Here is a 223,726-nt window from a genome sequence, read left to right on the forward strand (position 1 = left end):
CTGTGTTCTGTATGTCGTTATTCTCATTTTCATGTAATCTTCTGAAACAATTTATAATATTGTTAACATCGTAAACAAAGATCTACTTAACATCAGAAAAGGGACAAAAGAGAGTCCTCGACTACGAAACAGGGAACCGTTAAGATGGAGATGTGTCCATTTCATTGAAGAAAAAAAATTAATTTCAAACAAAACAAAACTTTATAGTACCTGAGGTAAAACATAAGGTGCCTTATTTGGATGGCATAGTCCTCTATTCAACTTAACTAATCCTCTAGTTATGAGGAGTCTCTTTTTAGTGTTCCGTACAAAACTTTGTTTACGGAACACTTGGGATCACTTCGGTCTTGCAAATCAGTTAAATACGTTTTTCTCAGAGACCGTTTGACATAGATACCTAAAATTTGGAACAGTTATAGCAATTACCACCACTCATATTGTAAATAAGTCAAAACTGCTTATTTCTTATTAAAGGGGGAAATTTAGGGGGTTGAGAGGGGTAGGCTGAAACTTTTTTCATTTGTAAGAATCGTGTGGGGTACCATTAGAAAGCTTGCAAAAAATTGAGTCGATGGACTGATTTTGACTTCATTTTAGACTGCAATAGTTTCGTCAAAAAATGCATTTAAAGTTGCAAGTTTTCATACAAAAAATTTCACCTCTGTCCTGGCGATTTTCGCGAAAACTATAGCTAACAGGCAGCTGACCAGTCAATACCCAACTTAAAGAAGCATGGAGACGGCGGGAAAATTATCAGCTTAACTTTATCTTTATTAGTTTTTTAACTGCAGCTTGACCTTTGGTTGCTTAGGGCTAGCTAACTGATGCTTACACTGGTCAATTCATATTAGGCGAGAAACATCCTTAGTTAAAACTTTGGCATTGAAATTTATGACTTATGTCTTTGATACAAAGTTTAATTCTGCTTGCTTATTTTTGTGGGATATTTAATTTTATCTCAATAGCCTACTATAAGTATGAGAGAGATCTACAAAATACGACCTTATTATATTGCAAATGGACCCGGGTATGTCCTTAAACTACGTCCAGGACCCGGGTATGTCCTTAAACCACGTCCAAGACCACCGGTGGACGGGCAGCAGCGTCCCTCAAATTCGGTGTACTCGCCTGCGATCGCCAACCCGCCTGCCAAGCGTGGCGATTATGGCATTCACCCCCCAAAAAAGGGGGAGGCCTATGTTCAGCAGTGGACGTCTTATGGCTGAGATGAATAGGACACATAGAGTTAGTAAGGCGTATAGAGATAATAAAGTCATTTAATATTTATGAACAGCTTTGGCCTCATGTATAGATTTTATTGAGAGTATCTGATTCGTCGAAACAATAAACACAATATTCCTTTTCATTCATACTATTACATTTCTGTATTAATTGTATAATTATAATATAGTCTATTAGTTATATTCAGTACTTATGTATATTTTTGAACGGATCGGTGAGCAACAAGATTCAGGGCTAAAACCGCGAAAATAGAAGTTCGCAAATTGCGAGCATTTTTCTCTGTCATTCTAATTACGCCTTCATTGGAGTAAAAGAGAAAGATCCCCGCAAATTGCGAATTTCGGTTTTCGCGGTAGCCCCTCAGTCCTGTTACGAGAAAATAATTTTGGAAGACATTAATAGTATATGACAGTTAAATATCACAGTTTTTAGAAACAAAGGTAAAATTGACGAAATATTTAAAGTAAGCCGATCTTGTTTTTTAGCAGTTCTAAATAATATTAAAGTCTATATATATATGGCATAGAACTAGAAACAAAATCAAATAAAAAATAATAATGAGTTCTTAATTCAAATTGAAGGAGTATACATTTAAGGTATTATAGGCCAAGCACGCACCACGATATTATTTTTTGCGACACGATTTTAGAATCGCGCTGTAATATATCGCAGAAAATTCACTGCGCGCACTGCGATGAAAAAGTCGACGATTTGTTCATTCTCAACATGGATTTCGTACCAGTCGCTTGTCATGAAACGTGTCTTTAATATGCGATTGCTGTATGACTTTGAGCAGTTATAACACAAAGGTGATCCCCGTCTATTTCCATAATTAAATGGTCAACATCTAGCGTCTCATTTTGAGACTCCATTGGAGATGCAGGTGCCGAGATGTTGGGGTTTGGAGAGCGAAATGCCGACTGAGGTCCGGCCGGGGTGCGATTTTATTATCATAGTCCGCGCGGGGCCATACAACTCCGCATGCTGCAATTCACTTTGCGACAATCGCGTCGCGAACAATCGCGGAAAAATGTGACAAATCACAATTTTAAAATCGCTGCGATTTTTTTGTCGCATATGCGCGCACTAACATATAAACACATACGTTGCATTTCTGCGACAAAATTATCGCAGGACAAAAAATCGTGGTGCGCGCTTGGCCTTACTCTAAATTACTTATTATAATACATCAAGCATTCGCGAGATTCTCGACTTCGGTATTCAAACACAAAGCAATAGTACAAGAATCTAACTAAATGCAAAGGCCGAAGGAGGGTTTCGAAGATCCGAAGCGTCCGACAGACGCGCGCCTCCCGTAACTTTTCCAAGTATTTTTAAGTACAAGTGTCTAAGTCGCAAGATCCAAAGGCTGAAGTCACATTGGGCCGAAAGCCCCAAGGAGGTCAGTTCTAAACACAGGTAATTAATACAAGTGTCTAAATGCGAAGGCTGGAGGCCGAGCTCCGCGTAGGGCCGAAGGCCCGAAGCCTGCAAGATGTCAGTGGTTAAACACAGAACTGACAGCCTGGACGCTTCGGGCCTTCGGCCCTACGCGGAGCTCGGCCTTCGGCCTTCGCATTTAGATACTTATACTATTGTTCTGTGTTTAAGTACTAACATCCTGGACGCTTCGGGCCTTCGGCCCTACGCGGAGCTCGGCTTTCGGCTTTCGCATTTAGACACTTGTACTATTGTTCTGTGTTAAAGCACTGACATCCTGGACGCTTCGGGCCTTCGGGCTACGCGGAGGTCGGCCTTTGGCCTTCACATTTAGACACTTGTACTATTGCTCTGTGCTAAAGCGATGACATTTTGCTAAAGCTCGGCCTTCGGCCTTCGCACTTAGACACTTTGTACTATTGTTCTGTGTGTGTAGTTGAATACGGTATCCTAAAAACAGGCAAACAACCTCTGTAAAATGTAACGATGCGAGCGGTACGGCTACCATCAGTTTGGCATTGACATTGTTGCTGTGCCCTACCAGGGTCCATGTGAAACTCACTATAACTATGTAACACCAATGTAACAACCATGGATGCAATAAATAAATTATGAATTATGAATTATGACATAAACGCTACCATGGGCGTGAACGTAATTTACTTTCTATGCATCTCGCTCGTACTGATATATTAGTGCGAAAGAGGACCTATAGGAAGTAAATTACGTTCACGATATCCTTTATGTCAATGCCAAACTGATGGTAGCCGTACGGAACACTAAATGCCTCGAGCTATCTCGGACTTGGCCAAATTATTTTTCCACACATGTGTTGTGTACCGGGGTAGACCCCCGACGTTTCTGACATATCCTGATCTCACTACTGGAATTATTATTAACTACTAGTCACCTGGACTATTAGTAGTCACATCGGCCATTAAAATACACGGTGTAACATGAGGAAACCGAATAATTTTAACCACGCATTTCTGAGGTCAAAAGAAGTAAAAAATGTAATATGAGTTTAGGTCAATTTCGCCAAAAAAAAAACTAGGCGAATTTCAAAACAGTTTATAGGACATTTTTGTCTCTAAATATAATCAGGAATACGCTGTTAAAATTATTCGGTTTCCTCATGTTACACCGTGTATTAACGAACAAAAATCTCGTTGATTGTTTTGCAGCTTAGTGTTGAAGGAACATAGTAAATATGGCGGAGTAGTGAGGGCGCGTAGCGTGGGTACCTTCGGGCGCGGTGGTGGCGGTGGCGGTGGCGCGGTGGCGCTGGCGGTGCTTGCCGTCGCGCCGCGTCAGGCCCCCCTCCTCCTTGCCCGGCGCGCCCAGCAGCATGCGCTCGCTGCACACCGACGCGCAACTATCGCTGCACACACAAACACATACACAGGTAAGTCTTCTTAAGTGCACTCAAATCTTATTTGTCAAATGTTTGTGCTCTCTTTTCTAGTTTTTGAACTTGATAAACATTTTTATTCATTTATTCTGCCGTCTGGTACGACTGTTTGTGGCTGACGTTCCCAGGATAGCTCTCAGGCACGTAAGAACTCGCCACTTCTTCATGCTCTCACACTTGTTGAATGCGCTCCTGACATCAGCTACCGACTGCGATATGTTTGCGTGGCGATGGACGACTGTGTGCAGTGAATGTTTGAGGTTTGTTAGAGGATGAATGATGGATATTTCAACTGTAATAATTTAGTCAATCTTATATATGTATACTGTAATCTAAATGTAACTACTTTCATGGCGCATCAGTTATACACTGTAATGTCATGTAAACGTGTTTTCAGTAAAACAAAAAAATTAATTCATGTAAATCATACCTAGCCAAGGCAACCGCGATTTAATATGTGGTGTGTATGTTTTCATATGTTTCATAGTTCAAACGTTTACCTGTGCAGATATAAAATCCTCAAACATCGACCTAGACCTAGTGAAGGTGACGAGACAGCTCGTATCTAGACCACTAAAAGCTCCGTCACACAGGCGCGTTTTGCGGGCGGCGCGTGAGCGGGGCGCGCCGCTTATACATATACACGCCCCGCCCGGAAGACGCGCCTGTGTGACGGAACCTTAAAAGAGGCTACGAACTTCAGGAGTAAGTCTCTCGGCAGCAGCATCAGGCTCACAAATACTCTAGCCTCGGAGGTATCATCGCGCACCTACACTATAGTTGGTTTACATACATGCATGACAACAGTTTAAGGTTAGGTTAGGTCAGAACTGCTCTGTCAGTTGGAGTGTAGGTGCGGTGTATGGCAAGTACCGGCCGCAATGGCGCCGCGTCTGCGCGCAGTGCACGAACTGCTGCCAGCGCGGCACGAGCAGCGCCGCGTGCGTGTCGCCGCAGCCCGCGCCGCCGCCGCCGCCGCCGCCGCCGCCGCCGCCGCCGCCGCCGCCGCCGCCGCTGTTCTCGGCGCTCTCGCCCGGACTGCGCGCCGACCGCGACAGCACGCCGCAGAGCTTGCCCGCACACACCACGCCCACGCCCCAGTCGCTCTGAAATCACGAAACAGCAGCACGTGTGTATATAATCGATCGGTAAAAGAGTTAATGAACTACAATAAACAAGAGTGGCATTAAGCGGCTGCGATCTGCTTGACCAGACGCTAACGACGAAGACGACTGAATTGCATTTTCGTCAATGTACCTATGCGCGTCGTCTGGCTCACTCGCCACACGTAGCACACAAATACGGTGTCCATCCGCCGCGGCTTCTAGTTTAGTGCAGTGCCGTTTTAGGAAGAGCACTGTCAAACCTGGCAGAACTCGGGGCCAACGAGACAAAACGCCTTGTCGGAGATGGCGGCCCAGTGCGGCGCGACGGTGGCGCAGACCATGGGCGAGGCGCGCTCGGCGTTGCCGACGCGCAGCGCGCCGCCGGCGCGGCGGGGCGTGCGCACCACGTGGCAGGCGGGCGCGGCGCCGCGCGGCTCGCAGTCGTCGCCGGCCGCCATGAGGATGGGCCGCGCGCCCGCCGCCGCGCCGAACGGCGCCTCCAGCTCCAGCAGCGCCATGTCCAGGACGGCGCCGATCCACGCCTCTTCTGTCCACTTCTTGTTCTCCGATAAACCCTGTAGTATGTCGCTTAGGTTAAACATCAATTGATCGTTATCGCCTGTGCCCATGTCACAAGCGTCACAGCTATCACAATACTAAATTAATACGCAGTAGCTGGGGAGCCGGTAATGTTAAATGTGTGACTCGAGCGACGTAGAGACCTATTGGATTCGAAAGAATAGATGATTAGAACAAAATAAAAAAAACTGGTCAAGTGCGAGTCGGCCTCGCGTTTCAAGGGTTCCGTAGGTATATCACACAATTTTTAACAATGTTTTTTTTTGTACGCGTAACATCTTGAGAGACCCGAATGGGTCAGATCAAAAACCAGGTGTAACAGAAAGTGTTATGGCGCGGTAGCATATTATATCTCTGAAACTAGGCAAACAAGCTTGGATAGGAAGATTAAATACCGAACAATAGTACAAGTGTCCAAATGCGAAGACAGAAGGCTGAGCTCCAAGTATCAGTAGGGCTGAAAGCTCAGAGCGTCCGATGAGTTCGCGCTTTCACAACTTCCGCAAGAGATTTCAAAGCGAAGGCCGAAGAGAGATAATACTTATAGTACTTAAGACGAAAGTGGAAGACCCGCGCGAAATCGCATTTTTTTTCCTCTCCTGATATTAACATTATTGAAAGTGTTTTGATACTATGTGTTGTATATCAACCACAGCTATGCCCCTACGTTGGTTTTTATTTCGAATTTTTAATTATTATAAAATTTAGGAGCGAGTCAAACATCGGGGTACCTCATATGGGCATAGCTATGGTTAATATACTATGTAAAATCAAATTATGTAAAATATTTATATTAAATATATTTTATATCCAGTGAGGAAAATGGGGACTACCTATGTTCGTATGGAGAAGCGGCCGTCCTCTTAAAAACACGTAATTCATAATTCATAATTCTTTATTACAACCATACGTAACAATAGTAAAGTACCTAATCATTCAATAGTACAAGTACCATTGCGGCTGTGTACCAGATACAGCCTAGTCGCAGGTTTTGTCTTCAGTCCGACTCACGCTTGAACCTAGGCGTCACAAACCCGGTTTCACCGAAATCGAAAAAACCGGGCAAGTGCGAGTCAATTGTATAAATAAACAGCTTTTTAGTCTCCAACGTTATATCTATTTGCGCAGATTTGCAGAGAGGCTGCTTAGGTGCTCCTTGTAGTTGAGGCTTCAATCCAGGATGCTTCGAACACATTTAGGAAGGAAGTTGTGTCGGAGAAGATTGCCCCTGAATTTTACTCTCAGCTCTTTGTTGGCCAGTTTGTTACACAGGTGAAAGCAGGACACCTCGGTCTTGGAAGTACTGGGGCACAAACGCAACCGAGAGAAATATTCATCTTATAGATCCAGGTCATATTCCAGGGTATTTTGTCCCATTTCTAAGCTGTCTTCTTGTGTCACATACAAGGGCCAGGTCATCAGCATTAGCAAACTTCCGCGAGGTAGTGTTAGGCAGGATACGACTCAACCATCGCTATTTTCAGACCTATGACAACTAATACTAGGCGATATTGAGAGTGTCGAAAATCTGCTAGCATGTACTGCTCGGAGGCCACTGAGGTACCATCTATATATTGCTCTCGTTGTGAAGACTATGCCCGCCAATTGTCCGGGTTGTGGTTACTTCTCTATCGAGCTGATTTGAACGTTCCTTTGCTTTTGTTAAAGACGGCTAAAACAGTGTTGTTCCTATCTGCCCAGTCCATGATCGCCTCCCCGTTGGCGTCAGATTTCCTATATCCCGAGCTGGTATTGTGTATGTTGTGGAAAAATTAATATTAAAGCATTGATTCTAAAACTACTTGCTTATTTTACAAATTATACGTAAAATCGAAATCACCGAAAAAACCGGAAACCCGGTTTTGCTGTTTCACAAAAACCGAAAAACCGGAATACGCACGGTTTTGTGACCCCTACTTGAACCTAATGTACGCCGCTCGGGAGGCTTCGGGCATTCGGCCTTATGCGGATAACGAGCTAGGGCCTTCGCAATAGCTATCTACTCCACGTTTCACTTAATTAAACCATTGCGTACCGTGCGGCTATATTCATTAATATTTAAAATGTATTCTTGGAAAGTAGTTAAATACGAAGGCACGTTTTCGAGTATTTGTTGATTGCAAAATATTATATTTTTATCATGAGTCTGATTTGATTGACTCTAACTAAATTCATTAATTCAGTTCAACATAAAAATACATATAGCTTAGCAAACGTTGTGCGAACAGTTTTCATAATCATTGTGACATTTGTGACCCAAAATGTTCGCATGTCATGCCGAATATTCGGTATTCGGCCGAGAGAGGGGCAGAATATTCGGTATTTGGCCAAATTCACTATTCGGTGCATCTCTAGTTTCAACCGCTCAAAATTTTTCAACATTGTAATTATGGAAAGGTTTATAAAAGTATTTTTATTTTTCCGGTGTTCAAACGATATTAATAGTGATTTAAAATAAAAAAGGCTAATTATAGCAATTAGAATGCAATGCAGTGTAGTGCTATATATCCTGCAATGCAATGACTATTAATATTATTAATTCAGTTCAGTTCGCTCCCAGCGGCCGCGGCTAGAGATCGTGTCACGTGCAAATAAGTTGTTAAATGCGCTTAGAAACAGAACGATTATTTTGGTCGTGAGTGTAACTGTTTTATATACATAAATTGATAAAATCTTATTGCTATGAAGTGTAGAACGTGCAGTCTAGATGTGACGGAAGGAGCGGAATGTGGTTCCTGCCGTGGGCTATTCCATTATGCGTGTATAGGCGTGCTAGAAACCAATTCTCGAAAAATGAACGCAGAGAGGAAAGAAAAAGTACGGTGTAATAATTGCCGTGCGAGCCCAGAAAGTTCACAGGGATCATCTGCCGTCCTAGAAGAGATCAAACCCTTTAGAGCTGAATTTACCTCCACGATGTCAAAAATCGAACATATTTCCACCTCAGCAGACGCCCTTAATTCAAAGTGGAGCGAAATGGAAACTCGTTTCTCAAATTTAGAAGATCGAACAGTTGTTTCAGAGAGCAGGGTGTCCGTCGTTACTAAATTGCAATCAGAACTTGAGGTCGGGAAACAAACAATACATAACCTCCAAAACGACTTGCGCGTCAGAGACCAACAGGCTCGAATAAATAACGTCGAGATATCGGGCATACCTATGAATAAGAATGAAAACCATGTCATGATGAAAGTCAGATAGGTATTCGAAATAAAGCAGAAGCTATATATAGACCTATATACATTTATAGACAGGGCCGTAACCTGTGAGTCAATAGCGAGCGCGATGCGCGCGACACGTCGTGCGCCCTCCGCAGCGGTGGCGCCGGGCGCGCGCGCCCACAGGTCGGCGGGCGGCGCGCCGCGGCCGCGCGCGCACGTCGCCGTGCTCAGCGCCGCGCGCAGCGTCACCAGCGCGCCGCCGCAGCGCCACCCGTCCTCATGCTCCACCACTATCTGTAACACAACAGAATGTAGAATGAGTGACGAGAGCAGAATAGGACTAATTTAAGAACTTGACGAAAAACGAATGGGACGACCCAAGACGATACCAATTGCTTATGCTACGTCAGCTCGATGAACTTCACAAATGGAAAAATAAAGCCATGGACTATTACGAACGAAAAACAGGTTTGTTTCTGGTTACTGCACGACACGAGGAAACAGCACTCGTCGATGAACGTTAGCTTCATCGCGACATTGCTCGTGTCGTGAGTGTTAGCATTGAACTGACCGCAAACGGCGCACTCTCGACCTCGTCCTCCAGCGGCTCGTCGGCGGCGGCGGCGGCGGCCAGCAGCAGCAGCAGCGCCGCCGGCGCCCAGTTGGCTCCCACTCCCACCATGCTCGGGTCAGGCCGCGAGCCGATCACTCTCGCTGCCCGCTATAAACATTGAACTGACCGCAAACGGCGCACTCTCGACCTCGTCCTCCAGCGGCTCGTCGGCGGCGGCGGCGGCGGCCAGCAGCAGCAGCAACGCCGCCGGCGCCCAGTTGGCTCCCACCATGCTCGGCTCAGGCCGCGAGCCGATCACTCTCGCTGCCCGCTATAAACATTGAACTGACCGCAAACGGCGCACTCTCGACCTCGTCCTCCAGCGGCTCGTCGGCGGCGGCGGCGGCGCCCAGCAGCAGCAGCAACGCCGCCGGCGCCCAGTTGGCTCCCAACATGCTCGGCTCAGGCCGAGAGCCGATCACTCTCGCTGCCCGCTATAAACATCGCGCGTCCTCCGAGCTGCTATCACGGCTCAATGACACATGTCACTTGTCACAGCGTTTTCTTCTTTTTATTATATTTAGTTTTAGTTAATGCCTTATTCATCAAGAAGTGTGACATACTTAATTAATAATTATAGATAAGGTGTTTCAATCTCATCCAAATCACATAGCTATCTCCTTTCCAATACGACTATACAGGGTGTAATCGTTATGTGTGGCCAGGCCATAATTCCGTAAATATAACAAATATCAGAAAACTTCCAACTGATATCAAAAGTGCGTTACCCAATGCGTAAAATTACATTAATAACTATTTTAAAATAAAAGCAGAAATATCCCAAAAATTAACTTCAAACCCTCCCATACATATAGTACAACGACTCACCCCTCAAAGAAAGTCGGTGTCGTAAAAGATACAACTGCTTGAAATTCATTATTTGCGATAATAAACTGCAATAAAATAATAAAACTACCGTTAATGAAATAATAATCTAACATTTATTTTTTAAGGAAGTTCATTTAGAAACAGTTAAGAGGGCCCGTGTATGTATCGCACAAGAAGGACGTCACATCGAGCAACTGTTGTAAATAAAATTATTTTTCATTTAAAAATAAATGTTAGATTAATTATTTCATAAACGGTAGTTTTATTATTTTATTACAATGTATTCGTACAAATAACAAATCTCAAACAGTTTTATCTCTTACGATACCCGACATTCTTTGAGGCTGTAAGTCGTCATACTAAATGTATGGGAGTGTTTTAACTTAGTATTTTTAATATTACTTCATCTATTAAAAAAAAGTTATTAGAGTCTGTGCGGAAAGAGAAGAGTCGTGGGATTTGAGGGCGCGCCAGTGCTATTTTATGGTTTTTGCTATACTGACAACACTGGTCACGTGATTATAGTACGATACTAAAGGTCATGATACTTGAATCCCTTTTGTTCCGGTTTTTTACCACGGCTTACTAAACGGAGCCTGGTGGTGGTGTCGGCTCGTCAACTCAATCCTCTGATTTAGCGCAGGCACTACTTTTCTTTTTAAAAAACACTTTGATTTTATGTCTCAGATACTAAAAAGTGACTGCGATTGACAAAACTGCTAAAACTAGTTAAGAATCTGCCGAATACAACTGTAATTTTAGTACCAAACAAGATAGAATCTCATATAAATGAGATTCTGTACATAAGTACTGCCTAATCTGTGCAGTCCAACAGTTATTAAAACCGGGTAGATCGGGTAGAAATTGGGCAATAGAGCTGTAATTTTATCTGGGATATATTTCACCCATTGTAAACTTGACTTGTAATGTATGTGTACATTATTAATAATAAATATGAATATGAATAAAAATACTGCATAAGTAGGTAGGCCTTATTGGGATATGTCCGGTTCTCTCATCTCACGATATTTTACTTCGCCGAAAAGTCACTGCTAAATATGAAATATAATTTCGTAACTAACAGAATACAGATCAATTTCGTAAGCAGTAAAGAAATATTTTATTAGAAAATGTTTTATTCAGAACCTAGTAAACGAACTTACAAATAAAGAAATATTTTATTAGAAAAAGTTTATTCTTTGTAATCGAAGTCTGAATTAAAATATTCAATGTCATTTATGTTTGAGCTAGCGTCAAAACAACCAGAGACCCTCATAGGAACTATCTTCATCTAAACTGGATGTGCTTGAATCCGGCACGTAGATTACGAATTCTTGCATATCACCTACTTTTAGCGGTCTTTTATTCGAGATACCGTAGGTACTTTTACACAATCCTGAAAAAGAAATTACATATAAATATGCATAAAATGGCAAGTATCAAGACTATTTGTCAGTTATTTTAAAGATCATGAATGACCTGCATATTTATGAAAATTAATATATTTTTAATGAATATACTTACCGATTATATACCGGAGACAAGTTACTTAGGGGGGTAATTATTTAATATTAAATACAACATCAATACCCGCGAATAGCGGAAACACGTTCCGCGACTTTTTGTAAGTAGATAGTCGGCTTTTAGCCCTTTTCTTCCCGCTGAAAAAACCGAAGAATGTTAAATATAATTTTCCCTGTGGTTTTATGTACGGTTTTATCGTGTTTTGAAAATATTTTATACATAAAACTTGCGGTTTTTGTTAATAAAAATATACATTGACAGAAGTTTGTTTACTTTTTACAAGACAGGTGTCAAAGGTTTGATTGCCATATAAAATTTAAAATGTTAGTTCCCGTTTCTGCCACGACTCTTCTCTTTCCGCACAGACTCTAATGTAATTTTACTCATTGGGTAACGCTTTCGATATCAGTTGGAAGTTTTCTGATATCTGTTATATTTACTAGTAGGAGATCCCAGTGGTCTATTTTATAAAGCTACAAATTACAATTTACAAGCGGAAGTCTCGTTCTAACACATAGGGTTAGAAAGAGACTTCCGCTTGTAAATTGTAACTTGTAGCTTTATAAAATAGGCCACAGATATATGGTCGACCTTCACCAATCTGTCTGACGGATGAAACTATGAAAGAAAATATGTTCCAGAACATAAATAAATAGGGTTGCCTAAAGAAATATGGTCAAGGCTATTTAATAAATTTTAAAAATTTAATAAATTGAAAAATATTTTTTTTTTTGGCAAATTTCACCGATTTGTTTGACGAACGAATTAAGTTTCAATGGAAAGTATACAACTTGTACTACATAAATCAACTAGGTTGCCTATCTTTTTCCGGTCACTATTATGTGGTTGCCGTGTTTAAAGAGGTGATTTTATATCGATATTTGCACTCATCTGTCTGACGCTTTAATTATACATCAAAATGATGGTAATTATATTGCAAATACAACGGGTTGCCTGCGAAAATCCGGTCAGAAATAAGGGTTGCCAGGCTTTTAATTAAAATAAGAAGAGAAGACTTTTAGCGAGAACTCATAAACGGCTTAATTGATCAAGTTTGTTTTAATTTTATTTGACTTAGTTTTTAAGCACTATTTTCATGATTTTTTGGACAGATGGTTCAAAAGTTAGAAGGAAAAACCTTTTCTTTTCTTTCTAAACGATTATTTCCGAATCGATTCACTTTATCAAGAAATGTTGTTTCAAGACCCCTATTTATTTTGAAAGGCCTATCCAACGACATACCATACAATAAGGTTGAAACGATAAAAAAATTGTCACACACATTTTGTTTCTTTCAAAGCGATTATTTCCGAAAATATTCACTTTGTCAAAAAATGTTCTTTCGAAACCCCTATTCATTTCGAAAGACCTTTCCAACAACATTCCACACCATAGGGTTGACACGAATAAAAAAATCCTCACGTACATTTTGTTTCTTTCAAGGCGATTATTTCCTAAAATATTCACTTTATCAAAAAATGTTTTCTAAAAAACCGTATTTATTTCAAAAGACCTATCCAACGACATGTCACACTATAGAGTTGAAGCGAAAAAAAATGGTCACATATTTTTTTTTCTTTTTTTCGTTTGATACCTATGTTGTAGGTAGTTGTAGGTATACCTATGATACCTAGGTTGTAGTATTTTCATAGTGTCGCCCGTCAGACAGATTGGTGAAGGTCCTATATATGGGGGATCTCCTACTATACGGAATTATGGCCTGGCCGCACTTAACGATTACACCCTGTATAAATGTACTAGGAGGACAGCTGGCTACGCGAGTACCATCCGTGCAAGACCTAGGGATAACTTTAGAGTCTGACATGTCCTACTATCGATGTCTAACAACAAATACTAAAAACAAAATAAAATAAAATAAAATAAAATTTTAATGACGCTCCTATACAACAAACCTAATTTTTTTGCGTATGTACGTAAACCTTCGTGCGCAAGTCCGATTCGCACTTGGCTGGTTTTCCAATATCTTTAAAGTACCCTAAAATAGACATAGTTAGCCCTCGGACAAACTTCCTTCCTTTAAGTTTCAGCCAGAAAGTGTTTCCTTACGTAAATTCCTTTTCAAGAGTAACATTAACAAAAGTGTTTCTTTTCTTGGTCAGAATCCATTTTCATAGCGCCCGCCCTTTCAGAACGTAACGTGTAACTACTTATCATCTTATCAACTGTTTCAACTAAGGCTGTTGAAATGCGGTGGATTGCGTTGCGCTCTGTCCGTCGCAGTGACGTTGTGTGAGCGCTGACAAAACGCCGACGTTCGACAAACTGCATGCGCTGCGCCGGCGTTAACGAGACGCTGACGTTCAAAAGACGCCACTGGCGTCGCGGCGCCGCAACGTGAACGTTGCGTGACATATGAGTCATATGACTATGACAAAACTTCTAAATCGCAAATGTCTCTAAATATCTGTGTGTATTAATCGTTAATTTTGTTGTGGTTGGTATTTTATATGTATTAGCATCGTTGTAAAATCAAATGAATGACTCTACTTTATACTTACCGTTAGGTATTTTAGTTCATTGTCAGTTTTTTGGCGAGACCGAAATGCAAAAACCCATAAATAAGTAATTAGTGTAGATAGAAGTTGCTTGATCTTCCAGTGTACATAACCAAAATGTCGTTGAAAGGTGAAATGCAAACAACAAGCAAAAAAAAATATCGTATGTAGGTAGTAAGTGTAGATAGAGGTTCTGGTCTGGATGCAGATGCACGGTGTGTGAGTGTGCTGTGGGGTGCACATCACATATCCGTGCGACATGACGTGCCGAGAGGAGAGGAGGCCGCAGACTCCGCGGCGACGGCGCGGGGGCGCGCGGCGGCGGCGGCGGCGGGACCGCGCGCCAGTCCGCGCCGCGCCGAGCGAGCGACGTCACGTCTCTCTGTCCTCCGCACACTGCGTGCATCACGCGGAGACACTCGCGAGCGACGCGATCTGTCATTTATCCTACAATCCGAGTTCTGACCGTTGGAAATATCATTGTTGTGGTGAAGTGAAGTGATGATAACTCGTCCGCGGCCCGCATGACGGGCGCCATGTGGCGCGCGCTGGTGCCGGCGCTGCTGGTGCTGGCGGGCGGTGCAGGCGGCGACGGCGGCGGCTGCGCCGAGCCGCTGCCGGCGGGGTGCGCGTGCGGCGCGGCGGGCGCGGGCGCGGCGTGGGGCACGCGCCTCTCCTGCCGCGCCGCCGGGCTGCGCGTGCTGCCGCCTCTGCACGCCGCCCTGCTTGAACTGTGAGTACCTCTGAACTTCCTTAACTTCAGGCAAAAATGCTACGCGTCTTTTCCATGAACGCTTTAAATAACAGATTTTAGGATTGTCGTGTGCGTACCTATATGTAAATCCGGCAGCCGTATTGCATTTCTTCGTTTCGATGTGATCGGTCGATCGGATCGTGACCGGTCGGGATAAATACGAGTAGACTACATAGGTATATAAACAGTCGTAGTTCCTCATAAAGTCCTCAAGGTTGATCATGATCGAGTGCGAAGTTGACATGACACCGTGCGAGTGGGCGCAGCGCAGGCTGAGCGGCCTCAGATGTATGCGCCGGCGGCGGCGAGCGGCGGTGCGCGCGCGCCGCGCGTTGAACTCTTTTGCTTAGCGCCGGCGCTACAACCACCTCCGCGTCCGCGCAGCCTGAACTTTAACAAACTCCTTGATTTTACCTTTCAACAGAAAAATAAACTACATTTATTTCGTACAGTCACATGTAAAAATATATTACACAACGAAACGAAGGCAGCAACAATATCTGACACGATCTTATTATAGAGCCATAAGAGCATGTCATATTTTTGCGGCCTTCGAAGAGTAACATATTATTGCAGGTGACTAATTTTTCTAAGTAAAATTTCTGTAAACCACCTATGTTCATTAAACAAACGCAAACTTATAAACTCTTTGATCCAAAATAAGTTTTATTATTTAACCAACTATACCTCAACGTCGTCAACTCACTTGTTGGTCTTGTTTGCTTCCATTTGATATCCCCATTAAGGAAAGAGATGTTAGAGATGCAACTAGCCGCTAGCGCAACTCGATGAAAACTAATACCTCCTATATGTATAAACCACGAAATGAGTAGGTATATGGGTGTTGTTATGGTAAATATTGCACATCGTTATTACAGCAGCATTCAAACTCGCTGCTCTTCGTCCTGTTGTGATTAGTTAAATAATGAAAGATATTTCCTACTTTATCTTTAAATTAATTTAAAAAATTGCATTTGGGATGCGACAGCTGAAGTGCACGTCACAGTGTACATACTTACTACAAACAATAGGGAAACGTATCTATGAAACGACTGTGAACGGATCCGCGCTGAGGTAAATTCGTGTAATGTATTCGCGAGTGAGTTTTATTTCAGCAGCACCCGAACCTCTAATTGCGAGTCTTTTGTTTGAGTCCTTTGACGAACTCGACTCCTTGTTACGAAACTCTACGCTCAAAAATCTTCAGATCTTTGTTAGTCCCACGTAGAGTGTAGAGTCTTTTTCAACCGCATCTGAAAAGCACTCGAGCGTTAGAGCGTTTCGGATGTCGGAAGGAAGTTAAATGTCAGTTATATGTGTTTTTCTGTATTAATTTATGCATTTAAAATATAAATAACGCAAAAACGGCGAACTTAACGCCAATGGCACTCTCCTGCAACTGTTTTTGTCATAGGCGCCTTCCGACATCCGATATCGGAGAAGCACTTCCGATAAATTGAACCATGTCGGATTCCCTCGTCAGCTGCCGGACAGATAGGTAATATTGGTTTGTGTGCGTAGGTATGTGCAGGCATAATGCTTGTTGTAGTGTGCCTGGTTGTTGTAGGGGTATGTATAGAGGCATCCGATATCGGATGGGATAATGTGAAGACGCTCTTATGTATATTTATGTACCTAACCCGTACATTTTATTCCTGACAATACCAAAGATTGGGGTCCGTAACTAGTTAAAGAGAACTCAAGTTTCGACTTACCTATATGAGTATGAAGAACGTAGTCGAGTCTTAAACAGAGGATTCAAAAGACTCGAGTCTTAGAACGTTAAAACTTAAAACGAGACCAACATTATTTGAAAAATGATGAACCTGGGTCCTACGCGAGGCGCGAGTGCGATCGCGAGCGGCGCGAGGGACTCTAGCAAGAATAACGAGCACTCGGGTATTGCTCTCAACGCATTTGAAGTATCCTGAGCACTCTACCGGCTAGACTACTCGTGGGTACAAGAGTTTTGTGCTAGTTTCAACTATTGACTTTTATTATTTATTACATTGGACATATTAACTGTGTGCAAGGCTAAAACATATTAAAATTAAACTAGCACTCATAAGGCGCATAACATTTCGTGTGTAAAATGTAATTTGTGAGAGTAGTGTAGTATGATTAGTTTCGACGACTATAGATACATCAATATTACTTATTCTGTGTCAGAGGGTAACCTTCAACATTCGAAGAACTAAAGAAATTCTCCCGTGTTGAGCGCTAATGAACGGTCCTAATGAACGGTCAATTTAAAATTAGTATTTCAACTATAAATATTTACCATGAGTCAGGGAGGGACTTATTGTCTGTAATATTGACTGACTATGAATCTGTTTCTCGAACAAAGTTTTGATTGTTTGTGTTATTTTTTACACATACATTGTTAGTTATTTACATCTAATACCTATAAACGAGCAATTCTTGTTAAATCAGATATATATTTCGGGGATCTCGGAAATGGCTCTAACGATTTAGATGAAATTTGCTATATTCGGGTTTTCGGGGGCAATAAATCGATCTAGCTAGGTCTTATCTCTGGGAAAACGCGCATTTTTGAGTTTTTATAAGTTCCCCGAGCAAAGCTCGGTCTCCCGGGTTGTTTAAAGTTCGTTGCTCTGAGCCTTACCGCGTCATTGACAATGACAATACACCGTTCAAGTGTCTGTCATCATTTTGTTGAATTTTCTCAAGTGAACAATGAACAGCAACAGCCGGCATTATCCTGTTGCAACAAAATTTACCTACAAACAACTTGTTGTCTCTCGCTTGAGAATATCCTCCGCTGGCTGTGCCTGCCAGGCTTGTTTGCGCCCGGATTTTATTTCCTGTATCATATCAGTAGCGAGAGTGAAGGGACTCGGGGCGATAGCGCTCCCCGGAGCCCGAGGGGGCTGAGGCGTGCGGGCGCGAGGGGCAGGGCTGCTGCATAGCCAACATCATATTCCCGATTCAAGCAGAACTTGTCGATATGTGCATATTTTTCAAAGATATCCAAATCATAAAATGTAAACTATTTACATAAAATAAAAACCGGCCAAGTGCGAGTCGGACTCGCGTTCCAAGTGTATCTTGCCCATCCTCACCTCCGGTACCTGGTCACTAACTGAGGCGAGGAAATCCCGGCTCAAGGCTTTGGCAAACCAAAGGGCAATGGAGCGAAGTATCCTGGGTGTCCGATGATCTGACAGGGTGAGGAACACAGAGCCCAAAACCCGAGTCGTTGATGTTGGGGTAAAGACCGCCAGGCTAAAGTGGGACTGGGCTGGACATGTCTGCAGGATGTTTGATGATAGATGGGCCAAAATAATCACTGGCTGGCATCCCCAGGGTAGTCGTGGCAGAGGCAAACCGAGAAAGAGTTGGCGGGACGACTTGGATGCCTGCCAGCTGGATGGGCGGTATCTCGCTCAGCACAGGAAGAATAGGAAAGGGAGAGGGAAGGCCTTTGCCCAGCGTGTCCCAACATAGGCTAGTAAAAAAATGTGTCTGACTTCCGAAGCAGCCCGAAACGCAAAAATTACCGAATGTAAAAATGGTGCAAAAAATTTAACTTGTTTACAATACTAAAGTAAACCATACAACTGGAGTTTCTTACGCCACATCTTTTCTTGATAGAACTGTGTGGCTACCACCAGGTTAGCACTGACCACGGAAAAACAAAAAAAACAAGTTTTTTGTTTTCTGTGGCATAAACGCTATCGAGATGCTATCGAAAACGTAATAGGTAACTCTATCTAATATGCATTTCGCGCGTACTCGCATATTAGTGCGAGCAAGCTGACTCACAAACTATAGCTTAAGTTTCATGAGCGAGAACTCGTGCAGTCCGGCGGCAACCCTGCGCGTACGCGTGTGGAACTAGCAACAGCAAGCGACTCCGCCGAGACCGACTTCCCAACAAGCGCTACATTTACTTACAACGCCATTACTTACTTTATTTGATCTCGAGACGCCGCGCCGCCTCGGCCCGGGGTTCCCGCGCCGCGGCCGCCGGCTGTTTGTATAGGTAATTAGGTATTGTATATAAACAGTTAATTTAACTAATCGTTTGATTTACGAGTCTCCGCCGCACCGCACCGCACCGCCACCGACGGACGCAGCCACGCCGCTGAAAAACGACCGCCTAATTATATAGGCAGCAATCATTTACTGTAATTAATTAATTAATAATCTTTGTAATAACCTTGTGAAAGAGATAGCTATTTTAGGGTTCCGTACCACAAAAGGAAAAAACGGAACCCTTATAGGATCACTCGTGCGTATGTCTGTCTGTCCGTCTGTCACAGCTTATTTTCTCGGAAACTATTACTGGACCAATTAAGTTAAAATTTGGTACACATGTAAATTAGCGACCCAAAGATGGACATGTAACATAAACAAATGAATTTTAAACATGGGGACCACCTTTGGGGGGTAAATGAGAAAGTTAAAAAAATATTTTTTTTCAAACTATACCTATCGTGTTATAAATATCTAATATATCAAATGCTCATCTTGAGAATTTCAAACATTTAAAATACATAAGTTAGAAGTTATTTAAGAAAAAAAACCCGACTGCAAAAAGCTATCTTTAGAATATAATAAAAAAACTGAAAAGAAAAAAACAAGTTCAGTAGTCGAGAACATTGAATCAGTTTCATGATTAACATTTCGTATGTCAATTTGGACCTTGGAGTTTAAAAATAATGTCCAAATCGCTTGTGACGGATCCGGAACGAGGCATACAAATCGTTATGACACAGATAAAACAAACTATACATTCTTATACGAAACAGCAACTTCAACAGTCGGGACCCATTAAAAGTCTAGGCTGCGGCACTAATGTTGACAATAATGGGTCCCGACTGTTAAAGTTGCTGTTTCGTATAAGAATGTATAGTTTGTTTTATCTGTGCCATAACGATTTGTATGCCTCGTTCCGGATCCGTCACAAGCGATTTGGACTTTATTTTTAAACTCCAAGGTCCAAATTGACATACGAAATGTTAATCATGAAACTGATTCAATGTTCTCGACTACTGAACTTGTTTTTTTCGTTTCAGTTTTTTTATTATATTCTAAAGATAGCTTTTTGCAGTCGGGTTTTTTTATTTTCTAAATTATCTTTTTTTATTTAACACTTTTTAGTTAGTATTATCTTAGGTACCTATTCTAATCAAATTTAATGATAAGGGAAACGTAAAAAATATAATTTAATAAATAGGTACTTACATAACGATATGACACCACTTGACATATAGTATGTCAAGTGTCAACTTTTTATACTTGCATACATACATCTTCTTCTATCTATCTATATATCTATATACATATAAATAAGCTGAAGACGGTCGAAAGTCTGTACATCTATATCCTATATACATATAATAAAGCTGAAGACGGTCGAAAGTCTGTACATGGAAGATATTTGAAATAAAGTTGGCTGGGGATACTTAGAATCGATAACAGAACACGTTCCAAAAGTTTTTAGAATTTTTGTCTGTTTGTCTGTTTATTTGAACGCGCATCACGTGAAAACGGCTGAACGGATTTTGATGAAAACTTTACTAATCTGTCGAGAAAATTCCCGGCCAGGTTATAGGCTATAAAAATTCAACCCCTAAAAGGGGGGGTAGCCACAAAAATCGATTGACTTAAGTTTGCCCCTGAATCTTATGGCGCTAGTTAGGAAGGAGGGGCAAACTTTTTTCAAATATGTGCTACCACTATTGAGTACCCTGGTAAACTAACAGATGGCGCTGAATTTAATACGTTGTGACATGAATAAGCCACCGAGGAAAAATTTTGCCAATTTAACTCTATGTTTAGAAGAGGGGTTACGGATATCAACAAAAATAATTGAATAAATATGTTGATTTAATAAATTAATAATACAACAAAATTAAACGACAGTAAATTAATTGCTCCTCATTGCACAGTGCCATCTTTTGGGGAACTGAGTAAAAATTAAGTAATCAAGAAAACTAAAAATGAGTTTTACGTAGTGGTAAAATAAACACATATCAACACGCTCTGCCTTAATTACACTTGGGCGTGGATCCAAATCCAAGCTTTCTTCTTTCGCAGCTGGGCCTTCTGCCTTGCTCAGACTTCACATTCACTTAACTTGGTCAATTCCAAGCTCTGCTTTCTTGCATCTTTTCTATATGAAAACAACCTCGAGACCCTTAAATATCGAGCCCCATGCGAAGCTAGGCTGATAGAAAACTGTCCCATCCCTTCTCTGTATGAAGTCCTGGATTCGCGCCTGGTTGGGACTAAAAGTAAAAATGTACAACTGTCTATCAAATTGCGTTTTATATATATATCGAAAAATTTTCAATTACATTATAACATATAATAAAGGTGACATTCGGGTGGCGACTGCAGCAGCTTTACTCTGTTGTAACGTTACTGCTGCAGCACTGTCAATTTTCGTGATAAAATTATGTGACTGATTTCCATTCTCAGCTGTAATGCGGCAATGAACGTCACTCAAATTACCAAAAAAATTCAATGTAATCTCGATGACCCTAGGGAGAGGGGGCACCATGGTCTAGAAATGCTTAGGGCATCAAATATCTTAATCTGGCACTGGTCGTTTGCGGAGTGAAACGATTTGGGACTCGCATTTTATACGCATTACCATGCCTTCCCGAAAAAAATCGAATCATTCGCGAAAGTCTCGCAACGCATTGAGGTTACAAGGGGCACGTGATCTTCCTCAGGAAGATCCTGAAGAAGACCACGGTGAGTGGGTGGCGCTCTAGCCAGGCAGGCCGCTTCGCTTTCGCTCGCGCGCGTATACCTTACTGTATCCTCCGATATAGGTACATCTACTACTCTGTAGTTTAAATCACGTGTAAAATTTGAATAAGGGCGAAAAAAACTATTGATTTTGGAGTGTAGTTTTTTCAGTGGTACCTAATTGTAAAATATTTTATCTGGACTACAGTCCTCTAGCATATCCATCTGTCAACTTTACTTCAAGTTCCGCTTTCAGGGGAGAGGGAGAGAAATTAGGCTTAGAAATAAGTCGCTTACTGACACAGACCGAATTCCACGCGGGCGGAGCTGCGGGCACAGCTAGTACTTATACTTAAATAAATACGTACGTACATATAGGCTTCATTATAATATTTTTATTTATATTATAGGATAGTCAGTAGTCACATAGTCACATTGGCCTCCTGTGCGTCGCGCAGTGCAGTATTAATACTGAACAGAATTACTATAACTTTATAACGTTATAGATTTTAAATGGTCACTCTAAATGAAAAACTGTAAAAGAAACCTATAACTGATTTTTAAATACCTATTCAGTGATACCCCACTCGACATATTTCGTTAACTTTTTTTTTTTCAATTTTGGTTCTGGCGTCTGGTTGTCGCCATATTGAATTTTGATTACTGTCATGTCTTTAGTGACACACGCAAGAGTAAGACGGTTCGATTGACGTAAGAATTATCAAAATCGGTTCACGCGTTTGGTCTCTGGAGTGCCACATAGGAACAAACATACATACATACATACATACATACATACATACATATATAGGCTGATAAACACATTACCCTCCTTTGCGTCGCGCAGTCGGGTAAAAAAATAGCCAATAAATGACCATTCCTTCTCTTTATCTCCGAAACCACTGGGTCTCAAGTTTTGAAAAAGTACACAATATACTTACATAGTTCTTTACCTTTAGATGACAGGAAAAACTATTAGAAATGTGCAGTCAAGCGTGAGTCGGACTTACTTAATGTACGGCACCCTTGAAACGTGAGTCCGACTCGAACTTGGCCGGTTGTACCTACCTATCGATTCATAATAGTCTTCCTTGGATACGTTCCTTGTTATCTATACCTAGCTTAATATTTCGAAGAATACTCGCTTTTCTATATAAATCATAATTGCTTTGTCAGTAGGTAAGTATGTCCCTACAAGTACCTAATGCATGCCAAAATTTTATACAGCATATATAATTTTCATTTTGTTTCTAATAAAAAACAAAAGATATAATAAGATCATTTTTCAGCCGTAATTATTATAGCCAGCCGGTGCCGCACCACTTGGTTAAGATGAAATTGACGGTAACACATAACATAAAAAATGAGTATTACGCATAAATAATATCCTCAAAGGTCGCGCTGGGGCGAGGGCGGTGGGGCGGGCGCGGGTAAACAGAGAGCGTGATTTATGTCCCGCGGCGTGTTTATTAGAGCCGCGGCCGCCCTAACGATGTTAGCGCCGAGGTGTTACATACAGTCACACGAGGGATGATGCACGAGCGCCGTCCGTCATGTTGTACACCACACCACACCACACTGTAACTGACAATTCGTAAATCTTATTGCGGAGACATAAAGTCGTGTTGTGACACGACTGACCATTCACAAACCTCAATATCGTTACAATAAGGTTCATTGAATCAGTTTAGTGCGTCGATGATGGCAAATGTTGTTGCGATGCGCTAGTTGCACCGCGTATCGATTGAACCACGCGCTATTAATAGCAACTCCTGCTGCACCCACACGAGGGCACGAGAGGTACGGGGCAGGGGCACGAGGCCGAGGGGCACGGGGCGCCCGGCCTCGGCCGCGTCCTCCGTCTGAACTAAACCCTCTAATTGGAGTCCAATAAGCGCGAGGTCTGCGATAAATACCTCAAGGCTTGTTTACTCCGCGCTGAGAAACATGCTACCCGTATCTATCTACCTACCTATCAACTGATCTAGTTACGATTACATTGGTATAAATATTATCTAGACACATATTTGCGCTCCAGTATTGTGCAACGCTGTACTTTATCATTCCGATTTATTATGTAAATATTTAGATTGCGATTCACAATTACTAGTGTTATTGTAATATCTTATAATGTAAATTATAAATGTGACAATAATTCAGTTCAAGGGCAAAATATTGTGATTGCAAATGCATATAAATATACATAATTATTTAATTTATCAAACTGTCTAATTAATGTACCAACATAATACAACACGTCTAACATGGTGTGGTGACGGGCCTACACCAGCATACTATTATTTATTCTGTGCCTACTAAACTACAAATGTAATACAACACGTCTAACATGGTGTGGTGACGGGCCTACACCAGCATACTATTATTTATTCTGTGCCTACTAAACTACAAATGTAATACAACACGTCTAACATGGTGTGGTGACGGGCCTACACCAGCATACTATTATTTATTTTGTGCCTACTACACTACAAATGTAATACAACACGTCTAACATGGTGTGGTGACGGGCCTACACCAGCATACTATTATTTATTCTGTGCCTACTACACTACAAATGTAATACAACACGTCTAACATGGTGTGGTGACGGGCCTACACCAGCATACTATTATTTATTCTGTGCCTACTACACTACAAATGTAATACATCACGTCTAGCATGGTGTGGTGATGGACCTATAATCCAGTAACTTTGTCGAATTTTGTAACCTTTTGCGTCAAATCCGGTAGTTCTGATTTTTTGCAGGCTTGTTTATGATGTTGGCTCAATGAATAATCCAAGTTTGTGCCCACGAGCGCCGAACGCAACTTTGTCAAAAATCGAATAAACCGCAAGTTTTTTTAGATTTGGGCGATTATAACCCTAAAGTACTAGTTTTTGGTAGTAACTTTCTAGGGAGTTTATAAAGTAGACTAAATTTGCTACAATAAGACACTAGAATTGTCTCTGTACATCTAATATTTTCCGAGATAAAGCCTTTCAAAATTTTATAATTTACAGCATACTATTATTTATTCTGTGCCTACTACACTACAAATGTAATACAACACGTCTAACATGGTGTGGTGACGGGCCTACACCAGCATACTATTATTTATTCTGTGCCTACCTACACTACAAATGCAATTGGCACGAAGTTCAGTTGGTTGAGCGGTGGGCTGGCTGGGCTGGTATCCCAGACTTTTCCTTTATTTTTAAGCATTGTGTTACCTATCATTAGCAAACGTTTCTGCTTAATACAAAATTATATAATTTAACAAATGCTTTGTTAGCACAGTCACGTACTACAGTTAACATCAATAATATAATAACAATTTATGAAACAACGCACCAAAAGTATTTATGCCTCCTTAAAATAATTTTCCAAATAGAGATAGTAGGTATATCTTATTTTATTTATTTTATTTTATTGTAGTTTTATTAAGTTAGCAGTTTAGCATGTTGTCGTACAATCAAATTTAAATTAGAACTAGGAATGTGTCGCAGCTTTCATTAGATGACGAGTTCCAGGCCGCGGCCACTCGCGCCTGATAAATCTGTCTGACAACGACATTAATCTCCACGTCGCTATGATACGTCGCGTCGTACATCACACGCACTCGCTACGCACGTCTAAGGCGACTTCAAACGGACCCGTTTGACACGCCATTCAACATCCAGCAAGAAAGCTATTTCTGACAGCGCAGCGGCGGAGTCAGTGACCGCGGCTGCCGACTCCCGCTGACGGAAGATAAGATAAGGCGACGCGAGGGCCGATGAAATATGAGCGGCGACCCGCCGGTGAAGCCTTCGCTAAAATAACTTCCAGCTCACTCTCTAGCTAGGTAACTCGTCTTATACTTAGTAAAAAAAACTCTAACCATAAAATAATTTTGTGTGTATTCATGATCATGAGCGTTGCTAACTGACACGGACGCGTGCGACGGATTTAACTAGAACGGCACCCGCTCCATGCACCCACGCTAATAGCTAGAGGACACCACCCTTGTTGCATTGTTCTCGCGTTTCTAGGGTTCCGTACATAAGTCCGACTCACGCTTGACTGCACATTTCTAATAGTTTTTCCTGTCATCTAAAGGTAAAGAACTATGTAAGTATATTGTGTACTTTTTCAAAACTTGAGACCCAGTGGTTTCGGAGATAAAGAGAAGGAATGGTCATTTATTGGCTATTTTTTTACCCGACTGCGCGACGCAAAGGAGGGTAATGTGTTTATCAGCCTATATATGTATGTATGTATGTATGTATGTATGTTTGTTCCTATGTGGCACTCCAGAGACCAAACGCGTGAACCGATTTTGATAATTCTTACGTCAATCGAACCGTCTTACTCTTGCGTGTGTCACTAAAGACATGACAGTAATCAAAATTCAATATGGCGACAACCAGACGCCAGAACCAAAATTGAAAAAAAAAAAGTTAACGAAATATGTCGAGTGGGGTATCACTGAATAGGTATTTAAAAATCAGTTATAGGTTTCTTTTACAGTTTTTCATTTAGAGTGACCATTTAAAATCTATAACGTTATAAAGTTATAGTAATTCTGTTCAGTATTAATACTGCACTGCGCGACGCACAGGAGGCCAATGTGACTATGTGACTACTGACTATCCTATAATATAAATAAAAATATTATAATGAAGCCTATATGTACGTACGTATTTATTTAAGTATAAGTACTAGCTGTGCCCGCAGCTCCGCCCGCGTGGAATTCGGTCTGTGTCAGTAAGCGACTTATTTCTAAGCCTAATTTCTCTCCCTCTCCCCTGAAAGCGGAACTTGAAGTAAAGTTGACAGATGGATATGCTAGAGGACTGTAGTCCAGATAAAATATTTTACAATTAGGTACCACTGAAAAAACTACACTCCAAAATCAATAGTTTTTTTCGCCCTTATTCAAATTTTACACGTGATTTAAACTACAGAGTAGTAGATGTACCTATATCGGAGGATACAGTAAGGTATACGCGCGCGAGCGAAAGCGAAGCGGCCTGCCTGGCTAGAGCGCCACCCACTCACCGTGGTCTTCTTCAGGATCTTCCTGAGGAAGATCACGTGCCCCTTGTAACCTCAATGCGTTGCGAGACTTTCGCGAATGATTCGATTTTTTTCGGGAAGGCATGGTAATGCGTATAAAATGCGAGTCCCAAATCGTTTCACTCCGCAAACGACCAGTGCCAGATTAAGATATTTGATGCCCTAAGCATTTCTAGACCATGGTGCCCCCTCTCCCTAGGGTCATCGAGATTACATTGAATTTTTTTGGTAATTTGAGTGACGTTCATTGCCGCATTACAGCTGAGAATGGAAATCAGTCACATAATTTTATCACGAAAATTGACAGTGCTGCAGCAGTAACGTTACAACAGAGTAAAGCTGCTGCAGTCGCCACCCGAATGTCACCTTTATTATATGTTATAATGTAATTGAAAATTTTTCGATATATATATAAAACGCAATTTGATAGACAGTTGTACATTTTTACTTTTAGTCCCAACCAGGCGCGAATCCAGGACTTCATACAGAGAAGGGATGGGACAGTTTTCTATCAGCCTAGCTTCGCATGGGGCTCGATATTTAAGGGTCTCGAGGTTGTTTTCATATAGAAAAGATGCAAGAAAGCAGAGCTTGGAATTGACCAAGTTAAGTGAATGTGAAGTCTGAGCAAGGCAGAAGGCCCAGCTGCGAAAGAAGAAAGCTTGGATTTGGATCCACGCCCAAGTGTAATTAAGGCAGAGCGTGTTGATATGTGTTTATTTTACCACTACGTAAAACTCATTTTTAGTTTTCTTGATTACTTAATTTTTACTCAGTTCCCCAAAAGATGGCACTGTGCAATGAGGAGCAATTAATTTACTGTCGTTTAATTTTGTTGTATTATTAATTTATTAAATCAACATATTTATTCAATTATTTTTGTTGATATCCGTAACCCCTCTTCTAAACATAGAGTTAATTTGGCAAAATTTTTCCTCGGTGGCTTATTCATGTCACAACGTATTAAATTCAGCGCCATCTGTTAGTTTACCAGGGTACTCAATAGTGGTAGCACATATTTGAAAAAAGTTTGCCCCTCCTTCCTAACTAGCGCCATAAGATTCAGGGGCAAACTTAAGTCAATCGATTTTTGTGGCTACCCCCCCTTTTAGGGGTTGAATTTTTATAGCCTATAACCTGGCCGGGAATTTTCTCGACAGATTAGTAAAGTTTTCATCAAAATCCGTTCAGCCGTTTTCACGTGATGCGCGTTCAAATAAACAGACAAACAGACAAAAATTCTAAAAACTTTTGGAACGTGTTCTGTTATCGATTCTAAGTATCCCCAGCCAACTTTATTTCAAATATCTTCCATGTACAGACTTTCGACCGTCTTCAGCTTTATTATATGTATATAGGATATAGATGTACAGACTTTCGACCGTCTTCAGCTTATTTATATGTATATAGATATATAGATAGATAGAAGAAGATGTATGTATGCAAGTATAAAAAGTTGACACTTGACATACTATATGTCAAGTGGTGTCATATCGTTATGTAAGTACCTATTTATTAAATTATATTTTTTACGTTTCCCTTATCATTAAATTTGATTAGAATAGGTACCTAAGATAATACTAACTAAAAAGTGTTAAATAAAAAAAGATAATTTAGAAAATAAAAAAACCCGACTGCAAAAAGCTATCTTTAGAATATAATAAAAAAACTGAAACGAAAAAAACAAGTTCAGTAGTCGAGAACATTGAATCAGTTTCATGATTAACATTTCGTATGTCAATTTGGACCTTGGAGTTTAAAAATAAAGTCCAAATCGCTTGTGACGGATCCGGAACGAGGCATACAAATCGTTATGGCACAGATAAAACAAACTATACATTCTTATACGAAACAGCAACTTTAACAGTCGGGACCCATTATTGTCAACATTAGTGCCGCAGCCTAGACTTTTAATGGGTCCCGACTGTTGAAGTTGCTGTTTCGTATAAGAATGTATAGTTTGTTTTATCTGTGTCATAACGATTTGTATGCCTCGTTCCGGATCCGTCACAAGCGATTTGGACATTATTTTTAAACTCCAAGGTCCAAATTGACATACGAAATGTTAATCATGAAACTGATTCAATGTTCTCGACTACTGAACTTGTTTTTTTCTTTTCAGTTTTTTTTCTTAAATAACTTCGAACCTATACATGTAATTATGTATTTTAAAATTATAAAAAAATATGTCCATCTTTGGGTTACTAATTTACATATGTGTACCTCAACTTAATTGGTCCAGTAGTTTCCGAGAAAATACCCTGACAGATGGACAGACAGACAGACGCACGAGTGATCCTATAAGGGTTCCGTTTTTTCCTTTTGAGGTACGGAACCCTAATAAAGTTAGGCTACCATCAAGCCGTGCAGCTACGCTTGGATTGGAACAATAGCGTGGCGTGAGTGACGCGTAGTGGAATGAAGTGGAGGCTCGCGATCACTGAAGTTAGTTGTTGATAACCGAACTGAACAAAAGGCCAAGTAAACAATCAATTTTGTATTCAACTAATCCATCGACTTAATAAATTTAGCGAAGGCTATAGAAATTTAAATAGTCAATTAAGTAGTCAACAAATACACTAAATTAAGTCACTGAATTGCCCATTTACTTATTACATATCTATGAGATTCATTTTCGAAGCTCTGAGCGTCGCTGTCGGCGGCAAAAGCTTCGCAACGTTTTTGCGAAGCTCAGCAAAAAAATTGCCAATCCATTGAAAAGAAAAAGGCTGAGACTTAAACTTGTCACATAACACGCAACCAGCTAGCGCTACAAGGCTACAGAATTAAATAATACATGTTACACATATCTTAATAACCGGGATTTTTATATAAGTGCCGATATCTCAAAAAGTGCTAAGTATAAGACGTTGGTGGTTGGTTTTAAGTCATACAATTTAAGAAATTGATAGGTACAAGTACATGGTACAATGAGTTAAAAGTGCAGGCAGTATGGAGTAGGTAGAGTGTGACGTGGCGGGCGCATGCGCGGCGCGTGCGTCAGCGCAGCGGGTCAAGAGCGCCCGCCGCCGCCGCCGGCGCTGCGGCCCGGGAACTCGTATTGTTCGTGCGACGAACACGAGTCGAAAACACCGATGAACTAGTATGAGAGATCAAACACGAGCCTTTTGAGCATCGACGTCTAATGAAAATACAGCGCTACTAAAAATGGTATCGCTGCGCAGTTGCGCCAACGTTGTGTCGAGCAGCAGCTACATACATAGTTGACTACACGTGTTGTTACTCGTACGTCCCCAAAGGGGGAGGATGAAGGAGAAAGACGCTAAAAAATTATATAATTGTGGCTACAGGAACTACCTATACCTATGTAGTTGAGCCAAGGAAGGTCTCGGCTCGGGGCGGGGTCTTGCCGCTCGCCGGTATTTTCACATGCATATCAGGGGATTCTGATATCGGTCCTGCAGTTATTTTGTGAGCAACCTGTTTATGTGTATCAAGACTGTTAAGTTCACGTCACACTGTCGGATTCGAGTCGCTGCGTCCGCGCAACCCTTGGGAACGCATCACTTGCTGCACTCGCGCGCAATCACATCTGTCTCAAGGCGCACACGACTTGCCGAGCGTGGCCGGCGCATGCGCATGCTATGTGGTCGCATGTGCGGGATGCGCCGCGCCCCATTCACCGGCGCTGTGGGTCGAGGCCGGCGGCCCCGGGCGGGGCGGGTTGGGAGGAGGGGGGTGCATTCATGGCGCGAGCCGCGACGCTTGGCCGCCGGCCAGCTGATGCCCGACATCACGCTCCACTTGACACATCAAAGGCCAAGCTAGATTGCTACTTGCCAAATTCCCTGGTTAAAATACAAAATGCATTTATTTCATTGAAAACAAACCCGCGCGAAAGCTTCATTCATTTGCGCTCGAAAGGGGAGCGCTGCGCTGCATGTCGGTCTCATTCCATTCAACGTAAACTACGGAAGTATTTCCGAGGCGGAGCTTATTTTGCATCAAATAACGTGTAATATGCAGTAGTTAGGGGGTGGAGGGGGTGTCCGGAGTCCGGGCAACGACCGCTGCCGGCGGCAGACGCTCGCCGCTCGCCCACCGACTATCGACGAGGACGGGGCTGCTGTATTTATTGCACATCGTGTGCCCACAAGCAAAACTAATGGAAAAGCATTTTCATAAAGTATAGGAAACCTAGTAGCTATTTTACAGACAACGAACGAAATGCCGCTCTTTCAAAGATATAGAGCTTATCTTTCAGATGCGATAGAGCCGAGAAAATATGGCAGTGACCCGTCATCGTCAACAACCATGCTGCGCAAGTCATTTTCCGCTAGGAAAAGGGAATTGTTTCTTGCGACAAATCCGGCCTATTATCGGGACAAGCCGCTCGGTGTAGGGCTGCGAGGTCTATCAATCACCCGCCGATAGTATCGCGCGGCGAAATTAAATCCGCTGTGAATGAGTCGTGGGAGGGAGGGGAGGGGAGGGAGGGCCGGATGATGGATGACGCCAATAACGAGGCGTCAGCCGCGGCGCGGGTCGCGCGGCGACGGTTGCCGCGGCAGCGAACCGCCACCGCACCGCTGCCGCCTCGCCGCGGAACTTGCGGATTCCATTGCATTACCTGCCGTCCACTGCTTACGCATGCCTAATTGCCTATCTCATTCACAAACAATAACTGTTGAATTTGTGCAGCAATCATTTGTTTAGGATCGTCTCTAATTCCTAACAAACTAGTAAACTCGGGACTCTATTTATGATCTAATCACCAGCTTAAATTGTAGTTCATTTAAGTGTTGATTTTAAGGGTGGGTAGCCCTTAAAATTAAATATATAAGTACTATCAGTTTCAATTACTGAGATACTTTTAAGCTCACAACAAGTTCATTGCTGACAAAGAATGTTCAAAAAGGCCAAAAAGCTCGTTCTTGGGCTATAACCACGAAAATCGAAGTTCGCAAATTGCGGGGATTTTTCTCTGTCACTCTAATTACGTCTTCGTTGGAGTAAAAGAGAAAGATCCCCGCAATTTGCGAATTTCGGTTTTCGCGGTAGCCGCTTTGTTTCACAAAATCCGCCAGGTTTATTGCAGTGTTTTGTCCTTGTTTCAGTTGTAACTCTGTAGTAGTTGTAAGTAGTTCTCGGGAATGGTTCTCAGGGCATTGTGAGCGTACCTTACTACTAGCCAGCCGGTCCACGAGTGTTGTTAAGTGTTCGCTTGTAAAAGTTGTAAATAACAGGATCATGACGTACGGACGGGACGGGACGGGGCACGGCCATTGGTCGCAGTCGCGCTGAACTTGAACAAAACTAAACAGCTACTACATATTACTATTATTCAATTCACTGTTCAATTTCTAAATCTCTTTGTAAATGCATAACATAAGTGATGTTTTTCGTAAGTAGGTACAGAATCGTAACATTATTGCTGAAAGTCGCCAAATCCCACTTTATTCTTGTTGTGGTCTCCATTGGTCAGGTTATACCTCTTCGTAATTCTTCTATCGTAAAAGCAGAGACGGGACGTCTCGACGTCTCATGGGTCCTCCGCCTACACGATGAGCCAGCACCGGCCACTCCAAGGGACGCAGCCATGCGGTAGAATGAGATAGCAATATCACTTGCTCCCATAAATACGTCCCTTGGAGTGGCCGGCGCTGGGCCATCGTGTAGAGGAGCCATCAGGTAGGCAAGGAACCACTACCTACACTATAGGCAAGTGCGCTCTCCTGATTAATACACCTAAGTTGGGTATTTCGATCGTGAGGCTAAGTTGACGGCGAGGCGACACAGTGACCACGTGAATTAACGTGAATTAAAACCGCTACAGAACCCATTTATTTGTCATCATGAAAAGAAAATGTACAGTCACCTGTACATTTTCATATGTTACACAAGGAAGGCCGCAAAAATATCTGACACGATCTTATTTGTAGAGCCAATAAGAGCGTGTCACATATTTTTTCACCTCAGCAGCTCGAACAAGGGTACTTTGCTTCGTAAAAACAGTGAGCAAAATGCGATTTTGCTCACTGAGTGAGACAAAATGACATTCAAGTGACCTTTATAGTCAAATGCCATTTTAACATGCTGGGTCTAATACAAGATCGAAATGTGTACTTGGGTTTTTTTATCTCTGTCCCTTTAACACTGTTAGCAAAAAGAAACAGACAAAAAAAGTTAAAACGACATTCAACGGTATATTGAGGGTTTATAATAGTTTATAATAGTCCCCCGAGAACTCACTCCAGACCGCATCGTTCCAAACCACGTACGAGTATGAATTCTTAATAATAAATTAATAAAAATAAAGTTGTAGATTTGATAAAAAATAATAAAATACTATATTTTAGGTACTACACATATTTTAGGTATTGTACAGTTAAAATAATGAACTCCAAAAATAAACAGATTAGGTATCACGCAATAGTACATTACTACAGAGGCCGGGACAAAAGGGGTTGCCGGCCGAAGACATATAGACGGCCGAGCGAAGCGAGGCCGGATAGGTCTGAGCGCGGGCAACCCCATTTCCCGCCGAGGTATGTATAGTGCTTTTCTCAAACATGCAATGAAATAAATAAAATAAAAAATCCACGAAACCCAAGTTTTATTTATAGAAAAAACTAAAAGTAAACTACACCCAAAATATAACCAACACGTACCTATATCATTATCACGCGTATGTTTTACACGAGTCGTGTATTTTTACTACCCGTATATTTTCATGTATCTTTGATTTTTTCGCCTTGTATCCGTCTGACTGTCGTTTTCGTCACATAAGTTTACATAGTCTTTCATGTTGATATCATGTTTCACATACATCGTTGCTTTATGCATGGAGTAAATAAGAATAATTTCCACAGTGTTGACGAATTTGTAGTTACATTCATTTAAAATATGCCACAAAACTGTTTCTAATAAACTGTAAGCCATTTTTCTTAGTTTCTCAAATAATAAAATTGCCATAAGCAACCATATACATACTTCGTCTTTGACTTGGCGGCAGAGGCTGCAAGTTATTTAAAATCAATTCTGCTTACGCTGCCAATTCCAACACCTACGATTACAATTAATATTAATTTCATTATTTCGTCGGAACTCATATTAAAGTCAAAAAATCAACAACGCACCATAAATCCAATAAAACAGAATGAATATTTTTCAACTTTACCTCCATAACAATTTAAAAAATATAACTACGCGTGTTTGAGTAGACCGTTTTACCGCTAACGTTTAGATGAAATATTTTAAATGTTTTTATTTGTGTAGTTAAATTTATAATTTAAAATTATATAATGTATTATTTATTAAGTTCATGTTGATTTTATACAAATAAAACTGCAAATTATAGCAAACATTGTTTTTTGTTTTTTTTTTATAGGCGTAGTGGCAGAGTGTCATTACGAACCATAAAGCAAATACTGCCTCTAGTTTTTTTTAATGGATTAATGCCACGATGCTGTGTCACAAATATCTGTGAAATGAAAATTAAAAAAGAGGACTTTGCCGGCCTAGGCCTGCAAGATGTGTATGAAATTCCATTAACGACCTTTTGTCCTAGCCGCACCTGAAACGTCATACTTCGCAGCCTATTATAAGGAACATAACATCAATATTTCATTGCATGTTTGAGAAAAATTAATTATTTTACTTTTAAGAATTTCTACCATAGTTGACAAATAGTACGTATCCGCAATTCGGACCGTATCATACAAAGTTATCTATTGAAGTGTCAGTTGATGTTCGTTCTTTCCATATTATTTTACTGAAATTTATTATGACGTTTTGTTTTTGTGTTCGATTGCGGTAATTAAACTCAATTGTTTGTAGATCTTAAGAAAACATGAGTGCAGGTATTAAGTGATGAAGAAGGATTAAATTTTTCAAGTTGCCTAATAGGTATGTTCTCACTGCTGAGATGAAAAATTTTGTGTACTACACGAGATCAAAGTTATTTACATCTAGTGAGCTTTTAAGTCCCTTAACTACGCTCAAGATTCTAAATTAGATTGACTCGCTACGCTTATGAATCTATTATAGAATCTTTCGCTTGCACGGGACTCAAAATAAGCACTCGAAGAAATATCAAACTTTGATCTCTTGTTATACAAATAACTATTGCGGCTTTCGAAGAGTATGTTAGGTATTTACTCTTGTAGTGTATTTATAGTATATTATTGCAAGTGTACCTACTCGTACCTATACCTAATGAAGTGGTACCTATTAAATTTCTTGACGGTCCAATATCAATGTATATATGTATGTAATTTGGATATCGCTCAATAATCTCAATAATTTATATGCTCTTAGTTGGAATGCCGCCCTAGGGGTAGGGGTGGGGGGTCGCGCGCGTCAGCGATCGTCAGCCGCTCAACGCGCGCTTTACGAGCGGCTACAACTTACATTCGTCCGCACTTACAACTGACGACGCGTATGCCTTGTCGCCAATACACAAGGTCCACCAATAATAATGGAGTGTTACCGCCAGTTCACGTTTACGAGCGACCGACTGCTGCACTCCGTGCTCGTAAATCGTCAGCCGCCCGCTCCCGCTCCCGCCCCGCCGCGCCGCGCCTCGCCCCGCCCCGCCGCGCCGCGGGGCCCGTCGCCGAACTTCTGATTGCCTCTCGACCTTGGTTAATGACACTTCTTGGACAAGTTTTTCGCCTTTTTCCTTAACGGGTACTAATTACCTTCAACGTTTTCCCAGAAAAAGTTTATATCTTGGAGAAGAGAAACGACAGTAAATTTAAGAGTTATGGCGAAACTTCAAAAAATATGAATACTTAAATAGGTAGATACCTAATCAAGTTAAGGCAAAAAATGTCGTACAGTCCCACAGTGTAATTTAAGGATGAACCAGGATAATCAAAAAAATATAATTAAGTATTAATTACTGAATAAAATATTATAGGTAGGACAAGGATTTAATAAACGTGCAATAATAAGTTACACAACGAAGGTCGCAAAAATATTTTAGATCTGTAGAGCCATATAAGAGTGTGTTACGTATTTTGACGGCTTTCAAAGAGTAACATATTATTGCAGGTGAGTGTACAATGTACGCGTTTGTTGCAGGGACCTGTCGCACAACAACATCACGACGTTGCCGCGCGGCGCGCTGCAGCCGGCCGCCTCGCTGCGCGACCTGTGAGTACCTACCTGTCGCACAACAACATCACGACGTTGCCGCGCGGCGCGCTGCAGCCTGCCGCCTCGCTGCGCGACCTGTGAGTACCTACCTGTCGCACAACAACATCACGAGACGTTGCCGCGCGGCGCCGGATCCGACACTATCGGAAGAATTTTATCGGATGTAGGAACCGACACTATCGGATGTAGGATCCTACATCCTAAATTGTAAGTTTTATTTACCTGTCCTAGTGGATTCGCAGCAGTAAATCAAGACATTTCCCGATAGTCTGCGCTGCGGAGCAGTAAACCGCCGCCGGCGCTCGCACATATAATTGCGGGCCGCAGCCCCGCGGTCCCTCGACGACTACAAACTTTACCGCCAAGGATTACAACCCTTACATTTTTACAACATAATAATAAACTTGAATTAAGCTTTAAGCCGCGCCTGAATCAACTTTAGCGTAATTAATGTAGCACTTTACGGGCGAGTCACATCTCGTGATTGATAAAAGGGTCGCGCGGGTGGTTTACGTCGTACGATAAACCGCGCCATCTAGTTTGCATGATGTCAGTCATCACTCATCAATGTTCTAGTTTAGTTCGGGCAGACAATTAAATTTTGGCAAGTTTGTCTATGGAACGACAGTTTTCAGAATTTTCCGTAAAATGTCGACAACATTTTAATAGGGTTGTAAAATGTCGACAACATTTTACAACCCTATAAAAATTAATGTGGTTGGGGTCTATTGGGGACATTGGGGTTGAGGGACTCAGTGTTTGTTTGTGTAGCAACTTAAAAGCCAACAGGCTTTAAAAATACTTCGGTCCGATACCTACTCTGTGCCTAGTTCACGCGGCGTCACCTAGGTAATTTTCTATAAAATAAAAAATAACATAAAGTACTGCCCATGTCGAATACTAGTGCAGCATCGAGCACTAGTACTTCTACCTTATTGATGATTGAGAATTAGTAAGGTTTGTTTTAAAGATAATTAATTTCTCTCTCTTATGCCTATATATATGTCGTAGTCAGATTGTATAATCCGCCGTATTACATTACGGCTAGCCGTTTTCAAAAACAGGGGCGTTTTGAAATGCGGCGGTTCGACGATTAGCCGGATTGTCACTGCGATACGTTCTTCAATAAGGCGGCCCACGTTTAGCCGCATCGTACATTGTAGAGTGACCAGTTCTTCAGATTTGATGGACACCCCAGCGTTTGTCAGGCAGCGCCACGAGTGTTAAAAATGGGAACTAAAAACTGTCAAAGCGGCGGCTAATGACTCGCTGTATTACATTACGGCTAGCCGTGTTGAAGAACGTATGGCGCCGAATACATTCCGGCGGATTCTCATTCAGCCGCATTCAATGCGGCTAATCGTTAAACCGCCGCATTTCAAAACGCCCCTGTTTTTGAAAACGGCTAGCCGTAATGTAATACGGCGGATTATACGATCCGACTGCGACATATACATTATCAATCTCCGCGATTGAATGAATCAAAGACATGATGTTATTTCGTGTGTGTGTGCAGGAATTTGTCGGCGAACATACTGGAGTCCGTGTCGGCGGGCGCGCTGTGCGGCGAGGGCGGCGCGGGCGCCGTGCGGCTGGCGCGCCTCGCGCTCGACGGCTGCGGCCTGCACGCGCTGCCCGCGCATGCGCTGCGGAAGCTGCACCACCTGCACTACCTGTCAGTACCACACTCACCTGCCTCACTCTATCTTCACTTGTTACACCTCCTCATATCATACGTGCCTCCAGATTTAGCGAATGCTACACGCGGCACGGCGGCGGCGCAATCGGACGTTACCATCAAGTTGAAGGAGCGACTCTGTGAGTGTGAGTCTTCTGAGAAAGTTTGAGAGCCCACTCCGATGTCTGTTTTGAACCCACCAGTGAAGATTCTCAGCTCATGGGCATTTTGAGTCCTTCGTGATTGTCGTCCTCATGTATGTAATTGTCATCATCATCATCATATGAGCCAGAGGACGTCCTCTGCTGGTCATTAGGCATATATATATATATATATAATTGTACTGTGTACATCGAAGATAGCTTTTTACCCGACTGCGCGACGCAAAGGAGGGTAATGTGTTTATCAGCCTATATATGTATGTATGTATGTATGTATGTATGTATGTTTGTTCCTATGTGGCACTCCAGAGACCAAACGCGTGAACCGATTTTGATAATTCTTACGTCAATCGAACCGTCTTACTCTTGCGTGTGTCACTAAAGACATGACAGTAATCAAAATTCAATATGGCGACAACCAGACGCCAGAACCAAAATTGAAAAAAAAAAAGTTAACGAAATATGTCGAGTGGGGTATCACTGAATAGGTATTTAAAAATCAGTTATAGGTTTCTTTTACAGTTTTTCATTTAGAGTGACCATTTAAAATCTATAACGTTATAAAGTTATAGTAATTCTGTTCAGTATTAATACTGCACTGCGCGACGCACAGGAGGCCAATGTGACTATGTGACTACTGACTATCCTATAATATAAATAAAAATATTATAATGAAGCCTATATGTACGTACGTATTTATTTAAGTATAAGTACTAGCTGTGCCCGCAGCTCCGCCCGCGTGGAATTCGGTCTGTGTCAGTAAGCGACTTATTTCTAAGCCTAATTTCTCTCCCTCTCCCCTGAAAGCGGAACTTGAAGTAAAGTTGACAGATGGATATGCTAGAGGACTGTAGTCCAGATAAAATATTTTACAATTAGGTACCACTGAAAAAACTACACTCCAAAATCAATAGTTTTTTTCGCCCTTATTCAAATTTTACACGTGATTTAAACTACAGAGTAGTAGATGTACCTATATCGGAGGATACAGTAAGGTATACGCGCGCGAGCGAAAGCGAAGCGGCCTGCCTGGCTAGAGCGCCACCCACTCACCGTGGTCTTCTTCAGGATCTTCCTGAGGAAGATCACGTGCCCCTTGTAACCTCAATGCGTTGCGAGACTTTCGCGAATGATTCGATTTTTTTCGGGAAGGCATGGTAATGCGTATAAAATGCGAGTCCCAAATCGTTTCACTCCGCAAACGACCAGTGCCAGATTAAGATATTTGATGCCCTAAGCATTTCTAGACCATGGTGCCCCCTCTCCCTAGGGTCATCGAGATTACATTGAATTTTTTTGGTAATTTGAGTGACGTTCATTGCCGCATTACAGCTGAGAATGGAAATCAGTCACATAATTTTATCACGAAAATTGACAGTGCTGCAGCAGTAACGTTACAACAGAGTAAAGCTGCTGCAGTCGCCACCCGAATGTCACCTTTATTATATGTTATAATGTAATTGAAAATTTTTCGATATATATATAAAACGCAATTTGATAGACAGTTGTACATTTTTACTTTTAGTCCCAACCAGGCGCGAATCCAGGACTTCATACAGAGAAGGGATGGGACAGTTTTCTATCAGCCTAGCTTCGCATGGGGCTCGATATTTAAGGGTCTCGAGGTTGTTTTCATATAGAAAAGATGCAAGAAAGCAGAGCTTGGAATTGACCAAGTTAAGTGAATGTGAAGTCTGAGCAAGGCAGAAGGCCCAGCTGCGAAAGAAGAAAGCTTGGATTTGGATCCACGCCCAAGTGTAATTAAGGCAGAGCGTGTTGATATGTGTTTATTTTACCACTACGTAAAACTCATTTTTAGTTTTCTTGATTACTTAATTTTTACTCAGTTCCCCAAAAGATGGCACTGTGCAATGAGGAGCAATTAATTTACTGTCGTTTAATTTTGTTGTATTATTAATTTATTAAATCAACATATTTATTCAATTATTTTTGTTGATATCCGTAACCCCTCTTCTAAACATAGAGTTAATTTGGCAAAATTTTTCCTCGGTGGCTTATTCATGTCACAACGTATTAAATTCAGCGCCATCTGTTAGTTTACCAGGGTACTCAATAGTGGTAGCACATATTTGAAAAAAGTTTGCCCCTCCTTCCTAACTAGCGTCATAAGATTCAGGGGCAAACTTAAGTCAATCGATTTTTGTGGCTACCCCCCCTTTTAGGGGTTGAATTTTTATAGCCTATAACCTGGCCGGGAATTTTCTCGACAGATTAGTAAAGTTTTCATCAAAATCCGTTCAGCCGTTTTCACGTGATGCGCGTTCAAATAAACAGACAAACAGACAAAAATTCTAAAAACTTTTGGAACGTGTTCTGTTATCGATTCTAAGTATCCCCAGCCAACTTTATTTCAAATATCTTCCATGTACAGACTTTCGACCGTCTTCAGCTTTATTATATGTATATAGGATATAGATGTACAGACTTTCGACCGTCTTCAGCTTATTTATATGTATATAGATATATAGATAGATAGAAGAAGATGTATGTATGCAAGTATAAAAAGTTGACACTTGACATACTATATGTCAAGTGGTGTCATATCGTTATGTAAGTACCTATTTATTAAATTATATTTTTTACGTTTCCCTTATCATTAAATTTGATTAGAATAGGTACCTAAGATAATACTAACTAAAAAGTGTTAAATAAAAAAAGATAATTTAGAAAATAAAAAAACCCGACTGCAAAAAGCTATCTTTAGAATATAATAAAAAAACTGAAAAGAAAAAAACAAGTTCAGTAGTCGAGAACATTGAATCAGTTTCATGATTAACATTTCGTATGTCAATTTGGACCTTGGAGTTTAAAAATAAAGTCCAAATCGCTTGTGACGGATCCGGAACGAGGCATACAAATCGTTATGGCACAGATAAAACAAACTATACATTCTTATACGAAACAGCAACTTTAACAGTCGGGACCCATTATTGTCAACATTAGTGCCGCAGCCTAGACTTTTAATGGGTCCCGACTGTTGAAGTTGCTGTTTCGTATAAGAATGTATAGTTTGTTTTATCTGTGTCATAACGATTTGTATGCCTCGTTCCGGATCCGTCACAAGCGATTTGGACATTATTTTTAAACTCCAAGGTCCAAATTGACATACGAAATGTTAATCATGAAACTGATTCAATGTTCTCGACTACTGAACTTGTTTTTTTCTTTTCAGTTTTTTTATTATATTCTAAAGATAGCTTTTTGCAGTCGGGTTTTTTTTGTGAATCCGTAGAAGAGCCGGCCGCAAATTTTCTAACCGACTTGATACCACAATGAAATGCACAATGGTTTCCCATAAAAATGATGCTAAGTCCGAATTCGATAGGTAGTCTGCCACGGCGGAACTTGCCGAAAGTACGAAAAAGAAGGCCACTTCCGGTGCTAAAAAAGGGGGTTGATTTAACCCATCTGATACCGAAATAATAATTATGGCAGCAGTTAGAAATTTACATGTAGACCCATAAAAGTGAAGTCTGCCAGTATTTTTTTTGCCGGAAGTGCTTGGCAGACGCTCTCAAAGGTGGCCACCGGGACCCCTAATTTAACCCATCTGATACCACCATGAAACCAATTCCAGTCGGTAGGTATGAACCCTCATGTCAGGAATATATAAGTCTGCCAAGGCTTTTCCTGCCGAAACACCTTGGCAGACGAGATTATGTGAGCAAGGTAACCATCGGTTACCGTACACTAACCCATCTGATACCACCATGAAACCAATTCCAGTCGGTAGGTATGAACCCCCATTTTAGGAATATATAAGTCTGCCAAGGTTTTTCCTGCCGAAACACCTTGGCAGACGAGATTATAAGCAAGATGACCATAGGTTACCGTACACTAACCCATCTGATACCACGATAAAACCAATTCCAGTCGGTAGGTATGGCTTCCCTTTATCTTGCATAATATCGATTGTCCGAAATACACTTCGCATAGCAGGTTTCGCAGAAACATTTTTAACCGAATGATACTTTTGCATAATTGTATAATTAGCATAACTGTCATGTCGCATAACATTCATTTGGCAGAATTTTGAATAGCAGAATACTACTATCGTCGATTTTACATACGCAGAATTGTATGTAGCATAAATTACATTCCACCGAATTTCTTATGGCATATTGCTCATATTGTAGACTTGAATTTCGCAGAATGTTATGCAGCAGAATAAAAGTTCTGCCGAAATTGTTACCGCATAATACTCATGTCGCTGACTGAACCTACACAAAAGGAATTGCTGCCAGAACTACAGGTTAAGTTAGGTTAGAACTGCGACCCCTACATAAAAGGAATTGCTGCCAGAACTATAGGTTAGGTTAGGTTACAAATGCGACCCCTACACAAAAGAAATTGTTGCCAGAACTGTAGGTTAGGTTAGGTTAGAACTGCGACCCCTACTCAAAAGAGGGTGCGTAACGGTCCATATAACAACTTTTGATATATTTTTAGTCGATATAACGATTGAGGGACATAATGCACTTTTGCTATAACAATACATGGTATATTCTTAAAGAGTCTAACTATCGTCAAGTATAATGAACTTGTAATATAACAACTTCTAATCTAACATTAACAGCGTATATAATTAAGTTCGATATAACGCTCAGTTGGCATAATGTAGTACTGGTATAATTTGTAATATTTACTACTATTATAACAACCTACGTATTCGAACTTAAGGCAGGTCTCAGTTAGGTACGACGACGAGCGAAGCGAGGAGGAGTGTTAGGTAGAACTGCGACCCTACAGCGCGCGAGCCGAGCGAGCGAAGCGAGCGTGCCGCGGTAGCGGCCGGCGAAGCGCCAGAACCGACTTTTTTTATTATAACCTCAACTTGAATACATTATACCATAAATACTTATAACAAATATTCATTATATCCAGTAAACGTCATATCGAATAGCTTTTATATCGATTAAACATTATATCCCATGAAAATAGTTATTTTGTTGTTATATCAAATGTTCATTATACCGCTTAAGTGATTATACACCATGAAATTATATCAAAAGTTGTTATAATTTTGAAAATATATCAAAAATTGTTATACGGATCATTACACACCCCTCAAAAGAAACTGCTTCCAGAACTGTAGGTTAGGTTAGGTTAGAACTGCGACCCCTACTCAAAAGAAACTGCTTCCAGAACTGTAGGTTAGGTTAGGTTAGAACTGCGACCCCTACGCAAAAGAAACTGCTTCCAGAAGTAGTGCTAATAGTATTTGTGCAATTTACGCTTTATACGAAAGTACTATAACATAAATCGAATTACAATCAAGAATTAGCAAAATATTATTCGATTTTATATCTGTATGCGATACCTATTTCGGCGAGAAACTAACTATCCATCAAAATATTATTCTCATCAACAGTATGCCAATGAATTATTCTGCCTAAGGAAATTGTGCGAAAAGACAGTATGCCAAGTACATATTATGCGACGCAATTTTCGGCAAATCAATTATTCGATTATAGTATTATTCTTCAAATTGAGATTATGCCATTGCATTATTCTGCTTTACAAAATTGTGCGAAACAACAGTATGCCATGAAACTTATGCAAAAAGTAATTCTGCGAAATGATGATGCTGCCAAGGGTTGCTATGCGAAAGTAAAATATGACAATAAATTTTATGCAACATATTAGTAATCCGGTAGGTATGGACCATCATTTCAGGAATATATAAGTCTGCCAGGGCTTTTCCTGCCGAAATACCTTGGCAGACGAGATTATGTTAGCAAGGTGTACATCAGTTACCCTACATCAACCCATCTGATACCACCATGAAACCAATTCCAGTCGGTAGGTATGAACCCCCATTTCAGGAATATATAAGTCTGCCAAGGCTTTTCCTGCCGAAACACCTTGGCAGACGAGATTATAAGCAAGATGACCATCGGTTACCGTACACTAACCCATCTGATACCACGATGAAATCAAGTCCAGTCGGTAGGTATGAACCCTCATTTCAGGAATATGTAAGTCTGCCAGGGTATTTCCTGCCGAAACACCTTGGCAGACGAGATTATGTTAGCAAGGTGTACATCAGTTACCCTACATTTACCTATCTGATACCTTGTTTAACAAGTCCAGTCTGCCAAGTCAAGTCTTCTAACGCCTTGGCAGACTTATATATTCTTGAAATGCGAGTTCATACCTATCGACTGGAATTGGTTTCATGTAACTGATGTACATCTTGTCATAGTCATAGTCATAGTCATTTATTTGATAAAACCGGTTTACATGTCAAAGATAATAATTATAATGATTCCCAACAGATTACAGTATTGTAAAATGATTGAGTTAACATTAGATCACAATATGATAAAAATAAAATATTAGTAAAAATGTACAATTATACAACCATAATTAGTCACTTCACGGATTCATCCGAATAAATTATAACACATACCCAATAACAGTACCTACTATTGAAGTCAGTACCGAAGTAATAAATAAATAATCACACTTAAAAAGGATGTTGGTATATGGACTAACTGTCTTTATACATTAAAAATTCATCATAGCTATAGAACGAGCGCTCAATAAGCCAGTGTTTTAGACGGCACTTAAACCTATGCAGACTTGTGGCCTCAGTAACAATGCTTGGTAACTTGTTGTAGACCGTGGGGCCCATAACGCGAGTTAACTTGGACGACTTCACAAGTTTGCGGCTAATACCTACAAGCTTGTTAGCGTTTCGCGTATTGTACTCGTGTACCATTGCGTTCGTTTTGTAGGATGTAAGGTGTTCACGCACATACACTGCGACCTGCATTATTACTACTGCGGGTAATGTGAGAATGCCCAGTTTTGTGAACAGTTGCTTTGCCGGAGTATCTAGCGGTACTCGTGAGATGGTTCGTATGGCGCGTTTCTGGAGGCGAAAAACTCTTTCCCACTCGGCACAGCGTCCCCAGAGTTCCGCCCCGTACTGTATTAGGGAGTCTTGCTAACATAATCTCGTCTGCCAAGGTGTTTCGGCAGGAAAGGCCTTGGCAGACTTATATATTCCTGAAATGAGGGTTTATACCTACCGACTGGAATTGGTTTCATGGTGGTATCAGATGGGTTAGTGTACGGTAACCGATGGACATCTTGCTTATAATCTCGTCTGCCAAGGTGTTTCGGCAGGAAAAACCTTGGCAGACTTATATATTCCTCAAATGGGGGTTCATAACTACCGACTGGAAGTGGTTTCATGGTGGTATCAGATGGGTTAGTGTACGGTAACCGATGGTCATCTTGCTTATAATCTCGTCTGCTAAGGTGTTTCGGCAAGAAAAGCCTTGGCAGACTTATATATTCCTGAAATGGGGGTTCATACCTACCGACTGGAATTGGTTTCATGGTGGTATCAGATGGGTTGATGTAGGGTAACTGATGTACACCTTGCTAACATAATCTCGTCTGCCAAGGTGTTTCGGCAGGAAAAGCCCTGGCAGACTTATATATTCCTGAAATGGGGGTTCATACCTACCGACTGGACTTTGCCGTGTGGTGCCGGCCTATAGAATAGCACCAACCCAATTCTTCCCGTGGGTGTCGTAAAAGGCGACTAAGGGAAACATAACCAGGGGGTGGGCAGCAGCGCCCCCTGCAGAACAATTACTGAACTGCGATCCCCAACCCGCATGCCCAGCGTGGGGATTATGGGCATTACCCCCCAAATGAAAACACACGCCAAACGAAAATGGCCCCTAGTTCCCGGCCGCCAAGCTATTCCTGGCCATGGCAGCGGCCACGGTAACGGCGAGGCAAGGGGTGCTAAGAATCCCCGGGCTACGTTAGGCTGCCATTCATTACAAAATTTGACCCTGGCTACGTTTAACGGACGCACTCTGAGGCTTGACCACCATCTAGCGCAGTTGGAAGTGGAGTTAGAGAACATTAAATGGCATGTTCTAGGGTTATGTGAAATCCGTAGAGAGGGGGAGGATACCGTAACCCTAGAGTCGGGCCATCTTCTCTACTATCGTGAGGGTGATAAAACATCCCAGGGTGGCGTAGGTTTCCTCGTCAATAAGGCCCTCTCTAACAACGTTGAAGAAATCTCCAGTGTGTCGACCAGGGTAGCGTACCTGATCCTTCGGCTGTCCAAGCGCTACAGCATGAAGGTAATTCAGGTTTACGCACCGACCTCGGCACACTCTGATGATGAAGTGGAGGATATGTACGAAGACATATCCAAAGCCCTGCACAACACCACTAAGGCCCACTTCAATGTTGTTATGGGGGACTTTAACGGCAAGGTGGGAACCCAGACGGGCAACGAATCCCGGATAGGCCCGCATGGTTACGGAGTTAGGAATCACAGGGGGCAAATGCTTGTCAACTTTCTTGAGAAAGAGGGACTGTTCTTAATGAACTCCTTCTTTAAGAAACAGCCTCAAAGGAAGTGGACATGGCAAAGCCCCGACACTGTGACTAAAAATGAGATCGACTTCATCATGACGGATAGCAGGCACATATTCAGAGATGTCTCAGTGATCAACAGGTTCAATACCGGATCTGATCACCGACTCCTCCGAGGCTCTCTGAATATCAACTTAAGGCTTGAAAGAAACCGTCTGATGAAGTCCACGCTCCGCCCTAACCCAATCCAAATTATGGCGGGTACCGAGAAGTTCCAGCAGCTTCTCAGGGATAGATTTGTTGCCTTGGAACCCACCAATGACGCTGACGAGACCCTACATAATCTGATCGAAACTCTGAGGGACGAGGGCGTCAAATTCTGCAGAACGCAGCAGACTGGCAAGAAATCCAAACTCTCGGCTGAGACCCTCGGATTGATGACAAAAAGACGGGAAACTACCCAAGCGACTTCGTCGGAGACGTCAGAGCTGAACAAGCGAATAGCGAAGATGGTACGGCGCGACCTTCGGAGCTCCTCCACGCCTCATTGAAGAGGCGATAGAGCAAAACCGAGGGTCCAAAGTATTCACTCAGCAGCTTGGCAGGAGCCACCTGACGAAGCTTAAAACTCGCGACGGGAGGACCGTATTGTCGAAGCCGGAGATCTCCGCCGAGATTGAGGATTTCTATGACCGGTTATATGCTGCACATGCCCCTCATTCCCAACGAGACGATCATGATTCCAGAGCCACCCTGACACGCCATTACACCGACCAACTGCCAGACATCAGTCAAGACGAGATCGTGTTAGCTCTGAGGCAGCTTAAAAATGGAAAAGCCCCCGGTGAGGACGGAATAACATCATCATCATCATCATCATCATATCAGCCCTTTATCGCCCACTGCTGAGCATAGGCCTCTCTTCTAGTACGCCACTTGTCCCGGTCCTGAGCTAATCTCATCCAACAGTGACCCGCAATTTTCCGGATGTCGTCCACCCAACGAGCCAACGGACGCCAGGCGCTTCTTTCATTTGAATAACATCAGAGCTTTTGAAAGCTGGAGGAACCCCTGTTATACAGGAATTACAGAACCTCTTCAACGCCGTCCTTCACAGTGGGAGAACTCCAAAGGCGTGGAGCGGGAGTTTGGTGGTGCTCTTTTTTAAGAAGGGGGACAAAACCCTCCTTAAAAATTACAGACCCATCTCGCTCCTGAGTCACGTCTATAAGCTGTTCTCACGAGTGGTCACAAACCGTCTCGCCAGGAGACTCGACGAGTTCCAGCCGCCAGAGCAGGCAGGGTTTCGCGGAGGATATGGCACCATAGACCACATTCACACAGTGAGGCAGATTATACAAAAGTGCGAAGAATATAATCAGCCCCTGTGTCTAGCCTTTGTGGACTATGAGAAGGCCTTTGACTCTGTCGAGACCTGGGCTGTTCTGGAATCCTTACAGCGATGCCAAATAGACTATCGTTATATCGAGGTGTTGAGATGTCTCTACGAAGCCGCCACCATGAGTGTCCAAGTACAGGGTCAGCAGTCTAAACCTATCCAATTGCGCAGAGGGGTGAGACAGGGGGATGTTATATCCCCGAAACTGTTCACAAGCGCGTTGGAAGATATGGTTAAGACGCTGGACTGGAAAGGTAAGGGCATTAACATAAACGGCGACTACATCTCACACCTACGATTCGCAGATGACATAGTCATAGTGGCGGAGTCGCTAGAGGAGCTGAACCGGATGCTGGACAGCCTAGCTGCGGCCTCGCGACGCATCGGTCTTGGCATGAATTTGGATAAAACGAAAGTCATGATCAATGGCCACATTGATCCAATACCGATAGTCGTAAATGGCCACCTTCTCGAAATCGTTTCGGAATATACTTACCTCGGGCAGATTCTACAGTTAGGTAAAAACAATTTCGAGAAGGAGGCCAAGAGGAGGATCCAGCTGGGCTGGGCAGCGTTTGGGAAACTACGCCGAGTCTTCTCGTCATCCATACCGCAATGCTTGAAAACAAAAGTTTTCAATCAGTGCGTCCTACCCGTCATGACCTACGGAGCCGAGACATGGACACTCACGGTAGGGTTGGTCCACCAGTTCAAAGTCGCTCAGCGAGCTATGGAGAGAGCTATGCTCGGAGTTTCTCTGAAGGATAAGATTCGTAACGAATACATTCGACAGAGAACCAAAGTTATCGACATAGCTCAAAGAATTAGCAAGCTGAAGTGGCAGTGGGCTGGCCATATCGCACGAAGAACCGACAACCGCTGGGGGAAACGTGTTCTTGAGTGGAGACCGCGACTCGGCAAACGTAGTGTAGGACGCCCTTCGGCCAGGTGGGATGACGATCTGCGAAAGACTGCAGGCAGATGCTGGATGCGGCAAGCTGAAGACAGGGCGCTATGGCGCTCTTTAGGGGAGGGCTATGTCCAGCAGTGGACTAATATAGCCTGATGATGATGATGATGATGATGACTGGAATTGGTTTCATGGTGGTATCAGATGGGTTAGTGTACGGTAACCGATGGTCACCTTGCTCACATAATCTCGTCTGCCAAGGTGTTTTAGCAGGAAAGGCCTTGGCAGACTTATATATTCCTGAAATGAGGGTTTATACCTACCGACTGGAATTGGTTTCATGGTGGTATCAGATGGGTTAGTGTACGGTAACCGATGGACATCTTGCTTATAATCTCGTCTGCCAAGGTGTTTCGGCAGGAAAAACCTTGGCAGACTTATATATTCCTCAAATGGGGGTTCATAACTACCGACTGGAAGTGGTTTCATGGTGGTATCAGATGGGTTAAATTAGGGGTCCCGGTGGCCACCTTTGAGAGCGTCTGCCGAGCACTTCCGGCAAAAAAAATACTGGCAGACTTCGCTTTTATGTGTCTACATGTAAATTTCTAACTGCTGCCATAACTATTATTTCAGTATCAGATGGGTTAAATCAACCCCCTTTTTTGGCACCGGAAGTGGCCTTCTTTTTCGTACTTTCGGCAAGTTCCGCCGTGGCAGACTATCGAATTCGGACTTAGCATCACTTTTATGGGAAACCATTGTGCATTTCATCGTGGTATCAAGTCGGTTAGAAAATTTGCGGCCCGCTCTTCTACGCCCTCGCGGCGCATTCGATACATTACTGAGGTGTCAATCATCCTGGGTGGTTGGCTGATGGTTACCTTCACTGCTCCTTATAATCAGTTTACTATCAATTTACTCCAAGCTCTTGACGGCCAGAGTTTTCATCCTTCTCTTAACATACCTACACTCAAACAAGGATACGATACAATCCACCAGAGATCCAAATAGTCAAAGGTTTATTTCCCAAGGCGCTATAGACCCTTTTATGATGTTACTATAAGGGCCCCCCCACATCTGGCGTATTTCGAGCGTCGGCGTCTACAATTCTATGGCCGCTGCTCGACGCAACGTCGACGCAACTGCGCAGCGACGTCATTTTCCATAGCGCTGACCAGACGCCGACAGCCGCCGACGCTCGAAAGACGCTAGATGTGGGGGGTGGACGGTAGATCGTAATAATTAATATAAACTTATCATATAACATAATATATGATAAAATTGCTGCCAAACCAAGTTATAATAATGTTAAGCTTGTTTTCTTATGATACCCACATGATCACTCATACTATACTCACATTATAGGCATTATAATATAATTAATATACTTACTCAATAAAAAGATAAAAATCTTGTAAACAATAATGAGATGCGGCGGATTACGGAGGTCATTCCAGCCGTATTTGTCCGCGACTCCTTTCATCCCAGATCGGATAGTGAGTGTAGTTTGATAAATCGATTATAAATTATTCATGGGCAGCTGACGCAGCCACCCCTCCCCCCGCTCCCCTGCTCGCCCCGTCCGCGGCCGCGACACGTTGTCTCTAATAACATTCAAATTAGGCTCCTTCGCGAGCGAAAAGAAATATCTTTTCTTTATTTTCCCATCCATACCTACTGTATAAATAGGTTTACGTTCCAAACTCTGAGGTTCCAAATGTTCCAATAAGTGTTTAGACATCGTGTTCGGTAATGAATAACATGCTATTATGTTTGTTAGTGATCTCGTGCGGAATGCAGTGTGGTTTCATAGGTAAGTTATACTGCGCATAGCGCATACCTACTCGTATATCCAAGAGGTGTGCTGTGCACACCGCACGCCAACGCGCTGACATAATTTTGTGGGCGAGTGTGAATGATGGGAGCCATCCCGCGCGACGCCGAGCGTCATTCCGCTTGTGTCAGATAATAGGGTCAAAGACTGGATTTCACTGTCCTCTCGTTGTCTATTTAAAAATGCAATTATATAGTAGTTTAAATAAGAATATCTAAGATTGTGCCCAGTGCAGACACAATTAAAAGCTCGGCGGCATGTAAGCTAGCGCGGCCGTCGGTGTCGCGGGCTGTTTACAGGATGAATTAATAGCTGCGCCTAATTAGCACAACGCCTGAACAAAATCTTAATTGAGTTAATGAAGGGGCGCTACCAGTTGTAGCCGTGACCTTCTGGCGACTTGCTGGTCGCCTGCAGCCGTGCGAACTGTTCGCCTCGCGGTTTCGCACTGCGCGTTGCGAAACGTTCGCGCCGCGGAGGGGAAGGAACGCCGAATGGTTTGCATCAAGGAGAGGAAGTCGTTTGTCACTTTTATCACGCGCCAAATACTCGCGTCGGCCGAAATATTAAATCCTGCACATTAGAGCCGCCGACAGCGGCAGGGTTCGCCGGCCGCGTGATGTGTAGGTATCTTACGCTTATAACCACGTATAATAACATACACGCTCATATTTCTGCCGTTTGAGTTTGCCGAAGTTTGCTGACGATACCACAAAGATTAATGACTGGATATGTAAGGCCATTTTGCGACTCCGAAATGTCCTTACTTATTTTATATGCGTGTAGTATCGCAGTAAGTATAAGAAGGTTGTTAATGCCAATGTTTTATACACTCGCGATGAATCTCAATTATCACCTTAACGGGCCTCGCTTGAAAGTCGCCGGCTTTCTAAATATTAAGTAAGTATTTAATGTTATTAATTCTGAGAGCGCCTCGCTAAAATTGCTTCCTTAATTTTAATTGCGTCAATTTTAATTAGGTCGTATTGGCTGGGTCGGTGTCCGTAGCCGCAGTAAATCGTGTTAATTGTGTCGGGGCTGGGGTACACCGCATTAGGAGTCGCGTCCCGTCGGGAGCGCGCTTTCATTTACTCCTCGTTATTAATTACTTTACTTACAGCAACAATATTACAACTTGAGCGTATCCGAGGTTAAGCGCGGAGAGTCGATATAACCCGGTCGGGAGCCCGGATGGCGCGGGATGGGACTGAATTTCCTCTGTCTGATTACATCACGGATTCTTCCTTCCTAAAGTTATTTTCATTGTGGGAAATAGTCGCGCTAGTTCGCAGACAAAACGTAATGAACAGAATTTGGTTTCTTCGTGACACTTTTATATAACTGGTTTTAATAATGCTACAACCCAATAAACCTTTGTCATTAGTCCTTCTCCCCAGGCGTCATCAGGTATTTTTTCACACAACGACGTTGTTTATCATAGTTTATTTATGCAATCGTTATCTACATGAGGGTGTTGCCGAATTCCCGACAACATAAGTATTTGTTAGAGTGGTCTCGGAATGGCGTTTCCTTGTCGTGACCTCCCTTTTCAGATATTTACGAAGTTTCACTGAGAGAAAAGTACAACAAAAACACACTTAGAATTACAAAAATAAACTTAATCTGGGGACAAGGAGAGTTAACTAATAGGAACAAACTTTACAGAAATAGTGAGACATCCATAATTATTACTAAAACTTAATTTTTTCCCCCAGTACAGAACTGTTTTTTAATTCCTGGTGATGATTTTTCTCTCAGTGTTGTTTCTACTCTCACGTGTTTTCCTTTTCTGGGCAACTTCAAGAATAAAACGATTTATTCAAAAAACACAGAGTACTCATAATGGCCCAAACGTAAATACATGCTTAATATTATGCACTTTAGGTATATAATATTACCTAATGAATGTTTTTTTAAACATTAGAACTTTGCAAGGCTAATTGAAGAGTACCGCAACCTACGTATAACCTAGGTGTAGGTAGGATAGTTCGCGTAAACCAGGTTATTGTATGACGATCAACTGCACAGCAACCTGCAAACAAATCGAACAATATTGCCGCTTGTTTGTGAATCTTCACGGGACGTTAACTTCGTCTAAGCACATGACATGACTAGAGCATGCTGAGATGCCGTGGCAAAACCCTGACCATTGGTACGACCATTTAATGGGCTCGTGTGATTGAGAATGGTGATTGTGTTCGCAGGTCGGCGGACGACAACCTGCTGGAGGAGGTGGAGGCGACCGCGCTGGCGGGGCTGCGCGCGCTGCGCTCGCTCCGCCTCGCGCGTAACCGGCTGCGGGCGCCGCCGCGCGCCGCGCTGGCGCACACCAAGCGGCTGGACTTGCTGTAAGTCACGTGCTATAGTCAGTTGACGACAACCTGCTGAATGCAGACAAGACTCCACTTGTTCCTGTTGATCAACTTATTGTTAGCTCCACTACTTGTTCCACTTGTTATTCATCTACCCTATTGGCAAAATTGAAAATGTGATGAATTTAAGAGTTCGCGCTGTGAAACTATCAACTGCAATGTTGCACAAATAATTACTGTTCTGTGTACTGTAGGTGTAGACAATATTGCCCTATACTTAATACCGGGTGTGGCCTGTAACACGAGCAAATAATTAAAATATAGATTGTACTCCTCAAACGGTGACACTTTTGTTCTACAACTTTTAAAAATTATGAAGTATTTAGACTCCCTATTTTTCATACAAAATAAATATTATCTGCAATGGACGCCATCGCCACGCCATATCATTGTGATTATTGACGTTGCTTGTCACGCCTTAAACATAACCAGTGTTGCCAACTCGGATTTTGAAAAAATGCTAGACTAATGTCTAGATTATGTCAAAATTATGCCAAAAATTTTTTAAACACCTATGCTAAAAAAATGCTAAAATATCACTTGAAAGTAGACACTTAAAACACATACATTTTTCAAATTTACCGCCTTTTTCTACTGACAAGATCTGCTTGACCAACTTTATATAGTCCGCTGACGTCCATCCGTCCACAAAAGTCAAAATTCATATGAAAATATGAACCACATAAGGCGATTGCGCATATTGTTGCTGCCAAGTTGGTGCAAACTTAGCTTAGACTAAATTATGCTAAAAAATATGCCAGATGCTAAATGGAAAATTTTGGTGCCAAAGCGAGTGAAAATATGCCAGATCTGGCATCATTTATGCCAAGTTGGCAACACTGAACATAACAAAATTCGCAATACATTGCGTCTTAGAATAAACTAGTGTATTAAAAATCAAACCACAAGTTATTTTTAAAAGTCGCTGAACAAATGTTGGTCAGTATGAGGAGTACAGCCTACAGTTTAATTTTTTGCTCATATTACAGGCCACACCCGATATAATATATTTACTCGTGCCTACATATGAACCATCAGTGTAGAGTTACCTCTTTGACCTATTTTCACTTCACGAGAAACTTCAAACAAACACAACAGTTTGAGTTAAAAGTTAAATTTCGAACCGACACAAACACAACCTAAATGTATTGTGGCAAGCGGATACAGAAGAAACAGATGCACTCGCGGCTGGCGGCGCGGCGTCGCGTCGGTGCAGCGGCGGCGTGGTGTAGGTCGGGAGTCGGGAGCTAATTGCGGCACGAGTGACTCACGTGTCCCCCTTCCCGGCGCTCCCTAACCCCCCCTCAGAGTTCCCGGTCCCGCATCCGCCGGAGGTCCCGCCGCGACACTTACTAATGAGCCGCTTGTCTGTTACTCTGTTAGTGTTCGTACCAGTGCGATTTTCCACATTTTATGCTTCAAATCTCTTACTTCAAGCTCATGCCATATTGATTGCCATGCTTACGCATGCAACTTTAGGATTAGGACATGCGCAGCTCTATGTGGCGTTTAAAAGAGATAAGAGCAGAATTGTAATGGATACCTATGTCATATGACACCATTTTTAGGATTCTGTTATCAAGTAGGAAAAGGGACCCTTGTATGGACGATAGCACGGAGATAGTTATGCAATTTATAGAGCAACGAAATCACTCTAGTTAGTGTGCCATACTATCATTATTAATGAATTCGGGCGCCTGGCAGCTGTTCAGCGGTGGGTGCGGGAGTGGATGAGCAACAAAGGGGTTGTAAAATCAATTGAAGGTGTGCAATTTATAGAGTTCTTAGTTTGCTGTGACATAATAGCTAATTATGTATTTAATTCAAATATAACAATGCCAGGCGTTTTATTTGGGGGAAAAGTAGTGCCAGGTGATGAAAATACACAATCACTTGTGCGCTTGCAGGAAGATCGCTATATAGCGCTATGCGTTTATGTCACAGTAGGTAAACCATCCACTATAAAACAAGAAAGACTTTAAAGGTATAATACCTATATTCCTACCTGTACCTATAATATAATACATATATGTAATTGGTTATTTAACCGGTGTGTGTGTGTACGCTCCGCGCCGCGTCGGAAACATCTGCCAACCATTATTGAACATGATTAGGTACTGTATTTGTATTGATGATATTCCGGTCGCGCTCGAGACAGTTTGTTCTCCCTAATCGGCCATTTGGCGGCGGACTGGAATGCCGTTAGTCGCCGCGCCGACTTGAATGGCAAGTGCAAAGCTGCCAATAAGGACTCACGGTGAAAGCTCGTCAATGAGATGAATGGCGTGTTAGACGATTATTGACCCTACGTAAATCTTATTGCAACGAGATAAGGTCTAACAATGATCGATAATGTGTTGGTGTTATTACGTCGCGGGGGCAATGACCGCGCCCGGAATAAGACGTGCCGTGTGTAGGTATATATATGATAATATAGTATGTAGTACTATACTTACTTATATTATATTATAAGACCACCTGCTCCCGCGCTTCCGTAGATAAGTAAGTACATCAAAGCTTCAATTAACTTTTAGAACAAACAGTACTACTCTCGAAGTCTCTACTCAAGGTACCTCAAACAAACGTAGAGTAGTACTTAAATGGTTTTGTATGACCTATTTCTTTAGTGTCTTGCTTGATGTAGGTGTCAGTTGTTGGAACATACTTATCTACTACCTATATTATTAAAGTGTATGAATGTATACACCAGTGGCGACGCGTCCATATAAGCCGATTCCCACCGGCTTGCCTGTTTTTGGACGTTTGGGCAGAGTTGTATAGGAAATATGTAAGTCAAATTAGCCCCGGCTTGCCTATGGATATGTATGACGCGCCGCCACTGGCTATACACATTACCACACGGTATTATGTTTAAATTTAATGATTTGTGACATGTTTAACCTTTTGTAAAACAGCTTTTATTTTATATGAAAAAGAGGAAGTCGAAGTGTATCACAATTTTTAAAATATGTTTAACAACAGTTTTATACATAGTTTAAGGAGTATAATATATGGTTTAATTATTTGCTCGTGTTACAGGCAACACCCGGTATACACACCGGCAAAACAAATGCCACTATGCGAAGTCGTTTATATGAATTAAAATAATTGACCTTATTTTAGGTATCTGTTGAGCTAATTTTGAAAACCTGTCCCGCTTAGTTTCTGATGCTGCTGACTGTCGATTCGACACTGCACTCTGCAGCCGTCGTAGGTATCTGCGCGACGTGACGCGACGCGACGCTGCAGCACGCTCCCGACACGCTCCCGATTCGTTCTCGATCGGGCGCGCAATAAATATGCCCTGTCTACTTATTTATTTATCATTCAGGCGTTTCCGCCCACGCACGTCGTTTAGGATTAAGATGTAGATCATCCAGAATAGAACTAGAATATGGGGCGCCGGCGCCCGCGCTCGCCGCCGCGTGTCACCGCGGCGCGCCACCACGCGATGCACTCTCAACTACAGATTATACTTTACATTTTTGCATTTGTTATTGAATAAACATCTAGTACCTATGTTTCTAAATATTCAACTAAAACTTTGTGAATTTACAAACAAATCACTTTTACAACTATCAAAATCAGTAAATTTGCTGCCTATGCGAAACACCTTCCTAGAGTGGAGGACGTGGAGGGTTTTGTAAAACTCAGCAGTTAACTGACAATACCTCGGAATAAACAACAAGGGCAAGCACCGTCATTAGTTAGCGCTCACCAACAGAGCATCGTACTTCATTTATATTCATTTCACTGGTTTGCATTTCTAACTAACTATTGAAAGGTGAGTCGCATCATATAAGACAAGCTTCCTTGTTTGTGACAGCTGTTAATCATTTGATATCGCTAGCAATTGTGTCCGTATTTTATCCTTGTGTAATTTGCCAAATCAAAACATTCATTTAAACATTTTTGAAACATTTATTCAATTTCGGATAGCATTTAACTTTCGTAAATCTGAACATTTGGAATGAAAAACAATAAAGTAAATTATTTCAGGAATTGAGTCACTAGCGTCGGAACATTTAGGTACATAGGTAGGTTAATTACCTATTAAAGAAAATTTACGTGAACGAATCGAGTGCGTGCGTGCGATGCTTTATTAGGGATCGTCCGGCGATAAGACTAGATCCCGACACAATAAGGTAAGATCGCGGAGGCAGTCCTGAAATGATGTGACACGCTCCTCTTGTTGCAGGAACCTAGAGGGGAACCTCATCTCGGAGCTGGGCCCCGACGCGCTGCCGCCGCTGCCAGAACTAAGGACACTGTAACTACATTACATACTATTTCTTCTAATCTGAAACATTTTCCGATTACATTCTAGAGAAGCCCAGGGCCCTCGACAAGATTCGAGTGCGACATGAAACTGCCATCGCACGTTCCGACCCTGAGCACCGGAGGCCTTGTTGGGACTAAAGCGGGTCTAGTTAAAGATGATACCTATCATTATTCACACATATTTTACATGTAATTCTGAGGTTTGCCCTCACGGTAACATGTACCCCATAACCACCAGAAGCCGGTGCTGACAAGTGCTATTACCATCAATCAATTACGCCTTCCTGCATGGTATAAACAATATAAACTACAGCTTAGTATGGATGGGCCTACCGCTACCTGACGTTGGCACACCTCCAATTGCTGGCAATTGCACTCACACTTATACAAACCTACTTACTTATATGTATATACTTGTAGCTAATCTACAATAAAGGAATAGTTTTCAACTCAAAAGTTAACTGGAAAGATCTTGTATAAATTCGTAGTCTAATCACTACTGAATTTTTACTGTACTTTTTTGTCAATGGTTTTCAGTCCGTCTTATTGTTGTTAACGTCGAACGGCTTCACACCCCACACTCTCTACAATCCCCGTATACAAGCCGTTTGTTACATAATAAATGTCCAATTACACAAACGGGTCTACCGCGATATAATTTCATTGTTTTTACCTTTAATTCCGACGTTTCAGCTGAGTTGCATCAGCTGTGGTCACGGAAAGACTGACGTCCCAACAAATGTCAACGGAGATATTAATAAAACAACACTAAACTACCCGAAATTAGTTTATAAAAATGTTCGGGGTAGACAAAGAAATTGCAGCTACCCGTTAAAGTTTAATGTTTATTGTCCACGGCACGACACACAACACTCACAGTATCCGTACACTGGTCCGAAGATATATCTGCTGGTTTCAACATTTGAATCACTGGTCCCCAAGTAGACGATAATTTGTAACCGTCCTCTCGATTGAAATTTTTAGGGTGTTTTTTGATTTCAATCGCCTCTCTCACGATCCGCGGATAATAGTGTCGCTCGTTGGAGAGGACTTTGGGTTTATGTAGCTCAATCCAGTGATTCGTTCCTGTTGTCAGCAAGTGCTCAGCTATTGCGGATTTGTTTACATGGCGATTTTTAACAGCTGCTATGTGTTCCTTTACCCTCTCTTGAATACTGCGCTTTGTTTGGCCAATGTACGCACTTCCACAACTGCATTCTATCTTGTAGACACCCGGATTCTGGTACGGAATGACATCCTTTGGGCTGCGTAAAAGACTTGCTACTTTAGATAACGGCGTGTATACAGTCTTAATGGAGAATTTCTTCAGTACTGATCCAACTTTGTCCGTTATCCCTTTCACAGCTGATGCAACTCAGCTGAAACGTCGGAATTAAAGGTAAAAACAATGAAATTATATCGCGGTAGACCCGTTTGTGTAATTGAATATGTGTACAAAACGCGAGAGTTTAAAGTGTTATAATAAATGTCACCGGTGATACAATTCTTATATCACGCGTCACGAGCCAATCTGCTTCGCCTGATCACATAAATAAGGCCCGGGCTGAATAATTACCGGACCGGACGCGGGCTACCCCGGGTCGGACCGGGTCGGGTCGGAGCAATCTGCTTGAGGGCACAAGTAATTGACCAGAAAATAGATAGCGGCGATTGATAGTGCGGCGAGTGTTAATTTAATTCTCTCTTGCTTAAACATAGCTATCTATATCTAACAGTAAATGCATTTGAAGACTCATTGAACGGCTTCTTACTTTCATTTGGACAAGTATTATATTCTTGTAAAATTCCATCTACACGTCAATTAAGTATCAAATAATTATTAACGATAACCGCCGGGCGTAGCTTCTCTTTTGCACAAAGCCAGTACCGCGATTATGTGTGTAATGAAGCAAACATTGTAACTAGTTTTTAAACGCACATACCTACAGTAAATCTAATGCGACAAACTGTGAGTGTGAAGGCGAACTAGTCCCGCGCTGCGTGCTATAGTAGCGTCCAGCTGCAGAGAATACGCCGTCGCGTCGTGCGCACGCATGTTTGCTCTAGATTACGCGCTTTATTTGCGCGGTGCATTAGTTGCCCTAATTAGGCGCGCAATCTGATGCAATCATGTGGCGCAGTCGCGGCGCCGTCGTTAGATCTGGACGCTCCTTTGCACTACCGCGTGACGCGGGTATGGGCGAGGGCAACGCGTACATCCGCGGGCACTCGTGACTGCACAAGTGCACAAAGTGGATAGCGGACTGGAGACCCAAACCCAACCCTGTGTTCTACAGTGGATACTGCTACAGATCGCAAGAAAAACAAGATATTAGGGCCCCCCCACATCTGGCGTCTTTCGAGCGTCGGCGTCTACAATTCTATGACCGACGTCGACGCAACGTCGACGCAGCGTCGACGCAACTGCGCAGCGACGTCATTTTCCATAGCGCTGGACCGACGCCGACAGACGCCGACGCTCGAAAGACGCCAGATGTGGGGGGGCCCTTAGGAGCAGAGATGTGACTTACTTATTTGAAATACTTGTATTTAAAATGCAAATACAAAATGCAAAATACCTATTTTGTATTTTGTATTTAAATACCTTTTGAAGAAAACTATTTTGTATTTTATTTGAAATAGTTTTTGGGACCTATTTTCTATTTTCAAAATACAAAATACTTTATAGTAGGTAGGTAATGTAGGTAGGAATTACAATCTCTTCTGATGTTACAATCCTGGCAACTCTCTCATTCTTTTAACATGGAACTGTTAAATCTGTTTAGTAACGTCGCACAACGTTGCGAGGGTTTCAAGAAACGAGAGGAGAACAAACTTTTCTGCCCTGGTAAAACACAAACGAGCAGTTTTCATCACACTAACGAGAGGCATTAAAACTATTACTAGCTGTGAAACAGTACAAATTAATACTTTAAAAGTTGGCCGTTAAAAACCATCATCCGTACCTACATCCTACCGGTTAATATGAGCAAACAACTAGAAATTTGCACTTTAGATTGAGGATTGATTTCAAAGAATAAAGAGAGCCGAAAATTCAGACTAGGTGTTCACTACTCAGAGTACCTTTTATCGCAAAGTATTAGTATTTTTTAAAAGTATTTTGAAAATACCTATTTCGTATTTTGTATTTAAATACAAATTCAAAAACTATTTTGTATTTTGCATTTGAAATAGTATTATCAAGGAAGTATTTGTATTTTGTATTTAAATACTTTTTATAAAGTATTTTTCACATCTCTGCTTAGGAGGTTTCTTAGGTCTTCCATCAGCCCGCAAACTAGGCGGATACCTCTAAAATGTACTGTCAATAGAAAAATCAATGTCGTTAGGTAAAAGCAAAAGTAGCCTGATGTGCTGGCGCTGGAATGTCCATGACCAGATCCACAGCACACTTAACACTAAAGTTGGCGAAGCGATTCATGTTGCCGGAAATACCGGAAAAGATACAAACCTACCGTACCTAACCAGAATAAGCGTACCTACTTAGTACCAATTACTAATAGTACAGTGAGCAGCAATAATTCCTAAGCGGGCGAGGTGTTCAAAATTATCTTGGCGCGATAAGAACGCATCAATGTAATTTTGAACACCTCGCCCGCTTAGCAACTTCTGCTGTCGACTATACTATTGTGGCGAAAGGTGTTGGGACAAGTATTCTCAAAGTGAATTTGCTATAATCAGAATAAAAGTTTTGTTGTGTTTGCGGTGGCGCACGCGTCTAGCGCGCCCGATCCCTCTACTTCCTATGCGGCGCGTGCAGTTGGCAAAAAGCCGACCTTTCCCGGTGCAAGGCCGCACGTCGCTCCGCCGACATTGCTATTCCGCGCGCCGCTCCACTCCTTTATTAAGATTGCGCGATAATCCCTAAACTCGAAGTTAGTTGGGATCTTTATTGGCTGCGGCGGATTGTTATGGGTTCTGTGGCTACTGTTCCGCTATTACGCAGCTCCGCAATTACCTCGTTACGATGGACATTGTTTTTGATTGAGTGAAGTTTGCGGAAGTTCGGGGTTCTTTATCAATTGACTGCCTGACTGGCTCTACTTGACAAAAGATTTACTTACATGGGTAAAAATAGACAACTTTCCGTAAATAGTAAAATAGTGAGTGGAGTAATGCAAAGCAAAGCAATAACAATTAATATTTCCACTTAATCTAAATAACTGTTTTACGTCTAATAACGTACTAATACTTATACCAACCAACCACTATATTAGAGTTCCGATGTTATTCGTCTACATAATATGTAACTTGTAGCTATTTGAACGTGACCTCAAAACCCTCAAGCAACCGATTAATTAATCTAGCTGCAGGCTGTTCCTCAGTAACTCAGTGACAAGTAATTAATTAAAACAAACTTCTCGAAAGTATCAATGAATTAATGAATAACTTAACGTGATTGTCACATTTTTTTAGGGTTTCGTACCTCAAAAGGAAAAACGAATCTCTTATAGGATCACTCGTGCGTTGTCTGTCTGTCCGACCATTCCCCCCCCCCCCTTATCTCTAAAACTACTGGACCTAAAATTTTGAAAAAAATACACAAATTGTACTTTACCTATATTAAAAATGTGCAGTCAAGCGTGAGTCGGACTTATGTACGGAACCCTTGAAACGCGAGTCCGACTCGCACTTGACCAGTTTTTTTTTAATAAAGATAATCATTGTATTATTCTTCTGTTACCTTCAGAAAATCAACATTTTGTCAAGTAACATATGTTATATTTACAGCAGTAGGTACTAGGTATCTACCTACCTAGTTTTACTGGACAGATAATTGTCACGCCCCCGCGGTGATTACAATAACAATGATAAGCCCCCGGCACAGCACGGCACGGCACGGCAGCGGCCAGCCATTTGCCGGCCGGTGCCGCAGGGTCGCCCTTGAACTAGAAAGGCGAGATTAATGTTGTGAAGGGCAAGGCCCGGGCCCTGCCGTGCCGTGCCGGCCCTCCGACGCGTGCAACAATCTAATAACTTTATGATAAACCTTAAATTCATATTGGATTTGATTGACCACGTCCGCTGATATTTATTAGTATTCAGAATTACCTTAACGCGACCTTGTTAAGAGAGAGAGCTCGAGCGTGTGTTCATTTTGGATACTCCGTTCGCTTTAATAGTAACTTTGCTACTGATTGTCACCTAGAAATTTGAACTGTGTAATTTAAAGTTGATTGCAAATATTTAATATGAACCCAAGAAGTATTCGACGTAGCATTTTTAAGTTGCAAGTCTTATTGTAGGTTTCAATCTCTATCTACATAATACCTACCACCAGCTAGCTACTAGACCCAAGTAACATCGGTGTCTGATTTTCACTCCCAGTATCGGGGGTCGCGGCCGCAACCCTCTTCACGCTGTCAGCGGCGCCCGCAATATCAATATCACTGCCCCGTACCGCAATACTTTTGTTTGCTTCTAAGCTACCAACTAGTAACTAGGTACCTTATTTTACACGGAGCATTATAAAGAGAAAACTTGGGATTTAGTCTCTCTATGATAAAAAAAATCATTAATGTCAAGTCAAGGGCCCAATAGATTAATCAATTTCATAAAATTAAAACAACTTAAAATTAACCACAATTTTGGCGACAGAAGGCCCCCTCCTCCTCCTCCACCTGACCTCTTCCTTACCTATCCACAATGGCACCAGGGAGCTTCTTATTGGAAGCTGCTCTCTCTTCTCCTGAAGAGACCCTGTGCGGGGTATATACGCTAACCCGGACCGGCGACGACACCTGCGTAAGCATGATGACGTGATCGATATTAGTAAAAGATGGATTAGGATAATTTTTAGCTCAATAGAGTCAAGTTTTCATATAGTGGTTTCGTTTTAAATACGAGTAACATCTGTATCAGTTGGCGTATGGTGAACGCGTTTAATTAACATGAGCCAATAGGTAATAGAGTAAGGCGTCACCTTAATAAAAATGCAATTTTAACCGACATACACTCATACTCGTACAATGTATTGGGACTTGGGACGCATAGAGCCGTAGGACTCTACCGTTTTCAGTATCATTCGGTTACATCTACATTTTGTGGAAACGTTTTGTTAATAACTCATAATGAACGTCGTCGCAACTGAAATTCCACAGGCGGCTCTCATGTTCCATTTGTGGCCGAGATCTGTGTGGGGACGCGTTACTGTCGCTTATATTGCGTCCAGGAGATTAATCTGCACCGCAACATCCCTTCCTTCTCCCCTTCCCCCGCGCCTGAAGCCGTCCAAAGTCAGTTATATTCTACAATCCACAACACCGCTCACGCCGCTTATCGCACGACTCATCGTCGCGCGGAGTCAGCGTGCCATGAGGGCCTGCCACCAATCACTTCGTTCGCTCGTTTGTCTATACCTGCCTCTCTATTGCTCGAATATACAACAGCGATAGAGAGATATGACGAATTTTTGATTTACGATACTATACACACACATCTCACGATTCGTTAATTGCCTTAAATTAGCATAATGCCACCGCGGTACGGCGCGTGCCCACGTCCGAGTTATCGCCGACATATTATATTACGACTGTTATAAACGTTAAATGAACGGCCACGTTAACGAGGCAGTTAAATGTGACTTTAAACAGTTTAAACCACCGACGACGCGACGATGAAGACGGTCGGTGCAGGCCCCTTTTAATTACGACGGAGTAATGGGCTCTATTCATTGACTTTTTAATGATCCGCCGCTTCAAACTTTATATCTTCTTAACCACTGTGGAAGAAGACGGGAATGGTGCATACAAAATAAACGGACGTTCGTGTGTTATAGATCTCTAGATTGGGTTAAATCATTTAGTGGCGATTTACTGCAACATGTTCGTGATGGATATGGGATGGTTCTTAAATAGGTTATTATCACTCATAAACATACCATATATTAGCGTTGCTGATTGATGTTACAGGCCAACAATGATAAGTACCTACTTACTTATGTTTAACGATACCTACTAAGTATATTTAAATTATAAATTTAGAGGTGTATGATCCTCTGAAACAATTAGAAGTTTTACGTGCCTGATGTCAAATTAATAAAATCCCTCCTTTCGGTTAAATCAGGAGCTCGTGTTGTAAGCTGTATTACGTGCCGCTCGACGTCCCACTGTAATTACTCAAATTAATTTACAAATCCAAACTACCGCGTAATACTGCCTGCGAGAATTTCACCAACACTGCGCTACATTTATTCATAAATACCCGTGTACCTACTTATAAGAGATTTGATATTTAAACGCTTTACTGAAATGAGGTTGCAAACTTACTCGGTACGGTATACGTATGCAATTATGCATGAGTAACTAGGTATAGTTCTATTGCCGTTGGTAACCACTTTACGAGTAAGATTCTTGCGTCGCGTTCTACGAGTAAAGGCTTGTAATTGCTTCATAAATGTTGAGTAGGTATTTATGAAGTTATGACCCATATTCATATTTTCGCCATTATTATAATTATTAGATACAGAAATGCATATTTGTATGTTGCAGGTTAACCCAGAGCCCAGGGTGGTACTGGGAGCAATATTGAGTAGTGTGTTGTGTTGCAGGGTGGTGCGCCGCAACCGCATCTCGCACGTGGACGAGCGCGCGTTCGCCGGCACCCCGGCGCTGCAGGTGCTGTGAGTATCCACCATTAGGTATCATACTTAACAAATATTTTCCATGTCACTATATGCTACACTATAATATATTATTAACTAACTGCGCCTGTGGCCTCGTTTCGTTTCAAATTCGGTCTGTGCCGTTCCTTTAGATTTAGAAGATCCTCTTCCCTCCGTCGGGGTGTAGTGTAGGTAAGGTTCGTATCATATTCTTCCAGTGACGTCTAGTTTTGTCACCTCCTTCGACCGCATCCCCGATCTGTCCACCCCTCACCATGCTTAGAAAGTAGATCTCTTAAAATATAGTGCACTATGTTCTCTCTAACCTAAGACTTTATACATGCCAAATTTCATCGAAATCAGTTCAAAAAGTAATAATATAATAATAATATAAAATAAGCCTTTTACCGTAGTAATAGTAACTCCTTCATTTTAAGCCAATTCCAAACTGCCTTTAAAGTTACGCAAACGCTTTAAACTTTTATCTAAAGTCCATGAACCCTGGCATTCAGGGAGCGAAGCCTTTTACCTAATAGCACTTACTTTGATTTAAACCCACACACCTCTGTGCTTGATGAAGGAAACATGTCCTCACAGCTCAGATCATAGAAGGTTACTTATTCCTATATCTATATGGTTCACAGCTAGATAGACTATTGAACTGATAGCACAAGGCGGACACGCCATACATCAAAACTCGTTTGCGTGTATATGTGTGAACGGCACGTCTGTACACGCGTCATTGTGTGAGTAAGTCGCTTAGGGCTACTATTTACATGTTTTTGAGTTCACGGAGCGTTATCTTTGTACTCGTAACGTAAATATCAAACATTTTTATTCCTAAAATTAAAGAAACAAACATAATTTACAAGATGGTTTTTTCTCCTAGATCCTTGCTATAATAAACTGTTCTATTCACAGGTCACAGCTAATATTATTTGAACGTATATGCGAACTCACCCGTAACCCGTAAAGGCCGTAAAATATTACGTAAAGTATGGTGCGGCAATAAATTACCAAAAATGTCATGTCGAATTGTCGATACACAATTAGCGTGGACTAAATATAAATAATTACAAAACGCTACTTTTTAATATATGTATAATAAAAATAAATGTTCTTTATTTCGTGAATTTGAAAAACAACCATACATCGCAAAATACATCGGCATTTTGAACGTTGCGTCATCGCGCCGCGGCGTTGCTAGCCGAACTGAGAGTATGTCAGGAGTCCGTCAGAACTCAGTCGCGGGGCGAGGTAATCCGAGTCGGGGCGGGGCGGTGCGTGTCCGTTCTGTATGATAATACTATTACTTATTCTGTGCTGATAGTAGTTTCAAATAAGTAATTTAGGTAGGTACCAGTATATTTATGTGAAATTACTTATGGTAAAGAAGACAATTAGGTAAACTAGAGAATATGTGAGCTGTAGACCTCAAATTCGAAATATTTTTGAAAATGGAATCGATAAAATAACTCTACATATTTATCGACCTGTTCACCAAATTTCACGAGAATCATACAAAATCATTTTTGCTCAAGCTGAAACGGAGACCTTCGCTCTCGCTCGATGACAAATACTTTCTTATAATAAGTAGGTACATAATATATAATTCTGAAGAGAACGTAATTTAGTTTACCTACCCACAGGGTTTCGACAGGAGAGGTTTAAAACTTAACGAGGCTCGTAAACGAAATCCATTTCCACAAATTGTGCATAACTGATAGTCTCTCGAGATGGAACACAAATATAGTACATAATACTCACTCTCTGAATCACTGCGGCAATTAAACTCATTACTATACGGGAATCATCTCTCCAGAGACCGATCAGGGGTCGATTCGAGCATTCATTATAAATCTTAACTTTGATTTGATATCGTGCTTGTTTCGGGTTTTCTAGTTATCCTTAACTTTCATTATCTGTATTCAGTGATCTGAGTGTAATGCCATAAGATAAATAATATGAAAAATCAAAACACAATTTTGAAGTTTGAATGCCGGTCCTGTCCTGAGGACATAACCCAGCGCATGAGCGCAGGCAACGCCGACGCGACGCGACGCGCGCGGCCGATAGGAGGCCGATTCAGACTTAGCTATTGGTTATGGTTACTGGTTCTGACATGACCTTGTTGGTCGCTCACGCTGATTGGTGCATGCGAAATGACAATGAGCGTGGACTCGCGCCAATCACTAAGACGATCGATAAATTAGATTCCAGCTCTTGGAGAGCCGTTTTTAATGAGCGCATATCTAATAGAATAAACCGTCATGCTCGGTACCTAAACAAGCATTTTGTCTGCCCCAGAAAGCTTTCATAGCGCCGCCGCCGCCGCCGGTGGCGTGATCCTAGCTGTCGTATTATGGATGGATAATTTAGATTGTGATAGTGTGCGACCGGTCAGGGAGCGTTTACCTAAAGCTACAAGTAAAAAAATATTTTATAACTTTAATCATCCGGCAACACGGAGCTAAAAAGCTACTTGCCTTTATATAAAATAAAACCCGCCAGGGATGTCCGCACCCGCAAACGGTTAAGATAAGAGTAGATCACCAGTCACCACTCCGTGTTTACGACCGCTCCGCGTCGCAGAACAACGCGACACGACTCCGACACGACACCATAAAGATACCGATCTCAGCCAATTTGGGCAATTTGTGTACACATTCGCGTGTTATCTACATTCGCCGTAGACCGCGGAATAAAGTAGGCAATAGTAGATAGTGCGGGTGAATAATAAAGCCGTTCATCACGCCGGTTACCCCCCGCCCCGCCCCGCTGCCCCCCACCCCCGCAGGCTCAGCCTTCGACCCCGAGGCCGGAGCACTAAGCCTGCGAATTTATATTACTTACTTCTTGGCCCCGTTGTTTATGAGAGGTCCCCTGCTGTTGGCACCTGCGCGAAAACGCTATTTCACGCTTCCCTTATTTTACATTTTGTACGGGTCATAAAAACGCTCGCGGGCAGCTTAAATCCTTTATCCTCTACTTTTGAACGAGCAATCTTTGTAGCAAGGTGACACCGCCACCGTTTACCCTGATATTGTATACGAAATATATACTAATTTCCGCTGTTAGTTGAGAAGTTTACATACAAGACTTTAACAAAACAAGTAGCAATTTTCACTCATATGGTTGTTTGACAAATAATAACGCAAAACGAGCTTTGCAAACGGCAATTTCGTGCGTGAGTCGTATTGTAGCTCGGATATAGGGTCTCTATTGTTTCCCAAATAATTTTAAGTCATAATGTATTGTTTGTCCGAATTTTCGTTAGTCATAATTGGTTTTTCTCAGAAACGCGTAACTTTTCAGGATTGCCATAAAACAAACCTAACCTAACCTAACCTATCTATAGAATAACCTTAGGAAAATCCTGAAAAGTTAACGGTTTCAGTTTTATGACTAACGATAATATGACAAACAATACATTATGACTTAAAACTTTATGGGAAACAAAGGGACCCCTCGGATATAATATCCCGGCACATCGCGCGGCGCGTTCCGCGGCTACAGCGCGCGTGACTCGCCGACAAATAGCCAACAAGGGAAAATAGAGCAATGCAGCTGACGATAAACGCTTACTTTGCTGCTCGTTTCGTTGTATTCGCCGAAGATAAACATTGACTTCATTGTGAGACAGTGGTCATGTCAATGAGGTTGAAATGTTTTGTTATAGGTAGGTACCGTAATCGTTAAAGTTGTGAAAATAGAATCTTTTCTCTCTCTTCTCTCGTCTCTTTGATGAAAATGGAAAGATAATTCTCGTTGTGGGGTTTGTGTATAAATATATAGGCTTAATAGCCCTTTAACCCCCGACGCAAAACTTGTCTTTCTGTTCGTCTGTGGCATCGACTCTCCCAACGGATGCGGTTTTTTTATGTAAAAGTGTAAGTTTTATTACGGTAGTTCTTAGCAATGGTTCATAGGTAGAAATCGATCCAGCAGTTTGAACAATATAACTCTTTTCCAAAATGATGTCATTTTTTTTGTAATAAAACGTATTTTGTTGTCATACGTAATAGCGTTGGATGTTATGTAATGTTGAATGTAATAGTAAGTTGTTTGTTGTGTGTGTGTGTGCAGACGGCTGGAGGAGAACCTGCTGTCGGAGGTGCCGGCCGCCGTGCAGCTGCTGCCCCAGCTCCGGGACCTGTACGTATACCAGTACATACTAAACACTCAACAAGAGACCAAGCTACTTTTTTTGCGTTTAAGAATTCTTTATAATTAACTCATGAATATTAGAGATAGGTATCCTAAATAGTTCCGTTAAATAATCTCCGCAATCCTCTGAAGCGGCTCGTTGTTGGAGTTTTAACCCTTTACCAGGTTAAGGGATATATATTTCCCACATACGGGTCTTCAAACATGTTCAAACGTGTTCTATTTTCAATGAGTAAGAGTAAGACAACCCTAATATTTTATCAATTGACCTACCTAGACATAAAGTAACTACATATATTTATGTGTCAGGTCGCTGGCAAGCAACCGCGTGGAATGGGCGGGCGCGGGCGCGCTGACGCGCTGCACGCGCCTGGCGCGCCTGGAGCTGCGCGACAACCCCTGCTCGAGGCTGCACGCGAGGGCGCTGGCACAGCTGCCCGCCCTCACCACGCTGTAAGTGCACCTACCTGTTGTGTAGTAGCTACAAGCTGCAGTGCCTGCAGTCCACCTAGAGTGTGTCTGCCCGCGTGCGTGACAACCCCTGCTCGAGGCTGCACCCGAGGGCGCTGGCACATCTGCCCGCCCTCACCACGCTGAAAGTGCACCTACCTGTTGTGTAGTATCTACAAGCTGCAGCGCCTGCAGTCCACCTAGAGTGTGTCTGCCCCGCGTGAGTGACAACCCCTGCTCGAGGCTGCACGCGAGGGCGCTGGCACAGCTGCCCGCCCTCACCACGCTGTAAGTGCACCTACCTGTTGTGCAGTAGCTACAAGCTGCCGTGCCTGCAGTCCACCTATAGTGTATCTGGCCCGCGTGCGTGACAACCCCTGCTCGAGGCTGCACGCGAGGGCGCTGGCACAGCTGCCCGCCCTCACCACGCTGTAAGTGCACCTACCTGTTGTGTAGTAGCTACAAGCTGCAGTGCCTGCAGTCCACCTAGAGTGTGTCTGCCCGCGTGCGTGACAAGCCCTGCTCGAGGCTGCACCCGAGGGCGCTGGCACATCTGCCCGCCCTCACCACGCTGAAAGTGTACCTACCTGTTGTGTAGTATCTACAAGCTGCAGCGCCTGCAGTCCACCTACAGTGTGTCTGCCCCGCGTGAGTGACAACCCCTGCTCGAGGCTGCACGCGAGGGCGCTGGCACAGCTGCCCGCCCTCACCACGCTGTAAGTGCACCTACCTGTTGTGCAGTAGCTACAAGCTGCCGTGCCTGCAGTCCACCTATAGTGTATCTGGCCCGCGTGCGTGACAACCCCTGCTCGAGGCTGCACGCGAGGGCGCTGGCACAGCTGCCCGCCCTCACCACGCTGTAAGTGCACCTACCTGTTGTGTAGTAGCTACAAGCTGCAGTGCCTGCAGTCCACCTATAGTGTGTCTGCCCCGCGTGCGTGACAACCCCAGTCGAGGCTGCATCCGCAGGCGCTGCTGGCACATATATCTGTCCGCGCTCAACTCGCTGAAATGCCTAGGTACCTACACACATACAAACATCCATAATTCAAGTGTTATATTTAAAATGACTGGCAGCAGATATGTTATGAAGTGTTTGTCATGTAAACTTGCACAAAAAACTTCTACCCATTATGCAATTTTTTTGGTATTCCGCGCTCTCTATCGTCATTTTCTTTCATATGTTTTGACGTTCATTTCGATATCCGCGCGCGAAAAGCGGAAATTGATCAGCATTGTCATTCACGTTCACCGGAAGCTTAATGGAAAAGGGACATTACTTGAACACCGTACCTATAGAAAAACGCAGTATGTCCGTCCGTCCGTATCGGCAAGGCTCTGCTCTTGCGTTTCCTGGCACTGGCATGCTCCATTTAACTCGATGGTTTTGATAATTACACAAGTACACACTTACACAAACATACCTAATTAACTACCTTTATGTAACTAATATTATGAAGTACCTAAAATAAATATATGTCATCAAAAAATCGACCAAATGAAGCATAGGAGTTCACGAAGCCGCGTGCCAGTCCTTTGTCTATTTATTCCTCGGGACCTAGCTAATATTGTTCAAATGAGTATGGTGTCTTCGGGTAGCTCCGACTCAGAATTTCGAAAATCGTCGCATAATTCTGAAAATATTTAAATAAATACTTTGAGTGATTTTAATTTGATTGCCGGAATTAACAGACATATTACGAATTTAGATTTACCCGAATAAACCTTAACAATAAGCAAAGCTTAAAGGAAACTTATTGGTGTGAGCGCGCCTTCATAGATGGCGATGCCGCTAGGATATATGTAGGTACGTTTTGTACTGCGCTATATTATAACAATATAGTACTCGTATATGGTATATGGCATATACCTACAAACACAGTACCGGAACTGGGGATTCCCGGTTCTCGGCAAACAATTTCAGTACCAGGAGCATTTCCTAAATAGCACTAGGTATCTGTAAGTAGGGTAGCCGTTGCAGAGTTGTAAGGTTAACGGCAGGTATAACCGTTGCGCTGCGTCCGTGGAACACAGACGAATTCAGGATGCGTAACAGTTTTACAGCTCGTAACCACACCCCGCACACCCCGCAGCGTTACGGGACGGGCGACTGCAGGTCCACTAATGTGACGTCAGCTGTCGGACCCAGATACAGCGCTGCTAGATCTAATCAAGTTTCTGTGGCAAATCCCCCGTGTAAATGTAAAGGTAGGCCAAGGCTCAGAATTATTTAATTTCCCTCTCTTGGGAGTTTTCGTATTTTACTCCGCAGGCTAAATTGCCCAGCAGTATTCTTAATCTTTTTTCTTTAAAATAACAAGCGAGACAAAACAATATGGAACCTGATGCTGAGATAATTTTTCACTTTAAATATAATAGAAGTAACCGTGATCTTTGTCGGCATTCCCAAAAAAATGGTATCATCTTAAATCAATAGGATAGGCTCTACATTTTGAAACAGTGTATTCAGCATATGTTCCGGAAGCGCGTCCCTCGCCGCGCCGCCGGACGCCGGACGCCGGACGCCGACGCCGGACGCAAACAAGCCCATTACGCCGCTCGCTAGGACGCTCCCGCTCGCACCACATAAATAACGTCCCGTCGGCGACGCTCGTAAACTGCTGCCGTAAAGCGGTGCCGCGTCCGCACACTCCGCGCCGACAGTTCCCATTGCTCGTCGAGTTGAAGGATAAAGGGACCAAATTGTGACTCTGACCTCGATATTCGTAACAACTGATGTTATCTGTTGTTGTTGTTGTTGTTACCTACCTACGAAGATACACAAAAAAGTTTCCCATATACTTACACATAAAATACTTCATCAAACATTTAATATGTAGTATTATGTTTTGTTAAGATTCAAATCTTACTGTTTTGAAATAATGATAGATAAGTTTTATTGCGGTTTTTTTCTGCATAGGTATTGATTATGATAATAGTGATAGCTTTTTTTATTTCACATCCAAAGCAGAGCATTTACAAATTCCACACCTTAGGGCCACCCCACATTTAGCGTCTTTCGAGCGTCGGCGTCTACAACTCTATGGCCGCTGCTCGACGCAACGTCGACGCAACTGCGCAGCGACGTCATTTTCCATAGCGCTGACTAGACGCCGACGCTCGAAAGACGCTAAATGTGGGGTGGCCCTTAATTGAAGCGTAGATGGATAAATAGAAGCATGTAAGAAGAAAGAGCATATAAACCTTGTAAAAGTAATATTGTAAACCAGCGGTCGGCAACCAGCAGCCCCTCACTTGCGGCCCGCGAGCCTCCCTGGCGTTTTTGTAAGTATGTAATATGAATGATAATGTCTGATAGTCATAAATATTAACAAAGTGCAGCCCGCGTCCACTTCGTTAACTGCTATGTGGCCCTTGGCTGCTAAAAGGTTGCCGACCGCTGTTGTAGACCATAAAATAAATGCATTTTTTAAATTAGCAATAAGTAGTGTCATCTAAAGGCCGAGCCACACCGGCTTGCGTGTGCGTGACGTGCGCGTGTGCGTGCGCTAAAATGTTGGAGCCGCACACGCACACGTCACGCAAGCGGTGTGCCATCTCTCATAAGGATCTGTATACTACAAATTGTAAAAACTCATCCAGCCTAAACTCTACTATAAAAGCTTTATAACCTGAAATACTGAAATTTTCCTCAAGTTTCTCTATTATTGAAACCTTTGGAAAATAATAATGAAATTTAGTATATAAGGGTCTAGGCTAGGGGGTATGAAGTATAAAATAAACAAGGTATTGAATGCTAACGAATTTGATTTATTGCATTCAAATATGTTAAATTTGTAAGCTGAATTAATTCAATAATTTACAAGCTCTATATCCAATGAAGTCTGGTTAGGACACATTAGGATATACCGCCTTGATTGCTAGGGCCAAATACCTAAGTCAGGAAAACAAGACGGGACAAAAACCTGACTGCCCAAGTTTAACCTGTACACAACCATAATAAAATATGCCACAATAAGAAATAAAATCTTATATATAAGCAAAGTATGGCAAGATCATCTAACTGAGAAATATAGACCAACATTATGAAAAGTAATAACCTAAGCTCTCAGAGGTGTGAGACATGTTGCTACATAACATAAAATCTGGAATATGTTCCAACAAGCACACTATATCTTCTAAATATTGCTTAATACGTAAATTTCAACCTAAAATACAAGATAGAAACCGCTCCTAAAATAAGAATAAATAAAATATGTCAAAAGGATCCTAAATATTGCCTAATAAATGAAACTTCAAATGTTACCTAATAAATAAAACCTTAATTAGAAATACCAAGTAACGCTCCTAAAGAAGGTAATATTCAAATAATCCTATGAAAATAACGGAATACTATTTATTAATCAAACGACCACTATAAATCCTACCCTCTTCCTATAAAATGCTATTGTAAGATATCAGCAGTCAATATATTTCAAATTTAAATAAAGGGGTGCCTGGAAATTATGAAAACACAAGTAAAAGCTTTAAATATGTTTCAGACAAAATGATCAAAATATGAAAATATAAGATTTGCTAACGAGTTCAGATATAATATATAATATAACGATATGATAGCTTATGTTGTATGATTGACGTATTGATAACATATTCATGAATACATTATAAATTGAGGTAGGAATGACGGGTAGAGTCTGGCATCGAACGATTTTATTATTTTTATTAAGTATATTGTAACATAAAATAGCTGGTTGCAGTCAACTATAAGGCAACCTTTAAAATCTCATAAAATTATCATGCATACGCCGATCCATGGACAACTCCTATGTGTCGAGCCGCAAGTCTCTACGAGAATATATCCATAGGTATGTCACTAGGACCTGCACCGTCTGCAGTACCTTAGGCCCGTCGCCTAAATGGAATATATCACGTAATGGTTTATACTATCGAGTACAGAAACCGAGACTTATACCAAGTAAGTAATTGACACGAGTGCCCAAGAACGACCATAAACAAGACAATGATATAAGCGTTGCCCCTACTATCATGAGATCAGCCATTTTATTATATTAATTTATATTACGCAATATCACGTAAAGGGTAAAACAACTGTTATTTAAATTAAAAGCCAGTTGTGGATAGGATTTGCTACCTTTACCCAATAATGTAATTAAAAGCATTTGCATAATGGCTTGCGTCCAGATTGAATCATACTCAATGATACATGCACTCATGCTGTACTCCATCAACCTGGAGTAAAACCATCGCTTATTAGCGATATTTAAAATAATTGAATTATGGGTAATTCAAAGAACCTTGAAGAAGAAAGTAAATAAATATAATATACTTTCAATTGGACATAATCCAAAGTGATAATGGGTATTAATAACCACACTAGTCAAACGACTTGATTCAATATGATGAATGAATTTGGGGCTAGTATAAAATATTGGCTAAATATAGGTCAAACTATATACCAAATATTCAAAATATACACCCACAATAGCATTTTATGACTCTTGAACTTTATAGCATATAGCTGTTTGCGAATCACAAGGACTCGTAGCTCAAGTATAATATGTTAAGACCATAAGAATTATACCAATCTGTTTACCAAATATTATCAGTAATAATAGATAAAATGATACGCATTAGCAATGTAACTACAATGCTTTACCAATGATACAATGATTCGCAACCAGCTAAAGCTGAACCAGATCGTAGGAGAGATATATATGTATATGATTAGCTCTAAGTCATGTTTGGATGAACTAGAGAATGCATTAAAATATGAATATGAAACCACGATCATTAAATAGTATCAATTATCACACAGATGGCTTTACTGATTGTCCTAAAAGTCTCACATCGTCGGAGTCATATGCTTTCAAATAAATCATACTATAAACACAAGAATCATTGAATAGATTTCTAAATCAACAATGAACGTTAAGAAATAAAATCCGTACTGAAATTTTAAACCAGAATTCATAATAAAATATCTATCTATTGATATATTAAAACCGCAATAACATAAACATACAAATATGGGGTAACAGCACCAGTGGCCAGCCAGGGACCAGTGGTCAGCCTTTTGAGTCGTTTATTGGTCATAAATATCTGGTATATTCGTTTAAACAAATCGCGATTACTCAAATAGGAGCTTTGATTCTTTATTGGTTAATACGTCACATGACAGGTGCGGTGAGGGAACGGGGGGAAGAAATATACTCGTTCATACAGGTGCTGTTTGTCGAAGAGTGCAAAAGTGTCATGTCCGCCATATTTTTTTCTGCACGTGGTGTTCTCTTAACAGGCAAGAAAAACTATGTTTTAATGTTATAAGTTATTATTTTTGTTAATGATTGGTTTGATTATTAGTTTATCTATTAAATTGGATTATGTTTTGATGAAAATAACAATATTTCACTTATAAATTGAGGGGGCTGGCCACTGGATAACACTTTTTTCCAAAAAACCGAGTGTTCAGCCCCCCACGGCTGACCTTTGGGTTATTCGTTTATTTTATTATTTTCGAACCAATGCGACCGTTAGGACCGTTAAATTTACATTTTCAAATTTAGTTAAGCATGCCCTAGTCAATTTTAAGTAAAATCCAGTAGTCAGCCGCATTTGAAATTACGTTATAATGCGGCTGACCACTGGAACTTCTTCACTTCACTTCGCGGATCCAATACTCAGCCATTGACGTTGCTTGGTACGTCGCCGCCAAAAATAAGTCCACATTTTTAAACCCTATCTGTTTGAAATAAGGTTCAAAAGTGTATACATATTTATGACGTTAACTATACATAACTATCATTTTGCTTTTTCCTGGTATAAGACTTTGTTTATTAATGATAATTAGATCTGCATAGAATCGTTTCATTATTTTTTACCGAAAAGGTACCTTCTTCTTCCTCGCGTTATCCCGGCATTTTTCCACGGCTCATGGGAGTCTGGGGTCCGCTTGACAACTTTTTTAGTTAAGTACATAACTAACAAATTTCGTGTCATAAGAATTGTATGTACTAATAAAAAAAATGATAATCAAAAAATAATAATGATAATTAGGTATATTGTTGGTTAATATAAGTGATTTTGATCAAATCATTATGAATATTATAAAGGCTGAGTACTGGGTCCACAGAGGCTGCTTACTGGATTTTGGAGGCTGACTACTGGAGAAAAGTGCCACTTTTTGTTTAAACTAAATTAGAGATATTATAAAGAGGATTATTATTTTTTTAAATATTTTGTTTTAAAATTATGATAAACAATTGATCTAACTATGTCATTTGTTTAATTATCCGACTAATCCTGTAGAAATGCCGAACGTTCAAACTTAAAAAAGTCGTTATAAGGCTGACTACTGGTGCCTTTACCCTGGCGAATGTCCTACATAATTCTACCTACAGATAAATACACCGTAATAAATCAATAATCCTATTTAACCGTTTTAGTACACCTAACATAATTGAATGATCTACGTCACCGTTTCCGTATTAGGATCTGATTGGTGGGCTAGGATGCTCTCACGTCGTGGAGAAGCCAAAGCTTGCTCATCCCACGCCGGTGAATACTGCACCGGATCCAATGAGTAGAGTGAAGGTTCAGATGCGGCGTAGCGCTGCCGGTCGCTTCTTCATGTAGAAGGTAGGGGCGCCGTAGCAGTGGAATTGATCAGGTTCAGACGAGGATGCTCTGAGACAGACACTCCGAAGCCGCAGATGGAACAAGGCTCGCTGCCGATGCCGCGCCCACTCGTGAACCGGGAATTGAGAAATAAATAGTGTTTAATAAAGTATTGAGACATTGGTGTATGTCCCTAATCACTGGCATACTTTTTATGCAAATAAACAACCAATCATTTTTCAAATGATGGTCAAAAAGTAAATTATGTATACATGAAAGCATAGGTTGATTTGACATGTCTACATACAGGCATGTCAAATCAACATCGAGATAAAATTAAATCGGAACCAACGCACCGTTTGAACTAGCTTCTGCCACCTTGTCCACAAGTAGATCTCCTTGATACCATATGTGCGAAGTCTGCATCTTGACTTGGAGCCTATACAGAGGAGTTTCCAAGGTGACGAGAATACTCTCTGAAGCGGAAGCAGTCTGGAACCGTTGGCGGGACTCGAAGCTCGTAGAAGACGTAAACCGAGAATTTGATAAATAAACAGTTTTAGTTATATGCTAATACATTTAATTATTATACCTACAACGTTCGTTAATTTCACGCCCATACTATTTAAAGAAATCTATGACTGATATTTATGGCTAAAGTAGCTAAATACCTACATTAAATGATAAAATTATAGCCGCAGAATGTAACACTACCTCAATCTAATTGAACGCATCTACCATTTCATTTATATCTAAATCAAAGCACGTCTCACAATTACTCATTAGATAAACGTCAAAAATACATACATACACACTAATTATTTCCTTTCTGAATTCTCTGTCGAAGTAGTAGATATTTCTATTAAGAATAAATATTTAACACTAATTACATATGTGGTATTCGTAAATTAAGTAACACCCGTAACCTGTAACACTAGAAGGGTTGTTAGTTAACCTACAATCATAATCACGCTCATTTGCTACTAAATATACTTTAAATTACAGCTAAAATATTCACAGCTCAAATATTATGTACTTGACAAAACATATTACCAACCTCTCTCACGTAGCAATGTACAAATTGCAGAACATTCCCAAAAAGCGGAAACGTTCTCGAGAATGTTCTCAGAACATTCCTGCAACATGGAAATTATTGTTTAAACAAGAGAATATACTTGAAATAAAGTTTAAATAGGCATAACTTAAAACTAAATGTTATTATGCATATATTATTGTCTATTACAGTTAGCTATTTTGTTGATGTGATAAATTTACCAATAAGTTGCTTAAATTCTCACTTTATATCAGAGAACATTTCGACTTTCGACAAATTTTTCCAAAATTTTTTTTAGTTTCATTAGAATCTAGAGGCCTCTATCTCCCGCCATGCCAAATCTCAGCGCGCTCGGACCAACTTGAAAAAATTAAAAAATAAAAAGTCGTCCATTTTGTTTTTTTTTAATGCAGTTTGTTTTGTCTCGGGGCCCTCTATGACATTTGGTCGAGCACCCCCCACCTATCACGCACCGTTTAAAAGTTGCCATACAAAATAAAAGTGGCCAGTTTTCCCGCAATTGTAGCATTTTTCCAAAAAAAATTTTTTTCATAGGTATCTAGGGGACCCCGAGATTCCGTGACCAAAATTTCAGCGCGCTAGGACAAAATTCAAAAAGTTTAAAAAAAAGTCGGCCATATTGAAAAAAAATGGCGGCGTCAAAAACTGCCAGGGTCCCTCTATGACATTTGGTCGAGCACCCCCCACCTAAGTCTGACCGTTTGGCCGGGCCGTCATACATTTTTCTGACCGGAAGCGGACGACCAAAAGTCGGAATTTTCTGGGGGTAAGGACTACACCTAAACTATCGTGAATATTCATGGTATAAACTACGATAAATAAATAAATTCTCGTTCTCGAGAACATTCTCAGAAGTTACCGAGAATTTCTCATGTGGAAAGTTTCGCAACTTTGGAAAGTTCTCGTGCGTGCATTGCTACTCTCACGTCATTGCAATTGAATGCATTATTCTATATTCACATTTCACATGAACACTGAAACATCTATCTTCAATATTGAGTTAATGTAAGCACATAAGCACGATTTATGTTTTCACCAAATAGATATATTTGAATATACTAAACTCCAACCCTTTTGTCATAGTTATTAGAATAACACTATCGTATTAAGATCGGACTTACATTAACCATAAACAGATATTGTACCTATGTACTTCTGTCGCACAATGGAGGGTATAATCTAACACGATCTATGTAAACTACCCGCTATTCATACGACGAGCATATAAAAGAATGATTCTATTTTAACTCGTCAATATCAAACAAGTCTACAATCCTATGGATAGTAGGAGATTACTGCAGCCTATGGACGAATGCAACATGTATGTTTGTTCCTCAAAATATAAAAGGACATGCAAATAATTAGGTATTAATGAATTAACGTACCGTCACAAGTAGTTCATTGGCAGCGGTCACGTGATGGCTTCGTGTAATTATACACGCCCATGGTCTAGGTGAAGCTTCGCTCGATGATTGCGAGATGCAGTGCTTTTGGTAGCTGCTCCGTGGTGACCACACGCCCGGTCTTCACGCCCATGGCTCCACCATGGTACCAGGTGCTGTAAGTTGCGTCTCGCCCATTGAGGTTGCTGGCTCTTGTCCAAATCTTGAATTCGTGAAGACTGCAGGTAATACTCATATCTGCGAACAAGCTTAACACATGGTTTTCCTTACAAACTAACACTCACAGGACTCCCTTTTGACTCGATGCTCTGCCGACGGGAAACGCCTCGAATCCTCTTTTCGGTCCCTTAAATAACCTCGCTCGCGGTTTTTCATGAGAACCCCTAAACCGCCATGTTAATGGAAGTTCCTCAATGGTCAAATCAAAATCCAAAGATTTGATTGGTTAACATTTGCCACCCTTGCATATGATTGGCCTACTTCATTCCCGCGTATTTTGATTCATCTGCCTTACAACAGATGGCATCTCTAAGGATAACATGAATAAATTAAAAAGCACAATGAAGTAGTAGTATTTAATTAACTAAGCAATAAATAATGCTTTAATAATTTTCATTTAAAAATATTAAATTATATAATTTTGCAGGGTAGTAAATAATGAATCAAAACTAAGCTACCTATTAGTTCACTGATTAGAAGCCAGATGGCGCTCCGACTCCACTGTCGCATTAACAGTGCCAATATAACGCGGGAAATTCAATCCTAACAGATTCAGTAATTTCCGAGAGAGAGTAAATACATGAATGTAGATGTCAGTCTGTTACAAGCTCCGCACGCGCACGTGCACGTCACGCACACGCAGCCGGTGTGCACAGACCTTCAATCAGCTCCTATAATTACTACACGACATATCGCTTCAGCTATGTGGGTAGTGGTACTTGGGTAGGTGGGTGGGTAGTATTCACTTATTTTATTATGAATAATTATTTAAGGTAGTTAACACTCAGAGAGCGTATTTATACATACATATAACAATTAATTAAATTTTATTATTTTGTTAATGTAATTTTGTTAATGTAATTTTATTAATGTAATTTTTGACGATCACGATGAGAAACATAATTTTGACGAATGTAGCAAATTTATAGTGTAATTTTGATCTTGAAATAAAGAAATCTAAATTTAAATCCTGAGAGAGCCTTCAAAAAGCATTTCTTAACCCCTCCACCGTCCGTTTACTACGCGTACGAGTAGTACAGTTTGCACGTGCCCCTCCCCTCCCCCCACCCCCCCCCTCCGTGCCGCGCCGCGCCGCGCCGCGCCGCGGATCGGTTCGCGTTTATGCTGATGATCGATGCACCCCGCGCCCTTAAATTTTACGTACCGCAGACTAAATCTTTTATGACTTTATCCCCCCATCATCGGAATTTGAATATGCGGCGAAAAGAACGAAAACTGGGCTGCGATTACACTTATCTCAATAAAACACAAGTAACGGCGTAGCGTAGGCGTTCAGCGTCGAACTTTATCGACAGATTTTCCTTACCATTCAATATTTTTATTTGGCTTCACTCAGACTTGATGTACTGAAAGAAGTGGCATATGGTGTACTGTACGTAGCGCAGAGCGTACGCTCTACTCGTATTCGGAATTTAATAGCGATGTAACTTTATACGATTATTAAAAATACAAAGCTTAGTATATTTACAGATTTTTATTGTGATGTAATATACAGTTTTATTCTACGTAGGTAACTAGGGAACAATCAACACCCGCGCCCCAAAATGTTGTTATGTCCACAAAGGCCTTCGTCGCAGAAAGATGTTATTGCAACCAACCCATGCGCGTTTAGTTAACATTACAACCACCTACAGCGACCATGGTCTCCTGAATTTAATTTGATCAAACTGAAACCGGAAAATGCGAGAGCAACTTTTCCGACGGTTTTACCAGTACATCTGAATCATCATCATCATTTCAGCCTATATACGTCCCACTGCTGAGCACAGGCCTCCTCTCATGCGCGAGAGGGCTTGGACTATATAGTCCCCACGCTAGCCCACTGCGGATTGGGGACTTCACATACACCTTTGAATTTCTTCGCAGATGTATGCAGGTTTCCTCACGATGTTTTCCTTCACCGAAAAGCTAGTGGTAAATATCAAATGATATTTCGTACATAAGTTCCGAAAAACTCATTGGTACGAGCCAGGATTTGAACCCCCGACCTCCGGATTGAAAGTCAGACGTCATATCCACTCGGCCACCACTGCTTCTGAATACTTTAAAGTTAATAGAATTTGTGTTCAACTGAGGATTTAGTAAGGAAGCAGTAAAGTTTAACCATAAAATAGGTAGTAAAAGACCTCGCTTTGTAATCTATCCAACCAAGAGCGACATTCAAACTTTACATTTGATTTAGATTTAATCAAACAGACATCTGAGGCTGCCTTGAACGGGGGCATTAAGTATCCTGTGTATAACAAGCTAAAAGGGATCCAGTCAGTGAACGAATCCAGTACTTTAACAGAACTTTTACTAAGAAGGGAAGTCTTTTTGCAAAAACTCGAAACGGCTCAATCAACCTATTATGTTCGCTGTAAGTTTCGTTGCAAGTATTTCCTAAGCTTTAAAGTTAGAGTTAGAGGGGCTACCGCGAAAACAGAAATTCTCAAATTGCGGGGATCTTTCTCTTTTACTCCAATGAAGGCGTAATTAGAGTGACAGAGAAAAATGCCCGCAATTTGCGAACTTCGATTTTCGCAGTAGTAGGTTTAACAGTTAAACCGTTAACCCAGTGTCAAATTGTACCCTGGTAACCATGGTAACTCTAGGTTTAACCAGTTAACCCGGGTTAGTGGGATATGGTGCAAGTGGCCCTAATACGGATAAATGTTGCCTATCACTAGAGTGATTACTAGTTGACTGAGTGTGGAGCGACTCGAGCGCCACGTGCACTGTGCAGCCGCACCGCACGTACTCGAACTCAACGTGAGTGATGACACGAAGTGTCGCTCGTTATCTGTAATGGCTCACCGCACCGTAGCGTTCGTAAACATGCAACACAATACACGTCATTAAAGTCTACGATCCGATCACGACCACGCCATATCTGGCCCAAAGTCAAACTCAATACCGGCGCCGAAATAGCATAGGTACCTACTACCTAATTCATCAATAATAATAAATAACGCCTTATACTCGAACTCCAGTCTTGACACCAATACCTACAAACCTTTTCTTATGGTAATGTACTCGCATATTATGTATTAGGTACTTACTGGAGTTATTTACGCACTTCTCCGGAAATTAGGCCTGAGTCTAAGTAATGGATCGGCCGGAGCGGAGACGAGCGCGCATTCTCATCATTTTCATCAAGTAGGTACCCCGGTAGGTATACACGCCACTCGAACTCCGGGTCAATGCCCTCCGCGTCTCTCCACTGATTTTTTACAAGATTTTACTTAGTAATACGCGTCCCCTGTCCGTCAGCGAATCTTGTTTAATCCATTTCTTATAGGTAGAGTTGGATAGAGCGGAATTTTGCACGCATATTATTTCACATTGAATAGAGTTTTAGAAGGTGGCTATTGGAAGCATATTTAAACACTAATAAAATACAAATTCCTATTACAAATTCAAAATAACTCTTGTCTGTCTATCTTACCTATTCACAGTTAAACGGCTGAAACGATTTCGATGAAATTTGGTATGGATAAGAGAGTTTGAGGGCTAGACCTGGAGAAGGGCATAGGATAGTTTTTATCAATCACCATTATCATTTTTCACAAACACAACCCCGTCCCTACTAGTGCAAGCTTAGACTATTTTGTAATCAAATTTATTTACATACATACTTTCATGCATAACTAACGACTAAAATGCCATAATACCTACTAAACAATTATAAAAAGGACCAGAAACTCGATCTTTTAAAATTTAGTTAAACGTCTTGGACATTTCAAAGACATTCAACTTAATTTTTGAGGAGTCCGGGAATTCGGAACACGGCGCGAGAATTAAGTAGATGTACCTCCGAGAATACTGGCACATTGAGAGACAACAAAGGAATTTCTTTAGGTACCAACTAGGACATTAAGAAAAGTAATTTGGAAGCTAAACGTGTTTGAGCACTCGACCCTAACCTATCATGTAACGTCTCAAACATTATCTCATTCAACATTCTTACATACCTACTGATCAATCCAGCATGTGTGTAGTGTGTTATTCTTTTAGGTACCGTAAACCGGGGTTACTTTGATTTGCGGGTCGACTTTGATAGCAACTTCTCTCCGCTACTAAAGTCTTTGTTTTAACGAGTTGAACAAAAACTTCGCAGTATTTTTTTCTTTATTGGAAACACTGATAGTTGTTTCACCGCGTAGTAAGCGGATGCGAGTGTAATATTATTATTTCGTCTAGAAAAAAAAAATTAATGGCGGGTACGCTTTTCTTCCTGATTTTATTGGTTGAAAAACTTTGACTGTATTTGTGTCAATAATTGATATATGTAATTTTATACTGTCTTACGTTAATCAGTGTTGATTCGCGAGTAGGGAATGCAAATCGGTTATTTTCGGTTATTTTTTGTATGGAAATAATCAGTTATTAACCGAAACCGCGGTTATTTCCATACAAAAAATAACCGATTTGCATTCCCTATTCGCGAGTTTATAAAAAAATACCAGAATTCGACAACCTCCACATGCGCACGTAGCCGGGGAATCCATGGGTCGGGGTGTCTTTGATCACTTATACGTGGTGAAATTGATCAAAAGATTAAAGAATTATTTTGGCAGCTTACGATTTTTTTAATGTATTTTTTTCAATCATAAAGTAATAAATAGGCATCGTTTGAGTCAGTGGAAGAGTTAGAGGTTATAGAATTATAAATTTGTATCTAGGAGTTGATCTCTGGAACTGCTTATCTGATTATAAATATTCTTTTACCCGTTTCTTCCATACCGTTGTCGTATGGAATTAAGTTTCTGGGTGGAATTTGGCTATATTTTATCCTGCGGCTTTGCTTTAGGTGTTTTATTATACGTGCGTAAGGCCACCAGCCCACCATGGCATTAATTCTACAATAAATAAATATGCATTGTTTTTTTATAGAAATAATGCCATAGACTACAAAAAATAATATCGGGTAACCAGACTACAAAAAATACCAAGAAGAACAACTTAATGATGCATTCGCAAACATTGGCACAAAATCTTTTCGTGCCGCATCGAAAGCACACAATATTTTTTATAGAACTTTATACAATAAGTGTAAAGGTAACATATCAAAAACCCGGGTGCACAGACCAAATTTACTGAAACGAAAAAGCTTGCAATTCAAAAATCTGTTGCTAAGTGCGATGATAAGTTAAAATCCTACGTTATTATATTATATTTTTACGTATATTAGGATCGTCAAAAAATGGTGCCAAATTTGATCAAAGTAACCCCGGTTTACGGTATTTGTAAACGAATGCGACGGGCTGCGCCATGCAGCGTTGCCTTATTCAGAGAACTGGAGACGTGCTGCATGTTACGCATCTCGTGTCATCTTAAGACGTCTCTAAACACTAGCGTCTCCCTGCTCGACGCAGCGTCAGTGCAACTGCGCAGTGACACCGTTTTCCATACCGCTGATTAGACGCCGACACTTACGACGCTAGTGGGGGGTCTCTATTTGAAGTATGTATTTGGAACATCTTAAAGACGTGTAGGTATTCGTTTGTGCGCAGGATCCTGTCGGACGCGCGCGGGCTGACCGAGCTCCCGTCGCTGGAGGGCGGCGAGCGGCTGCACACGCTGCGCGCCGACCGCGCGCGCCTGCGGGCGCTGCCGCTGGACCTCTGCGTGCACGCTCCTCATCTACGGGTGCTGTGAGTGCTTTACATTCTTTTTAATACAGTTGCTCAAGAAGTGCTACTTTACGTAGCTGTTTAGCGTGCGGAAAGTTGGTTATCTCGAACTAGTGCTTTTTACTTTTCCAATTTTTTTTAATTTATACTTGTTCCAATTCACGACTACTTATTGATGAGTGTTAATATTAGTTTCCTTTAAACGTCGTAATCAGCATAAAAACCTACCGTTAATGTAAGAATACGAAAAATATTACATATTTCATATTTAATTACTTACCTCTTCATCATTATAACACGTTTATTTTTTAATATTCTCTTTTAATAAACATGATGTTCAAATATTCTCATTAAGGAAACTGTAAGTCTAGTTTTAAGAAAGGTTCCAGTGTTATATATAACTATGAAAGACTGTTTGTTTCTTAAATAAATAAATAAATAAATAAAATAAATAAATAAATATTCAATATTGAAAATTCCGTTCTTAATAAGTTGACTGAATGGAACGGAATAGCTGCCAGACGCCCATAGATATAATATACTTAAAGACGACGTCTAACCGAGCTGTCACTGTTACCACTTTTGTTTAGTGTACGATTAACAATGTTTTTCTTATTTTTTCGCAACTGTATTAAAAAACGTCGTTCGATACACGTGCGGAAATGTCATTCTTCAAGTTCAAGTAATGACATACCTTCCGCACTAGCATCGAAATGTACTATTTTCACCTCAGCAGCTCGAACAAGGGTACTTTGCTTCTTAAAAACAGTGAGCTAAATGCGATTTTGCTCACTGAGTGAGACAAAATGACATTCAAGTGACCTTTATAGTCAAATGTCATTTCAACATGCGGGGTCTAATACAAGATCGAAATACTGGGTTCTATTATCTCTGTCCCTTTCACACTGTTAGCAAAAAGAAACATACAAAAAAAAGTTAAAACGACATTCAACGGTATATTGACTGTTTTTAATAGACCCCTCAGAACGCATCGTCGTTCCAAACGACGTACTAGTACGAGTATAAATTCTTAACAATTAATTATTTAAAAACGTTTAAGATTTGATAAAATCTGATAAAAACATTATATTTTACGTATTTTATAGTACAATTAAAATAATGAACTCAAAAAATACACAGATTATCGCGCAAAATTTTACTATTATTTTTATTTTACTTTTAAAAATTTCTACTATAAGTAGTTGACAAATAATACAGTCCGAATTGCGGATACGTACGTTACAAAGTTTCTTTTTACAAAAAAAAATTGTCAATTGAAGTGTCAGTTGATGTTCGTTATTTCCATATTGTTTTGTTTTTGTGTTCGATTGCGGTAATTATACTTAATTGTTTGTATATCTTATGAAAACTTAACTTATATTAAGTGACGAAGAAGGATTACATTTGTCAAGTTGTCTAATAGGTAAGTAAGTATGTTCTCACTGCTCGGGTGAAAAATTTTGTGTACTACACGAGATCAAAGTTATTTACATCTCGTGCGCTTTTGAGTCCCTTACTACGCTCAAGATACTTAATTAGATTCACTCGCTAGGTACGCTCGTGAATGGATTATAGAATCTTTCGCTTGGACGGGACTCAATATAAGCACTCGAAGAAATATAAAACTTTGATCTCTTGTTGTACAAATAACTATTATTGGCTAAAGGCATAAGCAGTCGTTGTTGCACTCTTACAGCTGCGGTTAGTGATCAAATAGGTATTCCACTGTGTTTGATTTCCACGCGCGGACGGAGCCGTTGTTGAATTGAATACGATAGGTACATATATTTAAAGGGTATACTTAACAGGCGTAATGGACAACATTCTGCATGACGTCAGTCTCGTTAACAACTAGGTATAATGCCGCAAATTAATTTTGGTGCTTTTAACGAAGTGTGAAAAGCGTGCCGCAACACTTTGTCGCAGTGAAGCTGCCACAATCCCGCCCGGCAGGCAAGGGCGACAAGGCCTAATCCCCGATCGCGGGCCATTTGCATATTGAGTGGAGCGGTGGCGCGCTAATAGTCTTCTGGCTTTGCGTCCTAACTGGGTGCTAAAACGTACGTAAGCGACAGGCTTAGCCGTTTTGAAATGAGCCCTTTTATAAAAGGAGCCAAGTCCGGCACCTCGCGCAAACACTCAATTTGTCGGCTTTTTGCGAGCACTCGATTTGCATAATACCAGCGTCTGATACAGCTTACATTCTGGCGCGGAAATGAAAAGATGTAGGAGCTTTTGTCGTGTTCAGTGCTCGTTTTCAAATTTAAATTGGAGTGGAACTGGATTGCTAAATCAATTTAAAAATGTTAATTGAGTCGGTAATAAGTTGTATAGTGAAAGCAAGATCTTGCAGGACGAGGAAAGCTTTTCTAGCCTTTTCAAGCTTCTCTTGCAAACAGTGTTGATCAAAGCTGCATCGACAATCGTGACATACGGTTCCTGCATGGACACATCATAGAGACTTATAATATGTGTAGATAAAGCAGTGTGTGTACATACCTAATTAGGCATTAAACCATACCAATACAAAGCCTTTCATTATGTGGCGTTACATAAACTAGGTAGGCACTATTTAATCGTATGAGGGTATGACGATATATTGTCAAAGAAAACTCATTTATAACATAATAAGTGTTATAAAATGAATATAAAACTAAAAAATTAAAAATACCTATAAAATTTTTGCACCCTTGGTACGGTGCCCATCACGCAGGCAGCGTTCCCGCGCTGGATTGCTATGGCCAATCTTAAATAATAAATAAATATTTAATTATTACTTACCTAATTGTTGTTTGGTGTTTGTGTAAGATTGTCTCATAATATTAATTTGTTTATTAATATTGAAGGTTTGCGACTTGCGAGTGTTGCGATGCAACCATTGCACAGCCTCGGCGTCAAGTCGACTATCTGTATTTATTTATTTATTTTAACAATATATTTACACGGCATTACAGACAAGCCAATACACCGAGAAATTAAACATTGCAACACACACAGTATACCAACACATGAAATATATAAGGTGACATTAAACGTAAATGCTGGACAGCCTGTCATCCATCATCTCGCAGAACTTCAGACATTCACGGCACACAGTCGCCCATCTCCAAGCAAACAAGTCAAATTCAGGTGCCGATGTCAGGAGCGCATTGAGCAGCGTCAGCGCACGATAGAGCGGCGAATTCCTATGCGACAGCGTGCGCGCCGCCGGCACTGCAAGCAGTGGACGCGCTCGCGGCCTCAAAGTGATCTTTGGCAAGTCCGGGACATACAGCCGTAAAACTCGAGCCACAAGCTCCGGGCAGTCGGACTCCCCACGCAGTATGCGACAAGCATTGGTCATCAATTTATTGTTGCGCCTTACTTCTAGGGAATTATATCCGAGGCATCCGAGTAAATATTTCGTTGGATACATAAAAGGATAATAACCAAATCTTTTTTTGAATAGGAACCTCAGGAATGCCTTTCGGATCTTCTCCAGAAGTAAGGCGTAAGTAGATTCGTACTGGTGCCAGATGATTGACGAGGCCTCAAGCTTACTTCTGACCAATGCGCTGTAAATCATCCCTATGGCCCCAATGTCCCAGAAGTCCTTGACATTGCGGATCACAAAGCCTAGTCTCCTAAAAGAACTATCCGCGAGTGTACGAATATGCTCGTGAAAGCTCAGACGCTCATCAAAGGTCACACCAAGGTCTTTTACGGTAAAGACCCTGGCGATCACCTCAGTTCCCAACGTGTACTGCTGAAGTCGGGGGGTAGCGGAACGACTAAACGTGCACACAGAACACTTCGAAATATTCAAAAGCAGTTTATTAGCAATACTCCAGTTTGTAACTGAGGTAATATCCTCTTGAAGAGAGACACAATCAGCTCCACTCTTTACTCCGTACACGAGCTTCAAATCGTCAGCGTATAACAAACATTGAGCATGCTTGACAACAGATTCCAGGTCATTGTTCATGAGTCCAAATAAGAGTGGGCCAAGTATCGAACCCTGACTGACCCCAGACCTGGTATGATACGGAGCCGAGACGAAACACCCATAACGAACGTACTGCTGACGATCGCGCAAATAACTAGCGAAGAAAGCAAGCAACCTTGGCGAGAAGCCTAAGTCATTTAACTTTCTCATAAGTACGTCATTATCTACGCGATCGAAAGCTTTTCGGAAATCGAAATACAGAACATCGACCTGGGTGCCTCTATCAAGATGCTCAGAGATAGTGGCCGTCAAAGTTAGCAGGTTGGTGTCGACGGAGCGATTTGCTCTAAAGCCATGCTGAGCATCGCACAAATGTGGTTTCAATTGTATTGCTAATGTTTTATGCACTATCGACTCGAATAACTTTGCCATTGTGGGAAGTACAGCTATAGGCCTATAGTTTTCAACATTAGCGGTGTCGCTAGTCTTTGGAATAGGCCTCACTCTTGTTGTCTTCCATAGCTTCGGATAAGTGCCAGTTGAAATTGCCAGGTTGAATAAGAAACAAATGGGAACTTTCAACTGCTCCATACACCCCTTGACAATGTATGCTGGAAAATTGTCAGGTCCAACAGAACTCACGGCCTTTAACCGTTTTATGCCAGCAACCACCTCTAGTTCAGATATATCAGAAATATTAATACATTGCGAATGGCTCCGGCCGCAGTCCTGAAGCAAGTTCACATCCAATAGTGGGACCTCTGGTAGGAAGACGCCAGAAAAAAACCTAGAAAAAGCAACTGCTGCCTCGGCTCCCGCGAATCGCTTTCCCTCGAACATGACTTCACCAGCAAACCCACCCTTCGACTTGAGACTATCAATATGCTGCCATAACGAGCGAGGATCCCTTTTCACATTACTTTGAATCTGATCAATGTAGCTGTCATACGCCAAAGCAATTCTTGTTTTAATATCCCTTCTAAGCTGGGCAAACTCGTTATAAGCTGCAATGTTGTTGGTAGCCTTCCAGGTCCGGTGGATACTAGCTTTCCGTGCTATGTCAGCAATGAGATCAGGCGTGAACCAAACCGGGTAGCGTCTACTGACACCCTTTGAGCGACGTTTTCTCGGTATACATGTATCAAAAAAGCCATAAATTTTATTATAGAATAAGTCTACTGCAGTGTCGACATTTTTAGCTTGAATTATATCTTGCCAATTTGCTGCAGCGACCAGTTCATACAATAATTCATAGTTACCCTTACTGAAATCCCAGTCTTGCCGTGAGTCTAAATTACTAGCTTCTATGCGCTCAGATGGTCTGAGATTCCCGAACATGTGCGGAGTGCATGAGCACCGCTCGGGCGCTGCGTGACGTGCTCCTTGTACTTACCTACTGATGATGTGCAGACCTGACTGAAAGTTTGCAAAATTGACAAATTTTCTTGGAAAAGTATGGGAAACTTGTCACATTCTTAGGGATCAAAATATCCCATTCCCTAAACGGAAACTTCGTATGTTTCTTGTAAAAATTTCTAGAAGTTTTATAGAACAAGAAATAGTTTATTCGTGGCATAAACAAAAAATGGTCCCGACTCAGTATGGCGTTAGCCTGGATGGGCCAGCTGGTCTTCCAGGCCATAGACGAGTGTAAGTACGGAAAAAACACATTATTAAAAAAAAATCGAAAGGATTTCAACTTTTGAAATGTTTCCGCAACTTGCACATATCTATAGTAGAGAGTAGATAGGTGCTCGTAGTCCTACCTTCTGTGAGTTCTGTATCATTTTCTCGAAGACTCGGCAGGGTTGCCAACTGTTAAGTGAATGTGTGTGTGTGTTGCAGGGCGGTGCAGTCCAACGAGCTGGAAGATCTGCCCGACCTCCGCGAGTGTGGAGAGCTGCGAGTCCTGTGAGTACCTAGTACCTACGTATCCACGTTCCGGGTCAAAAAGGACCAAGTCTTGCTCCAATAAAAAAACAGCGCTCCGCAACACGTATATTATATACGAGTACATATGAGCATCTCTCGGAAGGACTCTTATTATTATGTTTAATAAAGTGATCAAGTTCTACAATATATCGCTCTGAATGAGATGGACAGCCATCATTGTCGCCATTATGAAGGAAACTTTTACATTGATGTCAATTACGAGGGCCTCTTTAGCTTAAGTACCAAGTTTATGATTATGATCATTGGCGCCTTTTAGCGTCTATTGCAAAAGTTTAGTCAGCGTTTTTGGTTGGTCGTTTTGCCCCCGAAGAGACAGAGACATTTGTTTTTGATGTGCTATCACAGCCTATCGATCTCGCTCGGACCGACATATAAGTAGATACCTGCGAACGAGATATGAGCCCGGAGTGATGACAAAATCAGGTCAAATTGACATCGATTTGTAAGTTCGAATTGTCATGGTTATCTTCCCTGTGTCTCATTCTGTCTAAAAGTCGGCCATTAAAGCGCCACATTAATACAAGTTGCTTCCTGAACGGCACGGCCTGCTCGCACATTAGGAGCGACATTACGGCGCGGAACTGCCGAAACGTCGCTCATAAAGACAATTCCACAAAACTTCACACGCCATTAAATTCAATGAAAGGTTCCTCGCATGCGGATTACGGCGGCGCGGCGCGGCGTGGTAACTTACGGCCGGGTCCGGGCCTCCGCCTCCGCCGCGCCGCGCCGCCGAACTTTGTTGTGAATCTCATCCGCTACACTGACTTCAAGCAAATGTCCATTTATTTTACTTAATGTTTGTTATTCATAAACCCCTGTTCAAGCAATGTTTATTAACAGTCATTTATTTGGCATTTGAAATGAAAAAAAAGTCTGCTACTCAGCAAAGGAAGCGAAAGTACTCAAATACAATTAACGAATGAAGTACAAACCAGCCAGGATGCCACTTTGCAAACGGGGAAATACGGCCAGCCTTCTGGGCACCTTGCCCGTTGACGGCGACCTGGGGCAATTATCTATAGTTTTGTAAGTTTTATTGTGTTTGTTTATTCCTTTCTTTGTTTTTATCAATAAATAACATTTTCTTTGCAAACGTTCGTACCTACATACTCATAAAATATACAATTTCCCCTAAGAATTGTTTTTTATTCTAGTCTTTAATAATCTGGATCTAAAAATTACGCAACGATATTACGAGTACGAGGCTATCATACATATAAAATTGAAAAACCAGAACGGGATAAAAAACGAGGGAAGAAGCGAGATGGCGCCTTACAAATTTCTAAAAAAGTTTTTTACACGTTTCTCGAATACGACGCACGTATGATAAGAAAAAACTGTTCCAATCTATTATCTAAATATGAGAATAGAACTAGAACCTAAGAACTATCGCTTTCGATGCGTATTTAATTTACAATAAGGAAATGAAATTTTCAAAACAATCTTCATTTTACTACGATCGACCATTTTCGGCAACTCTCGGTTCGTTTCGTTTCGGTGTAAAGTAATCTAAATTATGTTTGTCATGTTGGCATACAGTTATTTCTACGTGGTTTTATACGAAGTAAAATAAAAAGTGATGCCTACCTCAACGTCAACCTTAGTCTATGATCCCCATACGAATGACTTATATGCCATTTATGACTTATCAGTCAAATTAATATTATCAATTATCATATTATTAATAATTTGTGTTTAGTTGTTTTAAATTTCTTTTAGAGTTATATTATTCAGAATGACTTTCATAGCTTCGGCAAACATTGTCATTCGTCCGGAGAACGGGCTGCCCAGATGGGCCAAAAATACAAAGGGGTCATCCATTAATTACGTCACACGAATTTCTAGGATTTTTGACCCCTCCCCCTCTCCTTGTCACACTTGGTCACATTTGGCAAACCCCTCCCCCCTAGTGTGACGTCACATTTTTTCTACGAAATCGCCAAATCGAATTAAGTAAGTACCTAAGTATTATTAATATTTTATCAAAATATTTTTGACGATATAAATATTAGTAATTTTATAACCCAAAACTGCTTAGGAAAGAAAATTAAACGAATAAAAACGATTATCGTCTTAAAAACTTGTTATTTAAATGTACAGCGAATAAAATAATTTAAATAAATTTTCGGTCACTGATGAAGTTAAAGTGACGTCACAAAGTTTGTGTCTCCCCCCTCCCCCATGTCACAATATGTCACATTTTCTTGACCCCCTCCCTCCCCCTAAACGTGTGATGTAATTAATGGATGACCCCAAAGTTGATAGCAAGTTATAATGTAGGTAGATAAAGTGCAATTTCAGATATTTTTGAGCGAAACGACCTGGTGAAAATAAGCAAATGTACAGTCAGCAGTCAGCCAAATATCGTAATATAACTTTGTTGCCATAGAAATAAGGATGTGTCCCGATATAGTGGCGGAATATTGAGATACAAAAGTGGCTAAGCTTACATTCGCTCGGACACTTAGAGAGTTTGGGAGAGGATCGTGCCGTGAGGAGAGCGTACTTAGGACAACGCAATGGGTGACGCCCAATTCGACGTCATAGGTTCCGCTGGAACAACGTTGTTGCTCAAGATCTGCTTATCCTCGGCCATGGCGACTGGCGAGAGCTATCGCAAGACCGAGAAACATGGTGTGATCTGGTGTCGGAGGCCAGGACTCACACAACCGTAGTAATATATGTTAGTATTCAGAAAGGGAAATGGGGATTATGTACGTTTGTATCAAAAGTACGTGGCGATTTATGGGCGGTGGTCGTCCATGAAATTAATCTAATGAACGTTTTTGCCATTAGGCTTATAAAAATAAATAATGATTTTATGTTGAAACGAGTTTTAAATAAATAACTACGTAGATGAAAAAATACAATCTTGCCTTTTATCAAATCACATCATTTTTTTCAGATAATTTGCGAATTATGTTATCCACATAACGGCTACAAATAAGAAATCCCTACCACAGTTATGAACTTATGAACCCTGGCAGGGTGGACACACTCTTTATTTCATTTACGCGAGCGGAGCTGCGGGCCCGTCTAGTCTACCTATAAAATTGTGATATCAAAAAAAACCGGGCAAGTGCGAGTCGGACTCGCGCACGAAGGGTTCCGTACCATAATGCAAAAAAAAACAAAAAAAAGCAAAAAAAAAACGGTCACCCATCCAAGTACTGACCACTCCCGACGTTGCTTAACTTCGGTCAAAAATTACGTTTGTTGTATGGGAGCCCCATTTAAATCTTTATTTTATTCTGTTTTTAATGTTTGTTGTTATAGCGGCAACAGAAATACATCATCTGTGAAAATTTCAACTGTCTAGCTATCACGGTTCGTGAGATACAGCCTGGTGACAAACGGACGGACGGACGGACGGACGGACGGACGGACGGACGGACGGACGGACGGATGGACGGATGGACGGATGGACGGATGGACGGACGGACGGACGGACGGACAGCGAAGTCTTAGTAATAGGGTCCCGTTTTACTCTTTGGGTACGGAACCCTAAAAAGCGACCAAGTGCGAGTCGGACTCTCCCATCAAGGGTTCCGTTGCAGCAAGTAAGATAATAAAATTGCGGTTTACGATTTATGACGTATTAAAAAAAACTACTTACTAGATCTCGTTTAAACCAATTTTCGGTGAAAGTTTGCACGGTAATGTACATCATATATTTTTTTTAGTTTTATCATTCTCTTATTTTAGTTTAGTTACAGGGGGGACACATTTTACCACTTTGGAAGTGTCTCTCGCTCAAACTATTCAGTTTAGAAAAAAAAAATTAGAAACCTCAATATCATTTTTGAAGACCTATCTAATCTATAGATACCGCAGACGTATGGGTATGACGAAAAGTTTCAGTTCACTTCAGTAAGTATGGTGAAAATCCCCAAATTTTTTTGTTTTTTTTTGTATTTATGTGTGAAAATCTTAAAGCGGTATACATCTACTTACCAAGTTTCACTATACAAGTTTCTACTTAACAGTATAGTTCTTATAGTTTTGGAAAAAACTGACTGCGACATACGGACGGACAGACAGACAGACATGACGAATCCATAAGGGTTCCGTTTTTTGCCATTTGGCTACGGAACCCTAATTAATGGTGATGATTTCGATCCCAATTGACCGCTTGGTGTTTTTTGAAATACGCAGTAGGCACATGAAGTAAATGTTAAGAACTGTAAGTAGGTGCTAGGTAGGTATAGTTACGTATATATAATATATGTATGTTTGTATGTACGAAGGTACCGGTGCCCGCCCCACTAATGCTGTTTGCACTACTTAGAACCCCATCCCAAAGTCAACAGCCGCAGAACACAATAGGTCTATCTATCTACATAAAACACTATCTACGCAAAAATCAGGTTGCGGGAATATTGACATATCGGGTCTCCAGCGCTCCCGTCTCATTCGTGATTTACAGTACTTACCAATCTACATCAGGCCACGATCCAGCATTTTGCGAATTCATGTAAAATAATACCTACCTGCCTGTGTACGACAAAACGATATAAGTGCCTAAATATTCAAGGAACATCAGCGACATTAAATATGTATATTTTTATTTTCGCCTTAACTGCTCTTTTCTGTATTGGATTCACAGGGGGAATACAGTTCTACATTTTTCTAAAGAATTGAAGATTTCGTCTATAGTTCTAATAACTTTTCGTGTTTTTTTTTTACTACATTTATTAAATATATTCTACGGTAGGTACTGTGAAGCATTTAGTGGTGAGGCTTCAAGCAAACACCAAAATAGAACTTCAATGACCAGATTTTATTATTGTTTAATATCTCTGCATGCGTGACTTGGAGACCGATACATCGTACATCGATTTTCTAACTTAGATTTACATTCCTATAGATTGTAATAATGCGAACTAATTTCGGCAGGGATCTGTCCTGGAACCGCATCTCGTTCCTGGAGGGCGGCGCGCTGCGCGGGCTGCGTGCGCTGACCGACCTGCTGCTGGCGGGCAACCATCTGCGACGGGTCCCGCGGCAGGCCTTCGCGCACACGCCCGGCCTGCGCACCCTGTATGTATGCACACTACAGGCACATCTCGTTCCTGCTGCCCCGACCTGCTGCTGGCGGACAACCATCTGTGACGGGTCCCGCGGCAGGCCTCCGCGCACACGCCCGGCCTGCGCACCCTGTATGTATGCACACTACAGGCACATCTCGTTCCTGGAGTGCGGCGCGCTGCGCGGGCTGCGTGCGCTCTCCGACCTGCTGCTGGCGGGCAACCATCTGCGACGGGTCCCACGGCAGGCCTTCGCGCACACGCCCGGCCTGCGCACCCTGTATGTATGCAATACACGCTATATAGTCACATGTCCTTGCCGACTGACCAGGGTGCGTAGACAAGATGCCATTCATTCATGCTCCGTAGCGTAGCGTAGTTATCTCTCTCTATCACTCTTCCATATTTTAGTGCGAAAGTATATAGAGCTAAATACCATCTCTGAATAGTCGTAGGTATATCTATCTATCTATACATATAATAAAGCTGTAGACGGTCGAAAGTCTGTACATGGAAGATATTTGAAAAAAAGTTGGCTGGGAATACTTAGAATCGATAACAGAACACGTTCCAACAGTTTTTAGAATTTTTGTCTGTTTGTCTGTTTATCTGTTTGTCTGTTTATTTGAACGCGCATCACGTGAAAACGGCTGAACGGATTTTGATGAAAACTTTACTAATCTGTCGGGAAAATCTCCGGCCAGGTTATAGGCTATAAAAATTCAACCCATATAAGGGGGGGTAGCCACAATACTCGCTTGATTTAAGTTTGCCCCTGAATCTTATGGCGCTACTTAGGAAGGAGGGGCAAACTTTTTTGCGCCTGGTTGGGTCTAAAAGTAAAAAAACCGGGCGAGTGCGAGTCGGACTCGCGTACGAAGGGTTCCGTACCATAATGCAAAAACAGGCAAAAATAAAACGGTCACCCATCCAAGTACTTGACCCGCCCGACGTTGCTTAACTACGGTCTAAAATCACGTTTGTTGTATGGGAGCCCCACTTAAATCTTTATTTTATTCAGTTTTTAGTATTTGTTGTTATAGCGGCAACAGAAATACATCATCTGTGAAAATTTCAACTGTTTAGCTATCACGGTTCGTGAGATACAGCCGTTTGACAGACGGACGGACGGACAACAGTCTTAGTAATAGTTGGTAATAGGGTCCCGTTTTACCCGTTGGGTACGGAACCCTAAAAATGTACAACTGTGTATCAAATGGCGTTTTTTATATCGAAAAATTTTCGGGCTCGCTTCGCTCGCGTTTTCAATAACATTCTGCGGTATGATAAAGTTAGATGATATTCGGGTGGCAACTGCATCAACATTACTCTGTTGCAACGTTACTGCTGCAGAACTGTCAATTTTCGTGATAAAATGATGTGACTGATTTCCATACTAAAAGTAAAAAAAGCGGCCAAGTGCGAGTCGGACTCGCCCATGAAGGGTTCCGTAACAGCAAGTAACATAATAATATTGCGGTTTACGGTTTATGACGTATTAAAAAAAAACTACTTAACAAATCTTGTTCAAACCAATTTTCGGTGGAAGTTTGCATGGTAATGTACATCATATATTTTTTTTAGTTTTATCATACTCTTATTTTAGAAGTTACAGGGGGGGGGGACACACATTTTACCACTTTGGAAGTGTCTCTCGCGCAAACTATTCAGTTTAGAAGAAAATGATTTTAGAAACCTCAATATCATTTTTGAAGACCTATCCATAGATACCCAACACGTATGGGTTTGATGAAAAAAAAATTTTTGAGTTTCAGTTCTATGTATGGGGAACCCTAAAAATTTATTGTTTTTTTTCTATTTTTGTATGAAAATCTTAATGCGGTTCACAGAATACATCTACTTACCAAGTTTCAACAGTATAGTGCTTATAGTTTCGGAACAAAGTGGCTGTGACATACGGACGGACAGACAGACAGACAGACAGACAGACAGACAGACAGACATGACGAATCTATAAGGGTTCCGTTTTTTGCCATTTGGCTACGGAACCCTAAAAAGTACAACTGTCTATCAAATTGCGTTTTTATATCGAAAAATTTTCACGCTCGCTTCGCTCGCGTTTTCAAAACCATTCTATGACATGATAAAGGTGATATTCGGTTGGCAACTGCAGCAGCATTACTCTGTTGCAACGTTACTGCTGCGGCACTGTCAATTTTCGTCATAAAATGGTGTGACTGATTTCCATACTAAAAGTAAAAAAAAAGATAATTTAGAAAATAAAAAAACCCGACTGCAAAAAGCTATCTTTAGAATATAATAAAAAAACTGAAAAGAAAAAAACAAGTTCAGTAGTCGAGAACATTGAATCAGTTTCATGATTAACATTTCGTATGTCAATTTGGACCTTGGAGTTTAAAAATAATGTCCAAATCGCTTGTGACGGATCCGGAACGAGGCATACAAATCGTTATGACACAGATAAAACAAACTATACATTCTTATACGAAACAGCAACTTCAACAGTCGGGACCCATTAAAAGTCTAGGCTGCGGCACTAATGTTGACAATAATGGGTCCCGACTGTTAAAGTTGCTGTTTCGTATAAGAATGTATAGTTTGTTTTATCTGTGCCATAACGATTTGTATGCCTCGTTCCGGATCCGTCACAAGCGATTTGGACTTTATTTTTAAACTCCAAGGTCCAAATTGACATACGAAATGTTAATCATGAAACTGATTCAATGTTCTCGACTACTGAACTTGTTTTTTTCTTTTCAGTTTTTTTATTATATTCTAAAGATAGCTTTTTGCAGTCGGGTTTTTTTATTTTCTAAATTATCTTTTTTTATTTAACACTTTTTAGTTAGTATTATCTTAGGTACCTATTCTAATCAAATTTAATGATAAGGGAAACGTAAAAAATATAATTTAATAAATAGGTACTTACATAACGATATGACACCACTTGACATATAGTATGTCAAGTGTCAACTTTTTATACTTGCATACATACATCTTCTTCTATCTATCTATATATCTATATACATATAAATAAGCTGAAGACGGTCGAAAGTCTGTACATCTATATCCTATATACATATAATAAAGCTGAAGACGGTCGAAAGTCTGTACATGGAAGATATTTGAAATAAAGTTGGCTGGGGATACTTAGAATCGATAACAGAACACGTTCCAAGACAAGGAGAGCTGACCCCAGATGATGGGAAAAAAGCTTAGGAGAAGAAGAAGATAACAGAACACGTTCCAAAAGTTTTTAGAATTTTTGTCTGTTTGTCTGTTTATTTGAACGCGCATCACGTGAAAACGGCTGAACGGATTTTGATGAAAACTTTACTAATCTGTCGAGAAAATTCCCGGCCAGGTTATAGGCTATAAAAATTCAACCCCTAAAAGGGGGGGTAGCCACAAAAATCGATTGACTTAAGTTTGCCCCTGAATCTTATGGCGCTAGTTAGGAAGGAGGGGCAAACTTTTTTCAAATATGTGCTACCACTATTGAGTACCCTGGTAAACTAACAGATGGCGCTGAATTTAATACGTTGTGACATGAATAAGCCACCGAGGAAAAATTTTGCCAAATTAACTCTATGTTTAGAAGAGGGGTTACGGATATCAACAAAAATAATTGAATAAATATGTTGATTTAATAAATTAATAATACAACAAAATTAAACGACAGTAAATTAATTGCTCCTCATTGCACAGTGCCATCTTTTGGGGAACTGAGTAAAAATTAAGTAATCAAGAAAACTAAAAATGAGTTTTACGTAGTGGTAAAATAAACACATATCAACACGCTCTGCCTTAATTACACTTGGGCGTGGATCCAAATCCAAGCTTTCTTCTTTCGCAGCTGGGCCTTCTGCCTTGCTCAGACTTCACATTCACTTAACTTGGTCAATTCCAAGCTCTGCTTTCTTGCATCTTTTCTATATGAAAACAACCTCGAGACCCTTAAATATCGAGCCCCATGCGAAGCTAGGCTGATAGAAAACTGTCCCATCCCTTCTCTGTATGAAGTCCTGGATTCGCGCCTGGTTGGGACTAAAAGTAAAAATGTACAACTGTCTATCAAATTGCGTTTTATATATATATCGAAAAATTTTCAATTACATTATAACATATAATAAAGGTGACATTCGGGTGGCGACTGCAGCAGCTTTACTCTGTTGTAACGTTACTGCTGCAGCACTGTCAATTTTCGTGATAAAATTATGTGACTGATTTCCATTCTCAGCTGTAATGCGGCAATGAACGTCACTCAAATTACCAAAAAAATTCAATGTAATCTCGATGACCCTAGGGAGAGGGGGCACCATGGTCTAGAAATGCTTAGGGCATCAAATATCTTAATCTGGCACTGGTCGTTTGCGGAGTGAAACGATTTGGGACTCGCATTTTATACGCATTACCATGCCTTCCCGAAAAAAATCGAATCATTCGCGAAAGTCTCGCAACGCATTGAGGTTACAAGGGGCACGTGATCTTCCTCAGGAAGATCCTGAAGAAGACCACGGTGAGTGGGTGGCGCTCTAGCCAGGCAGGCCGCTTCGCTTTCGCTCGCGCGCGTATACCTTACTGTATCCTCCGATATAGGTACATCTACTACTCTGTAGTTTAAATCACGTGTAAAATTTGAATAAGGGCGAAAAAAACTATTGATTTTGGAGTGTAGTTTTTTCAGTGGTACCTAATTGTAAAATATTTTATCTGGACTACAGTCCTCTAGCATATCCATCTGTCAACTTTACTTCAAGTTCCGCTTTCAGGGGAGAGGGAGAGAAATTAGGCTTAGAAATAAGTCGCTTACTGACACAGACCGAATTCCACGCGGGCGGAGCTGCGGGCACAGCTAGTACTTATACTTAAATAAATACGTACGTACATATAGGCTTCATTATAATATTTTTATTTATATTATAGGATAGTCAGTAGTCACATAGTCACATTGGCCTCCTGTGCGTCGCGCAGTGCAGTATTAATACTGAACAGAATTACTATAACTTTATAACGTTATAGATTTTAAATGGTCACTCTAAATGAAAAACTGTAAAAGAAACCTATAACTGATTTTTAAATACCTATTCAGTGATACCCCACTCGACATATTTCGTTAACTTTTTTTTTTTCAATTTTGGTTCTGGCGTCTGGTTGTCGCCATATTGAATTTTGATTACTGTCATGTCTTTAGTGACACACGCAAGAGTAAGACGGTTCGATTGACGTAAGAATTATCAAAATCGGTTCACGCGTTTGGTCTCTGGAGTGCCACATAGGAACAAACATACATACATACATACATACATACATATATAGGCTGATAAACACATTACCCTCCTTTGCGTCGCGCAGTCGGGTAAAAAGTACAACTGTCTATCAAATTGCGTTTTTATATCGAAAAATTTTCGCGCTCGCTTCGCTCGCGTTTTCAAAACCATTCTATGATATGATAAAGATGATATTCGGGTGGCAACTGCAGCAGCATTACTCTGTTGCAACGTTACTGCTGCGGCACTGTCAATTTTCCTCTTAAAATGGTGTGACTGATTTCCATACTAAAAGTAAGAGAGTGAGGGTACGTATGAACATTTCCAACGTAGGCATTCGATTTGACCTTACGCGGACGCCCTTAAAGTAATGGAAAAAATCTTGCTTTCGGGCTTGCGGTCAGACGATTTTTTCGACATAGGTTACCGATTTTATAGCGAATTTTGCTCTCTTGCACGGCAGATTTGTCGGCCAAGGCGAGTTGCTACTTAGCCGCGATCCTGAGACCTAACTGTCAAAGTGATAACACTTTGGCAGTTAGGTCTCAGGGGCCCCGTGAAAGCCGAAAACTAAAAGCATCCTATCAAGTAGCGCTTTTGAGTGAAGCCAAAGAGCGAGCAGTAGAAGAGTCGTGATTACATGCATAGATTCGATTTCAAGACACTCTTTTGCAGTTTGGCGTGAGGTCTTATGCAAGGCGTTCTCCCTTACGGCAAAAATGATCTTCTGCCTTAATTACACTTGGGCGTGGATCCAAATCCAAGCTTTCCTCTTTCGCAGCTGGGCCTCCTGCCTTGCTCACATTTCGCCAATACAATTCACTTGGTCAATTCCAAGCTCTGCTTTCTTGCATCTTTTCTGTATGAAAACAACCTCGCTGAGACCCTTAAATATCAAGCCCTATGCGAAACTATGATAGAAAACTGTCACATCCCTTCTCTGTATGAAATCTTGGATTCGCGCCTGGTTGGGACTAAAAGTAAAAATGTACAACTGTCTATCAAATTGCGTTTTTTATATCGAAAATAGTACTCTGTTGTAACGTTACTGCTGCAGCACTGTCAATTTTCGTGATAAAATGATGTGTCTGATTTATATACTAAAAGTAAAAATGTACAACTGTCTATCAAATTGCGTTTTTATATCGAAAAAATATTCGCGCTTGCTTCGCTCGCGTTTTCAATAACATTCTAAGATGTGATAAAGATTAAAGGTGATATTCGGGTGGCAACTGCAGCAGCATTACTGTGTTGCAACGTTACTGTTGCAGCACTGTCAATTTTTGTGCAAAAATGATGTGACTGATTTCCATACTAAAAGTCAAAATGACCAACTGTCTATTAAATTGCGTTTTTATATCGAAAAATTTTCGCGCTCGCTTCGCTCGCGTTTTCAATGACATTCTAAGATATGATAAAGGTGATATTCAGGTGGCGACTGCAGCAGCATTACTCTGTTGCAACGTTACTACTTCAGGACTGTCAATTTTCGTGATAAAATGATGTGACTGATTTCCATATCCAGCTATAATGTGGCAATGAACGTCACTCAATTGACCAAAAAAAAAATTCAATATAATCTTGACGACCCTAGGGAGAAGGGGCACCATGGTCTAGAAATGCTTAGGACATCAAAATATCTTAATCCGGCACTGGTCGTTTGCGGAGTCAATTTTATACGCATTACCATGCCTTCCCCAAAAAAATCGAATGATTCGCGAAAGTCTCGCAACGCATTGTATTGAGGTTACAAGGGGCACGTGGTTTTCCTCAGGAGTCTGAAGAAGACCACGGTGAGTGGCGCTTTAGCCAGGCAAGCCGCTTCGCTTTTGCTCGCGCGCGTATACCTTACTGTATCGTCCGATATACACCTATACTACTCTGTCGTTTAAATCACGTGTAAAATTTGAATAAGGGCTAAAAAAGCTATTGTTTTTGGAGTGTAGTTTTATTTAGTGGTATATACCTAATTGTAAAATATTTTATCTGGACTACAGTCCTCTAGCATATCCATCTGTCAACTTTACTTGAAGTTTCGCCTCCAGAGGAGAGGGAGAGAAATAGAACAGACCGAATTCCACGCGGGCGGAGCCGCGGGCACAGCTAGTAATTTATAATTAACTTTCGAGGGAATCAGAACTTATTTATAGCAACTTTAAGAAAAAGAAATGAAAAAAAAAATCTAAGATACCTAACGTAAATGTTCTTTTGTTTTTCAGAAACCTTGAAAGCAACGAAATTGAACACATTGACATCGAAGCTTTTGTGCCCATACCCAACTTAGAGGATTTGTAAGTATTTTATTTAGAAATTGAAATTATATTTAGAAATTGAAATGCTTGGCCTCTTGATGACACCAGCTATTTCTTTTATTTGGACTACGTAGTCCTACGTCTTGGTCTGCCCCTGCCTCTCTTTCCTTTTACCTTGCCTTCTATGATGGTCAAGGATATGGCATACGAAAGGGAGAAATGGAAAATACTCCACCGACAAGAGAATAACTCTTAAATTGAAGAAGAAGAAATTGAAATGGTATGAAATGGACATATGCTTAAATATTTAATTACACAAACGGGTCTACCGCGATATAATTTCATTGTTCTTACCTTTAATTCCGACGTTTCAGCTGAGTTGCACCAGCTGTGGTCACGGAAAGACTGCTGTCCACGGCACGACACGCAACACTCACAGCAATAAACATTAAACATTAACGGGTAGCTGCAATTTCTTTGTCTACCCCGAACATTCTTATAAACTAATTTCGGGTAGTTTCGTGGTGTTTTATTAATATCTCCGTTGACATTTGTTGGGACGTCAGTCTTTCCGTGACCACAGCTGGTGCAACTCAGCTGAAACGTCGGAATTAAAGGTAAAAAACAATGAAATTATATCGCGGTAGACCCGTTTGTGTAATTAAATAAATATGTGTACAAAACGCGAGAGTTTAAAGTGTTAATATGCTTAAATAGTCATTAAAAATACCAATTACCTATCTACTAAATAGCGCATAAAACACGATTCGAAGGTCACCAGAGATGATGAGATTGAGAACTGAGCTGAGAGCAGGACCGCTCATTAGGTTTGTGTGCGCAGGAACGTGGGCAACAACGTGTTCCCGCTGCTGCCGGGCGGCGGGCTGCAGCGCCTGCGCCGGCTGCGCGCGCACAACAACCCGCGCCTCACCAGCTTCCACCCGCCCGACGTGTTCCCCAGGATCGAGGTTCGTTACACACCGCTCCTCCCTGTACACCGTGTTCCCGCTGCTGCCGGGCGGCGGGCTGCAGCGCCTGCGCCGGCTGCGCGCCCACAACAACCCGCGCCTCACCAGCTTCCACCCGCCCGACGTGTTCCCCAGGATCGAGGTTCGTTACACACCGCTCCTCCCTGTACACCGTGTTCCCGCTGCTGCCGGGCGGCGGGCTGCAGCGCCTGCGCCGGCTGCGCGCGCACAACAACCCGCGCCTCACCAGCTTCCACCCGCCCGACGTGTTCCCCAGGATCGAGGTTCGTTACACACCGCTCCTCCCTGTACACCGTGTTCCCGCTGCTGCCGGGCGGCGGGCTGCAGCGCCTGCGCCGGCTGCGCGCGCACAACAACCCGCGCCTCACCAGCTTCCACCCGCCCGACGTGTTCCCCAGGATCGAGGTTCGTTACACACCGCTCCTCCCTGTACACCGTGTTCCCGCTGCTGCCGGGCGGCGGGCTGCAGCGCCTGCGCCGGCTGCGCGCGCACAACAACCCGCGCCTCACCAGCTTCCACCCGCCCGACGTGTTCCCCAGGATCGAGGTTCGTTACACACCGCTCCTCCCTGTACAAGGGACTAGACAACAACATGGTCGCCCGCTGCGAAGCAAAGTTATAGCCAGTCAAAAAAGCACTTTGCATTTTGAGACTTTTTAAACCAAGAGGCGGATTTTTAGGTATTTATATTTTTATGAACCTGGGCAACGTTTAGGGTTGCCAGATGGAAAGGTGCTATTATCGGGAAACAAAATAATTTTTTCGGGATTTTGGGACTTAAGTCGGGAAAAAAAAATACATTCAAATTAAAGTACCTAATTGTATTAAAAACAACGATATTTTACATTATTGGCACTACGTCAGCTGGCTCGCTCGACGACAGTTCGGAACTTGAAATTATTGTTTTATAACGTGAAGCTGTTTTTCGAGACATTTTAAACTTTGTCGGGAATCGGGAACACATGCTAAAAATCGGGAGAATCCCGCCAAATCCAGACCATCTGGCAACCCTAGCAACGTTAGATTGTTAATAAGTTTTAATGTTGTGTTGGCAGACGCTGGTACTGTCGTACGCGTACCACTGCTGCGAGTACATGCCGCTGATGGCGGCGGTGGACGGGGGCTGGGCGGAGCCCCCGCCGGAGCCCGACGACGACGAGGGGGGCTTCACCGACGAGGTGCTGCCCCTGCCGCCGCACGTCGACCTGGCGCGCTGGGCCAACTCCTCCGACCTCTGGGCGCACTACCGTGAGTACAGCGGGGCCCCATGAGGGGGCTTCACCGACGAGGTGCTGCCCCTGCCGCCGCACGTCGACCTGGCGCGCTGGGCCAACTCCTCCGACCTCTGGGCGCACTACCGTGAGTACAGCGGGGCCCCACGAGGGGGCTTCACCGACGAGGTGCTGCCCCTGCCGCCGCACGTCGACCTGGCGCGCTGGGCCAATTCCTCCGACCTCTGGGCGCACTACCGTGAGTACAGCGGGGCCCCACGAGGGGGCTTCACCGACGAGGTGCTGCCCCTGCCGCCGCACGTCGACCTGGCGCGCTGGGCCAACTCCTCCGACCTCTGGGCGCACTACCGTGAGTACAGCGGGGCCCCACGAGGGGGCTTCACCGACGAGGTGCTGCCCCTGCCGCCGCACGTCGACCTGGCGCGCTGGGCCAACTCCTCCGACCTCTGGGCGCACTACCGTGAGTACAGCGGGGCCCCACGAGGGGGCTTCACCGACGAGGTGCTGCCCCTGCCGCCGCACGTCGACCTGGCGCGCTGGGCCAACTCCTCCGACCTCTGGGCGCACTACCGTGAGTACAGCGGGGCCCCACGAGGGGGCTTCACCACACCATCTCGGAAAGGCTTACTTTGCACTTCAAAAACCGATAGCAAAGTTGCATTTTATTCACATGTGAGGCAAAGTAATCATGCAAATGCAAATTTTGAATTGTTTTCTTATGTTTACTGGTAGAATTGACTTTTAAATGATAATTTTGGATGATACATATTTAATAACATTCATTTGAATTTGATTTGGTTTGATTTTGTTTGATATTTTACATTTAATATTTGCTTCAGGTTGGTGTAGTGAAAAATTTTGTGTTTCACTCGGGGGCGAATTTTGTTTAACCCTCGTGCTTTGAAACCCTCGCAACGCTCAAGATTCCATTTCTCGAACCACTCGCTACGCTCGTGGTTCAATTTTGGAATCTTTCGCTTGCTCGGGTATCAATATTAGCACGAGCGGTTAAACAACAACTTTGCCCCCTTGTAAAACAAATAACTAAATTTTTCACCACACCATCCTGAGGCAAATATTAATAAATGTAAAATATCAAACAAAATCAAACCAAATCAAATTCAAATGAATGTTATAAAATATTTATCACCCAAAATCATCAGTGCCCAAAGTGCAACTTTGCTATCCGTTTTTGAAGTGCAAAGTAAGCCTTTCCGAGCTGGTGTGGTGAAAAAAAATATGTCATGCTGAACCCAAAGAAACAAAAACCATGAGATCAGATCAGAGATTACAATGTTTTACTTAGTTAGTTTTTAATAATTTTATACTTGTGTTAATATTTTATTTGCCTGGCGTAGGTACTTTTCGCTCTTTTGCGCTTTCTGGCACGACCATTCTCCACCCTCAAAGTGACCAAGCGACCAACACATGAGATCTGTAATTTGCAGTGAGTGCAGTATTATGATGAAGTATATTATGTACATTCCTATGTTCCTCTATGGTTTTCCGGCTTCCCACGCTACCTTTGTCTGAACTAAATTAAGTTTATGATGTGTCGGTCGGCAGTGAACTCGACGGGCGTGGGCGACACGTGGCTGCGCAAGGCGCTGTCGGCGTGGGGCGCGGACACGAAGCAGGAGCGCGGCGTGCGAGCGGCGCCCTCTAGGCGAGTCCGCTGCTTACCATTACCTGGTGGGTAATCAGCTCTCACTCCTTACTTTGGCGAGGGAATCACTACATTAGAACAACTCAAGGCACCTGGCAAGATCTACGAAGGAACAATAACCTATGTCTTTCATATTTCTAACCTATGTAATTCATAAATTTACTAAAACGAACCTTAATCGCGTATAGGCTTGAAAATTACATCCCCCGTTGCGACAGCAACATTACCCTCTAAAGGTCGTGATCCCGGAGTAGGACGGGTTAAAGTTGACATCAACATCTCGAGCTGCGCTAACGTTTCGATCTATCCGACTTGGTCTTGTTTATCGTTATGGACCGTTAGTACACTAGCACTGAAGATAGTGTTGTTGGTTGCAGGGCCGTTCCTCCCGTGCGTGGACCTGTTCGACTGGTGGACGCTGCGCTGCGGCGTGTGGGCGGTGTTCCTGCTGGCGCTGCTCGGCAACGGCACCGTCGTCTTCGTGCTAGTCTTCAGCCGCTCACGCATCGATGTCCCGCGCTTTCTGGTCACCAACCTGGCGGCTGCTGACTTCTTCATGGGGATCTACCTTGGTGAGTTACTCCTGCTCGCTCTGCTCGGCAAAGGGACGGCGGTGTTCGTACCTCCTGGTGTTCAGCTAGTCACGGATTGGCCTACAACTCTTCCTCGTCACCAAGCTTGTGGCGTTTTTAGAAAGTTCCTATTAGTTAAAATGTTTTTTTGGTCATGGCAGGGTTTCTGGCGGTGGTGGACGCGGGCACGCTGGGCGAGTTCCGCGCGCACGCCATCGCGTGGCAGATGTCGGGCGCCTGCCGCCTCGCCGGCTTCCTCGGCGTGCTGTCCTCCGAGCTGTCCGTGTACACGCTGGCCGTGATCACGCTCGAGCGCAACTACGCCATCACGCACGCCATGCACCTCAACAAGCGGCTCTCGCTGCGGCACGCCGCCGCCGTGATGGGCGCCGGCTGGGCCTTCTCGCTCGGCGCCGCCGCCCTGCCGCTGTTCGGCGTCTCCGACTACCGCAAGTTCGCCGTCTGCCTGCCCTTCGAGACGGAGAACCCCGCCGCGCTAGGCTACGTGGTGGCGCTGCTCGCCATCAACGGCGGCGCGTTCCTCGTGCTGCTCGGCTGCTACCTCAAGATGTACTGCGCCATTCGCGGCTCGCAGGCCTGGAACAGCAACGACTCGCGCATCGCCAAGCGCATGGCGCTGCTCGTCTTCACCGACTTCATATGCTGGTCGCCCATCGCTTTCTTCGCACTAACGGCCGCGTTCGGCGCGCAGCTCGTCTCGCTCGAGGAGGCCAAGGTATTCACGGTGTTCGTGCTGCCGCTGAACTCGTGCTGCAACCCGTTCCTGTACGCCATACTGACGAAGCAGTTCAAGAAAGACTGCGCGCTCGTGTGCAAGGCCATCGAGGAGTCGCGCGTGACGCGGGGCATCGGGCGCTGCCGGCACTCGTCCAACTTCAGCAACCGGCAGACGCCGGCCAACACCAACAGCCTAGCGGAGCGCTCGTCGCGCGGCCCGCACCAGCCCGCGTGCGCCTGCGCGTGCCGCCGCCTGCTGCCGCCGCCCGCCGCGCCGCCCGCGCCGCGCGCGCGCCGCCTGCTGCGCTGGCTGCGTGCCTGCGGCCGCCGCGGCCCGCGGCCCGCGCAGCAGGCGCCGGCGCCGCGCACGCGCACGGCCACCGGCGCCGCGCCGGCCCGCGCCGGCTCCGTGTCGTCGTCGGTGGAGTTCTCGTCGTCGCGCTCGGACTCGTGGCGCGCGTACGGCCGCGCGCCGCCGCCGCCGCGCCGCGCCGCGTCGTGGCTGGTGGCGCGCAAGACGTCGCAGGACTCGAACCTGTCGTCGTCGCGCAACGACTCGTCGGGCTCGAACGCGACGGCGTCGACGGGCACGTGGCGCACGACGCGGTCGGGCGGCAGCGCGGCGGGCGCGGGGCGGCCGCGGCTGACGCGGCAGCCGGCCGTGTCGGGCGAGGAGCCGCCGCTGTCGCCGCCGGGCGCCGCGCTGCCGCCGCCGCGGCTGCTGCACACCATCCCCTCGGCGGCGGAGGGCGAGGCGCCGCCCGACGACCCGGAGCCGCCGCACAAGCCCGCGCCGTGAGCGCCGCGCCGACGCACGATGACGCTCCAAGACTGATTTATTTTGCGGACGCTAGCCGGTGGTGCGCCCGGACCAGTGTTGTCGCCGCTACCCCGCGGCCGCTCGAGTAGGAAGGATCTCTCGGACCGACCGGTCGATCGTTTTGGATAGGTATACGAATACATACATTATACTTAAGTGTAATTTATATGTAATTTACAGACAAATAATGAAGATATTTTGTACAGTATTATTTAAATGTCCATGACGAGTGTTACTTAAGTGTAGAGTTCGCCATAGAAAATATTTAGCCTTTAGAACTTCTGTGAGACGTAAAGGTATTGTTATTGGTATACTTAAGTAGTTGTAATAAACGGTAGTGGCGCCAGGCGCCACTCGACACGACGGTGCAAGTGCTCAGTATTTATTTATACAATTTATAAAGAATGTTAAAGATAACTTATTGTTACGTAGTTTGAATTCTAAATTAAATAAGTGTGTATAATATTAGGAAGTAATGTATAATACTAATAATACCACCGAAGAGGGCCGTCCGTGCCCTTTAGTACTTCCATACTTCACCAATGCTTCCAAATTAAAATAAAAACGTTAAGGTCGAAGTTTGCTTACTGTTAGACATTACTCATCTAATCAGACACTATTTTTACCTACTACCTAGATAGAAAAAGTGATGACTCCCGGTTTGTATTATTGTTGAGCCTATTTCAATACAATTCAAGTGTAGGTACCTAATTTTTAATATCGATCGCAAACATGGCTGACAACAGTGACAACTAACGGTAAGCCATGTCAATCTCCCACTGCCGTCCCGTCTCCGCCCGATGTTACGTCTACTTCGACCTTTATGGATAAGTCATAATAAAAAGTCACTATTTTTGTAAGTAGGTATCCGACTAGCCGTGAAATGTCCATGGGATAGATTTGACTTAGCCTCCATAAAACATGTTTCAGTGGTTCGATCTCTATAGCTAAAAGAGACGTCACCATTTTTACGTAAAATTACGAGTAGGTTTAGTAAACAAGGCCTGTTTTCCAGCAGATATACTTGTCTACGTGATACCTACACTAAGTTTGTACTTAGGTATACCTCCATCTCGGGGACCGGTTCTCACTTTACCTCTTACGATAACATTTTCAATATCAAGATTTTAATATTAATTACTCTGTTTAAAGTTCTACGATAAATTGTTTACTTGTTACTCGTATACTAAGCGATTACGAATGAAACACATTTATTGTTCTTTTATAAAAGTTTATTAAGCATCATGTACACAATATTTTGTTAATTAAAGAATATATGTATATTATGTACTTACATGTATTATAAAACAAGGCTCAATAATAATGTTTAAATGCAGAGCCCTCTACATCGTGCTATTTTCAAAGTCTTTTGGCTTCGAAATTATTAATCTAGGCATAGATACACTCAAGTGTAAAAATATGGGTGTAGACAACTTGCTAAAAAATATGTCCCATGGTTCTTAATTCGCTGACACAAGAGTTATGGGCAAACATCGGATTCTTGGGGGCAAATTGTATGACGGATAGGGATCCCGTCATACAATTTGCCCCCAAGAATCCGATGTTTGGTTATGGGAGATATTTTTGAGTATATCTGTGAACCCATATAATTATTTACACTTGACTGTACTACAGCAACACTCCTATCTGGCCATCGATACGTCTTATATGCCTTTGCATAAGTATTACGAATAATACTAATTTGCACAGAACATACAGTAATTTATGCTGAAGTGAGGAAAAGACACTGAACACGAAGTATGTCGAACATTGCCTCGCCTGTTCCTATTTGTATCGCACGCGCGTCATTATACATATTGGTGTGTCACCTGTGGTAGAGAAAGGAAATGGCGGGTAATGTACGAAATTTTTTGTGATTAATAGCGTCTTTATTTTATACGTAACACTTTTTACCACCGAAACCAAGACGAGGTAGAGCTACCCCATCGCTACTGACGCCACTCTAGTCTTTCAAAGTACAATCACTTTATTTATTTATTAAATTTATTGCCTCATGACATAACGCGTTCCTCCAGGTGCCATCGTGTAGGTAGATGTCTCTATTCGGCATGCGACTAACCTTATTGTAATGAATGTTATAAAATACTTATAGGGACACGACCGAGAGAGTTATTGTGTGCTGCGTGTCTGCTCTAAAGGTTATTGGCGTTCATAAACGCGTTACTGGCTTGAATTAGCTATGAATCGTTTGTCTTTACCTGTCTTTATTATTTATGTATTTGTAAGAAAGGGATAAAACATAATTTAACTAAATCAGACCCGTAAAATTTTATGAATAAGGGGGTATGTCTTTAGATTTGAAGTTTTAGTCGGAGTAATGAAACATACCTAAACCCCCTGAGCAAATAAACACTAAAGTTATATATAGGTATAAGTAGTACCCACAAAGCTAGCACAACTGTCCATTTCAGGTGACACACCAATCTTAGTCACAAGTCTCGCGATCTTCACAGGAAAAAATAGGGGACTAGGGTGCCTATGCCTAGCCAAAGATCCCAATCATTTGCGCCCTAGCGAACGAAACGGTAATCTCTCTCTATGCCTCTTGCATATTTTCGTTCCATATTGGCATTTTGGCTAGGCACCCAGTTTACCTCACATGACTAAATTAAGTCGAGTGGTAGGTTGTGCTAAACTCACAGAAAAAATGGGTTTATTTTTCCTGCTCGATCGCAGTGGCCAAAATAAAACTAAGTTACCACCGGGGTCTCGCCGCTCAAACACGAAAACTCCTGTAAGATATATACCTACTGCCATACCTAATGTTAAGTAAGTTATTTATATTTATACTAATGTAAGATTGTTGGTACGTGTGTATGTACAGTAGACTGCGCGCTGCGTGAGAGTTGTTTAAATTATTTTATTGTACAATAAATACATTATTCGTGATAATACATTGTTTCATTCGCACACATTATTTATTACAGTACCTATCCAGTCACGTATAAAATAAACAATTTTACCTGCTACCTATATCTCAGCTCAATAGAAACGGGATTTGATGAGAAGTTCATTATTTTATCGAAAGATCATTACAGCAGTTCAACATTATTCATTTATTTTGTATATAAATTTTATTAAATACTTATTAAAGTCATCGGTTAGTAAAGCCCACCTCCCACCTGACTAATAAGATCATTACCAAGAGGGTGCTGTTGTCATTTACCTCTACACCTAAATAGTGACAGTTCAGTATAGTATGAAAAAAAAATTATTCCAATGAAATTCCGCAACATGGCGCGTGATCATATATATGTATATTATTACCGGTCAGACTTTATTTCCGTATTCTATAAACACATAATAATATAATACTTAAATACAAGAAGGCATCGTTCACCTCCATTAGGTACAAATTCGTTAAACCTATACAATATTAGGTGGGAGTTACGTACGTTACACGCCTACCCACCCATTCTATATTTACAAAACAAAGCCAAACTTCTTCAGGCACTAGTACCTACTAAAGTTTCCTCGCCAAATAGGTAAGTAGTAGCGAGGACTATAACCTTCTGTAGGTAAGTATGAAACAGAATTACACGATTATCTAGAACCACATCGCCCACTGATTCATATCATGTACCTCTTGGAGGTAGGTACTTTTTTAAGCTTTGTGATGTGTACCTACCTGTTTGTTTTAGGACCTGCAGCTAATTCCAATTGACGAAATGATCAAGGTAACTCAGCAAAGAAGTGTGAACTGCAACCAACCCTTACACTTAGTGCCTAAATAAAACTCGTAACGTAATTACCTACGTGATAGAGCCTACCATACCAATACCAAGCTCTATAAAAATAACACATTGGTACGTAATTTATAATTATACCTACTCATCAAGCCTTCAGTTATAAATCTAATAAACCTGTCTCCTCGTAAAACAATAGTTCCACGTCGATTATTGCCAGTTGCACTTACCACATGTGACAGACTGATCAAAGTGATGAATGTTGATCAGCTCAGCAGAGAACTATGAAAATTCCCATACAATAAAATGTTGAGAAAGCTTTAACGGTGACACGGTGACAGACGGTTAGGTGCAACCGAACCTTAATCCTCTTCCAGTGATCAGTGTCCGACGGTCTCTACCCGAAGTATATATAATAAAGACCTTGGCAATATGGCAACGTCATTCATAACTGTTCAACATCGGTGGACCTGGGTATAAAAGTACTGTGTCAGACATACAGTCACAAACTAATTGATTGTCATCAATATCGGCAATAGCGTAACTGCTAAATATTAAAGTTCAATAGTGCGAGCTATCAGCGCGGCTCCATGGGCTCGGAGCCGGCGCGAGGCGGCGTCGGCGCGAGTTCGGCGGCGGGCTCGTCCGGCGGTTCGGGGAGTGCGTCTCGCTTGCGCCGACGCCGGAACTCGAGGAACTGCCGGCCGAGCCGCTCGTCCAGCACGTCGGGCCGCCGCCGCTCGCTGGACACCGAGCCGCGCGATGGCGGCGCCGTGCTTGCTTCCTCTACGTTCTCTTCGTCCACTTCCTGGAAAACACAAGTCATCAGATTGGCTAAAATGCTTAAATCATCAAGGAGTAAGTAGAATCATTGGATTATATATTAATACATTTTATCCCTGCTCCCAGTTAATATCTTTTACGCACTATCTACACATGTTTATTTATTTTTATTTTATTTTATTTATTTGGAGATCCAACAGCTATGACAATAACATAGAAATTATTTATTTATTTATTTATTATTCGGAGAACCAACAGCTATCAATTGTACAATAGTTATGTATATAGATAACAGAAAGCCAATTATAGGTTCCCGCCAATAGCAACAGGTTAACAAACAAACGGTGGTTAGCACTAAATTTTACAACGTGTTACCACTAATATTCTAAAATACGTATACTTATTATATTATATTATTCTACAATACAAAGCAATACTCTTTATGGTACATACTGAACTAGGAAAACAAAACTTATTAATAATATACATCTATCGATACAGTAATATGCTATCGCATACGACTCGCTCACTTAAATAATTTGTCTGTCAGAATACGTCTTATAGTTGTGATGTTTATAGTGGATACAGAAAGCCAATTACATATAGGAAATCACAGGTAGTAACATAATCAGTGGCGGATTTGCAGTCTTTGCCGCCCTAGGCTCTGTAGCCGCCCCTTTCACAGCACTTATCATATTGATTACATTTTGAGCTATTTCTTGTTATCATCAGCGAATTTCTTGTCACGATTTACCGCCCCTAATATTTTGCCGCCCTAGGCCCGGGCCTACTTGGCCTTATGGCAAATTCGCCACTGAATACTACCAAATGATAGGTATCGACTACGGAGTTATTATGTCTGAAATAAATGATTGGTGTCTAATTGAAAAAAAAAGAAAAAAAAATAGTCATAAATGTTTCACATAGGTACTTTGATCTCCGCGAAGGTAACAGGCATGGTGCGGTGCCTGGCGCGCACGCCACCGCGCCGCGCGCGCCGACCGCGTGCCAGCGCCGACGCCGCTGCCGGGTACACCGCCTCCATAATGTGTACCTACTGAAAACATGACAGTTAATAAAAGATATACTTTGATTGCTGCACCCTTGTAGGGCCCATATTATGTAATAGGTATGTTCGCAAATAAATGATTGAAGCGGCGAAGATAGTGGAATGATCACTGGCTAATTGGCTATCTGATGCAGGTTGCTGCATAGATAGCCAGGTTGGTCATTTTCATATTACTCCTTCGTATGTTAAATTAAGCCTGAAAAGTGACTTAACATGCCATTGCGCTGTATTTCTTGTTAGAGCCTTATTTCATTCCCGCACGTGTCCCCTGGGTGGTGCTAAACAGTAATTAAATTTGACTGCTGCACTGCACTATTCTATACGAGAGCCTCGACGCAGCAAGTAAAATAGAACCGAATTGCCATACGATTAAATAAATTCATTTCGTAATTATAAAATCGATTCCCTGATATAAAATAAGTATTATAATAACACGGTGTATGGGTTCGTTTAATAAGTAATAGTTTTGCTTAGCCTAACTTATTTGACTTATAATTTCAAACAGTAACTTTTAAATTAGACTAAATAGTGCATTCATGTAACTACATACTTGTACATATATGTAGTGTATGTAGATAGATACCTACATCTAACTTTAAGCAAGTATATAGTTAGGTAATTAGGCATCAGTTTTGAAACTTATGAATTAGGTAATAACTCTCTAAATATCATGCCTGATATCATCTGACCAAACATAATTCCGAGAACCAACATGACCTGAGCAATGAGCGAGCTGTTAGCGAAGTGGTAGTGACGCGCGATCTTGGTTATTTATACTGAATGCTGCATTTCTCGTCATTCCGACTCATTCTTACTTTAATTGCCGCAATTTTAATTGCCACAATTTTAATTGCCTAAAGTTATATCTCTGCTCATAAATCTTTTCAGATGATGGAGCATAAAACAGCTGGCTAATTGACCTTAGCGTAGCGAAGGTCTACGTTTAGACCCGCTGACCGAAGCGTAGGGAAGGTCTACGTTTTGACTCGGGCATGTCGGGCATATATATGTCTGTATGTTCTCCTCTACAGGTCACAGTTATCAACTGATTCTCGTGAAATTTTATGACCAGATTATATGGTTAAATAGATTTTTCTGTCGATCCGGTAATTGGAATTTTTTTAAAATGGCGGAGTCATGATACGTCGCGCCTTAACAAATAGCCGTATCGATATCATAAGAGTTTTTTCTTTTTGTTTAGGGATATGTTTAATGCAGAATAAATAGCAAAAATGCAGTAAATTATATAGCTGGTTTAGGCGGTATTTTAGATAGGTAGGTATTTCGTTTTTAATCGGGAAAAAGTACCTACCTATTCGTCAGTTTAGCTAAGAACTATCATTGGCGTATTTTGCAAACATTCGCTTTTTTAGTTTGCACACGCAAGGGCCCGTAAAGATTATGATCCCTCATACTTCTACCTATGTAGGTAGGTACGTCAATGCGTCAATGTCATAGAGATACTATACGAAGGTGCAGAATCTTTTGATTATGAGTTTTATGAGAGTAATAAAGGCATGCAAGTAACGTATTCCCTGCAACCGACTAATGATTAGTTTTATGGAATTGCCCTAAACGATTCTCAAAAATAATTTCTGCTATTCTGAGATTGAGATTGATTACTAGGTATATTCGATACGCGTTGCACTTACCAATTGAAAGGACGTTTCCTCACAGCCCCAAGAGCCCTTAGTACTGCAAACCTTCGGCCTCCACTGCGCGTGAGAGCGGCAGCTGCGTACGCGCTGACTCGCCGCGTCCTGGCCCACTTGGCTGCGGCGGCGCGGGGCGCGGCGCCACAACACCGCCACGCCAAGAGGACTATCACACCACCAACCTTAAACTTCGACCACAATTTCCCCGAAAGCACCAAACGACAGACGCGATGCGAGTCTTGATGCGGATAAGATCACTGGTAATCGTCCGCTTGTTATTTTTTCCCACGAAATCTGAATGTATTGGTGTGACCGCGATCCGGCGGAGCTGGCGGCTCGCCAACCCGCCACCCGCCCGCCCGCGCCGCGCCGCCGGTAAACAACGCGATGCGAAACGCTTTATAAACAAAACGGGGCAACCACGCTACGCAAACACGGAAAGTGAATAAATACGGGTTATTTATAATCCGACAAGTCATCTTAATCAGAAGTGATATATCGTACGTCATTACAGCGAGCGACTCTAGCGTGCTGCCGCTGCGGCGGCGGCGGCGCGAACGTTGCGCCATCCTACTCTTCATAATAGGTATAGATGCAACTGTTGCAAGATGTTTCAGATGAGAAGGGCCTTTGTAATGAACGCTGCTGCTGCCTGTTATGCATCTTTGATACTACCCTGACTACCATGCTACAGAAGAGAAATTGCCATTAGCAGAGTCAGGTGGCATGTTTTAAATTTGATAACCGAGACTTGCAGTTGTCAACTCGGAATCTGAATATACCTAATGCAAGTTGGTTTATGAGTTCAGAACTTGGAGTCCGTCCTTCCGTCCGTCTGTCACCAGGCTGTATCTCACGAACCGTGATAGCTAGACAGTTGAAATTTTCACAGATGATGTATTTCTGTTGCCGCTATAACAACAAATACTAAAAACAGAATAAAATAAAGATTTAAATGGGGCTCCCATACAACAAACGTGATTTTTGACCAAAGTTAAGCAACGTCGGGAGTGGTCAGTACTTGGATGGGTGACCGTCTTTTTTTTGCTTTTTTTTGTTTCTTTTTTTGCATTATGGTTCGGAACCCTTCGTGCGCGAGTCCGACTCGCACTTGCCCGGTTTTTTAGTCACCTGCAATAATTAGGTACAGGGTGAATATACGTATAGGTAATACTAGAGCAACTTTTATTATGGGAACAACAACCCCGTAATCTCGAAAAAATAATTGACGCTCCCATACAAAATAGATATCAACATAACCAACCAAAATGTATGAAACAGGTAAAAATTTTTTGGTAGGAGATTTTATAGGTATAGGATACGTTTCAAATCGAATCATTATTCCTACGTATAGCGAGTACGGATTTATTAAATTATGCGAATATTTTGTATCTTAAATTAAATCAAATTTATTTTAAAACTAAATAAAAGGTATTGAAGTATTTTATAATAACTTATTTTTGTTATAGGTTCAGGAAAGCATCCTTAAGTGTTAGTCTTAAGTATGGCATCATTTTTTAAGGCAGGTATCCCTAAATTTGACACATGTCACATCCATAATTTGACATTTCTTTCAGTTTCGCGTTTCCTACACTATTTCACATTTCACTTCGTTTCGTATTAGATTTGGTTGACGCCAGGTGCTTCGACGCTGTTTATTTATTTTTCGTGCTAGCTTTTTACCATTAACCAAGATGAGTTACATGCTGGGGCATCTCCACAACGGCTGGCAAGTGGACCAAGCTATTTTGTCCGAGGAGGACCGAGTTGTGGTAAGTTATATTTTCAGGTTATTAATGCTTTCATTTGTCTCTATTCTAGAAATTTCCTTGCAGTCTATAACTTGAAATCAAAGCATGCCTTTTATGATGATGTTTCCTAAAACATATTCACGCTCGTGCGCGAGCATACGACAAGAAGAAACATTTTTGTTTCTTACATTGAATGAATGAAAAATCATTGTATTGTTTGTAGGTGATTCGTTTCGGCCACGACTGGGACCCGACATGCATGAAGATGGACGAGGTGCTGTACAGTATCGCAGAGAAGGTCAAGAACTTTGCTGTTATATACCTCGTGGACATCACTGAAGTCCCTGATTTCAACAAAATGTAAGTGACTGATGACTGTTGGCATTCTGCTTACTTCTTTGTTTACACTTAATATGAAAAAATTAAAATGAAAAATAGTTTTAGGGTTTAATATATCTCATTCTTTTTCACACATCACATTAATTGGAAGGAATAATGTAAAACAGTGGGTATAACTCATGGACCTCACCATTAGATAAACATCTGTAGGGTTAACTAAGATACCTAGAATAGAATAGTAACTATAGTGCTCCATCAGATTTGTTCATTGACCTGTCCTCTCCCACGGCTCAAATCTGAGCCACAAAAGGTTAGTGACCTTTCATACAAAAAAAATGTTGTTTGTATGAAAGGTCACTAACCTTTGTGGCTCAGATTTGAGCCTTGGGAGAGGACAGGTTAAATGAAGCTGACCCACTCCAGCTTGATTTCCCATAAAAACCAAAGATCCTTGAATATTTTACATTTCTTCCTTCAACTTAACAAATGTACATTGTTGTTGTACAGGTACGAGCTGTACGACCCCTGCACGGTGATGTTCTTCTTCCGCAACAAGCACATCATGATCGACCTGGGCACCGGCAACAACAACAAGATCAACTGGCCGCTGGAGGACAAGCAGGAGATGGTGGACATTCTGGAGACCGTGTACCGGGGAGCGCGCAAGGGCAGAGGTCTAGTGGTTTCTCCTAAGGATTACTCTACTAAGTACCGCTACTGAGCTCCCGAACTTCTTATTTTTGTGGAAAATTGTCTTACTGTGAAAAAACATAGTAGCCTAATGTATTGCGGAAAGAGTCATAATATAGGAAGAAAAGACAGGCAGAGTCAAGGGGAATGTATTTGTATAGTATACAGATGAAAGAAAATATATCCAGATTTCTGAATTTGTCCCTGAATAACATTTTCACTTTATAGGCTGATTCTGAAGAGTAATATTACGAGCATTGTTTTAAATGTTTGTGTGTATAGGAGGTAAATCTAATATAAATTAAATATAAGGGATTTTAGATATTATCTGAGTTTTTATAGTTAAATCCTTGCCCCTTAACCCTCTGATTTTATAAAATCTGCAATTCTAATAATTGTTGCAGTATTGTTGTGTGGTAAAAATTACTTTGATGCACAGAATAAAAATAATTGCGAGTTCATGAAGGCCAATTAGTTAAACGTTAAACTAACTTACTAATGTGCAGTTTACGATCCCAAGGTGCAAGGGGGCCATCTGGACGGCCGCACTAACTGGTTGGACAGTTTTTCATCGAGAATTGCAATTTTAATTGACGTTTTTATCGCTTACTTGCTAACTTTTAATCAATACTCACTGAGAAAATTCTTACAAACCCAAACACAATTAGGTTGTGTTGTTACATTTGAGTTTAGTGGCCACGTCCTGTGTCCATCATCAGGTGAGCTCGATGGTACCACAATAATGCATTGTCACCCAGCTAATCTAATAATGGGAAGTGGGACTATTTATATTTTGCTTGTAAGAGTTGACCTAAACATACATACATTGCAATTAAAATAAAAGCATGTAAAAAAGTGCACTTAGATCTACCGGTATTAAGAACTTATGTAGAAACTAATAAATACAGAAAAAAAAAACAACGGGTTGCACTCCGGGAGTGCCGGCAGAAGTGAAAATTCAATGATAACATTTTTTCCCCATCACAAAAAGTGCACAGCGCCGCTAAAGAAGTTTTCACTTCAAAAACTGGTTATCTGATTAGTTACCTCCTGAGACCTAGACGAATATGTACAAAAATGTGTACGTACCTACGTACCCCCCTGTTTTAACTTACAGTTGAATAAAGTAGGGAAGGAATGAAACGACAAATACGTTTGTTGTAAGTTTATTCAGTCTTGCACAGACGATCGCTTTGTTCGGCGGCCGCCGGTGGGGACACATGACTAGACACCGGCGCCGGGGGGGCGGGGGAGGGAACGTCATCGCTCCTCACATTGCAATACACTCATCGATGTCATTCATTTTGAGTCAAAAAGTCAAAATTGACACGTAATTCTGCTGTAAATCGGCGAAAGGTAATTTTGTAACATTAGCAATAAAAAAAATTAGAGTCAACTCCTACGAAATAGCATCAGAGTAGCAGTTTAGAGGTTTGAACTTTCGGCAAGCGTATCGTGATATAAGTCGGCGTCGACAGTTCAGTTGTGTTTGCGGGGCGGGGGCGGGCGCACGGGGTCGGCGCGCCAGTCGAAGGCGGCGGGCGCCCAGATGGAGGCGAGCGAGTGGAAGGGGTCGAAGGCGCGCACCGGCGGCGGCGCGGGGGAGGGGGGGGCGGCGGGCGGCGGGCCCGGCGGCGCGCGCGGCCCGAACCCCGGCGGCGGCCGCAGCGCGCCCGCCGTCCACAGCGAGCTGCTCCACGGCGACCCGATGGTGCCGTACGCGTGCGACCCGTTCACGGTGTGACCCTCGTCTGGAACTGAACGGTTACGATTAGAGGTCGTTGCGAGTATTAATCAAGGAATAATCAAGGACTGTAAAAAAGAAATTGCTGAAGTTATAAGTTATTTAGTAAATATATCTTTTTCGAGTGGCATTTTCCCGGAACCATTGAAATTATCTCTCATTAAACCATTGTACAAAAAAGGTAACAAGGAAAGTGTTGAAAACTACAGGCCAATTTCACTGCTTCCAGTAATATCTAAGATTTTCGAAAAGGCTTTTCATATACGTTTAACATCTTTTCTAAATAGATTTAATATTATTAAAACTGAACAGTTTGGTTTTCAGAAAGGGAAATCGACTACTTTGGCTGCTTTCACCTTGTCAAATAACATACTCAGCTATATGAACACGAGCATGCCTGTAACTGCAATTTTCTTTGACATGAGCCGAGCCTTTGATTTTGTCTGCCATGAAACACTTCTAGCTAAATGTGAACTGTACGGTATAAGAGGTGTACCTAACGATTGGCTCAAGACATACTTATATGGTAGGACACAATTCGTGGAAGTAACCCAAATTGACTCTTCCAATACCACAGTTCAATACAAATCGTCCACTAATGTAAACAATGTAGGTGTTCCACAAGGGAGCATCATGGGACCCCTTCTTTTCTTATTATACGTCAATGACCTACCAAATGTAACTGTTTTTACGTGTACGCTTTTTGCTGACGATCTAGCCATCGTCATACCGTGCCATGATGTTAACACATATAATAATGACATTAACAATACGGTTACTGATGTTATAACATGGTTACGTAGAAATAATTTAAATATCAATATTGACAAAACTACTTATATACAATTTGTAAATAAAAATGCTAATAAACACTCGTTAACTGTATCGTACGGAAATCAAAACTTAACAGAATCATGTTGCACAAAATTTTTAGGTATATGGCTGGACGATGAATGTTCCTGGAGCGATCACATTAAAAAATTATGTAGTAAAATTAACTCATTTGCATTTGCTCTATGGAAACTGACAAAGATAAGCACGAGAGAAACTGCAATACAGGCATATCATGGATACGTTTGTTCTCTGCTTAGGTACGGAATTCTTCTGTGGGGTAACTCGAGCCATGCCGAGCAAGTGCTAATAGCTCAGAAACAGTGCATAAGATCTATATGTAATGTAGACATTTTAACATCTTGTAGGCCGCTTTTTAAGGAATTGAAACTTTTGACTGTACCTGGCATATATATTTATGAAATTTGTCTATTTGTGAAACTTCATCCGGAATTTTTCAGTAGAAAAAAAGATATATGTAAGTTTAACACGAGGTACCCTGATAGACTTATAATTCCACCCAAAAAAACAAAATTGTATGGCAAGAATGCGCTATGTATGTCAATTAGTATCTATAATCGTTTACATGATGACATTAAAGAATTACCACTTAATTTATTTAAATCTAGGTTAAAAAAATGGTTAATAGACGAATGCTTCTATCGTGTCAGTGATTATTTTGATTATTATAATTGTTAGATTGGTATGTAGTCTTAAGTTCTTTTATATTCTTGACATTTTTCGAATCTCTTAATTATTGAAATTAATCCTTAGGTACTACTGTGTTTTATGTATTGTGACTAATGTGTAATATTACTAATGTATTTTATTATTTTTATGTGATCCCATTAATTATATATTTTTTTGTTATGACTCTGTTAGTTTAAAATAATTGTAGGTATAAATTTTGCATGCCAGCTACTGGTGAAATGTGTGCTTCACTTATAATTGTTGACCATCTATTGTACCATGTTTTAAGCAAAATAAATGATTTATGATTTATGATTTATGATTAACGAGGAAAGGTACCCGACTGTCCGGCTCCGATTTGATTTATTTTTATTATGTGTTATGGAGCGGTCTAAAATATCTGACACGTATTTTTTTTAGCTGCCCAAACTCAACCTATCGGGAGACAAAACTTTCCAACTTCTGTAGAGTTTTGTTCGAGACAATCTCTAGTTAATGACTGGTTTAATTATATATCTATATATATTGGAGAACATGAAAAAATACATTAGTATTATTTATTAGGAGACGGAACGTAGTTGTAGTAGAACAGGTGGTTCCCTGTAGCGGCACCTACACTACACTCACCTCGGTAGTCCCTCGGGGCGGGCGCGTCGAAGGGCGAGCGCTCGTGCGGGCGCCAGGCGGGCGCGTAGTCGTCGCGCGGGGGCGCGGGCGCGGGCGGCTGCTGCGCGCGCAGCACGTGCGCGTCGTTGTAGTGGAACAGGTGGTTCCCTGTAGCGGCACCTACACTACACTCACCTCGGTAGTCCCTCGGGGCGGGCGCGTCGAAGGGCGAGCGCTCGTGCGGGCGCCAGGCGGGCGCGTAGTCGTCGCGCGGGGGCGCGGGCGCGGGCGGCTGCTGCGCGCGCAGCACGTGCGCGTCGTTGTAGTGGAACAGGTGGTTCCCTGTAGCGGCACCTACACTACACTCACCTCGGTAGTCCCTCGGGGCGGGCGCGTCGAAGGGCGAGCGCTCGTGCGGGCGCCAGGCGGGCGCGTAGTCGTCGCGCGGGGGCGCGGGCGCGGGCGGCTGCTGCGCGCGCAGCACGTGCGCGTCGTTGTAGTGGAACAGGTGGTTCCCTGTAGCGGCACCTACACTACACTCACCTCGGTAGTCCCTCGGGGCGGGCGCGTCGAAGGGCGAGCGCTCGTGCGGGCGCCAGGCGGGCGCGTAGTCGTCGCGCGGGGGCGCGGGCGCGGGCGGCTGCTGCGCGCGCAGCACGTGCGCGTCGTTGTAGTGGAACAGGTGGTTCCCTGTAGCGGCACCTACACTACACTCACCTCGGTAGTCCCTCGGGGCGGGCGCGTCGAAGGGCGAGCGCTCGTGCGGGCGCCAGGCGGGCGCGTAGTCGTCGCGCGGGGGCGCGGGCGCGGGCGGCTGCTGCGCGCGCAGCACGTGCGCGTCGTTGTAGTGGAACAGGTGGTTCCCTGTAGCGGCACCTACACTACACTCACCTCGGTAGTCCCTCGGGGCGGGCGCGTCGAAGGGCGAGCGCTCGTGCGGGCGCCAGGCGGGCGCGTAGTCGTCGCGCGGGGGCGCGGGCGCGGGCGGCTGCTGCGCGCGCAGCACGTGCGCGTCGTTGTAGTGGAACAGGTGGTTCCCTGTAGCGGCACCTACACTACACTCACCTCGGTAGTCCCTCGGGGCGGGCGCGTCGAAGGGCGAGCGCTCGTGCGGGCGCCAGGCGGGCGCGTAGTCGTCGCGCGGGGGCGCGGGCGCGGGCGGCTGCTGCGCGCGCAGCACGTGCGCGTCGTTGTAGTGGAACAGGTGGTTCCCTGTAGCGGCACCTACACTACACTCACCTCGGTAGTCCCTCGGGGCGGGCGCGTCGAAGGGCGAGCGCTCGTGCGGGCGCCAGGCGGGCGCGTAGTCATCGCGCGGGGGCGCGGGCGCGGGCGGCTGCTGCGCGCGCAGCACGTGCGCGTCGTTGTAGTGGAACAGGTGGTTCCCTGTAGCGGCACCTACACTACACTCACCTCGGTAGTCCCTCGGGGCGGGCGCGTCGAAGGGCGAGCGCTCGTGCGGGCGCCAGGCGGGCGCGTAGTCGTCGCGCGGGGGCGCGGGCGCGGGCGGCTGCTGCGCGCGCAGCACGTGCGCGTCGTTGTAGTGGAACAGGTGGTTCCCTGTAGCGGCACCTACACTACACTCACCTCGGTAGTCCCTCGGGGCGGGCGCGTCGAAGGGCGAGCGCTCGTGCGGGCGCCAGGCGGGCGCGTAGTCGTCGCGCGGGGGCGCGGGCGCGGGCGGCTGCTGCGCGCGCAGCACGTGCGCGTCGTTGTAGTAGAACAGCGACTGGTCGCCCGCCGGCGCCGGCGCCGCCGCCGCCGCCAGGGACGGAGGGGACCTGCACGAAACCGACTAGATTAACTTACTTCATTCAAGATAACATTACACTCCAAACATTACAGAATTAGAGATTCTGAACCTTTTCTGTGAAGCTGTACAGCAAACAACTAAGCGAGTTCGATTTTGACACGTGTACGAAAAATAAAATAAAGACCGTTCTGACGGAGCAGCATTGATTTGGGAGTCGCTCTCAGGACTCCATACAAGAAATCCACTTTGTATATTACACTGACCTGCGCACGGGGTCGCCGATGGGCGGCAGCGCGCCGGCCGCCACGACGCTGGACCACGAGGCGCCCCAGCGCAGCGCCCCCCCTGCCGCCCCCGCCGCGCCGCCTCCCCCCACCCCCGGCCCCGCCGCGCCCGCGGGCCGCGCCTCGCACTGCGGCGGCGACACGCGCGCCGCTGCTGCGGGCCGCTCGCTGCGCCGCTTCGACACCTGTTACACCCGGTGTAAATCAAAAAATTTGGAAAAGTTCTCAACACGCTAAAATTAGAACTAATTTTACTCCGCGTTAATCTTTATAAAATTGCATATATGTATATATATATATTTTTTATTTTATTTTTTTAGATATAAAAAAGGCGCTCTCCGGAAAGTGAAAACGAACAATTACGTGTGTATTTTTTCAATCGCCAGGATTTTTTTTTGTTTTGACCATGTTTTGTTTTGATATTTTTGTGACACCAATATCAAACATTAGCATCTATCGCAAGTGTACGGTCTGTGATATCAATATCAAACATTTGCATCTGCCGCAGGTGTATGGTCTGTGACGCCAATATCAAACATTTGCGTCTATCGCAGGTGTATGGTCTGTGACGCTAATATCAAACATTTGCATCTATCGCAGGTGTATGGTCTGTGACGCCAATATCAAACATTTGCATCTATCGCAGGTGTATGGCCTGTGACGCCAATATCAAACATTTGCATCTATCGCAGGTGTATGGTCTGTGACGCTAATATCAAACATTTGCATCTATCGCAGGTGTATGGTCTGTGACGCCAATATCAAACACTGCCCTACTTTTTCCGCAAAGTCAACAACCGAGGTCTACGAGTACGCACAACGCGGATTTAATGTTAATGTTATAACTAACTTGCTTAAACCTCAGCTCCTAACACTGAATTCTGACAAAACGAAGTTTATAAGATTTTCCATGCGGAAAACAGAGCCGGTCGCACATAACCTCAAACTTTACGCACATAACTGTAAGGAAAAATGGAATAATCTCTATTCATCAAAGCATTGTGCAATAGAGTTCGAAAGTTAATTTATTTTATTTTATTTTATTTTATTTATTTGGAGAACCAACAGCTATGACAATACCATAGAAATTATAATGGATACAGATAGCCAATTATAGGAACTCACAGGTAGTAACATAATACTAAACTAACAGGTACTACTTATACTAAGGTTACGCACTATCGCAAGCACATATGTGAACAAAGCCAACACAAATCATATCTAATAAAGATAAATTGAAAGTTACAAAGATACTAATTAACAAGTAACAAAATGAGGACTATTAAAGTAAAAATATTAATAATACATTTGTAGGTATTTAAGAAGGCGACAACACGCTCACTCAATAGACTCGAAATATCTCTGCACTAAATTACGTCTCACGTTAGGGATTCTACAGTTGAATATATCAATATCAAATTCTTTAGACAACTCGTTAAGGTTACGACTGGCGCGCGTTAAAAAACTATTCTGTCTGTATTTGGAAGATGCATTTTTGATTGCTAATGGGGGATGATACCTTTTAGAACGAGAGGGGGTTTTGAAACACAGTTTACTTAGCAACTCGGGGCAATCGATTACACCATTAGTAATACTTATTAGGTAGCTAATATCGGCTACTTCACGGCGTTTTTGTAAAGGGACAAGGTGATGGTGCTTACATATTTTAAGATAGTTGGAAGAACTGTAGGGATATTTCAATTTAAAGCAAAGGTGTTTTACGAATTTTTGCTGAATGCGTTCGATTCTGTCTATATATGTATGGTAGCAAGGGTTCCAGACCTGAGAGGCATATTCTAACTTACTTCTAACATATGAACAATAAAGCACTTTAAGCGTCTTAGCCTGAGTGAAGTGAATAGAATTGCGCATTATGAAACCTAGTGCTTTATAAGCGCCACTAATAATGCTATTGATGTGATTATCAAAAATCAGCTTTGAGTCGTGCATGACACCTAAATCTCTCATACATGATACTTTAACATGATACGTTAATGTTTGTATTCAAAAAACTTCGTTCAATCGCTGACCTAAATTTAATCAAGCAAGTATACTTTGCACTATGTCAATTGATACTAACTTACTGCATTTCTTCCTGGGGTGGCACTGCGAAAACTACACTACTAACCCTAGAAAGAGCCCAGAGAGCCTTACTAAAGGTAGCTACCTCCCGGCCCTTCTTAATCTTCTTATACCCTACTGACCTCCTTTATAAATCATGTGAAATACTAACAGTTCGTCAATTATATATATTAAGCACAACACTAAAGCAGCACGCCAGAACTCCTTTCAACTCTGAATATATAAATAAAAGGCGCAAAGATATTATATGTATTCAAACCGTACAAAGAAAACACATTTTTTCATCTCGATTTTTTTGTCTTTTTGGGCCCATTTTTGTACAACAGGTTAAATTTTAATTTTTATTAGTTAAGAACCTACTTATTTTTATTTTAAGGGGATTACAGTTATACATATAGTTTATAAATAAGTGAATAATTAGAAATAAATTAATAGTGTTCAGGTATTTGTAAACCACTTGTCTCTATATACATTCTTACTTCTTAGTCTTTAAGAACAACCACTGTACTATACTTTTCTCAATAAATTATTTGTATTTGCATCTATCGCAAGTGTATGGTCTGTGACGCCAATATCAAACATTTGCGTCTATCGCAGGTGTATGGTCTGTGACGCCAATATCAAACATTTGCATCTATCGCAGGTGTATGGTATGTGACTCCAATATCAAACATTTGCATTTATCGCAGGTGTATGGACTGTGACTAGTGTGGGGATCACTGTACTGCCCCTCTGTTATTATCTATTTACGAAATAAATATTTTTTTTTTATTTATTAAGAAACAAACAGTCTTATAAAACAGATAAGTATATAGAGTAACATTTTTCTAGTAAAAGACTTATAGTTTCCTATATCTAAACAAATATTTTAATAAAAACTTATTACTAAGTATAAATGACATGCATATGTACTAGTATGTGTGACGAGATATGTGAGGAAATCTTAATTTAGCTGGTCATACAGGTGTTTATTATTTTAAAGAAGAAAAAACTAATTTTTTAAACAATCTTAGTGAGCTGCTAAATATGTCTACGTTTTGGCACTTTACATTGTACAACCTACATGTGCGCTTAATGTATGAGTGCTGCGCATGTTTAGTTCTGCTGCTTTTGATACTAAATAACATTTTATTTCGACAACTACGTTCTGTTCTGCGGGGTACGCGTAAATCTATATTTTCTAAAAGTTCAGGGGCGTCTACTAAATTATTGAATATTTTGAATAAGAAAATTAAATCAGTACAGGAGCGTCTTATGGAAAGAGATTGAAGATTGTAACTGGCTAAGGAGGAGGCGTAACTTTCGTAATTTCTACCTGTTCGGAATTCAAGAGCCTTTATGAATATTTTTTGTAATCTTTCTATTCTGTTTCTGTGTACATCATGACAGGGGTTCCATACTACAGAAGCAAATTCTAAGCGACTTCTGACATAGCTATTATAAAGTAATTTATACGTGAGGGATCTTCGAAAGGGTTTTGCGACGCGAAGAATAAAGCCTAACTGTTTATATGCTTTATTCAGGATATTATCAATATGAAGATTAAAGGTTAATTTTGTGTCCATTATTACCCCCAGATCACGTATGCTATCCCGCCGAGTTAAAGTAGCTCCACATAAAGTATAATTGTGTAATATGGGCTGTTTTTTTCGTGTAAATGTGATTACGGAACATTTGTCATTGTTTAAAAAGAGGTTAATAGAAAATTCTAAATATTCATTTAGAATTTTCTATTTATATCAACCAAATACATCAAATGATATTTACCTTATCTTTGCGAGTGTGATGTTTCCCGGGCGGGGCGCGCGGCCTGGCCGGCGGCTCGCTGCGCCGCGTGGGCGAGCCGCCGCCGCCGCCGCCGCCGCCGCCGGTGGCGTCCCGCCGCGCCGCGCGCGCCGCCGCCGCGCCGCGCGGCTCCGGCGGCGGCGGCGGCGGCGGCGCGCTCGTCGGCGTCGGCGCCAGCACCGCGGGCGGCTCGTCGGGGTCGTCGGGGGGCGACGACGAGTCCGTGCCGGACGCTGCGTCCGAGTCGGTCGGGGTGCGCGGTTGCTCTTCCGTGTCCGGTTCAGTGTCGGACGCGTCCGGCGGCGGCTCAGAGGGCGGCTGCGGCTGGGCAGGTTCGACGTCGGGTTGAGGCTGCGTATCGGCGTCTTCGCTCGACCGAGACGACTCGTCTTCCGCTCGCGGCGCGTCGCGTCTCAGCATCTCTGCGCGCCAGTGTTCGAAAGCTCGACGTTCGGCCGCCGGGTCGAGCGGCGGTTGCGTTCGGCGCGGTTTACGCCGCCGCGGCGCGGCCGGCGGGGGAGGTACCGTTGTGGGTTGTTCCCGCGCCAACGCTCTTAAATCTAATGGCGCGCGCGGCGCCGGAGTTTGTCTCGCGTCCCTCGCGCGCCGGAGCAAGCGCTCGGCGTCGAGCGCGGCGGCGGCGAGCACCAGCGCGAGCGCGACGACGGCGAGCAGCGCGCCGGACGCGCGCAACGCCGGCTCCCACGCCGGCCGAGGCTGCTGCCGAGCACAAATCGGTAACAATCGCGCGGGGACCGCGCCCAGGAGCCTGAAGGCCGCCGGACCGGAGTCCGATCGAAGGGTTAACGGACAGGGAACTCTCGCTAGCGAGCAATCGGTTCTGAAAGACAAGGTCAACGCGCGAGTCTCGTTGGGCTGCAGAGTGAGCGGCGCGCAGGGGTCGAGCCTGAAGCCGCGCGCGGCGCAGGGCTCGCCGGCGAGGCGCCAGGCGCGCAGGCGCAGCGGCACGGCGCCCGTGTTGCGCGCCAGCAGCGCGCGCCGGACCTCCCAGCGCGACTCCTCCGGGCTGGCGACGGCGGCTTCGCAGTCTTGGCCCTCCTCGCAATCCGGAATCTAGACGAATATCATCGTTTTATTACTACTATACGTAAATGGCTTGATGTGTTTTACCGACTTCAATATATAAGCAGTATAAGGTACCTGCAGCAGTATGGGCTGGTGGTGGTGGTGGTGCGCGCGGCGGCCGCCCAGCTCGAAGCGCGGCACGGCGCCGCGCCCGCCCAGCTGCACCGCCTCCACTATTGTTAAATTATTCCTGTAACCAACAATGTTTATTCACCTTTCGTCTGTGGACCTCACCGATGTTTTCCGTCACCTTGTTGCATTGTGCCGACCGAACATTGAACACATGAGTTTAGAACTTACACTAGGTATATACAGTGCCAGCCACTTGAATAGCCTCACTCACCAAAATTAATATTTCTCATAGTAATATAAAAAGGAGATATACATTAAACATTAAATATGAAATAAAACAAGAAGCCTTGTAATAGTAAATAAAATATTTATTGTTATCTAATCAAAGTTTTAAGAAATAACGTCAAACAAATAATTGGCCCTTCCACTTGAATAGCCTCACATGCTAAAGGATACTTTTTAGTTATTAAAACTCTTTCGTTTAATATTTTGTATACCTTCCATTAGACCTTATTAATTCGAAAATGTGATTAGGTAGTGATTCATATAAAGAATGTATGTAATTAACGTCCACAGAATCCCAAAAAGTGTAAATATCTTGAATCAGTTCTTCTTTATTACTAAACTGTCTTCCGTTGTAATAAACTTGCCGAGACAGCCAACCCCAGGCATTCTCCATGATGTTCAGATCAGGAGACAAGGATGGCCAATCTAGAACTTCAATCTGGTTTTCTTCAAACGACTTTGTGACTATGGCTGACGTGTGTATGGGAGCATTATCATGCTGAAAAAACATTTTTTTTCTACTTATTACTTTTCTGATCTTACTTTTTGTTTCTTTTAATAAATTTAAATACTTTTCAGCATTTAGTCTTCCATCTACCATAATTAAATCAACAGTACCATAGTAAGAAATTGCTCCCCAAACCATCACCGATCCGAGAGTTGAGTGATGATGTCATAGTACTTTCGGATCTTTCCTTAGGTCATGAAAATAATATTTAAATCCATCTGGACCATCTAGATTAAACTTTTTCTCATCACTAAAAATAACATTTCGCCACTCGGTTTTCCAGCATATGTACTTTTTGGCAAAAGACAGTCGATCCGCCACATGTTGTTCGCGCAAAGGAGGTTTACTCATGATTTTTTTCGTTTGAGGTGGGATGATGTTCTAATAATTCGTGGAACTGTAGAGAGAGATATTCTAGTATTTATTTCACTAGCTATCTGCTTGGCGGTCTTGGTGAAATTTGAAGCAGAGCGTAAAATAAGTCGACGTTCACGATCCATAGTGGCAAAATTTGTGCGTCCTTTATACTGGTGGCCGTAATTTTCCTTATTTTTAACATAATTATTAATAACTTTAGGGCTGCGACCTATTTTTTTAACTATCTCACGATGGGATAATTTATGAGTTAAATAAAAATTAACCTTTTCAATTTCTAAACTTGTAAGTTTTTGCCACGTCCTATAGTCACAAAAACATTGTGTTTATCGCGTTACTGCAGGTACTTAATAGAATGCCTTCTGTATTATCTAATCATAATAAAATTAATTTGAAAGCGAAACATAAATGCACGGTTTGGACAATTATGTCACACTGAGGCTATTCATGTGGACGACCCGTATTAGCTCTTGCGTGCACGACGTTTCGCGCGCAGACAAGTTCGGACTTGTGAATGTGTCGTTCGATAAACGTCAGGGCGTACAATTCAAATTTAAGATATATTGATAAAAATTATCACGTATAATTATAATACTCACAATATATAGGTGAGGCTATTTAAGTGGTTGGCACTGTACTAACGCTAGGATCGGAATGTGCAAAAGAACAGTTCCTTTCATTCATGATTAGAAGCTTTTGATAGTTTTGATCCAGAACATAAATGGAATCGATTGTCATAATTATCCTCCTATTTCCGTTAAATTTTCATCGTCTAAATACAGACAAAATAGTTTCTTGTCGCGTGCGAGTAGAGCTTTAAACAATCTGGCAAACCAATTAGATATAGATATATTTAATTGTAAGATACCTTTGGTTAAACATTATTTGACGCTAAAATGTTTTGATTGAGCATGTGTAATAAGTATTTGTTTGCTACTTTTCTACTGTATTTCTGATTGTAGGTGTTTTTTTTTTAAATATTGTCATGTTTGGATTGTACTTAATATTTACTGTAAAAAAAAAAAGAAAAAACTCTTATGTTGTGTGTTGCTGTGTCCGAGCGTCGACACTTTTCATTAAAGTAAATTTGAATGTACAATCTGTAGCTACATGTGTGATCCTGTAATTGGCTTTCCATCTCTTATTAATGTGGCATACTCTGTATAGATAGCTGTTGGATCTCCATAACATAAATAAATAAATAAAATAAATAAATAAATAAAAAAAAATTACAAACTGAAATAAATGTCACGAAGAAAAAGTGACCAAGGCCTTCAGGAATCGAACGTCCGTCTGCTATCGCGGCAGGTGCCTAATATAAGCCCCGCGTGCAAAAAAATAGTATTGCTGCGCTGACAATTTTTTTTTTCAAAGTGTAAATGCCAATTAAATGTCGTTAATGGTGCAGCGGTCACGCCGACCCCGAGCAAAATTTATAGGTGCGTCGCCACCGCAAAATTGTGGGTTTGGAGCGAACCTATAAGCGGGCGGTACGAAGTCACGTCGTGTCGTACTCGTCCCGTAACGGAGTCGTGACGCCGAAATTCCTTCCACTGGTCTATTAGTAATTTGTACACATTTTACGGTAAAAAAAAAATATATCTTGCCTGAGGTAAAGTACTGCAGAATACATTTCAGCGTCGGGCGGGAGGAAGTCTATCTTGAGTTCTATCTCGGCACCGGGGCCGAGCAGCAGCGCGGGCAGCTGGGCGGGGTGGCCGGCCCGCAACGGCGCCGCCGCGTCGTCGCCGGCCCGCAGCGGCGCCGCCGCGCCGCGCACGGCGCGCCACTCCGACGCCGTGAACACGCCGGGCACGTATACGCACTGCCTGTGGGCGCATTCTTCGATCTCCAGACTGGAATACATTTCTTAGTTAATATTTGGGAAGTTTGCAACTGTCGGTCTGTGGAATATTTGCCAATAATTATACGGATGCATTTTTTTTTAATTATAAAGAGGTCGTGGGCGTCACTGCTATGACCCCACAACAGCAAATCATAACTAAGCCAGGACTGTGCATATGCATAGTAAGCTGACAGGGCGCACTGGATATGTGTGTTGGATTTTAAAATGCTGAACGCGTAAAGGAAGGAAGATAGTTTTGATTTTACTTTGGATATATGTTTTTTCTAGTCTAAGTGGGTATCAATAGTTAGTCCTAGTAGAGTACATTCAGTCTCTTCTTTTATGTTTAAATCTTGCAGTAGTGGTGTCAAGTCAGTCGGTCGTTTCTGGTGTGGTCTAAATTGTATAGTTTTTGTTTTATCTGTATTTATAATCAAGTTATGGTCTTGTATATATTTAAATATTCAAACACGCTGTAAATTGTTCTTGAATAAATAAACTGAAACTGTAGCCATTGTGTAATTTCAATTCATATTTAAGTCAAAATGCCAAGTCACTGCCGCTCGCCGCTGCTACCGCCGCGCGAGGTCGCAGCCGGCTCGTAAGGCGGTCTTCACATTAGATGCAGATCCATACATCGGTCCGGAGCGCGAGCGGAACATTCCTACGAACACGCATAACGGTATCTCGGTGAGTCGATACTCACAGTATGTCGTCCCGGAGCACGGCGGCGGTGTAGCCGGCCACGGCGGGGAGCAGCGCGAGCGGGCGGCGCGCGGGGTTGCGCAGGCGCAGCCAGCGCGCGCCGCCCGCGCCCACGCCCGCCAGCCCCGCCCAGCCCGCGCCCGCGCCCGCCAGCCGCGGCCAGCCCCAGCGCACCCAGCCCGACACCGGGATGTACTCACAGTATGTCGTCCCGGAGCACGGCGGCGGTGTAGCCGGCCACGGCGGGGAGCAGCGCGAGCGGGCGGCGCGCGGGGTTGCGCAGGCGCAGCCAGCGCGCGCCGCCCGCGCCCACGCCCGCCAGCCCCGCCCAGCCCGCGCCCGCGCCCGCCAGCCGCGGCCAGCCCCAGCGCACCCAGCCCGACACCGGGATGTACTCACAGTATGTCGTCCCGGAGCACGGCGGCGGTGTAGCCGGCCACGGCGGGGAGCAGCGCGAGCGGGCGGCGCGCGGGGTTGCGCAGGCGCAGCCAGCGCGCGCCGCCCGCGCCCACGCCCGCCAGCCCCGCCCAGCCCGCGCCCGCGCCCGCCAGCCGCGGCCAGCCCCAGCGCACCCAGCCCGACACCGGGATGTACTCACAGTATGTCGTCCCGGAGCACGGCGGCGGTGTAGCCGGCCACGGCGGGGAGCAGCGCGAGCGGGCGGCGCGCGGGGTTGCGCAGGCGCAGCCAGCGCGCGCCGCCCGCGCCCACGCCCGCCAGCCCCGCCCAGCCCGCGCCCGCGCCCGCCAGCCGCGGCCAGCCCCAGCGCACCCAGCCCGACACCGGGATGTACTCACAGTATGTCGTCCCGGAGCACGGCGGCGGTGTAGCCGGCCACGGCGGGGAGCAGCGCGAGCGGGCGGCGCGCGGGGTTGCGCAGGCGCAGCCAGCGCGCGCCGCCCGCGCCCACGCCCGCCAGCCCCGCCCAGCCCGCGCCCGCGCCCGCCAGCCGCGGCCAGCCCCAGCGCACCCAGCCCGACACCGGGATGTACTCACAGTATGTCGTCCCGGAGCACGGCGGCGGTGTAGCCGGCCACGGCGGGGAGCAGCGCGAGCGGGCGGCGCGCGGGGTTGCGCAGGCGCAGCCAGCGCGCGCCGCCCGCGCCCACGCCCGCCAGCCCCGCCCAGCCCGCGCCCGCGCCCGCCAGCCGCGGCCAGCCCCAGCGCACCCAGCCCGACACCGGGATGTACTCACAGTATGTCGTCCCGGAGCACGGCGGCGGTGTAGCCGGCCACGGCGGGGAGCAGCGCGAGCGGGCGGCGCGCGGGGTTGCGCAGGCGCAGCCAGCGCGCGCCGCCCGCGCCCACGCCCGCCAGCCCCGCCCAGCCCGCGCCCGCGCCCGCCAGCCGCGGCCAGCCCCAGCGCACCCAGCCCGACACCGGGATGTACTCACAGTATGTCGTCCCGGAGCACGGCGGCGGTGTAGCCGGCCACGGCGGGGAGCAGCGCGAGCGGGCGGCGCGCGGGGTTGCGCAGGCGCAGCCAGCGCGCGCCGCCCGCGCCCACGCCCGCCAGCCCCGCCCAGCCCGCGCCCGCGCCCGCCAGCCGCGGCCAGCCCCAGCGCACCCAGCCCGACACCGGGATGCGCACCATCTGGAAACGTGCATACTGTTAGATCGACCTCGTCCACGATACGTGACTAATATTTTCGTCAAAATTAAAGAAATCGATTTCCGACTCTAACATACATTAAATAATATTTGAAAAACAAAAAAAAATACACCGTATTTGTGAATTTGCCAGAATTTGACAAGAAAAAATTTATACTTTTAAATTTTGAATGTGTAAGATTTAAACGCGATAAGAAACTATCTACGATTTTCACCAAATTGTAGCCTAGATCATAATCATAATCATAATCTTTCTCACAAACAATAAAGATTATGATTATGATTATGATCGTAAACTTAAACATGATCCTGACCCTTTACACTGCGAGTGCTGCCCCTTACAGTTCACACCCGCGCCAACAATCCTGCTTCTAGCCGTGTTCGCCACTCCCCGGTGTATCTCACCTCAGTGGTGTCTATATCAAACCTGCTTCTAGCCGTGTTCACCACTCCCCGGTGTGTTTCACCTCAGTGGTGTCTATATCAAACCTGCTTCTAGCCGTGTTCGCCACTCCCCGGTGTGTCTCACCTCAGTGGTGTCTACATCAAACCTGCTTCTAGCCGTGTTCGGCACTCCCCGGTGTGTCTCACCTAGGGAATGCAATCTCGATCTCGCAATTTCAAGATCTCGCGAGATCACGAACGAATTTTCGAGATTCAATCTCGTTGACAGGAAATCTCGATTTTAGCAATCTCGGTCGAGATCTTGATTAATATTTTCGAAATCTCGAACGAGATTGAAAGATTGATCCGTATGAATTACTTTGTTTTGAGTAATGTTTTTAACCTTAGGTTCGTGTTGTTCAGTAGACATGTGTAAGTAATGCTCGTAATATCACAAATGAGATATCTCTCGAACACGTAATATGCCATTACGTATCTCTCCGCGAAATCAACCAGTACTTCAAACACCACGCATCACGCGAGCCGCACCGAGCGCGCGAGCGCCAACGACCGGCCGAAGCGCGCTAAATGGATTCAATTCCAAATACATTGACTCGCCGATATGAACGGTCAGTTCAAGTCTACGCACGGAGCGCGTAATGTGTAATGTCACTTGTGATAGTGTCATGTTTGTTCGCCATGCCATGCCATCATTGCTTTGTTATCTCGCTCGCACTCGCACTCAGTGCTCGCTCGCTCTCGCTCTGCGATGCTTTCGGCTATCTTCGGAACCATTCGGATAGGTCCGCTCGGCCGATAGCCGCGGTTTAAGTTGTCACTCACTAATATTTTTACGAATATGATTTTCTGCAATAGATTTGAAACTCTAATGCGTCCGCGTAGAGCTTAAAATGTTTTCTTATAATACAAGAAGGACGCGGTCAAATGGAGTAATTTATTTGCGATTTTGAATTTGACGAAAAGAAAACCGTTTATTATTATTGTTGTGAAATGTTTGATAGTTTGCTTGACTTTCGCGGTTCGCGGCAAACTAAGTACGAGTTAATACTTGTTTATCCTTTAATTTAATTGTGAATTAGTGCATATCGAGACTGACTGTAGAAATTCGAATTGTTTATAAAGACTGATTGAACTAAATTGCAAATACGAGTATAGTTAAATTCTTCTTCTTCTTCTTCTTCCTCCTTGACCTTTTCCCATTTACTTGGGGTCGGCCTTTCTTGTCCTTTTCCTCCATAATCCACGATTTTTGGCTATTTCAGCGTCTGTATTTACATCTTTCATGTCTTTTTCGACTGTCGTCAGCCAGGTGGCAGGTGGTCTTCCTTTTCCTCGTTTTTGTGTCGGCATATTTAGGGCTATCTTAACCATATGATCTTCTGGGCGACGTAGAATATGCCCGTACCACCGGAGACGATTTTCTTTAAGTTTATCAGATATTGGTGCGACTTTGAAACTCCCTCTAATAAAGTCGTTACGGATTTTATCCAACAGTGTGACTCCTCCTGACCAGCGTAACATGCGCATTTCTGTAACATGCATTTTATTTATTTGTTGTTTACATGTTGCCCAGCATTCCGAGCCGTATAAGAGAGCGGGTCTTATTGCACTTTTATAGATTTTCCCTTTTACTTTTATTGGCATTTTCTTATCGCATATTACGCCAGTCAGTTCTCTCCATTTTTGCCAACCTACTGTGGTTCTAAGTGTGACATCTTTATCGATCTTGCCATCGTTGCTGATAATGGATCCTAAGTATTTGAACTGGCACACAGTAGTTAAATTAAATTGTGAAAAGTGTAAATAATAGTTTCGTTATGGCAATATTCTGATAATGTATTAATGCTGGTGAGTAATCGCTTTTTTACGGACTATTGGTGACTTTAACTTGATTGACCTATTTAAAAAAAATGGTTACAAACGAACTACTTTACGGAGAGAACCAAAGCGAGCAAAATGTACGCATTGTTATAGAATACTCGCCATATCGGGAACCTCCATAGGCAATTATCTACCTCCGAAACTTACATACATATTACATAATTACATTATTTTATAATTTATAAGAACTAACAAAAAATCTTTCACATAAAGGTGATAAAACGCAACGCGTAATAAATAGATCGATCGCCGATACGGATACGAGACGCCCTAGAATCACTAGTGCTGTGATTAGTGTAGAGTGCTGTATGCGCTGTAAGAGATAGCTGTAATGTGGCCATCTCGCGCGCGCCCGTGCGCTGTTTCACGGTCGGGTCATGTTTCGAGTGATGAGTGATGTGATATCTCAGTGTACCATTACGTGTTCGGAAAAGTGATGTGATATAGCATCACTGAAACACCCTATCTCGATTCAGATTTTTCGTGCACGATCTCGAATCGCCAATCTTGGTGCGAGATTGCATTCCCTAGTCTCACCTCAGTGGTGTCTATATCAAACCTGCTTCTAGCCGTGTTCGCCACTCCCCGGTGTGTCTGACCTCAGTGGTGTCTATATCAAACCTGCTTCTAGCCATGTTCGCCACTCCCCGGTGTGTCTCCCCTCAGTGGTGTCTATATCAAACCTGCTTCTAGCCGTATTCGCCACTCCCCGGTGTGTCTCACCTCAGTGGTGTCTATATCAAACCTGCTTCTAGCCGTGTTCGCCACTCCCCGGTGTCTCACCTCAGTGGTGTCTATATCAAACCTGCTTCTAGCCGTGTTCGCCACTCCCCGGCGTGTCTCACCTCAGTGGTATCTATATCAAACCTGCTTCTAGCCGTGTTCGCCACTCCCCGATGTGTCTCACCTCAGTGGTGTCTATATCAAACCTGCTTCTAGCCATGTTCGCCACTCCCCGGTGTGTCTCACCTCAGTGGTGTCTATATCAAACGTGCTGCTAGCCGTGTTCGCCACTCCCCGGTGTGTCTCACCTCAGTGGTATCTATATCAAACCTGCTTCTAGCCGTGTTCGCCACTCCCCGATGTGTCTTACCTCAGTGGTGTCTATATCAAACCTGCTTCTAGCCGTGTTCGCCACTCCCCGGTGTGTCTCACCCTCACCTCAGTGGTATCTATATCAAACCTGCTTCTAGCCGTGTTCGCCACTCCCCGGTGTGTCTCACCTCAGTGGTATCTATATCAAACCTGCTTCTAGCCGTGTTCGCCACTCCCCGGTGTGTCTCACCTCAGTGGTGTCTATATCAAACCTGCTTCTAGCCGTGTTCGCCACTCCCCGGCGTGTCTCACCTCAGTGGTATCTATATCAAACCTGCTTCTAGCCGTGTTCGCCACTCCCCGGTGTGTCTCACCTCAGTGGTGTCTATATCAAACGTGCTGCTAGCCGTGTTCGCCACTCCCCGGTGTGTCTCACCTCAGTGGTATCTATATCAAACCTGCTTCTAGCCGTGTTCGCCACTCCCCGATGTGTCTCACCTCAGTGGTGTCTATATCAAACCTGCTTCTAGCCGTGTTCGCCACTCCCCAGTGTGTCTCACCTCAGTGGTGTCTATATCAAACCTGCTTCTAGCCTTGTTCGCCACTCCCCGGTGTGTGCTCACCTCAGTGGTGTCGATGGCGAGCGACACATTCCTGACGGCGCGCAGCCGCTCCGCCTCGTACAGCGCGCGCCGCTTCAGCAACAGCTCCAAGTCCGCCTCCAGCGACGTTTGAAGCCACTCCTCCGTGTCGATGGTCAGGCCGGTATAGCAGGCCGAGCCGCAGGCCAGCTCGGGCAGGTATTGTACGTGGCCGATGGTGTTCGTACCGGGACCGATCCACCACGCTTCCGGGTCTTCCGGTGGTCTGGAAATAAGAATTCAATATTAGGTCTATTTCATAAAATATGGTAAGGGACTCTTCATTTCAGGCAGTAGACAAATAGATGGAAACGTGATTATTATTTTATTGCTGTCTGAATTTTATGTAGGTAAGAAAAAAATTTACTGGAAGCAACTTGTCAAGTACATGCTTCCTATTTTTCTATCAGTTTTCTTCATTATAATAATTAATTATTGATATTATAAACTCACATAAAAACGAGTGCGGGGTCGGGCGGCTGCGGCTCGACCCTCGTCAGCTTCATCTTGAGCGCCATCGTGCTCTCCACCACCAGCGCCGGCGCCCAGCCGCTCGCCCACTGCCGACAGATACAACACAACGGTAAGCTTTTCATTCAACTGGAACGACTTCGTTGACAATGTCTTTGATGGTTGTCGCATAAGATTGAACCGCCGCAAGTACGCCTTTTTGCTTGGTGTGCATCAAAAGCCTTCGAACGCCGTTCGCTTTGTAGGGAGGCCAAAGATCGAGCTGCCGGAGAGCAGAGCTCGAATGCGAATCAATGGTTCAGCGGGCCCGCGCGAGATCAACAGGGCTAAAGTATACAGCGAAGTCTGAGACCGCACGTCACATGGTGTGGTACTGGTGCGTGTAGCGTGTATAGTATAATGACTGACCGGCGCGGCCTGGCAGTCGTCGCCGCCGCGGTGGTGCAGCAGGCGCGCGCGCACGGCGCCGGGCAGCGCGGCCAGCGACACGGCCGTCTCGGCGCGCGCGGCCGGCGCCTGCAGCCACACCGAGCCCAGCACCGGACCCGCGCGGGCCGGGGCCACCACCGTCAGCACCGCCGTCGCCCAGCCCCCCGCCGGCACACACCCGCCTGCCGACAAATATTACATTGACAAGTGTCCAGATTTGGCAAGAGCGTGGAACGGCATATTCTATACAGTAACTACGAAAAAATCGGGCACGGTCAGGTCAGGGGTCCTCTGTTAGTGTCACGTACCCTCGGCGCTGAGCGCGAGCGTGGCGCCGGGCAGCGCGGCGTGCGCGGTGGCGCACAGCGGCGCGGGCGCAGGGTTGCGCACGCGCGCCACCACGGTCAGGTCAGGGGTCCTCTGTTAGTGTCACGTACCCTCGGCACTGAGCGCGAGCGTGGCGCCGGGCAGCGCGGCGTGCGCGGTGGCGCACAGCGGCGCGGGCGCAGGGTTGCGCACGCGCGCCACCACGGTCAGGTCAGGGGTCCTCTGTTAGTGTCACGTACCCTCGGCGCTGAGCGCGAGCGTGGCGCCGGGCAGCGCGGCGTGCGCGGTGGCGCACAGCGGCGCGGGCGCAGGGTTGCGCACGCGCGCCACCACGGTCAGGTCAGGGGTCCTCTGTTAGTGTCACGTACCCTCGGCGCTGAGCGCGAGCGTGGCGCCGGGCAGCGCGGCGTGCGCGGTGGCGCACAGCGGCGCGGGCGCAGGGTTGCGCACGCGCGCCACCACGGTCAGGTCAGGGGTCCTCTGTTAGTGTCACGTACCCTCGGCGCTGAGCGCGAGCGTGGCGCCGGGCAGCGCGGCGTGCGCGGTGGCGCACAGCGGCGCGGGCGCAGGGTTGCGCACGCGCGCCACCACGGTCAGGTCAGGGGTCCTCTGTTAGTGTCACGTACCCTCGGCGCTGAGCGCGAGCGTGGCGCCGGGCAGCGCGGCGTGCGCGGTGGCGCACAGCGGCGCGGGCGCAGGGTTGCGCACGCGCGCCACCACGGTCAGGTCAGGGGTCCTCTGTTAGTGTCACGTACCCTCGGCGCTGAGCGCGAGCGTGGCGCCGGGCAGCGCGGCGTGCGCGGTGGCGCACAGCGGCGCGGGCGCAGGGTTGCGCACGCGCGCCACCACGGTCAGGTCAGGGGTCCTCTGTTAGTGTCACGTACCCTCGGCACTGAGCGCGAGCGTGGCGCCGGGCAGCGCGGCGTGCGCGGTGGCGCACAGCGGCGCGGGCGCAGGGTTGCGCACGCGCGCCACCACGGTCAGGTCAGGGGTCCTCTGTTAGTGTCACGTACCCTCGGCGCTGAGCGCGAGCGTGGCGCCGGGCAGCGCGGCGTGCGCGGTGGCGCACAGCGGCGCGGGCGCAGGGTTGCGCACGCGCGCCACCACGGTCAGGTCAGGGGTCCTCTGTTAGTGTCACGTACCCTCGGCGCTGAGCGCGAGCGTGGCGCCGGGCAGCGCGGCGTGCGCGGTGGCGCACAGCGGCGCGGGCGCAGGGTTGCGCACGCGCGCCACCACGGTCAGGTCAGGGGTCCTCTGTTAGTGTCACGTACCCTCGGCACTGAGCGCGAGCGTGGCGCCGGGCAGCGCGGCGTGCGCGGTGGCGCACAGCGGCGCGGGCGCAGGGTTGCGCACGCGCGCCACCACGGTCAGGTCAGGGGTCCTCTGTTAGTGTCACGTACCCTCGGCGCTGAGCGCGAGCGTGGCGCCGGGCAGCGCGGCGTGCGCGGTGGCGCACAGCGGCGCGGGCGCAGGGTTGCGCACGCGCGCCACCACGGTCAGGTCAGGGGTCCTCTGTTAGTGTCACGTACCCTCGGCGCTGAGCGCGAGCGTGGCGCCGGGCAGCGCGGCGTGCGCGGTGGCGCACAGCGGCGCGGGCGCAGGGTTGCGCACGCGCGCCACCACGGTCAGGTCAGGGGTCCTCTGTTAGTGTCACGTACCCTCGGCGCTGAGCGCGAGCGTGGCGCCGGGCAGCGCGGCGTGCGCGGTGGCGCACAGCGGCGCGGGCGCAGGGTTGCGCACGCGCGCCACCACGCGCCGCGTCGACGACGTGCCCAACGCGCCTAGCGGCAGCGTACGCGCATCCGCGCCTGGCCACTGCCACTCCTGCAAACGTTTACATGTGCCGCTCAACAATTTCCAGCTAATATTATTAACCGGAATTCTATTTTCAACTCCTCCTGCATGTAATGTTAGTTGTAAATAATTTTAGCAGTACATTTTTCGTCAGTAGCGACACTCCGGACATCTAGTGTCAAGTAGCGGTACGGATAAATCCACTATTCTTGACGCTAGATGACGCCTTCAAACGGCACTTTGACACGTCAACATTGAATTTATATACAAGAAAAAACGAAACAACTCGCGCTTTGATAAGAAAATTGATGTATTACCTACCACTCTCTCCTTACTTATATTTATCTAAGTTGGTAAGAATGGGTTTGGTAAAACTTGATCAAGTTTGACTGGATATAAACATAAGTATAGTTACGATGTGCAGGTGCCCGCCGTAGAGCAGCACACCAACAGAGTAGGTGGTGTGCGTGAGGTTGGTGCGGACATGGAGCCGCGAGTCCAGCACGGCGTCGGGGTCGCGCCGCCGCAGCCGCAGCCGCGCCACCAGCGCCTCCGCGCCCGCCGCCAGCGGCACGCCGGCCCAGGACTCCGTCTGCAACACATTTTTTTTGTTTTTTTTTTAATCTATTTAGGAAACAAACAGTCGCATACAAATATGTTTAAGCTTGCAGATATACAATAAGACCTATAGTTCCAATAAATATAAAATAATGATATTGACACAGAAATTGGATCACTAACCTAAGCGACAATAATAATACAAGCTCTATGTCAAGGGAAGAAATTTTAAGAAGTGCAACCGATTTCTATAAAAAGCTCTATGGTATGACCACTAGTGAAAAAGGGGAAACCTCAGAAGACTGGCAAGTGACAAAAAACCCTGAATATCATTTAGAAATAAACAGTACTCATCAAATAATGGAAAGTGAAGTAGCTACCCACATAAAGTCGTTAAAAGCTGATAAAAGTCCTGGGCCAGACGGGATTAGTAATGAACTCCTCAAAATAGGGTCTCCGATTCTGACAAGCTTATTAACAATTCTATTCAATTTAGTACTTGAATCTGAGTCGGTACCAAAGCAATGGGGCACCTCTGATATTATATTATTGTACAAAAAGGGAAACCCACTGGATATAAGCAACTACAGACCAATAAGTCTTCTACCAACCATTTATAAGCTTTTTGCATCAATCCTACTTCAGAAAATAACCAAAAATATAGATATGCAGCAACCGGTCGAACAAGCGGGGTTCAGGTCTGGATATTCGACAATGGACCATATTCATACAATAGAACAGTTAATAGAAAAATACAACGAGTACAACAAGCAATTATATATAGCATTCATCGACTACAGTAAGGCATTCGACTGTGTAAGCCACAATGCAATATGGCAGGCTTTGACTGCTTGTAACATTAACCCAAAGTACATCAATGTCGTGAAGAACATTTATAGCAGCAGCAAAAGTCGAGTAAAACTTGAGAAAAGGGGAAATGAAATTGAAATAAAAAGAGGCGTCAAGCAGGGCGACCCCATATCTCCTAAACTTTTCATTGCCATACTGGAAGAGATATTCAAAAAGCTAAATTGGAACAGAACAGGAATAAAAATTGAAAATAAATACTTAAGCCACCTGAGATTTGCCGACGACGTGGCCTTATTCTCTGAGAATGCCAAGGAGCTCGAGCAAATGATAAATGCTCTCGCCCAAGAAAGCGCAAAGGTAGGCTTAGAGCTAAATTCTGAGAAGACCAAAATATTGACCAACAGCCCCATCAGATACCCAATAAAAGTAAAGTGCAAACCCATAGAATATGTAAACAATTATATCTATTTAGGAAAGCAGGTATCCTTCAGCAAAGAGAGGAATGAAGAGGAAATTGAAAGGCGCATAGCCATTACATGGAAGAAATTCTGGGCTCACAAAGAAATTATGAAGGGTGACTACAGACTCCATCTGAAAAAGACTGTAATGGATACTTGCCTCCTACCTTGCCTAACGTATGCTTGCCAGACGTGGGTACATACAACCAACATACAGTCTAAAATAACAACTTGCCAAAGAGCTATGGAGCGGAGCATTTTAAAATTAAAGAAAATTGATAAAGTAAACAGTAAAATAATCAGAAAGAAAACTAAAGTAACTGACGCACTCACTCACGCTCTAAGAATGAAATGGCAATGGGCAGGGCACATTTCACGCGTCACAGACGACAGATGGACTCTAAAAACCACCCAGTGGAAAGGCCCAGCAAGCAAAAGGAAAAGGGGTAAGCCAAAAACACGTTGGTCTGACGACTTACGAAAAATAGCAGGGGAAAATTGGATGCTACTAGGAAGGGACAGGAAACGCTGGAAGGATATGGAGGAGGCCTTCACCCATAAGGGATCCACATAAAACAAACATGAAATAAACATACCATATTATAAAAACAACGAAATGTAAAATTTTATGTAGAAATAAAAGGCTATAATAATAATAATAATAATGATATTGATAATAAGTAGAAACAGGGCTAGTTCGGTTCTGCCTATAAATAGGAAGATGCACAGAAGTAACAATTGGATACACAACTCATAAAGTACCAAGTATCGATCATGCTTACAGACGTAAGTACATACATTGCATAAGACTGTAAAACTATGACTTTTTTTTTAAACTAAGTATGTAATAACATTACACTGTTATGGAAATATTTGGCTCCGCAGACCACTACTATATTTACCGAACACATACATTATTATAAAATAAAATCAATCTATTACTCCGCAAGATCAATATAAAAACAATAGATACTAGCCAACTTTTACTTTAAAAACTATAAAAGAATCGATTGTCCGATACGAAATATCGAAGGTTTATTTAAAAAAAATACTGGCTTTTTTTGTAACACGTCTACTTTGAGACTGTACATTATTTAGCTTTGAAAAAGTAGGGGAGTCGAGCCTCATAAAATCTAACCAAAGCGGCAGAGAATGGCACATACATTTGTTTAATACATACGTTAATATATAATATTTAGTATGATGACTCACTTCGAAGTGTTGCAGTAGATCTGGCGGGAACTCCACGGCTACAATGTGGACGGGCTGGCGGAACTCGTTGCGGGCGCGCACCTCCTGCGCGCGCATGCTGCCCTCGTCCGCCGTCACGAAACTGAAACGACCGTAATGCGTCAAGCAGGGGACGTTCAAGTGGTTGATTCATCAATCTTATGGTGTTTGTCCTTGCTTATGCTCTAGTTTCCTAGGATAGCGGTGCCGTCAGTTAGAGGCCGTCTCCATCTCCATACAAATACTACGACATCCATATTTAGCCGCAATATTTAGTATCGGCTGCTATATGACGGCACCGCTATCCTAGGAAAACCGATCTTTAGAGTTGGTCGCACCAAACCGTGTGTAACTTGAGGTATGTTTACTTTTAATACAACTTTTGGGACGCCATAATGAAGGCGTAGGTGAAGTTTCCAACTAATTATTTCTCATTCCGAGGTGAAACTCTTAATTTGATCGAACTAGAACTGATCATCAAATATGGTGGTGGCAACTACGAGTATCATTCTGTGCAGAACTTCCATCTCATATGAGTAGATTTTAATGTACCATCGCCCTCACTGTTAACTGTGCATTTGTAGACCTTATGCCTTTTGTAATAAGGTCCACCGACTCCACCGATGTACAGTTAGGAGATTTGCTGTTTGTACTATATTGACAGACAATTTTGTGTAGAGTCCAGTTCATAAATATGCACACATTTTTTCCATTACAATAAGGTTAAAAAAAATGTACAAATATTGATGATCTCTCGTGTAAGCTGTCGTGGCGTATAAAGTGTGTAATGTACTGACTGCAGGTCGGTGGGCAGCCGCAGCGTGCCTGGCAGCAGGCGCACGCTGTAGGGCAGCGCGGCGCCCGCCAGCGCCGCCCACCCCGCGCACCACGCCTCCTCCCCCGCCTCGCCCCCCGCGCCCGCCCACAGCGCGGCGACTGAAACGTTAACGTCGGTCAGTGATGCGTACACACCTCCTAGTGCAGTCAAAACTAAACTTCTAACATGAATTTCATCGGTGACTCGCTGTCGTACAGATCTAGAAACGTCGCTAAAGTTGCGACCGGTATTAATTTATTAAAATATATATTGAAACAAGAAAGATATGCAAGTTTGCAGAAAGTATTTGAAAACTCGGAAAAAGCCAAAGATAAAAAAGGAAATTTCCATTTGGAATAAAGACATGATTTCGCATTTCAACTAGCTCGCGCTAGTCGGCCCATGAATACTCACAGTCGAGCGTGAGGTGTGCGGCGCGCTCGGGCTCCTGGTGCGGCTCGAGGTGCGCGCGCAGCACCGACAGGTGCACGCCCTCCGCCGCGCCACCTGACCAATAAACAATTGTTCAAATATAAATCATATCACTAAACTGTTAAGCGTCAAGTTGTCCCCGGCGCAAAGATCCATTCATCACACTACTGCCGCGTTACCATGCTGTGTGGCGATGGACATTGGGCAACCTTCGGTACGAACCCGAGCGGCTAACGCCACTCTCACCCTGCCCCTAGCACGGTGTTCGGGTGGCCGCCGTTCCTCGCCCACTAACGGAGCGGCAACTGACGCCTACGAGGGTTACTCATCGTCCATTATCACTACGAGTTATCGGCCGGGATGCGATGGCTGAGGGAACCGCGTGGTCAGCGATCTAACAGCGACGTACCGTTGTGGTGTCCGTTGGCCAGGAGCGGCGCGTCGCCGGGCGCGGGCGGCGCGTGCGGCGCGCGGCTGCACGAGCCCGCGGCGCCGCCCGCCACCGCCGGCGACGAGCCCTCGCTGTTGCCCAGCGAGATCGAGAACTGGGACAATAAATAACAAATCTATCAACACAATGCTCGTTTGATTGCTAAGCCTAATAGAGAAGCAAAAATGTAAAAATCTATTTTTATCAATAAAGAATTGAAATTGAAAACAGGATGTACATTTTAAGTTCTGTTTTAAGTAGGACTAATGTGTACGAGCGCTGGTGGCCTAGCGGTAAGAGCGTGCGACTTGCAACCCGGAGGTCGCGGGTTCAAACCCCGGCTTGTACCAATGAGTTTTTGGGAACTTATGTACGAAATATCATTTGATATTTACCAGTCGCTTTTCGGTGAAGGAAAACATCGTGAGGAAACCTGCATACATCTGCGAAGAAATTCAAAGGTGTATGTGAAGTCCCCAATCCGCATTGGGCTAGCGTGGGGGCCTGTGCCCAGCAGTAGGACGTATATAGGCTGAGATGACGAATGTGTACGCCACACATATCAGCGCGTAGCTGTGAAGGGTCGGCGTAGCTCCCGCTAGCCGCTACAGCGTGTTGTCTCGTGCTACGCGCTGTAGCGGGCCGTCGTAGCCACCTCGGGTCACATGTAAGGCTCGTATTCTGTACACCCTGAGCCTACGTACCGTGTAGGGGTTGTCCTGGGCGCCGCGCGTGCCGGCGCGCAGCTGCAGGGGCTCGGCGTACACGCCGCCCGCCGCCGCCGCCGCCTCCACCACCACCACCAGCGGCGCGCCCGTCACGTTCGCTTTTATTCTGACAACATACACATACACATTTGAAATAAGCTTAACCAAAACAAAAACAGTTAAGTATTACAACATTTATATCAATTCCTCTTGGCCAAATGGCATTTTAAAGAACAAATACACTGATTTTATTGAACCGTTTAAAATGCAATCATTGTATGTGTATGGTTATTAATCAGCAGTTCGACTAGGGAGGGTAAAGGGTCTCCAAAATGTATATTGGTTGGGGAAGGAAATGCGTTCACCACATTCACTTTTCACATCATATCCATTTTGGGTGCCAATTCCTGGTCCACACCTCCTCGTGGTCCCTCCGGTAACTGGAATGAGTAGTAAAAATAACTTTTGTTGGTATACTACTCATTTTAGGCAAACGTGGCAGGAAGCAAAACTCGCCAAGACGCATTGGCCAGCGTGGCGTTTTAAGGCTATTACCTCTTCGAAAAATGAAAAGTACGCATAGGACCCGGCCCTCAGTCCCCAGCGGCCCCACTATCCCAGGCTCCGGCAGAGTCCTGGTAACGGTGGGGCAGAGGGTGCTAAGAATCTCTGGAAGAGATCCGGCTGCCACTCGAATTCTAACACGACGACCCTGACCCTGGCGTGTTACAACGCCAGGACGATGCGAACGGACGACCGATTGCTTCAAGTGCAGTTGGCACTGGACAATATCAAGTTGGACGTAGTAGGATTGTCGGAGGTGAAAAGAAAGGGTGAGAACCTCATTAAGCTCAGTTCTGGAGATCTGTTCTACTACCGAGGTCCCGAGGATCGTTGCTATGAAATCCAACGCCCCGGATTTCTTCTGCATAAAAACATCGCTTCAGCAGTGAAAAACATAAAGAGTATCTCTACTCGAGTTTGTTTCGTAGTACTACAACTCAACAAACGTTACTCCATCAAGATTATCCAAGTATACGCCCCCACCTCAAGTCATCCGGATGAGGAAGTAGAAAACTTTTATGACGATATAGAAAAAGCTATTGAGGATTGTCCGTGCCAATATTTCACTATAATAGGTGATTTTAATGCCAAGATTGGTCAACAACTAGATCAGTGGTTCTTAACCTGGGGGTAATTACCCCCGTGGGGGTAAAACTGGTATTTTACGGGGGTAATAAGCTAACCTAATATAAGAATACAACAAACGTACACGTTTTATTTTTTATTACCATTGGGAGGAGGGGTAAAATCAGGTTCCCTAGTTAGTCATAGGGGTGACCGGACTGAAAAGGTTAAGAACCACTGAACTAGATAGTGAAAAATCTGTTGGAATGTTTGGTGTTGGGCTCCGTAACAACCGTGGACAAACCCTAGTCAACTTTCTTGAGCGAAGACACATTTACGCAATGAACACTTTTTTCCAAAAGCGTGCTTCAAGGAAGTGGACGTGGGCGAGTCCCGACGGCAAAACTAAGAACGAAGTTGACTACATCTTAAGTTCTCGCAAGGATGTAGTCACCGATGTAACCGTTCTGAAAAACTTCAGAGCCGGGAGTGACCACAGGTTGGTTAGGGCAACGTTGAGGTTTAACCTGAAGAGAGAGCGAGCAAAGATGATTATCACTCCTCCAAGATATTACAAGAAGGATATCGCTTTTCTTCAGGAATCTTTTCGGTTAGACCTCCAAAACCAATTTGAGGGACTGGAAGAACAGAACCTTGACGTTGACCATGTTAATAGTTTATTAAGTAAGTCATTACTCGAAACAGCAAGCAAACACCTTGGCAAACAAAAGAAAAAGGAGAGAAAGCTATCACCCGAGACGCTAGCCTTGTTGGAAGAGAGAAGGCGAATGAGGCATGATACGGTAGTAGATCAAATACAAATAGAACGAATGAGTAAAATAATTAGCAAAAGTATTAGGAAAGATTTAAGAAAATATAAAACTAAAATCATACTCGACACGATAGAAGATTGTAGAGGGCCAAAGGTGTTTAGAAGAAAATTAAGAACAGGAGTGAATCAAACAGTAAAATTGAAAGACAACGATAACAATTTGGTAACGGACCGTGACCAAATTGTTAAAATTGTTGAGGAGTTTTATGGCACACTTTATGCATCACAATCAGACGCACCACATATATCTACATTTGACTCTAGAGCTCCCCCATCCTCCCGCAATGATAACGAAAACATACCACCAATAATAGCCAGTGAAATCAAAAAAGCATTGTATCAGATGAAAACGGATAAATCTCCTGGAGAAGATGGCATTACATCCGATCTTCTTCGCGCAGGTGGTGACCCTGTTATCAGTATCCTAGTAAAACTGTTTAATCAGGTTTTACGAGGTGCTCGCACCCCAGAATCCTGGAAAACCGCCATAGTCACCATCTTACATAAAAAAGGAGACATTTCAAAATTAAGTAATTATCGCCCCATAAGCCTCCTTTCCCACACGTACAAGCTATTTGCAAAAGTGCTGTGCAATCGTCTAACTCGTATTCTCGACGAATGCCAACCTCCCGAGCAGGCTGGTTTCCGGAGTGGATTTTCTACTACCGACCATATCCATGCAGTCAAGCAGCTGATGGAGAAAAGTTCTGAATACAACCGGCCCCTGTGCATGGCTTTCGTAGATTACGAAAAGGCCTTCGACAGTGTCGAACATTGGGCCGTGTTTGACTCTCTCCATCGCTGCTCGGTTGACACTCGCTATGTGGATGTGCTCCGGGAGCTATATAGCTCGGCAACAATGCAAGTTCGGCTTCACAAACTCAGTAACCCAATATCCATCCAACGGGGAGTGCGTCAAGGGGATACCATTTCACCCAAGCTTTTTACGGCGGTACTGGAAGACGTCATAAAAACGCTTGCATGGGACAAAACTGGTATCAATATCCATGGTGTCTTCTTGTCGCACCTGAGATTTGCCGACGACATTGTTTTGTTTGCCGAGACCCTGGAAGATCTCCAAAGCATGATTGAAAGCCTATACCATGCTTCTTTGAAAATAGGTCTTAAGATGAATATGTCCAAGACTAAGGTTATGACGAACATCTCTAGTAAATCGATTCCAACCATTATGGTTGGGAACGAAAGACTGGAGGTGGTCGAGCAATACTTGTATCTTGGACATATTCTATCATTTGACAAAACACACCAGCAGAAGGAGATCTCCAGGAGAATCCAGCTCGGTTGGGCGGCATTCAATAAATTAGCGGACATCCTGAAACCTGCTAACATTCCACAATGCCTGAAGACTCGCCTCTTTAACCAATGTGTCCTGCCCACCATGACCTATGGTGCCGAGACATGGACGCTCACTAAGGGGGCTGTGCATAAAATCCGCGTAGCACAGAGAGCCATGGAGCGCGCCATGCTCGGTATCAAGCTTCAAGATCGAGTAAGGAATGTCGAGATCCGTCGCCGCACCAAGGTGCATGACGTGGGTTTCGTCATTACCAAACTAAAATGGAATTGGGCAGGACATGTTGCTAGGCAGAGTGATGGCAGGTGGACTAAAATGTTAACAGAATGGTGGCCGCTTTCAAATGAAAGAAGCGCCTGGCGTCCGTTGGCTCGTTGGGTGGACGACATCCGGAAAATTGCGGGTCACTGCTGGATGAGATTAGCTCAGGACCGGGACAAGTGGCGTACTAGAAGAGAGTCCTATGCTCAGCAGTGGGCGATAAAGGGCTGATATGATGATGATGATGAGTTCGACTTGTTCAAGCACTGCTGTCTGGGAGCAAATGCACAAATTGCACAACTTACAATACATAATCTTTATGCAAAAAAAAATCGAATCTCCAAACTGTCTAGCATGTCTTCCCTTCTTCACTTTCACTTTTCCAAATGCGGCTTTATAAACAAAATCTAAATCAGTACTGGTGAACCTAAATAGAATCTGAAGATCCCCAATTTTTCCAAAAAGCCGTCATCGTGAATCAAATCCTCACTTGATAACAATAGCAGCAGCTGTCCGGCCCGGCCCGCTCAATAAGTCCTTTGACCACTTTAATGGTCCGAACGAACTGCGAATCCAATCCAGCTTCGAGTACATGACATGTGTTACCGTATGTAGGCGGTGGTGTCCTTGCCGGGCAGCCGCAGCCGCAGCCGCACCAGCGCGCGGGTGGAGTGCGGCGGCAGCGTCCAGTGCTCGCGCGGCGCCGACGCCCCGCCTTCAGGCAGCTGGAGGCCCAGCCATGACGCTGATGAGTACATCTCCATCACCTGTAGATAAACAGTCCGTTACACCCAGGTCTCCCCTCCCCTTACACTTAGGTACGTTTACATCGCGAATATGCCGCGATTTCGCTAAATTCGGGCGCACCTCTACGTTCCGTTCCGTGCTATAGAAATAGTAGATCTAGCCGCCCAGAGACCTATAAAAAGGTCTCCTGTTCCATTCTAATTTGAACTTTGTGTTGACAAAATCAAAATTTAATTTTGCTCGCAAGGTTTGTCGTTTGGGCGACTATAAGTTAATCACAAAGAACTGCCTTCCATATTAACTGTCAAAAAAGTATTAAATCATGCAGCGGTATATTTTTTTAAGTTTAATTTTCGTCGTTGGGACATAGAGTCGCTGCCTCCTACAAACGCTGACGTATACCTGCACGGGGTGGTCGGTGGGGTTGTGCATGTGCAGCAGCGGGCGCAGCGTGGCGTTGTGCGGCACGCGCACGCCCACCAGCGGCCACAGCGCCCACTCGCTGGCCACACCTATCGCTGACACCTGCAACAATTACACACATTATTTAATTAAATAACTATTAGGTTTTCTTAGCAGATATACACCGAGAGATCAGCGCGCTCTCGGCGAGACACTGGAGCAACCCAAATACGCAATCGGTGTGGATGAACTGCAGGAAGTATGGAGGAATGGCGCCCGATTGGAGAGAATGCTATACATATGTTGTTATTTCTTGGTTTCTAGAGTTAAACATGTGTACCTAATCTTTATTTCAATAAATTATTGGTATTAGAGCTACCTTATTGTGGCTGTCATTAATTTACTATAAGTTTTATACATACTATGTAGCGACAACAAAATGACTAATATTCCACCTTGCCGTCGATTGAATCATAATACATACAGCATAATGAACATTTAATAACCGTAACCAAATACAGAATACAATAAGTTATATTTATTTAAATTACTTACGCAATTTAAATGTAACAACCGTTACAATTTAATTTTAAATAATAATATGTTATTCTAATGTACATAGCAGTAGAAATTAATGTAAACGTAGGTAGTCACGCGTGCATAAATCAATATACATAGTTTGATCTGCATACTGGTTTTTGATTACCTTATTAGGGTGCATAAACAATGCTTTTGACATGCTGGTTATGTTATACACATTACTTACTCGTGAACAATCAATAATTACAAATATTTCTATGGTCCAGTTGTAATTGTGATAGCAAAAGACGAAATGTACAATATTATTCGGGATTATAATTGTTGGTTACCCCTCGTCTGTGTATACTAAGTGTAATAAGGATTCCGACCGAGGATTTACGAGTATGTCTGCACTACTCGGCGCGACCGACGTATGAACTCACGATTTTTGGCCACCAACACATAATGAAAGGTAAATTTTAATTTTTGGTGAAATGTCTAGAGCAACTCTGAATAGATGCTAGGCTATTTGTATATACTATTATATATACTAATGAATCCTTTTACTGCAAAAGTCATCGAGTGACGCGCGGCTACAGCCCTGTATTATCAACCATCGTCCATCCCGACAAGGTTCACGACGACGCGTCGCACACGATACTCGCGCGTGGCTTTCAAAAGGTTGTGGAAGTATCATGTGCGTACGCAGCATTTTTGAAGGGGTGGGCCTGAAGTGGAGGAGGCTGGATACGTTGTAACAGGGTACTATCCGGAGAGAGAGACCGCTCTCAAGGGGAAAGAGGAGCGGTGCTTCATCTAGCCATAAACATGATCGTCGGCAATGCTGCGCTCTCAGTGTGGTAAATACGTGTGTAGAATCCCTATGGGTAATTTGTATTTTTTGGCGTAAAAAATGAGTTGTTTACGGTAATTTTTAAATTACCTAAATAAATATTTAATTTTGTCATTAGATTAATTATGCCTAAATTATTAGCTCATGGTTAGAGACAAGCGTGGGGTAACCTTGCCCCACCGTGGGTACAGTCAGCAGCAGAAGTCGCTATACACTCCAGGTGCTCAAAGAGAGGTAAACGTTTAAACTGTCAAAAAGTTGTTGACTGTCATGGTAGTATTTACTTGTGAGCGCTCAACGTGTCACAAATATGTTAACAGTCGCTATTCATTAATTTCTACACTTACAACAAGTCATTGATACCTTAGCTGTCAAAAAACCAATGGTATCTAAGCGGTCAACGTGTCAAATATATCTGAACAATATGAAAAAATAGACTTTAAAGCATACAAGTATGGTCGAATATTGAATAAAAGATAGCCATGCTAATTCCAGGTAAAGCGTTTTGACAATCATCGAAAGCAGTACAGTCTTGTCATCACATACATCTATCTCACGTTTTGCCCTTCAACCATTTGACAGGAGCCTCTCGGTCAACTTACTGCAAACTATTTCTTTTAACAGAATCGTCAAGACGAATGACACATAGCAAAGGCTAACTGAAGCCGAATTTAGAGCCAATTGTCAAGGCACGTCGTGGTCTCAGTAACAGGCGTTTGCTTTTCAAAGCAGAGACCGCGGGTTCAAATCTCAGTCGTACGCACCTAGAGATTACAGCTTTTTGTTTTTTTTGGATTTCATTTCTATTATTAATTTGTGTCTTCTGGTTTTATGTTAATTTCGCATTAGTTTATATAATTTTTGAAGATAATGTCACATGTAGCGTATGTACGACTTTCTATCAGGACGTTGTAGGTTTGAACCCGCAGTGGGCGTTACTTAGATTACTCCTGTGCGGAATACCATTTGATATTTACTACTCAAAAATCACGGTTGTTATATGAGAGCCCCACTTAAATCTTTATTTTATTGTTTTTAGTATTTCTTGTTACTTATAATAGCGTCAACAGAAATACATCATTTGTGAAAATTTGAACTGTCTATCACGGTTCCTGAGATACAGCCTGGTGACAGACGGACGGACGGACGGATGTCGATGGACAGACGGAGGGACAGCAGAGTCTTAGTAATAGGGTCCCGTTTTACCCTTTGGGTACGGAACCCTAAAAATGGCTGGTCTCTTCGAAAACTGACTAAATTAAATTAAAGGATATGAAAACAATGCATTTTATTAATTTCAGACATCATGTTTCATAGTAACATTAAAAAAAAAAAAAAAAGTAAAAAATATTTTTATTGCACAGAAAGAATACAGTGGTAACATAACAACACGAGTTACTGATAAGAGTTGTGCATAACCAACTTGACATTCAGAGATTCCAGGAGTCCCCGCACTAGGCTAGGCCTGTATCGCGGGAGACCAGATGTACATTGTATGTCATGCAAGTCAACTTAAGATAAGTAAAATAATTTTAATTATAACATTTTTGTAATCTGTTATAACATTAATTACTATTAATTTTTGTTTCTAGGTTCAACTTCAGTATCAGTTAATAATATCTTAGTCTAATCAGTTATTTTTATACCTATATCTATTAAAGTCTTGAGTTAAACAATTTTTAGAGTTATCAAATTTTAATCTAGTTTAGTTAGTTTTATATTTATTCCAGAATTGTTTTAAACAATTTTTAGAAGTAATGTCTCAGTCTCATTATAATCAAGTGATAATAACCAATTAAAAAGTAACCTTTTAGCTACATGCACAGTGCAATTAATTAAGAGCGCTCTTACAAGAAAAGTCGAAAAAATGCAAAATTTATGATACTAGTCGACGAAATTCAGGACTTTGTGCTCATTATTAGAAACAATGAGTACGTGTTCCAGTAAAAGCGTCTTCTTATCTTTTTAAATATCGTTGTAAATATTAGAAAAAGGACTTATTAAATTAGTAATGAATTTTTTTCTGATGGTCGTTTCCGAATAACCCCGTGAAGCACTGAACGGCAAGCTCTTATTTGGAAATGTTGAGAAGTTTCCTCTGCTAAACCTGGCTATTTTGTATTACTAATACCCTGTACTTTAGGCATATCAAACGATATTTTTCCTACATACCTTTGAGAAAGAGAAAATCTAAGTAAAACGAACTCAATTTTCTCTCCGAAACAAGTGTCAATTTCTACGAAAATCTACTTAATATCGAAGTCATTTTCATACTCAAGCAATCTGCAACGTTTGCTTATACTGTTGGTATACATTAGTGTTTATGAAATTCTACTATAATTTTTTGGCAATTTTTTGAAAACTACTCTATATTACCGATGACGCGCGCTCGCCAGCTCAGTGCCGCGGCAGAGCTTGTACAGTCAGCAGCAGATATACCTGAGCGGGCAAGGTGTCCAAGAAAAAATATACACTTCAATCGTCACAAAAATAAGGACATCTAAGATGTCATTTTCACGTAGGCTTTCAGTTCGTCACAAATACCTTAACTTCTGAGTTTTTCTTTAACACATACAGTACCGGTCAAAAGTTTAAGTTCACTCTGTAAATTCGGTTAAATGAAGCTATAACACAATGTACTAATAAAAGTATTTAATAATCTTTTATTACATAATAAATTAAAGGTAATTCTCTAATTTAAAACCACAATTAAATAAAAAAGATCAGTTTTTGCCAACTTTAGACTCTTCAAAATATCCGCCTTTTGCTTTCAATGCTGCCATACACACTTTCGGCATTCGCGTAATTAGTTTTTGCAGTGTTGATGTCGAAATTTTATTCCAACAAATGTATAGGTATTCCCATAGCTGTTCTTTATTAGTTGGCCGCATTTTTCTCACACTCCTGTCCAATTCATCCCATAACAACTCAATCGGATTGAGGTCGGGCGATTGAGGAGGCCAATCCATATATTTTAATTCTTTTTGGTTCTCTTTGGATGAAATGTAGTTTTTGCACAACTTCGACGTATGCTTGGGATCGTTGTCTTGTTGGAAAACAAAACCTCTGCCTACAATCCGTTTTCCAGATGGAAAAGCGTGACGTTGCAAAATGTTATGATACATTTTCTTATCCATTATGCCATTGACTCTCACGAGATCACCAACTTTATCACCCGCAAAGCATCCCCAGACCATAACTGATCCTCCACCGTGCTTCACTGTTGGCATCACGCATTGCTTTATCATTCGTTCGCCTACTTGTCGTCGAACATATTGACGACGTCTCCCTCCAAAAATTTCAAACTTCGATTCGTCAGAAAATAAAACTTTAGACCACTGTTCAGACGTCCAGTTTTTGTGTTTCTGGGCCCATTTCAACCTCTTAACTTTATTCTGACTACGTAACAAGGGTTTTTTGGCAGCAATACGACCTTTTAGACCATAGTTTCGCAGACGCCGTTGCACTGTCGAAACCGATACTCGCTGTTCTCGGGTGGCGTTGAGTTCTTCGCAAATTTCTGGAGCAGTTAGAGTACGTTGGCGTTTGCTCTGCACGCAAATAAATTGGTCTTCGCTTTTAGACGTGACTTTTGGCCTACCTGATCGAGATCGACTGCAATTAAGACCGGTTTTTTGTTTTCGTTTCAAAGTACTCACGACAGCGGTTTGAGAAACCTTCATTTTTTCAGCGATTTTCCGCGTCGTGTAGCCCTCATTTGACAGAGTTACAATAACAGCACGAGTTTCGACACTAAAATCGGCTTTGCTACCCATTTTAAATGATTTCTAACTTCACGAAATCTCATAGGAAATACGGAACAAAAATATTAAATGGATCAAATTTTCCGAATAACATAAAACGATTCCTCCAAGAGGTATTTTTATTGTTATTTGGTAGTCGTGGAAACAATTAAACGTTTGAAATTCAAAACATATTCTATATTTGAACATAATTAAATATGATAACCTTATTTCGCAGAGTGAACTTAAACTTTTGACCGGTACTGTACACCCTTATTTAATCACAATGACAATAACGGTTAAAAAGTCAGTGGTAACTAAGCAATCAAATTCAAGCTGCTGTCATTAATACCTACACGCACTGCCAATCACGTACGTCAGCAGCCAGGGTGCCACCAGTTGCTAAGCAGTTGTTATTTCAATGGTAACTAAGCATCAACATTTTATCTGTTTAACTTTAAAATAAATACTGTAGCACTACGAATTGACACCTCCTTTCTTAAAGAAGTATTTTATCGTTAAATGTCAAACTTATACAATAAATAAGTAGGTTCTAAAATGATCGGTTTTTTTTATTTTAACTGTCATATGCGGCTGTTCTTATAAACCGTTGATCATATTATATACCAATGTTAATATATTTATTTAGCCCACTTATTGTAGTAAAATATACTATACAGGGTGGCCCATTTAGATCGGCCAGTATGGGAAAATCTGATACTATAAGATATACACCGATCTCTTCTTAGGAATCATGTCATCGATTTTAGTAACACGAAAAACTGCATTCATACATTTAAAAAAATCTGTACTCAGCTCGGGAATCGAACCCCGAACGTTTTTAAAAATAAAACTAAGACTATTTCTATTTAGATATCGATTGTGTAGGTCTTAAGCAATAAATGTTACTATGAAACATGATGTCTGAAATTAATAAAATGCATTGTTTTCATATCCTTTAATTTAATTTAGTCAGTTTTCGAAGAGACCAGCATTTTTAGGGTTCCGTACCCAAAGGGTAAAACGGGACCCTATTACTAAGACTGCTGTCCGTCCGTCTGTCCATCCATCCGTCCGTCCGTCCGTCTAGTCACCAGGCTGTATCTCAGGAACCGTGATAGCTAGACAGTTGAAATTTTCACAAATGATGTATTTCTGTTGCCGCTATTATAAGTAACAAGAAATACTAAAAACAGAATAAAATAATGATTTAAGTAAGGGGCTCCCATACAACAAACGTGATTTTTGAGTAGTAAATATCAAATGGCATTCCGCACAGGAGTAGTCTAAGTAACGCCCACTGCGGGTTCAAACCTACAACGTCCTGATAGAAAGTCGTACTTACATACGCTACATGTGACATTATCTTCAAAAATTATATAAACTAATGCGAAATTAACATAAAACCAGAAGACACAAATTAATAATAGAAATGAAACCCAAAAAAAAACAAAAAGCTGTAATATCTCTAGGTGCGTACGACTGAGATTTGAACCCGCGGTCTCTGCTTTGAAAAGCAAACGCCTGTTACTGAGACCACGACGTGCCTTGACAATTGGCTCTAAATTCGGCTTCAGTTAGCTTTTGCTATGTGTCATTCGTCTTGACGATTATGTTAAAAGAAATAGTTTGCAGTAAGTTGACCGAGAGGCTCCTGTCAAATGGTTGAAGGGCAAAACGTGAGATAGATGTATGTGATGACAAGACTGTACTGCTTTCGATGATTGTCAAAACGCTTTACCTGAAATTAGCATGGCTATCTTTTATTCAATATTCGACCATACTTGCATGCTTTAAAGTCTATTTTTCCATATTGTTCAGATATATTTGACACGTTGACCGCTTAGATACCATTGGTTTTTTGACAGCTAAGGTATCAATGACTTGTTGTAAGTGTAGAAATTAGTGAATAGCGACTGTTAACATATTTGTGACACGTTGAGCGCTCACAAGTAAATACTACCATGACAGTCAACAACTTTTTGACAGTTTAAACGTTTACCTCTCTTTGAGCACCTGGAGTGTATAGCGACTTCTGCTGCTGACTGTACAGGTAGGACGTGTGTCGGTCGGCTCCGCACATTTTCAACGGCGACGACGAGGTTTTTTATCATTGTGTGCGGCGGGCGCCGTGTAAAACGCTTTACTGTGTGCGTGTAAACCGCAACGAGAGACTTTGATCCTAGCACTGTTTTTATAGTATTATAATTTTTAATGGTACAGTTTAATAAACTACCGGACAGTATTAAAAATATTTGAAACGACCTGACATTCTACAGGGCGTCCCACGGCGATGCCACATGGAGGGAAAGTACCTTAAATATCATAGATAGCATATTTTGCTGAAAGAAGACTTCATTTTATTTTTAAAACTTAGTAAAGTTGCATTCATACTTTTTTAATTTTTTTTGAAAAAAAATGTATGGAAAAAAATTATCGCGTCATTGGAGGAAAAGTACCTTAATTATTGTAAATGAACATCTTACTGAAAGAAGACATTATTTCGATTTAAAAAAACAAGTTGAATTGCATTTTAAATAATTTCATGGTTAAACCGGGAATCGAACCCGCTACACGAGAAAAAAAAATACCTTGTACCAAAAAAATAATTCTCACATTGAAGCCTTTCGATCGGTATGACAAAGCTACAAGGTATTTTTTTTTCTCGTGTAGCGGGTTCGATTCCCGGTTTAACCATGAAATTATTTAAAATGCAATTCAACTTGTTTTTTTAAATCGAAATAATGTCTTCTTTCAGTAAGATGTTCATTTACAATAATTAAGGTACTTTTCCTCCAATGACGCGATAATTTTTTTCCATACATTTTTTTTCAAAAAAAATTAAAAAAGTATGAATGCAACTTTACTAAGTTTTAAAAATAAAATGAAGTCTTCTTTCAGCAAAATATGCTATCTATGATATTTAAGGTACTTTCCCTCCATGTGGCATCGCCGTGGGACGCCCTGTATATGTATTTATTTGACTCAAGATAGTACTCGGGGTCTGATGATGGAGCCGGAAGGTGGTCACCGGTACCAATCAACCATGCAACTAAACCACTTTGTGTTTAGGCTCGTTTTATTCATCTCAACAAGATCTTTGACACAAGACTGTACTCAGGGTCTGATGATGGAGCCGGAAGGTGGTCACCGGTACCAATCAACCATGCAACTAAACCACTTCGTGTTTGGGCACGTTTGATTCGGCTCAACAAGATCTTTGACTTAAGATAGTACTCAGGGTCTGATGATGGAGCCGGAAGGTGGTCACCAGTACCAAGCAACCATGCAACTAAACCACTTCGTGTTTACGCTCGTTTTATTATTCTCAACAAGATCTTTGACACAAGATAGTACTCAGGGTCTGATGATGGAGCCGGAAGGTGGTCACCGGTACCAATCAACCATGCAACTAAACTACTTCGTGTTTGGGCTCGTTTGATTCGTCTCAACAAGATCTTTGACACAAGATAGTACTCAGGGTCTGATGATGGAGCCGGAAGGTGGTCACCGGTACCAATCAACCATGCAACTAAACCACTTCGTGTTTAGGCTCGTTTTATTCGTCTTAACAAGATCTTTGACACAAAATAGTACTCAGGGTCTGATGATGGAGCCGGAAGGTGGACACCGGTACCAATCAACCATGCAACTAAACCACTTCGTGTTTACGCTCGTTTTATTCGTCTCAACAAGATCTTTGACACAAGATAGTACTCAGGGTCTGATGATGGAGCCGGAAGGTGGTCACCGGTACCAATCAACCATGCAACTAAACTACTTCGTGTTTGGGCTCGTTTGATTCGTCTCAACAAGATCTTTGACACAAGATAGTACTCAGGGTCTGATGATGGAGCCGGAAGGTGGTCACCGGTACCAATCAACCATGCAACTAAACCACTTCGTGTTTAGGCTCGTTTTATTCGTCTTAACAAGATCTTTGACACAAAATAGTACTCAGGGTCTGATGATGGAGCCGGAAGGTGGACACCGGTACCAATCAACCATGCAACTAAACCACTTCGTGTTTACGCTCGTTTTATTCGTCTCAACAAGATCTTTGACACAAGATAGTACTCAGGGTCTGATGATGGAGCCGGAAGGTGGTCACCGGTACCAATCAACCATGCAACTAAACTACTTCGTGTTTGGGCTCGTTTGATTCGTCTCAACAAGATCTTTGACACAAGATAGTACTCAGGGTCTGATGATGGAGCCGGAAGGTGGTCACCGGTACCAATCAACCATGCAACTAAACCACTTCGTGTTTAGGCTCGTTTTATTCGTCTTAACAAGATCTTTGACACAAAATAGTACTCAGGGTCTGATGATGGAGCCGGAAGGTGGTCACCGGTACCAATCAACCATGCAACTAAAACACTTCGTGTTTGGGCTCGTTTGATTCGGCTCAACAAGATCTTTGACTTAAGATAGTACTCAGGGTCTGATGATGGAGCCGGAAGGTGGTCACCAGTACCAATCAACCATGCAACTAAACCACTTCGTGTTTAGGCTCGTTTTATTCGTCTCAACAAGATCTTTGACACAAGATAGTACTCAGGGTCTGATGATGGAGCCGGAATGTGGTCACCGGTACTAATCAACCATGCAACTAAACCATTTCGTGTTTGGGCTCGTTTGATTCGTCTCAACAAGATCTTTGACTTAAGATAGTACTCAGGGTCTGATGATGGAGCCGGAAGGTGGTCACCAGTACCAATCAACCATGCAACTAAACCACTTCGTGTTTAGGCTCGTTTTATTCGTCTCAACAAGATCTTTGACACAAGATAGTACTCAGGGTCTGATGATGGAGCTGGAAGGTGGTCACCGGTACCAATCAACCATGCAACTAAACCACTTCGTGTTTAGGCTCGTTTTATTCGTCTCAACAAGATCTTTGACACAAGATAGTACTCAGGGTCTGATGATGGAGCTGGACTGTGGCCACGGGTACCAGTCTACCATGTAACTGAACCACTTCGTGTTTGGGCTCGTTTGATTCGTCGCAACAAGATCTTTGACACAAGATAGTACTCAGGGTCTGATGATGGAGCTGGAAGGTGGTCACCGGTACCAATCAACCATGCAACTAAACCACTTCGTGTTTAGGCTCGTTTTATTCGTCTCAACAAGATCTTTGACACAAGATAGTACTCAGGGTCTGATGATGGAGCTCGAAGGTGGCGACGGGTACCAGTCTATCACATAACTGAACCACTTCGTGTTTGGGCTTCGTGTTTGGGCTTCGTGTTTGGTTTATCACCTAGTGTCAAAGATCTTGTTGAGACGAATCAAACGAGCCTAAACACGAAGTGGTTTAGTTGCATGGTTGATTGGTACCGGTGACCACCTTCCAGCTCCATCATCAGACTCTGAGTATCACCTAGTGTCAAAGATCTTGTTGGGACTAGTCAAACGAGCCTAAACATGAAGTGGTTTAGTTGCATGGTTGATTGGTACCGGTAACCAACTTTCAGCTCCATCATCAGATTCTGAGTATCACCTAGTGTCAAAGATCTTGTTGAGATGAATACAACGAGCCTAAACACGATGTGGTTTAGTTGTATGGTTGATTGGTAATGGTGACCACCTTCCAGCTCCATCATCAGACCCTGAGTACTATCTTGTGTCAAAGATCTTGTTGCGACGAATCAAACGAGCCCAAACACGAAATTGTTTAGTTACATGAGAGACTGGTACCCGTGGCCTCCTTCCAGCTCCATCATCAGACCCTGTGTATCTTCAGTGTCAAAGATCTTGTTGAGACGAATCAAACGAACCCAAATACGAAGCGGTTTAGTTACATGATAGACTGGTACCCGTGGCCACCTTCCAGCTCCATCATCAGACCCTGTGTATCTTCAGTTTCTTGTAACTTGTTTCTTGTAAATAAGCGAGTACCTATAATTTCTTTCGAGTAATATACGTTCATAAGTACGAGTATGGGGCCATTCATAAATTACGTCGTTTCAAATGGGAGGAGGGGGGGGTCTGGACATCGGATGATGGTAGCATGACGTAGGAGGAAATAGAGTCATCCGAAGCATGATTTTTGGATGATTTGAGGGATGGGGGGGGGGGTCAAAAATAGATGACGTAATTTATGAACAGCCCCTATGTACATTTGCACTGCATTTAGTATTTTCGTACTTACCAAATAACAGTTTTAGGACTTTATAAGTTAAGTACAGTTAGTGTTGTTATGGTTGATTTCAATATGCTTCGCGAAGGATCAAGAATGTTTAATCCATCATTGTAGTGCGAGTGTGGCAGAAGGGATCGGAATACTGAGCTCGCACGGCCTGCCGCAGCGCGTAAAATACCTAAACTCGCTCAACCCCGAAATGTAATAGCACTCTTAATTCGCTCTGGAACTTTACGGCAGTATTATAGATCAAAGAGCTAAGGACGTCGCCAAATCGTCTCCCAAAAGCGGTATTTACCCTCGGGATAGGTAATTTAAATACGCGTTTAGAAAGTAATTCCGCATAATTTTCAGACTTAACAGCGTTTCTATGTATCGAAAGACAGACTTTATGTATGTAGAGCTGGCGGACTGTGAGTACTTTAGCTTCTTGGTAGAGGCTGCTTGTCGAATATCGGAAGGGCTTTTTGAGCATTACCTTTAAGACCGAACGTTGAGCTCTTTCAGCCATTAAAATTGACGTCTTGGCGGCACTGCCCCATACTGAGATGGCGTATGTGATTAGAGACTGACATAGGGATATATATATATTTTTTAAGAGTATCAAGTCTGCGGAGTGTCTAAGTTTCTTAAATATGTACATCGTTTTTCTAATTCTGTTAGAGAGACATTTTATATGGGCTTTGAAATTTAAGTTTTCGTCTATGAGTAAGCCGAGATATTTGATAGAGTCGGTACGACATATTACTTCACAAGAACATGATAGTAAGCTATTGAAATTATTACAGTTATGAATTTTGATTAATTGTTTAGATTTAGAGGGACTGGAAGCGGCAGATTTATGAAAACACAGGAATTTAGTCTTTTTGCTATTTAGGGTTAGAAGGTTATTTCGTAGCCAGCAGGCGACGTTACTCATACCCTTTTCTGCTGCAGCAAAAACACTCTCCCAAGTATCACCTTTAAACAGGATCACTGTGTCATCAGCATAGCAGATTATTTCAGCGTGGGAAAGGGAAATGTTGTGAATGTCATTGATGTAGATTAAGAATAATGTAGGACCAAGCACGCTCCCCTGCGGGACCCCAAATTCCACTTTATCCAGCTCGCTCTTGTGGCAATTCACTCTAACCAGTTGTCTCCTGTTCAATAGATAACTTTCGAACCAGTCCAATGACACGCCCCGTATCCCCAATTTTTCAAGCTTTTTAAGGAGTATTGGTCTAGACACAGTGTCAAAGGCCTTGGCCAGGTCCAAGAAGACGCCGATGCAATTTATGTTATTGTCCAAGTTGGCAGAAATTAGATTGGCCAAGAGCGAGATGGCATCCTCAGTGGACCTATGTGCCCTAAAGCCAAATTGTCTCTCAGACAGTGCTCCACTCCTTTCTAGGAACCTGATGAGTCTGTTATTGACCAGTTTTTCCAGAATCTTCGAGAGTACACTGAGTAGGGATATAGGTCTATAGTTGCCAGGTTCATTCTTAGGTCCGTCCTTATATATGGGGGTGATAGATGCTATTTTCCACTGTTCAGGAAAGTGACCCGTACTTAAACTTAGGTTATAAATATGTACTAATGGTTGCAATAATAAGTGGCCAACAGATTTGATCAGATCGCCGCTGATACCATCCAGGCCCGGCGCACTATTATTTTTAAGCTGCGAGATAATATTCTTGATTTAATTTATTGCTTAAGACCTACACAATCGATATCTAAATAGAAATAGTCTTAGTTTTATTTTTCAAAACGTTCGGGGTTCGATTCCCGAGCTGAGCACACATTTTTTTTAATGTATGAATGCAGTTTTTCGTGTTACTAAAATTGATGACATGATTCCTAAGAAGAGATCGGTGTATATCGTATAGTATCAGATTTTCGCATACTGGCCGATCTAAATGGGCCACCCTGTATAGTATATTTTACTACAATAAGTGGGCTAAATAAATATATTAACAAAGGTATATAATATGATTCACGGTTTGGAAGAACAGCTGCATATGACAGTTAAAATAAAAAAACCGATCATTCTAGTAGAACCTACTTATTTATTGTATAAGTTTGACACTTAACGATAAAATACTTCTTTAAGAAAGGAGGTGTCAATTCGTAGTGCTACAGTATTTATTTTAAAGTTAAACAGATAAAATGTTGATGCTTAGTTACAATTGAAATAACAACTGCTTAGCAACTGGTGGCACCCTGGCTGCTGACGTACGTGATTGGCAGTGCGTGTAGGTATTAATGACAGCAGCTTGAATTTGATTGCTTAGTTACCACTGACTTTTTAACCGTTATTGTCATTGTGATTAAATAAGGGTGTATGTGTTAAAGAAAAACTCGGAAGTTAAGGTATTTGTGACGAACTGAAAGCCTACGTGAAAATGACATCTTAGATGTCCTTATTTTTGTGACGATTGAAGTGTATATGTTTTCTTGGACACCTTGCCCGCTCAGGTATATCTGCTGCTGACTGTACGCCTATGAAGTGTAGGTGTGTTGTCTGTGTGGAGGGTGTTATTACGCACTGACCGGGTATTTGAGCACGCCCAGCGAGGTGTGGATGTAAAGGTGCTGCGACACGGGCCCCTCGCGCCGCCCGAGGAACACCACGCTGAATGATGTGTTGTCTGTGTGGAGGGTAGTTAACTGACCGGGTATTTGAGCACGCCCAGCGAGGTGTGGATGTAAAGGTGCTGCGACACAGGCCCCTCGCGCCGCCCGAGGAACACCACGCTGAATGATGTGTTGTCTGTGTGGAGGGTAGGTAACTGACCGGGTATTTGAGCACGCCCAGCGAGGTGTGGATGTAAAGGTGCTGCGACACGGGCCCCTCGCGCCGCCCGAGGAACACCACGCTGAATGATGTGTTGGCACCGCACGCCAATGTCTGTAACAAACAGGACAACATTATACCATTTACTCCTTGCAATATCGATGCCAGCATTACTGCTGTAAAGAAAAAAGCTATTTGGAAATCCTAGTAACGTCTTTCTAAAGACGAACCAAGTTTCGTTGTCGATGAAATAATATTCGATGAAAAGTTTGTCGGCAAAACAAGGGTACACCATCTTTTGGTCACCTACATTTACAAGCCAACTGAAAGGAAATACCTACCCTGCAAACCACAGATTCATAGTCATACACACAAGATACACAAAGCCCACAGATGACAAGTAACCACTTGTACCTAACCAGGTACAAGTACAAATCACTATACTTATGTGGAAAATTCTAAATCCTTATTTGTAGAAAACACTCACAACGCTACACTACGGACTACGGGGACCCGTGGAAAACAGTATTATAGAATAGCATATTATTAGTCTTCTAAAAACCAGACAATGCCTGCTTACTGCTGTATGTCCTCAAACCACTTCTCTTTACTAACCAACTAACCATAGGTGGGTCTTATGTCTTTGTAATAATAGATTAGATTAGATATTAGATTAGATATTTTATTTCATGAAAGACAATTACATAATAAGTTTGCATTGAGTCAAAAATATAAGAATTTCTATCATGATCGTCAAAGTAAAATAAAATAAAATAGAAAATAATAACAATAATAATGAAATAAGATTATAGCTCCAATAAGGATTGTCGACAATTAGAATAAGAGTAAGTAGGTAAATACTTACAAATCCAAAATATAAATTCACAAACAAAATACAAATAATATCTCCCAATAAGAATCGTCAACACATTACAATATAAAAAACAATGAAATATGTAGTATCTCCCAATAAGGATCGTCTTTATGATAAAGAAAACAATGTCAATAAGAAACAATAAGAATAAAACAATTTCTGAATCAAAATGTCATTTCCATGAACTCCTTTACTGAGTACATGGGGTTTTCCAACAAAAGGTTTCTCAATTTACGCCTGAATATTTCGTCGCATTGCTCGTTTCTTATCTCGGCAGGTAGGTGCTCGAAATAAGTAGGTCCGATGATTCGTGGGTTCCTTTTTGAAAGCACCAAGCGACGAGGAACTGTCCTAAGACGACCTGTGTTACGCAGTTGTTTACCTGGACAATCTACACGAGAAAATTGAGCAATATTGTTTCTGACGTATATTATTAAGTCAAACAGGTGTTGTGAGTAGTGAGTCATTATGCGTTCCGAAATAAAAAGTTCTTTACATGGGTGTCTCTGTTTTACTCCAGCAAGTGTACGAATTGCTCTCTTCTGAACTATCAGGACTCTTTTGGCATCAGTGGAGTTACCCCAAATGAGCGAGCCGTACGACATATAGAATGACGACGAATAGAATGGAAGTGGGCAAAGTACACCTGCTTTAGAGCTTCCTTCGAGATAAGCGGCTTCATCTTTCGCAACGCAAAGACTGCACTACCTAACCTGTCACAGACGCTGTCAACATGGTGCTTCCAGTTAAGGTTACTGTCAACTATAAACCCGAGGAACCTACTCTCATTGCACACTGGCATCGGACTGCTGGCCATGCATGGTGGCAGTGGAATCTTCCGACCAGAGAATAGCATCACGTTTGACTTTGAACAATTTAGTATGAGCCCATTTGCTGAAAACCAGGTCTGTAACTGCGCACAAGCATCGGTTATCTTTAGGCTTAGCTGGTCATAAGATTCTGCACTAACCAACACGGTTGTGTCGTCCGCAAACAATACAGGCAAACCAGCTGCAACATTCGACGGCAGGTCGTTTATAAAGAGAAGAAATAACGTATTTCCAAGAGCAGAGCCCTGCGGAATACCTATATTTACGGAACCTGCGTCGGATTGTAGTGGTTTGCCGTCGGCAAGCAGTTTTACGACTTGTTTGCGGTCCGACAAAAAAGACGTAAACAGCTGGTGAGCGTTGTCTTGAACACCATACAGATCTAGTTTTTTGAGCAGTAAAAAGTGACTTATGACGTCAAATGCTTTCGATAAGTCGCACAATATTCCTGCCATCTTATTTTTGTCATCCAACCCAGTCACTATAGAATCATACATCCTGTACGCCGCGGTGGTTGTAGACATTTTCTGTCGGTACGCATACTGGTTACTCGTAATCAGTTCGTTTGATTCCAGGTGACTCATCAGGTGGGACGACAAGATTGACTCGACAATTTTTGATATGGTTGGCACTATTGTAATAGGCCTGTAATTGTTGACGTCGCACCTGTCGCCCTTTCCCTTAAAAACTGGACATACCCTGGCATTTTTTAGAATGTCAGGATACGTACCAGTTTCAAACATAAGGTTTATGAGCACGACAAGTACGTCACCAACAATCGGCCATATCCAAAAATAAAGTTTACGATCAGTTTAGAGCGACTCAAAGTTCCACGTTTTAAATTTTTTGCCGTTCAGCCGACACGGGCGGTAGTTAATAGTTATCGGCACGTGGAGATTTCAGAAGAAGACAAAAAGAGTGCTTCCAGGTACTTTTATTTATTTTTAAATATACAGTGCAGTAGTGTAAATAAATCCTCTTCAAAGAATATTAGATTGATAAGCCTCTAAAGTCTAAGGTAGGTTACAAGAATACTTTCCTTTTATGGATTTTGCCAGTTTACGTTCAATAAAAACAAGGGATAGATAAGTGAAGTGATCATTAAGAAACCCATGTTTATTATTGTCCTATGTAATAGGTATCTAAGGTGTCTTACAAATGTTCAGTTAACCAGTAATTGCGAACGCAGAGATAACATCATAATAATGTAATCACATGTATTTGTTTACAACAAAGGCAATAATGGAGTCGTGTAAAGGTAGTGACGGAGTCACGTGTCGGCCGAACCAGACACCGACCTGCTGATACTAAATACCTACACCTATCTAATAGATTCCCACGGGGCGGGGCGGGGCGGGGCGCGATAAAGCTCGGTAGTTGTCACACGACACCCGCAACAACTCGCCACTGATTAGGTATATACAAACACCACCGCGCCAACTGACCAACGGTGGACCTTACGTGCTTGCAAGCCGGTTTACAAATTGTCATTTTAACTTGTTTGCTGTGCCCTAACAAGGTCCGTGTGTAACAGAATTTCATGAAGATCTAAGGTATCTGTAGCAAATAAACTATGAACACTATAGACTGGTCATATTTTTCATCAAAACGATTTCGACTGGCAAAGCATATTACTTTTTGGCAACCGGGTTTTTTAACCTAATTAGACCCCGCTGAATCCGAATTTGCCGGTTGCTCGATCGAAATCTTGACCGGAAGTGAGATATTTGACATTAAAGGTCCCTTTTTTAGTTTTTCGTAAATAACTCTTAAACGGTGGCGCATAGCAAAAAATGTTCTATTACATAAGTAATTTGCATAAAATTGCCCACAAGAAAGATTTAGTACAATTTTTCGCTAGGATCAATATTTAAAGAGATTTTAACACGGGAAATTTAATTATAATAACTCTAAGGTCCCATTTTTTAGTTTTTCGTAAATAATTCATAAACGGTGGCCACTATCAAAAAATGCTGTAAGACGTTAATAATCTACACAAAATTTTGAACAAAAAAGATTTAGTACACTTTTCGCAGGGATCAATATTTAAAAAGATAATAAAGAGGGAAAGTTAATTATAATAAATTCTAAGTTTCCTTGTTTTTATTTATTCGTTAATAATTAGAAAAGTATGACTCATAGCAAAAGAAAACTTATACGTAAATAATAAACATAAAATTTCCTACAAGAAACATGAAGAACACTTTTCGCTAGTATCAATATTTAAAAAGACAAAGTAGCGGGTAAGTTAATTATAAATAATTTTAAAGTCCCTTTTTAGTTATTTGTGAATAACTCGTAAACGGTGTCCCATAGCAAAATAGGTTTTTAAGAATAAATTATCTACATAAAATTTCCTCCAAAAAACATCCGGAACACTTTTCTCTAGAATCAATATTTAAAGCGATATTAATGGAAGAAAGTTAATTACAATCAGTTCACAGGTCACTTTTTATTAGTTTTTCGTAAATAACTCGTAAACGGTGGCCCGTTGCAAAATAATATTCTACATAAATATTAAACATAAAATTGTCCACAAAAAAGGTTTTGTACACTTTTTCGCTACGATCAATATTTAAAGAGGTATTAAAGGGGGTAAGTTCAATAATCAATAATAATTTATTTCCAGGTCCCTTTTTTCAGGTTTTCGTAAATGACTCGTAAACGGATAAATGGGGGGGGGTCATTGTTTAGCTATGGGGGGGGGGGGCTTTATCTCCGAAACTACTGGGTCCTTTAGATGACAGGAAAACCTATTAGAAATATGCAGTCAAGCGCCAGTCGCACATTACTTAGTTTTTGAACCGACCCCTACGGGTTTTTTTAAAGGCAATTCACTCGCGTTTCACATATAAAAAATACATTGTTGAAAATTGGGTTATGTACGGAACCATTGCAACGCGAGTCCGACTCGCGCTTGGCCGGTTTTTTCCTTTTGAGGTACAGAACCCTAAATACTAAAAATAAGTGACATGTGAATTGTTCGTAATGAACTTTCTTTCTTTAATATCGTTTCAAATATTGATCCTAGAGAAAAGTGTTCAATATGTTTTCGTAGAAAATTTTATGCCGATTTTTTATTTACTAGAACATTAAGAACTTATTTTGCTATGAGCCTTATTTTACGAGTCATTTACGAAAACCTTAATAGGGACCTGGAAATTATTTATAATTAACTTACCCCCTTTAATACCTCTTTAAATATTGATCATAGCGAAAAAGTGTACAGAACCTTTTTTGTGGACAATTTTGTGTTTAATATTTATGTAGAATATTATTTTGCAACGGGCCACCGTTTACGAGTTATTTACGAAAAACTAATAAAAAGTGACCTGTGAACTGATTGTAATTAACTTTCTTCCATTAATATCGCTTTAAATATTGATTCTAGAGAAAAGTGTTCCAGATGTTTTTTGGAGGAAATTTTATGTAGATAATTTATTCTTAAAAACCTATTTTGCTATGGGACACCGTTTACGAGTTATTCACAAATAACTAAAAAGGGACTTTAAAATTATTGATAATTAACTTACCCGCTGCTTTGTCTTTTTAAATATTGATCATAGCGAAAAGTGTTCTACACGTTTCTTGTAGGAAATTTTATGTTTATTATTTACGTATAAGTTTTCTTTTGCTATGAGTCATACTTTTCTAATTATTAACGAATAAATTTATTATAATTAACTTTCCCTCTTTATTATCTTTTTAAATATTGATCCCTGCGAAAAGTGTACTGAATCTTTTTTGTTCAAAATGTTGTGTACATTATTAACGTCTTACAGCATTTCTTGATAGTGGCCACCGTTTATGAATTATTTACGAAAAACTAAAAAATGGGACCTTAGAGTTATTATAATTAAATTTCCCGTGTTAAAATCTCTTTAAATATTGATCCTAGCGAAAAATTGTACTAAATCTTTCTTGTAGGCAATTTTATGCAAATTACTTATGTAATAGAACATTTTTTGCTATGCGCCACCGTTTAAGAGTTATTTACGAAAAACTAAAAAAAGGGACCTTTAATGTCAAATATCTCACTTCCGGTCAAGATTTCGATCGAGCAACCGGCAAATTCGGATTCAGCGGGGTCTAATTAGGTTAAAAAACCCGGTTGCCAAAAAGTAATACGATTTGCCAGTCGCATCAAGAAGGAGAGCGATTTTGAATTTTTTTGTCTAGTCTACTAAGCTATGTTATGTTTTTAGCTTCAAAATTTGAATTTCCGAATAATGTTGTGCATTTCGTCTTTTGCTAGACTCTGAGCATGCTAACTTTGCACAAACTTGGCAGTATGAATCCTTACATATCCGTTTTGAGGTGGTCAAAATATCATGATTATACATATTACAAAGAATAGGAATTTGCTATCACTTCTCAAACTTATAAACTAGTAATTGGATCGCTCCGTCTCCACGGCAATCCTCCACACATGCTGGCCGCTATATTATTTCACTACACATTAATTATTACCGGCACTACTACATAGTTAGCATAATGTGAATAATGTCATATCAACGAGCTGTTGATTGACGAGTTTATTTTAGAACGTAAGTAGATAAACATATTCAACTCGCTATCTTTATTGTCATCAACTTAGATAAAGCTAGTCGTACACACAAATTAAAATAAGCAATGAAATAATTTTAAATAATTGCACTCCTTTTAGATAAGAAAAAAAAACAGCAACTTCAAAAGTTATTAGATCCGATATTTTTTGTCATTTCGGACAATAGTGGATAGTGTGTAATGCTACTCAAGTGTAAGTATGTTTCTAATTACTTTTTATACCCGTTTATTGTGAAAGTTCACAAGAATTAGATACTAAAATACATATACATACGCTAGAAAAACATAACTCTCCTTCGGCATTCGGATAGAAATGTGCGTTTTCACTTTTCTCGATGTTTATTTAAAGGTGTGAATTTGGCCTCTTGCGTGATCCATTTACCTACTGAGTAGTTATAATATACATACTACATACTTATACTAGCAAAACATCGGACTTTAGTTTGCCGATTTTTTTGTGTAGTGTGATGTTTTAGTGCCTTTACATTATATTTTATAAACTCATTAAACCTATTGTGTCAAATCACAATGCCACAATGACGTAAATAATTTGCTAAAATTATGGCACGAATTATGATGTTATTATTTCTATCCAACCTCTAAATAATTGACTGAGCTTTAGCGAAGGTCTCCCTTTCAGCTTTGGCAAAAATATTTCCGTATGTCCGGACATTCTCTACAGGTCACAGTGCTCAACCGATTCTCGTGAAATTTTGTGAGCAGGTTCGGTACTTAGATATAATTTTCTGTCGTTTCGTTTTTTGGACAATGTGGAATGGTGGAAATTAGCTATGAATAGGCAGATAGAGCAATTAAGTGCCAATGCCATTAGGGTCTATGGTAGTTTTTTTTTTTTTTTTATTATGCATGGGTTTACTCATGGCCACAGACTAGCCGAGGCGTAGACGTGGCCTACGATGGAGCGAGCTCGCCCAGAAGGTGCCTGTTCACTCTTGATTTGAAGGTTGCCGGGTTATAAGAGCACGGAAATATAGACGCCGGCAAGGAATTCCATTCCTTGGCAGTGCGCATAAGGAAAGTAGAAGCAAAGCGCTTAGTGCGAATTGGCGGAATATCTACCAAGTAAGGATGGAAACCGGCCGTGCGTCTAAAAGTCCGATGGTAGAATGGGGACGGTGGAATGAGCTCGTGTAGCTCTTGAGCACACTCCCCGAAGTGCAACCTGTAGAATACCGACAGGCTGGCGACTTTCCGCCGATGGGCCAAAGTTTGAAGCTTAGCCGTTAGCTTCTTGTCGCCAATCATCCTCCTGGCTCTGCGCTCCACTGAGTCCAAAGCGGCGAGTTGGTATTTAGCTGAGCCATCCCACAGGTGGCTGCAATACTCCATACACGACCGGACTTGAGCTTTGTAAAGTGTTAGAAGCTGTCCAGGTGTGAAGTATCGCCTCACCTTATTTAGGACGCCCAGCTTTCTGGCCGCAGTTTGTGCTTTAGACTCAATGAAGCTGCCGAAGCCGAGGACTGAACTCAGCTCCATGCCGAGGAGTTCCAGGCTGTCGGTAATAGGTACAGATGCACCCCGGAAAGAAGGAGTCAGGTCGAATGGACTCCGTTTAGCGGAAAATAGACACGCCTGCGTTTTGGAGGCATTGAACGTGACCAGATTGTCATCACCCCACTGGGAAACGAGACTAAGGGTCAAGTTCATTCGCTCAACCATGGCCTCTCTCTGTGAACGTATATCCTCCCTGCTGTCCCTTGCACTAGCCAAATATCTCTCAACAACCGTACTGTCATCTGCATAACCTACAATGCTGGGTTGCAGCATGTCGTTAATGTGGAGCAGGAAAAGGGTTGCGGAGAGAACAGACCCCTGAGGAACACCGGCGTCAATGGCCATGAGGTCCGAAGAGCAGCCATCAATAACTACTCTGATCGACCGTTCACTCAAGAAATCAGATAGCCAGCTACAAAAATCAGCAGGGATGCCGTAAGCAGGAAGCTTGCTAAGGAGACTTGCGTGCCAAACCCTGTCAAAGGCCTTCGAGATGTCCAGTGAAACAGCAAGCGCTTCACCGTTCCTCTCGATGGCCTCGCCGCAGCAGTGCGTGACATACGCTAAAAGATCCCCAGTAGACCGACCTCGGCGAAAGCCATATTGACGGTCACTGAGCAGATCATTTGCTTCGAGGTATGCCAGCAGTTTGCCGTTAAGTACCCTTTCCATGACTTTACAGAGCATGGAGGTAATGGCGATTGGTCGGTAATTGCAGGGATCAGCACGACTACCCTTCTTGGGTACTGGCTGCACGTTTGCAAGCTTCCAGGATTTCGGCACCGTTCTTGTTTGGAGAGAGAGGCGGTACAGGCGTGTCAGTACAGGAGACAACTCAGGCGCACACTGCTTTAGTACACGTGCAGGTATACCGTCTGGTCCATTGGCCTTATTCACGTCAAGATTCAGCAGAGCTCGGCGTACCTCTTTTTGATGTATAGCAATTCTCTGCATAGAGGAACTGCAATGAGGTAGCGTAGGTGGAAGTTTTGAGCCTGCATCTAGACGTGAATTGCTCGCAAACAGAGAAGCAAATAAGTTAGCTTTCTCTGTCGCGGAGTGGGCCAGTGTCCCATCAGGTTTCTGCAGAGGTGGCAATGTGGGTCTGCAGAAGTTGGATTCGACCGCTTTCGACAGGGACCAGAACCGCTTGCTACCAGGAGGGTAGGAGGCGAGTTTGGCCCCTATTCGACTGACGTGGTCGAATCGAGCCTTTCGAAGCACCCGTTTGCAGGACTTGGCAGCTGAGTTAAAGGCTTTTTTCTTCGCGCGAACCCTCTGTGCTCCAGCTTTGGTATCGCGGGCTAGTACCCAAGCCTGGTATGCAGACTGCTTAAGAGCCTCGGCTCGAGCACAGTCCGAATTGTACCATGCTCGGGTCTTGTGATCGAGCGATAGGTCGGAGAACGGAATGAAATATTCCATTCCCTGCCGAATCACATCCGCAACAGCCTCAGCAGAACACGAGGGGTCACCCGAAGAAAAACAGACCTGCTGCCAGGGGAAAGACGCAAAGAAATGCCGCATCTCATCCCAGTCCGCTGACTCGTATCGCCATACTCTCCTCGTGCCCCTAGGGCAGAGATCAGGAGGAGAGTGGATCGACACGGATTTCACCAGACAGTGATCGGACGATCCTAGCGGAGCTGAGACCGAAACCGAGTGCCTGTCTGGATCAGTTGTCAGCAGAAGGTCAAGGCAATTGGGTGTATGGTCAGTAACATCCGGTATCCGCGTCGCAACATTTACCAGCTGGGTAAGGTTTAGGGATACAGCAAATTTGCGCGCTTCCCTCCCAGCGTGGCAAGTATTCTTGTACGGGAACAGCCACTCCTCGTGGTGGGCGTTAAAGTCCCCAAGGAATACGAGTTGAGCCGCGGGGTACCGCTGTTGGGCTTTATCTGCCATCTCAGTAAGGTGGTCAAAGAGCCTAGTTGTCTCCTGGTTTCCGCTGTGCGATCGGTAGACACAGGCATACAGAGTTTTCTCTGAGCCCGAGTCGACCATAATCCACAAAGTGGAAAACCCGGCAGCCTCAAAGCAACGGAGACGCTTGCAGCAAATGTCGTCGCGGACGTACACACAGACCCCAGCACGTGCTCTGAACTTATGTTCCAGTGAGTAGCCTGGGTAGTTGAGGTACGACGCGTCCGCTGGGGTTTTGATTTGCGTCTCCGTCAAAAAGAATAGGTGCGGTTTTTCGGTTTCAAGATGGTGGTGGACCGGATCGATATTTGAGTGCAACCCCCTGATGTTGGTGAGGTGCACTTTCAATGGGAGGAAGTGCAGCCGGTGTTTAACCCTATTCTTTTTTCTTTTTGTTTTCATATTTGTGGAGTGTGGGATGGGTGAAAAAATGCCTGTCGAGGTGTTGCGTTTACCGATTGGATCACTTGAGCTAATCCGGACAATGAGGAGCTCACTTGGAGACTGCGGGGACGCCCGAGCCCCCCTGAAATAACCCACCGGGTCCTCCCGTCCAGTCGCCAACTGGCACGGTGGAGCTATTCCAGGATTTTTCGCTAGGTGGCGGGGCAGCCTCTCGCACGTGGCTGTCGTACAATTGGGCCCCCAACTTCCTGCGGTCGGCCACCGGCAAGACCGTGCCTCGGATCCCGCTACCCTCCAGCGAGAGCTGCTCGGCCCGACGTCACTCAAGGATCCAAAAACCGGCATTATGCAACACAACTGACAGCAAATCATCCCCCAAAGGCACTGTCCCCCAAAGCCAACATTAACCATCGCAAATGTCCGCTGAAGACATTCGTAAACCTTAATGCAATACTATAAGGTCCATATTGCTAAAGGTTCTCGGGAACACGTGTTCCTTTCAAGACCACCATCTGTCGGCAAGCTAACATGATGTAACATCGCGGTCCCTTCTCGAGACTCGCCGAATAAATTTGCGCAACGTTTAATATGTTTTTGTATAATGTCAATGTCCTACGCGTAATAGTCCCTTGAGTAGCGAATTTATTGGCATACACTCTAAAAAAAATTTGGTTGGCCCTATCAATATCTTGATGGCCGTAATCAAGCATCTTGATTCCATACGAGCCTAACAAGAACTTAAACACATCAAACAAGGTAATTCTGATTGCTATTACTATTGTTAGGTAACTGAACCAATTAAGATCTTGTTCAATATTTACACGAAAAATAATTATGCTAACTAATTGATCCTAGTAAGATCAACTAAGGGCTTGATAATGAAAACAAACAAGTTAGTTTAACTAAGATGTAAATCAATGTTAACATGAAGAATTACTGTATTAACTATTTGACCCAAATAAGTTCAACTAAGAACATGATTACACCGACTTATGGCGTATTAGCCTGAACTAAGTATTGGTCAATTTGAATCTTAATTGTTTAATCATTTCAACTAAGATGTAAATCAATGTTAACATGAAGAATTACTGTATTAACTATTTGACCTAAATAAGTTCAACTAAGAACATGATTACATCGACTTATGCATCTTATTAGCCTGAACTAAGATATTGTTCAATTTGAATTTTAATTGTTTAACCTTTTGGCCGCCGGACCTAGTCCGCAAAGACGCTCACTCACACGCCAGAGTAAATTTTAAGTAAACAACTAATAAAAAGTTTAGGGATTGCAAATTGTGATATCGATATTTACAATTTATGGTAAAAATCTTCTCAATTTGGCTTTGTTCTTAACCAACTTTAATTTATTTCGAGAATGCCAAAAATTAACATATTTTTTACACACGACAATATTAAAAATAAAGGTCTTTATCATTAAAAACAACCACTAAACAATATCGATTCATGACGTAATATCACCGCACTAGGCTCTACGAGAAGTCTTGTATACATGACAACGGCGCGCATGGACTGCCCGCAGTGCAGACCGACAAGGACCGTTTCCGCGCGGATTAAGTAATAATAGTCTCTAGGTCAACGGCGTAAGCGCTTGTCGGTACGTAAACTTTATAAGCGTTAGGTTAGAGCCGCGCATCGTGTGTCGATAATATTTGGCATTGGGGAAAATGACACGTGGGTTGAATTGTCAATGAGTGAAGAACAATAATATTGGAAAAGGGTGGGGATCAGAAATGTTCGGGAATGCATGTTTCACATTTGACATGTTCCTTAGAAGAGCTTGTCAGTTCCCGTATTACACCCTCCCTGCCATAATAATTTTTCGTCCATTTCAAATACATAGGTAACATTCTCATAGTTAGGCGACACTGACTAGTCCGAGCATCCACCTGTAGGTACCATTCTTGTGCGAAGCGGTCACTGCAGGGTATCACTCCCCACTATACTGCAAAACGTAATTCAAGACCAAAAAAAGTACGACAATGTTGCCATTGCAATAATTTGTTTGTAAAATAGTAAATTCCTTTTGATAAATAATCACGCTCAGATAATTTATTCCTTAGTAATTTTACTCCTACTATTTAATAAAGTACTTTTATTTATTTATTTGTACATAAATACAAGACGCGCTAGTAAAAAGTGGCAACATTTCTTACTTTTTTTGGTCTTGAATTACGTTTTGCAGTATACACTATCATCTCAAAATGAATCATTTGTTCTGCAAATAGACCACAAGGACAGATTTACTTGTCTGACTCTACTATGGACAGCTGAACAAGTTCCCTGAACTCCGGAGTTATGCCTGTCTCTCTCTCGTTTAACGTATTCTAGTTACTAGTAATCACCAATTGGCATTTAACAGGTGTTCAAATGCTTAAATAAAACCAGATTGGCCACTTGATATTTAATTTGAATATTCTCTAGAGATGCACCGGATATTCGGTTACTATCCGGTATCCGGCCTATCCAGCCAGTATTTTAATATCCGGCCGGATACCGGATAGTGCCCTATTATCCGGCCGGATACCGGATAGTACCATTGCTTGATTTCGGAGTAAACAAATTGGATTTAAGAAACAGTCACGGTCATAATCGTACTTGTTTATTATTTTAAAACAATTTAGAGATTCCACTGACTTCGAACTCATTTCGAACCTAGAAATGTGTCCGCGCGAACGTTCACTTAGAAACAGGTCAAAACTGCAGAATGCGCACCTGAAAAACCGAAATGTAGGTGCAGCTCCGCTGGCCGAATATTCGGCGGCCGGATACCAGATATTCGGCCGATGGTCAGGCCGAATATCCGGTATCCGGCCAAACAACTATCCGTTGCACCTCTAATATTCTCATATCGAGTTAACATTCCCATCCCTAGCTGTCTTGTATACAAGACAACGGCGACGAGGAACATGAAAAACTTTGAAAACTGGAGCAATTTTTTTTGATTGCCTTATTATAAAAGAATGGATTTATTTATCTGCTTTGAATGCAATTATTTTAAAAATCAAAGACCTAAAACATTAACACGAGTGTAAAAAATACTACAATTGATGTTTTTTCACATTTACCAAGCGGTTGAATTTGTGTCTTGTATACAAGACAGCGGCGCCAGTGTATCGTTCTATCGTTGTCTTGTATACATGCCAACGGCGGTCAAAGGGTTAATCATTTCAACTATGAAGCTTGTTTAGTACAATACCATTCTTGTTCAATTGTACTATGACTTACTTTGTCGCATTTACTAAAACATTTCTTTCAGATCTCTAGTTTTTTACGCGCCGTGCTGAATAATGCTGGTGGTAAAATATAACAACAAAGAAAGGGATAAAACATAATTAAACTAAATCAAGCCCGTAAAGTTTTATAAAAAGGGCGTAAATGAATAAAACAAAAAAATATTATAATAAGATGTTATTTATTCATTTAATCATTTTGAAAGTAAACGTTTTGCATTTAAATTCACACGCACGGATCCGTGTCTAAGCATACGAGGGGTTAACACTCGTTGGTCCAATCACGTTCACACTTGTTGGTCTATCCAAGCACACTACACTCACAGTGTCACTACGCGAGTTTGATTCGGATGTCACTGGTTGTTTTTTAGTCAAACAAATCACAAGATTCCACACATTTGACAGTTTAAAAACCCATTTTCACGATTAAAATTGTTGTATTTGTGAATTAAGGCTTCTCTTACCAATCTTGGTATATAGTGGCGTGCTGTCGAAATGACCTTGGGACTATGCAGCTCGATCCAGTGACTTATGCCCGACTCAAGGTGACACTGAGCAATAGCTGACTTGCGAGCGTCGTTGTTCTTGACCGCAGCGATGTGGTCTTTAATTCTGCAGGCAATAGTGCGTTTGGTATGCCCACTGTACGAACTACCACAACTGCAATCAACTTTGTACACACCAGGTTTTTCCAGAGGAATAAGTAATTGAATGAGCTTAACGCAACTGCGTGCTACAGAGACTGACTGCTCGGTCGCACGCGCCACGAGAGGGGCGCAGGCGGGGCGGAGAGCGGGTGTACAGGCGATCCTCCTACTTATCTCTTGATTGATCGGATTAACCGATTAATTAATTTAATTATTAAGAAAATCGATTTAACAAATAATTCTTAGTAGAATGGAATATTAGTTTCGTAATCAATACAATAACTTGATCATAATGGGATTGAGTGTTTTATCTTCGTTGTTCTAAATATTATATGTTTAGTTGATTCAACTAGCAAATCTTATGTAAATCAACAAAGACTAAATAATCAAATAAACTATTAAAATGTTCATAACTATTAACATATTTATCTGTTTTAATTAAATTGTTAAGGATTGAATTAACCTACGTTACATAATTATGCCAACAAGTTAATAATAGATGCAAAGTATACAATTGTTACGATTAATAATATACCTACTTTATTAGTTCAATCACAGATACACTTATTGTTTTAAGTAATCAGCTTTCTTTGAGTTATATAAGATCGTTATTGTTGTAATTAACTTAACGTCAACTAAGAGAAAACTGCTCTTAGTTGGTCTTCATTTTTTAGAGTGTATGTATTGAGTACATATAAAAGGTAAGGTGCACACATGTAACTTCTCTAGGGCAGGGGACTTGAAACTACGGCCCGCAAGCCTTTACTTTCCTTATCATGGTCATGGGTCATGTGCCCAAGTCTAAATTAGGGCAGCAGGAAAGCCAAATGTCTAAGAAACCGACCTGCAAAAAAGAAGAGAAACCCAGGGGGCCTAGCCAAGATGATAATAGTATGTACATCGACAGTCAACACTCGCCAAACGAAAAGAAAAAATGTATTGAGATGGCGGATGCTATGAAAAGTCATGTGGCTACTTCCATACAATGATTACAATGTTAAGATTTCGATTGCCGTTGTCTATCAAAAATTGACATCTTTGGTGCCCCGGTTTAGGTTGCGGCCATTGGATAGAATATCTAAAAACCGGGCAAGTGCGAGTCGGACTCGCGCACGAAGGGTTTCGTACCATAAAGCAAAAAATAAAACGGAAAAAAAATGCAAAAAGAAAACGGTCACCCATCCAAGTACTGAACTACTGACCACGCCCGACATTGCTTAACATTGGTCAAAAATCACGTTTGCTGTATGGGAGCCCCACTTAAATCTTTATTCTTTTTTTAGTATTTGTTGTTATAGCGGCAACAGAAATACATCATCTGTGAAAATTTCAACTGTCTAGCTATCACGGTTCGTGAGACACAGCCTGGTGACAGACAGACGGACAGACGGACGGACGGACGGACGGACGGACAGCGAAGTCTTAGTAATAGGGTCCCGTTTTACCCTTTGGGTACAGAACCCTAAAAATTGCAAGCATTCATAGACTGTACGTTTCTGAGATGGACCTTATTTACCGTCATCGACTTTAAAATATAGTGCCGAATTATGAATGAACCATTGAATATTACATGCTCATCAAATTCCGCGCATCAGAAGGTCGGTTTAGCCTTTACATATGCAAATTAATAGCGAATATGTAAGCATTAGTTCCGGCGCGCGCGCCGCCAGCTGTCTACTATAGCGAACAGCTGTTCAAACTATACTCCGTACAGTTTGTAGTACCTTTATGTTATTAGGGCAGGTAGAATCGCTGCATTGTATGCCATTGTAGTCTCGCAGACCCTTTGCAATATATGGCAGGGTAGGGGCAGCTGCCCGACTGGCGGCGAGAGCGATTAGTTACCTATTTGGCGATAATGAAGATGGATCAGCCACGCGCGTTTACTTCGCTCCGGGACCTAAGCCTACCCAAAATTAAGAGTTTTAAACTTTAAAGCCTAATTTAACTTACTGAATACTTATCTATATTTCTACATAACGAGATACTCAATTTTCCTTTTAACTTGTGTGATAAGTTTACGATAATTCCATTTTGTATACATGCTCAGCACACGCACTATTAACTATCCTAACAACTTACGAGTATATCTTATACTTATATTTCGTACGAGTAGTGATAGTGAATAGTGATACATAGTATAGTAATAAACAATGTGAAGGACTGCTACTTTACAAAAATAATAATTCGCAACATCCCACATAAGGACACCCGGAAATATAGACATTAGGCAAAAACTGAGAGGCGCGAAACAAGAATATCATATCATTTCGCGGTCCTCAAGGCCAGCAGCGGCATTTTAAGATTACAAATTGATCTCATTTTAACACTCAGTGGAACTCGTTGGCACCAATAAAACGAGCGAGAGGTACTTACTGTGGGTGATGATACTTAGATAATAATATGAATTTGTTCAGTTCAAATGCCACTAAAGGGCCGTTTACTATGTCTTCAGATTATAAAGCCTCTTTCTCGTGTCCCTCCTTAACGTTTACATTTCTTTAATTTGGTCAATGGTCTCGTTGTCTCTAGGGACCAAAACAGGAAGAATACCTTCTTAGGCCAACACGTGACACGTGACAGCTACCCCGCTGGGAGAGGAGACCGGACCCCCCGGGCAGCCGCATGTGACAACCACTTGTTCATAGCGGACCTATATTACTGCGTGATGATAAAGTGTTCTAGCCATCATTTATTATACTTAAGCTAGTCTGTTCTAGACGGGACAAGAATTTCTTGTGAAAATAAAATGAGGTTTGGTAATTTATATTTTTACTTAATTTCACGAAAAAGCAAACACATATGACACCTGAAACTCTCGCGATTTTTAGACATATTTAATGTACCTATTTGAACGGTTCTAACGCGATATTAATATTGTATTATTTTTACCTCATCCGTGACCACGGCTGGCACAGCTCAGCTGAAAAGTCGGATAAGGTAAAGATTATTAAATAATATCGTTTAAATCGCTAAATAAACGCAAACATACATTATTTCTTATTTCATGTTATTGAAGATATAACTGTATTAACTGTGTTCACGATTTATTTATTTTTATTTATACCTATTGGTAGAAAACATTTATTTGCAAATTGATTTTGCATGTTGAGACAGCAAAATTCATTAGGTGTAACCACTATTTATTTTATTGTGCAATGTCAAAATTTTATTTTGATATCTTTACTCATAGTTTCATATATGTAATTAAGCGATGGCCTCACATTGTTAAAAATATATGTATGTATAGTTTTTTGCGAAAATAAGGCTATAAATAAGCCAGATGACAAGTCCACAACCAAGTACGTGTGTCCTTTAACATTCGATAACTCGACACCCGTGGAGCGTGTAGGTAATGCGGAGTATACATACATACATCCATAATGAGACAAACAAACTGTGACATAACGCCGATAAGATAACGCGTCAGAGGCGCACCTCCACGCCGCGCCGCGCCGCTGCCAAACTTGTGTCTTGACCACAGATATAGGAAGTAGTACCTTCTATGATCTGAGGTCTTGACGTTTTAATAAAGCGACTTTGAAATTGACAAAGTCTTCCTTTCTTAATATTTATATATTTCATTCCACCTTATTACTTATATATTTATTTGCAGAATTTACCCCGACATCAACCAGACGGATCGTCCCTCAAAGATAATCGGTCACTTAAAAATATACTACTTCAATGTTAGCAACTAAACTTGTTGCGTCACAATCTATAAATATTTCCTATTATTATGTTAATGAATAACTGGCGACAGATCTGATATGTTCGACTACTATCGTGGGTTTACTGACAGTTTAAAACCTTATGTCAGAGACATAAGATCCATTGATGATCATCTAAGATTTACTGTTAGTCCAGTCTCAATCAGATATATCGGAGCGGCCGAGGTGCTCAATAATATCTGAACACGCACCTCTGATAAATCTGATCCCGACTGCACATTCATCAAGATATTAAGTACATTAATATCGACACGGGCAAAGTGCTGAAAGTATGGCTACACCACCCTATTTCCCGTACATTAAGGCAGTGTGTACATAATTTTGACATTTTGTCTGTGTCGATATTTAATACCTTGACTATACAAACGAAGACAATAAATTCCTTGTGCACGAAACTGTTTATTTGAAGGCCTTATTACGTTGTGTTACGGTTTATGTATGACCAGTTAATTACCTATATCGAAGTGCAGTTGACGCGCCGTATCACTATTGTTAATAAGTATTTATTTACATAAATGCGTAGTTGATAAAAATAGTGGCTCCCCGCGGAGTAATACTCGGAATATCACCGAAAATTCTAGTAATAAAATACGCGTTGACCACAGCATTGCGGCGCGGCGGCGATGCGACCCTGCGGTGACCACATTTGATAAGCTATATATACAAACTATACGTAGTGTACATACTGTAGCTATAACGATCAATATCATATTAATTGCGAGCTGTTGACATTCAATTATAGACAGCCATAAAAATGTCATTTCGAACCGATATTATCAGCATAAAATAAAGTAATAATTAGTTCACATGTATATATATTTTCCATCATTTGGGCTTGTCAGTTTTTCTTGAGCCAAATATGGGTATATTAGATATGTGTTTAACTGGTACTGCGCTGTGTAACTAAATATGGATGATTAAATCATTATAATGCATTTAATTACTGCTTAATCATCGGGCGATTAAATATTATAGATCGACCATATCATACCGTTGTTTAAATACATTGCCACCACAGATCATATGATATAAACCTTTAGTAGGCCCGCAAGGGGTCCAAGAGCTTGAATCACAGACAAAACATCCTCCAGACTGAGCATAGTCGCGCTGCCCCCTCTGCCACGCATACGGTAATTTTACTCCATGTTCGAGTCGAAAGTGTCTTTGTGTGACGTCCGTGTCTTTGAACGGACCAATCACGGCACGGGAATTCGCTCACCTCGTCCCGCGCACCCCCGCATTTTTGGCATCATCGGTTGCATGAAATCATCATCATAATATAATATGTATTCTCATTTCTTTTATTGATTTTATTTCTTTTCCTTTTGTAAGAATTTGATATGTTTTCTGAAAGAGCTATGTATTTGTATAAAGTTATGTACTCACTGAGTATAATTGCATGAATTCTATAGTAATTTAAATTGTATTTTTCTTAATTACTCGTAATGCATGTAAATTATAAGATGTAATAATGTTTTGAAAAGATGTGTCCCGCCGAGTTTGTTGCCGGTCCCATATTGCCAATATGATATTGGGATACCCTCCTCCAATTGAGGGGGGATTTAAATCTTCTCGGGGCAGAGGTGTACGGTTGGAGCCGGTAAAGGTTTATTTGACGTTCATAAGCGCATTGTAATATGCCTACTTGAATAAACTATTTTTTATCTTTTATCTTATCTTATCATCATCATCATCTCAGCCATAAGACGTCCACTGCTGAACATAGGCCTCCCCCTTCTAGCATGCATTAAAGCATGAAATAATTGCTCTAAACTCGGTCTAGAGGATTCCTAGTCTATTGCTTGAATGGTGTAATTTTGCCATAAATCAGCAGGAGCAAGGCGCAACAAAACAAAACGTTCAAAAGTTGCTTCGGTTTCCGGCCAACCAGTAAGAAATGAAGGCAAGGAAGAAGGAAACGACAAATGAAGACATACCTAGCTGGCTGAAAATTGAACCTTATCGGTACGACATAAAGTCTACCAATGATTCACAGACGTATTCGTATTTTAGGTATTCGATCTATTTCTGTTATGACACTGACAGATCAGTATCATATCGGAATCAGGTCGAATAACTAAAATCGAATACGCCTGCAAGCAGATTGGTGTTAGTATAACTTTCAACAGGAGCGCTCGGTGGCTGCGAGCATCCTGCGATAACGCGCTGACCTCTCGCGAGTCGCACTATTTATACTAACTGTTTACTGATTACAAATGAACCTTGTTGCGACGGCACAAGGCCTACATATGGTCAAACTTGACGTCACGTTAGATAACCTCGGCAACAACATGTTTGGCAAAAATCGCGTGTTGCCTGCAACTCGCGACCGCCAGGCGCAGGCGTGCCGTCAGTGTGTCGAAGGCGAGAACCATATTGGGACATATCAGTCGCTGCTATATTAGTAGTAACAACATTAGGAAACCTTTCACGCATCCACATAAAGTCCACTAATGATCAGTAACTTAAGTATCTGATGGGTACCGCGTCCCCATAGGTATGTATGACACGGGGTTTTTAAATGGTAACATCAACATTTGATAAAGGTCGACAAGTATCATCTTGACCAGGGCCCTATTTCACCAACGTGACAGGTGCGACATTTGTCGACATCACTGTTACTGACGTCACAGGCCTCTATAGGCTACGGTAACCGCTTACCATCAGACGGGCGGTGTGGTTGTTTGCCACCAACATGTTAATAAAAGAAAAACTCCACTATATCGCCAGTTGATAAGTACTTATATTGCGAAGCTAATGACAATTGTCACAAGAAATACGACAATTGTCACGAAATTCCGACACAGAACTCATTTGCTCTCAAGAATTAGGTACCGAAAGTTCTTTGACAATTGTCATCATTATCATCATAAAGATCGCAAGAGAAATACCTGTTTTTTGCCGATATAATAAAGTTTTTTTAAATAATATAATGTGACAAACAGGAATACGGCCCGCCCGATGGTAAGCGATAACCGTAGCCCATGAATGCCTGTGACGTCAGCAACAATGAGACTTGTCGAATTGTCGCACCTGTCACGTTGGTGGAATAGGGGCCAAGTGGTCACTACGAAAAGAGGAGAGATGACGGTATTTTATAAGATCTGTAAAGAAACAGAATACAGTAGTATTGACGGAGTAACACTTGTAAGTACGCTGTTATGCATCGGAGCGACCGTATTTATCTTGTGTTTCTGAAACGGTAAACTTTCAAAGCGCTGTAAAAACTTATTGTTAGATTAGGTTTGTTTTTATAACTTATTGTTAGATTAGGCACAGAATAAATAATAGTACTAGGTACAGAAGACTCACTCTCTAACAAAACGCGTCTGTCACGATCAGCCTGTGCTGGCCGCTAGGTGGCGACAGCGCCACGCGCGGCTTATGGCAAACCCCAAAATTGGGATCGAACGGATGTACTTTTAGCTACCTGTAGCAAAGCGACGAAATCGCGGAGTGAGCCACGCCTGGATTAGGTTTGTTTTTATAACTTTGTTACAATACCGTTTAACACCCCTTGAGTCTTTCTTCGGCTATCTATTATTTATAGCGAGTTACGAGATAAGTTTCTACAGGAAGACGTTCCAGGAAGACGTTGATAGATAAACCAGGTTTTTGTAGCTTTGGATTATACAGAGTAAAATATGTATGTATATAGATACCGACATAACGGACCGTCATAAAAGGGCCTACCTGAAGGAAAGAAGGGCCTCAAGTAGGGTTTCCCCTGTGTTTAACTACAGTCTACAACTTATTATTACTACCGTCTGTCAGAATACCAAGACGTTTTAACGCCAAGACGCCTGAACCTAATATCAACCTTCGTGCATGCCGACAAGGTTCACGGTGACACCCCGCACGGTACGGTGACACCCCGCGTTCATAGGGTTTAATCTGAAGTTAGCCACGTACCTTGGCGTCGAAGAATGAGGCGTGGAAGTCGGGCGTGGTGCCAGCTATAGAGGCCAGGTGCATGGTGGTGTTGGCGGTGTTGGTGAGCGTGACGGTGGCGGCGTGCGCGGCGCCGAGCGCGGCGCGGCCCAGCGACAGCGCCGGCGGGCTCGCGCGGAGCGCCGCCGGCGGCAGCGCGCGCCCCGAGCCTGCGGCGGCGCCCGCGCCTGCCTCCGAGCCCCATTCCTACACAACATATATAATTATAGTCTGGCAAACTGGATTAATAGAAAAAAGAAGTAAATACAAAGCTTTTAAAACAAAAATGTTTCTCTTCAATAAACAATAACTAACCGCTTTTGTGCATAGTGTATGTTACTGCGCTTAAGTGAAAAATAACTAACCTTTTTTGCCGATAATAGTCCTAAATAATACCTATTAGTTAGTAGAAAATAGACTTCGCATCTCTCCTGTGGACATGCCCAAAGTTAAGGTCTAATAAAGCTTAATTTTCTGATTTAACCCTATCGGCAAAAAAGGTTAGTTATTTTTCACTTAAGTATATATGCACAAAAGCGGTTAGTTTTTGTTTCCCCGCATACCTATGCGGGATATAAGATAGACTGGTCATATGAGAGTGATATTTTTTTTATCTCCCAGTAGTTTTATGCAGATTTCGTCGTGATCTATTACTAGATGAAGTTAGGACAGTTCTCGAATAATACTAACGGATGGATCACATCAGTTGCGATAAGTATGTTAGCTCCCGTGATTCACAAATTGAGCACTTCTAGATAAGTGTCCAAGGTTAGGAAATATTTAACAAGTTACCTACTAAATCCAGCGTCTAAGCCTAGTAAATCCGTGACCTCAACCCTAGAGTCAAACCTCGCTAACTCTGCACAGAGTATGCAAAAAGTTACAAATCGTGGAAGTGTCGCAGAAAAAGTAAAATAATGATAAATATGAGACGTTAATACCTAGTGGCACTGCCAAACTTTGTTCTGACAAAGTCAGCGCAGAGTTTTAGACGGATTCTAGATTCACATTCTAAGACTGAATGAATAGTAAATAGTGAGGGAAACACAAGCTTGACAGTCATAGGGCCCCCCCAGATCTGGCGTCTTTCGAGCGTCGGCGTCTGTCGGCGTCGGTCCAGCGCTATGCAAAATGACGTCGCTGCGCAGTTGCGTCGACGCTGCGTCGACGTTGCGTCGACGTCGGCCATAGAATTGTAGACGCCGACGCTAGAAAGACGCCAGATGTGGGGGGGCCCTAACCAATTCAAATGATTCAAAACATTCTTTATTCAAGTAGGTCTAGCTATAACTGCTATAAGCATCATATTATAAGCTAATCCAACCACGACTACGCCCGCGTGGGATTCGGTTTGTATAATTTCCCGTTCCTTTTTCCAAGGATTTCCAAAGATAACGTTGGTCTATCCTTCGTGTACTATCCGTATATAATATCCCCAAGGATTAAGCGTTCTACATAGCAAATTTCATCAAAATCGGTCGGCAGTAAAGCCGTCAAAAGGTAACAGTCAAAAGGACAGATAGTACTCCTTTATTTAGATTTTTCGTGTAATTTCGTTAGCCTAATTGCCCACGAAACAATCGTAATATAACTCATTTACTTAATATTATTAATTAATGACGGCATGTCACTCTAATGACTCTGTTTTCGGTTTATTTGTATACGATATTAAAATGGACGTTGACGGCAACAGATCGAACGATATGATAGGTATGTCCAAGGGTAGCATTAATATGTATGTAGTATGACGAAATTATGTGACACTTCCATAAATGGATTCACCATTTCGGAATTAGGTTTAAGGCCCACTTGCACCATTCCACTAGTCCGGGGTTAACCGGTTAAACATGGAGTTACCATGGTTACCAGTACAATTTGACACTGAGTTAACGGTTTAACCGCATAACCCCGGGTTAGTGAGATGGTGCAAGTGGGCCTAAGATATTTAAAACTGACTTCTGAATTTCATCAATACCTTATCTTATACAGTGAAACCTGGTTAAGTGGGATCTGGATAAGTGAGAAACCTCTATAGCTGGGACTCATGGTGCGGTCCCGACACTTTAGCACTGAATTACCTCTGTTACTGAGAAAAAACGAACCTCTATAACTGGGATTCGTTGTTGTGATTTTATAGTCACATTTACCTCTATAATTGAGACAGAGAGTATATTTTACCTCTTTTACTGAGACTATATTTATAAAATTACATTTTCCTAATTGTTTTTTAGAATTTTATAGGGAATTGACTTCTGTATCTGAGATAACGTCAATCTATGACCTCTCTAACTTGGACTTCATTGAACAATTTCCGTATTCTTGCTAACTCTTAGTTTATCCACAAATTCCGCATTTGCCTAATTGTGTCCAAACAACTTCAAGTTTGATTTAGTTAATTTATGTAAGCAGTTAAAACTATCGAAACGAAAGCTGAAATTTTGATAAGTAATACGAAAAAATTAATTTTCATTTATTAAATTTCTAATACGCAATGAAGTCCGTATCAAATTTAATTTAATTTTGAAATATCTATCCTTTGGAGAATCATTCAAAATAAATTCAAAGAAATATTTAAACAGACTTAAAAAATATTTAGGGACAAGGATTATTTTACCTTATTTATTTCTAAAGATAATTACTAAATACCTTATTAACCACCTCTATAACTGAAATATACTCTATTCTCACCTCTATTAATGGAACCCTCTGTAAATGAGACAGAAATTTATTTGTACCTGGCTAACTGGGAGCCTGTGTAAGTGGAAAACCTCTTTAAGTGAGACAAATTTGCTCGTCCCTTGAGATTTCACTTATCCAGGTTTCACTGTAATAATAATTACGATATAGTTAGGCACAAGGCAACAAGGCAAGTTATATTAGAATATTCTTTCACTCATCGTCACATATCGGCTTTTTATCATATTATGTTAACATTAAATGTCTTTAGTTTTTTTTTCATCTACCCTACCCTACATTCTATTGTTACATAGAATAATTATGTTTTTTACTTACGCATTTTTAAATACGATTTGTTACAAAAACTATAAATGACAGCTTTATCTATCTTAACAGTTTAATAGTTATTTGTTTTACAAGGGGGCAAAGTTGTTGTTTAACCGCTCGTGCTAATATTGATACCCGAGCAAGCGAAAGATTCCAAAATTGAACCACGAGCGTAGCGAGTGGTTCGAAAAATGGAATCTTGAGCGTTGCGAGGGTTTCAAAGCACGAGGGTTAAACAAAATTTGCCCCCGAGTGAAACACAAAATTTTTCACCACACCAACCCGAAGCAAATATTAAATGTAAAATATCAAACAAAATCAAACCAAATCAAATCCAAATGAATGTTATTAATTATTTATCATCCAAAATCATCATTTAAAAGTCAATTCTACCAGCAAACATAAGAAAACAACTCAAAATTTGCATTTGATTACTTTGCCTCACATGTGGATAAAATGCAACTTTGCTATTCGTTTTTGAAGTGCAAAGTAATTCTTTCCGAGCTGGTGTGGTGAAAATAATTAAATTTACTTACTTCATATAACAATTTCAGTGCATATGTAATATATGTATGTACAATATAAGGAAACAAGTACAGAAAATAGGGCAACCTCCATTTTTTCCTCCCATTTTCCTGTGAGGCCTTAAGAGGAAAAGTACGTTAAATCTATTGTCAACTAATTAATGGGCAGCCAATGATATAATCGTGGGAAAACAAAAGAATACTACCTATCGTTAAAAGAGTTTGAACATCATCACGGATCACTTCAACTGTAAGATGGAGTATTCAGTTATTTAATGCTTTCCTAGGTACAGTCGAGGTCCAAGATATGTTTACACTGTTACTCCTTACTCCTTTGTAACAAGGCAAAAAATATAAACATATCTTTGATGTTGGCTTTACCTACATAAGATGGTACATTTGATTAATGCACAGCTATGAACCCTGTAACTGCCAGAGTAAAGTTTTTGTCACAAGTCAATACACGCTTGGCTCCTAGGACCCTGCATACAATTTCTTGTAGGTACATATTCCACTAAATAAATTGTAAAAAAAATGAGTCACATAGTATGGGTAGTTACACTTAACTAAGCAACATTATGGCATTATAAGTCTTTAGTGCTAGGATTAGGATGATCTGAGCAAGATTTTCCCCAAATATTTGAAAAGATTTTTTTAAGTAAGTAGAACAAAATATAATACCTGAAATGTGATGCCCTCCACCAGCGAGTCGTGGACTGTGACACCTGTAAATAATTGACACATTGATCAACATACAAGCAATCATAGCCTGTGGCAGCACACCATACAAGACAATTTTAATCAATGGTGTTAGAAAATAGAATAGAATAAAATCTTATTTGGGGTTGGCTCTCCTAATCTATTCTCTTCAGTTAGGGGTCATCCATTAATTACGTCACACGTTTAGGGGGAGGGAGGGGGTCAAGAAAATGTGACATGGGGGAGGGGGGAGACACAAACTTTGTGATGTCACTTTAACTTTATCAGTAACCGAAAATTTATTTAAATTATTTTATTCGCTGTACATTTAAATAACAAGTTTTTAAAACAATAATCGTTTTTATTCGTTTAATTTTCTTTCCTAAGCAGTTTTGGGTTATAAAATTACTAATATTTATATCGTCAAAAATATTTTAGTATTAAATAGTTTAGTCGTTAGTTGAGGAACTCTGGGCTAAGTACACTCTTTATGGGCACTGTTTTTATGTGTGCGTAGTTTACATACCGCCAAGAGCGCATGATGATGTTTATATCGCCTGGTTCAACAATGTAGAAAAATTTATAGAAATGTATTCCAGTGCCAAAATACTTATTGTGGGAGACCTTAATCTGTATAGCGCTTCTCCAAATGTTTGTGACCTGTATACTTATCTCTTATCTGTATGTAATCTATCGGATTTTAATTGCGTGACTAATGTAAATGATAGAATGTTAGATGTGGTACTGTTGAGTGCGGAGATGGAGAGCGCAGTGCGTGTCCGGTGCGTGGCTCCGGGTGACGAGCTCGTAAACATCGACGCGCACCACCCACCGCTATTACTTACCGTCCAATACGATTTTTCTAAAAAGGCAACCATTTTGGATCCTTCAAATGTAGATAATTCGAAAGACTGGAACTTCCAAAAGGCTGACTTCTACAATCTTTACTGCGCAACGCGAGACTTAAACTGGTGTGAAATATACGAAACGGGTAAGCCTGATCTCGCAGTCGCTTTATTCAATACAAAACTATATAATATATTTGATCGATGTGTTCCTAAAAAAATACGGACAAAGAAACGTAGTCGCAGCTATCCCATTTATTACACTAAAGCCATTATTCTTGACATCGAGCTTAAAGCCCGCCTCCATAGAGAATGGAAGCGAACTAAAAACGAATGTGTCCGAGACCAATTTAAGACATTAAGATCAAAAATCAAACAAGACATTAAAGTAGCCTATGACGCCTATACTTCTAACGCGTCCCGCGCCTTATCCACCAATCCCTCCCATTTCTGGCAATATGTTAATACCCTACGGAGTCATGGGGGAACTGAGCCAGTAGTCACTCGAGATGGTAAGGAATATCAGGGAGCTGGTGCAGCCGATGCATTCGCTGCGCACTTCCAATCGGTTTTCCTTCCAGATACTCCGAAACTCGACCCAAGGCAGGCCAGCTCAAATACCTTGGCCAGTTCACAACTTGTGGATATAAGAACAATCACTGCTGACTCTATCAGGCGCGCAGTTAAGCGACTGAAGCCAGGTACATCTGCAGGTCCGGATGCAATTCCGGCATTCATAATTAAAGGTTGCATTGATCTCCTGATTGATGTGATCACATACATTTTCAACTTGATACTGAACAGTGGCGAGTATCCAGATACATGGAAAATATCCCGTGTCACCCCGATCCCTAAGAAAGGTTCCAAGTTGAACGTGGAAAACTATCGGCCCATTGCCATACTGTCTGCCCTTGCCAAGGTGTTTGAGATGGTTCTCCATGATTACCTTCTACCACAGTGCTTGCCATATATCGCTAGCCAACAGCATGCTTTTCTACCTAAGAGATCTGTGGCCACCAATCTGATGGAACTGGTGGACCTTCTCTCTAGTAAGATGGACGATCACTGTCAGGTTGACATCGTCTATCTCGATTTCCAGAAGGCATTCGACAGGGTGGACAACGACGTAATGCTACTTAAGCTGGGAAAGATGGGATTCACCCCCCGCCTATTGCGCTTGTTTTCTTGTTACCTTAAGGACAGAAAACAATTTGTTAAGTATGGCCCCTATCTTTCCGAGACGTACACAACACGCTCAGGTATAAGTCAGGGATCAAACTTAGGGCCATTGCTTTTCCTGATTTTGATAAATGACTTACCTGAAGTTATTCGAAAATCTACGGTACTGTTATTTGCAGACGACGTGAAGCTGATCATGGCAGTTAAATCCGCTAGTGACTGTGAAAACCTTCAGGAGGACATCGACGCGGTCTATGAATGGAGTTTGGGAAACAGGCTATTATTTAACATTGCAAAATGTGAGGTAATGACCTATTCTCTTTCTTCCTTGCCTCTCTGCCATTACTACCGCATGGCAGGGAGCACAATGGCCCGCGTCGAAGAAGTTCGTGACCTCGGAGTAATATTCGACTCGCGGCTCACATTCCGGCCACACATACAGGATGTCACCCGCAAGGCGTTTCAAAGGTTGGGCTTCGTACTACGCAATGCTGTCTCGCTCACTGTAGATGCTACGCGAGCGCTATATACGGCACTCGTAAGAAGCATACTCGAGACAAACGCTGTAGTGTGGAGTCCACACGAAAAGAAGTATATCCTGGCACTCGAACAAGTCCAAAAGAAATTCCTTCGCAACCTGTATAAGAAAATACATACATATTACCCCTTCATGTACCCGACTAGATTTCTGCAGGGACACTTAGGCTATGACTCACTAGAGCTGCGCAGAAATCTAGGACTGGCATGCTTTATAGTTAAGGTTTTGAGGTGTAAAATAGATAGCCTTGGCCTCTTAGAAAAGTTTCTTAAACTTTCTGCACCTGACGCGTACTGTAGTAGACGGAGGCGCCCGCCCATATTGGCCGTAATGCACTCGCGCACTCGTCTGCGCGTACACTCCCCCGTACTGCGCGCAACTGCGCTCGCCAACTCCTTACTCGCGGCACTGCCTGAGAGTGATTTGTTTGCGACTGGGACAGGGAGGCTGATATCTGAATGGAAGGGAGTGCTTGAAAGGATGCAAGACAGATATTCGTAGATGTAAGTTAGTTTTAAATTAGAAAATAAGTAATTTTAAGTTATGAATCTATGTAACGCTTTGGCGCAAGCTGTAATGTTATATATAACTTGATTCAATAAATAAATTTTGATAAAATATTAATAATACTTAGGTACTTACTTAATTCGATTTGGCGATTTCGTAGAAAAAATGTGACGTCACACTAGGGGGGGAGGGGTTTGCCAAATGTGACCAAGTGTGACAAGGAGGGGGGGAGGGGTAAAAAAACCTAGAAATTCGTGTGAAGTAATTAATGGATGACCCCTTATATCTGTTCCATGTGTCCAAAGTTAAAATGGCCATTTTTGTTTTGAGTTCCTAGATCGACAAATCCAGCAACATAAAAACTAGTAATGTATTCAAAAGGTACTTAAATACACAATACAGTACGTAGTGGCCCCCTTTTTTTACCCGACTGCGCGACGCAAAGGAGGGTAATGTGTTTATCAGCCTATATATATATGTATGTATGTATGTATGTATGTATGTATGTATGTTTGTTCCTATGTGGCACTCCAGAGACCAAACGCGTGAACCGATTTTGATAATTCTTACGTCAATCGAACCGTCTTACTCTTGCGTGTGTCACTAAAGACATGACAGTAATCAAAATTCAATATGGCGACAACCAGACGCCAGAACCAAAATTGAAAAAAAAAAGTTAACGAAATATGTCGAGTGGGGTATCACTGAATAGGTATTTAAAAATCAGTTATAGGTTTCTTTTACAGTTTTTCATTTAGAGTGACCATTTAAAATCTATAACGTTATAAAGTTATAGTAATTCTGTTCAGTATTAATACTGCACTGCGCGACGCACAGGAGGCCAATGTGACTATGTGACTACTGACTATCCTATAATATAAATAAAAATATTATAATGAAGCCTATATGTACGTACGTATTTATTTAAGTATAAGTACTAGCTGTGCCCGCAGCTCCGCCCGCGTGGAATTCGGTCTGTGTCAGTAAGCGACTTATTTCTAAGCCTAATTTCTCACCCTCTCCCCTGAAAGCGGAACTTGAAGTAAAGTTGACAGATGGATATGCTAGAGGACTGTAGTCCAGATAAAATATTTTACAATTAGGTACCACTGAAAAAACTACACTCCAAAATCAATAGTTTTTTTCGCCCTTATTCAAATTTTACACGTGATTTAAACTACAGAGTAGTAGATGTACCTATATCGGAGGATACAGTAAGGTATACGCGCGCGAGCGAAAGCGAAGCGGCCTGCCTGGCTAGAGCGCCACCCACTCACCGTGGTCTTCTTCAGGATCTTCCTGAGGAAGATCACGTGCCCCTTGTAACCTCAATGCGTTGCGAGACTTTCGCGAATGATTCGATTTTTTTCGGGAAGGCATGGTAATGCGTATAAAATGCGAGTCCCAAATCGTTTCACTCCGCAAACGACCAGTGCCAGATTAAGATATTTGATGCCCTAAGCATTTCTAGACCATGGTGCCCCCTCTCCCTAGGGTCATCGAGATTACATTGAATTTTTTTGGTAATTTGAGTGACGTTCATTGCCGCATTACAGCTGAGAATGGAAATCAGTCACATAATTTTATCACGAAAATTGACAGTGCTGCAGCAGTAACGTTACAACAGAGTAAAGCTGCTGCAGTCGCCACCCGAATGTCACCTTTATTATATGTTATAATGTAATTGAAAATTTTTCGATATATATATAAAACGCAATTTGATAGACAGTTGTACATTTTTACTTTTAGTCCCAACCAGGCGCGAATCCAGGACTTCATACAGAGAAGGGATGGGACAGTTTTCTATCAGCCTAGCTTCGCATGGGGCTCGATATTTAAGGGTCTCGAGGTTGTTTTCATATAGAAAAGATGCAAGAAAGCAGAGCTTGGAATTGACCAAGTTAAGTGAATGTGAAGTCTGAGCAAGGCAGAAGGCCCAGCTGCGAAAGAAGAAAGCTTGGATTTGGATCCACGCCCAAGTGTAATTAAGGCAGAGCGTGTTGATATGTGTTTATTTTACCACTACGTAAAACTCATTTTTAGTTTTCTTGATTACTTAATTTTTACTCAGTTCCCCAAAAGATGGCACTGTGCAATGAGGAGCAATTAATTTACTGTCGTTTAATTTTGTTGTATTATTAATTTATTAAATCAACATATTTATTCAATTATTTTTGTTGATATCCGTAACCCCTCTTCTAAACATAGAGTTAATTTGGCAAAATTTTTCCTCGGTGGCTTATTCATGTCACAACGTATTAAATTCAGCGCCATCTGTTAGTTTACCAGGGTACTCAATAGTGGTAGCACATATTTGAAAAAAGTTTGCCCCTCCTTCCTAACTAGCGCCATAAGATTCAGGGGCAAACTTAAGTCAATCGATTTTTGTGGCTACCCCCCCTTTTAGGGGTTGAATTTTTATAGCCTATAACCTGGCCGGGAATTTTCTCGACAGATTAGTAAAGTTTTCATCAAAATCCGTTCAATCGTTTTCACGTGATGCGCGTTCAAATAAACAGACAAACAGACAAAAATTCTAAAAACTTTTGGAACGTGTTCTGTTATCGATTCTAAGTATCCCCAGCCAACTTTATTTCAAATATCTTCCATGTACAGACTTTCGACCGTCTTCAGCTTTATTATATGTATATAGGATATAGATGTACAGACTTTCGACCGTCTTCAGCTTATTTATATGTATATAGATATATAGATAGATAGAAGAAGATGTATGTATGCAAGTATAAAAAGTTGACACTTGACATACTATATGTCAAGTGGTGTCATATCGTTATGTAAGTACCTATTTATTAAATTATATTTTTTACGTTTCCCTTATCATTAAATTTGATTAGAATAGGTACCTAAGATAATACTAACTAAAAAGTGTTAAATAAAAAAAGATAATTTAGAAAATAAAAAAACCCGACTGCAAAAAGCTATCTTTAGAATATAATAAAAAAACTGAAAAGAAAAAAACAAGTTCAGTAGTCGAGAACATTGAATCAGTTTCATGATTAACATTTCGTATGTCAATTTGGACCTTGGAGTTTAAAAATAAAGTCCAAATCGCTTGTGACGGATCCGGAACGAGGCATACAAATCGTTATGGCACAGATAAAACAAACTATACATTCTTATACGAAACAGCAACTTTAACAGTCGGGACCCATTATTGTCAACATTAGTGCCGCAGCCTAGACTTTTAATGGGTCCCGACTGTTGAAGTTGCTGTTTCGTATAAGAATGTATAGTTTGTTTTATCTGTGCCATAACGATTTGTATGCCTCGTTCCGGATCCGTCACAAGCGATTTGGACTTTATTTTTAAACTCCAAGGTCCAAATTGACATACGAAATGTTAATCATGAAACTGATTCAATGTTCTCGACTACTGAACTTGTTTTTTTCTTTTCAGTTTTTTTATTATATTCTAAAGATAGCTTTTTGCAGTCGGGTTTTTTTATTTTCTAAATTATCTTTTTAAATAACTGTTGGTAAATTTAAATAATCACAATTGTTTAGCAGTGGCGCTAGTGTGCACATTGACGGGCTTTTAATGTTTTTCCAGCCATGATCGAGTAATTTGTATATTCTACATAAATATGTCACCTCAAAATAAGGAATACTACTTTAGTTAAAATAATACTATACACATGTGGTTCAGATCAGATATCATAATATTTATACAAAATTATAAGAATATCAAATGAGGACACCATGCTTGCTAAAAATAAAAATGGAATTAGTGTTTTATTGATACAACTGTTGTATATTATTGTATACACAGCTGGATTTAAGTTCTAGGTAATAGGTACTAGCAACGGTGGCGGGCGGGCGCAAGCAGGTGGTGCACCCAGCGCCGGCAGGAGCGGCCGCGGCGCGCACGGGCCCCCGCCACCGGAGGTGTCGCGCTGCGCTTCCGCTCTCCTAGCCGAAACCAAAATACTACAAAATGCAACAAAAACGACAAACATGCCCGCCTCGGCCCCGATCCAAAATAAATCGTGCCGCGTGCCACCTTCCATGCCCGATATCACAATTGCAGTTTCACTTCACGCTCTACTTTTGAAAAACATGGTGTTTGTCCACATGATAACTTCCAGGGTCGGTCCAGATACCCCCGAGATTTGTGCCGAACGGAAATAATAAAATCGATTTTACCATGGCTCTTTCCCTGGGCTGTCAGTTTGCTGTTGAGCGATAAATCTAATAAAGTCAATACGAAAACGTAACACCACATCAATTTCCGATACATCTTGATCTTATTGTTCGTAATCAAACACTGTTTATTCACATCTCTCAATTTCTATCCGAAATTTTATCAAATTGTAGTCTCGAGTTCCCACTTTCAACACGCCACTTGTGAATGTGAGAGTAGTACGGACACAGAGTACGGTGATCGTATGACATTACATTATGCACACATAGAAAATGTTTTTACACACAAATTTATTATATAAACATAAACTAAAACGTGACTGTGTGGGTAGACTTGGTTTGGTTTATGAAGTATGCTATAGTTAACCACAATATTTAAGCAGTAAACCGTAGCTGACCGTAGTGATTGGATTATTTGTATAAAACAATATAAAAACTTCAACAAACGTTAAATTTTCAACATATCATTAGTTGATAAATTCATAGATATAATACAGATACTTAAAGATGATAAATTCACTTTATTTGGCTAAAAGCAAGCTAAAAGTCTCGGTTGAGGACAAATCAAGGGCCCAACGTTTTCTGTTCTCTTTCACGGCGCAGCAACTAGTATCATTTCTCTCTCCTCGCTCTTTTAAAAATCCCGTTTGTCAAAAAAGGACAACCATACTGTTGACAAGGTGGACTTCAAATCAAGTGTTGCCTTTCTTGATGCGCCCAGGCTGTGTATGTGTGCGTAAAAGGCGATAAAGAAAATTCACAAAATTATAGACCAATAGCCCTTATCCCGATATTTGCAAAAATATTTGAAAAAATAATATATCAAAAATTATATGACTTCTTTGATAAATTCGACATTCTATGCAAGGAACAGAAAGGTTTCAGAAAGAATATCACTATAAACATGGCAATATATGACCTATTAAAAATTGTAATAGAAAATGTAGAAAAGCGAACACCTGTGGCCTATTTTATAAAGCTACAAGTTACAATTTACAAGCGGAAGTCTCTTTCTAACTCTATGTGTTAGAACGAGACTTCCGCTTGTAAATTGTAACTTGTAGCTTTATAAAATAGGCCACTGTTTGTGCAGTGTTTACTGACATGACCAAAGCGTTCGATTATGTTGATCACAAGTTATTGCTCTACAAATTAAATAGATATGGAATAAGAAGTAATGTCTTAGATCTCATAGAATCTTATCTCAAAAATCGCCCTCAATATACGGAAATATCTAGAATATGTAAAAATAGTAAATTCGAAAAAATATGTGTTTCTGAAGAATTAAATATGCAATATGGCGTCCCTCAAGGCAGCGTACTTGGCCCACTCCTTTTCTTAGTGTACATAAATGACTTCCCGAGTAAAGTTCATCATCCAATGATCATGTTTGCTGATGATAGTACCTCAATTGTAAGTTTTAACGAGAATGTTAACTATGAACAAGATATAAATTCAGTTTTAAATGAAATGATAAGATGGCTCAATAACAATAATTTAATTATTAATTTAAACAAAACCAATATCATGCACTTTAAATATTAAATATGATAATAATACAATAGAGAGAGTAGCTGTAACAAAATTTTTAGGGCTTATGATTGATGATCAACTCACATGGAAAAACCATATAGAATATATATGTAAAAAAATAAACAAATCAGCATTTGCACTACAAAAACTTGCAAAGGTAGTTGATAATAATGCACTAATAACTGCATATCATGGCCTTGTAGCCTCTATATTACGATATGGTTTTATTTTTTGGGGGAACTCAGTCAATAGAGAAGCTGTTTTCAAAGCCCAAAAAAGATGCGTACAGGCCATTTGTGGAATCAATATGAGGGATAGCTGTGTTCCATTCTTTAGATCTTTTAAAATCCTAACGTTTCCAGCACTATACATATATGAACTAGCAAATTTTATAAAAAACAATTCACACCTATTCAAATTGATATCTCAACAACGCAAGCTTCCTCTACGTGTACAATATCTTAACAACATCTGCAATAATCAACACAACACAGCTTTCTTAGGTAAGAGTATACTAGGTATGGCTCCAAAAATTTTCAATAAAATCCCAAACTATATAAAGTGCCTGAAACCTGACCAGTTTAAAATACAACTAAAAACATACTTAATTAACAAATGCTATTACTCAGTAAGTGAATTTCTTGCAGACACCTGAAACAATTATAACTTGTCCATTTTAGTAAACACCCTGTATAATAGTAGTTTAAGTTATTTAGTTTTTGATTGTAATTGTGTGATTTCAGAAATTTTATTACTTTATTTGGAAGTTTAACAATATAATATTCTATTCTCAATGTTTATTGCCGTAATATTACTAATAGACATAGCTATTGTTTAAATGTAATAATTTATGGTAAACATACTCGTAATGAGTCACCATTATTTTAAGTTTAATATTTGTACGCCAATAGGCAAAACACAGAGCTCTATTTATTATTTTATATATAAGACCTTAACTGTACCGTGTTCCACAAATAAATTTTTACTTTACTTTACTTTACTAAAAGCGTATATGTGTGCTCTTTTAGGGATGTGAAAAGTCGATTTTAATCATGTTATATATCGATAAACGCTACACAGCGGAACGAAATAGCGATTAATTGAAGCTTCAATATCTTCGTTAAACATAAACATAATTGAAATGCTAATTGATAATGAATATATTATAATATTATAATATAATTCAATTATTGCGGAACACCTATTTTTGGAGGTATTTATGTATTATAATTAATTATCTGAACTTTCCCTTGGTTCCCTGCTGGGGCGTGACTATAAAATTGTGATCTGATAACAACAATAAAGAATAAAAGCGTTTTTGGTCATTTTAGGTATCGTTAAGCCTTTGAAGTAAAATTAAAATTGCAAGAAATGTCGATAGTTTATCGATATGACTTTATCGTCATGGCTACAGCAAGGTGGGCCTCATTGTTAATCGTACACTAAACAAAAGTGGCAACAGTGACAGCTCGCTGAGACACCGTCTCTATACGTCTCTCGTCGTCGTCGTCGTCGTCGTCCGTCGTGTCGTTTTTGCATGCTACCCTCTCCTATTTAGATTTAAGCAAAATTATTGTTTCCTCAGTAAGTGATTTATGTAAATCTTTTGAGAAATAAAAATGTCTTAAACCGTATCTATATAAATAATCGTGAACCGGTTTGACGGTAGACCTAAATGAAATTATGCTCAATCGAAAGAGCTTGAAAAAATATCACTTTTGAATCGAGAACATGTATCCGCAAAATTCGTATTGTCGAGTATTTTGCATTTAAAAGTGAAAAAATTTCGACAAAGAATGCAAATGTTCAATTTGTTGATTGTCATTTGACAGCGTTTGTTGCGTTTAGAAACTGCAAACATGCTTACAAGTTAGGTTGGTCGTTTTTTTTTTTAAATAAAAACCAAGACGAATATTACTGTTTATTTGATGACTCCGGTATGTATAATGGTTATTATTTGCATTAAGTTTCGTTTCATATGGATATGTATACCGGTATAATTATTACATAATTTTTTTTAAGCCAGAACGTGCGATAGTCTGTTACGGCTTTTAAGACGCTTGCAACACTGAATAGACGTCAAATCATTCGCACATCATTCGGCTTTGGGGTGTTTTGAATTACTAATTTATTCGAAAATACGTGATAAAAACCTGTTAAATAGTGTATTGTGTGTGTTAACAATAAAAAATAGTCACCGAACATAGTGCAAAGTGCAAACGCCATCGTAACGTAACGAGATTTGAACTTCAAAGCGTTCCATGGGAGTATTGTGTTTAGTATTCAAAAATTCGACCTATGCCGCCGTGGCCCGGTGGCAGAATGGCACAGGCACCTGCTGCGATAGCAGAGGACGCTGCTTTGATTCCAGCCTGGGGCACTGGAGGCCTTGGTCACTTTTTAGGGTTCCATACCCAAAGGGTAAAAACGGGACCCTATTAAATACTAAGACTCTGCTGTCCGTCTGTCTGTCACCAGGCTGTATCTCAAGATCTCATGAACCATGATAACTATATTAACTAGACAGTTTAAATTTTCACAAATGATGTATTTCTGTTGCCGCTATAACAACAAATGCTAAAAACAAATTAAAGAAATATTTAAGCGGGGCCAATGCAATGCTAGGCTGGATATGACCGATGAAATGAGTAAATTTTTATTAATATGTTTTAATATGACATGTTGGTGGCAAACAAGCATACAAGGCTGTTAATGCCGATGGTAAGTGGGAGTTTAGACTAGACCTCTGCTTCTCCAAGGGACTCGCATTGCTGACCGGTTACAAATCTATTACACTCTTAAAACATTTAAGCGGGGCCACTGCAATGCTAGGCTGGATATGACCGATGAAATTAGTAAATTTTTATTAATATGTTTTAATATGACATGTTGGTGGCAAACAAGCATACAAGGCTGTTAATGCCGATGGTAAGTGGGAGTTTAGACTAGACCTCTGCTTCTCCAAGGGACTCACATTGCTGACCGAGTAAATTTTTATTAATATGTTTTAATATGACATGTTGGTGGCAAACAAGCATACAAGGCTGTTAATGCCGATGGTAAGTGGGAGTTTAGACTAGACCTCTGCTTCTCCAAGGGACTCACATTGCTGACCGGTTACAAATCTATTACACTCTTAAAATATTTAAGCGGGGCCAATGCAATGGTAGGCTGGATATGATTGATGAAATGAGTAAATTTTTATTAATATGTTTTTATATGACATGTTGGTGGCAAACAAGCATACAAGGCTGTTAATGCCGATGGTAAGTGGGAGTTTAGACTAGGGCTCGCGGTCGTGTCCGGGTTTCGTGTACACGTGTTCGATACTCGTTTCCGAACTACACGTACACGGTTTTCTGACCCGTTCTGCACGTGTAGTCGGGTACACGTGTAATTAAGATCCGTGTATCCGGGTATCCGTGTACCAGTGTACACGGCGACACGGACCTTAAATACACGCAGGCCTAACCTGTCCTTGGCGTGTAGCGGAGATTGAAGTAATGTATAAAGTTATAAATAAAACAAAGGTTCAGGTTCAGGAGCTCCGATTGTTTAGCAGTTTTATTTTATCGGATGTTCAATGTGATTGATATGTGTTGTACCAATTTAATTGATTTTCACCTCAGCAGCTCGAACAAGGGTACTTTGCTACTTAATAAAACCGGGCAAGTGCGAGTCGGACTCGCGCACGAAGGGTTCCGTGCCATAATGCAAAAAAAGGCAAAAAAACGGTCAGTATCCAAGTACTGACCCCGCCCGACGTTGCTTAACTTCGGTCAAAAATCACGTTTGTTGTATGGGAGCCCCACTTAAATCTTTATTTTATTCTGTGTTTAGTATTTGTTATAGCGGCAACAGAAATACATCATCTGTGAAAATTTCAACTGTCTAGCTATCACGGTTCGTGAGATACAGCCTGGTGACAGACGGACGGACGGACGGACGGACGGACAGCAGAGTCTTAATAATAGGGTCCCGTTTTATCCTTTGGATACGGAACCCTAAAAACAGCGAACAAAATTCGATTTTGCTAAAGGAAAATATAACATATTCCGTTCGTTGTAGTTTCAGTAAGCATAACTATCTACTTTTTTATTAGATAATCATTTAAGTTTACTTTAATTATTAAAAAACTACATCAATGAAGAAAATTAAATACATATCAATGAGGTCAACGGTTACTAAGATATTGTTAATTTTAATCTTATGATTATTAAAACAAAGTGCACTTACCTACCTATTATTGACATCACCAATCAATCCAGTAAAACTGCAAAGTAGGTAATGAATCTTCCTAACCTCCCACATATTCAATCGTATGTCTTCATAGCACGAATCTCCCCTACACGAGAGTGAAGGGTCGAACCGGCGGGTAAATAAGATCCGTTATTTCGTGTATCCGTGTACCCGTGTACACGGGTACCCGTGTAAACGTTTCCGAATCCGGGCGGGTTCGTGTAGTTCGGGTTCTTAAGCCCGGCGGGCTTAAGAACACGGGTACCCGTGTCAGCGTGTAACACGTGTATCGGGAGCTCTAGTTTAGACAAGACCTCTGATTCTCCAAGGGACTCACATTGCTGACCGAGTAAATTTTTATTAATATGTTTTAATATGACATGTTGGTGGCAAATAAGCATACAAGGCTGTTAATGCCGATGGTAAGTGGGAGTTTAGACTAGACCTCTGCTTCTCCAAGGGACTCACGTTGCTGACCGGTTACAAATCTATTACACTCTTAAAATATTTAAGCGGGGCCAATGCAATGCTAGGCTGGATATGACCCTATGAACCTATTAGCGAGTCCGACTCGCACTTGGCCGGTTTTTCTTAGTAGGTATATGACATTTATTTCAGATGTACTTCATTGTCCGTCTGTCTGTCTCATGAACCGTGATAGGCCTAGGCAGTTGAAATTTTCACAGATGACGTATTTCTGTTGCCGCTATAACAACAAATACTAAAAAGTATGGAACCCTTCGTGCGCGAGTCCGAACCGCACTTGGCCGGTTTTTCTTACAATAGTAGGTATTGTAGCATAGTTAGTACTAAAATAAAATATACCAAAATTGCCACGTGATAAAACGTTTTATTTACAATTTAAAAGGATAAACACCTTGCCTTGATAGTTTTAAAAAAAAGGTAACTGCCACCGAAATCAGCTAAGCAACAATATAGGTAATTTTTAATAAGCACCGTGCCACCGAAATCAACTAAGTAACAATATAGGTAATTTTTAAAAAGCAACGTGCCACCGAAATCAGCTAAGTAATAATATAGGTAATTTTTAATAAGCACCGTGCCACCGAAATCAATTAAGTAACAATATAAGCACTGTTACCGAAATCTACCTTATAAACTAATAAAAAAACTTCCTAGCAGGTTATGTGTTCCCTACTGGTACCAGACAGGAACAGAGGCTACGGGCAATAATTTAATCTAGAGAAATATAAAAAGTGAGTCGTCGAATGGTTTAGCAGGAACAGGCTCAGGTCTCTGGTGTACTGCTCACGCTCAGACTGATGTCGAGAATAATAGGCTTAGACCTATGGTGCACAGTCCACACACAGGCTGGAATTGTTGGCTCGGGTTGAAATAGTAGAATGAACTATGCGCGGTAACATAGCATGTGCCTTGGTCCGTGTCCACAAACACAATTGTAAAAAAATTCCCCGAATAAGAAAACTGCGAACGAAGAGAAGAGCCACGCTAAAGTAAAGATATGAAAACAAATAAGATAATAAAATAAAAGATGCGAACGGACTTACCCGCGACAAAAAGCGGTTTTCCCAATTACTAAAGCGATACTTAGTGGCCGTTTAAAACTTTTGCCATCGATATAAGCCAAATTAATTCTATTTCATGGAAAGCTTTTGAAATTATGCATAAAATATCCTCTTACGTTGACGTCCCGTTCTTTTATTTTTCTTTTTTGTCACTTGTCAAACCAGCCGTCGGGAATTGACTCATAAAAAAAAGGTTTCTACCAAAGCGTAACGCTGCAGACATCCTCTAACATACACAAAAAAAAGGTTGTCCTTATGAAAGGTATCTTAACAAAAATACCAAAAAAAACTAACACCCCCGACTTCACTAAATATTCCATAGAATTACCTCATAGTCACGTTACAAATATAGGAAATGAACCCGAAAAGAAGTGATCAGATCTTTTTAACATTATACATAAACCCTAATCTGATCCTCAGCCAAGGTATTCCTTCTTCATAACAAATAAAAAAACTTTAAACACTAATAACAAATGAGTGTTGCGTAGATGCAACAATTCGCAAACAAAAAGGAACGGTAGGTACCTTATGATACACTCGAAACGAATTATGCCCGCAATTAAAAAGAAACTGAACTATCGCAACTTACTTCTCAAGCTATTTTAAAATGTCCTTGACGTGATAAAAACCGACGTGAGGTGAACTCACGTCAGCCAGTTCATAAACTTGCGGCGAAATACGCCTGACAACGCGACACGAAACAAACCGCGGAGCGAACTTCCCGCCAGTTCCTTCCCCGACAGGACAACGCTGAAAATTCTTCCGCCATACTATTTCACCTGGTTGAAATATAACAGCCTTTCTTTTCGCATTAAAGGTGTTAGCATTCCGTTGAAAAGCAAGAAACAAGGAATCGGCAACTTTCGCATAAACGTCCTGGAGTGCTACAAGACTCAAGGCGCGATCACTCCGACTACGGGCCAACTCTGGGCCTGGAGTCTGAGAACGGGCGCTTTGTCTTGTAGTCTCTACCTCACGCCCATACATTAAAAAATTAGGGGTATACGAAGTCGCAAGACTTACGCATGAATTTAAATATAACGCTACTTTTGGCAAATTCCTTGCCCAAGTGCGACTATCGTCCCCTACCAAAATACTGAGTGTCGTGACCACGGTTTGGTTGTAACGTTCTGCGACGTTAGCCTGGGGCGAGTAATAGGGTGTGTAACATGGACCAGGAATATCGTAAGACCTCAAAAAATCTACGAACGCCACACTACGGAAAACAGTTGCGTTATCACAAAGAACGTTAGATGGCGTTCCATAGCGCAATATCACTTCCGACTCCAATGCCATAGTGATAGATCTCGTATCAGCCTTCTTCAATGGTACCAACCAAACAAATTTTGTAAATACGTCAACCATGGTTAAAATATATCGATACCCGTAATAAGCTAGCGGAAGAGGACCCACCAAATCTATTGAAATTAAATCTAGTGGAGCATATACAGGTCTTGGATAAAGCTGGTGTCCCCGCGGTTGTGTATTAGAAATCTTGAACGCTTTACAGACTTGGCATTCCGCTAAGTATTCGGTTACATCGCGATACATATTTGGCCAATAGTATAAACTTCTCAATTTCAAATAAGTTTTCATGACCCCAGGGTGAACATTCGGGAACCCGTTGTGAATCTCAGCGATAGCCTCTCTTATTTTAGCTTTAGGCAAAACTGACCGCCAGGAGTTAGTCTCTAAGGGATTATCAACCGCCATCTTACGCATTAGAACACCGTCCCGTATTGCATACGCCGGAAATGTTTGTGGCGATCTTGTTGTACCTAGAAACACCCTTTCAAACCAGGGGTCCGTCGTTATATGGTCACCCCTTCTGAAGGAAATCAAACCGACTTGGGGACGAGAAAGAACGTCTGGGACAACGTTTAACACGCCTTTTCGATGCTCGATCTCGAAATCGTACTGGGATATCAGAGTAGCCCAACGAGCTAATCGGCCACTTGGATTGTCTAAGGTAATGAGCCATTTTAGGGCGATGTGGTCCGTAATAATTTTAAACTTTATTCCATCGAGATAACCGCGAAAGTGTTTAATAGACTCCAAAACTGAGAGCAGCTCCCGTTCTGACGTCGAGTAATTTCGTTCAGCTTTTGAAAGCAATCGTGAGTAGTAAGCAATGGGATGCTCCTCTCCATTAATATTTTGGGCCAAAACCGAACCAACGCCCACTGAACTGGCATCACAATGCAACACGAATGGCTTGGTAAAGTCTGGACATGCCATTACTGGGGAATCAATAAGGACCCTCTTTAATCGCCTAAACGCTGATTCAGCCTCACCACTCCAACTAATGGGATCTTTGCCTTTCTTTTTTCCGATAAGAGACGTTAAAGGCGCGATGATGGATGAGAAATTGTCCACAAAACGTCTGTAGTATGAGCACATACCAATAAATGCCCGTAGAGATTTTGCCGTCGTAGGCGTCGGGAAATTACTAATCGCCTCTAACTTTTTTGGATCGGTTTGGAGCCCGCGTTCATTAACAATGTACCCTAAATATCTGAGCTCCTATTTGCAGAATTCACATTTCTTTAGATTGATAGATAGACCGGCCTCCCTTAAGCGGTTACGAACTTTGGTGATGAGGTTTAGATGACTATCAAAATCGCGAGATACTAAAATTAAGTCATCAACGTAACCAAATACAAAGTCGTTTGATTCAGGTGAAAACTCATAGTTGACTATCATATCAGTAAGCCGTTGCATTTCTGACGCAGCATTCGTGAGCCCAAAAGGCATACGAACAAATTCAAATAAACCACGTTGAGGTACAATGAACGCTGTATGCTCACAACTGTCCCTGTTCGGGCGCCAATTTGTAGCATAGTTAGTACTAAAATAAAATATACCAAAATTGCCACGTGATAAAACGTTTTATTTACAATTTAAAAGGATAAACACCTTGCCTTGATAGTTTTAAAAAAAAGGTAACTGCCACCGAAATCAGCTAAGCAACAATATAGGTAATTTTTAATAAGCACCGTGCCACCGAAATCAACTAAGTAACAATATAGGTAATTTTTAAAAAGCAACGTGCCACCGAAATCAGCTAAGTAATAATATAGGTAATTTTTAATAAGCACCGTGCCACCGAAATCAATTAAGTAACAATATAAGCACTGTTACCGAAATCTACCTTATAAACTAATAAAAAAACTTCCTAGCAGGCTATGTGTTCCCTACTGGTACCAGACAGGAACAGAGGCTACGGGCAATAATTTAATCTAGAGAAATATAAAAAGTGAGTCGTCGAATGGTTTAGCAGGAACAGGCTCAGGTCTCTGGTGTACTGCTCACGCTCAGACTGATGTCGAGAATAATAGGCTTAGACCTATGGTGCACAGTCCACACACAGGCTGGAATTGTTGGCTCGGGTTGAAATAGTAGAATGAACTATGCGCGGTAACATAGCATGTGCCTTGGTCCGTGTCCACAAACGCAATTGTAAAAAAATTCCCCGAATAAGAAAACTGCGAACGAAGAGAAGAGCCACGCTAAAGTAAAGATATGAAAACAAATAAGATAATAAAATAAAAGATGCGAACGGACTTACCCGCGACAAAAAGCGGTTTTCCCAATTACTAAAGCGATACTTAGTGGCCGTTTAAAACTTTTGCCATCGATATAAGCCAAATTAATTCTATTTCATGGAAAGCTTTTGAAATTATGCATAAAATATCCTCTTACGTTGACGTCCCGTTCTTTTATTTTTCTTTTTTGTCACTTGTCAAACCAGCCGTCGGGAATTGACTCATAAAAAAAAGGTTTCTACCAAAGCGTAACGCTGCAGTATATGACATTTAAGGCTCCGTCACACAGGCGCGTTTGGCGTGCGGCGCGTGAGCGGGGCGCGCCACTTTTTCATATAAAACGCTCAGGCCCGGCTCTGAAAACGCGCTGGTGTGACGGAACCTCTATTTCAGTTTACTCCACTGTCCGTCTGTCTGTCTGTCACCGGGCTGTATCTCATGAACCGTGATAGCTAGACAGTTGAAATTTTCACACATAATGTATTTCTGTTGCCGCTATAACAAGAAATACTTACTAAAAAGTGTTCTGTTCTTGGTGGGTGAATCCGACTCGCACTTATCCAGTTTTTTTTTATTTTTTTTGTGAACGAATTGAATATTAACGGATAGGCATTCATATTAAATAATGAAATCGCAGTCATAATTTCCATACTTTCACTTTAGTGCCATGAAGGGTAGGTACAAAAGGGTGCCCTCTTTTGAGATTGGAAAGTGGGCTAGGTTATAAATGCAGCCTTCACAGAACCGATCTGCGACCAGAAAAGTGGGTCAGGCTAGAACTGTGATCCTTAATTCCTTATAGAACCAAACTGCAACCAGAAGTGGGTTAGGTTAGGTTAGAACTGCGACCCTTACAGAACCGAACTGCTACCAGAAAAGCGGATTAGGTTTTTTAATTACATAATTATTTGTTTTTAGATATATCGGAATAGTAAATTTTTAGAGTTATAATTGTATGTTACGGATTTAAAGTTTTCTGAGATGAGATAGGTTACTTAATTCAAAATGAGTATTACCTATTATTATTATTTATTTTACCCGAGCATGGCCGGGTTTTCATCTAGTATATTATAAGTCTATGGGACAAATAATCCGTGCTAGGACAATATTAATAAATTTAGGTAACATTTCTGAACGGAATCAAATGTTTATAAAGCAAGCTATCCAATCTATCATCAAATCTTATAAATAATATTTCAATCATAGACATAATATATATATAGACGGTGTCTCAGCGAGCTGTCACTGTTGCCACTTTTGTTTAGTGTACGATTAACAATTTAACACCACCTTGCTGTAGCCATGTCGATAAAGTCATATCGATAAACTATCGACATTTCTTACAATTTTAATTTTACTTCAAAGGTTTGACGATATCTAAAATGAGATAAAACGCGTTTATTCTTTATTGTGGTTATCAGATCACAATTTTATCGTCACGCCCCAGCAGGGAACCAAGGGAAAGTTCAGATATTTAATTAAAATACATAAATACCTACTAAGATATGTGTTCCGCAATAATTGAAATATTTTATTATATTCTAATATATTTATTATTCATTAGCATTTCAATTATGTATATGTTTAACGAAGATATTGAAGCTTCAATTAATAGCTATTTCGTTCCGCTGTGTAGCGTTTATCGATATATAACATGATTAAAATCGACTTTTCACATCCCTAAAAGAACACACATACACGCTTTTACGCACACATTCACAGCCTGGATGCATCAAAAAAGGCAACACTTGATTTGAAGTTCACCTTGTCAGCAGTATGGTTGTCCTTTTTTGACAAATGGCATTTTAAAAGAGCGAAGAGAGAGAAATGATACTAGTTGCTGCGCCGTCAAATAGAACAATAAACGTAGGGGCCTTGATTTCAATATATTTTTGTAATATTTCCGTCTATCATGCAATGTCAACGATCACAAATAACATTTTTGGACAAATATTTATGATGGTGACAAATAATAGATTTACAAATAATGACTATTCGAAAGTTAATAAATGGCAAGGGCCCAACCTTTTCTGTTCTCTTTCAAGGCGCAGCAACTAGTATCATTTCTCTCTCCTCGCTCTTTTAAAAATGCCGTTTGTCAAAAAAGGACAACCATAACAGTTGACAAGGTGGACTTCAAATCAAGTGTTGCCTTTCTTGATGCGCCCATGCTGTGTATGTGTGCGTAAAAGCGTATATGTGTGCTCTTTTAGGGATGTGAAAAGTCGATTTTAATCATGTTATATATCGATAAACGCTACACAGCGGAACGAAATAGCGATTAATTGAAACTTCAATATCTTCGTTAAACATAAACATAATTGAAATGCTAATGGATAATGAATATATTATAATATTATAATATAATTCAATTATTGCGGAACACCTATTTTAGGAGGTATTTATGTATTTTAATTAAATATCTGAACTTTCCCTTGGTTCCCTGCTGGGGCGTGACTATAAAATTGTGATCTGATAACCACAATAAAGAATAAAAGCGTTTTTGGTCATTTTAGGTATCGTTAAGCCTTTGAAGAGTTTGAAGTAAAATTAAAATTGCAAGAAATGTCGATAGTTTATCGATATGACTTTATCGACATGGCTACAGCAACGTGGGCCTCATTGTTAATCGTACACTAAACAAAAGTGGCAACAGTGACAGCTCGCTGAGACTACGTCTTTATATATTATAAGTCTATGATAAATGGTTAATAATTTCTGTACCTATTTATGTTTTGATTGGTTTTGTTTTGACTGTTGTGTGACAGGTATCGTATCATCACAGCTGCATTTGTAAACTTATCTAAACAGTGGACTGCTTTGATTCCTTTGATTGCTTTCTTGCGAATATAGTGTTATTGTGTAATAATACTCGAAAAGAATTCTATTAATTTATATATTTCAGTAAAGTTATTAGAAAACCTTCAATATATCGCTCCTAAGGGAACTACTCCGTACACTCATGGAAGAGAATGGTAGGTTTCCGATTGTGATAGTCTATTTTTTGCTTTGTCTGATAGACTACATTTGCGTGTAAAATTATATGTGCATTAATGAATGCTTTTATTCAGATCTACTGTTATATTTTATATATTTTTTTGGTGTTTACTAGTGATGTACCGACTATTGATTTGGCCGACTAGCCGACTAATCGGCGCTCGAATGGCCGATTAGTCGGCTAGTCGGCCAGATCATTAGTTTCGTATAAGTTCAGGTGAAAAAAAATAGTTTTGCTCTTTAGGTTGCGCTATTCATATATTAGCTTGGCTCAAAGGTGTTCTCTACAGGTTCAAAGACCTATCACAAGAATCCTCGTTCTATTTCTGTCTTTCTTTTATTTTGCGATCCTGAGCAGACCGTCAGTAGGTACAACTTGTAGGAGGTATTTCCAATGCTCTATTTCTCGTACGTAGTCGCCAGTTAAGAACCTATCCCCTGTGGTCAGCGTCTTTACGAGCAACATGCCCTGTTTATAAGTCTCTAAATTTTGCAATAACATTAATAGTTCCCCATGGTTCCTCCATTAAAAAAAAACAAAAACTGAATTATAATAAAATCTTTAAGTATAGAACTTGGCCATGAAATTACACGAGAATCAGTTGAGATCGACCTGTAGAAAACACCAGCCTACCACCATACGATAACGATCAAACGATCAAACGGTCAATTACATGAACAAAAGTTTTCACACCCTGAATAGGTATTTTGGTAAAATAGACATACTTAAAACATATGGTAAATATTGACTGTTGGTTTCTTTTTTCTGTTTTTCTTTCACTAATAAGGTGCCGACTAATCGGCCATTTTTGCCGACTAGTCGCCGACTAATCGCCGACTACAAATGTGGCCGGATAGTCGGCTTTCCCGACTAGTCGGCGACTAGTCGGTACATCCCTAGTGTTTACCTTTTTTCTGAAAACCGTGGACATAAAGCTAGCTCTAACGTTCCATGTTGTATTTTTTTAAATGTTGCACGTGTTGTTGCAACAGCGGCAGACAGTGACAGCGACCACAATGAGTCTGAATCAGAGGAGATGGCCCTAGTGGGGGTAGAAGACGGTGAAGCGGGGATGGTGGTAATGGCTGTGGGAGACGGCGGCGACACGGAGGCCGGTGGGGGCACGGACCCCGACGGGGGAGGTGACGACGAGGAGGTGCAGGAGTTTGACATCAGCCTGCCAGCAACACACTCGGTTTGATATACTTGAACATATTTTTATGTGATTATAATGTTATCAATAGAATGTCATGCAATTTTCAAATACAATAGAATATTTTATATATGTATAAATAAAATGGTGACATTTGTTCTGTAATGGCTAAACCATTGAATTTTTAAACAATATTTTTCAAATGTTGTCAGATTTTGCTAAAATAGGATATTTTGAAATTCAACCTTTAAGGGGCTGATAATGGGGTTGAAAGTTATTAATGAACACCATCAAGTTACTAGATGTAACAAAATATATATAGTTCTCAAAGTAAGCATGATGCCTAAAAACAAGTTGTTGCATATTTTTATCAGATTCTGTTATCTAGGCAGCGGCAGCATGTCCAGCCAAGGTTTATCATTGGGGTAGTATCAGATTTGAGCTCCCTCCTTAATTATGATCTCTTAAGTAATATTTTCTTGGTGCACAGTATCTGGGTACAGACTTGGAGCAGCTGGGCGGGCGGCGGGTGCTGGAGGCGGGCTGGACGGGCCGTGTGCCTGGCATGGCACATCATGGAACCGTGTTCCCTGGAGAGACTGTTCCCATGCTGCTGACACCTGAGCCCCTCCGGGACGTGATTCTTCAGGAGCGGATGTTCTGTCTGCTCTGTCCAGAGTAAGCTACAGCTCTTTGAGACCAGTTTTGACTACAATTTCTAGGTTTCTTAACTGACCTGGGAATCGCAAAAAATACTTGTAAAATTTTTTTACAAGCTTATTATATTGCAAAAGTGAAATTATATACAGTTAAGGAAGGTGTCTTTTTAGACCCAGTAGTCCAACTTTGAATCTATCTTCTATATATATAAATGCAAGTGTCCTGACTGACTGATTCATCAACGCAGAGCCGAAACTACAAAACCCAGAAAGTTGAAATTTGCACACCAGATTGCATTTATAAAGTGTGCAAGAGATAAGAAGCGATTTTGAGAAATTCAACCCCCAAGGGGGTTAAAAAGGGGATGAAAGTTTGTATGGGGTTAAAGTTTTCTTTTAAGCTAGGAATTGGAAACTTCGTAAATAGATATATTATTAAAATACAAGAAAACTAATTTCTGCGTTTTTGAAAATTCATCCCCTAAGGTGCTGAGAAAGGGGTTGAAAGTTTGTATGGAAATCAAAAAAAAATTCGAGTGGTTGAGTTGAATCTTTGTATTTAGGGATAATATTAGAAGACGAGAAAAGTAATTTCAGCGTTTTGTAAAATTCATCCCCTAACAGGGTTAAAAAGGGGTTGAAAATTTTTATCCATTATAAATACTTTGAAACTTCTTAGAAAGGCATAATATCCCATTACAAAAAAAAGTGATTGCAACGTTTTTGGAAATTCAACCCCTAAGGGGGTTAAAAAGGGAATGAAAGTTCGTCTTAGGGTACAAATTTTATTTTAAGCTAGGAACTTGAAACTTTGTAAAAAAGTATCAAATTCAAATACAAGAAAACTAATTTCAGCGTTTTAGAAAATTCATCCCCCAAGGTGGTGCAAAAGGGGTTGAAAGTTTGTATGGATATGAAATTTTTTTTCTATTGTGGGACTTGAATCTTTGTATTTGGGGATATTATTAGACGACAATAAAAGTAATTTCTGCCTTTTTATAAAATTCATCCCCTAACAGGGTTAAAAATGGGATAAAAGTTTGTATGGGGTTAAAGTTTTCTTTTGAGCTAGGAATTTGAAACTTCGTCAAAAGATATATTATTAAAATACAAGAAAACTAATTTCAGCGTTTTTGAAAATTCATCCCCTAAGGTGGTGAAAAAAGGGTTGAAAGTTTGTATGGATATCAAACATTTTTTCGAGCGCGGGACTTGAATCTTTGTATTTGGGGATATTATTAGAAGACAATAAAAGCGATTACAGCGATTTGTAAAATTCATCCCCTAACGGGGTTAAAATGGGGTTCAAAGTTTGAATCCATTACAAATGCTTTGAAACTTCTTAGAAAGACATAATAGCCGATTACAAAAAAAAGTAATTGTAACATTTTTGGAAATTCAACCCCTAAGGGGGTTAAAAAGGGGATGAAAGTTCGTCTTTGGGTGTAAATTTAATTTTAAGCTAGGAACTTGAAGTTTTTGCAAAAAAAAGGTATTATATTAAAAAAAACATGAAAACTAATTCAAGCATTTTTGAAAATCATCCCCCAAGGTGGTGAGAAAGGGTTTGAAAGTTTGTATGGAGATCAGATATTTTGTGAGTGCGGAACTTGAATCTTTGTATAAGGGCATAGGTACCTAATTATGAGAATACAATAAAAGTAATTTCAGCAACCAACATCAAAATCCAATTGACTTAAAACTTCATACAACTTGCTAAAAAAGAAAAGTACTTAATTTCAACATTGCTTGGTTGGATATGAAAATTATATGTACTAAAGATGTAAAATGTTGAAGATAAGATTCCACGCGGACGAAGTCGCGGGCAACAGCTAGTATTTTATAATTCTCATACGAAAGTCAAAATCTCGGATGCAGGGCTGTACCAAGGCATTTCTTTTATTCAGGCGGAGGGAAGAATACCTAAATAGATATATTTTAGGTGCATACTTGTTTTTCCAAACATTTATGCGTAACAAGGTTTCAAACAGCTTCATTGTGTGATTGTTGCAGCGAATCCGGCATGGACGTGTCAGGGCTGGGCGTCCTCTGCGAGGTGCTGGCTGGAGCCGCGGCGGCTGGCGTGGTGGCGCGCGCCTCCCACCGCGTGCGGCTGAAGCAGCCACGCAGCCGCCACGGATACGCCTTTAGGAAGTAGGTGACCTGTAGCGAGGGGCTGGAGCCCTGGGGCCGGCGTGTGGCGCGCGCCTCCCACCGCGTGCGGCTGAAGCAGCCCCGCAGCCGCCACGGATACGCCTTTAGGAAGTAGGTGACCTGTAGCGAGGGGCTGGAGCCCTGGGGCCGGCGTGTGGCGCGCGCCTCCCACCGCGTGCGGCTGAAGCAGCCCCGCAGCCGCCACGGATACGCCTTTAGGAAGTAGGTGACCTGTAGCGAGGGGCTGGAGCCCTGGGGCCGGCGTGTGGCGCGCGCCTCCCACCGCGTGCGGCTGAAGCAGCCCCGCAGCCGCCACGGATACGCCTTTAGGAAGTAGGTGACCTGTAGCGAGGGGCTGGAGCCTTATCATCGTGTGCGGCTGAAGCAGCATTTATTGCAGTATTTCACTTTGAACACACAAAAGCAAGATTTTCATAATCAACGCAGAATTAACAATTTTTTTTCCATCAGTATGCAGATGTTGGAAGTAGAGGTGCTGCCGGAGTTGGCGCCGGGCGACCCGCTGAGGCCCTCTCGGCTCGCCTCGCTCGACCCGCTGAGGCGGCCGCAAAATACGAGGTCAGTACATCGTACTTTTGAAGGTATTGTTAGTCCTTTTTTCAGTAACAAAACATTCCAGCATTCGCATACCAGAATCCAGCATCGAGGAATTTGATAGATGATATTTCTTACCTCAACTCTGAAAAATCAGTTTTTGTTGATCTACTGAACATCATGACATCAGTAAAAATAAAACAGTTGTAGGACATTTATAGTCATGTTAAGCCTTATCGAGTTTACGGCGGAACTAGGTGGTATCGTGTAACTTTTGAGCATAATTGTTGTCCTTCTTTTGACCTGTTGTGTGTGTTCACAGGCAAGAGCGAATCCTGCGGCGTATGGACGCCGCGACATCCCCATGGCCATCCTTCGTGTGGCATATTTTCGACTATCGCCGTCTGCGCGCTCGCCTCACGGACCACTTTGCCACGCTCAGCCTTGGTATGTATCATTATTCAACGTCAGTAAAAATCCTAGACTGTACACAAAGTTTATTTAACATTTCGGGCTTTTACCGATACGCACTGTAAGATTAAGTTCCCGGGTTACCGGGGATTAAGAGTTACCGCTTAAGTTTTACTGTACATCAACCTTTTATAGTAACATTTCAAATACAGAATAAGTTTTTAAATGCGGCGCTGAGGGCACCTATTGACGATGATTACCAGGTACAAATTTAAAATGTATGAAAAACCTGTATTTTTCATTTATAGCTTTTATGGTAGCCTGACCTAGATAAGTTTAGACCTACAAGAAGCTTCCTTCCTCCTTCGATTGATTGGCATGAAAAGATTTATGTCTGACTGTATGAACATTTTCCCAAACGGGTTTCTTAAGCTCATTTAAACGATTCCGGCAACGAAATCATATCTGCAACGATATCTAAACAAGTATACCTAAATATAATGATATTGTAGAGGACAAAATGCCGCTGGACGCCGTGTCGCTGTCGTTCTGGGTGGCGTCCAACCTGACGCTGTCGGCGCGCGACCGCAACGCGCTGTTCGCCGTCGACAACGCGCTGCTGCGGCTGAGCCTCGCCCTACGGTTCATAGACAAGGTACTTACAACACGAGGCCCACTAACCCGGGGTTAAGTGGTTAAACCGTTAACCTAGTTGTCAAATTGTACTGGTAACCACTGTGCGGAGTGAGACGCAATGCACATTGGACCAAGAAATGTGGAATACTAACCTTAGATCTTTATTCGATTGCTTTCCATTATCCCATCACATCAAAATTTTGATCTGTGTATTATTATGCAGTCTTATGTATTTGTACAAACAGCAACACTCTATTCTCCGTCCATCGGTGGACCTTATGCTTTTTGTAATAAGGTTTAAGGTCCATCGATGTACAGTGTGGGCGACGGTACCTACTTATCGACTTGTTTGTTTGTTTCCAGTCAACAGCATTATGCTGCGGCACCTGCGGCGCGGAGCTGTCCCGGCGCTCGCACATGTTCGCCATGTCCAGCGACGGCGTGCACGCCAACTACACTAATTATGGTTAGTACACCTTTAGGTACCTACTATAGGTACTAGCTTTATTTACAGTTATAGTAGCTTGTTGTACATGTAGAAAGAAAATAATAGATTTGTTCTGTTGTATAGTTTGTACCTTTCTAATAGACCCCGACGGCTAATCCTTTGTCTAGATATTGTTAAGTAAAACCACACGTGCTACTGCAAAAAAGGGCCTTAATTATTCTATTTGGCACCTGAGCGCGGGCTAATCCAACGCTCAAGAACCAGTGCAGGTGCGCTCTCCGATAACGCGCCTTTGTTACGCATCTCGATAACATTTTAGACTGGTTCTGTAGCGTTCGACTCGCCGGCACTCAGTAACCGTAGTACTGAATGCCGGCGAGTTGAACGCACCACACATATCCTAACAAAATATTTATACATTAGTTAATTTTGAATCTTATTGCAATTTCCATAGGAGTTGTAATTCAATTACCTGAGTAAAGTGAACGAACGATTTTTTATGCAGGTGATTGTGATTGTGACGTGGCACGAGCGGTTTTACTTAAAAATAGACAAAGGATTAGCCGTCGGGGTCTATTAGAAAGCTACAATCTAATATGTTGTGTTGCAGGTGGCTTCATGCACGACGTGGTAACAGTCCGAACAGCGCACGACACGTTACTGGGCCCTCCCAGCGCGGAGTACTCCTGGTTCCCCGGCTACACGTGGCGCGTGGCGCAGTGCGGCGCCTGCGGCACGCACGTCGGCTGGAGGTACACGACACGTTACTGGGCCCTCCCAGTGCGGAGTACTCCTGGTTCCCCGGCTACACGTGGCGCGTGGCGCAGTGCGGCGCCTGCGGCACGCACGTCGGCTGGAGGTACACGACACGTTACTGGGCCCTCCCAGTGCGGAGTACTCCTGGTTCCCCGGCTACACGTGGCGCGTGGCGCAGTGCGGCGCCTGCGGCACGCACGTCGGCTGGAGGTACACGACACGTTACTGGGCCCTCCCAGTGCGGAGTACTCCTGGTTCCCCGGCTACACGTGGCGCGTGGCGCAGTGCGGCGCCTGCGGCACGCACGTCGGCTGGAGGTACACGACACGTTACTGGGCCCTCACAGTGCGGAGTACTCCTGGTTCCCCGGCTACACGTGGCGCGTGGCGCAGTGCGGCGCGTGCGACACGCACGTCGGCTGGAGGTACACATAACTATATTTTTGACGTTTACGGTTAGGGTTAGTTGTCCACATGGGCCTTACGAGCCTTCGTTCTTAGGTTTGGAGAGCTTTTATTTCGTTAACAATAGAGTCGCGCCAAGATCATTTTGAACACCAGGCCTGCTTAGCAACTTCTGCTGCTGACTATACCTGACGACGCACGAGGTGACGCTCCGAGTCTTTGGGCATACACGGAGTCGGCTTTCGGCCTCCCAGTTCAGGACACAATTATTGACTATCCATGTTATCTTTTTATCGTCTGAATCTAACGTTTAATTTGTCTTTGGTTTTTATTTGTAGATATTTTTGTTGTTTTCTTGTATTCTTATTTGTAGTTTCACAGTGCCTTGGTTTTTACTATAATGCTGTGTCACTTATTCGAGTAATAAATGAATCGTATGGCGATCGTAGCGGCATTTACAGCAAAGTGTTCACCTACTGTCCCTTCCCTTCCCCATGAATTCCGAGTGTGATTGTATATGTTGTGTGTCAGGTTCGACGCGATGAAGCGCAAGCTCCGGCCGGAGCAGTTCTTCGCGCTGTGCCGCAACGTGGTGATGCCGCGCGCCGAGCACCACCACGCCGACGACGACGCCGACGCGCTCTGAACACTCACGCCGATGCCGACACGCTCTGAACACTCACGCCGATGCCGACACGCTCTGAACTCTCACGCCGACGCCGACGCCGACGCGCTCTGAACACTCACGCCGACGCCGACGCCGACCGGGGGGCCGACGTGAAAATCGCACCTCGACCACAGAAGAAATAATAGTACTGCCGTACAGAAAGGAAGCTTCCTACAAAACCGAAGTTTGACAACGGTTCAGGGTCGAATCATGCTGTCCCTTTCTAATATATGGCACTATCCCTTTCGGCTATTTAGGGTTGTCAAAATTCAAGCAATTATCTTATCTGTAGTCGTGCACACAAAGGGACGTCAAGTTGTGTCAACCCTAATAATTGCTAGGAGCAATGCTGAGCCGAGTTTGGCCGAAGTCAGGAGTTTCGCACTCCTGCCTCGACAAACGAAAAGTGACAATGAATCGGGAGGACAGATGGTCAGATGCTACAAAAAGTCTCGATGGTTAAGTTTCGATTGTCATCTTGGCTAGGTGCAGAGCTAAATCTAATTAAGTTTGAACGCCGACCCCAACAGCTCTAAATGTGTTTGCAAAACTCCCAAAGCCCTCCCCCAGACTAGAGAAAATAAATAAACTGTCCTTATCGAATCGGACAGTGTAACAACGCTCTAAATGCCTAGGCCACTACTTAAGCTACTATTGACTGTAAGTATATATTTTTCTACCAATTTAGTTGGAATAAAACGCACAGTGCTCGGCGAGCACATAGTACCTACTCATGCAATTTGAGCTAGACTTGTGGATTTAGGGTTTAGGCAAAGAGTTATTATTGCAGAATAGAAAATGTGTATGTCTAAGAAAATATGGCGTCATTCATAAACGCGCTGCAAGCCTCGATAAGCCATTAATCGTTTGTATTGATCTGTCATTTTAAATTATGCATTTGTAAGAAAGGGATATAAAAATCGCTCTGGTGGCCTAGCGGGTAAGAGCGTGCGACTTTCAATCCAGAGGTCGCGGGTTCAAACCCCGGCTCTTACCAATGAAAGTTTTTCGGAGCTTATGTATGAAATATAATTTTATATTTGCCAGTCGCTTTTCGGTGAAGGAAAACATCGTGAAGAAACCGGACTAATCCCATTACGGCCTAGTTTACCGTCAGGGTTGGAAGGCCAGATGGCAATCGCTTTCGTAAAAACTAGTCCCTACGCCAATTCTGGGATTAGTAGCCAAGCGGACCCCTGGCTCCCATGAGCCGTGGCAAAATGCCGGGATAACCCAAGGAAAGAAGAAGAAAGGGATAAAACAAATAACTAATGAGGCTTAGAAAGTTATGAACAGGGGTTAGAATTTACACCTCTTCTACATTTAATAACTTTTTGGTTTAGGTTTTAGATACCGACTGACTGGAGGATTAATGAGACGGATAGTGCAATAGTATTTAGCATTCTGTCCATTGCGAGTAGTTTGCAAATACTGCCTTTCCACTAAGGCAGAGATGTGCGCAGTTGAGAGAAGACGCGCGGGAGTCAATCAATAGCAATGGTTCTCTTCTCCGCTCCGATCCATACCCATGGATTAATCTCCGTCTCAGTGGAAGGGCAGCCTTACCTACGCTACATATCTGGGTGTTCTATTTCGCTTACGTTATTTTACAATTATTTTAGTGGTCAATTATACCTAAACATCGATTATCATTTTGCAATCCTATGATTTTTAATAATAGTACAGTCAGCAGCAGAAGTTACTAAACGGCCAGGCAGGCCTATTTTAGAACAATTTTAAACAGGATCGACCTAGGCCCACCCCACTCACAGTAAGCTCAGTAA

The 223,726-nt window shown here is 42.2% G+C and overlaps 5 protein-coding genes across 5 annotated transcripts; 3 read left to right on the forward strand and 2 right to left on the reverse strand.

The window, feature by feature from the left end:
- The first annotated feature begins 14,869 nt into the window (after window positions 1-14,869).
- Window positions 14,870-109,675, forward strand: LOC134670873 (lutropin-choriogonadotropic hormone receptor). The gene is made up of 17 exons (XM_063528688.1): window positions 14,870-15,153; window positions 36,008-36,079; window positions 37,599-37,757; window positions 52,648-52,791; window positions 57,014-57,085; window positions 64,667-64,738; window positions 68,807-68,875; window positions 69,197-69,340; window positions 85,147-85,287; window positions 91,037-91,102; window positions 96,044-96,187; window positions 103,646-103,717; window positions 104,520-104,646; window positions 105,724-105,916; window positions 107,467-107,592; window positions 107,944-108,138; window positions 108,300-109,675. Exons 1-17 carry the CDS (start codon window positions 14,945-14,947, stop codon window positions 109,673-109,675), a joined length of 3,381 nt encoding a protein of 1,126 aa, XP_063384758.1. The 5' UTR covers window positions 14,870-14,944.
- A 2,885-nt stretch (window positions 109,676-112,560) lies between these two features.
- LOC134670674 (uncharacterized) lies at window positions 112,561-117,367 on the reverse strand. The gene is made up of 2 exons (XM_063528492.1): window positions 115,118-117,367; window positions 112,561-114,211 (listed from the first exon to the last, which is right to left on the reverse strand). The coding sequence occupies exons 1-2, from the start codon at window positions 115,229-115,231 to the stop codon at window positions 113,981-113,983; spliced, it is 345 nt and encodes a 114-aa protein (XP_063384562.1). The 5' UTR covers window positions 115,232-117,367; the 3' UTR covers window positions 112,561-113,980.
- A 729-nt stretch (window positions 117,368-118,096) lies between these two features.
- Window positions 118,097-120,014, forward strand: LOC134670673 (thioredoxin-like protein 4A). Its single transcript, XM_063528491.1, has 3 exons — window positions 118,097-118,682; window positions 118,885-119,021; window positions 119,508-120,014. The coding sequence occupies exons 1-3, from the start codon at window positions 118,605-118,607 to the stop codon at window positions 119,719-119,721; spliced, it is 429 nt and encodes a 142-aa protein (XP_063384561.1). The 5' UTR covers window positions 118,097-118,604; the 3' UTR covers window positions 119,722-120,014.
- Window positions 120,015-120,840: 826 nt separating this feature from the next.
- On the reverse strand, window positions 120,841-200,552 carry LOC134670874 (uncharacterized). The gene is made up of 31 exons (XM_063528689.1): window positions 200,241-200,552; window positions 192,991-193,034; window positions 188,765-188,989; window positions 167,103-167,216; window positions 153,064-153,186; window positions 152,521-152,681; window positions 148,376-148,505; window positions 147,651-147,786; window positions 147,224-147,316; window positions 146,790-146,928; window positions 145,975-146,095; window positions 143,352-143,528; window positions 142,797-142,966; window positions 142,539-142,652; window positions 142,281-142,394; window positions 141,894-142,007; window positions 141,636-141,749; window positions 141,378-141,491; window positions 141,124-141,233; window positions 140,795-140,997; window positions 140,369-140,475; window positions 139,835-140,141; window positions 135,870-135,936; window positions 134,214-134,301; window positions 133,413-133,647; window positions 131,274-131,407; window positions 130,627-130,741; window positions 129,448-130,539; window positions 125,578-125,783; window positions 123,583-125,342; window positions 120,841-121,447 (listed from the first exon to the last, which is right to left on the reverse strand). Exons 1-31 carry the CDS (start codon window positions 200,332-200,334, stop codon window positions 121,170-121,172), a joined length of 6,999 nt encoding a protein of 2,332 aa, XP_063384759.1. The 5' UTR covers window positions 200,335-200,552; the 3' UTR covers window positions 120,841-121,169.
- Window positions 200,553-213,798: 13,246 nt separating this feature from the next.
- Window positions 213,799-221,935, forward strand: LOC134670686 (protein cereblon-like). Its single transcript, XM_063528502.1, has 10 exons — window positions 213,799-214,076; window positions 215,092-215,294; window positions 215,743-215,930; window positions 217,925-218,065; window positions 218,537-218,644; window positions 218,943-219,067; window positions 219,544-219,686; window positions 220,031-220,133; window positions 220,726-220,867; window positions 221,807-221,935. Exons 1-10 carry the CDS (start codon window positions 214,064-214,066, stop codon window positions 221,919-221,921), a joined length of 1,281 nt encoding a protein of 426 aa, XP_063384572.1. The 5' UTR covers window positions 213,799-214,063; the 3' UTR covers window positions 221,922-221,935.
- Window positions 221,936-223,726: the final 1,791 nt, after the last annotated feature.

This window comes from Cydia fagiglandana, chromosome 14, assembly GCF_963556715.1.
Source record: "Cydia fagiglandana chromosome 14, ilCydFagi1.1, whole genome shotgun sequence".
NCBI lineage: Eukaryota > Metazoa > Arthropoda > Insecta > Lepidoptera > Tortricidae > Cydia > Cydia fagiglandana.

Excerpts from the sequence above, each read along its gene's own strand:
- LOC134670873 (XM_063528688.1), top strand. The coding sequence starts at position 14,945 with ATGACGGGCGCCATGTGGCGCGCGCTGGTGCCGGCGCTGCTGGTGCTG. Across the intron at positions 36,080-37,598 it reads GCCGCCTCGCTGCGCGACCT|GAATTTGTCGGCGAACATAC; the intron begins GTGAGTACCTAC and ends GTGTGTGTGCAG. Across the intron at positions 96,188-103,645 it reads ACGCCCGGCCTGCGCACCCT|AAACCTTGAAAGCAACGAAA; the intron begins GTATGTATGCAC and ends TTTGTTTTTCAG.
- LOC134670674 (XM_063528492.1), bottom strand. The coding sequence starts at position 115,231 with ATGGAGGCGGTGTACCCGGCAGCGGCGTCGGCGCTGGCACGCGGTCGG. Across the intron at positions 114,212-115,117 it reads TTACCTTCGCGGAGATCAAA|GAAGTGGACGAAGAGAACGT; the intron begins GTACCTATGTGA and ends TGTGTTTTCCAG.
- LOC134670673 (XM_063528491.1), top strand. The coding sequence starts at position 118,605 with ATGAGTTACATGCTGGGGCATCTCCACAACGGCTGGCAAGTGGACCAA. Across the intron at positions 118,683-118,884 it reads CCGAGGAGGACCGAGTTGTG|GTGATTCGTTTCGGCCACGA; the intron begins GTAAGTTATATT and ends TATTGTTTGTAG. Across the intron at positions 119,022-119,507 it reads GTCCCTGATTTCAACAAAAT|GTACGAGCTGTACGACCCCT; the intron begins GTAAGTGACTGA and ends GTTGTTGTACAG.
- LOC134670874 (XM_063528689.1), bottom strand. The coding sequence starts at position 200,334 with ATGTATCGGAAATTGATGTGGTGTTACGTTTTCGTATTGACTTTATTA. Across the intron at positions 133,648-134,213 it reads GGCTGCGACCTCGCGCGGCG|TCTGGAGATCGAAGAATGCG; the intron begins GTAGCAGCGGCG and ends AATGTATTCCAG. Across the intron at positions 131,408-133,412 it reads ACGCTGAAATGTATTCTGCA|CATGATAATGCTCCCATACA; the intron begins GTACTTTACCTC and ends ATGTTTTTTCAG.
- LOC134670686 (XM_063528502.1), top strand. Across the intron at positions 215,931-217,924 it reads TTCTGTCTGCTCTGTCCAGA|CGAATCCGGCATGGACGTGT; the intron begins GTAAGCTACAGC and ends TGATTGTTGCAG. Across the intron at positions 218,645-218,942 it reads AGGCGGCCGCAAAATACGAG|GCAAGAGCGAATCCTGCGGC; the intron begins GTCAGTACATCG and ends GTGTGTTCACAG.